At 43.6% G+C, this 228644-nt stretch overlaps 7 protein-coding genes across 29 annotated transcripts; 5 read left to right on the plus strand and 2 right to left on the minus strand.

Annotated features, from left to right (window-relative positions):
• The first annotated feature begins 3472 nt into the window (after positions 1-3472).
• Positions 3473-7046, plus strand: LOC107179842 (protein ATP6V1FNB). The gene is made up of 3 exons (XM_015538522.2): positions 3473-3560; positions 3667-4302; positions 6642-7046. The coding sequence occupies exons 1-3, from the start codon at positions 3473-3475 to the stop codon at positions 6764-6766; spliced, it is 849 nt and encodes a 282-aa protein (XP_015394008.2). The 3' UTR covers positions 6767-7046.
• Positions 7047-14635: 7589 nt separating this feature from the next.
• On the minus strand, positions 14636-35691 carry DNASE1L3 (deoxyribonuclease 1 like 3). The gene is made up of 8 exons (XM_007084398.3): positions 35389-35691; positions 28225-28313; positions 24701-24808; positions 23999-24111; positions 21189-21301; positions 18411-18568; positions 15138-15234; positions 14636-14835 (listed from the first exon to the last, which is right to left on the minus strand). Exons 1-8 carry the CDS (start codon positions 35527-35529, stop codon positions 14722-14724), a joined length of 933 nt encoding a protein of 310 aa, XP_007084460.1. The 5' UTR covers positions 35530-35691; the 3' UTR covers positions 14636-14721.
• A 7544-nt stretch (positions 35692-43235) lies between these two features.
• Positions 43236-106806, plus strand: ABHD6 (abhydrolase domain containing 6, acylglycerol lipase). Of its 10 annotated transcripts, none has more exons than XM_042979264.1 (11): positions 43244-43325; positions 43763-43867; positions 64372-64436; positions 72568-72719; positions 85858-86014; positions 88694-88807; positions 90245-90377; positions 94017-94174; positions 97572-97626; positions 97841-97941; positions 105474-106806. In XM_042979264.1, exons 4-11 carry the CDS (start codon positions 72601-72603, stop codon positions 105648-105650), a joined length of 1014 nt encoding a protein of 337 aa, XP_042835198.1. In that variant the 5' UTR covers positions 43244-43325; positions 43763-43867; positions 64372-64436; positions 72568-72600; the 3' UTR covers positions 105651-106806. The 10 variants fall into 10 exon arrangements, with proteins under 10 accessions (XP_042835193.1, XP_042835198.1, XP_042835195.1 ...); XM_042979261.1 differs by having other exon boundaries at positions 43247-43325; positions 43728-43867; XM_042979259.1 differs by lacking the exon at positions 43763-43867 and having other exon boundaries at positions 43236-43325; positions 72576-72719.
• An 8824-nt stretch (positions 106807-115630) lies between these two features.
• On the plus strand, positions 115631-124004 carry RPP14 (ribonuclease P/MRP subunit p14). Of its 7 annotated transcripts, none has more exons than XM_042979273.1 (6): positions 115631-115758; positions 119153-119250; positions 119343-119427; positions 122750-122826; positions 123385-123463; positions 123920-124004. In XM_042979273.1, the coding sequence occupies exons 2-6, from the start codon at positions 119153-119155 to the stop codon at positions 123974-123976; spliced, it is 396 nt and encodes a 131-aa protein (XP_042835207.1). In that variant the 5' UTR covers positions 115631-115758; the 3' UTR covers positions 123977-124004. The 7 variants fall into 7 exon arrangements, with proteins under 7 accessions (XP_042835207.1, XP_042835208.1, XP_007084457.1 ...); XM_042979274.1 differs by lacking the exon at positions 115631-115758 and adding an exon at positions 115766-115914; XM_007084395.3 differs by lacking the exon at positions 115631-115758 and adding an exon at positions 115922-116066.
• A 91-nt stretch (positions 124005-124095) lies between these two features.
• HTD2 (hydroxyacyl-thioester dehydratase type 2) lies at positions 124096-125608 on the plus strand. The gene has a single exon (XM_007084394.3). It carries the CDS (start codon positions 124097-124099, stop codon positions 124601-124603), a length of 507 nt encoding a protein of 168 aa, XP_007084456.1. The 5' UTR covers position 124096; the 3' UTR covers positions 124604-125608.
• A 5912-nt stretch (positions 125609-131520) lies between these two features.
• Positions 131521-213371, plus strand: PXK (PX domain containing serine/threonine kinase like). Of its 8 annotated transcripts, none has more exons than XM_042979283.1 (19): positions 133731-133934; positions 164625-164675; positions 166584-166631; positions 175018-175204; positions 182449-182526; positions 183059-183132; positions 183695-183769; positions 186725-186829; positions 187386-187487; positions 188974-189135; positions 189571-189688; positions 190947-191025; positions 193620-193668; positions 198931-199008; positions 199542-199628; positions 200079-200148; positions 202796-202858; positions 211305-211341; positions 212595-213371. In XM_042979283.1, the coding sequence occupies exons 1-19, from the start codon at positions 133833-133835 to the stop codon at positions 212773-212775; spliced, it is 1746 nt and encodes a 581-aa protein (XP_042835217.1). In that variant the 5' UTR covers positions 133731-133832; the 3' UTR covers positions 212776-213371. The 8 variants fall into 8 exon arrangements, with proteins under 8 accessions (XP_042835216.1, XP_042835217.1, XP_042835218.1 ...); XM_042979284.1 differs by having other exon boundaries at positions 202799-202858; XM_042979282.1 differs by lacking the exons at positions 133731-133934; positions 211305-211341 and adding an exon at positions 131521-131537.
• Positions 213372-214341: 970 nt separating this feature from the next.
• Positions 214342-220127, minus strand: PDHB (pyruvate dehydrogenase E1 subunit beta). The gene is made up of 10 exons (XM_007084389.3): positions 220019-220127; positions 219886-219939; positions 218328-218435; positions 218175-218237; positions 218036-218071; positions 217608-217893; positions 216661-216771; positions 216230-216321; positions 215185-215326; positions 214342-214884 (listed from the first exon to the last, which is right to left on the minus strand). Exons 1-10 carry the CDS (start codon positions 220058-220060, stop codon positions 214739-214741), a joined length of 1080 nt encoding a protein of 359 aa, XP_007084451.1. The 5' UTR covers positions 220061-220127; the 3' UTR covers positions 214342-214738.
• Between the last annotated feature and the right edge of the window lie 8517 nt (positions 220128-228644).

A 228644-nucleotide genomic window follows, 5' to 3' on the forward strand; every position in this document is an offset into this window, starting at 1 on the left:
TTGGAAGCAGCGCCACGCCCTGGAAATGCCAGCCTCCGGCATTGGGCGTTGTGGCAGCAGAGTATCCTGGTGTGTGAGAAACACTCAGAAAGCAGTGGGTCAGGTGCTGCAGGTTCAAGTCCAGACACCAATCCCAGGTCTGCGGCTTACTGGCTCAGACACCAGCTGGCTCTTAATCTCCCCAAATATCCCAAACTTCTTTATAGTCCTCATTTTACAGCTGGGAAAACTGAGGAACAGAGAGCACTCTAGATAGCCTTACCATTTCTTGCCCTGCAGACTGGGAGACCCAATCTGGAACATTCTTCCTCTACTCTTTGCCTGGCCAATTCACATTCATAGTTCAGATCTCAAAGGGCACCTCCTCCAAGAAGCCTCTGTGTCTCAGTGCCCTCATCCGTACAATGGGAAAGTAGAAAACTTCCTTTCTAAGATTAACCTCCAGAAAGATCTCCCAGTACAACCATCCTCCAACTGACAGGCCAAATCCTTCCCCACCCAGAGCTGCTGGCAGAGGAGCTGCCTGAGTGTGTTGGGGAGACTCGGCTCCCCCAGGCAAAGTGAAAGGGGTACCTCAATGAGGGGAAAGGGGCTCATGGGGAATTTGTTAAGCATGGTGGTTCAAAGCTTGGCCAGCAGGTTCAAATCCCACCCTGCCCTGACCTCTAGCAGATCATTTACTCTCAAAGAACTCACAGCCTCTGTTTTCCCTCCAGTGAAATGGGGTAATAGAACCTACCCCATACAGTGTTCTGAGGCAGGCAGGGTGACTCGCACCCTGAGGGTTAACTGACAAAATGAATGTAAAGAACATATTAGTGTCTAGTACATGATAAGAATTCATAAAATTACTACTGCTGGTGAAAGGTGTTCAAGAGGGTTCTTCTGTGCAGAGAGCTTAAATCCAGGAGGGGCTACTTTAAGGACACAAGTAAGTACAAATAGGAGAGGCACTTGGCCTGGGGACAGAGCCCAGCACTGGAAAGTGGGTTGGGAGTCATCAGTGGGAGTGGATGGCATGGCCAATGGCAGCACTAGGAGCAGAGGGGGTCTTTGGTGGCCTGGGATAGTGGTCAGAAAGGTGAGAGGAGAACTATGTGAGTCGGGTGCACCCGGGAGGGCCCCAGCTCACCTCCCAGCCTCCCCTGGTTTCCAGGCTTCAGTGACCCTTCTCCCTTAGCAGAGTCCTAGACCAGAGGCCCGTCTGGGGCTGCCCCCACACCTTCCCAGAGGTTACTGGATGGGTTTGAATGAGTAAATCTAGAGAAAATAAAGTGTAATTAAGTAACACTAATCCTAGGCACCAAGTCTTATGATCCCCCTTTTTTACAGGGGCATTTCCCAGGGCTCAGAGAGGTTATGTGACCTGTGCAACACCACACAGGTAGTAATGGTCAAGGCTGTGATAAAACCCAGAAAGCCTGAATCTAGGAGGCCATGAAGCCGTGCTGTGCATGCAAGGGCCTGGCTAGCAGGTGGGCACTGTCTTTGTGGGCGAACGGCTGTCCTTGAATCCATTGGAAGGAAGTACTTTAGAGTCTCCTTTATACCCTTCCACCCCCCACTACCCTCTAGGGGGTGACTGTCCACCCGCTGCACAGCCCCTGTCTTGCCATCCGCCAGAGCCTGTTGTCAAGAATAGCCGCTCCGACTGTCGTCACTGCGGTGACCGCCAGGGGTCGCCTCGGACGCGCGAACTGCGGCTGGGGAGACAACCCTGTGGTCTGGAAGGCACCGGGTCTAGGAAGCCAGGAAGGGGCACACCCACCTCTGCCCCGTCCCCCCACCCCACCCCACCCCGCAATTCCTCTGACTTTCCTCCCCCTGTCCTTCCCGCGCACGCCACAGGGCAACAGAACCAATGTGAAGTCTGCCTATTCCTCCTTTCCTTGAGCACTTTTTCTGAGCACCAACTGTATACCAGACAGTACCCCTAGAGGTGCTCTGGAGGTAACAGATGCAGGGTTGAGCAGGACAGGACACAGAAAGCACAAGCTCTGTGAGGGAGGGACATTTTGTCAGCTTTGTTCATTTGCAGCTTCTGGCACACAGAAACGCCTTCAGTACTGAAAGCACGGTTGGTGTTTACGGCCTGTTCAGACACCTTTGATTAAAAAGGTGATTGCACAATTAACCGATGACTGTTGTGAATGCTCCAGAGGAGATATGCCAGGCCCAGGCTGTCCTACTTAACCAGGTGGCTCTTAATCTTCCCAAATGCCACAAACTTCTTCATTGCCCTCGATTTACCCCTGGGAAGACTGAGGGACAGAGGACAGTCTAGACAGCCGAACCCTTTCTTACTTTGGGGGAGTCCCAGCCTGCAACATTCTGCCCCTACTCTTTGGTTACCTCGTGTTCATGGTTCAGGTCTCCAGCAAAGGGCACCTCCTCCAGGAAGCCTTCCCTGATCGTCTTCCCAACTCCCTGCTCCCCTGGTTATGAGTCTGTCTTCCCTGCTGACTGCGAAACCCTGAGGACGGGAAGCAAGTGGACTCTGTTCCTCCTCATCTACCTTTAGTACCTGGCTCTGCCTGGCAACAGGGTCAAGAGCAAATGAATGTTGGTTGAATGAATAAATGAGAGCATACTGAGCAGAGTGGAAAGGTGAGTGGCCCTGGGGCATTGTGGGTAACATCCTTCTCACCGGTACTCATGTCTGCAGCACGCTGGTAGGAGAGGCAGAGCGTGTGAGGATCCTGGAGGCTGACTTTATGGTGCTGCGGGGTGACTGGCGGGTCCTCCTCTGCCCGTGCCCCGCTCCCTGTGCCTCTCGCATGATGCTGTCACATTCTATGGCAGAATTTTGTGTCTGTCTCAAATGGGTGTGGGTTTTGGAGTCAATTCATTTGGAGTGCAACCAGATGAACATTGCTGAGCCTCAGTTTCCTCATCTGCCAAAGTGATGGAAGAGAGCCTGCCAGGAAGTCACTGTGAGGATTCCAGTGAGTGGGATCACTGGGTAACGCCTCCAGCCCACGGCCCGGCACAGAGTAGGCGCCGGCACACCCCAGCGGTGCACCCTAGGGCTGGCACGTTGTTTCTGCAGGCCTCCACCCCCCATCTGGAAAGGAGGTTAACGAGAGCCCCAGCAACTGAGGAACATGGTTTAAGGCAGACAGAACTCAGCCCAGCAGCTGGCACCTAGCAGGTACTTGTGAAACAAGTACCTTGTTAAACAGCAGGTGACATTCATGGAGCGCTTCCTCCAGGCAGGCACCGTCCCAAGTTCTTACACCCCGGTCTAATGCTTTTCTCTTAATACTAAAAGTAATTCCCGCTGTCATTCCGATGTTCAAATGATGCCAGGAAGCTATCAAGTGTCAGAGCTGTGCCTGAGGAGCTGGGGTCCAGAGTTTCCATGGCAACCCCCCGGCCAAATGTCCAGAGCTTCCCGAGGGTGGACACTGGGCCTTCTTTGGACCTGCTTGGGTGCCTGTGCATAGTAGGTGTGCTGAATAGAATAGAGGCTATGGTACCCCGTGCAGCTCCCGGGGACCCTCTGGGTATGAGGTGGAAAGAGTCCTCTGTAGAATACAGCCTCCTGCCAGGCACCCTGGGTAGGTTGTGGCCAGCCTCTGCTCCCTTTCCCAGCCTGATCTGTCCTATTGCCGGTGAGTGGCCCTAGTCCCCCTCCCCTGACGTGGCCCAGCCCCTCCTCTCCAGCCTTGGCAACCCAGCCCTCATTGGCTGCACGTATCCTTGGAGATGGACACCAGCAGAGCAAACACAGGCCCAAGAAGGGCTACGGGGCAGAATGGTTCCTCCCTCTCCTCTCCTTCCCCCTCACTGCCATGAGGGATCTGTGCACCACCCAGAACCAAGCCTGCTGGCAAGAGTGCATCCGGAAGGAGGCCGCAGCCCGGGTCGCCTGGAAGATCCACTATGGCCACAAGTACCTAAAGGGGGGGCCCACGCCCAGGAAGCGGGTCCAGCGGGCCCCCTTCGGCTCAGCCTTGGCTGCCACCAGCTCCCCTGAGAGCAAGGAGGTACAGGTCAGGTGGCCAGAGTCCAAGGGGGTCAGGGATCAGCTGTCTGGGGGAGGGGGTGTCCAGGGCCCGTCGCCCAAGGGAAACAAAGTCTGGGAGGCCCAAAGAGCAACTCAAGGGCCGTCAGTCCAGCCCAAGCCAGAGGGCCTAGAAATGAGGCAGGTTCCCCCCAGGACCCTGCAGTTGTTCTTCCAAGGCCTCTCTCACGATGGCCAAGGCCGGGCCTTGTACCTCCAGGAGCGGCATCGCCAGAAGCCTGAGGAGAAGTTTCTGTACCCGATCCTTTCATCCTGGGAGTACGGCTGGCACGTGGGTAAGGGCCACCACCATCTTGCCACTCCAGGCCTTTGTAGGCAGGCCCGGTCTTCCTCCCCAGCCCTGTCCTTCCTCACCCCTCACACGCACAAGCACGTCCCTCTGGCTCCCCCTTCTCCCAGAAGGCCACACGCCTTCACACCTCCTGACCTTTGCACATTTTCATCTCTCCACCTGGAATGTGCCTCCTGCCTCTTCCTCTGCTGGCTAACTTTCACATGTCACCTCCTCCAGGAAGTCCTCTGAAACCCTCCAGGCAGATTTGAGTGGGCCCTTGCGCTTCTACAGCTTTTTGAGCCTATAAAAGCACCAGGCCCACTGAGTTGCCATTCCTTGAGTATCCAGCTGGCCTAATGAGCCCTGTGGGTTCCAGGACTTCTTAGTTAATTTTATTAATGCCCTGCCAGCTCCCATCTTGGGGGCGCTGTGATGGTGGAACGAATAAACAAATGAATAAATGTGGACTAGGTAATGAGGCCTTGGTTTGGAATCAGGAAGTACAAGTCCAAATCCTGGTCCTTCACCTGAGAGTTGTGTGAGCTCAAGCAAGAACTTTAACTTCTCTGGGCCTTAGTTTCCAAATCTGAAAAATGGGAATACACCAGTACCTCCTTCCTATGTCACAGAGTTTTGGGGAAATCAAACGGGAAAGCACCTTGAACAGAAATTTTCCTCACAAAAGCCCCATGAGGTGGGTACAGGGCAGACATTCATTCATTCAATATGTGATCCTTTCTTTCGGGACAGCCCAGGCAGGGAGATCTGGAGTCACTGAATCCCAGCTCTGCCCCAAAATGAGCTAGGGAATGAACAAGCATGAAAGAGTGACTCAGTTTGAAATTAGGAAGCCCAGGTTTGGATTCTGGTTTGTTCATTCATTCATTTATTCATTCAGTCATTCAGCAAAGGTTTAGTGAGCACCTGAATATGTGAGGCACTTTTTGTCCCTGAGGATATGTCAGAGAACGTGAGTGTTGAGGCTATACAAAGAGTGGGGACTGAGGGGGCTCCTGTGGTAGACAGGTGGTCAGGGAAGGCCTGCTGGGAGGGGTTTGAACAGAGTTCTAAGGCATTTTATTCCATCAGATTCTTCTGAGTAGGGACCTGACCCTCTGGGCCCACAGAGTGAGTCTCAGCTTAGACACCACATGGGTCCTCTCTGCTCCTCCTCTCTTCCTCCAGCCCACAGATTTATGCCCTCTGCCTGTGAAGCCACTGCCAGGCATAGGGCCACCAGATGGAGCAAATTATAAACTACAGGATGCCCGGTTATTTGAGTTTCAGGCAAACAGTAATGTTTTAGCAGAAGCATGTCCTAGACACGGCATGGAACATACCTCTACTGAAAAATTATTCATCATTTATCTGAAACTCAAATGTAACTGACCATCCTGTACTTTATCCAGCAACCTAAACATCAGAGCCAGGGGTTCTGGATGGTTCTGGATGCCCCCTGTGTACTAGGGCAGTGCTAGGTTCAGGGCAAAGACAGGAAGACTGTTTGCCTCCATAGTGGTTGTGCTTAAGGTCCCAGATAGTTGCTCCTAGAATCTCTGGAACATTCTGTAAGCTTCTGGCCTCATGCCCCTAACCCAACCAGTTGGGGGACGGATGAGGAATAATGACCGAACTTGTGCTGAGCATCTCTCCCCACTCCCCAGCCCAGTTACAGACAGGAGCTGCGTCATCCTGGGGGTGGAAACAGCTTGGGGAAGAGGAGTTGAAGGCATTGTCTGGGCCCCAGTGGGTCAACCCCGAATGCCCTTTTACACACAGAAAGTATCCTTCTAGCGCCTGGCGCATAGGAAGTGTTCAACAAATGGTAACTGGTATTCTCCTTGTCCCTGTCCTTCTCCTTCTTAATTCAGCAGATAGGACCTGCAGCCTGTGGGCATTTGGGGAGCTAGTGCAGCCTTGGCCAGGACCCTGGGGGTTCTTACTCTGAAGTGCTGGGATGGATGGGCTATCACTAGACTAAAGGGAGAAATGTGATGAAGGGTAAGTAAGCTGGGGGTAGGGATGGGGTCAAACGAGTTAACAATCACAACGACCTGAGAGCCACCCATCAGGGCAGATCCTGGGCAGGATCTTGAGGCTACCATGCTATGCCAGGTGTGGCATATAGGTACCAGACCCTGAGAAGGAATGGGAGAGCTAAGGTAGGGATCCGGGAGCGCAAGAGGCAGCCACTATTCCTAACTGTACACAAGTATTTCACTATTTTAACCCAAGCAGTCGTGGCAGGGGGTCCCTGCTGACTCTCCACCCTTTGGGTTGGGCTAGGGCTGGTGGGAGGAACGGCGGCCCCCCCTCAGGCAGGCCTTTGCTGTGTTCCAGGGGACACAGGTGCCATGAAGGACACCAGGGCTCCGACTTATGCCAGGCGCCAGCCCATCACAAAGACCTTTTACATCAAAAGCGGCGTCTTCCATTTTCCACGGCAAACAGACCAGCTAATGTGAACTCGCTGGGGGTTCAGAAGCTGCTCCTGCTTCTTCCTATCGTCTGTGTGGACCCTGCCGAGCAGAGATGCCGCCAGCCCCAGCCACCCTCCCTCTGTTGTGTCCAGCCCTGTCTCCTGTCTACCTTGGGCACCCCTCCGGGATTCACGGTGGCCCACCTGCTGCCTCTTGTATGTCCTCAGAGAATCAGCTCCTTGCAGAGCCCCCATACCCTCCATCACCAGCAACGTGTAGGGTGCTAGCTGCTCTCCTGGGGGGAAACAGTGGGGTCTCCCACGTGCTCCAGCAGCAGAGTGGTGGGGGTGGGGGGGGCAGGGGAGGGGCTCACTAAGATCTTACTATGGTGCTAAGTGGAGGAGGGGACTCTCTCCCAGTCTTTACTTGCTCTTCATTTTATCAAAGGGACCCACAGCAGAATTGCTTGGTCCCTGTGTATCCCACAGTTTAGGGAAGAAGTGGTTTCCATGTTGACTTGCTGTTTCTCTCACCACCCACCCCACAAAGAGCCTGCATGGGTCAGGTTTGCTTTGCTGCTGTAACAAACAGCCACTACATCCCACTTGCTTTAACCAGTAAAGATGTATTTCTTACAACACAGTGCAGTCTGATGTTCAACCGGCCACCTGCCACACATGGATCTGGGGATCCAGGCCTGTCCCATAAGGTGGCTCTGCCATCTCCTAGGGCCTTGGAGTCCTTCCCTGAGTCCTTCTACATCCAACTGGGGACCAGGGAAGAGAGATGGAGAGTCGGCAGACAGCACGCCCACTCTTAACTGCCTTGGCCTGAAACTGACAAATGTTACTTCCTGTTACATTCTGTTGGTGAGAACATATCCTATGACTTCTAGATGTGTGAAGGCTGGGAGAGTTGTATCTCTCCCGGTCTGCCTCTTACCCTGAAACTTCACAGAAGAGCTAGGCCACTTAAAGCTGCAATTTGAGCTCATTTGCCTGGGTTTCCCTCATCAACTTTGGGACAGTACTTGAGTGCAAAAGAGCAAGAGGCAGAGAGTGTGAGCAAGGGCCAATGTGTGCGTGCGATTCTGCTGGAACTTGCACCGCAGCCTTGCACACCAGAGGTGCTTGGCAATTGCCTGCTGAATTTAATCAAATACCAAAGGACCTCTGGATTCCTCTAGGGCCATTTGATTGTAACATCCATTGATCTAGCAGCTCCTGAAGGTCAGGTTCAGCCTGGGCTCTTGGGGAATAAGAAGCCAGATCTGGCTCACAGCACAGGGTGAGGATGGTTGGGATGGGGCAGTGTGGGGGTGGGGGGCACCTTTGGGGCACAGAGGAGGCCCTGAAGCCAGCGTGAGGTCTTGGGACAGGCTTCCTGAGGGAGTCACCATTATTTCTGTCATTAAATGAAACAATGCTCAGAAAATGCCTAGCAAGTGCCTCTGTCCGTGAATTATATTAATTATGATGATGATGATCTCTGTCAGCAGCAAGTCTGCAAGCTGCTTAGAAGAGGATAGGCCACCGCAAGGGTAGCCTTTCTCAGTTGGAGTTTTGTAACTAGATTAAGCCCTTCCAAAAATGGTTTAAGTGACGATTTTCTCAAGTCTCTCAAGGATGATACTATGTAACTAGCATCATTCTAGAGGCATGGAAAAGAGGTTCGTTCCACACAGTGGATGTCCCAGGGTGTTAGGGCCTATTTCTTCCGGGACATTTATTTATGAACGTATTTAATGAACACCAATATGATATTTGCATGCATTTTTCTAAGGCTGCACTATGTCATTTGGTAGCTATAAGCTACCATTTGAGCATTTGAAATGTGTCCATTGAGCATTTGAAATGTGTCTCACCCAAATTGAAATGAGCTGTAAGTATAAAAGACACACCAAACTTTGAAGATTTGGTAAGATAAAACATGAAACGTATCTCATTAATAATTTTTATATTGAATTACATGTTGAAATGACCAACTTTGTCCATGCTGGGTTAAACCAGGGATTGGCAGACTTTCTCTGGAAAGGACTAGTTGTAAGTATTTTCCATTTGTGGGCCATCTAGTCTCAGCTCCAAGCTACTCAACTCTGCAGTTGTGGTGTAAAAGCAGCCATAAATAATACATAAATGAATAGGCATGGCTATGTGTTAATAAAACTTTATTTAAAAAAATAGGCAGAGGCACCTGGGTGACTCAGTCATTAAGCATCTGACTTCACTCAGGTCATGATCTCACGGTTTCTGAGTTTGAGTCCCACATCAGGTGTATTCGAGTCTCACATCAGGTGAGCTCAAGCCCTGCTTCCAGTGAACACGAGCCCTGCTTCAGGTGAGTCCCATTTCTCTCTCTCTCTCTCTCTCTCTCTCTCTCTCTCTCTCTCTCCCTCTCCCTCCCCCCTCCTTCTCCTCTCCCTCTCCCTCTCCCTCTCCCCCTCCCCTCCCTCTCCCTCTCCCTCTCCCTCTCCCTCTCCCTCTCCCTCTCCCTCTCCCTCTCCCTCTCCCTCTCCCTCTCCCTCTCCCTCTCCCTCTCCCTCTCTCCCTCCCTCCTGGGGGGTTTTATCTCTGTCTCTCTGCCTCTTGCTGTTTTCTCTCTCTCCCTCCCTCTCTCTCCCTCTCTCTCTCCCTCTCTCTCAAAAAAATAGGCAGTGGGCTAGATTTGACCTATAGCTTGTCATTTACTGACCCCTGGGTTAAATAAGATATATTACCAAAATTAAGTTTGCTTTTTTACATGTAGCTATTAGATTTCAAATTACATATTGGCTCACATGATATCCCTACGGAACAGGGCTGGTCTGAGCACTTTATGAATATTAACTCTGAGGGATAACTCTTATCCTGAGAGAGGGGTGAGGGGCCGGGAATGTGTGAATTCTGATGACAACCTAAAGAAATCTCCTTGTCCTGGCTCCCCTCCTGCTGAGTGTGGAGCCCAAGGGTAGGCTGTGTGGCTGCTTCCTGGGGATATCTGAGTCTGTTACCCTGTGTTTAGGGTCCTTTGACTAAGGGAAGTACCCAGCAAGACCACCAGGTGGTGCTGTCTAACCACAGAGCACCGTGGTTGACCTGCTGGAAGCCTGCGTTCTATGCTAGACTCTGCCATTCCTTTGTTGTGTGGCCTTGGACCTCAATTTCCTCACCTGTAAAATGGGGTTAGACTGGCCTAGTGAAAACCTAAACTTTTAAGACGGACTGACCTGAACTAAGTTTTTCACTCCAGCAGAGCCACATTATGACTTTCATGGTCCCTAGGCATTTTGCCTTCATGCATCCCTTCTTCCACAAAAAATATTAAAAATTATATTTTACAACTATGTTGGTATAAATACAAATATATTAATATTATGTATTAAGGTTTTTACTTCAACCTAAAATTTTATCTTATTCCTTCTTCTGAAAGAAAACATTTCCATGGCCCTCAAAAGTATTATGAACCCTGGGGAGCCTGGGTGGCTCAGTCAGTTAAGTGACTGACTCTTGATTTCGGTTGAGGTCATGATCTCACTCACGGTTCATGAGTTCGACCCCCACATCGGGCTCCATGCTGGCAGAGGCTGCTTGGGATTCTCTGTCTCCCTCTCTCTCTGCCCCTCTTGTGCTCTCTCTCTCTCTCTCTCTCTCTCCAAATAAGTAAAATAAACTTTAAAAAATTATTTAAAAAATGTATTACAAACCCTAGGCTCTGTGCCTACTGTGCCTCATGGAAGAGTCATGCTGGACTCCACTACTTACCGGCTGTGTGACCATGGGCAGTTGTTTAACTTCTCTGGGCCTCAGTTTCCTCATTTATAAAATGGAGATGACAACAGACCCCACCTTTTTGGTGCCATGGTTGGAATTTAGTGAGAGAGTGCATGGCATGACTTCTTAGAGCAAGCCCTAGTCAATGGTAGTAGCTATTATTATTATTATTATCTTCTTTAAGGATATTTTCTTTTTTTGATGTTTATTTATTTTTGAGAGAAAGAGAGAAAGCAAGCAGGGGAGGGTCAGGGAGAGAGGGAGACCCAGAATCTGAAGCAGACTCCAGGCTCTGAGCTGTCAGCACAGAGCCCAATGTGGGGCTCGAACCCATGAGCCATGAGATCATGACCCGAGCCAAAATCGGACTCTTAACTGACTAAACCACCCAGGTGCCCCAAGGATATTTTCTAACCTCCATGAAACTATTAAAATATCTCAGGGGTGCCTGGGTGGCTCAGTCGGTTGGGCGTCTGACTTCGGCTCAGGTTATGATCTCACAGCTCTTGAATTGGAGCCCCACGTGGGGCTCTGTGCTGACAGCTCTGAGCCTGGAGCCTGCTTTGGATTCTGTGTGTGTGTGTCTCTCTCTCTGCCCCTAACCCACTTGCATTCTGTCTCTGTCTCTCTCAAAAATAAATAAACATTAAAAAAAATTTAATATCTCAAAATATGTCAAAAAAATAAAACGAAACTTCAGGATATTTGATGGGGGAAGTTTAAGAGTTTCCTAGAGAAGAGTGTATCAGCAGAAGGAGTTTTTGCAAATGATAAACATAGATTTTCCCCTGCCATTGGTGAACTCATGAAATAGGAACATGGACTTGTACCAATCAGCTGGAATCTGGGCCAGCTGGAGAATATGTGCAAGCCCATGTTCCTACCTCATGAGCAGATACTTGGGAAAAGTGTGTGTGTGTGTGTGTGTGTGTGTGTGTGTGTGTGCAGCATTCATCTCAGAGAAAGGAGATTTGCATGGAGATTTGAAGGCTATGAAAGCCTTAGGCCTATGGAAACAGGGACATTGTGTTTGCAGGGAAGAGGGGCAAAGAGGGGAGGAGAGCTTTAGGCTGAGAAACATTATGTATAAACTTCTGGGGCAGGACGGTGGAGGGCAAATTCAAGCAACCACAGTGAGGTTTACCTTTCTTTAGCTGATTTTTAAAAATTTTTTTTCAAATGTTTATTTCTATTGATAGAGTATGCCAGTGTGATCAGGGGAGGGGCAGAGAGAGAAGGAGAGAGAGAATCCCAAGCAGGCTCTGCACTGTCAGCACAGAGCCTGATGCAAGGCTCCATCTTACCAACCATGAGATCATGACCTGAGCAGAAATCAGGTCAGACACTTAACTGACTGAGCCACCCAGGTGCCCCTCTTTAACTGAATTTTAGTTCTCGTATCCCTGGTCCCATCCCATTTTATATCCTTCAAACATTGTTTGAGAAACGTGAATGTACTAGGAAGCACTGTCAATTTTTTAATCCCCAATTTGTACCAGCAAAAATCGCTCCCTAACTTTGTAAGTTAGGTGTTTCCATCTGGAAGTGTTTCTAAAAGAAAAATTACAACAATCCTACTACCCAATGTCTACTACTTCTGGTTCAAAAAATATTTTCTTTTAAGGATAATTATGTGAAGACTATTGCCTTCTCCAAGATGGCACAGTAGTGCCGTCTGAGTTTAATTAATGACACAAAAACTCTGTCTCCTTTTATTTTCCTGGTTTGACAACTGTCCTTATACTTGCCTTCTCCAGCCCAAGGGAAAGATATGAGCCAGGGCTGCTGAACTGAAGAAACTCCCTCCACCCTCTGGCCCCCAGCCCACAGAGACAGGATGAAGAGCATGAAAGAAATGCTGCTGTGTTTGAGGCAGGAAGGGGATGTTGATAAGAAAGAGAAAATAATAGGAATGGAAGAGGGGTATCTCAATTTCTCAAGACTCACTTGCTGAAATACTTTTTGTGATCAAAGATAAAGAAATGGAACCTTGGTCTGATTCCTCATATAGCAAAAATTCAAAGTAATTAAATGAGAGACATATGTACCCAAAGACTTAAAGTGAGCCACCCTTTGACGGAGCAAGTCCTGCTAATAAAAATATAGCCTCCACTTGTCAAGGGCTTGCTAAGTGTGAGGCACACATTCAGTGTTTTACATTCATTATCTTACTGAAACTTCACCTCTGAGGTTGATCACATCAGGGGACTGAAGGCAAGTGGCCTCCTCAGCATCCCAGAGCTCGTAGGTGGTACAGATTATGGCTCCAAAGTGAGCCTATCCCCTCCTCATGTTACCCTCTTCTCACTAAGCAGGGCCAGGAGAGTGAGTTTAAGATCTGGTTTCTCAATAACTAATGAAAGAAAAGTCTTATCCTCAGGTCTTCTGGGAGCCTCTCAAAAATGCAGGCTTTTGGGCCCCACCCCAGACCTTCTGAGACAGCCTCTGGGGGCCTGGAGCCTAGGCATCAGCATGGCGACAGGTCCCCTGGGATTCTGGGACACACCAGTTTCAAACCCTCTGGATAAAGCCAAAGCTGAAAGGTTGTGTACCACCAAGGTGTACCTTCCTTCCCCTAAAAGGCACAAGAGTTCCTTGCCCCAGTCAGGCCAGGTGACCCAAAGGGATGGGAGCATGTCTGTGACCCTGTTAAGTTGTGACCAGTAAGAAGAAGCCCCACTCTGCCTCCTCTTGCCGGGCAGAGTGGCCCCAGAGCCAGCAGGTGCCCATGGCTCCAGTAAGCTGCTCCCATGCAGAGACGGAGGGATGTCCTGTAACCAAGGAGGTCACAGGGTAGGAAGGACCAGCCGGAGCAGTGGACAGGACAGTGGTTGGTCTGGTCCACCTTCCTCTGCCTCCCCCACCGAGCACAGGGCTCTTGTCCCAGCCATGCCGCTGGCCTCTGGAATGAAAGGATCATCATCTCCTCCAGAGTAAGCTCATTTGGGAATTGCCTGCTTGACCATTTGGGACCTTGGAAATTGGATGTCTTCCTGGGTCAGTGAGCCCTGCTCACAAGAGGAGGTGACAGGAACTTTACAACCTTACCACCTCCCCCCCACCATTCCAACGAAATTTGGGGGAAAATGGTTTTCCCATATAAGCAGAACCCTTTTGATTTAATTCTGTCAGTCAGATGCAACCAAATCTCAAAACTCAGGCTTATGGTCTCTTTTTCTTATATCAAAAGTCACATCGTCTCTGATATATTAAGGAAAATCAGCGAGAAGTAGGACCATGCATAATATACTCTATGTTTCAAGGTTACATATGGTGCTTATTTATGCATAGACTCTCTTGGAAGGATGCATAAACTGGTAAGAGGGGTTGCTTCTGAGACAGGAAACGAGTGGGTGAGGTCCCGGGGCAGCATTTCTTGTCTCTGCTTATTCTTTGATACTGCTCATATATTTAGCCATGTTCAGGTACCACTTGAACAAAAGAAGCAATGTAAGGGAAAGCGAAGTGAAACAAACAAGAATGGTCACCATGGATACAGGCAAAATGGTGCTGGCAGGACTCCTCTGTAACTCTTTGGTTGTAGAATGATAACAAAACCCTGAGTCTCTGCCAGCCAACCGGCCTACTCAAAGCCCAGGAGGAGGGAGGCTTGGGGCCATGCAGGGAAGGGCCAGTCCTGCTGGACACAGGGTGCAAGATGGGATGAAGGTGAGGCTGATGTGTTACACCAGAAAATACAGACCCTTGTGGGCATCCAAAAACTCTGGGCTCTCTCCAGATGGTGGTGGGAGCCCCTGCAGGGTATCGAAGCAAGGCTGGGAATGCAAGTGGGCTGTGGTCAGAATGGAATTTCAAAGGATGGCACTGGTGGTTACTGGGCTTGCTGAGTTGGAGGATAATTTGGAGGCAGGGAGGCCAGGTGGGATGGCCTTCATTCTTCATCCCCCTGAGACATGATCACCATCCTGACCTCGAACGGGAGGGAACAGATTCCTCAAACAGATAATTGCCCAAATCCTAGGGTACAGTTGGGGCCTTGGCCTTTCTTGGGACTGTCCTTTTGGACTGCAAAAGACTCCAGTTTCCTTTTAGGTAAGTCAGGGGAGGTAGGAGCCCAAGAAGGGTAAGAGAAGACTGTCCTCCCAATTTGACTCAAGTCAGATTAAATTCAAGTTGAAAAATGAAAGCAGTTGGACCAGACTTGTTTCCTGAGTGCAGGCAGAAGTTCATACCTGTTAAAGCTGTTTTATTTAGAAGCAATAAATGGTTAATAAAATGGCATTCTTGTATCTAGGAGCGACGGGTCTTTTTCTTCCTTGGAGAGAGAGATTTTTTGTTGGTGGCGAAGACCCTTGAAGATTGTAGTTTAAATTCAACTGGAAAGTGGTCGCTGACATCCAAGGCCTATAAAGAGAAAAAGGAGATAAATTTGGAGATTAGGAGACTCTCATTTTAGTGCTGAACAAATTCAGGTTCAAAGTGGGAAGACAAAAGGCCTAAAGTCACCCAACAGAACACACACTGGTGAGCATCATCCCTGGACCAGCTCAATCAGAAATTGAGACAGGTCTTCAAGTCACAGAATCATGGGCTTTGAGACTCAAGGTCCAATGGCCCAGTGTTGTGTCTCCAGTGGTGACCTCAAAGGGTGACACCAACTCATCTTCCCAGGACAGTGGCACAGAAAGACAAGATGGCAGCTGTACCTCCTCTTTGGTCAACCCATAAGCTTTCTGGAAGTCAAAGGTTCTGTTTGATCCGTGAACAACAAAGCTGATGATCTCTTGTCCTCGAAGCACGATCCTGGAGAAGGGGAGGGAAGACAGTCACATTAATCCACCTTGTTGATTTCTGAGACCAACCAAATTTCCTGTTTGACATCTGGAATGGACTGAGCAGCCTGGCTCTTCCGAGTGATGTTCAAAGTGCAGACCTGGTGACCCTTAGGACAATGCCTCAGACTGGGAAATGGGACCAAGCCCTGCCGTGGCCCCATGGGCTCCAAAACAGTGTTTCCCTGTGTGGGCAGTTAGCCCTGATGGTGGAGGAGAAGATTATAAATGATACGTGGACACCACACCAAGTCAAGTACCGATGACTTGCATAGTGAGAATATTTTTCCCTTCACAGTTATTTTTCACTTTTCTTGATTTGATTATAGAGAAAGGTACCGGCTTATCTTTAATAACCCCCTAAGCTCCCATTTTGACCAAGACAGAGCAGGCTGGAGTCAGCAAGCATTCTGCAAGCGAGAGAACTAAGGCAGAATTTAACATGGTTTGATTTTCACAGGGCTTATTTTTCGCTATTTTCAATTTACAACAAAGGATATTGTTTCTCACCTTAACATGAAATTTCCTTTAAAAATTAATTTATTTCATTAGAAATGAATGGACTTAAAGACAAATATAGACAAAAACCATAGTATGGTTGCTTTGGGGTGATAACAAACACCGGGAACATGGTAGCTAAATGAGTCTGGGAAACATGGACTCTAACGTATCCCAGGTGGAGTGATGAGTCGGGGTCTGCATGGCTCCAACCCACTGACTGAACAAGGACAAGGTGAGTCACACTGCCAGTTCATGCCTCTCCACCAAGCTTTCCCTGAGTCCGACCTGTGACTTGGTTTCCTGTGTTTGCTACCATACCACCGGGGTTAACTTTGAATTCAGTCCCCAAGTGAACTCTTCACCTTCGGCCGGAGATTTCTTAGAGCCATCCTTCAGACCCAGAGAGTAGAGAGCAACATCGTTAAGACCCCCATTTCTGACTCCTCTATATGTGTGCAGGCCGTTGAAGTCTTTCCCGAGGCATGGCACAGGCCAGCTCTTGACATCTTTTGTCTTGACACCTCATGGGAGGTGTTCAATAAATATCTGAACACGGAACGGAGACTGGAATTGAGACCATTTCATTTTACTCTCCTTGTCAGAAATTTATATGCCTTTTTAAAAAACCCTAAAAGATATACGCTTGTACGGAAAACATAGAAAATTCAGAGCAGCAAAATGAGAAATTAAAAAAAAAAAAAAAGCACATGTAATCCTGCCATCCTTTGGCATATATGTGTATAAAACTGAGGTTCTTTCAGTAAACATCTTTTTTTAACCTGTCCCCCCACCCCACCCAATCTTACGTGAACATCTTTCCCTGTGATTCACTGTTCTCTGCTTCATTATTTTCAATCACCTCCCTCTTGTTGGTCAGGGGTGCAGAAGGTTCTTGACCTGCCCACGGTCAATGCACAACTGCATGTGAGTAGGCAGGTGGGTGAACAGGCTGGTGGGTGAGTGGCCTACTCCAACCAGCTTTGTTGGCAAGTGGTCAAAGTGAGAGAGAGGAGGCAGGCACCTGCGAGCTCGGCCTCTTATAACCCTCCTGCCTTGATTCCGCTTTCCCCAGTGCTAGGGCTGTTTCCACTCTTGAGAGCTGGAGCAGTGACTTCTGCAAAGGACACACCAGCCCTGAAAGCTCCGAGAGGAACAAAGGAGGTCACGGATGGAAATGAAAGCCAGACCTCAAAACTAGAGAAGTGAGAACAGCTGTCTTCTGGCAGAAGCCGTCTCCTGCTTCCTCGGAGGCAGGCTGAACTCTGGGAACTGCGGTCACAGCGGATTTCCCAGCCTGCGGTCTCTGCTGTGGGTGGGGAGATCATGAACATGCACACAATTCAAGTGCCTTCCCCACCTCTCAGTTTAAGAAACAAAAGTGAGAGCTGATTGAAATTCCCCAGGGAGATGTTACAACTGTGAGAGAATGTTATCATTTACTTTTTTTTTTTTTTTCACTCCATCTCTACACCAAGTATGGGGCTTGAACTCACACCCCAGGATCAAGAGCCGAGTGCTCTACTCACTGAGCCAACCGGGAGCCCCGAGAATGCTATTATTTACAGGTATGTGTTTGCATTTAGGAATATGTAACAGAAGTTTTTTTTTAATTTCTTTTTTAACATTTTATTTATTTTTGAGAGACTGAGCACAAGCAGGGGAGGGGCAGAGAAAAGACAGAGACAGAATCTGAAGCAGGCTCCAGGCTCCGAGCTGTTAGTACAGAGCCTGATGCAGGGCTCGAACCCACAAACTGTGAGATCATGACCTGAACCCACGAACCTGTGAGATCATGACCTGAACCAAAGTCAGAGGGTTAACTGACTGAGCCACCCAGGCACCCCTGTAGCAAAAGTTTTAAAAAAGTAAGTACGCTGGGTGCCTGGGTGACTCAGTAGGTTAAGCCTCTGACTTTGACTCATGATCTCACAGCTCATAAGTTTGAGCCTCGCTCCAGGTGAGCCCTGCTGCTCTCTCTCTCTCTCCCTCTCCTTCTCTCACTTGTACCCTCTCTCTCAAAAAAAAAAAAAAAAAGTAAATACCTTTTTACTTACTCGTCTCATTTTTAGTTTTACCCTGAGGAATTCATAAATATATGCACAAAGTACATGTATAGAATGTTCACTTCAGCAGTGTTTCTACCAGGAAACTCTTGGTAATAACCTAAGCCCAATGACAGGGGATTTGAGTGAATGCATTGTGGTATGTCTTTGTGATGAAATAATTAACAGCCGGTGAATGTATGGAACGCTTACCATATGCCAGGCATTGTGTGAGAAGACATATACTACTTCATCTAATCCTCATCGTGGCTCCATGAATGAGGCATGACTGCAATCTCCATTTTACAGATGAGGAAGCAAAGACACAGACATATGCACAGATACATGAAATGGTAGAGGCAGGATTTGAATCCAGACCTGTCTCACACCAAAGCCTGCACTAGCCACAGTTAAGCTGCAATGCTCAGGGCTCCCGGACACGGCCATGCAGTTTGCACACTGCACAAGTACCCAATGGCCGGGCCTGAAGTCTAATTGACTCAGCGCTGCAAGCCAGGTTCTTCCTCCGCCCAGAGAAAGGCACCTTTCCTGATGCATACCAAGCACTGGATGGGCTAGCTGGAGTCAGGCAGGTGCCTCCTACCTGTCATATGCACAGTTGGTGCTCTCCTTGACTGTGGTGTCCTCTTGGTCCCCTATCAGCCAAACAAACCCGGGGTCAGTCCTCAAGCGGATGTTCTTCCAGGCCTTCTTGGGCACATAGCTACAGCCGGCGTTGAAGTCACCCATGAAAATGAAATTCTGAAAGACGTTATTTGGAACCGTCACCTTGTATGTATTATTGCCAATGCTTTTGTTCAGAACTGCTAGCAATGGCCCCACCTCCCATACTCAGCAAACAACGGGGTCTGTTATGGCTAAATTGTGCCCTCCCCCCACCCCTACAAATTCGTATATTGAAGTCCTAACACACGATACCTTAGAATGTGACTGTATCTGGAGAAAGGCCTTCAAAGAGGTGACTAAGGTAAAATGAGGTTATAGGGGTGGCCCCTAATCCAATATGGCCGGTGTCCTCATAAAAAGAGATTGGGACACAGAGAGACATGGACGGAAGACCGTGGACAGAAGCCTCAGGAGAAACCAAGCCTGTTGACACCTTGACCTTAGACATCCAGCTTCTAGGGCTGTGAGGGTATACATTTCTGTTGTTTAAGTCACCCAGTCTTTGGCTGCACTTGGCAAAGTAATACAAGGTCTTTTTCTTTCTTTTTTTTTTTTAGAGTTTAAAACTGAGTCACAGTTTTGATGAGTATTTGTCAGGGGAGAACGTACAAGGGAAGGTGTTCTCACTGGGAAGGAGGATGTTTGCTGTGGCCCTTCCCTCCTGTTCTTAGTCACTGTGTCCCTCTAATTCAGCTTGCGGAGTTAGGTGGGGATCAAAGAATCCAGCTCATTTATCTCCCTCAAATCTCTCTGGCTCAAACTACTGTAGAGGATAAACATATGGATGTACCAACGCCTTTTGTTTCCGAGCAGGACAGATGAATTTGGGTGGCTAATTTGACACCTTTGGCACTCTGCTTTTCTGTCCTATTGTTTGGAAGTTGGGAACTCACTCCTGTGGAAATTCTGTCTACTGAGGAAGTAGGAAGAGCCTGAAAGGAAGGAGGTGACAGAGTGAGTTGTCCACCCCTGCCCCGAGGCCACCAGCAGAACCTCCTGTCTTAGAAGTGTTTTTCCCTTCAGAGCTCTTGGAACAGGATTTTAATATTCCTCAATCCAGAGGAAGCGTCAGGTTTCCTTGCCAGTGCTGTTGTTTGGGGCTGTTGCTGACTTTAGAGTTTTCTTCAAAAACATTTTATTTTGACCTCAGAGACCATGGTTTTCCCTGAGATTGATGGGCGCGGCCGAGGTCAGAATGTCATCCTTAACCCGAGTGACCACCAGCTCCTATTGTTATAGGCATGATTTGCTGAGCATGTACCGCCTGTCAGGCCAAGCATTAAATGTTTCATAAAGTTTAAATTAAATCTCACAATAAACACTAGAAGGTAGAAGGGAAACAGGATAGAGGGATAAAGTGACAAGTTCTAGGCCACTCAACTTATGGGCTCAAGTGGTAAAGTCAAGAATTAAATCCTGATCTGTCTCACTGAAGGGCCCTCAGCACAAGACGGCCTTCTTGTTCACTCTTGTGCCACCGATGTCTCCCTAGTGCCTGACATGTAATGGATGCTCAGTAAATTCTTGTTGTGTGAATGAATGAATTCAGAATTTTAGGAATGGATGAGTCTTTCTCTTGTCTTGCTTTTTACAAATAAGCAATGAATTACACACTGGTGCTCTCCATGTCCTAGCTCTGTGTCCACACTTTCCTTGACTCATTTTGCAGTTTGAACAGTGGAACTGAGGAGGGGGGAAGGGGAGGTCACTGGAATCACATCCCAAAAGGAGGAAAGAGGAATGAGGAAGAGCCCTCTGGAACACTTCCATATTTGCCAAGAGCTTTCACAGGCCCTCATAGCCACAGCGGGTGACATCCCCGTTTTCCAGATGAGGCCGAGACGGATGGTGGATGTATTCCCTTTCTGTGAGAATAGCACCCCTTGATTATTTGGGAAACTACTTTCCTCCTTCACCCCAGTCTGTGAGATTGGGCTGAAGCTCACACTGATTTAACAAATCAGAGCTTCTTAACCAGAGCTGATCGCAGTGGTTGGTTCAGGGATGGATGAATGACCCAATCAGGGCCAACGGGACCCAATCCTGAGAAACTTATTGTATTGTGACACAGAAAATCTGTCTCAGACCACTGGGTCTGGAAGCTGCTGGTGGCCATCTTCCCTTCCCAAGGGTGGAGCCCACCCAGAGGAAAGGAAGGCAAAGAGATGGAGAGAAACAGACAAGCCAAGCCCTGATTACTTTGTCTGAGCCCTGGATCCAGCTATGCCTGAACTACTTCTGGACATTTTAGTCACATAAACCAATAAATTGCTCTTCCTTTCATGAACCAATTTGAGAGTCATCACCTGCAGTGAAGGACTCTTGATCCCTCTGTGTCTCACTGTTCTCATTGCAGAGTGAGAATGAGAAAGGTAGTTACTTCATGGAGTTATTGGGAGGATTAAATCAACCTGTGCATGTTCAGCCTCAGTGTGACCTGGCAATAGCTATTCACCCAGTGATTTTGGGAAGCCATTATTAGGGGAGCAGTGTACGAATTGCTGAGACCCACGTGGACAGTACCCAGGCAAATTTAGCAAGAAGGGTATTTAAGGCAGAGGTGAGGCTCTAAAATAGTGGGGGTCTGCACAGGTCCTGCCCCACCCCCCACCCTCCTGGGGAGTCCCTCATCCCTCCCCAGAACCACATTCTGCCTCTGCTAGACAGGAATTCAACAGACACAGAGGGTCATCACCTCCGCCTTCCAGCGACGTTTCATATCCGTGTAGACATCAGCCAGCTCATCAATCTCTTTAACGGAGGTCTCAGGGGTGGTGTGCAGGGGGACAATCACGAAGTCTTTGACAACTGAGGAACAGGAAAGAGGCAGAGGTCACACACTTCCCTGAACAGAGGAAGGTTCCATGAACACTGCTGAAGGGAAACAGACTGTCCCCCTAGAAGGCCCAGCCTGCATTGTCTGGGTCCCCTCATTTCTAGAGGGTCCAGCCGGTGGCTGAGATATGACTGTTCTTAGGACGATTAGGCCGGCATTTTCAGTACATGAAAGCCTCTTTTCTCCCACTCACCTGCAGAGCTAAGAGAAAGCCAGTAGACAGTACTGCTTGCTGGTATTGTGGGTGTTTTTATTTTCTCATTTTTTGAAAAATTATATTCTCTACTTTTTAAAAACTAATAAGTCAAGCCTGTTTGGCTTTTGTACTAAAGAATAAACTTTTTTCTAATTAAAAAAAAAAAAGGAGGCTTGTTAGTTTATGCTTCTTTTGTAATCAGGAAAAAAAAAAAAAACCCAAACATTATTTAAAAAAGAAAGTGGCCTTTTGTGAAATATCTGAAAACCTCCCCCCACCAGGAGGGACAGAGGGAGCCTTGGAACTGAGCCTCGCCCACCTGGCAATGGAGCTGTTGTGCTCTGAATGCCTCTTCCCCCAGCTTTCCCTCGTCCTGTGCCTGGGTCCCCAGGCCTACTCGGGAGCTAGGGGCTGTTGGGAATCACTGCTCAGGTCACACAATGGAAAGTCAGGACTCAGAGCCTGCAGCCTGTCTCCAGGACCCTGCACTTACCCACCAGCCTTATTTCTCACTCTTCTCAGGCCTCCACTCCACCCCCCATCCTCTCTCTGGTCTCCCTACACATCCCAACTCCTTTCCACCTCTGAGCTTACTGGCACCTCCCCTCAGAATGGCCCTTTCCCCAGTCTTCTGTGACTGGCTTCTTCAGGTCACAACCCAATGTCACCTAAATTGGGTTGGTCCCTCACCCCACTATGGAATGCACCCTGCTTTTATTTCCTTCGTGCCCTGAGATTACTTGCTGTGCTTCTGAGTTTGGCCCACTGGAACCTGAGTTCTGTCTTGCTCACCCTCTTGGCTCCAGCACCTAGCACAGCACCTGGCACATGGGAGATGCTCAAAACTGTTGATTGAATACATGAATGAATGAATGAGTAAATGAATAAAAGGGAAAAAAGATAGATGAATGGCTAACTCTATCTTTAATCTCAAATACAGGGGACATAATGTTTCCTTGTACAAGATAGAAAATTCCAAACAGGAGGGCGCCTGGGTGGCTCAGTCGGTTAAGCGTCCAACTCTTGGTCTCAGCTCAGGCCATGATCTCATGGTTTGTGAGTTCAAGCCCTGCGTTGGGCTCTGCGCTGCCAGCACAGAGCAGAGCCTGCTTGGGATTCTGTCTCTAGGTCTCTCTGCCTTCCCCATCCATGCCCCTCCCCCTCTCTCTCTCAAAATAAATAAATTAAAAAAAACTCTAAACAGGGCATGGCTGAAGTGCCATCCTAGGGGAGGAGAGATAGAGAAGGGTGAAAAGGTGGAGGCCCAAGACAAACAGGTTTGTTTAGCAATGTTTAGCTGTGTGTAGCTGAAGACTCTCTCGGAGAAGAAATAATCACTTGGGGCGGGGGGCAGGGTGCTCTCCAAACACTGCTCTGGTCAGCTAAGTGTGAATTGTGTGCACGATGAAGCTATTACACATGCTCTCTGACGTGCATTTCTGTCCTAAATAGCCCCCAGATCCTTCTCTTCTTCTACTGGAAATTCCTCCACCTTTCTTCCATGTTGGTTTTCCTGAAGTACTAATGAGCCAGGGTGGGAATAGTTAACTTCATCGTTCAGGGTGTTTATATTTGTGTAGTATAAATTTGGGGGTACATGCTCACATACATTTATTTATTTGGTCATTATCTGTCTTGCCTACTACAACATAACTTCACTAGGGCAGGGGTTTTGTCTGCCTTGGTCAGTGCCTGGAACAGACCATGGCACGTAGTAGGTCCTGAAAAGATACTGGATTCTATATAGCTTCAATCTGCAAATCAAATTAATTCTTGACTTTCCATTTCAAGATGCACTGTGGTTAAGAGTATGTGCTCCCAAGATAGTGGCTTGGGTTACAGCCCTGCTCATTCATGTCAAGAGCTGCTGGGTGACCTTGGACAAGTGACTCCACCTATTCGAACCTTGGCTTCTTCAAATGTAAAAGTGGAGACAATCCTAGGTCTTAACCTGCAGGGTGTTGCAAGGTTGCAGGAACCTGGCACTAATCAGGGATCAATACTTGTTAGTGGCTTATATAAGTGTAGTTGTTGTCAAAGTTAAGGGAGCAATCATTTGGATTTCCCCTCTATACCCAGTCCTTGGAGGACTTTGCCATGTCATTACTAGAGGCAGAGGGAGACTTTAGTTTGGGGTTCATTTCTGCTGGCCACCACTGCGATTTTTCAGAACGAAGCTATGCTTGACTGCAACTCAAGAATTGCAGTAAATAATTTCCATCAGCCTAACTGCTCCAACAAGAATGGAGTTACCACTGACTTCAGGTGCATTCTAAGGGAGGAGGTCTTGGCATTCTGAGAAGCCAGGCTGCATCCCTAACACTGAAGTATCAGACGTTCTCAATGGCCATCTCAAGTCTGATGCCTCCCTAACAATGCTGCATAAACCCTGGGACCCCCGCTCACATCTGGGGCTATTGTCCATTCATGGGATCACAGGGAGGTTATTCACAACTGGCGCCTTGGGTCTCACCGGTGTAGCGTGACTGGAACCAGACCACAAAGGGTTCCCTGGAAAATACATCTGTGTCTCCAGCCTGATAGTCATGGTAGAGGTAGCGTTTCTTCACAGACAGTAGCTTTTCCCTAGGGGAGAAAAAATAGGAAGCACTTCCAGCTGAGTCAGTTGACGTCTTCATTCAAGAAGCAGAGACATGGCTTCATTAGCCCCCCAGGCAGGCTCTTGCCCTGCAAGGGATCTTTCACCCGAGAACAAGGCTCCATCTACTCTTCTCCATGGCCAGGACCCTTTGAAAGCTGGAGATCTGAGCAGTACCACTTATCTGGGGCACCCACAAGTTAATGTTCAGATTTAGAACAAATTACTGTAGGAAGAAGACAAAACTCTGAAGTTTCAGAGACAGCCATGCTGGGCAACTCAGGTTTCCATCCCTGGGCCAGGACTTGATGAGGGAGGATAAAGAACTCCTGACCCTCCTGACCAGGCAGTCACTGACTCAACCAACAAATTAGGTGTTAGGAAGCTGCTTGTACTCTTTAGTTTGAAGAGGTAACGCTTTGCTTCAGAGTCAATTTGACAGCAATTATTTTGATCAATATTGAGAACTGGTTAGAGGTCAACATTTGGTTTTGAAGAAAAGATAAGCATTTTGATTCAATTCACAGTCATCATTTATAAGTGAACCACATTCCAGGAAGCATAGGCTATACTCACTTGTAGAGAAAGGCATACTGCTCTTTATATGTGTTTCTTCCAAGGCGAGAGCTAATCACATAGTTGTACATTATGCCTTTTCTTGAATTTCTTGAATTTCTTGAATTTCTAAAATGCAGAGATTTTACATTATGCATCTTAAAAAATAAACATCCCCCTATTGCATGTTCCCCTATCTTCACTCTGTATCCATATCACCAATGGCATCATGGAGAAGGGTTACCGTTCATCATAACCTTGGGGTCTAATAAGAAGGGCCACCATTGACTGGGAATGTGACATCTTCCAGGATCTTGACAGCCATTAACTCTTACCCTTAGAAGATGGGTACTGTTGTTACCCACCTTGTATAGTTTGCAAGTGCAGAGCTGGGATTTGAACTCAGATCCTACATACTCCAAATCCACACCCTTTGCCCTGCACCTGTGGGACATTATTGAGACCATAGAAGCTTCAGGCCAGAATCTGCTCCATATCTCACTCTGGCTCATGGCTGGGGCTGACCTCATACTTCCTGGTGGAGGAAACCTTATCAGGTCACCCTGTACATGCACTACTGCTGAACATTTATCATATGAAGAATTCCTAGTAACGTTTTCATTGGACATTCACTCCTGCTCTGAAAACCCTCAAGCATTTTCTCACAAGTCCTAGAACTATGATTTCAGACCAGCTATTGTTTATGTTCTGGGGGCTGGCGATACAAATGTGAAGTCCCATTACCTCTACCCCTCATTTACACCAGGGAAACTTGACTCTCCATGTGTTTGCCAAACCTGCTGATAACTCACCCTGGGCAGTGCCTGGCACGGTCTAACCCATTTGCCCACAGAAAGATCTAGGGCATGTCTAAGCTATAGCATGTTCTCAGGTTTAGTAGCAGAAGGAGCATTTAGGGCCCAACCTAGGCCCTACAGAAATTCCTAGGACTTTAGGTACATATTCTTTTTTTTTTTTTTTTTAAGTTTATCTATCTTAAGAGAGAGAGAATCCTAAGTAGGCTCCTCAGTGTCAGTGCAGAGCCCAACGTGGGGCTTGATCCCACGAACCATGAGATCATGACCTGAACCGAAATCAAGAGTCAGACATTTCACCAACTAAACCATCAAGGTGCCACTAGATACATATTCTAAGGCAGGTCTGGCTACTGGGGCCTGAGGAATGTGGACGTTGGATTCCACTGGGCTTCCAGTTTGGGGAAGTTGACCTTGTTCTGAATCTAGCCTACCAAATTTTGGGTTGGCAAAATTCTTGCCGTGACTCAGCTGTGAGGTGACTAAGGCTCCTGTTGGCTTACGAGGGATAAGGGGACAAACAGGCCTGCTTCTGCCTGGAGTCAGTGGCATGGTCTAGGGGGGCTGGGACAACTGAGGGAGGCCAGTTGGGGTGGGAAGACTCAATCCAGGCTGGCTGTGGGGAGGGGCATAGAGCCCCTGTCCCCTCGTACTTCTGAAAACTGACCAGAGTCCCTCTAAGGAAAGCTCAGGAGGTTCAGAATAGAGCACCAGGTTTGGAGTCAGAAATGACCCAGGTTCAAAGGTAAGCTCCACGATTTACTGGCTGGGTGAACTTGGGCAAGTCCCTTCTCTCTGTTCCTCAGTTCCCTCAGCTATAAGGGAAACAGTAATAGTACCCACCCCACAAAGCTGTTGTGGGAGTGAATGAAATAGCACACGTAAATTGATTAACTGGATGCCTGGCATGTAGTTAGGGCACTGATGGCAGCTGTTACATGCGGCCCTTGGGACCATCATTTGTCATCATAATTTGCTTCCTTTTACTAGTAATAGACACCACCAGCCCTGACTGGTCACTGCTACAGACCAGGCACAGCCCAAACACTTATATGCAGGATTTAATCAGCACCACATTCCGGGAAGATGGGTTCCATTACCAGTCCCATTTTATACACAGGGAAAATGAGGTGCAAAGAGGGTGAGTAACTTGCCCGAAGTCATAGCAGAGTCAAAATCCAAACACAAGTGGTCTGAGTTGAGTGTAGGCGCCTGACCCTTGCACTAAACTCCCTTTTCCATCATCAAAGATCAGATCTGGAAAGAGAAGAGCTGCTGAGGCTGAATGGAGAAGCTCAGCCCAACTCCATATTTCCAGATGAGAAAATGAGCCCCGGAGAAGGGGGAACCAGCCCAGGGGACCCTCTGTGTGAAGGAGAGTGTCCAAGATTTCCTCCCAGGCTGAATGAGGCTGGATTGACCATTCATTTATTTAAAAAATAATAATAATAACAGGGGTACCAGGGGGGCTCAGTTGGTTAAGTGTCCAACTTTGGTTCAAGTCGTGATCTCACAGTTTGTAGGTTCGAGCCCCGTGTCAGGCTCTGTGCTAACAGCTCAGAGCTTGGAGCCTGCTTCGGATTCTGTGTCTCCCTCTCTCTCTGCCCCTGCCCTGCTTGCACTCTGTCTCTGTCTCTCAAAAAGTGAATAAACATTAACAAAATATTTAAAAAAAATAAAAATTTTAAGTTTATTTATTTATTTTGGGAGAGAGAGAGAGTGCACAGGAGGGGCAGAGAGAGAGGGAGAGAGACAGAGATTCCCAAGCAGGCTTTGCACTGTGACAGTGTGGAACCCAATGCGGGGCTGACACTCACAAACCGGGAGATCATGGTCTAAGCCGAAATCAAGAGTCGGTTGCCCAACCAATTGAGCCACCCCGGTGCCCCTTGAATATGCCTTTTTAACTCACATTGGGATGATTTTCAGGTGGGTGGGTTTGCTGATTATTCTTTGAGAAAGAATATAAATCACAAATATAATCCAACGTAATTTAAAAATATTTGAGGACATTATCTTTTAGGGTTTTTTTTTTGAAGTTGTAAAATCAGGCTTTTTGTAAGCTATTCAAATCATATAGAAATATATAAAATAAAAAGTAAATATTCTGCATTTCTTCACTGGCTGCCTCCACAATGGTCCTCCAATCACACCCACTCCCCTGGCCCAGAAGTAACCACTATTAATGGTTTGGGCACATTCTTCCAGTCTTTCCTCTAGGCTCATGCAAACTCAAACACATGCTTATTCATGTATAGTGTAATGTGATTATTAAAATGGGCTACTCTACCTACGGTTCTGAACCTGCTGTTTTCAATATACTGCAGCCATCTTTCCATGCTGGAGTATTTAGCTCTAAGCTATTCTGTAGTGATCATGATTTTTAATGGCTACATAATATTCCAGCCTGCGGGCATACCATAGCTTCATATTTGCACTCAACCTTTTTTTTATAACAGTAGTTCTAAGCTCAGCCCCTTGTCCCTTTTGTTTCTCTCTCTGTCCTGGCTCCTCATCTGTTCCCTCTATTTACTTTATCATATTAAAACTAGCTGGTTGAAAGTTCTCAGGACTTTGGCTAATGGAGTTGGAAATGTGGGCAGTGTTGGTCATGTGACTTGGTAGTCAGGGTGAGTGCTGGCTTTCACCCTTGGTTCAATTCCTGAGGCTTTTCAGGTGTCCTTGCAGTTGACCTTGAGTCTGCAGAGGGTCCAGGAGCCCCGTCTTTACCCATTTAGTCTGTCCATCAGCATGGGACAGATAATGTTGTTGCTGTCCTTGATTTCCATCAGGAGTATGATATCACAGCGTTTGATGACCTGTGAAGACAGAATTCCCAGGTGTTTCAGGCCATTTACTGCAAGTAATAAAATCTTTTATTGGGCACTTACTATGTTTTAGGTATAGGATTGGTGCTTTGTTAAAGTAATGAATTTTATCACTGAAATAAGTGAAGAACTTTGTGAGGCAGATCGTATTTTGATGTCTATTTTATTTGATTAAAAAATTTATTTTTAGGGGTGCCTGGGTGGCTCAGTCGGTTAAGCATCCAACTTTGGCTCAGGTTGTGATCTCACGGTTCGTGAGTTCAGGCCCTGCGTTGGGCTCTGTGCTGACAGCTCAGAGCCTGGAGCCTGCTTCTGATTCTGTGTCTCCCTCTCTCTCTGCCCCTCCCCTGTTCATGTTCTGTCTCTCTCTGTCTCAAAAATAAAATAAAACATTAAAAATAATTTATTTTTAAGTAATCTCTACACCCAACGTGGGGATTGAACTCACCACTGACTGAGCCACCCAGGAGCGCCCCCCCCCCCAACACCTTTTAATGTTTATTTCTTTTCAGTTATGTCCGTTTTAAAGATGAGGAGCCTGGGGCTCCAGGAAAACCGAGTAAACTATCCAAAGTCACTCAGCTAGAAAATGGCCAAGGCAGAATGCAAATCTAGGCAATCTGAATCCAGAGCCTATGATCACATGCCCTATATCTTGTTTTTTTTGCTTGAATAATCAGCATAATAATAATAATAATAATAAATATTAAGCTCTTAGTACGTGAGAGATGCCGGTATGGATATGGTCTCCCCAGTTCACCTGGCAACAAAATCATAATAATAAAAATTACAAGCGCTAACATTTATTGTGAGCCTACCATAAGCCTCACCAACACTGTGAGAGAACTATGATTATTGGCTCACTAACCTCAGGAGAAAACCAGGCTCAGAGTGTTTGAGTGAAAAGTTTGAAGTCGCACAGCCAGTATAGATGGTAGAGTCAGGATTTGAATTCGGGTTCTTGTGACTACGAAGCCTACCATGCTGTTAAAACATCAGGGAGAGCTGGGTCCTGCCACCGAGCCAGCTTGCTGATTTAGTCACTGGTCTCTGTCAGATCTTTCTGGAAGGCACTTTAAAGTATGTATCAAAAGTCTGGAGTATGTACTTACTCTTTGGCCTAGTTTTCCCCCTTTGAGGAAGGTCTTCTATTATAAAGAAATATCTACTACTTCTCTGCACCTCAGTGTCTTCATCTATAAATTGGAATGATGACAGTTATTCCCTCACAAGGTTGCTGGAGGATTAAATGGGTCCTTAGAACAGTGCTAGGCATTTGGAGCCACACATGAAATTATTATCGCTATTATTATTACTTGTACAGATCAAAGAGGAAGAGGCATTGCAATAGCACAACAAAAACTTGGAAACAACCTAAGTATCCCCAAATAGAAAAGCATTAAATGCAAGATGTTGTAAACATGGCATAGGACATTATGTAGCATTAAAAGTCATGTTTTAAAAGAATATTAACAACATGTGAAATACTTCCAATATAAAAGCAGAATACAAAACTGGTGATACAGGGCAGTCTCCATGCTGCAAAACAGATGCAGTTTTTAATTTTTTTTTAACATTTATTTATTTTTGAGAGACAGAGAGAGACACAGTGTGAACGGGGGAGGGGCAGAGAGAGAGGGAGACACAGAATCCGAAGCCAGCTCACAGCTGACAGCTGTGAACACATGTTCAAGTCCACGAACCATGAGATCATGACCTGAGCCGAAGTTAGACGCTTAACCAACTGAGCCACCCAGGCACCCCCAGATGCAGTTTTATGTATTTATTTTTGCATAGAAAAATGCCCATAAAATGCCCTAAATGCCAATAGCTCTTATCTTCAAGTGATAGGGTAACAGCTGATATTTTTTTTCTTCTTTATATGCTTCTATATGTTCAAAGTAGTCCATAATGACCATTTTTAACTTAATAAAATTAAGTTAGAAATTAAAATCTTTTAACTTAAAAAATGATACCTTTCTAATTTTAAAAAATTAAAGTGTTATTAAAAAAAGGAAACTGCTTGAGGATAAAGTAATTATGGGATTGGAGATGATGGCCCCAATATTTATTAAGATATGACAGATGATGGGGTGCCTGGGTGGCTCAGTGGGTTAAGTGTCTGACTCTTGATTTCGGCTCAGGTCATGATCTCACAGCTCATGGGACTGAGCCCTGCTTCAAGCTCCACACTGAGCTACTCCACACCAAGCATGGAGCCTGCTTGGGATTCTCTTTCTCTGCCCCGCCCCCCAAGGGCCCCCTCGCTCATGCTCTCTATCCCTCTCTCTCTGCCCCGCCCCTGCACCCGCACTCTCTCTTTCTCAAAAAAAAAAAAAAAAGTGACAGGTGAGAGTCTATTTAATATAAGTTAAATAAATTGTCTTACATAAAGTGCCTCATGTGGTGCCTGGCTTTATAAGTGTTAGCTCTTGTCATCAACTCATTAAATTTTTATAATAGTCCTTGGATGTTGGCCGTCTTGTTATCCCCATAGTATAATTGAGGACTCTGCCTCAGTGCAGTTAAGTAATGCGAACACCCTGTGAATGTGAATAATGGGATCATCCACTGCAGAGCCCTGCTTGACCACTATGTTCAACAACGGAGGAGATCCCCACATCCCCTGATTGCTCCTCCTCGGAGACCAAGGTCCCTTTTGAATGTAACCCATTGCCGCGGGACAAAAATGGGCCAGAGTTCAGACTCCCTTTTCTGAGCAGAAGGGTTGAGCTTTTATTTTTTCATTTTGTTTTGTTTTGTTTCTGAGAGAGAGAGAGAGCACAAGTGTGTGCTTGAGTGGGGGTGAGAGACAGAGAGAGGGAGAGAGAGAGAATCCCAAGCAGGCTCCATGTCTAGCTTGGAGCCCAATCCCATAACTCTGGGATCATGACCTGAGCCGAAATCAAGAGTTGGATACTCAAACAACTGAGCCACCCAGGCGCCCCTGAAGGGTTGAGCTTTTAGATTCCCTGTTTACAACCCTTTTGCCTCAATAACAAACGCTCTGGAGCCCCACATCTCCTTGATCTTGGCTCAGGTTATGATCTCGAGGTTTGTGAGATTGAGCCCCACATCAGACTTTACTGACAGCAGAGAGCCTGCTTGGGATTCTCTCCCTCTCTTTACTCCTCTCTCTCAAGATAAATAAACTTAAAACAATAATTTTGTTATAATTTTCTAATTATAAAAATAATGTTGCTTATTGTAGAAAATTTGGAAAATGTAAAAGACTATAAAAAATCACCTGATGACCTGTAAAGCCACCACTCAGACACTTCTCATGTGATTTCTATACTTACACATATTTACAAAATGGCATCAGAATAACTAGTCTGTTAGTTGAAAATATAGGCATCGAATCAAATGGCCTTGGATTCATGTCTTGACTCTATCGCTCACCAGCTGTGTGATCTTGAGCAAGTCAGAATGTTCCTTGAACCGCCAGATTCCTTATCTGTAAACTGGGACAGTACCCTCCTTATGGGGTTGCCATAGAGATTAAAGGACATGATGGAAATAATACATTCAGTCTAGTCCCTGGCACAGAAAAGACGCTCAGCAAACAGTGGCAATATTTATTACACGGTTTGGGTCTTTTTTTTTTTTTTTAAATCTCACATGACATTGTGAGCATTTTCCTCAGTTTTCAAATCCACCACTGATGTGTGTTTTCTCTGCCCCAATTTCAGGCCGGGAAAAATAGATCCCCCCGGGCTCCATCTCCTCAGAATGAGGCTCCAAAGGTGAGGGCCCCCAGAAGGCCCTCCCAAACCTGAAACTCAAGATTTTCCTGAGGCTGCTGTTCACAGAGGGAGGGAGTAGGGATTGAGCATGGCCAGTAGTGAGGGGCTCCCAGCAAGTGGTGTGGTGAGTGGGGCTGGGGGGAAGGGAAGGGACACTATGGAGAACTCTATGAACACTCTGGGGCCAGAGAAGCCTATTAAACCTTTTTTTGTGCCTCTGAACAGGGAGCAACAAGCATGGTGGGGAAAGACCCCAGAGAGGGTCAGTTAGGCCTGGGTCCAAGCCCTTGTTCTTTTGCTCACTTGCTCCATGACGCCCAGGACAATGTACTCCTCCTCTCTGAATTCCAGTTGTCTCGTCTACAAAATGCAAGCAGCGGGGCTATGAGGCTGAACTTGGATACTAAGTGTGAAGGACCCGGCATACAGTAAGCAATCCTGAAATCATAATTATCATGTGCTGTGGGAGACAATGCCTCCCATGTCCACCATCTTATCCCCAGTGCGTGCCTCAGAGCAGCTGGCACGTGGTCTACCTTCACCGAGTGTTTGTTGGCTGAACAGACTTCGCTCTTTAAGGACACAAACTGAAGAAGCAGACAGAAGCAGGCAGGGTTTGGCATCTGGAAAACTGCCCATGGTGCCAGCCAGCAAACCCAAGATGATGACGGCAGGCCTCCCTCACTCTCCAGCCTCCCTGATGAAGGTCATAATGACAACAGCGTGATGAAACTGGGCTCGTCTCTGAAGTGATAAATCCAGTATGGAAGAGTGGAAAACGCACCTCCACGAATATGGTTGGGTCATATGTTTGGACTTGATCCTTCCCCTTAACAGCTATGGAATCCTGGGTAAGTCACTTCTTTCTGAGTCTCTGTTTTCTGGATTACAAAGTGCGGGCAATGCCACCTATGTCATAATAAGAATATAACATTCCTGGGAATACCTAGGTGGTTCAGTCAGTTAAGAATCTGACTTCAGCTCAGGTCATGAGCTCATGGTTCATGGGTTCAAGCCCCACGTTGGGCTCTGTGCTGACAGCTCAGAGCCTGGAACCTGCTTCAGATTTTGTGTCTCCCTCTGTCTCTGCCCCTCCCCTGATTGTGCTGTCTCTCTCTCAAAAATAAATGAATAAACATAAACATTAAAAAAACAAAGGATATAAAATTCCTGGCCTATAGTAGGTACTTAGACATTAGCCCCTGTAAATATTACTTTCCTGAATGCCTGGGTTTGGGTTTTATTGTTTGTGCTCTCAATGGCTCTGGAGGTATTTGGGGATGACCTCTGATTACAGGATGGTCTTGCAACAATGGGGGAAAGTAAGGAGTCCTTGACAAAGACTTTTCCCATGCTTGGCGTTTGGTGTGATGGGCTGTCCATCCGTCAGCCCTGTAGGACACAGCCGCTCAGGGGAGGTGCTGAGTATAAGCCCCCAATAATGGAATCACCAAGGAACAAAAGATAGTCTTTTGTTCTCTTAAGACTCTGATGACATTGCCTGGATAGAATAAGTGAGGAAGGTAATGGGAACACAGTCGGTACCCGGGTTCCACGGGCCCTTGTGTGAGGAAGCAGGGAAAATAGTTTCCTCGTATGTCAAAGTTTCCTGTTGAGCCAGGGAGTCTCAGCTCCCACAGGCTTGGCATGGCTCTTCTGGCTGAACAACAATCTCTGGAAGGCGTTGGGTGCTGTCCAAAGGGCAGGGCCAACCAGGGAGAGGACCATGTAAGTAAGAGCAGAGCATGCCAGTCCTTGCTCTAATCCACTTTGTGTATTAATGCCAACAGTGGCAGCTCTGTGTGAGATCACCTGCCCACTCACGGGCTCTACCTTGATTTCTCTAGGCCAACTGGTGCTACAGGTTGTGTAAGGCCCACTTTCAGAAAGGCCCAGGGGCTCAGCGAGGAGAAGGGAATTCCCGGGCTTGCTCACACAGCTGCCTGGTGGGATCTGACCCCAGAGCTCCTGGTGTTCCCACCATACCCTGGTGCCTCCAGGGGTTTCTAAGGTGATAATACCCAGACAGAGCCCTGGGAAAGGTTTCAGCTCCCAGCATCATCAAAAATAAATTAACCTGTAGGGTAAAGAGAGTCAAGCAACTCTAAAGAAATGTGAGCAGCATCTCCAGACATTGGTCATAATACCCACAGGAAGTCTTTTATATATATATATATGTATATATATGTGTGTGTGTGTGTGTGTGTGTGTATGTATGTATGTATATATATGTATATATGCATATATATGTATATATATGTGTGTGTATACATATGTATGTACACACACATATATATACACATATATGTAAATTTTTTAATGGTCTATTTATTTATTTTTGGAAGAGAGAGAGAACACAAGCAGGGGAGGGGCAGAGAGAGAGGGAGACACAGAATCCGAAGCAGGCTCCAGGCTCAGTGCAGAGCCCGACAGAGGGCTTGAACCCACAAACCATGAGATCATGACCTGAGCCAAAGTCAGACACTTAACTGGCTGAGCCACCCAGGCACCCTGTGCAAGGGAAGTCTTATCTAAGTGGAGAGAAAGATAAGAATTGATAGTTGGGAAAAGGTTGATGAGGTGGGCAGTGAAGAAGGAAGAAGAGAGGGGTGTAGAGAGAAAGAAAGAAAGAAAAAAAGAAGAAAGAAAGAAAGAAAGATGGAGGGAGAAGGAAGGAAAGAAATAAAGGGAGGAGAGTAAGAAAGAAAGAAAGAGAAAGAAAGAAAGAAAAAGAGAAAGAAAAGAGAAAAACGAAAAGCAACAAAACAGAATGAAAAAAAAAAAGAAAGAAAGAAAGAAAAGAAGAGAGAAAAGAGTTAGCAAAAAAAATCTGTGCTGCATTGATGGGTAAAAAGACCAGGCTGGGCTGGCCTCCCAGCTCCCCTCCACCTACCCACCCACCACCTATATGAGGTCACTTCACCTTTTGTTGTTCATCTCTTCGTGGGGATAAAAATCCTCCTTTTTAAGGGTGATGAAAGGAAATCACATATTTGCAGTGCCTGACAGGGGCGTTCAGTAACCGGGAGCCAGATACTGTTTTAGGGGCTTCACACGTGCCAACTCAAGCATTCCCCAAAACCGTCCTACAGGGAGGCACTGGCATTACCCTCACGTTCAGATGATGACATGAAGCCCAGAGAGGTGATGTGGTTACTGGAATTACTGCTGCCATTATTGTGACAAAATGCCAAGGCGGCTGCTACCTTCACCCCAGCGACTAACTTGAGTGGAACATCTCCTGAGTCTCTTAAAGTCTGAACGCATCAGAGAGGGCGCGAGGGGGGTCCAGCGCTCTTTCCGACAGGAAAAGGTCTCACCTTCACGATGACATCCATGGCATTCTTGTTTTCCTTCTTGGCTTCCCCAAAGGACCTCACATTAAAGGAGCAGAGCCTCAGGGCCAGGGCACTGCCGGTGGAAAGGAGGAGAAGCAGGAGGAAGGTGGGCGGCTGAGGCATCCTGATGTTCCTCTGGCTTCAGAGAGAGGGCAGCGGTGTCTGGTGTGTGGGCTCTAGGCCACTACTTCAGGCTCAGCTGACTTATAAAGCCTGCAGATAACAGGAATTACTGGATTCCTTGTTGCTACTTTCACTTCTCTGAGGAACTGAAGATCATGGGTTTCATTCCCCAAGGAAATGGAGAAAAGGGGCTAGTCTTTGAGGAGCCCCTGTTTTTGTCACTCTGGTGAGGAAATCGGCCTGCGTAATTTGGGCACCATCCTCCGCAAAGTCACTCATATCCCAACCGGGAGCCAGCTGTGACATCCGGTCATCCGTCCTGTGGTGGCATGCCATCTGCCTTCTTTCCCTGAGAATTGATAATTCGGAAGCCATCTACCCCGGAGGGCAGCTGGGGTGCAGGAGCCTTCTGTGAGGGGGCAGTGAAGCAGGGGCTGGAGGGAAATCCTGCCAGGCTTTCTGTCCTCACTGGGATTTGGCAGCCAGCTGTCCCTGGACACACCCAGGCTCCAACTCTCTAATCGCCCCGATGGGCGTTGTTAAGGTCAAGTCTAGTTTGAGTTACATAATTTTTTAAGGCAGTTTTACTGTATACAGTTTAATACACCGCATGCTAGCAGTGTGTTCCCAAGAACAGCAACTACTAGCCTGCTAGAATGGGTCAGGAAAATGTGCTTGGACTTTAAGGATGAAGAGCCAGTTAAAGCCCCTAGAAAGATCCACAATTCAACCAGATATTGCTTTAATGTTTGTAAGAGCTGTATGACCCAGGAAAGGAAGGCTTTGTAAGAGCTGTAGGATTTTGACCTAAGTAAAATGAGTTTTGGAGATGTGGGCACGGAGACAGAAGATCTGAAATGCAAAATCCAATCAAGTTGTAAGCCCCGGTGAGCTTTGCAGACTTGGGCAAGGAAAATTCTTCTGTGAAGAAGGTGGGTAATGAGAATTGGAAGCCAGCATTGGGATCTCTGGACAACCCCCTCTTTGAAGTGATGGGCGGGTGGCTGTAGCCACAGAGAAAGGTGCAGATATAGAACTAACATACATCCAGTCAGCATCCTGGCCAAAATCTCTGACCAACCATGCCCAGGCAGGCTAAGGAGATAGCCCCAAAGAGCACATGGACGGAAATAATGGTTTCCTGAGCTCCTGGTGAGACAAAGCTCTCTAGAGCCTATAACAGGCCTCCTTAAATCTCTAGGGGAAATGGTGGTGATTGCCTGGCAAATAGGCATGTTACAAAGAGAAGAAGATTTAGAATTAAGTGTGGTACATGCTTTTTGTGACTTTTAAGAAGGAATCTGTACATGCGTACATTTTATGAACGTGTAACGTGAGAGATTTTGGCCCGTTTAACCAACAATTTTTTAATTCCAACGTAAAATGTGCAATTAGGGGGATGGATCCAGATTCGTGACTTTAAATTGAAACCTTACTAAGGGTTTCATACTAACCGTATGCACCGTTCTGAAACCTGTATGAGAATTTGGGGTTAACTATGTTTCCATAAGTTTAATTAATTAAAATTACTTAATATTTAGGGTCACCTGGCTGGCTTAGTTGGTGGAGTGTGCAACACTTGATCTCAGGATTATGGGTTCGAGCCCCGTATTGGGTGTAAAGACTCCTTAAAAATAAAAAAATCTTAAAAAAAAAGAATTAGTATTTTAAAAGATGGCTTTTTCATTAGTTCAGACAACTGAAGAAGTTTTCAAGGAAATGGAGTATATTAAATTTATAAAAGAAGTGTAAAATGTTTGAAAATGGATCTATGACCCCTTAAAAGTAATTAAGTTTGCCGAATATAGGGTTGGTTAGATTTAGCAAATAAAAACACTAGGTAAATGTGACTTTTAAATCATTCAGATTTAATTGGGCATCCTATCTTCTGTTTTATCTGGCAATCCTACCTGGGCTTATGAAAAGAATAAGAAATTTTATAAGCTGAACTTAAAAGCATGACATTTAAAAAAATGTTTATTTTTTTTATTTAAAAAAATTTTTTTTAACATTTATTTATTTTTGAGACAGAGAGAGAGACAGAGCATGAACGGGGGAGGGGCAGAGAGAGAGGGAGACACAGAATCAGAAGCAGGCTCCAGGCTCCAAGCCATCAGCCCAGAGCCCGACACGGGGCTTGAACTCACGGACCGCAAGATCGTGACCTGAGCCGAAGTCAGACGCTTAACCGACTGAGCCACCCAGGCGCCCCAAAAAATGTTTATTTATTTTTGAGAGACAGAGAGACAGAGTGTGAGTGGGGGAAGGGCAGAGAAAGAGGGAGACACAGAATCCAAAGCAGGTTCCAGGCTCTGAGCTATCTGCACATGGGGCTGGAACCCACAAACCACGAGATCATGACCTGAGCCAAAGTTGGACACTTAACCGGCTGAGCCACCCAGGTGCCCCAAGGACGACATTTTCTAAGACAATAACAATCCTGTCAGGGTCCTGGAATAATGTTTAGTTGCTAGTATCAAAAGTAAGTTACCTGGGAGTGCCTGGCTGGCTCAGTCTATGGTGCATGTGACTCTTGATCTTGGGGTTGGTTGGTTCAAGCCCCATGGTGGGTGCAGAGATTACTTAAAAATAAAATATTTTAAAAAAGTAAGCTAATCTGTAGGATGTGAGTCAACTAATCTGTGTTTGAATTTTTAACTTTGATCATTTGAATATTAATTTGAAAAATAAACCTCTGAAGAGTGGTTTCTGCATATAGAAACTGCCCTTAAGGACTTAAAAAAAATCACCTGGTCAGAAAACATTGACCCCGTTCGGTAATTAGCACATTCACTGCATGGAATCGGACTTAGAAAAAAAAAAAAAAAAGTACCTGGATTCTGGAAAGAAAATTGTAAGCCTCAAGTTTAACTGAAGCCAACTGGGTACAGGTGCTTGGCGGAGTGCTTTCTGTGTTTCATATCACTCAATACTCCTCTATGCCCTTAAGCTATGCTTCCTCCGTTTAATAGATGAGCAAACTGAGGTTTGGGCCCAAAGATACACAGCTAGCCCATTGGAGCTGGGTCACGAACTGAGTCACTCGGACTCCAGACCCGCCTTTCCCCCGCCAAACCAGGCACAGCAAAAACCTTAATAAGGAGCAAACACTGTAGGTGAGAGATGGGAAGGAGACCAAAGTAGGACTTTCACTTTTTACTGTAGACACTTGGGTATTGTTTGTTTGTTTAGTACTTAAAAAGGAAAAAAAAAGTACTAAACAGCTTTTTATTTTTTTTTTAAACCGTTTAAACAATGCCGGTGGCAACATGTTTTCTGTCTTTGTGCAACTGAGCCAAGGAAAGGCAGCTTTCAACTGGCCCCAAGAGTCACTGATAACATGGAAGGGTCGGAGTGACCAGGCTGTACTGCAGGCTCAAGGAAAGGAGAAACCCCACACTCGTCCATCTTGTGCTGGGAATTGGGAGTTTGAGACAGTTCCTTCCAGGAGCCTAGAGCCCGGAGCCCAGAAGGAAAGGCAGACCCTGGCCTGACCAACGATGCACAGTTTGAAGTGTCCTTCCTACTACCACTTAGTGGCTATGGATGACATTTCCTGGGGCATGTACTTTCAACCACTAGTCTATAAGATGCTTCTAGGAAAAAGGACAAATATATATTACTTCTTCTTGGAGATTTATAACGCACATTAGCATCTTAAATGTTCTGAAAAGTTCTGCAATAAGGAAAGCTGCTTCACTGTGCTGAAACAGGGCGTCCTGACTTTATTGTCCACAGAAACTTTTTCTTCATATAATTCCTTTCAATATCTCGAACAACGTCTGCCTTGGGAAATACCGTCCTAATGTGGCAGGGACAATCAGGTCCCCTCAAAGCCTTACACCCTCATCTTTGTTAATAAGCCCCTACTGAAGGGTCCCATGCATGTCATATGAATGGGTAGAAATGAGGATCAGGAGGTCAGACACATGGTCCCAAACATCACTGGGAGCCACAGCCATCCACCATGGACCCTGATGGGACAGGAGTCAGTGTGGGGCAATAACACTGGGAAAAAGAGGGAAGGCAAGGTGGAGACTTCAGGAGGAGTGAACGTGTACAGGCTGAGTAACAGAAAGTAACAAAAGTAGCAAAAAAAAAACAAGGGGCTTGTGGGAAAGTCCCCACTCCTGGCGGGGGGATAAGCTGCATGACCCAAACAGGTGTTTCCAGTGACTAATGTCACTCTTTCTCTAGTAATAAATGAGCCCTAGCAATAGTCTTGTAGTGCATGCAAATTGCTCCGGTTATCACATTTCACAGTCAGCTTCCCTCACTCCACCTGTGAGGGGAGGCGCCTTATTTAAATTTGCTTAATCGTGACACACCTCACCTTTGTATGATGATTTACAAATGATGAAGCAGGCTCTGGGTTTTGACCTCACACAGGTTCTTCCACACAAGGCTGTTCCTGGACCTTAAGTCCTTTACTTTCCGAAGAACAGGGCTCAGGGCTCAGTCACTGCTCTGATTAGAACCCTTCAAAGGCCCTTTATTTGACCTAAAGACCAAGCTGATTCTTGTGGCCTCTACTTACCTCTACCTCTTCAAAGTAACACTGTTCTTTTCCCTTCTTCCTCCCCTGGCCTCCCTTCACACCTAGAGGCTTTCAGTTCCCACCTCAGAGCCTTTGTACAGCTGTTCGCTCCACCCATGCTGCCCTTCCTTCCTCCCCGCTCCAGGTCTCAGCTTAAATGCCACTGTCAGAGAAACCTTGCCAGAGCCCCCCAGCCCATCAATGTCTTCCCTTTTATTCTCTTCCATGGGGCCTGTGTCTTTTGCTTCATGGCATGTATCATAATGTATGGTTATCTATGGGCTGTGTGTTGTCTGTCTCCCCCTACACACCTCTGCGGGGACAAGGACACCTACGTGTGTCTGCACTGCCCAGGACAGGACTGGCATGTAGCAGGTGCTCAGTAAATCATTGTTGAATGAATGATATGGTGCTCTGATTGACTCCAGAGCCCAGCTTCTCGACCAGCTTGTGAGGACACTGATCCAGGGGAACTCAGGTCCCTGGATAACCAAGGGAAGCCCCAGACCACCGAGACAAAAGAAATACAGCAGCCACCTGCGCATAGCGTCTGCCTTTCAGGAAGCACTGAGTACTAAGTTCTCATATAGCTGGAGCAGATCTCTGGAGCAGAGCTGGGAGCAGTGTAAATGTCCGACTTCGGCTCAGGTCATGATCCCACGGTTCATGGGTTCATACCCTGCTGTGAGTGCAGAGTCTGCTTCAATTGGCTCCTCTGTCCCCCTCTCTCTTTGCCCCTCCCTCTCTCACGATCTTTCTCTCAAAAATAAGTTGAAAACAAAAAAATAGTAAAAAATGGGGATATAATAGCTCTTACATTGTAAAGCTGTGACCATCTTGTGAGTTTATAAATAAAGGCCAGACTCAGCAGTGTCTGGCCCTTAGGAAGTACTCAGCTGGGGTGATACTCTGCCTTTAGAATAAACTGTACAAAGAAGGGACTGTTATCCCCATTTTACAGATGAGAATGTTGAGGTTTAGAGATAATGAAGTCAGGCCCCAGCCTGTAAAGTGACTGTGAAGCGACATAAAAGGAGGAATTCAGGTGTTCGGGATTAATTCCCTTAGGCACCCTTTCTTTATGGTACAAAAAGGCCCATTAACTCCAGACATCATCTGAACAATTGCAAACTCTGAGCCAGTGGTATTTGCAATTAATGGGTTCTATCTCCCAGGGTGGGACCAGAAGGAGGAGAATGATGCCCTGGTCTCAGGCATTTAAGGGGGTGACAGACAACTCAGTAATAAAGATAAATCATATTTTATTGCAATATTTTCACTAATTAATTAATCTTGAGTAAGCAAAACTAACGCAGAGCATCCACTATGAACAAAGTATCAAATATTAAATGAAGACGGAATCCAACCCTCACTTTCATGATCCCGCCTCATTCACCTCATCCTAGTCCTGCTCCTGCGATCTGCAGATCTGAAAAACACTGTGGGCACACTCAGAGCGCAATGCCTGTTAATTCAGAGAATGACACGGGAGAAGACAGCGCCCTCTTCTGGCTGATAGCGAGCACTGCTCCTCTCCTGGGGAGCCACGTTCATCTTTCCTCCTTAGAGCAGCATCTCACTGCTAGAACAGTCTCTTCTGGTACCTCAGCGCTTTTCATCCTGCTGTTTTGAGACACCTAAGGCTGCGGGCAGGCCACACGATGCCATTGGAGCCCCATCACCCCAACGCTTCCCCCTGGCCACTGCACTGCGCTGGATCCATTGCCTTTCTCTCCTTGCCACACGCACGAACAAGCCCAAGGACTTTTCCCTGCTTCTGTGGCCGATTCTAAAGCTACCTGTTAGTGTAAAATTGGCCCTTCCAGGCTGACCATGAGAGGGGAGTGAGGAAACAGGACCAAGAGGTGGAAGGCTTCTCACAGCTGCTGACTGGTGGGTCTTGAGCAGGGAGCTGGCTGCTTGCCTAACTGCACAATTTCTTCTTCTTCTAAGGGTTTGGTGCCAAGTTTTTTTCATTTTAGTTAATTATGCTTTAATTTTTATTTATAAATAATTTCAAATATGCATAAAAGTTGCAAAAATAGCTTGAAAACTCATGTATCCCCTTCATCCAGGTTCACCGATGAACATTTTTTCATTAGTTTTTCATTATTTCATTAGTAATGAAATGCAAATTTCATTACTAATGAAATTTTTCATTAGTTTTTATACATACAGATTTTTTTTTTCCCTCAACCGTTCAAGAGTAAGTTAGAGACATTAGGATCCTTTATCCTTAAATACTTTCAAGTGATTTCTTAAGGACAAGTAATTCGTTTATATAACTGCAAGGCAATTAACTCATCAAAACCAGAAGGTTTAGCAACAATACAATATTATTACCTAATCTACAGACCTTGTTCAAATTTTACCAATTACTCTAATAATGTCCTTTATAGCAATTTTTTCTTTCTAGTGCAGGATCCAATCCACGCCTATGCATTGTACTTAGCAGTCCTATGTCCTTGACCCCCTCTAATCTGACCTGTAAAATTCCTAAGCCTTTGTCTTTTATATTCTTGGCATTTTTGAGGTGTGCAGGCTAGCTATTTTGTTGGCTTTCCCTAAGTTTGGGTTTGTCTGAGGCTTCCTCATGATTAGATTCAGGTGATGCATTCTGAGTGGGAATACTGCTTAGGTGTTTCACAGAAGTTCTTAAATAAGCATCTCCTGGTAGTCACAGGGAAGTCAGATGACTCAGACACAGGAAGTAGATTGTGATTTAAAAGCTCTTAATAACAGTCGCTAACATTTATTGAGTGCTTGCTGTTTGACACGCCTCTCTGTGTTTGTTGATTTGGGCACTATTCTCTCCTTGTACCGGGTGCTTATGTTGGATCACAATAAAATTATAATAACAGTACAGGTGTTGAGCTTTATTAGGCCCCATATTGTCCATCTTCTTTTCATGTACAAGGTCCATTAAGTCTCACTACCACCCAAGTACTACTATTATCTTCATTTTACACATGAGGAAACTAGCCTCAGAGAGGGTGTCGCTTGCACCAGCTCTCGGAGCTACCAAGCTGGGACTGTTTGACACCAGAGTATGAGCACTTAGTTGGTCCCCTATACCATTTCTTCTCTGGTATGTAGCACTGACAAGGCCCTGCCAGTATTCCAGCTCAGAACACTGAGAACAATCCATGTCCCACCCCCTAGACTCCCAGCAAGCTGGGACGTTTTCTCCCCCATATTCTGAACTCCCCCGCTTACCCCACACATAAGGAGCATGAGAACTTGGGAGATACCCCATGCTGTGAGTAGGGGACCTCAGTAGGGGGTGTGGTGTTCTCCAGGGGCAGATATCCCTCCTGAGTCATCGCCCATTGGACAATTATTTACAAATCCACTGAAAATTACATCAGTCCCAAAGACAGGGCGAGGAGTGCAGCTATGAGCAGGTGTCAATCTTTTAAAAAAGTTTTTTAAATGTTTATTTATTTTTGACAGAGACAGACAGAGTGTGGGCAGGGGAGGGGCAGAGAGAGAGGGAGACACAAAATCCAAAACAGGTTCCAAGCTCTGAGCTGTCAGCACAGAGCCTGATATGGGGCTCGAACTCACAAACCACAAGATCATAAGCTGAGCGCTTAACTGACTGAGCCACCCAGGTGGCGTCAATCTTCAACCAGTGACTCATAAATGATTCTTGATGCAGGAATCCTACTGCAGGATGACATTTCTCCTCTACAGGCAGAGCCTGCTCCGAAGTCAGCCAAGAACCAGATTTACGTGCAGGCCAGTGTCATTCCTAAGACATGACCTTAAGAATTCAGCCCTGGAGATTTGTTGCCACAAGTAAGTCCCAGCCTGGAACCGGGGATCATTTTGCATCATGGGTGTTTTAGGGGATTTGTTATTCACTCATTTAACAGTTAGCCTACTAAATGTGGAGGGAGATACAGAGATGAATAAGGCAGCTCTTGATCTTGGGGACTCAAAATTAGTTAATTGGACTTGCCTTTGGTTTCTGTGCCTCTGAGTCTTCATTGTGTATCCAGTGGCCAAAAAACAATTATGAATATGAATTACCAATGTAAATCTTGGACTCGAACCTCTTTGAGCCCCATTGGCCACCATTTTCTCTGGACCATTATGACCTCTCTGACTGCAGAGTCAGGAAGGGTGACCAACCCTCCCAGTTCGCCCAAAACTGAGGGGGGCTTTTGGTGCAAACACAGAGAAAGTCCTGAGCAAACTGGGATGAATTGGCTACCCTAGTTTAGCTGGGAACAAGGGCAGCAGGAAGAGAATGAGCAAGTGGGAGAGTAATAACAATAGTCAACATTTATTTTGTTTAAGAATTTAGTAACGGTTAGGGTGCCTGGGTGGCTCAGTTGGGTGGCTCAGTCGGTTGAGTGTCCAACTTCGGCTCAGGTCATGATCTTGCAGTCTGTGAGTTCGAGCCCCGCGTCGGGCTCTGTGCTGACAGCTCAGAGCCTGGAGCCTGCTTCGGATTCTGTGTCTCCTTCTCTCTCTCTGCCCCTCCCCTGCTCTCTCTGTCTCTCTCTGTCTCTGTCTCTCTCTCAAAAATAAACATTTAAAAACAATTTTAAAGAAAGAATTTAGTAATGGTTAGAATAAATTTACGAAGTAAGTACTATATTACCCCTATTTTATAGAGGTGTAAACTGGGACCCAAAGAAAGGAAGCAACTTGTCAGAAGTGTATACTTGGTAAATGAAGAGTCAGGCCTGTCAGAGAGCAAATCCTGTGTTCCCGGCCATCACTCTGCACTGCCTCAGTGGTCTCATGTATAAATGTGGTGCAGATGAAGTCTCGAACGATGTTTGAGATGAATTCTCAGAGACTGGAAGGAGACTCCTCTGGCAGCAGTAGTCAGTGGAAGTCATGTTTCCATGGAGACCCAATCAGATCCAGCCAAGCTGCGTTTACATGTAGCCATAGCAGCGGAGAGCTGCCATCACTCAAATGTGGTGGATTTCTTAAGAAAAAGACCCTCAGTAACAATTTCCTGAGCTTCCACCAACGCCCATTCTATCATTCAAGACTTTGGTGGAGTCTCCACGGCAGCCTGCAAAATGTGAGTCATGTGCAAGTGTAGAAGGTGTTCATTGAGTACTGTGGTTAAGAGCACAGATTTGGAGACAGGTCTGTCTCTACTGCATCACTTGCTGGCTACACAAGCTTGGGCAAGTTACCTAACCTTGAGCCCAGTTTCCTTGTCTGTTAAATGGTGGAAGTCATAATATCCACACTGCACACTGTTGTAAAGATGAAAACAAATGGGATAGTGCATGAAAAGCACAATGCCCAGGACAGGGTAGGGAATGAAGAAGTGTTCACTACCTGTTAATTAACATCTGCTCATCCTATGTTTTTAAATGAGAACAATCCACTTGAGAACTGACACAAAGGAGCAGATGACAGTCTATTCCCCACAGCTGTGTTCTCCCCTTTGCTTTGTCTGCCCCACACCTCTCTACTTCCTCCCATTGTCCTTTCCACCTCTGGCTCTTTGGCCTGTTTCCAGCCACTTGTGTGCCACTGGGAAGAGATGACCAAACTTGGTACCTCCTGCTCCAGTCCCATTGGGTACCCAGTACCTCCAGTCCCTACAACCCCAACTGGGGCATCAGGAACCACTGCCTGAAGGGTGACCAAACTATAATCCATCCACATGGATGTGTGATCCAGCTCCCTGCATGACCTCACAGCTCAGAAAGGAGACAAGATAAAAACAAATGAAGAAGCATTATCCTTTTGATAAATTAGATTAGAGGGCATCGTGATTTAGATGGCATAATGTAACATACGTCTTTGAAAGTGTCATTAAGATGTTTATATCTAAGTGGCTACCTGGTGGGATGCTTAAGGGTCCCAGGAGAGACACCAGGGACAGCTAAGAGGGACAGGTCTCAGGACAGTGTCATGAGTGATGTGGATGCTGAAATGAAACCTGTGAGGACCTTAAGAAATATGTGTTTTTTTAGCAAGAAGAACTATGTGCTAAACACACACACACACACACACGTTAGTAGCCTTCAGCCATTGATTCTCGGTTCACGCTGGAGGCTTCATAATCTCTGTTCCCCAACTGATCCTTGACTATTCAAAGATGGTTTCTAAGCCCCTCTCAGAACTGGGCGAGCCCAGTAAATGCTTGGTGTATGAACCACACTGCTGATGGCTGATATTATGCACACGTCCTCTGTGCCAGGTCTGGTGCTAACCTGTAAACACACTATTCAGCTTGATCTTGTCTGCAGCCCTGTGAGGTTGGTACCATCATCAATTGTTCATCATCACCTCCTACATATAGATGGCGAAACTCAGGTTTACACAGACAGATAGCTAGTAAGTGGCAGAGCTGGACCCGGATCCACTGTCTTCACCTGAGAGTTGTTCCAGTGACTCAGACACTTGGAGCTCGTGTTTGCTCATCTGCTACCTGGCTAGCCCAGCCATCAGTCCCAATTTGGTACCTGTATCCCCAGTGTCCTTGGGGTACTGCTATCTCCCCTAACCTCAGTCAGTGTGGTTTAGGTGAGGTAGGAAAGGATTTCTTAAACAGGACATAAAAAGCACTAAACACAAAGGATAGTTTGACAAAATTAATGTTTGTCCAAAAGGACTAAAGAAAGTGAAAAGATAAGCCACAAACTGGGCTTTGCAGCACATATAACTACAAACCATTAAGACACAGACAATTAGAAAGATGGGGAAATGACACAAACAGATATTTCACAGACACGGAAACACAATGGCAAACAAATATATGAGTAATTGCTCAAGCCCATTAATGATACGCGTAAAGATTAAGATCACAATGAGATACCCCTTCAGACCTACTAGATTAGAAGCAGTCAGTCTGATGGTTCCGTGTTGGCAAGACCCTGAAGGTATTCTCCTATGTTGTCCTTCTAAAAGTTTAGTTTTGCTTCTTATATTAAAGTCTTTAATTTATCTTGAATTAATTTGGAGAGGGGTGGGTTGTTAAATTCCATGTTTTTCTATATGAATAATCAATTGTCCTAGCATTTTTACCGAATTGTCCCTCCTTTCGCCAGTGATCTGAAATGTCACCTCCCTCATAAGTCAAGTTTCCTTATGTATGTGGATCTGTTTCTGTGATTTTTTTTTTTTTTTTTTTTTTTTTTTTTTTTGAGTAGGCTTCATGCCCAGCATGGAGTCCAATTCTGGGCTGTGAGATCAAGACCTTAGCTGAGATCAAGAGTCGGATGCTTAACCAACTGAGACACCAAGGTGCTTCTTTTTCTGTGATTTTTATACTGTTTCATTAGTGTTTTTATCTATCCCTACATGAATACACACTGTCCTAATAACTATACTTTTATAACAAGTCTTGATATCTAATTTTTCTTCTTCATTGCAAATATTTTTACTTTTCTTGGACCTTTGCTCTCCCATATGAATCTTAGAATCAGCTCATAATTTTCTTTTTTACCAACTCGTAATTTTTTTTTTACCACCTCGTTCCTAATTAATTATTGAAAAGCCCTGTTGAGATTTTGATTAGAATCATTTCTGATTTTGAAGGAAGCATTTCTAACTTTTCATTATTGAAAATGATAATTGTTGTAGGTTTTTAATTTTGGTGGCCGCCTTTTAACCTGATCAAGGAAGTTCTCTTCCTAGTTTCCTATCAGTTATTACCAAGAAAGACTGTTGAATTTTAAAATTTTGCAAACATTGGGATGATCTTATGGTTCCCTTTTAATATATTGATGTGGTTAACTATAGGAATAGATTTCCTAATGTTAAACTATCCTGACATTCCTAGAATAAACCTGTCTTGGTAATGATACATCATCCTTTTTATGTATTGCTGGACTCAATTTACTAATATTTTATTTAGGATTTTTACTTCTATGTTTTTGAGGGATTTAGGAGTAATATTGGTCTGATCTTGTTTGGTATGGAATTTAGACTGGTATAATAGGGTGAATTGGGATGTGTTCTCTCATTTTCTATTTTCTAGAAGGGCTTATGAGAGAGTAATATGATATATGTCTTGAAAGTTTAGACTCACTTCTAGAATCATCAGGCTTTAGTTTTTCCTTTGACTAAATATTTCATCAATTTCTCTAATAAGATTCATGTTTTCTATAGTTGACAACTGATAGAATTTGCTGGTGAATTGAACTTGTTATCACTATGTAGTGTCTGTCACTTTCCATCCTTAATGATTTTTGTTAGTCAGTCACCATAACACAGTGGTGGTGTTTCTTTTGGATACTGTTTGTGAGGTGTATCATTTTCCACACGTTTACTTTTAACCTTCCCAAATTCCTATATTTTTTGGAGTGCCTCTTGAAACAGCACCTCTTGGATTTTTGTAACATCCAAGTTGACAATTTCTGACTTTTAACTGATGAGTTTAGTTAATTTGCTATGATTATTAGTAAATCTGGACTTTTAAAAAATTATCTTTTTTGGGGGGAGGAATGTTACTTTTTCTACAATTCTTTGGGTTGGTTGGCATTTGTTTATTGGCTTATGTAATCCCCCCCCCCAGTTTGAAAGTTATACATGTTATTTATATTACTTTAGTGAATACCATTGACAATGTACCACACATAATTAATAAAGCCAAAATTACTATCTTAATTCCCTTCCCACACCAATGCAAAAGCACTGGAACACTATTTTTTTTTTTTACCACCTCATTCCTAATTTATTGTTGCCTCTTATTTTAGTTCTGACCTTGTGTAAACATACAGATTATGGGGGCGCCTGGGTGGCTCAGTTGGTTGAGTGTCCGGCTCTTAATTTCTGCCCTGAGTGTTGTGCCTGTTTGGGATTCTCTCTCTTTCCCTCTGCCCCACTCCTCTGCTCTTTCTCTCTCTAAAAAAATAAAAAAATTAATTAAAAATAAACTTATGGATTATGCATTATGTCATCATTATTGTTTTGTACTGACAATTTTGTTTAGATTCACTCTATTTACCAATTTCCTCACTCAGAATGTCTTCTTTCATTTCAGTTCTTAATTGGGTCTTTTTTTTCTTCTTTCTGAGGTATATCTTAGAAGTTCAGTTTGTCAAGTCTTCCAGTTGTAAATTCACTTTATTTGTATTTAACCCTTATTCCTGAAAGGCTAAGGATCCAATTCTTAGGTCTTTGGAGATATTATTCAATGCCTTTGAGTTTCCTATGTTGCCATTCAGTAATCTGCAGGAAATCTAATTCCTTTTCTGGGGAATAATCTGTCTTTTTTATCTCTAGCTGCTTTTAAGTTCTTTGTTTTTATTTTTATTTATTTTTATTTTTTTAAAGATTTTTACTTATTTTAAGAGAGAGAGAGCAGGCAAGTTGGGGAAGGGCAGAGAGAAAGGGAGAGGAGAATCCCAAGCAGGTTCCATGCACAGCATGGAGCCCAACACAGGGCTTGGTCTCATGACCTGACCCAAAATCAAGAGCCTGGATGCTTAACCAACTCTTAATTTTGGCTTAGGTCATGATCTCAGGTTTGTGGGTTTGAGCCTCATGTGGGACTCTGTGCTGACAGTGCAGATTGACAGTGTGGAGCCCGCTTAGGATTCTCTCTCCTCTCTCTCTGCCCTTACTCTGCTCGCATGTACACACATGTGTGCTCTCTCTCTCTCTCTCTCTCTCTCTCTAAAAATGGATGAATAAATTATTTTTAAAAAGATTTTATTTTTAAGTAATCTCTACACCCATCATTGGGCTCGAATTCACAACCCTGAGACCAAGAGTCGCATGTTCCACCCACTGAGACAGCCAGGCACCCCTTCTTTGTTTTTAGTATCCTGCAGTTTCACTACAATGTCTCTTGGTGTGGATTTCCTATTATTTATCTTGCTTAGGATGTGTTATGCTTCCTAAAACTGGGGATTCGTGTCTTTTTTCTGCTCTAGAAATTCTTACCCTTTACCACCTCAAATATGGCCTCTCCTCCTTTTTTGAATTTTTGTAAACGTTTATTTATTTTTGAGACCGAGAGAGACAGAGCATGAATGGGGGAGGGGCAGAGAGAGAGGGAGACACAGAATCTGAAACAGGCTCCAGGCTCTGAGCTGTCAGCACAGAGCCCGACGCGGGGCTCGAACTCACGGACCGCGAGATCGTGACCTGAGCCGAAGTCAGACGCTTAACCGACTGAGCCACCCAGGCGCCCCTGGCCTCTCCTCCTTTGATGCTGCTTAAATGGATTTTAGATCTGCTCAGTCTATTCTGCATATTTTGTAATATCTTGTTTTCATATTTTTCATGTCATATCACTCTGTTGTCTTCTGATTAATTTCTTCAGATAGGTCTCCCAAATCACCATATTTGGTTAATCATGATCCATGAGAATCCTGAGCAACTTACTCTTTGATGAGTACACTATCCCTGAAGCTCTGAGAACAATTCCATGAAGCATGTCGAATGTAACTCTTGAAATCTGAATGATGAGATGGCCAATGTCTTAGAGGAAGATGCTTCAGCCCAAGCCAGGGAGATTGTCCCTAACTCTGGATGGATTCCAGCAGCCCTAACAGAGGCAGATTTTACGAGGTAGTTACCAGTGGCCTCAGAGATGTTCCTTTGCCACATCTCTGAAGCTTTTTGTCCATGACCCATTCTTAAAAACCAGGACCTGCCCAACTCAACCAGGTTCTGCCAGTCTGGAGGGTTTGGCAGGAGGGAGGCTGCCTTTGTGGTGGAGTTAAATACCAAGAGAGTCCTGCTGGGCACTGGTCCCACCTAGGTCTGGAGCAAGAGGCAGACAAGGAAGCCTTCATTCAGGGCAGCAGAAGATACCACTCCTCACCCCCACCCCTCACACACTGCTCAGCACATAGTAAGTGCTCAGTAAGATTTTATTATGTGAATGAATAAACACTCTGATGGAAGAAGTCCCTAGTGCAGTGTGGGCCTGCTGGAGGAAGTGACATCTAAATGGAGGCATAGAAAAAATAAATAAATTGAGGCACAGTCAAGAGGAAGTAGTCAGGCCAAGAAGAAAAAGAAGAGTTCTTGGTGGAGGGAACAGCCCATTCAAAGGCCAAAGTGGTAGAATTCAGCTTGGGCACCCTCAGAATACTAGATGAGGGTGCAGTGGTAAACTGAGGCCAGATGCTCAAAAATCCAGGCTTTGTGGTAGATAAGCTAGTCAAACAACACCATTTGAATTTAATGGGTGATAACTTTTATGCTCCCCTCCTAATTTTTTATTTGCCTAATTAGGTTTAACTGTCCTTAAAAAGAAGAAATGACCATAGTGGGGATTCAACCAGCAGTGGATGAAAGCCTTTCCAAGGTTACTATTTTGTGTCCCACCCTCTCCCCCGCCACCCCCAGCTTTGGAACCAGGTGCAGGGTTTGAATTCCCAATCCTGTCCTTTATAGGCTGAACCCATGGGCAAGCGGCTCACCTTTCTTCTGAGAAAGGAAGCCAATCACAACGCGTACCTTACAGTATTAAATGAGACGACATGTGTAAGGCAGTGTTGCTTGGCTTGCCTGTGAGCCTGTGCCTATCTTTCTGAGCCTTTGGGGGGCAGAGATCCAGCCAGAGTCACTTTGGAGCCACGTGCCCAGTAGCACTAGGCACATAGTAGCTGCTCAGTAAATGAAACAACGCCTCGACGAACTCTGGCGGTGCCTTGTGGAACTGTGGCTCCTTGGGTCCCAGTCCGCAGCCTTTGCCCTAAGTGAGCTGTTTAGGGGCGGGGCGGGGCGGCCGGGTTCTGCCCTCGGCACTTAGCGCTGAGCGCGGAGAGCAATAGCCGCTGGCACTGGGGCCTGGGCTCTTAAGTGCTTGGAGACAGGTTGCCAAGGTCGGGTTGTGGAAGCCACTAACTCGCCCCTTCGGGTTTAACGCTCTGAGCTGGGGCGCAGAGGAGCTTAGAGTAGACCGGACGCTGCGGCCGCGGAGCTGCGCCAGGGGCGACGAAGGCGGAGCCGGCTTTTCCGTCGGCTGACTCAGGCCGGCGCGGCGCGCCTTTAAGGCGTCCGGCTGAGCCGGGCGCGGGGAACCGAGCGACGCGGGCACGAGCGCAGCTGCCGGACGCGAGCGCGGCTGGGGGACGAGGACTGGCCTCTGGATCCCGCGGCACTATCCGTGCGCCTGAGGTCAGGTCAGGTGAGCGCCGGCGGGCCGGGCGGGGGGTGCGCACCTGAAAGCGAGGGTATCCGGGGGCTCCCCCCCCCCCGCCCCGCCCCGGCCCTGTGACCTGCCCTCCACTTTTCGTTGCAAGGCTGCCAGGCCGCCCCGCAAGCGGCGCACGGGGCGAAATGGGTCGGGAACCTGCACCTCTGTTTCTACTCCGTTCCCTCGCTCCGGCATTAGCCCCTGCACGCTCCCCTCCAGTGCCTGGATAGGTTTGACATTCCCCGAATCCCAGATGCCCCCACTTCCCAGGCTGCCTGCTGCCCTAAGCCCAGGGACGAGGTGAGGCTGGGTCGGGGACCTGCACCCTTTTTCTGTTCCGCCTCCCACCGCTGGCTCCGGCACCAGTCCTTCTGCGTCCCTCCGGGTGGCTGGATGGTTTGGAGGCTCCTGCACCCTCGTTCCTCTCACTTCCCGAGGAAAGGCTGCAGCTCGACCTCCCAGCTAATGGCGCCAACCCCCGTCCGGTCCCCAGATATCTGCGCCCCTCAGGACCTCTCTCCCCCAGCCAATACCTACCCCCAGCAGCTTTTCAGCTCACTTTTCCTCAGCCCACCCCAGTTACCCTGGCCTCATGCCCTCTCCTCCCAGCAACCCTTGAGTCAAGATGCTGGTACAACCATCCCAACAGCCCGGTGCCGCCCGGCAACCCCCAGCATCCCCCGCCTACACTTTCACTGGCTTCTTGGCAGCCTTGGAAATTCGGATTGTGTAACGCTGGCTGCAGGGCAGAGCACATGCAGATGAGTGGAGGAGGCCAAGTTGACAAGAGAGATAGGGAGAGAGGAAGAGGGTGCGAGAGGGTCTAGAGGCTGTGCATCCAGGGATATGTACCTTGAGCCCTTTTTGTGCTCCGAGGTTTGGTTGATTAAGAACAGGTTTCAGCTTGGACTGGAGGCCAGCATTTGCCTCACCTCTCACCTGTTCAGAAAACCCTAATGGCTGGCTCTACCTGGCTGGGAGTTAAGTTATTATAAATAATAGCTGACGTGGAATAAGTACTGGCTGCCAGATCATGTGCTAAGCACCTTTAGAGGATTACCTGCCTTACTTCTCCCAACAGCTCCCAGAGGTAGGTACCAATGTTATGCCCATTTCTCAGAGGAAGAATGTGCCCCCTTCCCAGGGCACAGTGGATCTGACCTCAAAGCCCCCATTCTGAACCACTAGACTTATTTTTACCCAACCGTAACTAATAAATTCTTATCAACATTTTTATAACATAGGAAGTCAGAAATAAGAGAAATTAATAATCTATGTTCTTAGCGCCAATTTATTTTTCTAAAAATATTTTCTCAGACCAACGAGGGGTCCTGGGTGTCCTCCTCAAGGAGACTGATGCCCAAAGAGAAGGGACGTGCTGGAGGCCATACAGCTAAGAAGTACCAGGGCTGGGATGCTAAACATGTCCTGGGATGGTCAGTCCTCACTTCCTGGGTTCCCAGTACTGCCCCAGCCCATCAGCCTAGGCCCCTGGAGATTCTGTTCCCTCTTTGTATCCTGATTCCCCCCTCCCCCACCCCCTGCCTCCTGTGCTATAATCCAGGCAGGTGACCTGCTGCCTTTGCTTAGGCTGTTCCCTCCTCTGGGAATGCCCTCCCTGGAATCTCTGAAGTCTAAATCTTACCTTAGCTCCAGCTCACTGGTCCCCTCCAGGAACACACCTCTGATTCCTCCCCTGGCCCCAACTGAAAGTGATTCCTTTCTCCCCTGGGATCTTATAACTGGGATCCTGCTGCCTTCCACCTTCATGATGGCATTTGGAAAGTTCTGTCTGCATGTGTCTGCCTATGCTCTCTGGGGCAGCTATGCTGGCGGGATCAGAAGCGTTCCTCAAGACCCTTTTTCCCATCTGCCTGGTGAAGCCCCAGGACAAAAGGGGAGAGAGAGAGAGAAAGAGAGATCCGGGGGAGGGGGGGGGAGAGTTATGACATGGTTTCCAAAGTAAGGATAGACTCAGAATTTCTGAACCCTGCAACACCAAACTCCCTTCATTGAGCTACAGCCTGATCACAGGGAGAATGGCTCAGCATGGTACCTAACATTATAATTACAGGTTTGTTTTTGTTCATGACCCAGAGGATTCCCCCCAGAGAAACTTGGGTCCAAATCCCACTGCTACCACTGCTACCTGTGTGGCCATGGGCCTATTATCTAACCTCTCTGAATCTTAGCTTCTGGTAATGGCACCTGTTTCAGAAGGCAATGGTAAGATTTAGATAAAGCACAAGGTCCAGCATGTGGTAAGCACTCAGTAAGCACCAGCTATTATGGAGAGTGAGACAGTGTTGGCTACCACTTTGAATTACTGGAAATGTATTCAATCGTTACTGACTGGCTCATATTGACTCTGCTTAGAGGTGGGCCAGAGGAGTCCCAGCCAAGAAGAGGTAAGCATTTTTTTTTTTAAGATTTTAATTTTTAAATCATCTCTACACCCAAAGGGGGCTTGAACCCACAACCCCAGGATCAAGAGTCACATGCCCCACCGACTGAGCCAGCCAGGCACCCTGAGATAAGCATCTTGTGTGTGTGGTCAGAAAGGCCTCTGAAGCTTTCTTCGACACTACACCGTCCATTGCTTTGGTAAAAAGAATGGCCTTTTCTGTTTTTTAGCTTTAAAAATCTGAGCTTTGAGTTCTGTGAGCCTGCACATATCTAGAGTAAACGTGTGAATACAGTTCATGCAATTGTAAGTAATTGTGAAACTACTGATAGGAAGATAAAACACTCGTTCTTAGAGGTTACATGGGTTTGCACTATGTGTTGGTTCAGACTTATCTTTGGGGCAAAAGGTTTGAATCAAAGATTTGCTTTGGATTAGGGAGAGAAGGAAAATAACAGTGAGTGTTTTTTCCTAGTAAGCAGCTCAGAGTAGAAATCCGCTTCCCTACCAGTCATATTCTTTACCAATGCCTGATTGTTTTGGTGACTAGGTCAATTTTTACAGTGATGAGTGTTCAAAAGAAAAGGACCAGGAATGTCTCCCTCAAAGCTAAGTGTTTGGAATATGCTGGAAAACCGGCTCAGCGGGTTGAAAAAAAAATCGTTAAAATTTCTCCTAATTTGATTATTGGCATAAGTTAGGATTGCCTTTGATAATTTCAAGACTGTTGCACTTAGATATTTTAAGGCATACATTTTCGTAAGTTTTCATGGTTCTGTGGCATTTAGCGGGCTATAGGACTTTATCTCTGTGACCCTGTAGGGACATAAATACTTTTCATACTGTCAACATGGTGGCTATCAACTTCAAATTAAATAAATTTAAAAATTCTCTTAAGTCACACTAGCCATATTTCAAGTGCTCAATAGTGACTGTATTAGGTAGAGCAGATGGAGAACATTTCCATCTTTCCAGAAAGTTTTGCAGGATGGCGCTGTTTATATCAAAAAGGCCATGGGCGAACAGGGTTAAGTTCCATTCTTTCTGGCAAGTCACTTGGGGACCAAGAAATGGAATGTGCCGAGGATATTTCATTGTCAAGAATTAGGATGATACTTGGGGCGCCTGGGTGGCTCAGTCGGTTAAGCGTCCAACTTCAGCTCAGGTCACGATCTCGCGGTCCGTGAGTTCGAGCCCCATGTCGGGCTCTGGGCTGATGGCTCAGAGCCTGGAGCCTGTTTCCGATTCTGTGTCTCCCTCTCTTTCTGCCCCTCCCCCGTTCATGCTCTGTCTCTCTCTGTCCCAAAAATAAATAAACGTTAAAAAAAAAAAAATTTATTAAAAAAAAAAAAAAAAAGAATTAGGATGATACTTAAATCCCCTTAGCCTCATTTTCACTTTCTGGTTCACTGTCGTTTAACCCTGCCAGATTCAAAGGATTAGGGAGAAGACGGAATCAAATGAAATGTCTTCTAGCAGTGTTTCTCCATCCTGGCTGCATGTTAGAATGGCCTAGGGAATTTTAAATTATTTTATTTTATTTTGAGAGTGAGAGAGAGCACATGCAACTCACATGCACAGGAGCAAGGGAGGGGCAGAGAGAGAGAGAGAGAGGGAGAGAGAGAATCCCGGTCAGCCTGAAGCAGGACTCGATCTCACACCCGTGAGATCATGACCTGAGCCAAAATCAAGAGTGGGAGACTTAGCCAACCTAACCATCCAGGCGCCCCCACCTAGGGAATTTTTTAAAAATACCCATGTCCAGCCTCTGCCCCAGGCCAAATGAATCTGAATCTCTGGGGATGGTTTCCCAGAATCTATATTTTTAAAATGCTACCTGGGGGAGTCTGTGCAGCCAGGCCTTCAAGACTGTGAACTTAAAAGAAAAAAAATCCCTGAGGACTGGAAGACAGTGTTTCAAGGTAGATATAGTAAGTGGCTAAGAATGCTCCTTATTGATTTACTTTAGCAATAAATCCAGGGTTGGAGGTCAGTGGGTTCACTTCCTCCAAAAGGGCTCTCGGTTGAGGACAGCTTTGTCCCCAAGGGTGCATTTGGCAGTGTCTGGAGACATTTTTTCTTGTCACGACTTAGGGGTGGCTTCGAGTGGGTAGAGGTCCCAGATTCTGCTAAATATCCTACAATACATAGGACAGCCTCCCACAACAAAGACCTGGCTGGCCCAAAATGTCAGTTGTGCCACAGCTGAGAAACCCTGATCTAGACACAATTTTTGCAAACCAAAGTCCTATCTGACCTTGGATGTAGTTGTCTCTTGAAAGAAGGTCAAGATATGCTCCTAAACTGGGCCCTCAGAAACCCTCTGGATCGTATTCCAGGCTTTCCGATCCCAGAAGCCACGTAGGGTGTCACTGCCTGTCGTTGGATGCGTTTGGGGCTGCACCAAGGAAACTGCTGATTCAGGGGCACAGGGCAGTCTGCGGATGACGTGGGGAGAGGTTCTTACACTGCTGCAGGTTGGGATCCTCTTCTTTTTGTGAAGCAATTATATAAAGTAATAGCAGCCTTTGCCTTGGGCTATTTTCCAGAAGCTGTGGCTCTGTGGCTGTTGGCGTTGGATGTTTACTTTGTGATATACCCCAAACAAGATTCGAGCCTTGTGTGTGATGAATTTTGGGAATGGAGCAATGGGCTAGACTCTGGGAGTATCAATATCAAGACAGCAGCACAGACACGCCCACTGACTCCCGCATCTGAGTGGCACTGGAGGGGATGGAGGGGTGTCAGGGCTGCCTCCCCAGGCCTGGGAGGGCAGGCAGGGTCTTCCCGGCTGTACAGAGTGAGCACTTGGTATCTGCCCGTCACTGCTTGGGGCAGTCTCCACGCATCCTCTCATTTTGTCCTTTCACAGGGGCTGTAGGAGGTCAGCTGATTCGCCAAGGTCACACAGCTGGTGGGTAGCGGAGCAGAGATTTGAACCCAGGCTGTAGAACTGCAGAACTGAATCCCCCGAGGAGCATTTACAGACTGGGGCTGTGCTTCCCAGCCAAGACTTGTAGGACAAGCTGGAGCTCACCAGGCAGGGGGGAGAAAAGGCACATGGGGGAGAGGGTGTCATGCGTGCCAGAGCCGTGGAGGTATGAAAGCATGGCATGTCAGGGATTATAGCTCACTCAGAGACAGGGGGGGTGTGTGACAGGAGAGGATGATGCTTGAGAGACGGGGAGGTATGAAATCCTATGTAGCCGTGTGAATCGTGCTGAGGACCACTGGGAGCCACTGGTGGAATGGGATGGAGGCAGAGAAAGAGCTGTGTGACATTGGGCAGCTTGCTTAACCTCTCTGAGCCCCAGCCTCCCATCTGGGAAAGGCCTCTAAAACTCAGCACTGCGAAGATTGTTCATTTTGTTGGTGACCATGAGGAACAGAGTGAAAGAGTGGCCTGCAGTGGCACTGGTGGACAGCCCTGTTGATTTGTGACCTCCTGGCTTATCCTTATTTACGAAGTGCCTGCCACAGGCAAGGCAGTGTGTCCTCAAGTGCTGTGGCAAGGTGCAGAGATGTAGTAAGACTCGTGTTGAAGACTTGCAGCCTCGTGGAGGGCACAGTGAGTGTTCTCACGGGTACTGTGATAAAAGGCACACATCCCCAGGGCCACAAGAGATGAGTATTCCGACAAAATGTCTGAGGCATGGAGGTTCCTAATGACTGGGGGACCAAGGGCAGGTACACTGAAGGAGATAACTCCTAGCTCTGCCAGAAAGATTCGTGAAGGAAAAGATCGGGGTAAGTCATGGGCATCCTCCAGGTGGAGAGATTGGGGGAAATAGAGAAAAATAAAAAACCGGTTCAGGTGCGGTCATCCAGAGGGTCAGAGTATCAGCATTTCTGGTATCTGATTCCCTGTGGTTTCCAGATTATAGAGGAGAAGCGGAAGTCATCATAGTAGGAAAATATTCAGTAATGAACTTGCGACGTTCAGACTGAGCCTCCACTCTATCACCCCTGCCTCTGTATTCAAGCCAGGCTCCGGGACCATCTACATCTTGGTCATCTCTCCCAGCTCGTAGGATGTTTTGCAAATACATACAGGACAAACACTGAAATTGTAACTCTTGTGAGAGAGGCAAGACTTCATGAAATGAAAGCAAGCAATGTAGGAGAACTGCTGGAATGACATGTCAAGGCAGTAATAGATGAGGATCTGGCAGTGTGACACCTGATGAAGAAAAGGGGAAAGAGCCTTGAAAATCAAACAAGTAAGCCCTTGAGAGATCAATTGGGTATGTTTGCAAAAATGTCCTTTTTGCAATAGCCCTGGTCACCAAATGTTAACTGGAAGGATTTATCAGGCTTTAAAATGATCCACATGAGATTTATTCTTTGTTCTAAGAATTAGCACAGGATTGCAGTTATGACCTAATTTTGTTTAATGTTTACTATTGCTTTTAAAATACATTTGATTTGGGTTTTTTTTTTTAATGTGGATTAAGTTCTAAACAGAACTGTTTTCCTCTTAACTGTGAACTCTCCCACGTGGTTTCACCACGTCCCTTTTTCTGATGCTGATTCTCCTGGGTTACAGAGATGTCCTTCGGAAGGAGATTCTGGCTAGAAAGAAGGTGGGGACCAGCTCACAAAGGGCCCTGAATGCTGGGCCTCTGCTGGGAGCCAGAAGTCTTGTCCTGATTAAAAAAAAAAACAAAACAAAAAACCTCCTGGCTGTTGATAACAGGGCTCCTTTTTGTGGAACTCCGACTTTGTTCCTGCAGTTAGAAAATGCTGTTGACCAACTTCACCTCCTTTAGAAGTGACAAAACCCTCTTTAATCTCCTTGCTTTTCCTTTTATTTCCAATCACAGATTCCACAATGGGAGAATGTTTTTCTTTGGGGTGCTGAGGTTCTATTTTAGGCCCTCTGCTATTGCATACCCATATAGAAGGCTATTTTAATTCTTTTCGGTCATGTGGAAGATAGTCACTTAAGCGGTGCTCTTTCTAGCACTTTACCTTTGAGAGGTGACCTCAGCTGATGACAGTGCATGCATTTGCACTAATCTGTAAGAGAAGTGCTGGAATAAAAATTTCTTCTGGACTCCCTGAGAGCCTGAAGTCTTTGGGATCTTTGGAGATCAAAGGTCAAGTAACTTTGGCTCTTCTTTTATCCAGCAGGAGACTGTCTTGTATTTCTGTAGGGTTTCTTGTTTAAAACAAAAGTTTTGGGGGCGCCTGGGTGGCTCAGTCCGTTAAGCGTCCAACTTCGGCTCAGGTCATGATCTCACAGTTTGTGAGTTCGAGCCCCATGTTGGGCTCTGTGCTCATAGCTCAGAGCCTGGATCCTGCTTCAGATTCTGTGGCTCCTTCTCTCTCTGCCTCTCCCCTGCTCATGCTTTCTGTCTCTCTCAAAAATAAGTAAACATTAAAAAAAAAAAAATTTTTTTTTAATGTTTATTCATTTTTAAGAGACAGAGACAGAATGCAAGTGGGGGAGGGGCAGAGAGAGAGGGAGACACGAAACCTGAAGCAGGCTCCAGGCTGTCAGCACAGAGCCTGACGCAGGGCTCAAACCTGCAACCATGAGATCATGACCTGAACCCAAGTTGGATGCTTAACCGACTGAACCACCCAGGCGCCCCTGGGCTTTCTTGGCAGGCAGTTATTTCAAACGATCACCATAGTCTACATCTTAACCCGAGCAGTGGTGTTTTGAAGATGCTAGGCTAGGTCAGGGCATACGTTGCATATTTTATTGCTTGTTTCTTGACTGATACGATTTTTTAGAAGACAGCTGCAAGACACATGAGCTACTTCCCTTCCAGCAGAAGTCCTGATTGAACTGCATAACTTTTTCCCCACTGACTGTGTCCCCTTCTCCAGGCAATCGGGGTAACAGGATTATCTGGTTCTCTGATTCCCTGCCCACAGGACCAGCCAGGCTAGGCTGAATTTCCTTGCCTGACAAGCTGCCTTAGCTGGTAGAAGCAGGGGAGGGAGTTGTGGGCTTGGCTGGTTCTTGAGCCAGAACACCCAGGGGGAACCAGTTGCTAGCACTTTGGAACCTAGAGAGACAGAGTTCTCCTCTTATCAGTACCTCTCTCAGAGCCACAAAGGAGATATGCATTTCCAGTTTATGCACATGTATGGTTCCAGAATGGAAATCCTTATCTTTTGTCTTAGAATGCTGGACTTGATCAAGGAGGACTGAAGTTCCTGTCAAACTGACTTAACCTTTGGATAGTCACACAAGGCAGCAGCTCTCCCAGTCTTTGTTATCTTAGTAGGAGCCTGTGTAGCTTGTGGAGAGAGAGAGAGAGGGAGGCAGGCTACCGGCCTTCATATTTGTATTTGTTTCTTCCCTTATCATGTGAAACAATTAAGGTTTGGTCGTTCTCTCTCTCATGGGCCTTTTTTTTTTTTTTAAATAAATTGAACTCCTGTATCTTACTTACTTATTTATTTATTTTTGAGAGAGATAGAGAGTGGGAGTGAGTGAGGAGCAGAGAGAGAGAGAGAATCCCACAAGGTGTAGAGAGAGAGGAGAGAGAGTGTGGAGCCCGGAATGGTTCTCAAGTTCACCTGACACAGGCCTTGAGCTTATGAACCGTGAGCTCATGACCTGAGCCAAAGTCGGATACTTAACCAACTGAGCCACCCAGGTGCCCCTGCCTGTGGGCCTTTTAATTAGCTTAGAGTCCAGAACTGGCCAGAAGAAGTTTTTGTGCTAATGAAAGTGCTCTCTATGCTTCCTGCCCAGGGTGGTGGCCATTAGCTACATGTAGCTCTTGAGCAGGTGAAATGTGACTAGTGCACCTGAGGAACTGAATTCTACATTGTATTTAATTTTGATCAATTTAAACAGCCACATGTGGCTAGTGGCAACGGTATTGGACAATGCAGGATAGACCATTCTATTTTAGGACTTTATATTATATTTTGTAATTAAATAGAGAAAGCCTTACACATGCACATGATAGTAATTCAAAAGATATAACAGGGGGCCACCTGGGTGGCTCAGTCGGTCCAGCGTTCAACTCTGGATTTCCGCTCAGGTTGTGATCCTGGGCCATGGGATCATGCCCGTGTTGAGCTCCTTGGTGAGCATGGAGCCTGCTTGAGACTCTCTCTCTCTCTCTCTCTCTCTCTCTCTCTCTCTCTCTCTCTCCCCCCCTCTCCCTCCCCCCCTCTCCCTCCCTCCCTCTCCCTCCCTCCCTCCCTCCCTCTCCCTCTCCCTCCCCCTCCCTCCCTCCCTCTCCCTCTCTTCCTCTGCTCCTTCTCTGTCTCTAAAAAAAGGTCAAAAGATACAAGATGCAGCCATGATAACCAGTTTCCTGTGTATCCTTCTCCCTCCCTCTCCTCTCTTTCTTTCTGTCTCCTTTAATGCAAAAGGTATTATTCTATCCATTCTCTGCTGTTTCTTGTTTTTTGGTGTTGCTTTTTTTTTTTTTTTTTTTTGAGTTAACAGTGAATCTTGGGGGACACCTGGGTGACTCAGTGGATTAAGTGTCTGACTCTTGGTTTCAGCTCAGGTCACAGTTCGTGAGATCAAGCCCTGCATCGGGCTCTTTGCTGACTGTGGAGCCTGCTTGGGATTCTCTCACTCCCTCCCTCTCTGCCCTTCCCCTGCTCATGCTCTCCCTCCCTTTCTCTTTCTCAAAATAAATACATAAATTTTTTAAAATCTTAAAAAAGAATGAACCTTGGAGGTCATTACTCATAAAGACAAATAGAACTGCCTCATTATTTTAATGGCTTATGTTTAATTTTGTTTGTATTTAATGGCTATACATAATACTTCCTTATAAAGCTATACCATTGTTTACTTAACAGATGCCCTATAAGTGGGCATGAGTTAATTTCACTCCTTTGCCATGATAGATTCTGCCGTGACATGTAACCTTCCACAAACATGATTTCATACACTAGGTACAAACATAAACTCTTAGAAGAGATTCTTAGGTTGAAGGTATGTGCGTTTTACAATGTCACAGATTTTAACAAATTGCCATGCATAGAGTTTGTTCATGGGAATATAAATTGGTACATTGTATAGAGCATCTATTTGCCCACAGTCTCTGCAACATAGACTGTTAACTAAACTTTTTGTTTTTTGCTGGTACGGTAAATAAAGATTGCCATTGTTGCCTGGGTGGCTCAGTTGGTTAAGTGGCTGACTTTAGCTTGGGTCATGATCTCACAGTTTGTGAGTTTGAGCCCAGCATCGGGCTCTGTGCTGACAGTGTGGAACCTGCTTGGGATTCTCTCTCCCTCTCTCTCTGCCCTCCCTTGTGTGCTCTCTCTCAAAATCAATAAGTAAACTTAAAAAAAAAAAAAAAAGATACCACTTTAAAAAATTAAGACTGCCATTAGCTTGTCAATTTAATCTGCATTTCTCTTATTATAAATGAGCTTGAGGGTCTTTTTATATGTTCGAAAGTCATTTGTGTTTACTTTCTGATAAATTATCTACTCAGATCATTTGCCCATTTTCCTATTGGATTTTGTTGTTGTTTTGATTTTTAGGAACCTTTTGTACATTCAGGAAATTAGTCTGTTGTGTCTGAGTATGTATTGACAAATCTTGATCTTGGTCATGGTGTATCTTTCCATGTGGACATTGAAAACATGTTTATGCAGTGAACATGTTAATCTTTTCGTTATGGCCTCTGGACCTTCTATCTTACTTAGACTTTCCCTGCTGAGATATTTTCAAACAGAGTTCTTATGTTGTCTTACAGAACTTCCATGGTTTTATTTTACTTTTTTAGGTTTAACTCTTTGACTCCTCTGAAATAATTCAGGGGTTTTGTGGATTTACCTTCCCTTGCTGGGCTCCTCATTCTTCTGCCATGGTGCCTTGGCACTGTGTCTCCCTATCCAGCCCTGGTTTTGAGCTGTGGGGTCCCTCTAGCAGCCACTCTGGTAGAAACATTATCCTCATTTGTTCCCTGGCTTCCACCTTCTCATTCCTTTCTTTATTCTGTGTTATGTTGTTATGTTGTGTTATGTTATTTTTTAAGTAAGCTCTATGCCCAACTTGGGGCTTGAACTCAGAACCCTGAGATTAAGAGTTGCATGCTCTACCAACTGAGCCAGTCAGACACCCCTCTTTTTTTTTAATTAAAAAATGTTTAAATAAATTCTACACCCAGTGTGGGGCTCGAGCTTAGAACCCTGAGATCAAGAGTCACATGTTCTACCGACTGAGCCAACCAGGCACCCCTCTTTTTTTAAAATTAAAAAATGTTTAAATAAATTCTGTACCCAGTGTGGGGCTCGAACTTTGAACCCCGAGATCAAGAGTTACATGCTCTACCAATGGAGCCAGCCGGGCACCCCTTCTCATTCCTTCCTAAGTACAACTTTTAGGTAAACCCTAATGACGAATGGAGAAGGCAAGTTTCAGTCTTTGTTTGGGGGTCTTAGTTACGTTTGTAGGTCTCAGAGCCCCCTTTCACCTGAGTGTGCCTGTCCCCCCCCACCCCCACCCCCACCCACACATACCCGGCTTCTTGCCTTTCTCCCCACTGCAGTCCAGGAGTCACCAGCTCACTCCCAGCTCTGTCCTGTCACTGCACATTTCTTCTTTGACCTCCTTCATGCCTTCCTAGGCCTGGCCCATTATCTGCTGTGCCCTGCCCTTTGTGCTGGTTTCTTAATTGGGGTAGGTGAGCCAAACACAAGGTGGGCTATGAAGCCACACCTGTGCCCGTGCCCAGGAGGAGAGAAGGCCATGCGAGCCATCGCACCACCCCCACCTCAGTCTCTGGTGAAGCCAGCAATTTTGTGGCTGTTAGCAATTCATTCACCTTCTCATTACGATTTAATGCTTTGTCATTTTCTTTCTTGTGATTCCAGAATCTCATTTTCAGCTTCTGCCAGAGCCAGGAGCAGTTGGGAAAGAAGGCTGTGTTCTTTGAAGAGTGAGTATGGCTTTTTAACACTGTTGCTTTAAAAAAAAAAAAAAAGAAAGAAAGAAAGAAAGAAAGAAAGAAAGAAAGAAAAAGAAAGGCAGCTCTTAAAGAGCCTGAGGCTCCTCTATAAGCCCCCAAAAAACCCGTCTCCAGGCCAACCAGCAGTGGTGATTTCTCTGGTTCAGTGGTCTGGGGGGAGGAGATTGGGCACCTGCAGGCTAGATACATACCCAGAAGCCCCCTATGGACAGTTCTCAGAGTGTGCCAGGAGCAGGGTGCGAAGCTTGGAGGTCTAGAAGAACTCAGCCTTTGGGAACCAAGATGCACACCTGGGGAGTGTGATACTCGAATCAGCCCCAAAGGCAGAGAGGCAGAGAGGTTCATCTGGCAGCCAGGACATGGGAGTGTTCTACATGAAGGGGGCAGCCTGGGGAAAGACAAAGCATGAGGCTGTGCGGGGCTGGCATGGGGACAGGAGTTGGTTATTTGGGGCACAGGCAGAGATGTGGGAGTTGGCCCAGGAAGTTGGGTTGGGATCATATCAAGTAGTCTGAGTTCACATCAGACCTGGGCAGCCTAATGCATGATGTGAGTTGTGAAGATTCCCCTGGCAACTAGTGTTAGGGATGTGACAGAATGGGAGCAAGAAGAAAGGATGACCCGGACCCTGTGTGGTGGCTGAGGGAGCTGTGATCTGTCTCACACCTGGTATCTCACACCCAGTGGGAATTTTTCTTCCCACCCAACATTCCTAGTAAATGTGGAACCAGATTGGCCTAAGGAATTGGTTGCAAGAGGCTTTCAGGGGTATTGACCCTCTAAAGCTGTGGTGTCCAATATGGACAGCTCCTTTTCCTGTGTGGCTACCGTGCACTTAAAATGTGATAGGTGTGAGTGTAGAACTGAACTCTGGATTTTATTTAATTAATTTAAATTTAAATAGTCATGTATTGAATGGCATAGTTTGTCTAGACTCACAAGTTGGCTTCAGTGCTGGCACCTCTCCACCTGTGCATTAACAGGAGTGGAGGGGGACATGTCACAGTCTGGGAAGCTAGATGGATGGGCACAAATGAATGAATCAGGAGAAGGGGGAGAGATGCGGGACTTCTGGGTCATGTGGTAGTCAAAAGGCTTTTGGAAAAGTCTGGAAGGGGGTACTGGCCAGGCATGTTGAGTTTGGAATTCCCTGAAGAAGGGAATGGTGGAGGAGGATGTAGGGATGGAGAGCTGTCCGAGGAAGACAGTGAGGAGAGCATTATGGGACTATCAGGAGACAGAGTGAGGAGAGCATCATGGGAATATCCAGTGGAGAGAGTAAGGAGAGCACCATGGGAATATCTAGGGGGAGAGAGAGGAGAACATCTCAGAATCCAGGCCCCGCATGCTGGTTTCAACAGCAGGGCTGTGAGAGCTGCAAAGCCAGACTGAGGGGGGCAGAGTTGGGCACCTCACAGCAGTGTTCCTGGGGGTCATGCCACACTTTCAGTGATGCCTCAGCAAGCTTAACTGCTTGTTGGGAAATTTCAGTGTGATTTTCTTCCAGGATGAAGATGATATGTATGACAAGAGTTAGAACTGGCTGTTTCTTGAATTATTGTGTCCTCAGTCCTGGGGCTTCCACATAAGAGGATCTTAATTAACATCTTTGTATTTTTTCTAACTGTTGATCATTAGTGATAGTTTTGAGGGATTGGTTTATCTTGACAAGAGCCTAGTTTCAGAAAGCAGCATTGGGTAGATGCAACAATCTTTAAGAGCTTGGATAGTATATTCAGATTTTAGGAGCTTAGTGTTTCCCTAATGGAAAACATTGGAGAAAACATTTTCATATTGCTGAATTAAGGGAAAAAATTGTAAGCGGCACTGGGAAGTTTTTTAAAAGATACCAGCAGGAAAAGGGTAATAAATTAACGGGTAACTTATAAAGTTAGCATGTTACTTGCTCTTAAAACAGTTCTAGAGAAGTGCAAAGAGCGCCAATGGGGACACTGGACCCCCTGCCTTGTGCATAGTGGATGCACAGTGAATCCTGCAGCCAGAAAACCCTGAGAGAAAACCAACAGAGCATGAACCAGGGACATCTGTAGGATTGGTTTGAAATAAAGACCATTCTCTTCGCCAGCCAGGTGACCTGTGGGGCACTTTAAAATTCTTTAAGCCTTAGTTTCTCCATCTTTAAAGTGGGAGAGGGGCTCCTGGGTGGCTCAGTCGGTTTGGCTCAGGTCATGATCCCAGGACTGTGGGATCAAGTCCTGTGTCGGGCTCCATGCTGAGTGTGGAGCCTGCTTCAAATTCTCTCTCTCCCTCTGCCCTCCCACACTCACTCTCATAAATAAATAAATAAATAGATAGATAGATAGATAAATAAATAAATAAACAAATAAGAAAATATTTATTAAAAAATAAAGTGGGAGAAATGCTTTCTACCTCATAATGTTGTGAGGGATGAGATGAGAGGATGTATATGAACTGCCTGTGTGGGGCGTGGTTTACAGTAGGTATTTAATAGGTGGAGGTTGTCAGTCTTGTATCTTTGGCTGTGATGGTCCTGATTATTATTGTTGCTATAGTGGTTACAATAATCATTATTTTGAAGAGACCAGAACTTTAGTCTGTCAGACTTGATGGTGTATGAGTAAAATATCTAGGGAAAGACAAGATTCTTTGAAAGTGTCTCACATTCTGTTTTCTCTTGGGATTCTGCTTTGTACCCTGAGATTAAGGTGTTAGAACTCAGGATTCCCAGTTTTCCAAATCAGTGAGAACGTGAAAAGACAGTCGTGACACATTATGCCTTACTCCTAGCCCCCAGACGAGGGACTTTGAGGTGCAACGTTTGTTTATGTGGATCCACTGGTGTCTCCTCTATCCAATCAGTCTTCATCCCTGTGTTCAGAGATACAGGCCCTACATGCACAGCTTGGATGCTAACAGGAGGAGGCCGGATGGCAGGCTCAGTCTGGGATGTGAGCCTGTGTGACTCTCCCTGGTGTCAGAACGGACAGCTCTCTTCCTAACGTAGCTTCTCTTCGCCCTGTACCACAAGGCCACGGAGGTCATTGTCCTTAACACTGGGGTGCCTTGCTTTCACACAGCAGATACATAAAATGAGTGCAATTTTTTTTTCTCTTTTTCAATCTTTTTCAAGAATTTGGGCAATAAGCATTGTCAAGCCACAGATATTTGCCTGGTACTGTTTTAGGTTCTGGGAACATGTAACAAGGAGTAAGATTCTTGAGGGGGCAAGCCAGATCCTACTCTTTAATTGCCTGGCATAATTTGAGAAATGTTTTAAGTCTGAGTAGGAGAAGACAGAAGAGGTGATTTGGATGAGTGTTCTTATTTAATAGTTGAGGAAACCAAGCTCTCTTCCTGGTAGAGAGGCAGTGGGAATGTGCCCCCCCTCAGCCTGGTTGGCGCCCGAGCCATTCATGTGTCACCATTATGATTTTCACCAGACCTATATATCGCCTACTTTGCATTTTTCTTTAAATTGACTCCTTTTAACTTAATTTTAAAAATTAATTTTCATAAATTGAAAGCATCCCTGTACTTGCTAGATGGGATGCTGGCCCATTCACGAAGGGCTTAATATTAGATCTTAAAAAAAAATAAGGAAGGCAGGAAGGAAGGAAGAGGAAGGAGGGAAAAAAATCAACACAAAGAAACCATGTTATTAAGTAGCTAGTTACTGTTGCTTGCAGGAGGGGAAGGCTTAGAGAGGTGTTTAATAACACCATACTGAGAATTTCTCTTTGACCTAGACAGAACTGAATAAGAACTGAAAGCTGTTTTCTCTGTATGCATGTCAGTGTTATGTTACCCAGTTAATGCTGTGTAGCCCTGAGCATTATTCAGTATTCTCCTGCTCCCTAACGTCATCTTGCAAGCAAACATCAATTGTATGGGCCCCATCCTTTGGGAAATTCCACTCTCCACCCCTTAGTTGATTTTCAGTCATTGGTGGTTCCAGGTTCACAAGGTTTCAGTTTTCCTGTCTCCAGACTCTCCTTTGGGTACAATAGAGTATCCTATACACAAACCTCAGCAGGGTAGGAGAGCTTCCTTTTTAAAGAAAGGCTGGGGCAAGTCCTCTTTAAAATGAAGGATGATGCAGAGGTAGGGATCATCACTTCCTCCTTATGTATACTATGTGTATAGAAGAGTCAGAAAGCATTAGTTTCGGGGCACCTGGGTGGCTCAGTCAGTTAAGCGTCCGACTCTTGATTTCGGCTTAGGTCATGATCTCACGATTTATTTTGCTTTAACAAAACAGACTGCTTGGGATTCTCTCTCTCCCTCTCTTTCTGCCCATCCCCCCTTATGCATGCTCTCTCTCTCAAAAATAAATACGTTTTTAAAAAAGGAAGGAAGGAAGCAAGCAAGCATTAGTTTCTTCACCCGGGGCCTGTCCATATTTGACCTGTTCAGGGAAAGTGTACAACAGGCTTCTCTGTAAGTCCATGCCTTACTAAATTCATCAGGCTAGGGGTGCCTGGGTGCTAAGTGGGTTAAGCATTTGACTTCTGCTCTGGTCATGATCTCACGGTCCGTGGGTTCAAGCCCCGTCCGTGTCAGGCTCTGTGCTGATCCTGGAGCCTGTTTCAGATTCCATGTCTCCTTCTCTCTCTGCCCCTTCCCTTCTCAGGCTTTGTCTCTCTCTGTCTTGCAAAAATAAATAAAATGTTAAAATTTTTTTTCTTTAATTGATCAGGCTCTACACAAACTCCTAATTGAAGTTCATTCTGCAGTTAAATGGGAGGTGGAGCCAGATAAAACTTTCCCCCCAAGTGATGGAGAGGTCCATAGCAGGCATTGGCAAAGCCGTGGTGCCTCTTTTTGATGATTAGACCTTGGGGCTACCATCCACAGTGTCAGGGTCAGTGAAATAATGGCTTTGGGCATAGAATGTTCTAGTTCCTAGTCAAAAGGAACATCACGAATTAACCTCCTGCAGCTCAGGAATCAGAATTCATAGTAACCCTCAGCAGTTTTTAGGGACTTTGCGTGATTTGGAAAAGTCCTCTTGAAGGTGACAGTTCCTCTTGTCATTGACTCTTTTGTGACCAGTGTTCAAACAGATTTCTAAAATTCTCTTCAGTCTGAAAGTAATTTGCTTCCCCCTTGACAGTGAGGCCTTTTTAGCATGGTAAATTGTACCCTGCGTTAAATAGGTGACTCCTCCAGGGAGTTTTGTAATTACTGAAAGAAAAAAGTCAGCTCTCTTACAGCATCATTGGGAATGGTTGATTGTCCCCAAGACAAACAGGACTGAGCCCATTTTGTAATTTAGCTTTTCATTCATTCGTTTGCACTGTATTTGTGTCCTGTACTATTCTTGGGGCGCTGAGAAAGAACATACGGATTGGCCTGACCCTCAAGGAGCTCTAGTTCTAGGAGAAAGCAGGCCAGTGACTTAAGTGTGCTGAAAAGTGTTTATAGTGATTGAGAAGCTGAGAGGCCAGTTGAATCAGAAACACAGACAGTGCTTCTGCCCCTGAGAGGGCTTTCATTCCTGCGGGTTCAGCATGGTACCCACAAAGAGCCTGTGCGTGTGACTAAGAACCATCTAACCCACCTATATATTCGTCTGTCTCCTCCACTTCCCCCTAGACTGTGAGGGGCTTGTTTCACCAACCCCTTGTAGAGGACAGAACATAAATGGAGATGCCATAGCTTCATGGAGAAATTAGGAGTGATGACAAGTGTAGGTATTTAACAGCAGAGAGCTTATGAAGATTGAAAAAAAGGCCATTTAAAAAAAAAATTAGACGACGTATAGCATGGTGCAGAGGGGGTGGGTCCAAGGAGAAACCTGTTTGTTTTGTAATCTTGATTCAACCGGCTGAGTGACTTTGGGCAAGTTACTTAGCCTCTCTGTGCCTTACTTTTCCCAGCCTATAAAATGAAATAAAAGTCCTGCCTGTTTGACAGGACTGGTGTGCTATACCAAGGGTTGATCACTTTCTGCCAGCAGGCCAAAGAGCCTGCAGCCTCTTTCTAACAAAGTCTTGTTGGAATAGTCACTCCCATTTATTGCGTGCTGTGTCAGACCTGCTCTCGGTGCTGGGGACACACGATAGTCCCTGCCCTCCTGGTGCTCCCATTCTAGCCTTCAGATGTGTTCATCTAGTCTTCAAGAAGACCTCAGAAAGTACAATGCAAATTCTACCGTTTTGATTTGTTCCCTCTTAACTTTTTATTGTATGGGACTTATTTTTGAATAGGCTATTATACATATATGTGATAAATAACCAAAAGGTTTAAAAAGGTACATGGTAAAAAAACAAGTTTTCCTTCTATCCCTAACACGCTGTAGAAAATGAATTTAAAATTTTGTATGTCTTGCCTATTGTTCGATGTGAGCACCGTTAAATTTTTCTAGACTTAGTTTGCTATACCCTAAGATTATGAAAATACTTACTAACCAGCATTTTCTCGCTTCTGTAATCTTGCTTGCTTAACGCATTCCTCCCCTTCCCCCTTCCCCCTTCTCCCTTCCCCCTTCCCCTTTTTTTCTCCTGCCACAAGTAACAGACAAAGCCTTCCCGCCAAAGGACAGACAAAGGACGCCCAATCAGAGAACAACAAATGTCCTTACTTTAAAATCAACTAATCAGACCCCCCATAATCTGAAACCTCCCCTATGCCATTTGTCTCTGTCTATAAAAACGCTGTACCAACCCTGATCGGGGCCTCTTAGCGTCACTGACAACGAGTGTGCGGAGGTCCAGGTTCGAACCTGCAATAAACGACCCTTGCCGGTTGGCTTTGACTTACGACTCTGGTGGTCTCTTGTGGGGGGTTTCGCGACCTCGGGCATTACAACCCCAGCTACTAGTTCCCCACCTTAGATGAACTGTTACTGATTTGTTAACACATCCTTTCCGTGATAGTAGCATTCACGCGCACACATAGATCGTTTCCATTTCTGTCTTTCGGGTTCTCTGTCCTAAGTTTTAATTTTTATTTATTTATTTTTAAAGTTTATTTATTTATTGTGGGGGGAGGGGTAGAGAGAGGGAGAGAGAAAATCCCAAGCAGGCTGTGCACTGCCCGATGCGCAGAGCCCGATGCAGGGCTTAGTTGACTAAGCCACCCAGGCATCTCTTAACTTTTAATTTTTAAAAATTGCAAACTTATAGAAAAGCTGAAAGAATATTACCATGTAACCTTCACCTGGATTCATCAGAGGTTAACATTTGCCACATTTGCTTTAATGTTCTCTCTTTTCCCCTTCCCCAGTGACTTTTTTCTTCTCAATTTTTAAAAGTGAGTAGCAGAAATGAACAATGAGTAGCAGATATCACTATTCTTCACCCCTTAATACTTCAGCAGAAGTCTCCTAAGAGCAAAGATTTTCTTTTTTTTTTTTTTAATTTTTTTTTTTTAACATTTATTTATTTTTGAGACAGAGAGAGACAGAGCATGAATGGGGGAGGGGCAGAGAGAGAGGGAGACACAGAATCGGAAGCAGGCTCCAGGCTCTGAGCCATCAGCCCAGAGCCTGACGCGGGGCTCGAACTCACGGACCGCGAGATCGTGACCTAGCTGAAGTCGGATGCTTAACCGACTGAGCCACCCAGGCGCCCCTCTAATGTTTATTTTTTGAGAGAGAGAAAGAGAGAAAGAGCATGAGCAGGGAGGGGCAGGGAGAGAGGGAGACACAGAATCGGAAGCAGGCTCCAGGCTCCGAGCCATCAGCCCAGAGCCTGACGCGGGGCTCGAACTCATGGACCGTGAGATCGTGACCTGAGCCGAAGTCGGACGCTTAACCGACTGAGCCACCCAGGCGGCCCTAAGAGCAAAGATTTTCTACGTATAAACGTAACCACAATTTCATCGTCACACTCAAGAATTGTGTCACTGATTCAGTAATGCTATCTCATATCTGTTCCTTACTCAGATTTCCCCCATTTGTTTTAACAACATCCTTTATAGCTTAAAAAAAAAAATTCAGGATCCTCTCAAGGATTCTTTATTATATTTAGTTGTTATGCCTATTTAGATTTTTTAAGCACTTGGTCAGCTTTTGTTTCCTCCTGACCTTAACCCTCATTCTGGGTCCTTCTCTCCTCCACTTTGCCTTTTCTCCTTTTCTCTTGAGACAGAGTTTCAATGCTGTCACTCTCTTTAGCCCTGCAGGTGTCTGCCAGCCTTAAAGAGCAGGATGGATCTTGATGTGGTCAACATGTTTGTGATCGCAGGTGGGACGCTGGCCATCCCCATCCTGGCATTTGTAGCCTCATTTCTCCTTTGGCCGTCAGCGCTGATAAAGATCTATTACTGGTAAGTTAATTTTATAGTTGAAGTATTCAAGAGTATCATAATAATAGTGTCATCTTCTCTGGTGGTGACTTTTGCCCTTTTGGTGGTGGTGGTTCAACATTTTACCATGAACTATTTCAAACATACAGAAAAGTTCAAAGATGTCCTGTTTTGAGTTTGGGGAGTATTCTTGAAGAATTGGTGGTAACTCCTCACCAGGTAAATTCTTTCTGGTTTCTGATAGTATCTTTGCCTGGGAGGCTGCCCTCACTCCCAAAGTCACTGATTCTGTCTGCAGGCAAGAATTGTGCATGTTTATGGGAGCTCCTTTGATATTTTCTTGGTCATTGGATTCTTAAATTTTTTTTGTTTATTTATTTTTGAGAGAAAGAGACACAGAGTGTGATGGGGGAGGGGCAGAGAGAGAGGGAGACACAGAATCTGAAGCAGGCTCCAGGCTCTGAGCTGTCAGCACAGCTCTGAGCTGACAAGGGGCTCAAACCATGAGCTGCGAGATCATGACCTGAGCCAAAGTCGGGCGCTTAATTGACTGAGCCACCCAGTGCCCCATCTTGGCCATTGGATGCTAACCCAGTGATATCCTGACAGGTGCAGAGATGTACACTGAAAAATGAATTAGAAAGACCAGGGCCAAGGAGATGGCCTGGGTGGAACAGAATGGTTTTAGATATGTTCTAAACATGTTCATTAGTAAAGTGACAGAAAGAAAAAGAAGTTTCCAAAATTTTTATCATTCTTGTACCATCTTTATGATTCTTGTCCTTTCTGTATAACATCTCTACTTTCCTTTTGTATTTTCTTTAGAGTTAAGTCCCTCTTTTTTACCTTAAATCAATTTAAGAGTGAAATCAATATCGCTACTGTAAAGCAGAAATTTCTGTTTGCTGTACTTGCCATAAATGGTAAATTAATATTAAAAAATTAAATAAGCACAATGTCATTAAACAGTGTTTTAATTCTACTCTGCCAAAAATACTGCCACTCCTTTCTCTTTGTTACAAAGTCTAGAGAGGTGTGAAAGATACGGCAGCCCGAACACAGCCTTCCTCACTGATGGAATCAGAAGATTAACAGTGAAGGGAGATTTGCTTTCTCATGATGTGCTTCAGTGGTTTTTCATGCCTTGTCCATTTACCAAATAAAATCACCCCTCGTGCCCAGTGGTGTGTGTCCTCTGGCGAAGGCAGTACTGAAATAGACCTGGTTCCTCTCTGTGCCGCGGGGAAAAGTGAAGCACAAGGAGATTTAACCAGGACCCTGGCGGTTAGAATTGCCTTCCAGGCATGGAGAAAAGAATGCAGGGAGGTTGAGCTTGTGCCCTTTATCTGCTCTCCTTTCCGGCTCCCTTTTGTTTCATTAGCGTGTGGAATTTTCCGCCTGCCAGCCAGGCTCTGATCCTTGAAAAGAAGCTAATTGAACAGAAGGGAGCTTTTCATTCCGTGCTCTCCGTCTCCCTCTTGGAGGAGGGTGCAATGGTGGTGACCCTTTCAGAGGGTCACCCGGGACGTACCTCTGCAATGACGGAGCTGAGATTCTGGCCACTTAAGTGTCATTGCCCTGCAGCATTGACAGCAGGGTTCCTTTGGGACTAAGGCTCCCATGTGGCCCCTGACGAGGAGAGGCCAGGGTCGTGTACCCCTTGTGGCCCTGCAGAGGCACCATGGACCTCCACACACAAATGCCATCTTTCTTAAGGCAGAGAATGCAGTTCAGTGATGTGGCCTGTAACCATGGATATGGCTACATACAGAGGTGTGATTATATACAGGCTAATTCCACCCACCACGTGCAGAAATCCCACTCCATGCCGCATAGTCCTTCAACCTCCAAACTCCTTCAAGGAGAGGGCTTTTCAGGGTCAAGACGGTCAGAATAATTTTGACATTTGACCTCATAGCAAATAATTCACTTTTTTATTGAGTTATAATTCACATAACATAAAAATCACCATTTTAAAGTGTATATAATTCGGTAGTTTTAATATATTCGCAGCGTTGTGGGGCCTGGATGGCTCAGTCAGAACAGCTTGCGACGCTTGATCTTGGGGTGGCGAGTTTGAGTCCCACGTTGGGTATAGAGATTACTAAAAAAAAATAAAAAATAAAAACTTAAAAAAATATATATCTATTCACAGGGTTGTGTACCTGTTACCACCAAATAATTGCATAGTATTTTCATCTTCCCAAAAGGAATCCCCATATCTGATCACAGTCACTCAGAGTTTCCCCGTCCCTTCATTCCCTGGCAACTGTAACTGTTTTCTGTCCCTTTGGATTTGCCTGTTTTGGCCATTTCATATACATGCGATCATACAGCTTGTGGCCCTTAATGTCTCATTTCTTTCACTTAGCATGTTTTCAAGTTTCATCCATGTTGTAGCATGTATCAGTACTTCATTCATTATTATGGCTGGATAATTGTCCATTGTATGGTTATACACATATTATCTATTTAAATGGATATTTGTGTAGTTCCCTCTTTTTGGCTATTGCGAATAATGCCATATAGCAAATAATTCATTTTTATTAACAAATAATACCAGTAAAGCACTGAGAGGCCCCACAGAGCAGAACATTCAGTCTCTTATTAAATGACAGTGCAGAGGCATGTGATCTTAAAGCCTGCTCATGCCTGTCACTCGGCTTAGAGCTGTAGCCAGAGGACAAACACAGTGCTGCCCTTTATTTTATGTACTCAGGCACACAGGCCAAGAAGAAACCCAGCTGGTTGGAGAGAATGAAAATCCTAGAAAACCTTTTGGTTCATGCCAGGTCATGTTGGAACATGGGGGTTGTGATTATGGTACTAGAACCCATGATGCCATTGCAGAGAGCTGTCGGAAATCCTGTGAGTTGCTCTTCCCGCCCCACCAAAATGCACAGCCTGTTACCTTCAACTCACCTCATTGCAGGTGACATTTACACAGTGGGTGTCATAGGATGAACAGCTTTACCGTGAGTCACTTACGTTCCTTAACCACAGTTATTTCTCCAAATGCCTTTAGTTGCTCAGGTGCCCATAATGACCATGGATGGATTCACTCTGCAGAGCTAGGTCAGCCAGGTTAATTGTCAGGGTCACTACGTGAACAGGAGCAGCAGGCAGTAGAGGTAGCTGGGCGTCCCAAACACCCCAAGCTGCCCTGCCAGATGCCCATGAGGGTGTGGTGTAACCATCACAGCAGGCTGTCTCCTGGACTTCTCCCTGGGGTCTTCCGAGCCCCTTAGGGAACAGGAACAGGCATCCCCCGTAGACCATGGCCGGTCTTCAGAACAGCTCTCTCTATGACTCAGTGTCCCTGGAGCATGACGAGCCTGTCTACATAGTGATGTGGACCATGGTCGCCCCTGTAGGAGGCATCAGATGCTTTGCTTTGAGTCAGCAGAGGACCACAATTAGAGGGGCTGGGGCCACTGTGGGTGACATCAGAGACAGCTCTTATTTTCATCGGGCCAAATATTAAGACTGTTCACAGGATGAAGGAGAGAGAGATCTTTAAAGATTTTTACTTCCCAAAGAAACTCAGTTGTGAAAGGAAGATAAGGAATTATAAATATAAGAGAAAAAAACGGACAAGAATTGAAAAAGAAAACTAACATTGTTTGCAGATGACATGATTGTGTTCACAGAAAGTACAAAAGAATCTATAGATAAGTTGTTGGAATTAATAAATATTTGGCAAGATTGCTAAATATAAGGTAAGTAAACAAAAATCAGTTATATTCTTATATGACAGCAACAAAAAATAGAAAATGAAAAAAATTGTAATGATACTAATCACCATTGTATCAACAAATATAGAATACCAAATTTATCTTAAGAATAAATCTAAAGAACAATGTAGAAGGCCTCTGGACAGAAAAATACAAAGTACTAAAGAAATTCTGAAAGACCTAAAGTAATGGAGATGTAGACAGTATTTGTGAGTTGAAAGACTTTCTATCATAGGGGTGTCAGATTTCCCTGAAATGATATATAGATTCAATGTACACCCATTTAAAATCCCAGCAGGGTTTTTTTTTTTTTTTAGTGTAGTTTAATAAACTGCTTCTTAAATGTATAAAGAAAAGTAAAGAGCCAGTTGAGCAAGAGTCTTTGTTTTCTTTAAAAAAATTTTTTTAACAGTGTGCCTGGGTGGCTCAGTTAGTTGAGCATCCGACTTTAGTTCGGGTCATGATCTCACAGTTCATGAGTTTGAGCCCCGCATTGGGCTGCCTGCTGTCAGTACAGAGCCCACTTCGGATCTCTGTCCCCTCCTCTCTCTGCTCCCTCCTCTCTCAAAAATAAATAAACATTTTTTAAAGTTTATTTATTTATTTTGAGAGAGACAGAGAGAGTGGGGAGGGGCAGAGAGAGAGAGAAGGGAGAGAGAGAATCCCGAGCAGGCTTTGCAGTCTCAGCGCAGAGTCCGACACCAGGCTTGATCTCAGGAACCGTGAGATCATGACCTGAGCCACAACCAAGAGTTAGATGCTTAACCACCTGAGCCTAGAGGTGCCCCAAGCAAGACAGTCTTGAAGAAGAACAATACTAGATGATTTACATGACCAGCTGTCAAACCTAATTATAAAGCAACAGTAAGTCCAGGCTTTGTAAAGAAGGCATAATGAGGGGCACCTGGGTGGCTCAGTCGGTTAAGCGGCCGACTTCAGCTCAGGTCATGATCTCGAGGTCCGTGAGTTCGAGCCCCACATCGGGCTCTGTGCTGACAGCTCAGAGCCTGGAGCCTGCTTCCGATTCTGTGTCTCCCTCTCTCTCTGACCCTCCCCCGTTCATGCTCTGTCTGTCTCTGTCTCAAAAAAAAAAAAAAAAAAAAAAAAGGCGTAAAGAAGGAAAGGGGCATAAAGAAGGAAAGGGGCATCTGGGTGGCTCAGTTGGTTGAGCATCTTGATTTCATCTCAGGTCATGATTCCAGGGTCATGGAATTGAGCCCTGCATTGGGCTCCATGCTCAGTGTGGAGCCTGCTTGAAATTGTCACCATCTCTCTCTCTTGGCCCCCCCTCCCCTGCTCAAGATCTCTCTCTCTGTCTCTCTCTAAAAAAAAAAAAAAAGAAGAAGAAGAGGAAGAAGAAGGACAAAAAAACCCAGTGGGACAGGAGAGCACAGTAACAGATGCACATAGATACAGTCTCTTGAATTACGATAACGGTAGCACTGCTTTGCAGTGGGGAAAGGGGGCTGTGTCAACTAGATAACCATCCGGAAAAAAAGTTAATCTTGACCTCTTTGGTAGGCCAAATTACAACAGCCCCACAAAGATCTACCTCTCTAATCCCCAGAACCTGTGAATATGATGGCAAATCATTTCCATAGTTCTGTTGTATACAATTGACCTAAAGATAAGGAGATTGTCCAAGGAGGCCTGATTGAATCATATCAGCCTTTAAAAGTGAAGGGGTGGGTGGGTGATGGGTATTGAGGAGGGCACCTTTTGGGATGAGCACTGGGTGTTGTATGGAAACCAATTTGACAATAAATTTCATATATTGAAGAAAAAAAAAATAAAAGTGAAGGGGTTCAGGGGTGCCTGGGTGGCTCAGTCAGTTGAGCATCCGACTTTGGCTCCAGTCATGATCTCGCACTTCACAAGTTTGAGCCCTCTGTTGGGCTCTGTGCTAGCAATTCAGAGCCTGGACCCTGCTTCAGATTCTCTCTCCCTCTCTCTCTGCCCCTCCCCCACTCATGCTCTGTCTCTCTCTCTCTCTCTCTCTCTGTCTGTCTCTCAAAAATAAACATTAAAAAGTGAAGGGGTTCAAAGCATGAGAAAGATTCAGTGCTATGGCTAGTTTGAAGTCGGAGAGGGCCCCATGAGAAGGAATGCCAGTGGACTCTGAGAGCAGACAGCCCCTGGCTGGCAGCCAGCAAGGCAGCAGGGATCTCAGTCCTAAACCACGAGGAACTGAATTCTGCTAATAACCTAAATAAGCTTAGAAGCTGATTCTTTCCCAGAGCTTCTAGATCAGAGCCAGCTGATGCCTTGATTTCAGCTTTGTGATACCTTCAGGAGAGAACTCTGGTAAGCTCACTCCTGACCCATAGAACTGTGAGCTAATAAATGAGTTTTTTTAAGCTGCTCAACTTGGTAATTTGTAATATAGCAATAAAAAAGAATATGGCCTCATCTACAACCTTGTGCCATGCACAAAAATCAAATCCAGGTGGATTATAGATCTAAATGAAACAAAGCTTTTATAAGAAAGCATAGAAGAACCATGGGGTGCCTGGGTGGCTCGGTTGGTTACACGTTCATCTGTTGACTTTGACTCAGGTCATGATCTCATGGTTCATGGTATCAAGCCCCACGTCAGGCTCTGCACTGACAGTACAGAACCTGTTTGGGATTCTCTCTTCCCCTTTCTCTGTTCCTCCCCACTCGTGTGCTCTCTCTCTCTCTCTCTCTCAAAATAAATGAATAAATATTTTTTAAAAAAGAAAACATAGAAAAACCTCACAATAGGGGTATTAAAATGGCCAGTAAACATATGTAATGGTGCTCAACTTCACTGGCCATAAGGGGAATTTAATAAAACCAAAATGAGATGCCATTTCACAGCCACCAGGATGGCTGAAGTGAAGCAAGCTGACTATAATTCCAAGTATTGGCCAGAATGTTGTATTAGCTTCCCAGAGCTGCTGTGACAAATGACCACAAACCGGGTGATGTAAAACCACAGGAATTTGTTCTCTCACAGTTCTGGAGGTTAGAAATACTAAATCAAGGTGTTGGCAACGTTGGTTCTTTCTGGAGGCTCTGAGGGAGAATCTGTTCAGTGGCTCATCCCTAGCTGCTGGTGACTGTAAGAAATCCTGGGCATTCTCTAACTTGTAGATGTGTTCTTCATGTGTAGATGGGTCACTCCACTGTCTGCCTCTGTATTTCACATGGTGTTCTTCCCTCTGTGTGTTTCTGTGTCCAAATTTCCTTCTTTTTATAAGGGCACCAGTCATATTGGACTTGGGCCCAACCCTAATCCAGTATGACCTTAACTCAACTTGATTATTTCTGGAAAGACCCTGTTTCCAAATAAGGTCATATTCATAGGTTCCAGATAGACATGAATTTGGGGGGAATACTATTGAACCCAGTGCGGATGTGAAGCAACAAGAATCTGGCATATTGTTGATGAAAGTGTAAATTAGTTCATACTAATTTCATACATTTCACACTTCATACAACAGAAGTGTGTATGTGTGTGTGTGTGTGTATGTGTACATATATGTATATATATATATGTACACATACACACACACACACACAGAGACAGAGATCAGAAGACATATAAAAGAATATTCCATATCTGTTTCATTTGTAATACCTCCAAACTGGAAACACCAGTCTCCATTAATACTAATAATAATTAATAATAACAGATAGGGGTGCCTGGGTGGCTCAGTCAGTTAAGCGTCCAACTTCGGCTCAGGTCATGATCTCATGGTTTGTGGGTTCGAGCCCTGTGTCGGACTCTGTGCTAACAGCTCAGAGCCTCGAGCCTGCTTCAGATTCCGTGTCTCCCTCTCTCTCTGCCCCTTCCCCACTCATGCTCTGTTTCTCTGTCTCTCTCTCAAAAATAAATAAAGATTAAAAAAAATACTTAGATAAATAAATAAAAGCATAGCTGTAAAATTATTCATAGAGTATTCAGCAGAATACTATACAGCTATGAAAAGGAAAGACCTAGTACTATATTCTATAATACAAACACAATACTGAGTGAAAGAAATCTGATACAGACAAATACTTATTGTATGACAAAGTTCTAAAATAGTAAAACTTTCCTGAAGAGATAAAGTGAGGTAGTGGTTACCTTTGGGGGTGCTGATGGGGAAAGACCTGAGGTGGGCATCTGGGTTGCTGGTCATATTCTAGATCCTAATCTGGGTGGCAGATACTGGGTTCATTTTTTTTAAGCTACCAAATGGGGCGCCTGGGTAGTTCGAGACAGTTCTGCATATTCATCAGGCTGTACACTTAAAATATGTACACATTTCTATATGATTTATACTTCAATTAAAGTTTCTCTAAAAATTAACAATGAAGGATTTAGAGAAATGACCTCTCAGGTACTGCCAGTGGGAATGTAAAATTGTGCAACCACTTCAGAAAACAGTCTGGCAGTTCCTCAAAATGCGTTTTTTTAAAAAGCTACCATATGGGGTGCCTGGGTGGCTCAGTCAGTTAAGTGTCTGAATCTTGATTTCAACTCAGGTCATGATCTCACAGTTCACGGGTTTGAGCCTTGCGTCGGGCTCCACACTGTCAGCTCAGGATCCTCTCTCTCTGCCCTCCCCTACTCCTGTGCTCTCTCTCTCTCTTTCTGTCTCAAAATAAATAATAAAAATGGAAAATAATAATAAAAAACCCTACCATATGATCCAGCAATTCTACTCTTTGGTGAACTGAGAACACCCATGAGAACTGAAAACATATGTCCACAGAAAAAGTTGTATGTGAATGTTCATAGTGGTATTATTCCTAATGGCTAAAAAGTAGAAATAATTCACATGTTCGTGAGCTGATGACTGGATAAACAAATGTGCACATCCAGGTGATGGGATATTATTTAGCCTTAAAAAGGAATGGAGTACGAATATATTCTATAACAGAAGAACTTGAAAACATTATGCTAAAGTGAAATAAGCCAAACACAGAAAGTCACAGATTGAATGACCCCATTAATATGAGATGTCCAGAATAAGCAGATCCATAGAGTAAACATAAAGAGACCAGAAGGAAACTAGTAGTTGCTATGAGCTGTAGGGAGAGGGCAATGGAGAGTGAATGTTGATTGGTATGGATTTTCTTTTTCTTTCTTTCTTTCTTTCTTTCTTTCTTTCTTTCTTTCTTTCTTTCTTTCTTTCTTTTTCTTTCTTTCTTTCTTTCTTTCTTTCTTTCCTTCTTTCTTTCTTTCTTTCTTTCTTTCTTTCTTTCTTTCTTTCTTTCTTTCTTTTTATAAAGTTTATTTTGAGAGAGAGAGAGAGAGCGGGAAAGGGGCAGAGAGTGAGAGAGAATTCCAAGCAGGCTCGGCACCATCAGCACAGAACCCCACGTGAGGCTCAAGCTCATGAACCATGAGATCATGACCTGAGCTGAAATCAAGAGTCAGATGCTCAACTGACTGAACCACCGAGGTGCCCCTTTCTTTCTTTTTTTAATTGTCGTAAAATATACATAACATAAAATTTAGCATTCTACCTATTTTAATTTTTTTAATGTTTATTTCTGAGACAGAGAAAGACAGAGCATGAGTGGGGGAGGGGCAGAGAGAGAGGGAGACACAGAATCTGAAACAGGCTCTGGGCTCTGAGCTGTCAGCACAGGACCCGATGCATGCTCAAACGCATGAACCGTGAGATAATGATCTACACCGAAGTGGGACACTTAACTGAGTCACCCAGGCGCCTCATCTTTCTACCCATTTTAAAGTGTACTGTTCAATCTGGTTTCTTTTTGGTGAAAATGTTCCAGAATTAGAGAGTGGTGATGGTTGCACTACTTTGTGAATATGCTTTAAAAAAAAAAACCAAAAAAACCAATTGTACCTTTTAAAAGGGTGAGTTTAATGGTATGTCAATTATATCTCAATAAAAAGAAATCTATACGTAACATCCTAGTCATTTGGGAAAAGCAAATCAAAACCACAGTGAGATACTGCACACCTGTCAGGGTGACTATTATTTCAGAAAAAAAATAAACGGAAAATAACATGTGTTGGTGAGGATATAGAGAAATCCTTGTGCATCGCTGGTACAAATGTAAAATAGTACAGCTGCTGTGACAAATTTAGTGGTTCCTCAAAAAGTTAAACATAGAGTTACCATATGATCCAGCAATTCTACTTCTGGGTATATACTCCAAAGAATTGAAAGCAGGGACTCAAACAGATATTTGTATACTGACGTTCATAGCAGCATTACTCACGATAGCCCAAAAAATGAAACTGCCCAAATATTCATCAACAGATGAGGGATAAACAAAATACGGTGCCTATATAAAAGAGAACATTACTCAGTTTTAAAAAGGAAGGAAATTTTGACACATGCTATAACATGGATGGACCTTGAAATCACTATGCTCAGCGAAATATGCCAGACACAAAAGAACAAATTTTGCATGATTCTGCTTATATGAGGTACCTAAAATAGGCAAATTCATAGAGACAGAAAGCAGAATAGAGGTTATCAGGGGCTGAGGGGAGAAGGGGAATGGGGAATAATTATTTAATGGTTATAGCATTTCTATTTGGGATGATGAAAAAGTTCTAGAATGGACAATGGTGTTGGTTGATGTGCAACATTGTGAATGTACTTCATGCCATTGAATTTATGGTTAAAATGGTGAATCTTCCGTTACGTATATTTTGCCACAATAAAAAAAAGAGAAATGTTTAAGTCCTTTTCTTTAGAGGTTCTTGTAATCTAGTAAGTCTGAGACTTGCAGGATGAAGGGTTTGCACCTTGGAAGTATATGTGTGTGTGTGGGTGTGGGTGTGGGTGTGGGTGTGTGTGCACACGCGCACGCAACGGAGTATCAATCGCTCAGCCATCAAAAAGAATGAGATTTTGCCATTTGTGACAACGTAGATGGACCTAGAAGGTAGTATGCTAGGTGAAGTAAGTCAGACAGAGAAAGAGAAATCACCATGTGATTTCACTTATGTGAGCAATCTAAAAAACAAAACAAACGAACAAATGGAAAACAGAAACAGAATCATAAATACAGAAAACAAACTGGTATCTGCCCAAGGGGAAGTGGGGGGGGATGGGTAAAATAGGTGAAGGGGATTAAGATGTACAACATTCCGGTTACAAAATAAATATATCATAGAGATGAAAAGTACAACGCAGGGAATACAGTCAAGAATACTATAAAAGCAGTATAGTGTTATGTGGTGTTGTGTGGTGACAGATGACAGGCATTGAGTAACGGATCGAACTGTCCAAGCACTATATTGTTCACATGAAACTAATAAAACACTATATTTAAGTTTTTAAAAAGATCACTTAGTTAATAAATGAATGAGCTGGGATATGAATGATTGAATGAATGAATGAATGAACGAACGAACCAACTAACTCATCTTATGGTGCCAGGGTTTAGAATTTTGACATATGCTTGCTCTGTCATAAGAGCTTTTAAGCTAGCCAATGTTATTTTTAACGTTTTGAATAGGCAATGCATTCATTGAAAAAGGAAAGTAATGAAAGTCTCCCTCCTGGCTCTGTTCTCTTTCCACCTACTTCTCACTATAATCCCACCTCCACTCCAGATACTCATCTTGATAGTGTCTTGTGTATGCTTTCTTGCTTTGTGTATGTAGATGCAAGTAAATATGCATGTATATCCTCATCCCCTTCGTCCTTTATTTTATACCAAGGGTTAGTTACCACCGATCAGCTTAGGCTGTTTGCTTTCTGCAAGACTTGGCTACCTCTCTGGTGCAAAGTATACCACAAAGTGAATCTCTGATTGAATTAATTATCTTTCATCTCGGCGAGATTCTTCATGCAGAGAGTTACATTTGTTTGATGGTAATTCCATATTGAAATCAAATTCGGGCCAAACTCCAGCACTGCCAAGTCTTACATAACCAACAGAACCTGAGCTTCCAACCAACTGCCATATGCTGTGAGGAATAAAACCAGAGGACCGATGCAGATGGTTCTTAACAGTCACGTTCTCACTCTCAAAATCTCTAGGGGGAAGAAACCAACTTACATATATAAAATATATATGTTAATATATATTTTTAAATATACATATTTTAATACATGTATATGTATATATGTTTGGGGTAGAGGGATATGACCCTTATTGAGCTTATCCACCAGAGTGGAAATAATGTCTGTATAAAACAAAATGTTTGTTACTATGACTTCTACATCACAATTAAAATCCAGTCAACTCTAGGGATGCCTGGGTGGCTCAGTCAGTTAAGCATCTAACTTCAGCTCAGGTCATGATCTTGGCGGTTCATGAATTTGAGCCCCGCGTCGGGCTCTGTGCTGACAGCACAGAGCCTGGAGCCTACTTTCGATTCTGTGTCTCCCTCTCTCTCTGCCTCTTCTCCACTTGTGCTCTGTCTCTCTCTCTCTCTCTCTCAAAAATAAACATTAAAAAATTTTTTTAATAAAATCCAGTCAACTCTATCAAAATACTTTAGAATCAATAGCTTCTCTGAAGCCACAGTAACACTTAAATAAGCTTAAGACTCAAAAGCAGAAATTTGGTTGGTTGGAAAGCTAATTAAACTTCCTACTTGCTCAAATAGAATTACAAAAGAACAGAATTGTGTTTTTCACAGAGACAGAGTCCACTGGACTCACCAACGCTGGACAGCTGTCAAGAGTGTTTAGTCCTGAGATCATAAGGAATCCAGGCATCCTTGGACAAGTATTCTGTTGCCTTTTCTTCCCAATCAGAGATTTGTGGATGTGACCCCACCACCAGCAATTGTAGCCTTAAGGAGAGAGTCTAATTCTTCATCTCCACAAATAGCAAGTTGCAAGTGATGAGTGGTAATATGCTTTACCTTCAAGTCTTTTGATCATTTCCTGCCAGTCAGAGCCCCTCTGCAGTGACGTACTTACTCCAGGATGGCTGCATTGTACATGGTGCAGCTGTGCCCACACATCCATGGCTGTTCGTCCTAGATTTCAGGTGTCCATGAGTATGACCCACCAGGAACTGCAAGCCAGCTCTCTACGAGAGGAACCTGCCTTTGTCTTGACCTTTCTGGAGTTCTTCCCAACCTTGCCACCAGCTACTTCGAATTCAGCTATAGCTCGAGCAAGCAAGGCAAAGAAAGGCCAATCAGACACCTAGAAAGATCTCACCACCTACTCCTTCGTCATACCGCCATTTAAAATGCCAAAAAGATATAAATATCAACAAGAGGTTATTATATATCATGCCTCTTCAGAAAACACTCTCTTACTCTTTTTTCTCCTCCTAGTTAGAGGTTATTAGAAAATTACATACAAGAATATTCATTTAAGGTGCTTCCTGGAATGGTTTCACTCAGTGTTCCCTGAGGGTGGGGGACCCCAGGGACATATGGGGAAGAGGGCATGTGCCCCTTCCAAAACCACTTCTCTGGAGTTTGCTGGTTTTGTTTCACCTTTATGTTTCCTCCCCAGGTACTGGCGGAGAACGTTGGGCATGCAGGTCTGCTATGTTTACCATGAAGATTATCAGTTCTGTTATTCCTTCCGGGGCAGGCCGGGGCACAAACCTTCCATCCTCATGCTCCATGGATTCTCTGCACATAAGGATATGTGGCTCAGTGTGGTCAAGGTGCAGTTCTAGATTCTTCTCTCTCAAGAGGGGGTCACTCAATAAAGAAAAGGGTGTCCATTTGCATGTGATGTCATCAGCAATGATGGAAAGCAAAGGGAACCCAGAACCGTGGCTCAAATAATCTTAAAACTAATTCAGGGGGCGCCTGGGTGGCTCAGTCAGTTGAGCGTCCGACTTTGGCTCAGGTCACGATCTCGTGGTCCGTGAGTTCGAGCCCCACGTCGGGCTCTGGGCTGATGGCTCAGAGCCTGGAGCCTGCTTCCGATTCTGTGTCTCCGTCTCTCTCTGACCCTCCCCCGTTCATGCTGTGTCTCTCTCTGTCTCAAAAATAAATAAACTTAAAAAAAAATTTAAAAAAAAAAAAAAAAAAAAGCTAATTCAGTATCCAGGTAACCCTTGAGCAACATGGGGGTTAAGGGAGCCCACCTACCATGCAGTCAAGAATTCACGTATAACTTTTTTGCTCCCCCAAAACTTAACTACAAATAACCTACTGTTGACCAGAAGCCATTACCAATAACATAAATGGTTGATTAATACATATTTTGTATGTTATATATATTATATACTGTATTCTTACAATAAAGTAAGCTAGAGAAAAGAAAATGTTATTAAGAAAATGATAAGGAAGAGAAAATACATTTACTATACTGTATCGAAAAAATCCATGTATAAACGGATCTGCATAGTTCAAACCTGTGTTGTTTGAGGGTCAACTGTATTATTCAGATCCTTTTCTCAGAAAAAATTTACTGAGTTGAATGTTATTTGTAAAATCTGTACCCTAGAAATACTTAAGTCTCATGAATATTTCTTAAGGTTTCTGACACTCACCTTCCTCTCAGAATTTGTCATGATTATCAAGATCAGGTTAACAAAATCATTTATTCTTTTTCAATGTTTATTTATTTTTGAGAGAGAGAGACAGAGTGCAAGTGGGGGTGGGGCAGAGAGAGAGGGAGACACAAAATCCAAAGCAGGCTCCAGGCTCTGAACTGTCAGCACAGAGCCAGGCGCGGGGCTCAAATTCACCAACTGCGAGATCATGACCTGAGCCGAAGTCGGATGCCTGACCGACTTAGCCACCCAGGTGCCTCAAAATCATTTATTCTTTTATACTCCAAGTATCTCCTCCTCCTTCCCCTCATTCTCCCTTTTGTTCTTCTTCTCTTTCTCCCTTGCCCTTCCTCCCTTCCTTCTACTTTCGTTTTTTTTTTTTTTTTAATTTTCCTGAGTCATTTAGAGAAACCATCTTTATCTAGCAGCTTCCTGAGATTGGTTTTCCACATTGCTCGCCTTCTGTCCTGGTTTCCTTGGGTGTGGCAACTTGCGTTATTGGTCAGAGGGACCAGGTGGTGCAGGTGGAGGCTGGGAGAGACTCCCACCTCAAGCAGAACTATACCTGAATGATTCCAAGTATTATCTACACGAGGGGGAAAGGGCTCACACATCCTGTAGTTCCTTGTGTTCTCATCCCCAGATTCCACTGGAAGGACAGGCATCCCCATGCCTTAATGAACCTCTCGCTTCCTGCCCCAACTCAGATGTTTGTTTGTTTATTTTTAAGTTTATGTATGTATGTATGTATGTATGTATTTATTTATTTTTGAGAGAATGAGGAATAAGCACACAGGAGAGAGAAGGGCAGAGAGAGAGGGGGAGAGGGAGAATCCCAAGCAGGCTTTGCACTGTCAGTGCAGAGCTCCATGTGGGGTTCAAACCCTTGAACCGTGAGATCATGACCTGACCTGAAATCAAGAGTCAGGTGCTTAACTGACTGAGCCACCCAGATGCCCCTCAGATGTTTTTTATGTAACCGGATATTTGTTTATTGGTAACTGATGTTTCTCAGTTTCCTGGTTCAAAGTGGCACAAAGATAAATGGAAGGTATTTTAGAATAATAATCCTCCCAGGATTTAGACATTAATGCAAAAAACAAAAAACAAAAAAAGTTGAAACCAGAGGTAGGGTGATCAGACAGTCATGGTTCTTAGAGAAAGCTTTGCTTTTGTTGGCTCCGGGGCTGCTCCAGTTGGCTGTGTTCTGGGAGAACAGAGGCTTATTTTTTAGTTCCAAGTCAGTGGCTGCATAACTGAGTAAGTGTGAAAGGGGTGAGTGAAAGGAGAAGGAGATAGTAGATGCAGATTGGCATCGAGAAACAGTGAGAGGGGCGCCTGGGTGGCTCAGTCAGTTAAGCGTCTGACTTCAGCTCAGGTCATGATCTCGCGGTCCGTGAGTTCGAGCCCCGCGTCGGGCTCTGTGCTGGCAGCTCAGAGCCTGGAGCCTGCTTCGGATTCTGTGTCTCCCTCTCTCTCTGACCCTCCCCCATTCATGCTCTGTCTCTGTCTCAAAAATAAATAAACGTTTAAAAAAAATTAAAAAAAAAAGAAAACAAGAAATTCCAGCTTACTACCTTAACCTTTGCCCCCCTTTTCCAGACATCTCCTGAGTCCCCTCCCATCTGTATATTGATCTTTTGGGGCCTCTGCTCCCTATGAGGGTTACTGGCAGTACTTGTATCAGATGTTACTGGGGTAAGACACTGGGTGGCGTAGGCTCACCATCCTCAGGGATGGCTGTCAGGTCACTTGGTAAGTGGGGGCAACCTCCCTAGAAGAGTGGGCAGACATGTCCTGCACACCACATACTGATTCTCTGCACCCATGTGTTCTCAGTTCCTTCCAAAGAACCTGCACTTGGTCTGCGTGGACATGCCGGGACATGAGGGTACCACCCGGTCCTCCCTGGATGACCTGTCCATAGATGGTCAAGTAAAGAGGATACACCAGGTAAGCCGGAAGCTCTACCAAAATTGCTCAGACTGGGCCTTCCCCACCTCACATGCCCAAGCCTGGAGAGCAGGTAAGAGAGTTCCATGCTGACTTGTAACCAGTCTCTAATCCATTCTGTCTGCAAATATTTACAAACAAAATGGCACCCAAATGGTATCATTGGTCAGCTGTGGAGGGCCAGGACCTATTGCATATTGTTCTCCTTTAAGCCTGTTTTAGTTGTTTCTCAAGAAATATGGCATGGACATTTTTTTTAGCTCTTGAAAAAGGAGTTTATAATTCTCAAGATCATTTCCCTAGAGTCTGTTTTTTTGCTTACCACCTACATGACACAATATCATGATAGCCCCTCTGCCTAGTTGTGGAGGATGGGAAGGGTGCTCTTTGCATTTTGTTCTATTTTAGCATCTAGCTTCAGCCTCCCTCTGGCTGAGTTTTCAAAATCATGAGTCTCATGAACCAGTTCAGAATTTAATAGTCTGTAAGTTTCAGATTAACAGTACATATTTTCCCCAGATGAGGATTTTTTTTTTAATGTTTATTTATTTTTGAGAGAGAGAGTGAGTGTGAACAGGGGCAGGGCAGAGAGAGAGGGAGACACAGAATATGAAGCAGGCTCCAGGCTCCAAGCTGTCAGCACAGAGCCCACTGTGGGGCTCAAATCACAAACTGTGAGATCATGACCTGAACTGAAGTTGGCGCTAACCGACTGAGCCCCCCAGGTACCCTGAGGATGTTTATTTAATGTCTGTACCCACCCCACCCCCCTTTAGATTGTGTATTCTGATGAGGTCAGGAACCTTATCTTTTGGGGTCTTTGATGTATCCTCAGGAGCTGACCATAGTTCCTTGTACATAATAGATATCCAATAAATATTTTGAGATGTGTGGATGGTTGGTTGAATGGTTGGATGGTTGAATAGACAGGTTGGTTGTCATATGAATGGATGGTTAGATAGATGGAAAGGGCTTTAAATTAGGGCAAGAGTCTTCAAACTGTGCTTGGCCTGCCACCTATTTTTGTAAGCTAAGTTTTCTTGGAATACAGCCCTGCTCATTCATTTATGTATTATCTCTGGCTGCTTTTGTGCTACAACAGTAGAGTTGAGTAGCTGCAACAGAGAACATATGACCCACAAAGCAAATAATATTTTCTCTTGGGACCTTTATAAAAAAGTTTGCTGGCTCATGAATTAGGAGAATTCTTGTTGGTTTTATACTTATAAATGACCCTTCAATCACCTGTGTCAGGTAAAGAGTATTATATGCCACAAGGCTTGTCTGAATAATGGATCCAGTAGATTTCAGACCCCCTTTCATTAATAGACCTTGTCAGCTGTCCTCACAGGAGGTACAGAGGTTTTCTGCTATGTAATCACTATTGTTGTTGACTACAGCTATATAACCAAGCCTCCTTCTCTTTTCTCTTCCTAGTTTGTAGAATGCCTCAAGCTGAACAAAAAACCCTTCCACCTGATAGGTACCTCCATGGGTGGCCATGTGGCTGGGGTATATGCTGCTTACTACCCTTCAGATGTCTGCAGTCTAAGTCTTGTATGCCCTGCTGGTGAGTTACAAGGCTAAAATAACCCCATGTGTGACTTGAGCACAGCAGGGTCTGAATCTCTAGGGAACAGATGGCAGTGTCTGCTATGGCTGTCTTTTAGAATCATTTTTTTCAACATCTACTTTAGAGATATACAGTGCTTTAAAGATAACTAACCAAACAGTAGTTGTATAACCATAATCGTAACCATGCTTTTTTTTTTTAGATTTTTTTTTATTAACTTGTTTATTTTTTATTTTTTTAAATTTACATCCAAATTAATTAGCATATAGTGCAACAATGATTTCAGGAATAGATTCCTTAATGCCCCTTACCCATTTATCCCATGCCCCCTCCCACAACCCCTCCCTTTAACCCTCCGATTGTTCTCCATATTTATGAGTCTCTTCAGTTTTGTCCCCCACCCTGTTTTTATATTATTTTTGTTTCCGTTCCCTTATGTTCATCTGTTTTGTCTCTTAAAGTCCTCATATGAGTGAAGTCATACGATTTTTGTCTTTCTCTGACTAATTTCACTTAGCATAATATCCTCCAGTTCCATCCACGTAGTTGCAAATGGCAAGACTTCATTCTTTTCGATTGCTGAGTAATACTCCATTGCATATATATATATACCACATGTTCTTTATCCATTCGTCCATCGATGGTCCTTTGGGCTCTTTCCATACTTTGGCTATTGTTGATAGTGCTGCTATAAACATGGGGTGCATGTGTCCCTTCGAAATAGCATACCTGTATCCCTTGGATAAATTGCTGGGTCGTACATGCTAATGTTTAAAATGTAGAGCCAGCCTTTTTCCACAAAGAATTCAAGGTGGTTAATTAAAATGTGTATAGTACTTTGCAGCACTTAAATACAGTACTTTGAAATATAACAATAATATTAATATCCAACATTTATTGAGCTCTTAAGAGCTAAGTTCCCTATATGGATTTAATTCTTGTCATATCCTTATGAGGTGAAAGTGCTGTTCTCATGCTTCTCCTTTTTTGCTGAAAACTTAGAAATCTTGATACATAACAAGATTTTTTTTAAAAAATCAACAAACAGGGGTGCCTGGATGGCTCAGTCAGTTGGGCATCTGACTCTTGATTTTGGCTCAGGTCTTGATCTTAGGGTCATGGGATCAAGCCCTGTGTCAGGCTCTGTGCTGAGCATGGAGCCTGCTTGAGATTCCCTCTGTCACTCAGCCCTTCCCCTGCTCATGGGCACACATGTGTGCTCTCTCTCTAAAATAAAAAAAATAATAAGCCTTATTTTTTGTTTTTCAATCAATGTATATATGCATATGTCAACTTGAGCTGTAATATGTCCCCAGAAATTACATTCTAAAGTTGGATTTTTTTAAAGATTTTAGTTAAAAAAAGACTTTATTTTTTTAAGTAATTTCTACACCCAACATGGGGCTTGAGCTTACAACTGCAAGATCAAGGGTCACATGCTCCACCAACTGAGTCAGCCAGGCGCCCCTGAAGTTAGATTTTTAAAATTCATTTTTCTTATATGTCTTCAAACTTGGATTTGTAATGTGTTAGAGAAAAAAAATCTTAATTTTTCTTTCTTTTTCCTTCTGCTCCCTCCCCCCATCTCTCTGGTACTTTCTTGGAGTATGATTTACACATAGTAAATCACCCAAATTTTAAGTGTACATCTCAATGACTTTTTACATGTGCATTTACTATCCAGATCAAGATAGTATTATAGGTGGGAACACTGAGGCACAAAGAAATTATGTTAATGCTGGAGCCAGGATAAGAAGAGATCCTAGGATGTCTGACTCTAGAACTGTGGCTTCTTTGGAAATCCTTTAACATCCACTACTTCTTTTATGTGACTCTTACCTACTACCTCCTTTATCTGCTAGAACCCACCATGAGTTGAACCTTCTACTGAAACCTAACTAAATTGACCTTTAAAATATTTTAGTTATCAAAGTCATTTTCAGGTCTGTTGAGGACATTAAAATTGAAGGTAAACTCCCAAAGGGTTTTCTTTTCTCTTTTTCCCAAGCACCATGTCTGAAATCATTTGGGCTTTTTATAATTAAGTTTGAGAACTGGAAAAACAGCTCCTGTGGAAGTTATTAGATTTTTGATCGCTTGTGGAAGATCAGATCTAACTGGCTTTTTTGAATGTATGACTCAGAGAAGAGTTTGACACCTGAGTTTCAATTGGAAATTTAAAATTATTTGTGTGTGAAAATGAAAAGATAAACTTGTTTTTAATTTGAAATAATTACATTTTTTTTAAGTTTTTAAAGTTTATTTTGAGAGAGAAATAGAGAGCAAGCAGGGGAGGGGCAGAAAGATATGGAAACAGAATCCCAAGCAGGCTCCACGCTGTCAGCACAGAGCCTGATGCAGGGCTCAAATTCACAAACTGTGAGATCATGACCTGAGCCAAACTCAGGAGTCAGATGCTTAACCAGCTGAGCCACCCAGGTGCTCCCTGCTTTGAAATCATTTTAAATTTACAGAAATGTTGCAAAGATAGTACAGAGAGTCCCATATACCCTTTACCCAGCTTCCCCCATTGTTAACGGCTCACATTACCAAAGTAAATTTGTCACAGCTAAGAAACCAACACTGGTACAGTACTATTAACTAAACTCTAGGCTTTATTTGGATCTCATTAGTTTTTCCACTAATGTCCTTTTTCTGTTCCAGGATCCGGTCCAGGATACCACATGACATTTAATCTAGGATTATTTTTAAAGTAAAAGGAAATAGATCGTGTAATCTGCCCATGGCATCGCAAAAGCCACATGATGCCCATGCTAGCTTTAAAGGAATTGCTGAATATAGGAGATTTATAAAGTGTGGATTTCTGCAGCGCAGTATTGATGTCACTGCCTTTCTTTCTGAAATGTAGCTTGTCAGCTAAGTTAAACATCTAGACATTTGCTCAGTGTTGGAAGTGAAAATTAGTTTTGCCCTCCTGTGCATATCAGCTCATGTGAATTTTCTTGTGTCTTGCTCCAGGGAGATAGGAAATGATGGTCAGTCTCAACGCTGTTCAGTCTCAGTGAACACCTAATGATCTGGACAAGGAGGGACTGCGTGGAGGGCAACATGGCAGACAGCTCAGAAGGGGTCTCTCTTTCACTGTGTATACGTATTGACCCCAAAAAAGAGATTACTAAGTGGGTCCAGGCCAAAGGAAGGAGTTGTCAGTCATTCCAGGCCTGTGTTTTCTTTCCTTCATGTATTTTATCAGCCTTCCCCTTAACGATGTGAATGTGCAGGGGCTCAGGCAAGTTGTCTTATCAACTAATGCTTCTTAAACTCTATCATACATATGCCTCCCCAGCATCTTGTTAAAGTGCACATTCTGATTCAAGAGTCTTAGGAGAAGGGCTGAGATTCCGCATTTCTTATGGGCTTCCAGTGCTGCTGGTCCATGGACCACAGTTTGAGTAACCAGTCCCTAAAATATCCTGAAGGATTCTTTTTTTTTTCTGTGTTTCTCAGAGTGTGGTTTTGACCTTGAGCAAGGATGGCAGTACTGATGAAAAAGAAATTTGGTGAAAAACACCTGAAATATATTAGCTCTGGGCCTTTATTGGAGGTTTCCTTCTAAAATGGGAATTAGTAAGAAGGAAGATACATTGCCAAGCTGTTTTGGTTTGAATCCCACAGGCCTGCAGTACTCAACTGATAATCAATTTATACAGCGGCTCAAAGAACTGCAGGACTCGGCCGCCATAGAGAAGATCCCCTTGATCCCATCCACTCCAGAAGAGATGAGTGAAATGCTCCAGCTCTGCTCCTATGTCCGCTTCAAGGTGCCCCAGCAGGTAACGTGATCTCAGCAGCAGTCTGCCTGCCCTCTGCCAGAGGCTTGGGCGTCCAGGGCCGGCTTCCTTCACACAGTTCTTGCATCTCGTACTCATCTATTTAGTCACTCAGCGCATGTCTGTACTGTGCCTGTGACATGTCAGGCACTGTGTTTGGGCGCAATGGTGAAGAAATAAGACCGAGAAGGCACCTGTGCAGACACTGGCCTGGAGGGGGGTGGCGGGGAGACAGGCAACTAACAAGTAAACAAATACAAACTGTGGTAAGTTCTATGGAGGAAATGAAGCTGGTGTATAGTGATTGAAAGCAGGGAGGCAGTGGAGACTTTGATAAACCTCTTCAAGAAAATAGCGTAGGCAGAGATGGGGAAAACATAAGTAAGTTTAAGGCACTGGAAGGAGGCTTGGGTGAATGGGGCCCAGAAGGAGAGGGAGGGAGAGAGGCAAGGGCTACAGCAGACATTTCTTCTTCTTTTTCTTTTTCCTTTTCTTTTTTCTTTTTCTTTTTCTTTTCTTTTCTTTCCTTTTTTTTTTTTTTTAAATTTCAGGACTGCTTTACACTCTTAAGAATTATTAAGAACCCCCCAAAGAGCTTTTGTTTATGGAGGTTCTGACTATTGACATTTACCATATCAAAAAGTAAAACTCAGAAAATGCAAAACACGAGAACATACCTACAGGCACTCATAATCAGTATGATGACACTATCCCTCGACAAGTAGGTTCTGAGAAACACAATGCTTTTGAGAGAATGAAATTGAAGAGAGCAAGTAATATTTAGCATTACAATGAAAATAGTTTGACCTCTTGGACTAGCAGAAACCGCTTTGAGAACCACTGGGCTAGATCACCTAGGACCCAACAGGTGATGGGAAGGAGGCTGGAGTTCTAGGAAGGACTGTGGGGAGCTCAAACAGAAACAAAGAACCATTGGGGTCCTCCTGTGACCTGGGAGGTGACAGTGGTATAGATGAAGGCAGTGGCAGTGGAGACTAGAGACCTGAGATGTTTTGGAGGAAGGACAGACAGCACTTATGGCAAATTGGAAGTGGAGGATGTGCGACAGTGAGGAGTCACAAGTGATTTCTGGTACTTGAGTTGGATAAAGGCAGCATTTTCTGAGTAGGGGAAGGAGAGAGGGAGGGTGGGTCTTGGGGACAGGCTCCAATTTGGACTTATTCAAGCTGTCTGTAAGGGCTCCAGGTGTAGATGTCAAGCAGACAGTTGGAGGTGCAGATTGGATATACAGGTAGAGCTGAGGGACTGGTTAGAGCCATCAGCAGGATGTTGTGGCAGGTCACGGTCTGAATGAAGCTGTGAATCTGGGGAAGGGGTGTGGGAACCAAGAGATAAGAATGCATGGTTCAGTCTCATAACTGCAACTAATCTTTTCTAGTGTAGGAACTGGACTCTGCCTTGGGGTGGGGCCTCCTAGGAGTTGAGGGAACGGGCTCTGTTCAGATGGTGTGAACACGACTCAGTTAAGGGGTGTAGAAGCACCCAGAGTCTGCTTCTGGGGTATGTTCTACCCCTGATATCCTCTTTTTAGTTGTGAGCTTGCATTGATCCCCTCCCAGCTGTGATCTCTTCCCAGTCTAGAGTAGTCAAACAGCGCTTTAGGAAATTCTGTGTTTTGGGGTGCCTGGATGGCTCAGTCGGTTGAGCATCCGACTTCAGCTCAGGTCATGATCTCGCAGATCATTGGGCTTGCTGCTGTCAGCACAGAGCCCACTTTGCATACTCTGTCCCCCTCTCTCTGCTCCTCCCCCACTTGTTTTTTTTCTCTCTCTCTCAGAAATAAATAAACGTTAAAAAAAAAAAAGAAAATTCCACATTTTGAGTTGTCAGGGATATGAAAACACTGGGAGAAAGTAAGCGGCAGCTCTAAAAGTCTTCCCTTCTAGGAGACAAGGAGCATCAGGCACTCTGCCTTCTGTGTCATGTTGTTATGTCTGTCTATTTACTTGCCTGTGTTTTCCACTCTAACCTCAGCAAAATCAAGGATTTTGTTTTAACTGGCTGTTTTATCAGCACCCCCCCCCCCCACCCGCAGCCTTTAGCACAGTGCTTGCATCAAATAGGTCCTGGGTATAGATTGGGTGGGCCAGAGGACGGGAAGATGCCCGGACAATGCAGAGATGGAGAATGGACATGTTAGTAGATGCAGAGGAGTAGTAGATGGACACATGAATTGATGCCTGTATATGCTTAGGTGATTAAAAGTGCAGGATGGATGGATGGGAGGTTGCCTGGAGAATGCAGGGATGGAAGGTGGATGGATGGGTGGATGCAGGATAGATGGATATATTGGTGTATGATTCAGAGATGCAGGGTGGTTGGATGGATGTCTGCATGAATCAGGGATGGAGGTTGGACGAATGGGTAGATGCGGGGTAGGTGGATGCACGGATAGATATATGCACATATGAGTCAGAGATGCAAGATAGGTGGATGGGTGGCAGAATGGGTAGAGCAGGTGGATGGGTGGAGGATGTAAGATGGATAGATACATGGGGGCAAGATAAATAGTAGAGCAAAGAAAATGGCTGATGCTGAGATAGTGTGTTGGACAGCTTGCCATTGGTCTCACCTCTAGGCTTCCACTTCCAGAACGGTCAGGTTCTAGTCATGCTCCAGATGGTTGGTTTAGAGCAGTTCTGGCTGGATGTTCCCACTTCAGTCAGCACACAGGACTCCATAGAGTCATTTAAGGGGCTTGAACCATTCCCAGGTAGATGAGTGCCAGTGCTAATGTGAAGACTGTACTCTACTTCAACTCCTGGGGCACGAGGAAGAGGAGGACTGTGTTCCTTCTGCCCATAGCATGTCTCTGGGTCAGGATTCCGGGTCCAGGAGATCTGGCCTGCCCACATTTGCTGCAGCCTTCTCCAGCCCTCTGCAAGGAAGACAAAGATAACATTGAATAATAAGCAAAGGACTATGGAACCCTTCCCAGAATTTTCTCAGTAGTTTATCTCTTTATTGTTCAAGAGGCTCATCAACCCCAATAGTTTAAATTTTTTTAGTAGACCTTGTTCTGCATGTGGATATTATTAAACAATTATTTGATGTTATCTCCAGCCAGATTGTGTTTTAAGCTTAGCAGAGAATCTCAAGATGAAGTGGCTGTGACCCCATCTCAGGTGTTTTTTACATGCTTTGGCTTCCCAGTACTACCCACGTTCCTCCTTAATTACAAAGGAAAAAGCATCATATGACCCTGAGTCAATTACAATGCATACTACATTGTGGGAATTTGGAGGACCAGGCCTTAAAACCTTGACAATGCCAATGCTGGAAATTGCTGGACTTTATTTCCTTCACTGTCCCAGAGCCCTGGGGGGCCCAAGGAAACAAATCATCTCCTGCCTTCTAACTATGGGTCACTTCTCTGTAGATCCTGCAAGGCCTTGTTGACGTCCGAATCCCTCATAACAACTTCTACCGAAAGCGTAAGTAGTGCCGTTTCAGCTTTTTGCTCGTGACAAATGAAGCTTTATGGGTGGCTGGCTCTTCTAGTTTACATTTCTGAGACTTGGATAGTTTTCTGGGGCCCCTTTGATAGTTTTCTGGGGCCACAGAAAGTGGTGGCCTGGACTCAATGCCTGTCCCTGAACTCTGCAGTGGGTACCCAGCGTGTGCTCACTTTGTTTTCCTTTTCTGAAGTGTTTTTGGAAATCGTCAGTGAGAAGTCAAGATACTCCCTCCATCAGAACATGGACAAGATCAAGGTCCCAACGCAGATCATTTGGGGAAAACAAGACCAGGTATGTAGTGTGTCCCTGGGGCCACCTGTGCCAGTTGCACTGGCCTTTGAGGAAAAACAAGAGGTCATTTATAAAGTGAGCCTCATCAGCTAGTTTCTGATACCAGCAAGAGATGGAACACGCCTGGGTCAGGTGCTGATATTTATGAGGGATGTCATTCTCTGAGTTGAGAGCAATGACACTGATCTTTTAAAATGAAAGGCAATTTAAAATCATTTTTACAGATTACTTTTATCAAAGCCATGTAGTCTCATAGTACAAAAAACTTTATTTATTTAAAAAAAAATGTTTTTAACGTTTATTTATTTTTGAGACAGGGAGAGACAGAGCATAAACAGGGAAGCGCCAGAGAGAGGGAGACACAGAATCTGAAGCAGGCTCCAGGCTCTGAGCTGTCAGCACAGAGCCTGATGCGGGGCTAGAACTCACGGACCGCAAGATCATGGCCTGAGCTGAAGTCGGCCGCTTAACCGACTGAGCCACCCAGGCGCCCCTACAAAAAACTTTAAAGAGTACAAAAAGGTAGAGGCACCTGGGTGGCTCAGTCTGTTAAGTGTCCAACTTTGGTTCAAGTCATGATCTTGTGGTTCAGGACTTCTAGCCCTTCATTGGGCTCTCTACTCTCAGTGTAGAGCCCACTTCGGATCTTCTGTCCCTCTCACTCTCTCTGCTCCTCCCCCACGCACACGCACGTGCTCTCAAAAATAAACAAACATTAAAAAAAGAATACCAAAAGGTTTCTGATGAAAATTTGATCTCTTTTCCATCCCACATTCCAATTCCCATTTCCTTGAGGCAGTTCTCACTGTCTTACATTTATTTCTTAAATTTTCTTAGGCAGACATTGACAGCAGCAAATATTTTTTACTTAGTTGTGACTATCTGTGTCGCGACTACTGAGCTCTGCTGTTGTGCAAAAGCAGCCATAGACAATATGCAGACAAGTGACCTGGCAGAGTTCCAATGAACCTTTATTTCCAAAAACAGGCAGTGGACCATTATTTACTTACTGCCATGCTAAGCATACATATACATACATAGATAAGTTTTATCTGTAAGTTGTTCACACATGCTATATGCACTGTTTTGCACATTATTATTTCATATATGTAGGAATTTATGTATCTTGGAAATCATTTCATACCAGCCCACACAGATTTACTGCTCTATTTTTTAATATATATATTTTTTATTTTCCTGACTTTTATTCATGTATTTAAGTAATAAGTTTTTCTATACACACACAAAAATGATAAGACCAGTGGTTAAATCCTGCTTTTTTTTCTTAATTTTTTAAAAAGTTTATTTATTTTTGAGAGAGAGAGAACAAAGTGGGGGGAGGGGTAGGCAGAGAGAGAGGGAGACAGAGAATTCGAAGCAGGCTCAGTGCTGTCAGCACAAAGTTCAATGTGGGGCCCAAACCCATGAATTGTGAGATCATGACCTGAGCTGAAATCAGATGCTTAACCGACTGAGCCACCCGGGCTCCCCACATTCAGGAATTTTTTTTTTAAATTTTTTTTAACGTTTATTTATTTTTGAGACAGAGAGAGACAGAGCATGAACAGGGGAGGGGCAGAGAGAGAGAGAGACACAGAATCCAAAACAGGCCCCAGGCTCTGAGCCATCAGCCCAGAGCCCGACGCGGGGCTCGAACTCACGGACCACGAGATCGTGACCTGAGCTGAAGTCGGACGCTTAACCGACTGAGCCACCCAGGCGCCCCACATTCAGGAATTTTAACACTGATGCAATGCCTTTGTCTAATCTACCATCCATATTTCAAATTCATCAGCTGTTTCAACAAGGTCCTATATGGAATCCTTCTCCTTCTCTTGCTTCCCTGAACTAGGATCTAATCCAGGATCACATATTAAATGTCATGTCTCTGCAGTCTCCTTTATTATGGACCGATACCCTACTCTGCCTTTGTCATTCATGACGTTAAGATATTTGAAAAGTATAGGTCAGTTATTTTATGAAATGTTCCTTAATTTGACTTTGCTGTTTCCTCATGATTAAACTCAGGTTTTGTATCACCACTGGAATAGCTCATGCATGGTAAGATTTCACATCTCGGACACACAGTGTCCTTCTGCCCATCCTCATGATGTTAATGTTGATTGCCTGGTTAAGATGTCTCATTTCTTCATTGTAGAGTTACTGTTTCTCTCCTTGCAACTGATAAGGAGTCTGTTGGAGACACTTTGAAATATCCTGTTCCTCATCAAACATTCCCCCCCCCCCCCAGATTTACCTTCTGTGAATGATTCTTGCCCCAAACAAAGTTTACATTCTTCTTTTTTTTAATGTTTGTTTGTTTTTGAGAGAGAGAGAGGGAGGGAGGGAGGGAGAGAGAATGCGCAGGAAAGGGGCAGCGAGATGGAAACAGAGGATCTGAAGCAGGCTCTGTGCTGTCAGGGCAGAGCCTACTGTGGGGCTTGAACCCACAAGTTGTGAGATCATGACCTAGCTGAAGTCAGATACTCAACCATCTGAGCCACCTACACACCCCTTTTCTTTTTCTTCTTTAAGTTTCTGTATTTATTTTGAGGGAGAGAGTGAGTGGGGGGAAGGGCAGAGAGAGAGATGCAGAGAAAGAATCCCAAGCAGGCTCTGCCCTGTCAGCACTGAACCCAACACAGGGCTTGATCTTGTGAACCGTGAGATCATGATCTGAGTGGAAATCAAGAGTCAGACACGTACTGCCTGAGCCACCCAGGTGCCCCTGCGTGATTCTTGTAACAGCTGCATAGTACTCCATTGTATGGCTCTGCCACAGTGTATATAATTAGTGCCCTACTAATGGTCATTTAGATAATTTCTAGTTTTTTGCTATTAAACAGTACCTCAGTGAACATCAGTACAGGTATGAGTTTGTGGAGTGTGAGAGCATACGCAAAGTGTGAATTCTTTGGTGTGGACTCACTGGGTCAAAAGACAAGTGCTTTTTAAAATTTTAATAGGTGTTAGGAGTGCCTGGCTGGATCAGTCGGTAGAACATGCAACTCTCGAAGTTGGGGTTGTGAGTTTAAGCCCCACGTTGGGTATAGAGCTTACTTTAAAAAAATTTTTTTTTAATAATAACGTTTTAATAGGTTTTATTAGTTGGCTCTGTATTAGTTTGCTGGGATAGTCATAACAAAGTACCACAAACTGGGTGGCCTAAACAATAGAAATTGACTATCTTAGGGTTCTAGAAGCTAGTAGTCCAAGTTCAAGTTGTCAGCAATTTGGTTCCTCCTGGGAGCTGTCAGGGAGAATCTGTACCATGCCTCTTCCCCAGCTTCTGGTGGATGCTGGCGATCTTTGTGTTCCTTGGCTAATAGATATCTCACCCTGCTGTCAGCCTTCATCCTCACATGGCATTCTCCCTATACCTGTGTGTCTCTGTGTTTAAATTTTTGTAAGGGGGCCAATCATATTGAGTGAGGGGTTCACCCTGCACCCGTATGACCTCATCTTAACTAATTACATTTGCAACAACCCTATTTTCAAATAAAGTCACCTTTTGAAGGATTGGAAGTTGGTACTTCGAGATATGAATTTTAGGGGGGACACAAACGATAATAGAGCCTCCATACTGATTTATGTTGTTTGTTTGCAACTGTTCTTTAGAAATTGTATCTTAACTCAGAGTTCTTCTAAAATGTAAAGGAAGAGGAGGCAATGAGAAATGGAGCCTTTCTTTTTTTTTTTTTTAATTTTTTTTTAATGTTTATTCAGTTTTGGAAGACAGAGAGAGAGCACAAGCAGGGCTGGGGTGGAGAGAGAGGGGGACACTGAATCCGAAGCAGGCTCCAGGCTCTGAACTGTCAGCACAGCGCCCTGGGCAGGTCTGGAACCCACTAGCCTAGAGATCATGACCTGAACAGAAGTTGGATGCTCAACCTACTGAGCCACCCAGGCGCCCCAGAAATGGAGCCTTTCTAAGGTCAGGATGGTCTCCTGGAAGGAGAAGCCAGGACTGTGTGCCCAGCACATGGGGGGAGGGAGCGGTGATAGCATCAGTGTGCAGCTATCCCAGATCGGCCAGGTGTGTCAAGGATGTATAGTGCAGGGAGGTGGGCATGGAGAGGAGGGAGGGCTCACTTGATCTCTTCTGCAGCAGCCAAAGGACTAAAAGAAGCTTTGTGTGCATCTGAGGGGAGAAGCAGGACACAGAGTAGGCCAGCAGGGGCTTATTCAATCAGAATCAAGTTAGAACAATGAAGGCCTTTCTTCATTCTAGAAACCCCAAAGGTTATTTGGGGCTCTCAGGAACCAACAAGGGGACAATGCAGAAACCAGGTTGCTGGGCTTAGGCAAAGTCTAGGTTCCAGCCCTGCCTTTGCCCTGTATTGGCCCGTGACCTTGAGCAAGCCACTCAGCCACTCCAAATCCTGTGTTTCTCTTCTACTAGGGTGAATGTGAGGCTTAAGTGAATACATATGAGGGTGATCTTTCTCCAGTTACACAAAAATAAGTTGTTTATTACTCATGTCCTTTGCCTGTGATAGTTGGCCTCTGGCTAGGGTCCAGAATTTCTTCCAGGACTCTGGAGTCCATTTTGTTCTGAAAAAAGAGCATAACGTTCCATGGGCCTGCTATAAATACAATCAGATCTTCTGTGTGTTCTATGGACCATCCCCAGGGCAGAATCCAAATAGCAAAGGCTTTAGGGGCCCTTTATTTCATAGCCTTTTGCTTCCCAAGCATCTGGCTCTTTTCCTCCTCTATCATCAACCATTTGGTGTCACTGGCCAGCCCCTTCCAGGCTGAATGCAGTCTCCCTGTTCTTTGGACCCCTGTAGGTTCTGTAGCTGCTGTATTGTAGACTGCAGGGAGCTATGCACATTGTTGTTTATGTCAGTCATGCCCCCTGGATTTGGCCAGTATACAGCCTGCACAACTAAACCTGAGAGGATTTCTGCACAGCAGTTTAAGTATTTCCCCTCTGTGTTCAGTCCCACAGAGTGGGAGGGCCTTCTGGGGATACACAAGGTTTATTACTATTTATGTCCCTTCATCCTGCTAGCACAGTGCCTGGTATGCAGGTGACCCAGAGTACACAGTGAATGAGTGAGCAAGTTAGAAAGTAAATAGGGGCGCCTGGGTGACTCAGTTGTTTAAGCATCTGACTCTTGATCTTGACTCAGGTCATGATCTCACAGTTTTGTGGGTTTGAGCTGACAGCACAGAGCCTGCTTGGGATTCTCCCTCTCTCTCTGCCCCTCCCCTGCTAGCACTCTCCTCTCTATGGCTCTCTCAAAATAAATAAATAAACTTAAAAAAAAAAAAAGATGCCTTATTTTAAAAAAAGTAAATAAACTAGCAAAGGGACAAACCCACTGACTGACTGCCTATGCATTTAAGTCAGCTAACAGATTTATATTGAGCACCTAGTATGTGCCTAACACCATATTAGACCCTGGGAATATAGCAGGGACCAAGACAGACAGGATCCCTACCCTCCAGCAGCCTATGGTCTACTTACATTATCATGCCTGACAGGGCTCAAACTAAGGTTAGATCCTATCTTTATAATTTTTATATTTTATTCATGATGGATCTTTTTGCATTAATGTTTGTTTTAAATACTGCATTAAAATAATCTTCATCTTGGGGCACCTGAGTGGCTCAGCTGGTTAAGCATCCAACTCTTGATCTCAGGGTTTTGAGTTCGAGCCCCACGTTGGGCTCCACCCTGGAGCTTACTTAAAAAAATAATAATCTCCATATTGATGACTGAGTTTTTTGGAGCCTGCTTAGGTTTTGTGCCCAAGGCCAGTGCCTCATTTCTTCACCCTAATTTTGGCCTTGGCCTGAAATGGGATGGAGGAAGATTGTTTGACCATCTGTATGAATGTCTTGCCCAAGAAACAGCTGGTGTGGTTCCCGTAGACGTGCATGAGGGTCCACACAGCTGTTATTGCATGTACCTCTGAGAGACCGTGGGGAATGCTGGATTTGACCAGCATAACAGGGTCAAAGCTAGAGGCTCATGTGGGTATTTTTGAGCCCTCTGTAGGATATTCAGTTGGGAGTTTCTACTTTTTCATACTTTGACCAGTTGAGTCCACTTGCATTTCCTCTGGGTATTTTTCCACAGAATCTGGACTTTATTTCTGCTCAGACAGGTGCCATGACAGCCTTACCTGTGAGTGAGGGGAAGGCAGAGGTGTCTGATTCCTCTGCAGGGTGCCCCCCTCACTAAGCTCGCCATTAGCTGCTCCTATTTGTGGCCCCGGGGGTACTTTGCTGTGCTCTGTGCCTTGGCTGAGGGATGCTTGTTGCTCCACTTCCTGGGTGGAAAATCTTGGTTCTAATGGTCTGGATTGATGAAAATGAAGCTCAAAAACAGAAGGCACTTGGGGAACCTGGGTGGCTCAGTTGGTTGAGCGTCAACTTTGGCTCAGGTCATGATCTTGCAGTCTGTGGGTTCAAGCCCCGCATCCGGCTCTGTGCTGACAGCTCAGAGCCTGGAGCCTGCTTCAGATTCTGTGTCTCCCTCTCTCTACCCCTCCCCAGCTTGCACTCTATCTCTCTCTTTCAAAAAAAAAAAAATAAGTATTAAAAAAAATTTTTAAGGAAAAAAGAAAACAGATAGCACTTGAGTTTGTTGTGGGTCCTGCTTTTGTGTTGAGGATGAGGGGAGGGGTCCTCTTGCGTGGGATGAGTCGAAGGTGAAAGCCATGAAAGGGAACGAATGCAAATCTGAGACTACATAGGGTGTTGGGGAGGAAACACTGGATTGGTGTAAATGGCCAGGTAACCTAGGGCACAATGAAATTAAATGCCTTATTGGGAAAGGCTCAGCCCTGGAGAGTGGTGGCTTTCATATCAGAAGAGCGTTCCCCGTTATTCACAAACTTCAAGGCCTTCAGTCACACAGCTCTGGGGACCCCCAGAAGACCTTCAAAGAGATGCTATTCCCCCATCTCCAGCTTGGGATAATTAGCATTCACCTCTTGCATCTTGTTTATGTCTCTTTCCCACAGCTGGACTGATCATGTCCATCCCTAACATAGCCCCGCAGACCCCCACTGCTGTCAGATGGAGGCCTGAGCCCCAAGCATGGCTGGGGGAACAGGCCCCTCTTCCCTACCCCATCTCTCCACCATGCACTCCCCACTCCCTGCATGCTGTGTCTCAGCACCAAGCTAACTGCCGTCTCCTGCTCTTGCCATGATGTGCCCCCCTGTCCCGCATCATCAATGAATCTTCCTCCCTTGTGCACTCTCAGCTCCCAGGATGCTCCCCCAACAGAACCCTCGCCTGCTGAGCCATCTGGCTTCCCTACCAGACCAGGCAGGGGCTGTGTATTTCCACTTTAGTAATGCTGGCAGTGACACAACTCCTAGCACCAAATTGCAGAAGAAAACGTGAGGCATGCAGTCATATCTGTCAAGAGGGCACAAGCCCCGACACCGAAGTGACTTGATCCCACAAATCACCCCTGCCAGGCTTCAGGTGGCATTCCGTTCCCCAAAAGCGTGTACTCAGGCATCTGAGTCTTTTCTATCTGGTTTCCTCTGTCATCCTGCCTACAGGTGCTCGACGTGTCTGGGGCAGACATGCTGGCCAAGTCGATTGCCAACTGCCAGGTGGAACTTCTGGAAAACTGTGGGCACTCAGTGGTGATGGAGAGGCCCCGGAAGACAGCCAAGCTCATTGTCGACTTCTTAGCTTCTGTGCACAACACAAGCAACAACAAGAAGCTGGACTGAGGCCCCACGACCGCAGCCTGCATTTGGCACTGAGCATCTGCCCCCATCTCCAAAATCTGACGCGGCCACTACTTCTCAGGGATCCTGCCCCAAACGCGGTCAGAGAGCCAGCATCCCTGAGGAAGCCAGTCCCCTGTCCCCAGTCTCGACAGATCCACAGAGCTTCGGGAGCCACGAGCAGATCTCCAAGATATTTTTCACAATGTAGAAACTCACATGGAACAAAATTAAGAAAACCCAGCCATGAAATCTACCCAGAAGTCTTCAAGTTCATGTTGCAAAGCGGCTGCCTTGGACCCTAATCACCGAGACCGTTTTCTTTCAAAACATCCCTCACAGACTGAGACTCGAGGTTTTTCTGTTGCTTCAACATCCTCCCCTGCATGGTCAGTGGCTGTTTTAGGAGCATTAGTCTCCATTTGCTGAGCCCCTCTTGTCTATGTCTAGTTTAAGTTTTATGTTAGAGACCCCTATATGAATGCAGTTTGTCAGCTGCAAGATCAGGGAGGGAAACAGCAAGCTATGAAAAATATTAACATGCGAGGAGGGGTGTGTTTCCACTGCTGCCAGCCCTCCCACCTGCCAGAGCAGTGGGGAACACAGGTGGGTGGTTTGATGGGCCCCCACATGTCAGCTCCATCACGAGGGAGCCTAGAACAGTCACAGTATGAAGAGCACCCGGCAGGGTGGGTTTCCTGGGAATAACTTATTATTTTTAAAAATAGGACTAATAAAGCAATAATGTTCTAGACATCTGTATCTAAATAATCACACAAAAGCACCTCGTGGGCCTCGTGTCTATCTTGCTGTGCTACTGAAGACCCTTGGGTGTAAAATACTAGTTTGTTAATGAATTCTGTGAATTCTGTGAACAGTAATGTGATTGAAAATAAGTCTAAACAGCTGTAAAAGTGATCACAATGACATGACATAAATTTAATAAATCTAGATCAGCAACATGCAGACAGTTTCCATTCCTAAGCTCCTATTTAAGTGCAGTGTTGGCAGATTTCGTGTCAATTTTTAAAAGGGCATTTTGTTTTGTTTGTTTTAAGGCTTATTCTAAGGCATTGGAAAGCCTGGTTTGGATGGGTTATTAGTTTTCTTTTAAGTCTTATTTGCAATTTTTATTCAAAATTTTTTATTGTTCATTTATTTTTGAGAGAGAGAGAAAGAGAACGAGTGGGGGAGGGGAAGAGAGAGAGGGAGACACAGAATCCGAAGCAGGCTCCAGGCTCTGAGCTGTCAGCACAGAGCCCGATGCGGGGCTCAAACTCACAGACCACGGGATCATGACTCAAGCCGAAGTCAGACACCCAACCAACTGAGCCACCCAGGCACCTCTACAATTTTTATTCAGCTGAAATTGTATATCAAAAACAAAAGACAAGAGTCATCAAACTGTTCCTTGTGACACTTGTCTGTTGCACTTAGGAGCCCTTAAAATCCCTGGAACTTCATTCTTCTGAATCTATTTACAGAGAGTCTGTAGCCAAGTAGTTCTAGAAATAAAGTGAGATGAACTTCATAGTTTAAGTTGGAATGCAGGACTTGGTCTGAATATTTTAATTTATTGAGAAGAGTGGAACACAGATCTTAAAAAAAAGAAGATATGAAAATGTGATGTGTCAGACCTGTGGGCTGCAGCTAACGGCAGTGTTCAGAGGAAAGTGTTCAGAGACTAAGGCAAAAGAGCATGATTTAAGAATTAGAGAAATCAGGGGCGCCTGGGTGGCTCAGTCGGTTGAGCGTCCGACTTCGGCTCAGGTCACGATTTCACGGTCTGTGAGTTTGAGCCCCGCATCGGGCTCTGTGCTGACAGCTCAGAGCCTGGAGCCTGCTTCAGATTCTGTGTTTCCCTCTCTCTGCCCCTTTCCCGCTCATGCTCTCTCTCTGTCTCTCAAAAATGAATAAATGTTAAAAAAAATTTTTTTAAAGAATTAGAGAAATCAGTGACTCATTAAAAAGGAAAAACATCAGAATCATAGGGGTCCCAGAAGATGAAGAGAGAGAAAAAGGGGTAGAAGGGTTATGTGAGCAAATCATAGTGGAAAACTTTCCTAACCTGGGGAAGGACACAGACATCAAAATCCAGGAAGCACAGAGGAGTCCCATAAGATTCAATAAAAACTGACCATCAACAAGGCATATCATAGTCAAATTCACAAAGTACTCAGGCAAGGAAAGAATCATGAAAGCAGCAAGGGGATAAAAAAGTTCTTAAGATACAAGGGAAGAGGTTTGCAGCAGACCTATCCACAGAAACTTGGCAGGCCAGAAAGGAGTGGCAGGATATATTTAATGTGCTAAATCGAAAAAATATGCAGCCAAGAATTCTTTATCCAGCAAGGCTGTCATTCAAAATAGAAGGAGAGATTAAAAGTTTCCTAGACAAACAAAAATTAAAGGAGTTTGTGACCACTAAACCAGCCCTGCAAGAAATTTTAAGGGGGACTTCCTGAGTGGGGGGCAGAAATAAAATCTTGGGGTGCCTGGGTGGCTCAGTCATTTGAGCATCTGACTCTTGATTTCAGCTCAGGTCATGATCCCAGAGTCCTGGGATCAAACCCTGCATCAAGCTCTGTGCTAAGTGTGGAAACTGCTTGAGATTCTCTCTCTCTCTCTCTCTCTCTCTCTCTCTCTCTCTCTCTCTCTCTCCCTCTGCCCTCTCCCCACTCACACTCTCTCTCTAAGACAATTTAAAAAATAATAAAAATAAAATCTTAAAAAGAAGTCATAAAAAGAAATCAAAAATAAGCCTAGAAAAAAAATAGAAATAATACAAGTGAGAGCAAAATTCAATGACATAGAAAAGAAAGTAGATCTTAGACATGCTGCCAATTCCAATCTTTCATATTCACCAAGAATTCTGAACTTGGTGCAGTCCTGGGGGAAGGGGTTAGTCTGGATGGGTTTGCGTGATGAGGGGAGGTGCCTGGGGTAGCCGAAGAAGAAGCCCCAGGCCTGGAGTAAAGTACTGCAGATGGGAAACGCTATTGGTGCAGGAATTGTTATGCCCTGGGTGGATGGCAGCTAAGGATCACATCCAGAATTGCTTCAGTGGGGTCATCCGGGCAGAGACGTGTACTGTCCATCCCACCAAGAGGATGGTGGGCAGGGTCTGCAGCGGGATGCAGCTCCCACCTCCCTCTCTGTCACTGGGAAGCATCCACTGGGAGTGCTGAGCGGAGCATATGAAAGAGTCATTTGGACAAATCTAAAAAGTGGGTTTTCACGGTTCTCCTCTGGGCCTGCAGTTCTGGCCCCACCATGTTAGGAGGCCTCAAAAGCAGAAAAGCACAGCTCCCCTTTGCACCCGACGTTTTGCCTTTGCGATTATGAAGAACTTGCTGGTTGCCCCCCAAGCCACAGCCCACTGGGCATTGTGGTGGGTGCCTTTAATGAGAGTTTTGGAAAGAAGAAAAGGGTTACTCATCACAGCCTTGCCTGAAAGACTGCCAGAAGCTTCTGAAATGACGACGGAAAGCCCCAGGAATCACAAGCAGGCTCTACATCCCACTGTCTGGCGTGGGTCCCTCGGGGCTGGATCCTGCTGGGCAGGCATCGAGGAAGCTGAGGGAGAGGCCATGGTTAGGACTCAATTTGCCATCAGTCTGGCTTCTTGTACAGCACAGAGGCAGCGTCAGGAGAGACTGATGCAAGAAACACATCAGTTTGATGGTGCTGCCCATCGTCTGCCTTCCATATGAACCCCAGTGAGTATTCCCCATCCCAGAGAACCTTATCTGTTGCGTTGTCCAAAGGAAGTTCCCAGAAAGTACAGGGAGATTATAAGGTAGGTCAGGCCAGCTGGAAGACTGCACCAGGTGCTCTCCCAAGTATTTTCCATGAATCACTTTATCAAGCTTTCACACACCCCTAAAAGGTACTTCTAACTTGTGCCCATTGTATAGCCAGGAAACTGAGGCACTAAGAGGTGAAGAATCTTGCCCGAGGCCACACAGATAACAAGTATAGAGAAGCCTCTTGGTTTATGATTGAAGGTGACTATGCTTTCACTGGTTCAGGCAGGAGCTCTGGCCCAACTTCCAGTAGAGCCTGGGGCCCTGTTGGCTCACCTGAACTAAGACAGTGTGTGACAGCTTCAGCCACAGATCACTGAGGCCACACCTGGGGCTCCTGCTGAGGAAGATGACCCAGTTGTTCACTCAGCAAATAGTTAAGTATATCCCATTGCCCAGCCTCCTGCCAGGCAGCAAACAAGCTTACTTACATTGCGGCATCAAAGGGTGCCTCAAGGGACAGCCTGCTCATCTCCTCCCTGTCTCTTTTAGAACCAGGACTGGTGTCATGCCCTCCCTGGAAGGACTCACTCCCTCTTGCTGACACCCCCTTCCCTCTGCCATACTGGAAATGTTCATCAGTGTTGTTTGCCCAAAGCAGTTTTCTGGACGGGAGAAGTCCCCTCTGATTGTTTGTTGTCCCTTGGGGTCAGGCTTGGAAAGCAGGTGATTGATGTAGCTCTGCTCCTAGCTGCCACTCCAGAGGCAGCCCGGAGGCTCTGCCTGGGACCAGTTCAGGCTCCCTTTGAAAGGTAAGGTCAACTCCCTGGACTTCATACCAGCCAGGGCTTTTGCACTCTCTTCAGAGAATTTTTAGGTTTTAATTAAACATAAATACTGACTTAAGGTTCCTCATTTAACTTTCCAAGCCCTGGATATTGATCTCTGGACAATTCATCGGTTGATTAATTAACATTGTTCTGAGATGATGGATATAAATTTTAACATCCACATATACCAGCTTTCCGCTTTGGGGACTTCCTGTCTTAGATCGAGAAATGTTTTATTAAAAGTGGCAATTCACTGGGTCTATTCCAAAAATGTTTGCTGAAATACTCTTCGGCCAGGTTTGGTAGTTTTGTTTTGTTTTGTTTTTTTAACTCTTTGTCTCTGTCTCTCCTCCTATCCTCCCCCACCTCCCACCCCCATGTGTTTCATCACTTTATTTGTCTCATATCTGTCTGTCTGTCTCTTTCACACATGCAGGCAGGCACAAAGAGATACACTCTCCCCTGACAGTTGGGAGCCTGGCTCTTCTGATCTCTCATCTTGTATATCTTCCAGCATCACTCCTTTAACCATACAGACTGGGCTTTCTCACCAGTGGCTTCTCTCCTCACTCCCATCCACCCCAAAGTTGGATGATGTTCATACAAACCCTCCATCCTGGAAAGAAGGCGAAAAAGTAGAGAGGAGGTGGGAGTGGTCACAGATGGGGCAGCAGAGATGTCCTCAAATTACCTGCTGAGGTCAGAGCCAGAGGGTGATGGTGCAGGGCTGCTGTTCTGTACCCCCAGCTCCCCTGGGGCTCTGGGGCCCAGCGTTGCTGCTCTCTGGACTGGAGGTCACCAGGATGTGGGCCTGGGGTTGCCTATGATGGAATCAGGGTCTTGTGTGACCGTCGTTAGCCTAGTCAGGGAGAGGATATCAGATGACTCCTTTCAGCATCAGGAAGGCTCCCCTCCCTTGGCTCCTGGAGGAACCTTTCCTTCATTGCTTGTTGGATATTTGGTCTCTATACCCTCCAGGCAATGACTAGGAACTTTAGGGCACACCTAGGGTATTTCCACCCTCCAGCAGGGGATGGGAGAAGAAAGAAGGATTCTTAGTGGCAGAAAGTGGCAGCTATAGATGTAAGTATAGGTCTACAATCCCTTACCAAACCTCAAAGAACCAGATGTGATTCCAAATTGAGAAATTTTCCCATTTTAGAAAGGTATTATGGTGTGTATACCACAGATTATGTAACATCCCCAGTGGGGTCTGGGACTGCTTTACAGGATCAAATGCATTGACATTTCTGCTGTGCAGTGTATGAATATCCGCACTAAATGGGACAAAAGCTATAAAAAACTTCACCTCTGTTCAGATTAAGCGTTGGGTGCCACATGAAGAAAGATTTGGTTTCCATGCTATTCTTGGATTTCAGAATTGTGGATAAGGAATGGTAGGTCTCCATTCCCTGCTTCCTCTCTCCTGCCTTGGGGTAGAGGTTGGAGGGGTAGGAACTGGGGGATAAGAAGGGGCATCTTGAGGAAGAGTCTGTTCTTCCAAGGTGGGAAGAGAGGCATAAACACAGGTGTGGTCCATGGCTCCCTCTTGTGACTATAAGGGGCAGTCCTGACTTTCATTTGACAATTAGAAAATTATTTAATTTTATAAGCAATTATAAAATTGTTTGACAATTGTTAAATTATAAGAATAATGACCTGTCACTTTAAAACAAATTTAAAAATGAGTGTTTAAAAAATATTCTTATACACACATATGTATAACCAGAAAAGACCCTACAGCTGGTTTATTGATGGTTTGTTTGGCTTTTACATAAATGGGTCCTGTTGGACATTACGGTTGCCACCCCGCACCCCCTGCTTGCTCTTTTCACTTACCTCTATGTTTTGGGACTCCTGTAGGTCAGAACCCACAGATCCCCCTGGTTCCTGGAATGGGGATGCAGAGCCCTCTAAGGAAAGGGGGGTACAGAGAGGGTGTACTTTGTAGGAACACGATGAATCTCTCAGAGAGGATCTCTGAATTTTAAGAAAGCCTCTTGGGCCCCTCCAGAAACAGGCTGCTTAATTACAAGGTGGTTGTCCTCTCCCCACATTCTCTCTTCCTAAGGTCCTAGAGCCTTTTATTAGGGATTTCTAAGGTCACTTGTAAGGAAAGGTTCCTCTATCATTTAAATACATTTCAGAAATTCTGGGTGAGACAAAGTTAAATAATCTGGCCCTTGCTCCAGCCCCAACACAAGTAGGAGACTGACTGGGAAGGAGCAAAAACATCCTCAGAGAGCAGCCAAGATTAGGGCCGAGGCGGGGACCGTCCTGCCACTCCCCTGGATGATGGGGGTGGTTTGGACTTAACAGTCTGGGCAGGAGCTTCTGGTCTTTTGTACCCTTGACTGGTGAGCTGCCCCCAGAGTCCCTGCCTGCAGCGTGTGCTGCTGATGTCCTTCCCAGATCCCCTGTACTGACTGCTGCCCCCACCCCCCACCTGCTGGGAGTACTGGCTGCTGAGGAAACACACCTGCCCTTCTCCCAGAGAAGCGCCCTCAGATGGCAGGAGGCTCCTTCGAGGTTGTGCCCCATCCTCTTCCTCTCACCTCCTGGGGTTGCCAGACAAAATACAGGATACCCAGCTAAATTTAATTTCAGGCAAACAACGAATACTTTCTTAGCACAAGGATATCCTACTCATTGTTTATCTGAAACTCAAATTTAACTGGGCAACTATTTTTCTTTGCTAAATCTGGCAACCCTACAGCTGGCAGTCAGTGACCGGGGAGGAGTGTGATGAAGCCTTGGCCGCCTTGCCTCCAAGGCTGGAAGCTTGCTGGTGTCACTTGTGCTCCAGGGCTCCGTGTGGGATCAGCCTGAGGTTGGGCTGCATCTGAACCCATGGCTTTGTTTAGCTTCTTCCCTGGCCCCATCCTGCTTTCCTCCCCCACTCGCAGGTTTCCCATGAGAGCTGCCCCCAATAAATTACTTCCACAAAGATTCCTATCTCATGCTCGGCCTCTGGGGACTCAAAAACATGCCCGCTTTTCATATTTCCTGTTTGGAGATGATGCTCAGGGTTGCCTCAAAGAGCAACGTCTAGCCGTGTCATCCCATGGGTTCTGGGGCTTCTCATCACCGTAGGCAAATGGCTTATTCTACTTTTTTTTTTTTTTTTTTAATCTGTGAAGGCAATAATAATAGTGACATTGCAGGGTAGATAGGATAATGTAAGCAAGCAATCTGGTACTTGGCAGGTCTCCCTAAATGGTAACAACAGCTGTCATTCCATAGCCTTTAGCTTCTAGTCATTTTCACTTCCTTTGTCCTACATTTTCCTTTCCTTTCTTTCTTTTTCTTTTTTTAATTTATTTTTGAGAGAGAGTGTGAGTGGGGGAGGAACAGAGAGAGAGGGAGAGAGAGACTCCCAAGCAGACTTTGCGCAGATCCCAATGCGGGTTTGAACTCACAAAACTGTGAAATGACCTGAGTGAAACCGAGTCAGACGCTTAATGGACTGAGCCACCCAGGCACCCCACTTTGTCCTACCTTCTTCATCTGCTGACATGAGTGGATATGATTCCCATGAGGCTGATGGAGATTTGTGGCTGTGATCCTACTTGGGCCTCTCTCTTGACTTCTCTTCCTAAAGTTATGAAAGTTTTAGTAAAAGCCACTCTTGGCAGCAGTTTACAAGGCAGGAAGGGGAGCTGAAGAACACAGCAGAAGAGGGGAAGTATGGACTCAGCTCTTTCTCAGCTGCCATCACTTCCAGGAACATAAAATACTCTCAGATCCCCAACAACTTTGCTCTGACGTGTCAGAAACAGAGTGTCCAGAATGGCCATCTTGAGCCAACTGACACCACCAGTGCAATGCTAGGCAACTTTTATAAAGACCGAGACAGGCTTGTGTGTTATGATTAGGAGTGATGTTCAGATATATTGTTACAAAGGGAAAGCCCCCCTACTGTATCTCTGGAAGGACACTTCAGAAACTCATACCAGGGGCACCTGGGTGGCTCGGTCGGTTAAGGCCAACTCTTGATTTCAGTTCAGGTCATGATCTTGTGGTTCATGAGTTCGAGCCCCGAATCAGGATCTGCACTGACAGTACAGACCCTGCTTGGGATTCTCTCTGCCCCCCCCCCCAATCTTGTGCACGGGCACTCTCTCTCTCTCTCTCAAAATAAATAAACTTTATAAGAGAAAGAAAAAGAAAGAAAGAAAGAAAGAAAAAGAAAGAAAGAGAAAAAGAAAGAAAAGAAAGAAAGGAAAGAAAGAAAGAAAGAAAGAAAGAAAAAAAAAGAAAACACCACTGGCTGTGGGGTCTGTGTTGATTTCCTCTATCTCTCCCCCCATCTGGAACAAGTTCTATCTCCTCTGAGGGGAGAAGGAAGGGAAGCAGAAGCTGCAGGACTGCAGAACACGACAATAGCCAAAGACTGAAGTTTCAGGAAATAGCAGACAGTGGAATTTTTAGAAAAGACATTAAGAGAGAAGGTCTCAACTGACTCAGGCTCAGTTTTGGCTGTGCAGGGCAACCCTTTGCCCCCAAAGGAAGTAGAATTAGCACACCCATCTATGAATTACTGCATTCACTAAACATACGTTGAGTGTCAGGCAGGGGAATGCTGTGGTGAGCCAACACAAACAATACCATCCCCATCCTCATGGGGCTCATACTCAAGTTATGGCAGCCCCAGCCCCTCTCCCCCACGCACTCCTGACTCATAACACACAACTGGTGGTGGCACGGTGCAGTATGGAGAGCACCATCTGGAGTCAGACCGTCTGCTCACTAGTTATAAACATGTGATCTTGGGCAAGTAACAGCCTCTTGTGCTGCAGTCTCTACCCCTTTAAAATGGGGATGATCATAATAGCTACTTTGGGATTGTGTGAGAGTTCCCCGAAATAACATCTGAAAAGTTTTTTTTCATAGCACCTGGCCCAAAGAAAATACTTGATAATTATCTATTATTATTATTATTAATTATTAAATATAAACACTATTTGTTTTACGGGTACGGGGCCAAAAGTACTTGCTGGGCTCAGCAAGTACTTATTGAATAAATGCACAGATGAAACCTGGCTTAAATTTGAAGACAGGACCATCTGGACCAACTCAGATAGATACACTACTGTATGCTGGGAGCCACAAGGGACATTGAGAGCGTCCTTGGAGTGCTTGACAGATGCTCAGCAGAAGAGCTGCTATATATAAAGTTGAATGAATGAACGCATGCATAAATGAATGACTATGAAGCGAGCTCCCGGACCGAATAAACACATCCGGAGTCCCAACCCCATTCAGACATTCGCTCATAGAGCATTCTCTGGAGTGAGCACCAGGGGGCACTGAGCTCGGCCAGTCTCAGCTACCGATCACGATTTATCCCTAGGTTCTTAGGAGAACTCCACGCGGTGACGTCATATCCGCGCCTAGACGTCACGCTTCCGGAGGGCGAAACAGGAGCCAAACGTAAACATCCCCGGAGTTTCCCGGGCCCAGGGTGTGGCCTCTGCGGGAGAGCTCCGAGCTTTGGCAGAGTCTTGCAAGGAACGGGATTCAGGAAGGCGCCAGGTTAGTCCGACCGAGAGCAGAAAAGTAGAAGACCATAGCAGAGCGGTTGTTCGCCGGGATCGGACTCAGTCGGCCACGCTGTTGACGCTAGGACGTGTGCGCCAGGCGCGCGTGCGCAAGACGGGAGTTGCGGCGGGCGGCGCATGGCATTCTGAAGTACCTATCTGCTGGGGTTTGGGACATTGTGCGGCTGGGGAGGTTCCGCCGCGCACCTCCCTGGGGGTTTGTGCTGCGGGGTCTCGGTAGGGGATGGTGGCTGCGAGGAGCGAGCGGGACCATGTGTGCAGAGCGCATGCGCCCGGCGCCAGGTGGGCGTTAAATAAGTGGCGGATGGTGGTCGAAGAAAGTTGAAAACAACCGAAGTGCCCAACAGTGCATGATTGAGCTTTTTTTTTTTTTCTTTAATGACTGATTTGGCCCCAGCCTTAAGTATTTAATGTGTACTGTGTGTGCAGTTTTTGATTCTTGAGAAACAGTATTGAACAAGATATTCCTGTTTCTTGCAGAGTGTACGTTATGTTGGGGTGGAGGAGGGAAGTACAAGCAGAGACTAAATGAGTTACGTAGTTGTGTTAGAGGCGTAGTAAGTTCTATGAGAAAAAACTAGAGCAGGAGCCTGGAGGGGTTGCCGTATTAGATAACCACCAGACCAAAGCGAGGGGGGAGAGTTGATCAAAGCCATGAAGGAAGCAAGGGAGCGAGCCACCTGGCTACCTGGAAAAAGAGTATTCCCAGCCTGCGTTAAAGCTAGGAGCCAGGCGCAGAGGCGGGAGAGAAATGGTGTATGAGAAAGAGCTAGGAGGCCTCTGGTGGAAGGGGTTGAGTAGGGGAGTATGGTAGGACATGAGATCAGAGCGGTTGGAGGAGGCAGGAGTACAAATAAGGTAAGGCCTTGCAGGACCGGTAGGTCCTTTAGCTTTACTCTGAGTAAAATGGGAACCGTTGCAAGGTTTTGAGCAGAGAAATGGCCGCGGCTTGAATAGCTTTTAATTGACTCATCCTGGCTCTGTAGAAACTAGATTGGGAGGTGCTGGGGCGAAGCAGGTGGAAGTAGGGACATCTGTTACTAGTAGGTCATTTGATGAGCATCCTTGCAGCCATTACAAAGTCTGGCTTCAAAGATTATGATAGCAATGGCTGTGGAAGTGCTTTCATGGTGCTGAGCCTGATGGATATGCCAGGCTGTATGAAGGGCTACCTGACATCCTCTCCTTTAATATCAGGATAACCTGCAGAGGGCAATACTGTCACTGACCCTGAAGCTCAGGCTATGTGGAGGTGACTGCTCAGTAAACACTTGTTCCTTAAGTCTTTTTTGGTAAAATATATATGACATAAAATTTATCACTTTTAAGTGTATGTTAACATTGCTGTGCAACCATTATCACGGTCCATTTCCAGAATACTCCTTAAGTCTTCATTGTTCTTGACAGCCTGAGCCCCAGGCCCCAATCTCATTCCCCTACCTCAGGCAGCCAACTCTATCAAGGCTGATAGTAACTCTTAAAAAACACCTATCATGTGTGAGACAACGAATGAAGTGATTCTTCCTGTTCTTCTAGTCAGGGAAGATTCTAATGATTGGAAAAGAATCATCAGGTAGTTATTTCTGCAGTGTTGAAACAGAAGATAGCCTTGAACATATAGGCCTAAGACATCACCATTCAGTAAGTGTTTATTGAATACATACTCGGCGCCAGACACAGTAACTATTAAGTGGGTGGTTGGATATAGCTCCTTGACCTTGACTTGTCATTTTCTCTGGGGATATCATCTAGGAGTAGTAGGAACTAAGCCTGATGCATAGGTTTTTGTAAATGCTGGTTTAGAGCTTTATGACCTTTGCTAAATCCCTTTCCTTGGTTGGACCTCAGTTTCCTGGTTCCTTTAGTGGAGAACCAGATATTAAACAGTATTAAGAGGTTGCATAACAAGGGAATCTAACTTAGAACAGGGTGTCAAGGAAGGCCTCCTTGAGGTGAAACTCCGAGAAGAGGAGGTAACCTGTAAGCTAAAATTCAAAGAATGAGTAGGGGCTATGCAGAGGGAGAGTGAGGTGGGAGTGGAGCCAAGGACAGGGATTCTCCACAGGGGGATCAGCATGTTCTGTGTTCTTGAAAGATCCAAATCTGTTAGGAATGACATCGAGGTCCATTCCAGGAGTTCCTCTTAAACCCCTTGCTGTTTAAGCTTGGTCTTTTGTGGGTTTGCGAAATAGCCCTGTGCAGACATGGCTTCCAGACAGACAACAGGCAAACCCAGCATGTGATGGGACAGCAGAACTACCACCCCTCATTCTCCTGCTCATGTACTGTGTGGACTGAGAGTAAACAAGAAGAGGGCCTTCAGATCCTAGATTTTATTCCTGTATGCAATTTTTTTTTTTTTTTTTTTTAAGAGATATACTAGGGGTGCCTGGGAGGCCCAGTTGGTTAAGCGCCTGACTTCAACTTGGGTCATGATTGCACAGCTCATGAGTTAGAGCTCCGTGTCAGGCTTTATGTTGATAGCTCAGAGCCTAAAGCCTGCTTTGGATTCTGTCTCTCTGCCCCTCCCTTGCTTGCGCTTTCTCTCTCTCTGTCTCTCAAAAAATAAAAGAGAGACATCCTACTAGAGTGGTCTTGAGAGGACTCAGGAGCCATTGGAATCTGTGTGCCCTTGGGCAAGTGTTCCCTCTCTTTGCTAAGCCTCAATGTCCTCTTCCCAAAAATGGGAGTGATAATAGCTTTTACCTCGTGGGATCATTTTGAAGACTTATGACCTAAAGTATGTGAAGCGTTTAGCATAGAGCTAGGTACTAAGTGATGATAAACGTTCATTGGGATTATGTCATTAGAATTTAAGAGTACAATGGTCTGGCATATATAAAATCTGGAAACTTTGTGTCTGTCTGGGTAACTTTGGTTTGACCAGAATTAGATTAGTTACTCTACTAGGAGTTCTTTTATTATTTTTTTTAAGTTTATTTATTTTCGAGAGAGAGAGAGAGAGAGAGAGAGAGAGCAAGTGTGAGCACAAGCAGGGGAGGGGCAGATAGAGAGGGAGACATACAGTCCGAAGCAGGCTCCAGGCTCTGAGCTGTCAGCACAGAGCCCGACATGGGACTCAAACTTGTGAACTCTGAGATCATGACCTGAGCTAAGTCAGATGCTGAACTGACTGAGCCACTGAGGCACCCCACTATACTAGTAGTTCTTTTAAAAATCAAATGAGTCAGATACCTGGCTGGCTCAGTTGGTAAAGTATGTGACTCTTGATCTTGGGATTGTGAGTTCAAACCCCACATTGGGTGTAGAGCTTACTTAAAAAAATAAAGATGGGTCAGATTGTCATTAAAAAAGTGAAAAATAGCTTGTACCTTGCTAACTTCTAGCTCTCTTGACTTGATTTCTAGATGTGGTCAGTGTTGGAAAAGATGCCAGCTCCAGCCACTACATATGAAAGAATAGTTTACAAAAATCCCTCTGAGCACCACTATATGAAAGTGTGTCTGTAAGTTCAGTTTCCTAAGTTCTACTTTTGATTACTTTTTTATGAGTCTGAATAGTATGAAATACATTTTTTCCTTTTTAATGTTATTACAGAGAATTTCAAGACCATGGGGTTGGACTGAATGTTGCACAGTTCAAACAGCTGCTTATTTCAGCCTTGAAGGACCTGTTTGGGGAGGTATGAATCACTTAGTAGATTGAACACTCCTTAGATCTTTGTAAGAAATACTAAAATGGTGCTTTTCCAAATACTTTTTTAGAACTGTAAAACCATATTTGAAATTGCAGAAGTGGACTTTCAGAAATACACTTTGGGTAGGTTTGTTCTAATATGCCTTCTGTTTGATGAGGAACTTGTTAGACAAATGTTTGTTTTAGGCCAGTACTACTCATGGTATGGTCCAGATCTGCAACCTGCAGATAGTTTTTTTGCCCATTGTGAAGATTTGTGGCTCGCAGCAGAATCAGCACACCACTTCCTTTACTGAGAAAGTCTCCTTATGTGAAAAATTGAGCTGAAACCATCAGAGGAGCATGTGATTCTTAATCGTGGGGTTGTGAATTCGAGCTCCACATTGGTGTAGAGATTACTAAAAAAAAATAAAAGAACAGCTGAACTAAACAATGTGCTTAGCAATCTTGTTGATTTACATTGTGATACAGCCTCTTATTTTATCACAGACCAGCACACTGAGTAGTCCTCTTTTAGCATTCTCTTGAAAATAGTAGAATTTTGATAGAGAACAAAGGCAGATGACTCAGAAAATTACTTTCTGATTCATATGTTTTATCAAATCCATCTGGTAAGCATCTCATTAAAATTAAAAACATATACTCCACAAAAGACTCAGTTAAGGGATGAAAAGACATATTACAGACTGGGGGAACTATTTGCAACCTGCATATCTAGAATATGAAAAGAACTCTCAAAACTCAATAGTGAGAAACCAAACATTGCAATTAGAAAATGAGCAGGGGCACTTGGGTGGCTCAGTTGGTTAAGGGTCCAACTTGATTTTGGCTCAGATTGTGATCTCATGGTTTGTGGGTTCGAGCTCTGTGTCGGGTTCCATGCTGACAGTGTGGCGCCTGCTTGGGATTCTCTCTCCCTCTCTCTCTGCCCCTCCCCCCCAGTCAGGCACATGCTCACTTGCTCTCAAAATAAATAACAAAAAGAAAATGAGCAAAAGACATGAATAGACATTTCACTAAAAAAGATGTACCATTGGCAAAGAAGCACATGAATGAAAAGTTCAGCATTGTTAGCCATTAGGGAAATGCAAATTAAAAACAGGGGCACCTGGGTGGCTCAGTCGATTGAGCATCCGACTCTTGATTTTGTCTCAGGTCATGATGCCAGGGTCGTGGGATCTAGCCTCTGTCAGGCCCTGCACTGAGTATAGAGCCTACTTAGGATTCTCTTTCTTTTTCCCTCTGCCCCTCTCCCCTGCTTGCTCTCTTTCTCTCTCAAATTAAAAAAATATTTTAAAAAATACACGATGAGTGGGGTGCCTGGGTGGCTCAGTCGGTTGAGCACCCGACTTCGGCTCAGGTCATGATCTCACAGTCTGTGAGTTCGAGCCCCGTGTCAGGCTCTGTGCTGACAGCTCAGAGCCTGGAGCCTGCTTTGGATTCTGTGTCTCCCTCTCTGCCTCTCCCCCACTCATGCTCTGTCTCTCTCTCTGTCAAAAATAAACATTAAAAAAATTTTTAAAAAAATACACGATGAAATATCACTACACACCTGGCAGAACAACTGAAATTTTATAGATAGTGATAACATTAAATGCTGGCAAGGATGCAGAGAAACTGGATCACTCATGCATTGCTAGCGGGAATGTAAAATGGCACGGCCACTTTGGAACACCATTTGTAAAAGAAAAAATTAAACATGCAGCTACTGTACTACCCAGCAGTTACACACCTGGGCATTTGTCCCAGAGAAGTAAAAACTTACTAGTGTTTACACAGAACTCGTATGTGAGTGCTTATAGCAGCTTTGTTTGTAAGAGCCCAAAAGCAGAAGTTAGCCAGATGTCCTTCAGTGGGTGAGTAGTTAAATGTTCATACCATGGAATATACTCGATAATAAAAAGAAACACACTATAGATATATGCAGTAGTGTAACTGAATCTCCAGAGAATTATGTTAAGTGAAAAGCTAGTTCCAAAAAGTAACAGTCAGGTGATCCCATGTATGTAATGCTCCTGAAATAACAGTTATATAATCTGGAGAAAGATTAGTGGTTAGGGGTTGGGGGGAGGAGTGGCTGTGACTAAAAAGAGGTAGAAGGAGCAAGCCCTGTGGTGATGGTATAATTCTTTATCTTGATTGTGCTGGTGGTTGCATGAAACTACTTATGTGGTAAAATTGCGTAGAAGTACACACATAAACACGCACACACACAAATACACAAAAATGAGTGCGTATGTCACTGGTAAAATCTGAATAAACTGGTCGATACTAGATTTTTGGTTTTGATATTGTACTACTGGGGGAGGCTTTGAAGGGTGCGTAGAACCTTCCTGTAAATTTCTTTGCAACCTCCTGTGACTTTAATTTTTCAAAATAAAAAGTTCAAGGAAAAACTATTCCTTCTATATGGCAGATATAATACCTGGTTCCTGAGGATGTAGCCATGAACAGACAGGGCATCTGCCTATCGATGAATAGTCTTGATTATTTTAGTAGAAAACTCTGTTGAACAGTTACTGGCAAGAATGATGAATATTATGCGAGGAAGTATGTGGTTCCTATATGTGAAAGAGCATACCAAGCAATGGAGCTTAAGCTTGAGAATCAGGGATGAGACCTTTTATTTTTATTTTTTTATTTTTTATTTTAAAAAAATTTTTTTTTAACGTTTATTTATTTTTGAGACAGAGAGAGACAGCGCGTGAACAGGGGAGGGGCAGAGAGAGAGGGAGACAGAGAATCCGAAACAGGCTCCAGGCTCTGAGCTGTCAGCACAGAGCCCGACGCAGGGCTCGAACTCACAGACGGTGAGATCATGACCTGAGCCGAAGTCAGACACTTAACCGACCGAGCCACCCAGGCGCCCCGAGACCTTTTATTAAGTAGGCTTCGTGCCCAATGTGGGGCTTGAACTCATGACCCTGAAATTGAAAGTCTCATGCTCCACCAACTGACCCAGCTCCCAGGGATAGGACAGTTTAAACAAAGACTTGAAAGGTGAAGAGTCACTAGCAGTATGAAGAGGTACAAGAAGAACATTCCAGACAGGGAATTGTAAAGAAGCAGGACCGGTACTACACCACTACTGAATACTGTTTTTTTGGAGGAGAAAAGCAGTTGACAGGATTAGTTATTAGACTTTAAGAATGGTGATGACAGGGGCACCTGGCTGGCTCAGTTGGAGGAGCATGCGACTCCTGATCTCAGGGTTATGAGTTCAGACCCCACACTGGGCATAGAGATTACTTAAAAGAATAAAGATTAGTGATGACAGTAGTCTCCTAATAGTATTATTCCATACCTAGGTTGATGCAGCCTTACCCTTGGACATCCTGACCTACGAAGAGAAGACCTTGTCAGCCATCTTGAGGATATGTAGCAGGTACAACAGATGGTGGCATATTTGTGGTATAACAGAGCAGAGAGATGAGTGGAGAAATATAGCAAAAATGCTCTCCTCTCAGTATGAGAAGAGTTTTGTCATTGTGAACCCTGAGCAGCTTTTAGAAGTTTAAACTGGGAAGGATATGAACATTCATCCACCGAGCTTACACTATACAGAGGAAAACTCATGATTTGCTTACAATTGTAGTGTTTCCCAATTGATGGTCATGGTTGCAAACTCAGAGATGTGTATTTTAGAAACATTCCCGGGGCTCCTGGCTGGCTCAGTCTGAGGAGCATGCGACTCTTGATCTAGGGGTCATAAGTTCGAGCCCCACATTGGGTGTAAAGATTACTTAAATAAATAAAAATTTTTCTAAAAATTCCTAATTGAGGTTCATTGTATTCTCTGCCTATAACATATTGTGCTTTTACTTTTGAAGTTTTCTCATTTAAATTAGGTTTTCTGGACCTAATTTAACTGCCTGGACCGTCATGAAGGTACTAGGGAGATGTCACCGCGACAAATCTTTATGCATTCTTGATCTTTCCACAGTGGTCTTGTAAAATTGTGGAGCTCTTTGACTCTGTTGGGATCCTATAAAGGCAAGAAATGTGCTTTCAGAGTGATTCAGGTAAAGCCCATTCCTTCACATATTCCAAACCAGGTTGAGTAGGGATGAAACTGCTTTTTAATACATGTTCCATTTTTGTGCCTGCATAAATCTAGTATGGCTGACACTATTCAGCTGGGAGTGGTGGGGAGGGATAAGGACTTTGTTGCTTCTGGAAGTGTGAGACAGAGCACTTAGATTTTAGATTTTATGGGAGATGTTTGGGGATGAAACTTAGAGCTCTTGTGGAAAAGTCTTAACTTTTCATTTATTGCTTAATGCCTAGTGCCTTAAATATTGGAACACTGTTTCTGAACTTACTATCACTTATTTATATAAGGCCACCTCTAAGGATGCTCTTTAGAATGCTGCTGCATCAGCTTTGCTTACCCCATGAAATTAGGCATGTTTCCACGTGCCCCGTGTTTCAGTGCAGTCTTTTCCCAATATTTCCTTAACTTTTTCTTTCTCTTACAGGTTTCTCCATTTCTTCTTGCCTTATCTGGTAACAGTAGGGAGCTAGTGTTGGATTGAATAGTCTTCAATGTCAGAAACATTCCTCCGCTCTCAAAAGGTACTTTTTGATGCCAGAATCACATCTGAAGACTGAAGCAGTCGAAAAGCTCCGATTGCTGGACTTTGACAGTGCTGAAGATGTTCCCAGTAACTTGCAGCTATCGTCTTTGGTGGGGTGGGCTTCAGAGGAGAATCTGCCTGAGCCGGCAAGTGCCGAGTAGGTGGCACATTGAGCAGATGCATGTCCGAGTTGGAGACCATGCTGAACTCACCAGGGCCTTCACACAGAGGGACGTGGCCGCCTTCTCAGAATTAACGGGGGATGTCAATCCTTTGCATTTAAATGAAGAGTTTGCAAAACACACCAAGTTTGGAAAGACAATTGTACATGGAGTTTTGATCAATGGGCTTATTTCAGCTCTCCTGGGAACTAAAATGCCAGGGCCAGGCTGTGTTTTACTTTCACAGGAAATTAGCTTTCCAGCCCCTTTATATGTTGGAGAAGTTGTTTTAGCTTCCGCAGAAGTGAGAAAGCTAAAGCGGTTCATTGCTGTTATTGCAGTGTCGTGTTTTGTAATAGAAAGTAAAAAGACTGTTATGGAAGGCTTGGTTAAAGTTATGGTCCCAGAAACTCCCAAATCCTGAAACGTGTGTAAAGATGCACGTTCAGGTGCTAGTGGTACTGTTCGTGAGGAGCCTCTGAGGAAAATAGGTTTTGCTGCTCTTCACTGAAGGATGGCTTATAGACCCAGAAGCCTGAGTTGGGGAAGGGGAGCAGGGAGAGGGGTGTGCAAAAGTCCTCTGTCCAATCCAGTTTTATGCTTCACGCAGACTTGAGTATATTCATCATCTGTCTAGGTTTTTAAAATTGAAAAATTATTGGGAAGGTTATTTAGCTGAAGGTTCTACTTTTAGGATTTCACATCTAGTTAGATACATTTGGATAACACAAACCTGCCTGTGTCTGTGGAGAGTAAATTCCTCACTTAATTTATAACTAGCATTTAATTATTGAGGACAACAACAGAAGTCAGGTCATCTTTGAACACCTACCTTCTACCAGTCAGCATTCTTAGATCCTGTTGAGTAGTTTCCAGGTCAGAGTTTATTGTAATTTGTTCCCGTTTATACCACGATGGCACCTTGTTCCATCATCAGTGGCATTTGTCTTCCAGATGGTTTTCCTGTTATTGGAGAACGGCTTATGCACACACTTGGACTCATTTATGTAAACTCTGTCAATCTCATGTATAAAACGAGGATAAGGACACCTACCACACAGGATTGTTGGAGATGATAGATGCAAATCTCTAAGTACCAGGTCTAGCCTGTAAAGTAGCCACTGTTGTCATCCATTTTCCCCTGTCAGTGAGGTTACAGATTCTCCTCAGTTTAAAGCAAACTGGCCCACAACTAAACAGATGACAAGCTAATTTTTCAGGATGTCAATCAGTCTAAACCTGGACTAGTTTGAATGCAAAATTTGTTTTGATAATCCAGATTATTTTCTCCCTCCCTTGAAAATACTGTGGATTCTCCCCTTTATAAATAATACATGCTTATTGTAAACATATTGTAAGAAATAAAATGTATAAGGAACACTGGAGGCCAAATTCTTAAAAGAGTTGAGGGGTAGTGAAAATTAAACAGTATCAAAAAAAAAAAAATTGAGGGGTACTAAAGAGGAAATGCGCTTAATGTGTTAGTACTGAGTGATCATCCCCAATGCAGCCGACATAACATAACCTGTAGTACAGCATCCATTTCTGCTCTGTAGCTTTATAGAGCGGTTCTACAGCTAGATGCTTTGATCAGGAAGATGAGATCAAGTGTAATTGGAGGGATCAACTCACTTTTCCTGGCAAAAGGTTTTTCTCCTGGTGGATCAGTAACTAGATTTTGTTTTTACATCAAAGGTAGAAGTTAAGCAGATTACTAGAAAAAGTCATTCTGGGCACTAGAGGGCAGTGATGTGTATAAATAATATTTTTAAACTGTTAGGTGTTGTACCGTACACTAGTTGGTGATGGGTGAGATGAAAATACTAAAATCAATGTGAGAAGCAAGGATGCCATTCCCATGGGCTTCAGAATAGACAACATGTGCGGGCTCAGGTGCACCTGAAGAAGACTCATTTATAAGGTGAAAGACTACACAAGCTGAAGTTTCGATACAGCATTGAAAAACAAAATGGAAATTCTGAAACCTAGAACAATCCTGAAATTTGTATGGAACCACAAAAGACCCAGAATGTTGAAAGCCAAAGTAATGTTGAAAAAACCAAAGTGGGAGGCATCATGATTTCAGACTTTAGCCTCTACTACAAAGCTGTAATCATCAAGACAGTATGGTATTGGCACAAAAACAGACACACAGACCAATGGAATAGAATAGAGAACCCAGAATTGGACCCACAAATATATGGCCAACTAGTCTTTGGCAAAGCAAGAAAGAGTATCCAAGGGAAAAAAGACTGTCTCTTTAGCAAATGGTGCTGGGAGAACTGGACAGCAACATGCAGAATAATGAAACTAGACCACTTTCTTACACCATACACAAAAATAAACTCAAAATGGATGAAAGACCTAAATGTGAGACAGGAAACCATCAAAATCCTAGAGGAGAAACAGGCAAACTCTTTGACTCTAGCTGCAGTAATTTCTTGCTCGACATATCCAAAAGCAAGGGAATTAAAAGCAAAAACAAACTATTGGGCCCTCATCAAGATAAAAAGCTTCTGCACTGCAAAGGAAACAATCAACTAAAAGGCAACCAACAGAATGGGAAAAGACATTTGCAAATGGCATATTGGATAAAGGGTTAGTATCCAAAATATATAAAGAACTTCCCAAACTCAACACCCAAAAAACAAATAATCCAGTGAAGAAATGGGCAGAAGACATGAATAGACACTTTTCTAAAGAAGACATCCAGATGGCCAACAGACACATGAAAAGATGCTCAACATCACTCATCACAGGGAAATACAAATCAAAACTACATGGAGATACCACCTCACACCAGTCACAGTGGCTAAAATGAACAACTCAGGAAACAACAGATGCTGCTGAGGATGTGGAGAAATGGGAACCCTGCTGCACTGTTGGTGGGAATGCAGACTGGTACAGCCCTCTGGAAAACAGTGTGAAGGTTCCTCAAAAAATTAAAAATAGAACTGCCCTACGACTCCACAATAACACTACTAGGAATTTATCCAGAGAGTACAAGAGTGCTGATTCATAGGAGCACATGTACCCCAATGTTTATAGCAGTGCTTTCAACAATAGCCAAATTATGGAAAGAGCCTAAATGTCCATCAACTGATGAATGGTTAAAGATGTGGTTTATATATACAATGGAATACTATTTGGCAATGAGAAAGAATAAAATCCTGCCATTTGCAGCAATGTGGATGGAACTGGAGGGTATTATGCTAAGTGTAATAGCTAAGTGTAATAAAAAGAGAAAGACATATCAAATGTTTTCACTCATATGTGGAACTTGAGAAACTTAACAGAAGACCATGGAGGAAGGGAAGGGGGGAAAATAGTTACAGAGGAGGAGGGAGGCAAACCACAAGAGACTTAAATACAGAGAACAGAGTTGATGGGGGAGGGCGGGGGAGAGGGGAAAATGGGTGGTGGGCATTGAGGAGGGCACTTGTTGGAATGAGCACCCGGTGTTGTATGTAAGGGATGAATCACGGGAATCTACCCCCAAAACCAAGAGCACAGTGTATATACTGTATGTTAGCTAACTTTACAATAAATTATATTAAAAACATTATCAATACAAAAAAAAAAAAAAAAAAATATATATATATATATATATATATATATATATATATATGAACTTGAACAAAATACAGACTCAAAGCCAAGACTGCATCTTCCTGTAGAACTCACTCTCTGGGACTAGCAGCAGTCTTGAAGTATAGGTCCAGAAATGGAGTGTGATGTGATCATTAATACTAGTAACTACCATTTTTTCACTATTTTCTTTTTACTGTTTTTCACCAATTTTCTTTTTTCTTTTTTTTAATTTAAGATTTTATTTTATTTTTTTAAGTTTACTTATTTTGAGAGAGACAACACAAGTGGGGGAGGGACAGAGAAAGACAGGGAGAGAGAGAATCCCAAGCAGGCTTAATGCTATCAGCCGACGCAGAGCTCGAACTCAGGAAACCGCGAAATCATGACCTGAGCCCAAACCAAGTTGAACTGAGCCACCAAGGTGCCCCTTAGATTTTATTTTTAAGTGATCTCTACACCCAATGTGGGGCTCAGATTTATAGTCCTGAGAATAAAGAGTTGCATGCTCTGTCGACTGAGCCAGCCAGGCACCCCAAGGAGCCAATTTTCTACATTAACTCTAATCCTTGAAAACTTTGTGAATTAAAGTTAATGTCCCATTTTAAAGGCAAGGAAACAGACTGATGCTCTGTGACTTGCCCAAGGCTGTACAGCTAGCATGCAGTGGAGCTGGGATGCAAATAGGAACCTGCCTGGCTCCAAAGCATTTCTTTCTTCCATCTCCCTGTGGGTCTTATAATCCCATTACTGGAGCACTGTCAGTTTCTATAATAGTATCTTGTTATGTGGCATAAAGTGTTTGGAACCACCATTGTATAGAATTCTTTTTATATTCAAAATGTGCTAGATCTCATTCCCTGCTATAGTTGTAGCATTATCCTAAACACTGTTACTTAGTGGCTTCCACCCATAACCATCACCTACCGTTTTTCTCAGTTGACACTCAGTGATTGTCTTTAGAGCAGAATTACTGAAATCATTATTCTAAAGGTGAAAAGTTAAGTGTAGGCCAAGTATGGTGGGGGAAGGGGAATGTACCAGATCTGACTGGTAACTGATTTATACTGTGTAATTCAAAAGTACCTTCTCAATATGAGCACTTTGCCTTTCTTTTCTTTTTCTTTTTTCTTTTCCTTCCTTCCTTCCTTCCTTCCTTCCTTCCTTCCTTCCTTCCTTCCTTCCTTCCTTCCTTCCTTCCTTCCTTTGTGCTTGCTGGGTCCCATAGTCTTCTTTGATCTCCGTAAATCAATAAAAAGTTGGAATTGAGAAGGAGGTGAGAAGGGACTACTACTCTGTAAGTGATGACTTACTGTTTTTACTCAGAGATTTTCTCAAACCACTGATGGTTTGTAAAAGCTAGCTATAAGAGAAACTGGCTGGTTGTCTTTTTCATGTTGAGCCCTGGAGGAGATGCCAGAAAGAATGAGTCTTCTAATAAAAGCATGGGTTACCCTCATATTAGGAAATTCTCTCTTGGATAATTGAGAGGTGGCCTTGCTTGTACTAGGTCACAAGTGGAAGGAATTACAAAAGTACTAAGATAGCAGGCCAAATTGTACTAGCACTTTCCACATAGGGGCATTGTAAGACTGCAATTTATGTAATGTTTGATTGCTACAGAAAGATATACCCATCTTAAGCAATTTCAGCCTAATGTACTGGAAAATTGCTTAACAGATTTTTATATTCTATTAGAAACATTTCCATATTGGTGAGATGCCACTCATTTCTTTTTCTGAGCAGCAAATCTTGAGTAGCAATGGGAAGAAAGCCTCACCACAGCCACCATTCATCTTGTAGACCTGACCTGTGTATTCATCTAGAAGAAGAAATTGCTAAATGCACACTGGTACCTCTTAGGTAACCACAGGTTTTCATTTTGTGCTGAATTATTAGTCATTTTTCTTTTATGTTCTTAGAGTATGATTCACAGACCCAATTTACTCCCAAAGAAAATTGCTATTAAATTATATCTACTAAGTTTTTATATTAAAACTTACTCTACCAAGGGTTGACTGTCACTCTGAGCAGCTGTAGCACTCTGAATGCCTCATGTGTTGGCATAATTTATTAACCAGCTCTATCTGAGCAGAATGGGAGTGCTGTGAAATTACTCTTGGGCTGCACTTCCGTATCTCCAGGGTCCCAGATGTTTCACTTTCTTTGTTCTTGGCTTGCCTTCATTTGGATTACAAACACAGCAGACACAAGAATTCTCAACATCTTCAGAGAAATTTTGGGTTGGGGCAAAATCAACTAGAAGAAACCATTTAAGTTCAAAATCATAAGAAAACCCAAAACTAATGTTGACACTATGTAAATAGAACAGGATTAATAGGAGGCACCACAAACAGGCAATTTCTAGGTCACAATCAATTTCCAGGGTGGCTTTTAGCTGTAACAGTTCATATGACCTTCTAAACCCTGGGCAAAATTCCTCCATGATGTGATGGAAAATAGCAACACGTAAGGGAAAGAAAAATGATCCTATGTGAGTTTGATCAAATTTTGTTGTTTTTTATACAGGTCATCAATATTCAAAGAAATGCAATAATTTTGAGTTGGGAGGCAATGCTGCTTAAGAAGCACTGAGTTTTTCACAAGCTTCTATGATTTGATTGTAGAGCAGTTGCCAGGTCTAGAAGCATCCTCAGTAAAGCATCCTCATTATCTTCTGGCCAAACGTCAAGTTGCCAAACAACCTGTAGGCCATCTAAACATCTGGCAACATACAGAAATATAAATCTTTTTCTTTCCCTGCTAGCCTGAGTAGTGGTGCATGGGGCAAAAACCAAGGTACCACAGAAGTCACTAGCTTTACCTGGCCCGAGACCAGAAGCAAAGCTGATTTGATTTAGATCAGCCCTGGCCTGGGAAAGGTTTCCCCACATTCAGCCTGAGCCACTCCAAAAGCTGTCACAGGGTTTGGGGCCTGGTTTCCAGACAATAGGGACCTACTTATGTCTAGGATCCTCAGGGGACCACTGACAAGGTACTGATATGGGCAGATGAAAATGAAATTATAAAGCTCACCCTAGTATTTATTCTGAGGGGCTTACTTCAGGCAAGAATTTCCAGAGAAAGGGAAAGTCTGACTGAGAGTCTCTGGCTTCATTCCATCAAATATCTGATTTCTTGTTTCAGTTTCCTTTTCCTAGTGAGGAAAACTTAGACAAAGTTGTTATTTTACAACCTCTGCAATTCAGCTGAATATTATTTTTTTCGTGATCATACAAGTAAAATACCTTCATTAGAGACATTTTGATGTTAGTTATATATATATATAGAGAGAGATATACAAGTTATATATATAATATATAGAGAGATATATACAAGTAAAATACCTTCATTAGAGACATTTTGAAAAAAAACAGAAAAGCATAAAATGGAAGGCATCATGATCCCACTTCCCTAGAGCCCTCAGTTCATATTTTGTTCACTTGTTATTTTTCTATATAAGCATTTTTTAAAATTGGGATCATACAAAAAATACATATTTTTTTCACTTACTATCGCATCAAGATCACTTCCCAACATCATTAAAAGCTTTTGATAATCTGATTTTTAATCATTGCAAAATATTCTATTTATGATTGTACCATGATTTGTCCAATTCCTTATTGTTAGGTATTTATCCTTTCTTGATATTTATTTTCACTGATCTCTTGATTATTTCCTTAGGATACCCTCTTAAAGGTGTAATTACTGAGTGAGAACATTTTCAAAGCCCTTGATATGTATTGTCAAATTCTAGCCCCTTCCGCCAGGTAAGGTACCTATTACATGGTAAGTACTCCATAAATTATTGTTGAATGGATAAATGCCTTTCAGAAAGGTCGGACCGATTTATACTCCCACCAGCATTATTTGAGAAGAGTCTTGTCTTAGTCGGTCCACATCATGACAGGAATAATGATTAAAGCAGAATTTTGGTTTCTGTGATTCTGGCAATGAAATAATCCATTTACCTTAAAAAAAAAAAAAAGTGGAACTAAAAAGTTGACTCATCCCTAAATCATATCTGGTTGCCTTTTAATAGACTGCTGCTTTTAAACACGCTGAGACAAAAATGGAATGCAGGAAGAATTCTGATTATATTAGGACCGAATCATGAAGTTCTTTTTTCCCTTTTCACATGTTCAGTCTGTCGTGGCTACTTGCCCAACAATCTCTATAAGCTCAAGATTTGGAGAGGGTATTCTTTAGATACTGTGGAGGCCTTTGCTGTCATGTCCCATTGTGGTGGTGGTATGGTGGTGGTGGGGTTACCAAGAACTTTTAAGTTCTTGTCTGAAATATAGAAATGTAGGGGAGGCAAATTTAAGAGTTAGAAACTCCCCATTCTGTGAACTGTAGGGGAAGGAAGTTAACTAATATCGTTGAGCAAAATGTGCCAAGCCCCATCCTGTCTTACTGCATTCCACATCCCAACCTTTCCATACAGGTATTATTATCTCCATTTTGCAGATAGGGAGCTGAGGCTCAGAGAGGTTGGGTAACTTATTCAAGGTCACACAGCTGGTAAATACCAGAGCCCTAGAGATCCTGGTCATCTGGTTCCATGTCTGTCTCCACTGTCTGGGGATGCAGCCCTGGGAAAGAGCAGTGTGGGTGGGATTTCCGGATGGGGGAAGTGGGGGGAGGGCGGGGGAGTGCCAGAATTGTGGTCTAGGGTTCAGAAAGACTGTGGAGACTAATTTGGAGCTGAGAAGTTGATCTCAAAGTTCTCTGGCTCTGGGTTTGAGGTTCTTGGAGCCAGTACAGTGGCACTGAAAACCCCAAGTCTACAGAATCTTGGTTGAGGGTTCTCAGGGTTGAAGGCTGCTACAAAGCCAAAATGCAGCCAAGTAAATTTGAAGAGCTAATAGGCATTATTAAGTGATTCATGAATCATGCAGCATCTCATCTAGTAAGTAGAAAGAGGCTCTCAGGAATTGTACAAAATGGATGGTTTTTATAGGAAGGATGGTGGGGCAGGAAGGTTATTAGCAAAAGAAAGGATTATTTCAGTAAGGTGACTTTCCCTTAGAGGAAGAGCAGGGGGTCTTATGCAAATTACCTTATCTTCCTTTGGGGGGATGGATTAGGTCTGTGTGACAGATTACTTCACTGGTGCTGGCCAGAAAATTCCTGACTGACCGGGTTAAAACTACATTTCTGGGGGAGGTTGAAACTGCAGTTAGGTTGGGGGGTTAGCCCTGGGTTTGGGGATGTGGTTTAGCATAAGTGACTCCATTAGGGGCCTATGGTTTTCTTTTTGATAAGGCTTTGTGGCTGGGGACAAAGGTGGAGGTTGGAGTCCCGGACAGAGGCCCAGTTTTTAGGATCCCCAGTTCAAAGAGCTCAGGTCTGAGGGTCCTGGAGTCCAAAGGCTCCAACTGTGGGGTCCAATTCGGAGGACCCAGCTCTTAGGTTCTTGGGTCTGAAAAGCTAGGATAGGTTCAGTAAAACCTGGATTTTCTGGGTTTCTGGATCTGCAGGGCTCCGACTGAGGGGCTCACCCTGAAGGCCCCTTTTCTGGATCCTAGGATCCTTGAGCCCGGGAGGCCTGGGTGGGAGAGGTACAGCTCTAAAGATCTCAAGTCTGGCATTCCCAGCTTCTGAGGCCCTAAAGTGAGAAGCCCAACACTGCCAGGCATGGTTTGGCAATCTTTGGCCTGAGGGTTCCTGGATCGCAGGGCTCAGGACGCGGTGTCTTCGGATCTGAGGATCTCCGGAGGTGATGGCTTAGGGGTGGAATGTCCCGGGTCTGAGGCCGGTGCTAAGGATACTGGGTCCGCGAGCGGATGCGCAGAGCTTGAAAAACAGGGGTCGAGGGCAGAGGTGACTGTGGTAGGTTGGCGCTAGGACCCCGCGGGAGGCGGTGGCGAGAAGGGCGGCCGGTGTTGACAGCGGCGGCGGGGAGGCCGGCGCTAGGACCCCGCGGGCGCGGCGGGTGGCGGCGGCGCGTGGGGCGGCGCGTGTTGACAGCGGCGGCGGCGGCGGAGCCGGGCGGGCGGCGGGAGTCGGCGCCTCTGGTTCCTGCCCCTGGTGTCGAGGTGGTGGCGGACGAGCGTCCCGGGATGGCCTTCATGGAGAAGCCGCCGGCCGGCAAGGTGCTGCTGGACGACACGGTGCCGCTGACAGCAGCCATCGAGGCGAGCCAGAGCCTGCAGTCCCACACGGTGCGCGGCCCGCCGGTTGGGCGGGCGGCGCGGGGCGGCCCCGGGCCGCGAGAGGGTTTCGGGCGCGGGCCGGACAGGGTCTCCCGGGCGGGGACCGGGGCCAGGGGTTGGCGGCCCAGGCCAGGAGGGCAGTGGCGTGGCGGCGGTTCTGGGTCAGGGGCCCCGGGGCCCAGGTGAACTCTGAGGTCTGCTGGGGTCTCGGGTGGGAGATCGCAGCCCCCTGGGCCAAGCTGGACGAGGGTCTCGGCGGTGCCGCTCCGAGTTGTAGATGTTGGATTACCGGGCCCACCTTGGACTGGCGGAGTAAAGGGGTCACTCGGGACCCTCTTCCACTTCTGCCCGCCGCCAGCCTTCTCCTTGGGGCCGCTGAGTTTCTCTGGCTTCAGCTGGGGATCTGAGTGGTGAGGATGAGGATGTATGTGCCTGACCAAATGGAAGTATGACTTTAGAGCCTACTTGTTGGGATAGCAGAATATAAGTGGTTGGCGTCTGCAGCCCCAGTTTCTAGGCAGCTACTTGGCCTAAGCACCGGGAAATGGTGAGGGAGGCAGTCTGGGGTCCTGCTGAGGCAGGTGTACGAGTGTGCTGCTTCTCTCCTGTAACCTGCTCTTTAGTGGGCAGTGGTAGCATTCGTTTTAGTTTAAAATCCACTGGAGTGGCATAAAGGAGTAATAGGTCCTCATAGTAAACACTATTTCTGTTACATATACTGTCTTTTATAGGTCTTTAAAACCAGGGTTGTTTTCATTCGCCTGTACCTTTTTTTTGAAAAGCATACTGCATTATAATTTACAAGCAATAAACCTAGGAACCAGCAAGAAAACGAGCTGCTAGCCAGTGGAACTTTGGGGAATAATGGGGAGAGAGAGATTCCTTAAATTGTAATGTTTTGTCAGGTCACCAAATCAGATTCCGGCTCAGAGGCTTGTTTGTTTACCATTGCAGTGTGTTTGGGGTTCATCATCTGGAGGCTAAAGCCCCACAATAGCCTTCTGTTTCTCTTTTTGTTCAAGCTGTTCTGGTGACTTCAAAGAGATCTTTTATTCTGTTGTATTAAAGTGGGACTTTTTAAACCTCAGTTTCCTCTTCCGACAGCCATGCTTTGTAGGGTTTGGATTGTTTAAAGTGTTTATTTCCAGTTAGTGAAATGGTTGTATTTTTAAAAAGTGCGTTTTATTTTGTTGTGCATATCTTTAATCCTGTTTTACAGACTTGTGAGAAGGCACTGTATATGGCAGAATTTGTACCCTCTGTAATTTATGCTGAAGGGAGTATAGGTTAAGGGTCGAAATTTAGGGCAAGTAGTCAAGAATAAATTATGCTATTAAATTAGGTTTTTCACTTGACTCTTGGCAAGTAAATCTTACAAACTTTCAATAGGGTTAGTGTTTTATGTTTATTTTGTGCTGAAAGTAAAGAGATGCTTATATAAATGCTTACAGATCACTTCTTCCAGGAAGCATTCCATGAAGGCCACTGCCCCAAGCCCTGTGCTCCCCTCCACCTTACCCTAGATCAGTTTATTCTGTAATTACTTTTTTAGTTTTCCTCTTCTCCAGGTTATGAGAGGAGGGATACTTGCTTATTTTTGGGTCCCAGTCCCGGTATCTGATAGGATTTCGTATGTGTTTGTTGAATGAATAAATAAATGAATTGCAACATTACTTTGCCTCTTTTTTGTTTGTGTAAAATGGTAGTGGTGAAAATTGGAACAACATGGCATCTGAGGTGCTAAGTTAAGGGGTCAGTGCTTCAGCAAGGTGAAAGATGTAATAGGATTCCATTTTTATTACAGAGCTTTTCTTTAAGAAATAAAATAATTTAGAGAATGGGAGTTCCTATAATGATGACTGAACACAAAAGACAATGACTCACAGGAGACCCATAGAGGCAGATGTGGTGGAGTAAAAAAAAAACTGTAACATTGTCTTGCGTAATTTTTGACTGTTCTGTGTTCTTGTCCTTTTAGCTGTAGAATTGCAGACTGAGAAATGTTGCATCAGCCCTGAACTTTATTGAGAAAATCATATGCTGATGCAGATTTTCTGGATTATTAGCTCATTATGAGTAAGGCCCTTTAAAGCAGGAACTGTTGGAAATTATGTTGGAAAGTAGTTGTTAATGGTGGTATATGAGAGAAAAGAGCATTGTTTTCTATTGGGAAAGTTGAAGGTGGCTTTCCTGCTTGTTAGCTGAAGGGAGATGGTGTCCCAGAAGCCAGAGGGCTATCCTCTCTTTGAAATGCTGAATATCTAGGAAGTAGCTCCTTGGCTGTAGGATAGAAACATACAGAGAGTATATAGTAGATGGCCTTTGAGTTGGAAGAGGCAAGATCTTAATATGGTTTGGGGCAGATACTAGTTGGTCTGTGACACTGGTTGGGCAAGTCAGAAAAGTAAACTTTTTGATGTTTAGTTTATAGTTCTAAAGGGGGTAATAAATGCCTGTTCTGCCTGCCTTCCAAGGTTATTACAAAGATCAAATGAAATAGTCTTTATGAAGTATTTGTGCATTTCTTTTCTTCTATTTACTCCTTGGCAAAATAATATCCAAAGGATTAAACACATTAAAATGTTATTATTGTAAATCAGCTAATTTCTGTCCATAGTTCCTTTCATTTATCAAGGTTGTTTAACTTTGGGAAACAGAATTTATAGCAGAAAATTTTAGGTTGCGTATGATTTAAAATTTATGGACTTGGGGGGGGGAAATTCTGTGGATTAGAAAATAGAGATGCCAGGATGAAAGGAACACAAGGTCACCACCAGAAAGTCATATTGGAATGAGAAATTGACAGAAAGGGCACCACAGACTGGTAGATGATTCTGTTCCTGACTGTGGTTTGAATGATTTTATCTTCACTTTTATGGAGCACAATGAATTTGGCTTCAGGAAATAGACCAGGCCTCTGCTGCAAGGAAATGAAACTTACATAAAATCAGAAGGGATTGTACTTAGGGAGGATGCTTTCCGCCTGGGATGGGAGGAAAGGGAAGGATTTTCCAAACAAAAGGAATTTGAATAAAAAGCCACACAGGTGAATTATGGGAAAGTTTGCAGGGACTAAGAGAAGACAAGGGAAATGTAGAAGTTCTTGGCTATGGGAAAGGGAAAACTTTTAAAATAAATGGACTGAAAAACTGCTTACCTAGCTGAAATAGAAACCAGAGGAACCCGACAGTTTTGGAGAGGGTTGTTATCAAATATGCTGGTCAATATGCTGTAGTGTGATAGTGCGTCATCTCAGTTTTCTCCTTTTAAAATACTCTCTGTGAGGTTCATCTGAATCAGGGCCCATTTCCTCCGCAGTTGGTGCACTTTGTTCTTCAGAAACAAAAGACAATTTTAGTGATATTTGAGGCATAACAACATTTTAAAAAACCTGTGGGAAAGATAATATTACATGTTGAGCTCTTTACTGAGAATCTTTACTCTCCTTGACCCTTTGACTTTTGGAAACTATTCCTGAAGAGTTTATTTATTCAACAGTACTCATTAATACAACAAAAATGTGCTGAGTGCCTACTGCGTGCCAGGCACATGCTGGAGATCTGGTGTTCAGCTAGACAGCTTCTGCTTTCACGGAGCTTTTGTTCTATAGGATTCTGAGGTCTTCCGTTTTCCAAGGTATAGACAAGTCAGAGTCTTTACCTGTCATAACACAGATGGTTTTGAAGTTCCTTTTGTGACTTGCATTATTGAGCCTCAGCTTTTTAAGCAGTGACCTATTTTATAGTCTTTTAAACTCTATTCATACATCATCAGAATACCTATTCAAATGTGATGCCAAATTAGCAGACCTCATTGCTTTCTGAGCTTGACATTTTAAGGCAATCCAGTGCTCAGTATCAGGATCTATCTGGGCTTCCTTTTGGAATACTATTTGGATGTTTCTTTACAATTCCAAGTTATACTGAATACTTAAAAAAAAATTCCTTGAAGATACTCACAGAGGTAAATGCAGACTACATGGTAGTTAACTTGCAGCACTTTTTCATATTATAATAAGATAATAAGAGTTATTTTCTTGGAATCTAATCACTTGTCTTCTACTTGGTTATATATTTTTCACCACTTGTCTTTGAAACTTGTGATAGATGCAGTTGCAGAAGTCTGAGTTGGAACCTTTTAGATAATGGTAATTAGTTAATTTAGAGATTGTAAGTAAACTGTTCCTATTGAAGAAGTAAATTTTTTGCAGTGTGATTTAGGGGCTGGTAATACTTAATCCCCATTTATCATCTCTTTTGAGAATTATCCCCCTAGCAAGATTTCTTGTAGTAGGAATACAAATAAGAAGCCAGCTATAGTTATTTGGAAGAAACATAGGATTCTGGGGCTGAAATTTATTTTATGAGAAAAGAGCTTATGTGTTTTGTTCCCTAGGGAATTATTGTAACTATCCACCCCTGTGTACACAGCTTCCATATGAATTGTGATCTTAAGATTGTTCAAAATAAAGAGGCCTCTGGGTAGCTCAGTCGGTTAAGTGTCCAACTTCGGCTCAGGTCATGATCCTGTGGTTTTGGGTTCGAGCCCCATGTTGGGTTCTGTGCTGACCAGCTCAGAGCCAGGAGCCTGCTTCTGATTCTGTGTCTCCCTCTCTCTCTGCCCCTCCCCACTCAGGCTCTGTCTCTCTCTCTTTCTCAAAGATAAATAATAAAAACATTTAAAAAAGAGTTCAAAATATAGATTTTTTTGTTTTCTTTTTTCTAAGTTTATTTTTACTTATTTTGAGAAAGATACAGAGAGCAAGCAGGGGAGGGGCAGAGAGAGAAGGAGACGATTCCAAGCAGGCTCCATGCTGTCAGCGCAGAGCCTGATGCAGGGCTCAAACTCATGAAACCATGAGATCATGGCTTAAGCCAAGACCAAGAAGATTTTGACGCTCAACCGACTAAGCCACCCAGGTGCTCCAAAATATAGATTGTTGATTGATGATCTAAATGGGTTCATTTGGGCCAACTAAAACAAACCTGTTTTCTACTGCAAGCAGGTAGTGGTTTCTTTTCAAGCTCCTAGAGGTTTCTAAGCAGCTTCCCATGAAATGAGACTCCTTTATGTTCTAGCTTTTGGCATCCTGGAGACAGGAGAGCTGGGGTCGAGCATGGTTTTAGAACTCAGAAGTGCTTGAGTGTGTGGGAGTGCTGTAGAAGGGAGGGTAATAGATTTTTTCCATTGCTTTTTCACCTTAACTGGAAGTCATCCTTGTCAGTGACTTCTCTCACGAGTAATATGCACATAGTAAGGGAAATTAAGGTATGGCTGTCTTTAGAGGAGAAGACAGGGCCCTTCATTTTCAGCTTGAAACTTTTGACTAAGGACTAAGGGGCAAGCATTTGGGGGTAAACACTTGGACTACTAGAGGGGAAGAGTTTGTGCAGATTGACCATTTAGTCTCCAGCTGATCTTGCTAACTACCAAATTTGGGGTGAGCCTGGTCATTTCCCACTGAAGAGTAAGCTATCAAGTGTTTCCTCTTCCTAAAAGAGTACAGAGTAAGGGGAACTGCATTGCTACTGCTACCGTTGTCTTCAAATAATGAGTAGTTATTTTTTCGTGGCTAAGAGGGTGCTTCTATTAACATAGTGTTAGTTTGAGGAATCCATTGCAACAGGAGTGTTCCAGAAAAAAATTTTTTTTCTTTTTAAGTAGGCTTCATACTCAGCATGGGGCCCAATGCAGGGCCTAAACTCACGACCCTGAGATCAAGACCTGAGCTGAGGTCAAGAGTTGGACAGTTAACCAACTGACCCACCCAGGTGCCCCAATTTTTTTAAAATTTTATTTATTTTGAGGGAGGGGGGTGCAGAGAGAGAAAGAGAGAATGAATCCCAAGCAGGCTCTGTGCTGTAAGCTCAGAGCCCAACGTGGAGCTTGAATCCATGAGCCATGAGATCATGACCTGAGCCAAAACCATGAGTCAGATGCTTAACCGATTGAGCCACTCAGGCAGCCCCCCATTTTCTTTTTTTTTTTAGTAACTGCTTTATATAATTCACATACCATACAATTTACCCACTGAATATACAACTCAATATAAGTATATTCACAGAGTTGTATATCTCCATAATTAAATTTAGAACATTTTCATTACCCCAAAAGGAAGCCCCAAACCGTTCAGCAGTCACCCTGGGAAGTCTTAATAACATTGCAGGATGCTAAACTGAGGACATATTCTTTTTTTTTTTTTTTTTTTTTTTTTTTTTTAAGATTTTAACGTTTATTTATTTTTGAGACAGAGAGAGACAGAGCATGAACAGGGGAGGAGCAGAGAGAGAGGGAGACACAGAATCCGAAACAGGCTCCAGGATCTGAGCTGTCAGCACAGAGCCCGACGCGGGGCTCGAACTCACAGACCGTGAGATCATGACCTGAGCTGAAGTCAGACACTTAACCGACTGAGCCACCCAGGTGCCCCTGAGGACATATTCTTAGTACAAGGTCTTTACCTCTTTGGGTTTAACTCCTTTCACGATGTTATCAGAGGGACAAATTCTCCATAAATGTGCATATACATGCTTAGATAACCTCCCAGAACCTCACTGAAGCCTGAAGCCTGCTCTTAGGCATTGAATCTTAGGGTAAGACTTCCTAAGCTGCAAACTTGGAGAATTAGCATACATCTAAACATTGCACCTTGCTTTAAGGAACCCTGGGTTTAGAACAATAGATCAATTATGTCCTGCTGGTGTGACAGAAATTGCTCTGGGTTGCACCTTGCCTCGTGCATTTAGTTGTAGGTGCCCAGATGACTTATTGGAGTAGCGCAAGGGAAGGGCAAAGGGCTCTGTGCTGGAAAGCAGGGCGTTTGTGCCCTGGCCAGCTCTCTGTTTATGACATCTAAACAAAGCTGCTTTCTTTTGTGTGGCTCATCAGAAACTGGTCATTTCTCCTCAGTTCAGTTGAGGCTGGTTTAGGGTGGGAAGAGGGAATGAATAGAGTGTTGGTATGGGGTAGTCCTGGATCTAAAACATCAGAACCACCTGTAGAGGTGAAAAGGGAAAGCAGCCTCATTCATCAGGTCTTCCTTTGAGCCTGCCCCTCCCCCAGGTGACAGGTGACTGGTGCACTTTAGTCCCGCAGAGGGAAATGGAGACTGAAGCGGGCCTGCTCACACCAGACCTCTAGTCAGGCCAAGGGTCTGGCAGGCATGACAGTACCCACTGTCCCACCAGAGCACAGGGAATAGCTGGGTGACACCTTGCCATGTTTGAGGCATCCCTGCATGCGACCATGTAGGTCACCACATCTGCTAGCAGCCTTCTGCTTGTTAATTCGTGGTACTTCGTGAGCTCCGGCCCTCCAATGGGCACTGTGGTCAGCGCTCGGATGCAGTGGTGAGCAGGCCTTACTTAGGAGCTCCTAGGCCTCTGAGCATCTGTGCAAGGAGGACACACCTGTGCCCCTTCCCACTCCTTAGATGGTAAGGGTCAGACGGCAGCTTGTTCTGCGTCTGTCCGTGTCTTTCTCTTTGAGGTTTTTTTTTTTTTTCCTTCCCTCTAAATCCAGCCTTTCGTGTCTATGTATCATTATTTTGATTCTATTTCAAACAAGCACATTCCCTAGCATATAGATAGTAAGCATTCAATAAATATTTGTTGAATAAATGAATTTGTTGTATGATTGCAGTTATCTGGGCTGTAGCTTCCTTCCTCTGAAATGCCCATTCAGCTTTATTGGTCCCCAAAGTGCCAGCATTTTACATACCTGTTATTTCTTACTACTTTGTTTTCTGTTTATATCATCTCCCTCCCACACATGTGGAAGTGCAAGGCAGGAGCAAAGAGACAAAACCTGAACGACCTCGGACAGATTGCTTTATCTCCTCAGCCTGTTTCTTTGTAAAGTGGGGATAGGAAGAGTATGTCAGTGCTGCTGTGAGGATTCACTGAGCTCACACATGGAACATTCCGAGCAGAACTCAACACTGAAGTATCAGCTGTTTTGATGTAGTGTATTACCTCTGTATTTGCCAGAGCACTAGTAACTTTTTAGGTACCAGTACTTGTTAGGCGCTCAAGTATGTTGAATGGAAAAAGGCGAACTCTTCATTTGAAAGTTTTTCTCACTGTTCACCAGGACTACTTTGCTAACAAATTGCAAGAGAGACCAGTGGCATGTCAAAGAGCAACTCCACTGCCTCCTTTTTCTTTTTCATTCTGAAGGGACACGTTTTGATAGCCAGGCTGGGGGGGGGGGGGGATGCTGCATGGGGTCCCCTGAGGGCGGCTGCCTGGCAGCAGAGCTGGCTGCTGATGTTCAGAGCTGGAAGAGGCAAACGGGCAGGCCACGGGGCCTGGCCACTGAACTGGCAGATGTGTTCCCGGAGGCCAGGCCTGAAGGGAAGGGGACCCCGGGCAAATGCCCATTTCAGCTCTTCACTTCCCAGCTTTTGTTCATCACCAGCACTGGCGCACACACATTTGACCTTTGGCAGCGGGGTGACAAAATAAAATAGAAAGCCCTCTGCTTTGTTCTTTCCCCTGCCACTTACTCTGCCAAGTGACCATGCCAGCTGACATTTGTGAGGGGGTGGGGGGCAGCTGACATCTTCAGAATGCTGCTTCCTGAGAAATGCAGTTATATTCTGTAGAGCCCTGCCAACTTCCTTTCCCCTAAGTGCCACGCACCAGCAGTCAGGCTGTGGGCACATACATCAGGTCTGGGTGCATTTCACTCTCTGAAGCACGCAGTTTCTTTGTTGGAAAGCCACTAAGGTGTTGGGGATGCCAGCAAGCACCCACGAGGAGTCTTCTGCGAGCCGGGCACTGGGTCGTGTATTAAGATAAAAAGATGAATGAAGCACGGAGCTTACTCCTGCTAGAAGGGGACATAAGGTACTGAAAGTGCCAGTGTGCCCGGGAGCAGTGAGGGTGCGGTGTGAGTGCCTCCATCCACTTGGGTCCCCCTGGGAGTTTGGGCTTCACAGCGTTCCAGAGAATGGCTTCTAAATCTGCACTCCCCAGGCATTTGAACTTGCAGACTCCTTTCACAGTAATCCTGAATTGTAAAAAACAAAAAACAAAAAAACAAACCTCTGGACGTGATTTTGAATTAAAAATATATTTTATTCAGATCGTTACATTATTAAAAATTAACATAATTTTTGTGATCTGAATTATACTGTTTTTTTTTTGAAACAGCAGCGGTGAGAATGGTGATAAGGTGAATATAGATTAAGGCACTGATAATGAGCATCTTCAGACAATTTGCAGAATCACCAATTTTATGATGATTCTCACTTCTCATATTTCTCACTAACTTCTCACTTAACTCATATTTTACCATTGGCATTCCTAAAGCCTGCCTTTAGTCATGGTCCATTAATAGGTGTAAATGAAACCAAGTATGACTCAGAGCAAAATCAATTAAAAAGCTATGTAGTGGCCCAAACCATGCTAAACGAAAGAAACCATGAACACACTCATCTCTATGACTGCCCCCATGCTTTCTGCGTGTACACTTGGAAGCTCTTAGTCTGTTCGGGGTTAAAGGGAGAAAATATTTAAATAAATTGTTTTGTTGATGTATTTTTTAAAAAGTATAACTAGACACAGAAGCCTTTAACACGTAAATCCTTCCAGAGACCCTAGTTGTTCATCCTGTTCTAAACTGTTACTAATCCACCAGAAAGATCTTAGTTTAAAAACTAAAGCAGGGGCACTTGGGTGGCTCAGTCAGTTAAGCGGCAGACTCTTGATTTCAGCTCAGGTCATGATCTCAACTGTTCGTGAGTTCAAGCCCTGCATTGGGCTGCTCCAAGCTCAGATCCTGCTTTGGATTCTCTGTCTCCCTCTCTTGGCCCTTCTCCCGCTCTTGCTCGCTCTCTCTCAAAAAATGAATAAATGTGAAGAAAAAAAAAAACACAGAAAAACCGAAAAACCTGAAGCATGACTAGCTGTGTTCTCTGAGGCCAGGTTGTATTTGCAGACTTCAGGAGTTCATTCAGCAGATACTGCTGTAAGTATGGCCCTTGTTGCTGGCACCAGTCTAGGCACTGGGGGTGCAGGTTGAAAGACAGGTTCCCTGCCTTTGTTCATTCCCAAAGGGTCTATTATGGTGGATTCTGGTGTGGGGTAAAAGATGGGAAAGGGAGACTGGCACCCGTTGTGGGGCTCCTTGGAGGTTAGGCTAAGGGGTCCGAACATCAGTGAAAGACTTGAGCAGGTCTGTAGCATGTGGAAGAGGTATTTTAGGAAGCCTAGTTTGCTGGCAGTCAGTAGGAGTCTATGAGAAGAGTGAAGGAAGGGGAGAGGAGAGTCCAGGGAGGTAATGAAGCAGTGGGGTTAAAAAGGCCAGATGAGATCAGTGGCAGGAGGGAGAGAAGGACTGGAGAGAGGGAGGAACACAACAGAGAGGTCTACTAGGTAGAGGCCATGAGGGAAACAAAGGCACCAGAAATGATTAGAGAAATAGTCCACGGTAAGTGAGCAGTAGCTAGTCTTACCAGGAAGATCATGAGTCTGGGTTTGGTTCTAGAAAGTTTGAGTAGTACTGAAAAGGCAGCTGTACTTGCCATGTTAACAACCAGCATTGTTTAAGTACTTACTAGGTGCACAACCCTGTGGTCAGCTCTTTATGTTAACTTATCTCATTTCCTAAGTTGGACCAATGCTGCACCCAGGCAACCACTGTAACATATTCATCACATATTGCCTTGATGCCTCTTTGCAGTCAGTATCCTTCCTCTGATCCCTGGCAGCTACTGATCTGCTTTCCGTTATTGCCGTTTCACCTTTTCTAGAATGTTATATGTAAATACATATTATAGGGTGTAATGTTTTGTGTCTGGCTTCTTTCACTTAGCATAAAGTTCTGAGATTCTCTCATGATGTTGCATGTTTCTCCTTACTGCTCAGTAGTTGTTATGCATTCATTAGCTGGTTGACATTTGGGTCATTTCTACTTTGGGGCTATTGTGAATAGTGATCTTATGATCATTGGGTACAAGTCTGTGTGGACATACTTTCATTTCTCCTGGGCCAGTATCCAGGAATGGAGTTGCTTAGTCTTACGATAAGTGTATATTTAACTTAATAAGGAATTGCCAAACTCTTCTAGATTCTTATTTGATTCTCATAACAATTCTCTATTATCCCCATTTTTTAGTTGGGAGAAAATGAATGCATAGAGGGTCAGTAACTTCCTCCAGGCCATAGGGCTGGGGGTGGCACAATGGTTTATAGGCCAGTGGACTTTGAGCCATCCCCAACCTGATCTGTTATTAGGACCTTCAGGGCAGTGGACCTGTTTGATGGCTCCACTAAGCCCAGGCCTAGGTGAGGAGGAGTTAGGGGTCCTCCCTTGAGCCACAGAACCAGACACTGATTTGGATTACCATTTTCTCAGTTCTCCCATCCTGGTTACCGAGGCGTGGAGTTAGTTCATTACATGCGGTGGAGGTTTTAAGGCAGAACTGTCCAATGGAAATGTAATGCAAACCACATGTGTAATTTTAAGTTTTCTAGTAGCCACATTAGAAAAGCAAAAAGGAACAGGTGAAATTAATTTATATAATCTGTTCCTAACCCAATGTATCCAGAGTAATACTATTTCAATAGATAATCAATATAAAAACTAATAATATGTTTTATGTTTTTTATGTCATACAAAGTTTTTGAAACCTGGTGTGCATTTTACAATTACAACATACCTCAATTTGGACTAGCTACATTTCAGGTCATCAATAGCTACCTACAGCTTGTGGCTACTATATTGAACAGCCCAGATACAGACATTAAAAACAACATCCAGATGTATGGTTACTAATATGGAAAGAGATTCATTTTATGTTAAATGGAGAAAAAAGCAAGTCATATATGTTTCGTATGCTTGTATTTTCACAAGTCTCTAATGTTTATATCTGCAAATAGTTTACACTGTCCAGTAGCCATAGGTAGCCACTTAGACTACATAAATTTAATAAAATTAAATAAAATTAAAAATGCAGTCCCTTAGCCACATGTGCACAGCAGCCACTGTATTGGATGTCACAGACTTAGGTCAGTACTGTCTCCAAACTGCTGAATCAAGTAAGAAAAGCTGAGCTAGAGCATAGAACCTGCTAGCCCTGTGACCAGTAGGGCTTTGTGACCATTGAGGCCCAGAGCCTTCATAGTTTTTAATAGTAAAGCACAGGAAAGAAGTGCAGCTGTTGTTAGAGTTTAGTAGGAGCATAGTGCGGAAACATAAACAGCCCTTGTCAAAGACTCTGTTCCATTTTGGTACAACAGAAATTAACCACCACTCACATTGCTGGGGACTCACTCCATAAACCTGACATCCACATTAGGTATGTTCATATAAAAATGTTCCTCTCTGCTTCTTCAGAACCTGCCTGATGTTCATGGTGGGGCTTATGTAGCATCGGGAAGATAAAATAATTTTTTCATATTTGTACACAGCTTCTGTGCGGTGCCCAGATTACGTTCAGCTCAGATTTACATAGACTGCAGTTTGTGAACGTGCAGGAGGAGGTGGGTTGCTTAGCGCAGAGGTAGTAAAGTCAGGAGACTAGGCCAGGAGGTATTTTGAGAGCTCTGCAGCTATTTCAACTGCTATTACCCAGGCCTGAATTCCCGTACTTAATCTGCCCGTCTTTCCAGGCTTCTTCCTCACTTGAGGGACTGGTTCTGCCTGTTTAGCTGATCTCTGTCCATCAAAATGAGGGGTGTATGATGTGTAAGCATCCTGCCTAAGGCCATAGAAGGAGGTAGGAACTGCTGTGTCCCTGGGTCAGACAGGCCTAGGGTGGAGTCCAGTCTCGTGACTTCCTAGCTGAGTGCCCTTGTTTAAGGCATCTGTCCCTCTCAGAGAGGTGAGGTTCTTGTGAAAGAGAGGTAGCTGCAGGTACCTCCAGGCAATCCTGGGAGATGGGATAAGCTGAGGGACAGAAGAATAAGTGTCCCCTAAACATAGCGGTTACTACCTTCAGCTCTGAAGAGATCGATGGTGGCGTAGTGTGTATAGTCACCTACGTGGTTATGATTGGAACTAGCATCTCAGGAGAATACGATGATGTTTTCAGGCGAGGTAGAATAAATTTATGTGCAGTCAACCCTCCCTCATCCTTGGTGGTAGTGATCAGTTCTACTCTGTGGAAACCAGTAGGGACTTTCCTGCCTTGATTCCCCGTAGTTTCAAGCTCCTCTCCCACCAAATATTTTACCACTCCTGATTCTAGTAGAATAATTAACTTATTTGACTTTCATCTTCTGTTTTTCCACTCTCTCCAGTACAGTAAAGATGCTGGTGAGGCATAAAATGACTGAAAGTTCCCTTGCCAAAGGAAAAAAAGATGATAGCTTGCATTTATCATTGATAACATACTGTGCCCTTATCCGAGCTCAGACAATTTCAATCCTTACCACTCAGGCTTCTTTATTTGAAAGTAGCATGTTTTAAATTACATGTGTAGCAAACCAAGGAACTTTTAGAAAAATTATTTTTCCTGATTAGGAAAGTAATATATGTGCTCATTGAGGATAACCTGAAAAATATGAAAAAAATAGCTAAGAGAATTTAAACCACACATAATTTCACTCCAGAGACAACTACTGTTAACATTTGTTACAGTTCTGTCTTCCTATCAATGTTATCACAGTTTTCTATCCTTTTTAAATATTTAACATTATAATGTACACCTTGCCCTGTGTAATGAAAATTTATTTTAATATACTCTTTTAAAGGCTTGCATATTCTTCCACTATATAGTTAAGCCATAAATAGCTTATCCATTGTCTTATTGCTAATATCTAGGCTCTTTAAGGGGAAGGCTTTTTACTTAGCCCCTTTAAAAGTGGGCAAATGAGCACCTGGGTGGCTCAGTCAGTTGAGCGTCTGACTTTTGATTTTGGCTCAGGTCATGATCTTAAAGTTTGTGGGATCGAACCCTGTGTCAGGCTCTGCGATGACAGCATGGAACCTGCTTCGGATTCTCTCTCTCCCTCTCTCTCTCTGCCCCTCCCCCACTTTCTCTCTCTGTCTTTCTCTCTGTGTCTCACAAATAAATTAATAAACATTAAAAAAAAAAAAAAAGGCCTAGAAGGGGTGCCTGGCTGGCTCTGTCAGTGGCTCATGTGACTCTTGATCATGGGATTCTGGGTTCAAGCCCCACATTGGGTATAGAGATTACTTAAAATCTTAAAAATAAATAAATCTAAAAAAATAATAAAAGTGGGCATAGAAGGTGGGACGAGAGAGGCTAGAGTAATGGCATTCATTGTCAGAGATCAGAGACTGATAACATTATTTCCTATGTTCAAAGAGAAGGGTTCCTTTATGCTGTTCCCTTGGTGCCCTTCACAGAGCTTTGGCCATCTCCTGTGCTTACTGAGTTGGGCCATGGTGTAGTCACCTGCACACACCTTATTATGCTTGCTATTTCTTAGCAGAAAAGAAAACTAAGTTATAAAGCCGGCCTCTGCTGGATGCTGTACGTGTGCAACCTCATCTAATATTTACTGCCATCCTGTTGGAAGGGTACGATTTTGTAGATAATAAACTGAGGCCCAGAGATGCAGCAAAGTTAGGTCACAAAACTAGTAAGGGCCAGTTGGGCTTTGAATTGGGTCTCTGTGACTGGGAAGCCAAGCCCTTTCCCCTGGGAGATGGTTGTGGCATGGGGAAAGATGGGGGAGGAGCGCACAGTGTGGCTAGTCATCAGTCGCATCAACCTCGAGAAGGACTCCAGCAGCCTGACTTTGGGGCAGTAGCACATGGAGGCAGGCAGGGAAGGGGCCCCAGGAGGAGGAACACTTCACTCCCAGCAAGTACTCGGGTCGTTACCAGCTTAGGGCGTGAAGGTTGAGGAGGGGGCCTCCCTCAGATACCAGAGCCCACATTAAAATCATTATTTCCAACCAGATCAGAGTTTGCGTGTTTTCTGTCTTTTCTAGCCAGTGAAATATGTGGTGATTAGTTCTCTGAGGTTATGTTCACTGCATCTGTTTCTACACTTTTAGGGCGTCGGCCCAAGAAATGTGAGGATTACTGAAGGTCATATTTCATTTTTAATTACTACTTAATTGAGCCCTGGATTTTTGAGTTTTTTTCCCCTTTGCTTTGACTTAAGATGGAATTCATGGGTTCCCATTTTAGCAAATTATGTAAATTTGCTTTGGTGCCATTTAAGGGTCATTGTACTATAGAATGGTATAGGAGCTGCTGTTTAAAATGTATCCATTCTGTAGTCATGTCTGAGGCCAAAAGGATTTTTGAGTGCTTCTTTGCAGTGTTTCTCCTTGCTGGAACATCAGCTGTCTTTGAAGTTGGGTGTGGCGAGCAGCTCCCCTGGCTGGGCAGGAGACTGTCCCGCAGAGGAGACCATGGACTTCAAAAGGCCTGGAGAAGGGAGAAGCATATGCTAAATAAGGTGGTGGCTCTCACTGCAGGCATCAAAGCAAGTTTATGATGTGTTCCTTGTCCCTTCTGTGAACACAGAATAGAAACCGGAGAACTTGTTTTGCATAAAGGTAAAGCGCACAGTTCTATGATTCAGTTAGATTTATTTATTTATTTACTTACTTACTTACTTACTTAGAGAGTGCGCGCTCACACGCGCAAGTTGGGGAGGGGCAGAGAGAGAGAGTCCCAGGTAGGCTGTGCACTCTCAGCGCAGAGCCCAACATGGGGCTCCATCTCACAAACTGAGATCGTGACTTGAGCTGAAATCAAGAGTCGGATGTCTAACTGACTGACCCACCCTGGTGCCCCGATTCAGTTAGATTTTAAATGAAGTTTATTTCACTTGGTTGAAAAGGAGATACAGTTGGCTTCACTCACCTGCACAAATTTAGGTTAAGATAGTGGAGATTCATCAAATGCCTTTAAAAACCCTAATGCTTTCATTTGTTTTGGGGCAGGTTTTGCACATTATATAATAAAACAAAGGTACATTTCAGCACTGGAAATCTACAAATGAAACAATAAATAATACTTAGCAGAGTAAGGAGTAATCATTAATTCTAAGTGAAATATTAAGAATTGTAAGCAGCCAGGCAGGTAGCTGGTGAGCTGAGCAGAAGTCCTGCAACTGAGAATTTCCCCAGAAACCTCGCTGTCCCTTCAGGGTGATGTTGCCCTCTGCCCATGAGCTGCAGCTGTTGTGCTGTGTGATACCATGGGGTTGAATATTGAGTCCACTGAAGGGATAATAAATCAGGGCTTGGGAGATCCACAGAGACTTTCTTTTTTAAAAATATTTTTCTTTTTTATTATTTAAGGATAGTTGACATATAATGGTATATTAGTTGCAAGGGTACAACATAGTGATCCAACTTGTCTATACGTTACTTAGTGCTTATCATGGAAAGCATAGTCATCATACGATGTTATTATACTGTTATTGACTATAGTCCCTATACTGTACTTTTCATCTTTGTGACTTATAACTGGAAGTTTGTATGTCTTAATCCCCTTCACCTATTTGCGCATACCCGCAGCCGCATGGAGATTTTCTTGAGCATGCTCTTTGACTTTTCCTCGATGTACATGCACGTGAAATAGAGCAGCATGCTTCTTCCTTCCCAAAGGAGCAATCAGTTAACAAATGCCCACCAACTGGTATTTGCTGCACTTCTTATTGGCCTGACCTTGTGGTGGGTGCTGTTTGCAATACAAAGAAATGTGTGATCCTAGCCCTTGAAGAATTTAATTCAGTTGGAGAGATCCTCCCCCCCACCCCCACCTACCCGCCTTCCCCAGACACAGGTAGATATAGGACAAAAATAGCAGTAATGTGATTAAACAGCCAGCCTTCCCAGGTGTTGACCTGCGAAGAGGGGAGTAGATAAGGAGTGTTTAGGGTACCCAGAGTCTGACTGAGTAGAGGAAGGTTTGAGTAGATGGAACAGGTTAGGACACTGTGGTTAGGTGATAGCAGAACATGGAAGCTAGGCTAAGAAGTTGGGTTTTATTCTATGGCCAGTGGAGCCTGAAAGGTTCCCGAGCAGGGAAAGGACAGTGTTGGATGTTTAGCGAGCTCACGTGTGCTCAGCATTCTTTGCGGGCCTTCCTTTGAAGGGAAAGTGCCAGGAGGAAGCGGATTTGGGGATGAATACAGAGGAGCGATATGGCTAGTGGGTAGTGGAGACCTGGCCTCCTATCCCAGATCTATAACTTTCTAGTCAAGGCATTTATCCCTTCAGAGACTCATTGCCCCCAGCTGCAAAGTGAGGGTAATGGTTCTTCCTTACTTGCTTCAAAGGGCCATCGCCAGATGGTTCGATGGTTCTACCACTACAGGGCCCAGTGTGGGGACCCCCGCAGGGCTCAAGTTAGGTACATACTGTACCCTTGAAGAGGCGAGGAGGGTGGGGATAGAGGAGGCTGTGAGGTTTGGTGGGTGCTTGGTTCATTAGTTTCCTTCCTCTCTTGAGAGGGTTTTTATTTTTGCAGTGTGAAGCTGCTTCCTATTTAAGAAGTTTTAGAACCATGGTTCTCACCCCTGGCTGCACATTACAATCACCCGGGAACTTTTAGGCCCTACTAATGCCTGTGCTTCCTCTCAGAGAAGCTAAATTAGAGTCTCTGGGAGGTAGGGCTGAACCATGGGTATGGGTTTTTGTTTGTTTGTTTGTTTGTTTAAGTTCTCTAGGTGATTTGGGGTGCCTGGGTGTCTTGGTTGAGTGTCCAACTCTTGATTGCAGCTCAGGTCATGATCCCAAGGAGCCTGCTTGAGATTTTCTCTCTTTCTCTCTCTCTTTCCCTCCCTCCCTCTTTTCCTCCCTCCCTCCCTCTTTTCCTCCCTCCCTCCCTCTTTTCCTCCCTCCCTCTCTCCCTCTCCCCTAATGCTGTGCTCTCTCTCTCTAAAAAAAAAAAAAATGTGTAAGTTCTCTAGGTGATTTTAGAATGCAGCAAGCAGGATTGGGACCCTCTGTTTTAGATATAGTGATGTGGGGACACTGACATGTAAAATACCGCCAAACAGCTGCCTTTGTCTCTCTGTACTTTGAGTCTCTGAGTAAACCTGTTTATCTATGCCAAAAGGGAAAGGAGAAGAATTAACTGGGTTAATCTGGTTTGAAGGTTTGCTGAAGTTTTGGTTTTAGCTCCTTTAACACATTTTTTTTTTTTTTTTTCAAAATGAACTGTGTTTATAGTCTCAGTAAGGTCATTTGGGGCCAGACAGATTCAAAATAAGTTTTCCTCCTCAGTGTTTCCTAAAATGTCATCCAACCAAGGCATCTTTGGATATCAGCTATTGTGCAGGGAAATCTTCAATACTTTTTTGGGAACTCAGAAAACAAAATGCCAGTGGGGATGCTTGCTTGGAAAATGGCCTATGTAGGAAGCGTTAATCAACAGTTGTGGAACCAACAGCCCCAACCCTGCCCCTGCCCCCCTCAGGATAGGAGTCAACAGATCGACATTACTAGAAATGAACCACCTGAGTTCCACAAATTAGTGAGGACCCCCATCTTTCAGGGCTACAGGAAAAACTCAGCACCCCCCCCCCCCCCCCCGCCAGGTCATTGAGCACTGCTGGCTGTGCCTGGCAGGTTGGAAGGTCTTGGGAATCAGGTATTTGGGTCACACTCCCAGTCAGCTGCTTCCTAGTTGTGCGACCTTGGACAGCTCACTTAATTTGCTGAGCTGGACTGAGATCTCCCCTCTAGGCAGCTGTGAGGATGGAATGAGAAGTATGGAATAAGGGGCTTAGCAAGGTTCCTAGAACCAGATCGGTCCTCATTTTGTTACATCTCTCTTCTCTAACCTCACCTAAGTCAGAAATTACGTGGTCCTGATGCCTTTCCAGTTTGAAGAACTTCACACCAGACCACACTGACCAGCGCAATGCTCCCATGCCAGGGCTTGACAAGGTAGCCACCCTGCCCTGCCAAGATAAAGGGTGTGGTATTGTGAGGAGGGGCAAGAAGAGGGCCCTTTGGGGGAAGTGGCAGCAGATGGCAGGGTTTGGTGGCAGGCCGAGATCTGTGTGACTCAGGGCTGCACCCCGCAGCTCCTAGCTCTCCCTTTGTTGCCTGATGGGCCTTGGCGGTTTATTGTCTCTTTTATACATGCTGCAGTTTCCGTTCCACATTGGAGACGGTGGTAAAGATGGGAATGATTCACTGGAAGATTCTGGGCTGCTGACTCCAGCTCGGGAGGAGGAGGCCTGACTTCAAATGTTGGGTTTCTATTAGTCTCCAGGGCACTCTCCTCTCTGCTTTAATAAGAGCTACAGCTTGGTTGCAAGCAGTGGACAGCTGTGCTGTGTTTAGTTTACAAATTGGAGATTTGAGGTGAAAGTACTTCCTTTTGGTCAAGTGGATGGTGATACCAAGCAAGCTAAAAAAATTCAAATGTTTTGTAGTTAGGGACCACCTTGTTTCACTGAAGTGGAATAAAAATATTTCTGAGCAGAGGCACCTGGCTGGCTCAGTCAGTAGAGCAACTCTTGATCTTGGGGTTGTGAGATCGAGCCCCAGACGGGGGCTACAATTTACTTTAAAAAAATATGGATATATATATACATATACACACACACACATATATATATACATATATATATACATACATATATATGTATACATATATATACATACATATATACATATATATATACATATACACACATATATACTGAGCAAAATCACCTTATATTGCCCACTGTCTTTCTTTAAAAAAAATTTTTTTTTTAACGTTTTATTTATTTTTGAGACAGGGAGAGACAGAGCATGAACAGGGGAGGGTCAGAGAGAGGGAGACACAGAATCTGAAACAGGCTCCGGGCTCTGAGCTGTCAGCACAGAGCCCGACGTGGGGCTCGAACCCATGGACCGCGAGATCATGACCTGAGCCAAAGTCGGCTGCTTAACCGACTGAGCCATCCAGGCACCCCACCCACTGTCTTTCTGTATCTATTACCACATGGCAGGTGGGACCTGGGGGCTACAGTGGAACCTGGATGTGCCTTAATGTGTTTTTACACAATGGGTGTGCTTTGAGGCTGCCAGTAACTAAGCAAACTCTAGGTGGACATGTGTGTATTACAAATGGTGTTGTATGTGAAGTACCAGTGGGCCAGGGGCTATGGCCAAGGGCAGATGATGGCAGAAGTAACCCTAGCACCATCCTGCATCCCAGGCCTTCATGGACTGGGATTACTGGTTTATCAATACACCTGAATCCAGGCTTCTCAATCTTGGCACTATTGACATTTGGGGCCAGGTAGTCCTTGGGTGGGAGTGGGTGTGGGGGTGGGAGTAGGCTGTCCTGTACGTTGTAGGTGTTTAGTAGCATCTCTGACCTCTATCTATTGGTTGCTAGTAGCACTCCCCCATCCCCTGCGACAACTAAAGATGTCCCTAGACATTGCTAAATGTCATTTGAGTCAGAAGAATCACCTTCTTTGGAGATCACGGACCTAAATATAAAGAATGTCTTGGCAGGAACATTAATGAGGATATCATTTTGGCTACCACAGTCTGACACCATGACCCAGGCATTATCTTTTAGTTACTGCTTCCCTTCTGCCAAATGCTTTTCCAATCATTATTATGTGCCATTTTGTTTTTTTGTTTTTTTTTTTTTTTCAGATCACATCTTTGTTTTCTGACATTCTTTTTGTTTTTTTTGTTGTTTTTTTTATTTATTTTTTATTTTTTATTTTTTAATATATGAAATTTACTGTCAAATTGGTTTCCATACAACACCCATTGCTCATCCCAAAAGGTGCCCTCCTCAATACCCATCACCCACCCTGCCCTCCCTCCCACCCCCCATCAACCCTCAGTTTGTTCTCAGTTTTTAACAGTCTCTTATGCTTTGGCTCTCTCCCACTCTAACCTCTTTTTTTTTTTTTTTTTCCCCTCCCCCATGGGTTTCTGTTATGTTTCTCAGGATCCACATAAGAGTGAAACCATATGGTATCTGTCTTTCTCTGTATGGCTTATTTCACTTAGCATCACACTCTCCAGTTCCATCCATGTTGCTACAAAAGGCCATATTTCATTTTTTCTCATTGCCACGTAGTATTCCATTGTGTATATAAACCACAATTTCTTTATCCATTCATCAGTTGATGGACATTTAGGCTCTTTCCATAATTTGGCTATTGTTGAGAGTGCCGCTATAAACATTGGGGTACAGGTGCCCCTATGCATCAGTACTCCTGTATCCCTTGGATAAATTCCTAGCAGTGCTATTGCTGGGTCATAGGGTAGGTCTATTTTTAATTTTCTGAGGAACCTCCACACTGCTTTCCAGAGCGGCTGCACCAATTTGCATTCCCACCAACAGTGCAAGAGGGTTCCCGTTTCTCCACATCCTCTCCAGCATCTATAGTCTCCTGATTTCTTCATTTTGGCCACTCTGACTGGCGTGAGGTGGTATCTGAGTGTGGTTTTGATTTGTATTTCCCTGATAAGGAGCGACGTTGAACATCTTTTCATGTGCCTGTTGGCCATCCGGATGTCTTCTTTAGAGAAGTGTCTATTCATGTTTTCTGCCCATTTCTTCACTGGGTTATTTGTTTTTCGGGTGTGGAGTTTGATGAGCTCTTTATAGATTTTGGATACTAGCCCTTTGTCCGATGTGTCATTTGCAAATATCTTTTCCCATTCCGTTGGTTGCCTTTTAGTTTTGTTGGTTGTTTCCTTTGCTGTGCAGAAGCTTTTTATCTTCATAAGGTCCCAGTAATTCACTTTTGCTTTTAATTCCCTTGCCTTTGGGGATGTGCCGAGTAAGAGATTGCTACGGCTGAGGTCAGAGAGGTCTTTTCCTGCTTTCTCCTCTAAGTTTTTGATGGTTTCCTGTCTCACATTCAGGTCCTTTATCCATTTTGAGTTTATTTTTGTGAATGGTGTGAGAAAGTGGTCTAGTTTCAACCTTCTGCATGTTGCTGTCCAATTCTCCCAGCACCATTTGTTAAAGAGACTGTCTTTTTTCCATTGGATGTTCTTTCCTGCTTTGTCAAAGATGAGTTGGCCATACGTTTGTGGGTCTAGTTCTGGGGTTTCTATTCTATTCCATTGGTCTATGTGTCTGTTTTTATGCCAATACCATGCTGTCTTGATGATGACAGCTTTGTAGTAGAGGCTAAAGTCTGGGATTGTGATGCCTCCTGCTTTGGTCTTCTTCTTCAAAATTACTTTGGCTATTCGGGGCCTTTTGTGGTTCCATATGAATTTTAGGATTGCTTGTTCTAGTTTCGAGAAGAATGCTGGTGCAATTTTGATTGGGATTGCATTGAATGTGTAGATAGCTTTGGGTAGTATTGACATTTTGACAATATTTATTCTTCCAATCCATGAGCAGGGAATGTCTTTCCATTTCTTTATATCTTCTTCAATTACCTGCATAAGCTTTCTATAGTTTTCAGCATACAGATCTTTTACATCTTTGGTTAGATTTATTCCTAGGTATTTTATGCTTCTTGGTGCAATTGTGAATGGGATCAGTTTCTTCATTTGTCTTTCTGTTGCTTCATTGTTAGTGTATAAGAATGCAACTGATTTCTGCACATTGATTTTGTATCCTGCAACTTTGCTGAATTCATGTATCAGTTCTAGCAGACTTTTGGTGGAGTCTATCGGATTTTCCATGTATAATATCATGTCATCTGCAAAAAGCGAAAGCTTGACTTCATCTTTGCCAATTTTGATGCCTTTCATTTCCTTTTGTTGTCTGATTGCTGATGCTAGAACTTCCAGCACTATATTAAACAACAGCGGTGAGAGTGGGCATCCCTGTCGTGTTCCTGATCTCAGGGAAAAAGCTCTCAGTTTTTCCCCATTGAGGATGATGTTAGCTGTGGGCTTTTCATAAATGGCCTTTATGATCTTTAAGTATGTTCCTTCTATCCCGACTTTCTCAAGGGTTTTTATTAAGAAAGGGTGCTGGATTTTGTCAAAGGCCTTTTCTGCATCGATTGACAGGATCATATGGTTCTTCTCTTTTTTTTTGTTAATGTGATGTATCACGTTGATCGATTTGCGAATGTTGAACCAGCCCTGCATCCCAGGAATGAATCCCACTTGATCATGGTGAATAATTCTTTTTATATGCTGTTGAATTCGATTTGCTAGTATCTTATTAAGAATTTTTGCATCCATATTCATCAGGGATATTGGCCTGTAGTTCTCTTTTTTTACTGGGTCTCTGTCTGGTTTAGGAATCAAAGTAATACTGGCTTCATAGAATGAGTCTGGAAGTTTTCCTTCCCTTTCTATTTCTTGGAATAGCTTGAGAAGGATAGGTATTATCTCTGCTTTAAATGTCTGGTAGAACTCCCCTGGGAAGCCATCTGGTCCTGGACTCTTATTTGTTGGGAGATTTTTGATAACCGATTCTATTTCTTCGCTGGTTATGGGTCTGTTCAAGCTTTCTATTTCCTCCTGATTGAGTTTTGGAAGAGTGTGGGTGTTTAGAAATTTGTCCATTTCTTCCAGGTTGTCCAATTTGCTGGCATATAATTTTTCATAGTATTCCCTGATAATTGTTTGTATCTCTGAGGGATTGGTTGTAATCATTCCATTTTCATTCATGATTTTATCTATATGGGTCGTCTCCCTTTTCTTTTTGAGAAGCCTGGCTAGAGGTTTGTCAATTTTGTTTATTTTTTCAAAAAACCAACTCTTGGTTTCGTTGATCTGCTCTACAGTTTTTTTAGATTCTATATTGTTTATTTCTGCTCTGATCTTTATTATTTCTCTTCTTCTGCTGGGTTTAGGCTGCCTTTGCTGTTCTGCTTCTATTTCCTTTAGGTGTGCTGTTAGATTTTGTATTTGGGATTTTTCTTGTTTCTTGAGATAGGCCTGGATTGCAATGTATTTTCCTCTCAGGACTGCCTTCGCTGCATCCCAAAGCGTTTGGATTGTTGTATTTTCATTTTCGTTTGTTTCCATATATATTTTAATTTCTTCTCTAATTGCCTGGTTGACCCACTCATTCGTTAGTAGGGTGTTCTTTAACCTCCATGCTTTTGGAGGTTTTCCAGACTTTTTCCTGTGGTTGATTTCAAGCTTCATAGCATTGTGGTCTGAAAGTATGCATGGTATAATTTCAATTCTTGTAAACTTATGAAGGGCTGTTTTGTGACCCAGTATATGATCTATCTTGGAGAATGTTCCATGTGCACTCGAGAAGAAAGTATATCTGTTGCTTTGGGGTGCAGAGTTCTAAATATATCTGTCAAGTCCATCTGATCCAATGTATCATTCAGGGCCCTTGTTTCTTTATTGACTGTGTGTCTAGATGATCTATCCATTTCTGTAAGTGGGGTGTTAAAGTCCCCTGCAATGACCACATTCTTATCAATAAGGTTGCTTATGTTTATGAGTAATTGTTTTATATATCTGGGGGCTCGGGTATTTGGCGCATAGACATTTATAATAGTTAGCTCTTCCTGGTGGATAGACCCTGTGATTATTATATAATGTCCTTCTTCATCTCTTGTTACAGCCTTTAATTTAAAGTCTAGTTTGTCTGATATAAGTATGGCTACTCCAGCTTTCTTTTGGCTTCCAGGAGCATGATAAATAGTTCTCCATCCCCTCACTCTCAATCTAAAGGTGTCCTCAGATCTAAAATGAGTCTCTTGTAGACAGCAAATAGATGGGTCTTGTTTTTTTATCCATTCTGATACCCTATGTCTTTTAGTTGGCGCATTTAATCCATTTACATTCAGTGTTATTATAGAAAGATATGGGTTTAGAGTCATTGTGATGTCTGTATGTTTTATGCTTGTAGTGATGTCTCTGGTACTTTGTCTCACAGGATCCCCCTTAGGATCTCTTGTAGGGCTGGTTTCGTGGTGACAAATTCCTTCAGTTTTTGTTTGTTTGGGAAGACCTTTATCTCTCCTTCTATTCTAAATGACAGACTTGCTGGATAAAGGATTCTCGGCTGCATATTTTTTCTGTTTAGCACACTGTAGATATCGTGCCAAGCCTTTCTGGCCTGCCGAGTTTCAAAGGAGAGATCAGTCACGAGTCTTATAGGTCTCCCTTTATATGTGAGGGCACGTTTATCCCTTGCTGCTTTCAGAATTCTCTCTTTATCCTTGTATTTTGCCAGTTTCACTATGATATGTCGTGCAGAAGATCGATTCAAGTTACGTCTGAAGGGAGTTCTCTGTGCCTCTTGGATTTCAATGCCTTTTTCCTTCCCCAGTTCAGGGAAGTTCTCAGCTATAATTTGTTCAAGTACCCCTTCAGCACCTTTCCCTCTCTCTTCCTCCTCTGGGATACCAATTATGCGTATATTATTTTTTTTTAGTGTATCACTTAGTTCTCTAATTTTCCCCTCATACTCCTGGATTTTTTTATCTCTCTTTCTTTCAGCTTCCTCTTTCTCCATAACTTTATCTTCTAGTTCACCTATTCTCTCCTCTGCCTCTTCAAGCCGAGCCATCGTGGTTTCCATTTTGTTTTGCATTTCGTTTAAAGCGTTTTTCAACTCCTCGTGACTGTTCCTTAGTCCCTCGATCTTTGTGGCAAGAGATTCTCTGCTGTCCTGTATACTGTTTTCAAGCCCAGCGATTAATTTTATGACTATTATTCTAAATTCACTTTCTGTTATATTATTTAAATCCTTTTTGATCAGTTCATTAGCTGTTGTTATTTCCTGGAGATTCTTCTGAGGGGAATTCTTCCGTTTGGTCATTTTGGAGAGTCCCTTGCATGGTGAGGACCTGCAGTGCACTTCCCCTGTGCTGTGGTGTATAACTGGAGTTAGTGGGCGGGGCCGCAGTCCGACCCGATGTCTGCCCCCAGCCCACTGCTGGGGCCACAGTCAGACTGGTGTGTGCCTTCTCTTCCCCTCTTCTAGGGGCGGGATTCACTGTGGGGTGGCGTGTCCCGTCTGGGCTACTTGCACACTGCCAGGCTTGTGTTGCTGGGGATCTGGCGTATTAGCTGGGGTGGGTAGGCAAGGTGCACGGGGGGTGGAGGGGCAGGCTTAGCTCGCTTCTCCTTAGGTGATGGACTTCAGGAGGAGCCCTGTGGCAGCGGGAGGGAGTCAGATCCGCTGCCGGAGGTTTGGCTCCGCAGAAGCACAGAGTTGGGTGTTTGCGCGGAGCGAGCAAGTTCCCTGGCAGGAACTGGTTCCCTTTGGGATTTTGGCTGGGGGATGGGCGGGGGAGATGGCGCTGGCGCCTTTGTTCCCCGCCAAGCTGAGCTCTGCCGTCCGGGGGCTCAGCAGCTCTCCCTCCCTTTGTCCTCCAGCCTTCCCGCTTTCCGCGCAGAGCTGTTAACTTATGGCCTCCCAGACGATAAGTCGCGCTTGCTGTCGGAACACAGTCTGTCCGGCCCCTCCGCTTTTGCCAGCCCGACTCGGGGGCTCTGCTTGGCCGGCGAGCCGCCCCTCCGTCCCGGCTCCCTCCCGCCAGTCCGTGGAGCGCGCACCGCCTCGCCGCCCTTCCTACCCTCTTCCGTGGGCCTCTAGTCTGCGCTTGACTCCGGAGACTCCCTTCTGCTAATCCTCTGGCGGTTTTCTGGGTTCTTTAGGCAGGTGTAGGTGGAATCTAAGTGATCGGCAGGACGCGCTGTGAGCCCCGCGTCCTCCTACGCCGCCATCTTCCGGAACCCCTCTATGTGCCATTTTGTAAACAAGTTTTTTTTAAAGACAATATAGTAATCTTAATCACAATAATAGACAAATTTATAGAGTATCAGTAAAGAGGCTTCAGGAATACCTTAGCGAGGATACTATTAGCGTGAGCTCACATTCTCTTTCTCAAAAATAAACAAATAAACTTAAGAAAAAAAAAAAAAGGCACATGGAAGACTAGAAGACATAATTGTTACTGTCAATTTGAGGGAGAGGGAAGAGGAATAAAGGGCAGGGAACATATATAAAGGAGTACAATAGGAAGATGTTTGCCAGTTGAATGGTATATAACCTATTCTGGCACAAATATATGTTCAGGAAATTCTGAATTTTATTTGTTCTATTCTATTCTATTCTATTCTGTTCTATTTTATTCTACTCTACTTTTTAAGTAACTCTACCCTCAGTGTAGGTCTCAAGCTCCTGACCCCAAAATCAAGTATTTTGAGATACGTATTTAGAGACAAGATACACTTGTCACATATTTAGAGACAAGTTTAAAAAAAAATCTAAATTGTGTTTCTTCAGAAGGAAGGAATGGAGGGGCGCGAGGCTGGCTTGGTTGTTGGAGCATGTGACCCTCCAACACATGTTGGAGCATGTGATCTTGGGTTTGTGAGTTTGATCTATCTCCATGTTGGGTGTGGAGATTGCTGACAAACGGGATCTTAGAAGAAGAAGAAAGCAAGAAATGGGGTCAAACTGTACATTTCTTTTTTTTTTTTTAACATTTATTTATTATTTTTTTAATGTTCATTTATTTTTGAGATAGAGAGCACAAGCTGGGGAGGGGCACAGAGAGAGAGGGTGACAAAGGATCTGAAGCTGGCTATGTGCTGTCAGCAGAGAGCCCAATGGGGGGCTCGAACTCATAAACTGAGATCACGAGCTGAGCTGAAGTCAGACACTTAACCAGCTGAGCCATCCAGACACCCCAGAACTGTATGTTCCTTGTTCAGACTTACACCCCAGCATGGAAGAAGCACAGGCACTGGAACACTGTGGGTGCTTAGTTGATGTTTGCAACTGGCAGCAACATCTTTGTAAAGCGCAGGTCTGAACCTCAAACTCAAAGAATATAAAGCAAGACATCGGTGTTTACTTAGCACCTACCAAGTGCCCAACATTGAACTGGAATTTTTAAAATTACTATTATTCCTCTGGTAAATCATAGTGAAATAATAAATGTTAGAAGTATTTTTGAGAATTAACATTTTCCCTCAATTTTAGACCTGAAAAGAGCTTGCCTATGATGTAGTTGTTTGGAAGTATTCAGTTATATGTGCTAATTTCAGCTTTACTCTAAGAATGTTAAAAGCTCAGAAAATTTGCCAGTAAGACAATTCTGGAAAAAATGAAAATTTCCAAGCTAAAGGATTGATCCCCAAAATGTAAGAATGTCATATGGTTTCAGCATTTTCTCTTTATGTATTCAGAAATAATTGCATTAGCATGTTGCTTAAGAGATTTGTCACACCACACAAATAACTCTTAAAACATTTATTTTATATCCCCACATGAAACCAGCTAAACATAGATTCCAGATACACAGTTAATTCACTCATAATTGAGTGGATATTGTTGAATTACCATCTTTTATATATTCCTGAGAAGACAGGAATTTCTGCTATGTGAACTTCATCAACCTTTGCTAAATAAACAGAATGGAAATGAATGATAGTGTAATATGATCTGTCTTAAAATCCACTTACCAGGTTAACAATGCTTACTTGGCTTTGTTTTCTAAATAACCTATTTAAATGAAAATTAATTTGGTAGAAAGGATTTACCGAATACTGTGTTGATAAGCATTTGTTGAGTAGTGACTACAAGTAAATCATACCATCCAAGGATATTAAAATGATTCTGAATATTTGAGGAAAAAATGTTAACATTCTTTATATGATTTAATCTATACCTTCATCATGATTCCCTGTGTATATAAGCAGAAGGCTGGACTAGGTCTGTGTTTCCTGCTTACTTATTAGTAAGAATTACTGGGGAGGCTGTAAAAACATCTAATTCCTAGGTTTCTAGCCTAGAGATTCTGATTTAGTATGTCTGATGCAAAGCCTGGGAATGTGTATTTTTAATACCCTCTCTTCTCCCTGCTCCGGAGCAGGGAGATAGATGTTAATAACCAGGCCGGTCTGGGGGTCACTGGACCTGGAATGCCATCACTGCATCTCTATTCCACCTTTCACCTGTTTTCTTAATCATGGCCTTCTCTAGCTGACGAAGCATATAAAATGGAAACTCTGAACACTGAAACTCATGGATCTTAGTCTTCTTTTTTCTTTTTTTAAATTTATTTTGAGAGAGAAAGAGCACACATGGGAGGGGCAGAGAGAGATGGAGAGAGAGAATCCTAGCAGGCTCCACTCTAACATGGCTCCAGTGTGGGGCAGGAACCTATGAACTTTGAGTTCATGACTTGAGCCCTGAGCTGAAATCAAGAGTCAGATGCTTAACCAACAGAGCCACCCAGGTGCCCCTGGATCTTAGTCTTCCGATTGCTACCACAGCTAGTTTTGAATGCCTAAGGTTAAACTTTTTATTTTAGATAATTGTGGATTTACATGCAGTTGTAAGAAATAATGCAGAGAGATCCCATGTATCCATTACCCAATTTGTTTCAATGGTAATGTGTTATAAAACTGTAGTACAGTATGGCAATCAGTACATTAACATTGATACAGTCAAGATATCGATTTAAATATCTCTCATATCTTAGTGTGTTCAGGCTACTATAACAAAACACTATGAACTGTGCGGCTTATACACTACAGAAATTTATTTCTCACAGTTCTGGATGTTGGAAGTCTGATATCAGCGTGGTTGCCTTCTGGTGAGGGTCCTCTTCCTGGTTCGTAGCTGACACCTTCTCAAAGTATCCTCATGATGGAAGGAGCAAAGAATCCTTCTGGAGCCTCCTTGATATGGCACTAATCCCATTCATGAGGGCATCACTCTCACAACCTAAGAACTTTCCTCAGGTCCTGTCTCTTAATACCATCATTTTGGGGGGACACAATCATTCAAACCATAGCACCTCACTTTCTATAGCCACACCTGCTTCCCTCCTCCACACACCCTACTACCCCAGCCTTAACTCTTAGCAGCCACTAATCTGTTCCCCATTTCTATAATTTTGTCATTTCATGAATGTTATATAAATGGAGTCATGTAGTTTATAATCTTTGGGGATTGGCTTTTTCACTCAGCATAACTCTGGCAGTTCATCCAAGTTGTATGAACCACACCTTTTTGTTTCTAAGTGGTTTTCCATGATATAGATGTAACAAAGTTTAACCATTCCCGCTTAAGGACATTTGACTTTTTTTTTCTAATTTTGGACTGTTACTAATAAAGCTGCTCTGACCCTTCGTGTACAATCTTTGTATGAACACAAATGTTCATTTCTCTCAGATAAATGCCCTGGAGTACAATTGCTTGGTCATATGATATTTGCACGTTTAATCTTTCAAGAAACTGCTTAACTGTGTTCCAGAGTGACTGTGCCATTTTACATTCCCACTGGCAGTGCATGTGTGGTCCACTTTCTCTGGATCCTAGTCAGCGTTTGGTATTATTTTTTGTGTGTTTGAGTCATTTTGGTTGGTGTATGGTAATATCTCATTCTGGTCTTAATATGCATCTACTTGGTGACTAGTGATATTGAATATCTTTTCACGTACTTATTTGCCATCTATATATCCTCTTGAAAAGAATGTGTATTCTGCTGTTGTTGGATGGAGTGTCCAACAATGCTAATTAAATCTGCTGGTTTGATGTATTGTTGTGGTGTTGTTGAGTTCTATATTGTTCCTGGTTTTCTAATTGTTCTATCAATTGCTGAGAGAGGGGTATTGAAGTTTCCAACTATAATCATGGATTTGTCTATTTCTTCTTTCAGTTCCATCAGTTTGTACTAATTCTGGCGTTGGGTACATACACATTTAAGATTTCTATGTCTTGCTGGTGGATAACTGTTTTATCTTGATGTAATATCCTTCTCTGTCTCTAGTAATTTTCTTTGTTCTCAAGTGTACTTTATCTGATATTTCCACTTATATTTTTGATCCTCTGATTTGGGTATTTTATAACTGAGGCTCTTTCCCCCCTCTTTTTTAGGAATATATCATTCGGGTGCAAAGAGGAATTTCTGTAGAAAACAGCTGGCAGGTAAGTTTTTTTTTTTTTTTTTTTTTTTTTGTCTTTAGAAAAATGTTTATATGTTTAAAAGTCTGACTCGGGGCATCTAAAAATCTGGAAAAACCAAAACATGGTTAAGTATGAATCCTGTTTCTTTTAGATATAAACCTTCAGCTTTAAGATAGGTATTATAATATAAAAGACTTTTCTGTTTCCAGTTGTTTGGTTTAATTTGTGTATGATGTTACCACAGAGAGTATCTATGAATTTGTTCCCCAGTTTGGCCCAGAGTAGGATAGATAGATAGTAGGCAGATTCCTGGTTTTGTTCTTAGTAATTCACACCTCCTCCCCTGCAGCCATGGTGTGGGTAGGGAAGGTTAGAGTTAAGTCCATCAGGTAGAAAGGCTAGATAGCACCTTGGATATTGTACAGCTTGGACACTGCATTTCATGGACTCCCAAGTCCGCTCATGGGCAAATGCTAGTGCCAGTTCCCTCACTGTGTGTAGGTGAGGGTTACCTTACAGCCCCAGGGTCTGCTCTCCTCAGGGGTGGCCTCAGAAAGAAAAGAAAAAACTTCCTACCTAGATCCGGGTGTCCTTTCTATGTCAGTTGACTTTCAGAGGGTGGCTGACTTCTGTATAGGGGCCATTTCTGTGCAGCCTAGTAGGTAATTATAATGACCCTCCTCCTCTCTCATCTACAAAAAAAATCTTACCTTGTGAGTCAGGCTTGAACTTTCTCTCACCCTAAGCAGTCTTGGACCACAGTGGCCCACACTTGATCTTTCCCCTTTGCCTGAAATTTCAAATGCTTTTTGTTTCAATAATTACACTATTTAACATCTAGTGAGCATTTCTTCTAGGCACTGGTTCAAGCACATTGATTCACCTAACCTTTAAAAACAGTTCTATACGATTGTATTACCCCATTTTACATTCAAGAGGTAAGTAACTAGTCCAAGGTCACACTCTGATCAGTGACAGAACAGGGTTGGGATTTGCATATTCTCTGTGATTAACCACTGTGCTACCTTTTGCTCCTTTGTATTTATCAGGGATGGCCTTGTATTTAACTCTCTGATGTATATTCAACAAGCAGGGCAACAGCATTGTCCTACCAGAAGAATGAATCCTTGAGGCAGTTTTCTAGATGCAATGCATTAGAATCCTTGGGATACTTAACAAAAATGTAGACTCTTGGGCCCCACCCTGGACCTACTGCAAGAGATTCTCTGAGGGTGGAGTCCTAGATGATCAGCAGGTAATTCTGCTCACTAATATTTGAGAATCATCAATAAAAGTTGAAGTCAAACCATTCAAAAGCAAAATAATTTCCTTGCCCAGAGCCTGAAGAACTAGTGGAATTTGATTCTGGTCCAATCAATGGCATCAAGCAGAACTAAGAAAGAATGTATAGACAATGGAAGGTGGACGTCTGCTGGGAGGGAAATGCGGAGAATCTGGGAGAGGTATGGCCTCTCTGCCTGCAGATGCAGTCCTGTCTCTAGAATGGTGGGATCTTAACTGGGGGAAGTTTTATCCAGGGCAAGGATGAAATGGCCTCAAAGCTATCCATTTCCTTTTACTTTGATTTCATGTTCAGTAAAACTTTTTTTGGGTAAATCATTAATTCATCTTTCCAGATGCCTGGTTAATGAGAAGGATATTGAAAGGACTATTCACTCTGAAAACAAAATCATTCTCTCTTACCTGTTGGCATCTTGTGTGTTTGGCTGGCATTAACCAGTTTTGTATGACCCGGCCAACTCTGGGTCTGTTTTCTGGGCCTGTCTAGTTAAGCAAGTTAAGTACCAGGTATGAGCCCTCCTACGCTTAGTGCAAATGCCTGAGCTCTAGAATGTCAGTAAATATTAAATAAGGAAATGAAAAGAGATGGTCTTTGCCAAATGAAAACACCACTGTCTTGTCTTACAGATTGTGAGGAGATACAGTGACTTTGATTTGCTGAACAACAGCTTGCAGGTAAATATTTGAAAACACTAATGACACACGTTCATTGCTTGGGCTGTCTTAGAAATTAGTTGGAAATGACAATATCAGGAACAAGAAATCAGCAAATTTCCCTGGCAGAGGAGATAGACTTATACTTTAAACAGATGATGTGTGGCTCTAAAAATAAACTTTGGTAACATGTGATTTATGATAGTCACCTTGCAAGTGAGTACCTTTATGCAAGACTGCATCCTTACCACAGCCATGGATGCTGTGTATCATCTCCTTTGCACAGATTGGGAATGACTAACTAAATTGCTGGACTTGTTCACTTAGAGCTGGGACTGTCTCAGACTCTCTCCACTGAACTAGGCTGCATAGTCAGTTGCAGATCAATACTCAGCAGTAAATAGAGACTCAGTCTTTTTCAATGTAATTTTTTCTCTCTCTTTTTTTTAAATGTTTATTTTGAGAGATAAAGAGCATGAGCAGGGTAGGTGCAGAGAGAGAGAGAGAGAGAGAGAGAGAGAGAGAGAAAATCCCAAGCAGGCTCTGTGCTGTCAGAGCAGAGCTGAACTTGGGACCCCATCCCATGAACTACGAGATCATGACCTGAGCTGAAACCAAGAGTCACATGCTTAACCAACTGACTGAGCCACCCAGGTTCCCCGTAACTGTTTTCTCTTAAATACATATTTCTAAATCCCTCTGGTTTAAATGTTCCCACTTTGGTGGCCATAATGGACAGAGAAATGAGCTGCAGAGCCTTTTTCTGGAAACAGATGTGCTTGAAGGGTCCTAGAGGGGCTTAAGCACCGTAGTGAGTAGTGGCAATAGCACTCGTGTCTCCATTCAGCAGATTGGTCTTCAAGTGCCGTGGGTTACTGCAGACCATTGGGCTTGTGTCATATCTCAGATTTGATTGGTAATATAAATCTGAGCCAGAGCACGTGGCTTGTGACCAGCTCAGCTGGGAGGTGAAGCACTGCTCCCTTCATCGGTGAACGAGCCATCACATATTATTCTGAGTGACCTCTGATCCTGCCCACAAAAGTCAGTCAGACTGCAGGCTGGCAGGGAGCAAAATGCTTCCTTTCCTTCAAAAGGAAAGTAGCAAATGTAGTATCCAAACTTTACCATTATTTACAGCCCTGCTGAAAACATGAATGCTTAACTTTCTCTCTGGTAGAATTGGCCTGAGTTGTCTACAGACCTTTATGTAATTGGCAGATGGTTATGCATTTGCCAAATGTTGTCTTTTTAAATTTTAATTATAGTATGACCAATTTAAATCTCCAGATAAAATATTGGAAGAGATCAGATTCTACTCATTGATGGGTTTAATTGGTTTATGGATTTTTATAGCATAGCCTTTCCACTTAGACAAAAGTTGGGTCTGTGGTGGCACTGTAGATGAGGCACCGAAATGCAGTGTATTCCAACAGTGGATTTTCTCCACAAGTCTCTCTAGACATTTCCATGCAACATTTCCACCCTGGCATGAGCTTCTGGGAGCCAACTTTGGGCCTACTGTGTGTTTTCACCACAATGCACAAGTGAACCTTTGCCCAGTGATCTTCGTACAGTGTCATTCAGCCAGGAGTAAGTCTTATGGGAGGAAGGTTTCTGAACTTGAAATTGCCTAGGCCCAGCCCCCAAAAATGGGGATGGGAGGAAAGGGTTTTATCTCATATTTGTTCTTGCTTAGGGGATGTAAGGTTGAATCTCTATGACTATTCAATGATGGCCTTTTTAATATAATAGAATTTTATTTTTGCTTCAGTGTAATTTTCCCTTTTAAAATAGGCACTTTCAGTGTGCATTTTATTTCAAATGCAAATATCCACATGTATTGATGTTGGCTTATGCTGGGCAGGATATGGCCAGACATCATTTCAGTGGGAGGTTTTTCTAGATCCAAGTAAACAAACAGAAGAAAGTACACACAGCTTTTTGGCAAGAAAATAATTTCAAAACAACCTTCATAAAACAGACCAAAAAGACTCTCAAAACCACAGAATAAAACTGTGACTGTGATTTTTAGTGTCTGATTACCCTTCTGACGGATAAATGAGTTCCTGCTGAAGAAAGAGAAATATAATACACATATGTGGAGTTGTCTGACTCCAATAGGAAAAATGCCAAAATGAAAAAAAAAAACAGGATGTAAAATTATACATGCAATATAATATAATTACATGAAATGTTTAGAAAAAAAACGATTGGAGGGAAATATGCCAAACTATTAACAATGGTGATCCCCAGGTGGCAGGATTATGGCTTATGTTTTTTTTCTGGCTCTTTATACTGTTTTGTACTTTCCAAGTTCTTTATAAACAAGCTCATATAAGCTATATAAGCAAAACATTTAAAAAAAGCTTCATTTCCCCAACTTTTTATAGTGAGCATATTTTGTGGTGATAGTGAAGAAGAATCACTACCTTATTTTTTTTTAATGTTTATTTATTTTTGAAAGAGAGAGAGAGGGAGGTGCCTGGGTGGCTCAGTCGGTTAAACATCTAACTTCAGCTCAGGTCATGATCTCACAGTTGGTGGGTTCAAGCCCCACATCAGGTTCTGTGCTGACAGCTCTGAGCCTGGAGCCTGTTTCAGATTCTGTGTCTCCCTCTCTCTTTGCCCCTCCTCCACTCGTGCTCTCTGTCTCAAAAATAAATAAACATTAAAAATTTTTTTTTTAAAAAAGAGCACACAAGTGCACAGGGGAGGGGCAGAGAGAGAGAGGGAGAGAGAGAATCCCAGGCAGGCTCTGCACTGTCAGCACAGAGCCCAACACGGGGCCACAACTCATGAACTGTGAGATCATGACCTGGATGATCTCAGGTCATCATCCTGAGATCAAGGGCTGGATGCTTAACTGACTGAGCTACTCAGGTGCCCCTCACTAGCTTCTTTTAAAGGCAACATCAAATTAGTAACCATCTAGGGAAACCACACACAACAACATAAAGGAAAGGAGCAGGAATTGAAATGATGGGAACTGAGCCCAGATTGGGAAGGAGTCCAGACTCTGCCCCTTATGGCAGGGAGACCTTGGGTCAGTTATTTCCCCTCTCCATCCTCACTGTCCCCATTTGAAACAAGGGGTTGAACCAGATGACTTCTCAGGTCTGTGGTAGCATAAATGTTTTGTGATTTGAATTTTACTTCCCACTGCTGACATAGGAGAGGGAGAGACTCTACTGTGTTCCCCGGTGGAGGGGGTTAGGGGGGAGTGTTGGGACAAGTTAAGAGTCTGTCGAGAGCTCAGAACTCCCTAGAACACTCACTGGAATATGATTGAAGGCAATTTGCAGACCACTGGGATCTGATATTGAAAGTGAGAAATTGACAGATTCAAAGTTTGAAGGTCACTCCTCCAGACAAAAGCTAGTTTTGTTAAAATTGCCACATAGTTTGTCATATAATTTGGAGGTTTCTACTTATGGGCCAGATTATGGGCTCTAGACTTCACTTTGGTGATCATTCCCCCTTTGCCTTGTCACTCTGCAGGTGTTATGGATGGAACTTTGGGGACTTCTCCACTGGCTTTCTTTCCTTCTTTTTATTCTAAATTTATTTATTTATTTTGAAAGAGATAGAGCACAAGCAGGGGAGGGACACAGAGAGAGAGAGAGGATCCCAAGCAGACTCCGTGCTGCTAGCACAGAGCCCAACAGAGGGCCCAAACCCACAAACTATGAGATCATGACCTGAGCCGAAATCAAGAGTTGGATGCTCAACTGACTGAGCCACCCAGGCGCCCCTCTACTGGCTTTCTTGTTCTCTTCCCCATATACAAGAAACTCAAGAATGAAATGCATAGGGCACGTTAAAGAGGAAAGCTATTGAAAATGGGATGGTGAGGTGTCATGGCTTGAAGCTATCAATGTTGGAGGCGTGTAGGAAATCACTAGATTAGTGACTCAGTTGCTCTCTGTGCTAGTATTCTCTTTCCCTCCCTTTTTAATTTTTACATTTTAGAGAGAGAGAGCATATGCAGGCAGAGGGGCTGAGGGGGGGTGGAAAGAGGGAGAATCCTAAGGAGGCTCTATGCCCAGCACGGAGCCCGATGCAGGGCTCAATCCCACGACCCTGGGATTATGACCTGAGCTGAAATCAAGAGTCAGATGCTCAACCAACTGAGCTACCTAGGCACCTCTCTTTCCCTCCCTTCTAATGAGTCATTGGACTTCTAAATTTTATATTCTGTAATTGTCAAGCATTTTAGAAATCCTGGGAGAAAGCTGAAAGACAAAGTAAGTATCTCTTGAATGCTAATCTTTTTTGAAAGGCAAGATTTTAAAATAACACACACATTGCATACTTCTAATGCTTGTAGAAATAGTTATTGTGAGATGTTAAGGAAGAGTAGGAAAAAACCTCTAGTCTATCCAACAGACTGGCATAGCAGGGATACTGTAATTCCAACTGTTGGCAAAGAACACTTTGTTTCACCTGATGATTTGGAAGGGCTGATAGGATGTCTGGGGCAGATCAATACATTTTCTTTCCTAAAATGAAATTAAGCTTGAACAAATAGATTGGTGGAAGCTTGAAGGCCAAAAAGTTCAAAACAAATACTTTATCAAACTCATTTTCAAAACAAATACTTTATCAAACTCAAACAATAGCCCTGTTGGTGTTTGAATCTGATGATGTCAGATGTGACTCTTTCTGTCATGAGTCATGTGGGATTCAGCTGGATAGATGTTGGGCAGGTAGTGCAAGGGAAGGGGCAGATATTGGTTTATGGTAATTTTTAAGAACCCTTGCTGTATATATGGTCAGCTTTATAAGCAAGAGTTTTTCTTTTTTTTTTAATTGAAAAAAAAATAGTAAATGAGAAATGTAAACATTTCATAGTATAGAAAACATTGATTGACCAACCCAATCTGAGTTAGCTGTTCTCAAGGTGGTAGTGGCAGTCCTTTTAGACATTTTTTTGGTGCATGCATAATCCATATCCCTGGACTTACACATGCACACACACATGCACGCACACATACACACGCTGTTGAGATTATATTCTGCAACTTAATAAAAGTTTTTAAAAGAAAAAGTTATGTTTTTAGTAGTACCTTTGATTATATTACTCAATGCTCTAGAACAAAAATAATAATAACAGTAATAATAAGGTGGTTCACTTGGATGTGTACTAGCTGAGTGATGTGCTTTCTTCTTAAGTATGCTTTAATAAAGAAACTGCTATTAGGTAAAGCTGAATTGTATGAATGAGGAAAATAACCTGAAATTTATGTGTCTTAGCTGGAAGCTAATTATGCCATGATAGAAAATTCATTCTAAGTATGCTCTGACACATTTTCATAATTATGTTGGAGAAATAGGCAATTTATGATTGTCAGCCAACCTTTTCATCTTGTCCAATATCAAGTTCAAGGTCTTCGGTGTTGTTTGAAAAATACACAGGCTAAGTTAGGTTTGCCCACATGGGTGGTTTACATTGCATCCTTGTCTGAATTCAAGATGCTCTTCTCTTTAGACATTCCCCTCAATCAATATGCATGTCACTTGGGCTGCTCTAATCTAAGCACAAGTGTAGAATACCACTGCTCTTTGAAAGTGATTTTGCTCATTAAATTAAGATACCAATCTGATGCTTTGTTAAGTTTCAAAAATAGACTTAATGGGGCACCTGGGTGGCTCAGTTGGTTAAGTGCCCAACTTCAGCTCAGGTCATGATCTCACGGCTTATGAGTTCAAACTTCACATCAGGCTCTGTGCTGACAGCTCAGAGCCTGATGCCTGCTTCAGATTCTGTCTCCTTGCGCCACCCCCACCCCCATCCCTGACCCCAACCCCACTTGTGCTCTGTCTCTCTCTCTCTCAAAAATAAATAAACATTAAAAAATAAAATAAAAAATAGACTTGTAAAGTTTTAAGGGATCTGGAAAATGATAGATTGAGCACCTGTATTTACTTTTCCTTCCTTCTGAAGCCACTCTAAAACAGCAGTAAGTTGATCTTACACACACACACACACACACACACACACACACACACACACACACACAGTCAAGGACAAATAGAATAGGAAAGGATAAAGCTACAACAAAACATTTGAAGCTGAAAATCCAGTGGATGAGAGCTAATTAAGTAGATATGGGAAGGCAGAATTCTGAGCTGGGAGGCAGATGGATAACCTCATTGTGTCTCAGTTTATACCGCAGAACCTCCAAAAGGTTTAGCACAAGGTGCTGCCTCCAATGGGGGGCAAGGTCAAGCTGAAATCAGAAGTTGAGAGTATGTTTAAGAAACAGATCCCCAGATCTTTCCCCATCTAGCAACTTACACCTGCTGCCCTTCTCCCTCCAGCAGAAGATTGGAAGTTTATTATCTGGAAAGGGTAGAACATTGGACTGGGGGATGCAGGCACAGTAAAAATAATTACACAGTACATGTCAGCACTGCCTCTCACCCCCAACTTTGCCCCCTTCCAAAAACCTTCTTCCTTTTAGCTCACAGAACATTGCTGGTCAGACCTAGACCCTCCAGGCAGGGGATTGGAAGATTTGGGAGGAGGGGGATCTGCCCAACCTAAGAGGAAAGAGTTAAAGGTATGGAGATCACAGGTTCTCCCAATGAAACAGCTGAATGAGGTCACGTGCTAAAATAAAGCCCACAGCAGTTAAGTCCCAGCCACTCACTGAGCCCTTCTAGTCAGCTTTTGTTGCTGTGCTCTTCAGTATGAGCAGGCATCCCAGGATTGCCAGGTTCCTAAGGAACACTTTTAACTTGAAAGATAACAATGAAAACAAACAGGAAAAAAAGAAAAAAAAACTTTTGGAAGCAGAATATATACAGCAAGAGGAACATTACAGCTACTTCAGAAAAAAAAATTATTTTTTATAATCTCAGAGAGATAAGAAATTGCATTATATTCAGGATACTGTTAAAAAAAAAGAGTACTTAAAAAAAGATAGTAGAAATGAAAACTCTTTAGAAGAGCCGCAAGATACAGGAAATATCCCCAAAAATTTGTTCAGTAGGGAAAAAAAAGGTTGTTTAACAAAAGTGGAAAATAGGAGTGAAGAGATAAGAATAGAGGACCAGTCCAGAATGTCTAACACTGGAATAAGAGTTCCAGAAAAAGAAAGCAAAGGGCATGGAGGGGAAGAAATAATGACCTAATACAAGAAAATACCAAAGATATTCACAAGGATATTCGTTTCCAGATAGAAAGGGCTACATACTCAGCACAGAGGCTAGAAATAGACCTGCAGAGAGGCACGTGCATGTCACAAACTGAAGTCAAAGAGAAAAGCCTAAAAGCTTCCAGGGAAACAAAACAAAACAAAACAAAACAAAACAAAAAAATGGCAGCAAGAATCTACTGTTAACAGCAGTACTGGAAGCTAGAAGACAATGAAGTAGTTCTTAGAAATCCTGAAGAACAAATATTTCCAACTTAGAATTCCACAATAAGATTCTCTGTCATTCAAGTGTGAGGGTAGTATAAAGACATTTATACATGCAACTTTTCCAAAAAAATTGACCTCTGCAGCACCATTTTTAGGAAGCTGACGGAGAGTATCTCCACCAAAAATCAGGGATTCTCTACAAAAAAAGAAGGTATGGATATAGTAATGGGGTTCACGGGAGAAAGGCAAAAGCATCCCTAGCATGATGTCCCAGGATGCCAGTTCTGCAGCAGAAGTGGGGACCACCAGTCCTGCCTGGAGCAGGGACTCTTCAAAAAGATGAATTGATGCATTTTTGTATCTGAGTATGTTGAGAAGATGCTTAGATGGAGAGTTTGGAGTTGAATAGAAAACTAAAACAAGCAAACAAACAGAAATGACCAGTTGATAAAAAGGAATAGTAAGCATGGCTCTCTGGCTCAGAGGTGAATATCACTTAACCTAAAGTAAGCAGGGATATTGCACTAAGTAAAAATTATAACTATATTGGAGGGATTAGGAATAGGTTGTGCATGGGATGAGATTAGGATTGTGAAAGAGAACTTAATCCATAATAGGAAATTAATAGATAATGCCTAAAAATGAAAATTCCTAGTGAACGTTCCCCTATACCAAAAAGATCGGCTCAGAGAATTGGACGCGGCTGTCTCAGGGAACGGGGAATGGCTAGGTCACCTGTTGGCAGAGGTATTTGTCAGGGGAGAGTGTCATGGGACTGCTAACAATAAAAAAAAACTATTTGACTCTTGAAATTACATTCATGTATACGTTTGGTAAAAAGAAAAACACTTTTTTTTAAGTTTTAAAGTTTCTATGCTTAATACAGCATTTTATCAATTCTCAGTTGCAGTTTTTCACATTTTATCATCCCTCTGAAATTAGGATACATCTTAATGAAATATGGCGGCTCAGGATTCTGATATTGCATCTTCTTTGGGGATGGCATGAGTATAATACTTTTTCTCTTTTAATTAAAGATTGCAGGCCTAAGTCTACCTCTTCCTCCCAAAAAATTGATTGGTAACATGGATCGTGAATTCATAGCTGAGAGGCAGAAAGGTCTTCAGAACTATCTCAACGTTATCACCACAAATCATGTCTTGTCTAATTGTGAGCTGGTTAAGAAGTTTTTAGATCCAAACAACTATTCTGCAAACTACACTGGTAAGCAAAGGGGTCTCTGAGCTATGGTTGCATGACTAAAGAGGCACTGTTCTTTGCTGGAGAAGACATGTGGGAGAAACCCTCCTGCCAAACGGGGACACGTGTACATTTGTTATAGGGCATTATTCCTTTACTAATACTTGCCTGATTGTAATTTACTGTAAGAGTATAAGAAGAAAATAATTACTTCTAAAATGTGTGTAATGTGTGCACAGAAGAATATGAAAGAGAAGTTATTGTGTGTGTGTACTTGGAGTCTTTTATTATCTTCCCTGGCAGAACAGAAAGTAAATAATCCACAATAACCTAATTTGATTTTTAACTTGGCTCTCCTTTCGTACTTACAGTATATAGCATGTCTACTTTCCTGGGAATTACTTTTTTTTTTTTTTAAGTTTATTTATTTTATTTTGAGAGAGAGTGTGCTCAAGTAAGGGAGGGGCAGAAAGAGGGAGGCAGAGGATCCCAAGCAGGTTCTGCACCATCAGCACAGAGCCCGATGAGCGGCTCGAATCCATGAACCGTGAGATCATGACCTGAGCTGAAGTTGGATGCTTAACTGACTGAGCCAGTCAGTCAGGCACCCTATCTGGGAATTACTTTAAACTGAGTGGTTCAGAAGGGTCCTCTCTGTGTCTTCCCAGTTGTTCCCAGAGACCCACTCAGTGCAAAGCCTAAGGAGCTCTTCCAAATTTTCCCCAAATCAACCAGGGGACTGAGGTGGAAAGGGTTCCAGTTATACACAAAGCTAGCGTCAATAACCTAAGCCTGTTGTCAGCAGAAGGAGTGATTAAATATTCAATATGCCTTGGGGTGGCCTTGAAGAGACCCATGGAAACTGTTGTAGAACCGAGCCAGAAACTAGAATTTGACTGAGCTGTTAAAGCTGACCCATGCTTAGAGTCTCAATGGAACTCTGCGTATTTTTAATAAGCTGATTTCCTTGCTAAGAGAATAGATTGTTCACACATTACATTTCATGTCCTCAAGACACTGCTTTTGAAGTAATTAGAAGGAGGCACTTTTATTCCTGTTTCAGAGAGAGGGAAATAGAGGGCTGCCTGTCAGGTACCAAACTTTTCTGCATAATAAACTCAATCCAGGGAGCTTTAAAAAAATCCCGATGCCTAGGCTGCCCTCATGCCAATTAAATCAAAATCTCTACAGATGGGGGTGGGGGCTCCTGGTTTGGAAAGCTCCCCAAGAAATTCCAATATGCAGCTGAGTTTAAAAACCACAGCCCTTGGGCCTTGCTACTCACAGTGTGGTCCTCTGACCCACAGCACTGGCATCACTGGGAGCTTGTCAGAAATGCTGAATTCAGGCCCCATGCCAAACCTACAGATCAGGATCTGATTTTAACAAGGTCCCCAGGTTATTTGCATGCACATTAGAGTCTGAGAAGCCTCTGATGTACCTCCTTTCTTCTCATGGAAGTACCTGCAGAGGTAAAAATGCCTTTCTAGAATGTAGCCAATAAAGGAAAGTTTAGTTCAAACTCACATTTACTCTAAGTTACAAAATTGAACATTAAGTTATTACAAGGCTTTTATTCTTCCCCCAGTTGTTTTTTGGTTCATACAGGAGAAAAGACATCACAGGATGGGGCTCCCAGGACAGCTTAGATTCTTTCAGTGTGGCATCTCTCATGGCTTTCAGTCACCATGCTTTACCTCGATCATTCCCAAAATTGTCAGATGGCAAACCATCTGGATTGACTGCTATCAAATCAGCCTTCACCTAGCCCCGTTCATTGGTTTGTCTACTTAGTTCCTGAGAGTGTCTGCTAATGTGCTCCTGAGGGCAGGCATCAAGTTGCAGTACCTACAGGATGATGCCGTTCATCCCATAGGCTCTCACTGTCTGCTCTGCCTGTGCTGTGTGCTGGGTGCAGGTCCGGGTGTCGGGGGTGCAGGTGCAAGGAAGATGCGCTCCCTACGAGCAGGGAGCTTGTACCAGGAGTACATTGAATTACCCGGGGTCAGAGCTAGAAAAGATTTGGAGCAGGCATGTCAAGACCAACCCTTTCATTTCATAGATGAGAGATCACCTGAGAGGAAAGGCCTTACCTAGGGCTGCACATTCGTATGACTGTACAAGCATACAACGTCTGTTTTCCAGTTAAGATGCTGCTTTGCCCCTGGAAGATGATCTGATCCCTGTATTTCCTACTACTGTACCCCTCACATGCTACTGTTTTTCTTGATCTTTCTCCTTTCCCCCTGTATGGCAGAACAGTCAGGAGTCCAAAGCAAATGTGGGCAGAGGTATAATAAGGTTGCTAGAGACTCCCACTGGAACCCAAGTGCTCAAGAAGGCGGCACAGTCCTGGAATGAAACACTAGGGGATGGAGGCTGTTTGCAGAGCATATGCTGATTTATTGCCCCTTTTGAATGAAACTGTCAGAACTTGTCTCTAGGCTGACTCACTAGCAGCCTGGAAAGGGAAGCCCAGGCAGCCTCCTGTACCAGCTTGACAGCCAGTCCCTGGAAAGCCAGGTGGACTGGTCCAGGCTTCCTGAAACTCAAAGCATGGCCTGTGGTTCCTGAGGGCACTCTGCATACCTCCACCATGTGGCACCTCTCGAAGCAGGGCCACTTCCCCCTTTCATTTGGGTAATGTCTCCACCTCTTATCCTTTTCCAAATGGTCTGTGGTCACCACCCCTTTCCACTTCAGCAGGATGTGCATGCTGCATTCATGTGGCCAAAGTCACCAACACCACTCTTGCTGTCTCTTGCTCTGAGGTTGAAGATGCCTTGTTGGAGTGGGGACTCTGATGCCACCACAGTGTCCAGGTGGTGGGTAACTAGGAGCTTCAGGACACCAGCGGCTGCTCCTCTCTCTCTGGGTCTCCAACCTGGGATTGCTGATCTTTTCCTTCTTTTCCTGGTGTTCTCCAGATGACCAAGGAAATACAGGTCCTTAGTGCTCTTGTGGGGGGGTTATGAGATGTCCATTTGTATTTTGTTTCAGTTTTTTTTTTTAAGTTTATTTAATTTTTGACAGAGAAAGTATGAGTAGGGGAGGGGCAGAGAGTGAGGGAAAGAAAATCCCAAGCAGGTTCCACACTGTCAGTGCAGCGCCTGATGCAGGGCTTGAACCCATGAACTGTGAGACCATGACCTGAGCCAAAATTGGACACTTAACCATCTGAGCCACCAAGGTGCCCCTGTTGACTTTTTATTTAAATTCCAAAGGTGTCCATTTGTGTTACTACCAAGTCTAATTGAGGGCCAGCCAATGTATAGGGAAAACAGGTGTTTCCCAGTCACTAGGGGCTTGTATTGGAAAACGCACACACACATGCCCCACTCCACACAAACCTCACCTTATTCATCTAACAAGATGCTTTTCTTTCTTTCTTTCTTTCTTTCTTTCTTTCTTTCTTTCTTTCTTTCTTTCTTTCCTTCCTTCCTTCCTTCCTTCCTTCCTTCCTTTCTTTCTTTCTTTCTTTCTTTCCTTCCTTCTTTCTTTCTTTCTTTCTCTTCTATCATTTAAAAACCTGTCTGAGTGGCTCAGTCAGTTAAGCATCTAACTTCAGCTCAGGTCATGATTGCGAGTTTGAGCCCTGTGTAGGGTGCCTGGTACCTGCTTTGAATTCTGTGTCTCTCTCTCTGCCCCTTCCTTGCTCGTGCTTTGTCTCTGTCTCTCTCTCAAAAATAAATAAACATTAAAAAACATTTTTTAAAGCCTCAGTGCAGTGTAGCCATCTTCCTGCTTCAGACCTCAAACCTCCTCAGAATAGGGGATTTTTAATGTCCATTTTTAATGTCCATGCAAAAGTCACTTGTACCAGAGATGAGGAGCTTGGATCCCTGTGACAGCTTTGTAGCATTTCCCCTCTGTGAACCTCAGGTCCTGATCTATAAAACAAGAAGAGGGGAAAGGGGAGTGGACAGGAAGTGGACAGGCCCTCTTCTACCCAAGAACCCTATGAGTAGGTCAGGCAGTAGTGCGCTCAAGTGGGGGTGTGGATTGTGTTCAGAACGAGAGCAGGATGCTTTGGGAAGTTGTAGGCCGCAGTCCGCTGTGCAGACCTCCACACATCTACTCCTGCTGTAGACCTCCTCTACTACTCCTGCTGTAGTAGATGGGGGATCTGGAGCCCAGCTGCTGGGCTGGAGGAGGCCGTTCCCTGTAATCATCATGGAGCTGGGATCTAGGAGCTCAGAGATTGCACATACTGGGGGCAACTGGTATATTCTGAGCTGAGAAGTCAGAGGTCTGTGGGAAGCACAGGGTGGGCCTGAAGGCATTGCTGTGCATTTCCTGCCTGGGGCTGGTTTATCAGCATTTCCTGAGCATGCAGTTTTTCCCCAGGTGTCAGTCAGTGTTCAAGAAATGAGAGCAGATGCCTTTCGTTTCGTGGATTTTGTGTTCTAATGGGAGAGAGCATCCACATCCATTGAACACATATTGAACCCTTAGTTCTTGCTTTATCAAATATTTATTGCCTACTCTGTGTCAGGTGCTACAAATACAGCATTGAGGAAAATATAGTCCCCTACCTGCACCCCAAGGCACTTCTGCAGGGAGACTGACAGGTGAAGGCTATGGCAGAGTAGACATGGAGCAGCATCTTGAGGGTAGGGGTAGAGGGGCAGATGATCCAGATCTGAAGGTGGAGGAAGGCTTCCAGAAAAGTTGATACCTACGTGGAGATCTAAGGATAAGTAGAAGTTTGCCAGGCCAGAGGCAAGGGCCAGTGCTCCAGGAGAGAAAAAAATATTTCCATGTAGCTGTGGGCTTTTGCCCAGACTAAGACATAGCCTTCCAGCTGGAGTTCACAGTCTAATGGAAGAGAGTAGCCATACCTCAGGACAGTCCATGGTGAATCCCATAGGAGAAGGACACTTGTAGCTCTGGGAATGTACAGAGGATGGAGGGCCCAGGGAGACCTGGCTAGGGGAGCAGCAGATTTGGGTTGACCCTTGAAGGACAGGAATGGAAAATGCAGAGGGGTGGGGTCAGGCCAGTCTTCTGGGGGTCAAGGCAGGCAAATCTAGGTACCACATGTTGTGGAGGGGTAAAGACAGAAAGATAAGTTAAAGCCAGAGCTGAGTTAACACTAGATTTAGAAGCTTGGCCTTGGGGCACCTGGGTGGCTCAGTCGGTTGAGCATCCGACTTCGGCTCAGGTCATGATCTCACAGTCTGTGAGTTCGAGCCCCGCATCGGGCTCTGTGCTGATGGCTCAGAGCCTGGAGCCTGTTTCCGATTCTGTGTCTCCCTCTCTCTCTGCCCCTTCCCTGCTCATGTTCTGTCTCTGTCTCAAAAATAAATAAAAACATTAAGAAAAAAAATTAGTTTAAAAAAAGAAGCTTGGCCTTGATTTTGTTAGGAAATGGTGTGCTAGTAAATATTTCTAAGCAGAGGAGTAGATGCTTACGATTGAAGTGCGTTGCCTGAATCTGGGGAGGGAGGGGATTCATACTGAAAGTGTAGGTATGTGATTTGCTTCACAATAAGTCATAGTTCAAGGGAAAGAAAATGTCCTTTCTGCAATTTCCTGATTCTCTAAGGTAAAAAAAAAAAAATCAGTTTTCCAGTCCTCAATTTATCAGTAACAAATTCAGCACGTTCTGTTTGTTGACAGCTACTTCCCCCATTCCTAGAACAACATGTGGTATGTAGTAGCATACGATAAATGTTGAATAAGGATTTTGCGGGAAATTATGAGTCACTGTTGGTTGTGAATGAACTGTCCTTTACAGCTCTTAGAATCACATTGTACTGCATTTAGAAAATTATTTTTCATGATCCTTCTCAAAGTTGATAATGATTTTCACTGAAAACAATGTGTTTTTAAGTTATGTTGAAGTTGTTTTAACGATTGTTTACATTCAAGTTGTTTTGGAAATGCTGAAACATTTTTATCAACATTAATTATAGAGGAGGTACAGAGGTCCCAGTGTTGATTATGAAAATTTTATATGCTTCTGCCATACTCGGTCCCTCCAGATGGTTTGTCACTTTGGGGTAGTTAGAACAAATGTAGGTGGAGTCAGTTTTGTATTTGATCATGTCTTGTTTTCTTCTGTGTGGATAGCATCAACACTTTATGTATCGAGTCACTAAACGAGTCGATTGTTTTCTTCCCCGAATCTCTTAACTCATAATGTGCCGTAAAATATATGACATTGTTTGCCAAGTGCTTGGCATGGTAATTCCAGACTAGGTCATTCTGACATATGGAGAGCATTTTTGCCGAATCTCTCATTCCTCACCAGTGTGCCTGGAATGTCATTCATGCTAGGTGGAGGTGAAATTCCACAGTGAACTTGCAGTGTTGCTGTTTGCTTTCAGGGATCTAGAGTGGCTTCATTTTCTCATTGCATTGAGGGAAAATAGCAAATTACAGATGTTGCTTTTTGCAGGAAATGTAAAAAGGCACAGTTGTTCTGATAATTTCTTAATACAGTGAACGTTAAAGAACTTCCTCTTCTCATTGTCTTCTTAAAAGGGGGAAACGTTCTTACGATACATGAACACAAAAGAAGGATGGATTATTTTTCCAGTAAACAGGGGTATGGTAACTTCCCACAATAGAACTGTGTTGTTGCTGTACATAGATGTTTTTCTAAAACACTGGCTTTTATTTCCAATATATATTTAAGGCTAATCGCTTCTTTGTTGGTGAAAGCTGTAATTCCATGAGGAATGAAGACAGGATAAATATCACTTGGAGCAACATAAAGACTGTTCTGAGCTGACCTCAGATCACATTTTGAATTTTGTGCTTGGGTTGTGGCCTGGTGCATATAATGAAGTCCTGGCTTATGCCAACTAGTTTAGGTATTTTAGATCTTTCAGTTTAAAAAATATCTACGTATTTTTTTATATCATTAATAATTACTCTTTTTAATAAACTTTTTACTTTGGAATAATTTTAGACTTATAGAGTATAGAGAGTTTCCATATACCACCCCTCACCGAATTTTCCCTAATGTTAGCATCTTACATGACCATGGCACAGTTATCAAAACTAAGAAATCAACATTGGTGCATTACTATTAACTACAGATTCTATGCAGATTTCACTAGTGTTTCCACTAATGTCCTTTTTCTGTTCCAGGATCCAATCTAGAATCCTACATTGCAGTTATATCTGCAGATTTTTTTTTAATTAAGTTTTTTAAGAAGGTCATAGACCATAAGGATTTCATTTGCTAGAATAAGATCTTAAGCATATGGTACTTTCATAATAGGTTTGCCTGATGAGTTTCTAAAATGTCTTTGCAGAGATTGCCTTACAGCAAGTTTCCATGTTCTTCCGATCAGAACCAAAGTGGGAGGTGGTAGAGCCATTGAAAGACATAGGTGAGAAACTGGCATATGTCTAGTCTGTTAATACAGGTCACAGAACTGGACTCTTTGTCACACTTTCCTATCTGTATCCTGAGAAAGCTCTTAAATGCAGGTGATTTCTTTTTCTTTTTGCTTTCTGACTGCCTGGAGGTGCAGTCCATAATTTTTATACTTCATGAATCTTGGGCAAAGCACTACCTGAGGGTTTGGAGGGTAGTACTGTGTACTTTTAGGGCCCTCATTCATTTGCCATCACTCTTTCTCACTAAACTTTAACTTAAGTTTTCCTATTCCCGTGAATAGAATAGTTTCTTTGCCGTTGTTTTTGGTGTTTTTTTTTGGTGGGGTTTCTGGACTTTTTGTTTTGTTTTGCTTTTCTTAAGTACAGTCTTTCCCATGTCAACATTACCAAATGGTCATTTTGCTGGTGCCTGTGTTACTGTGGATAGTATTACCAAACTTAAGTTTTATTATTCTTTAGTTGATGATATTTCTGTTGGTGTAAAAATGATATGCTATAAATACATCTCTGCTTTTATGGCAGGTTGGAGAATAAGGAAGAAATATTTCTTGATGAAGATTAAAAATCAGCCAAAGGAACGGCTAGTGTTAAGCTGGGTAAGCTGGTTTTTTGCTTCAGTCTCATTTCAGGGACATTAGCTGGGTTTATGAAAGCAGATATTGGAAAAGAGAATTAAGAAACTGTACTGTGCTCCTGAATGATGTATAAGGCCTCTTCAGTCCCACAACAAAAGAGAGTCATTTTGAGTCACTTTGCTTATTCATTTGGTTATATGGATGTGATATTATCTGATCAACTAGTAAACATCTGGAAAGAAACAGGAACAGCTTAAAATACTTCTGGAGCCTCTTTAGGATTGGCAATTTTGCAGTTTGTTTTAAGGAAGACATACTTGAACATTACTTTATGTTATATCTCTCACTTTGGGAGTTCTAGTGATTTGGTTAATGGAATTTGGTAAGAGTGTAGTTAAATCCTGGTACATATATGTTTATATTCTACCTCTCCAGAAAAGCCTTGAGGCAACAAAACTTAGTGTGGTTTTCATCTTTGGTTTACAGTCATATATTTGGGCAAATGAAAAAAGGGAAAGAGTAACAAGGAATTTTTCTTTTGATTACTAAGGCAACACCCTAATATTTCCCCCCGTGTTTTCAGGCTGACCTTGGTCCCGACAAGTATCTGTCAGATAAAGATTTTCAGTGTCTAATCAAACTTCTACCTTCCTGTTTGGTGAGTACAAGCCCTTCTATTATTCTGCGTACTGATGACAGATTCACAGTGTTTTCTTGTAGGTGACCATGGACAGACGAGCTGGAAATACTCTGTAGGCTCAACGGAATGGAGAGGTAGAGTGGATTTTAGTTCAGACTGAAATTGTTCAGGGCTACTCCCATAGTTCAGAGGCCATTTAAATGGCATTCGTGACATCTACACAAACCATGAAACATGATAATTTAAATGGTTATGTGTGTTTTAAACAAATGTCAGAGTAGGAAAGCACCCACTTTGTTCTTAATGAGGATGTTTATATCCATGGAATTGAAAGATCTGTTTCTAGCCTGAGAAAACAGAACTAATATAGATTTAGATAGGCTGGGTACGGGGAAGCACAAGAGCTCTTTTGCTGTCTGAGTCACTATTCTCACAGGCCAAATAGTTGGCCTTTAGGAGTGCCTGGTATTGTTTATGCTAATGTACATTTTGATCCAAGGCCTTTAGTGGAAAAAAACACATCAATATGTTTCAGAATATATGCAGAATGTCTTCAGGAAAAGACTAATCTGGCCAGAAAATTGAGTTAGTATTGATGTTCTTTATCTGTGGTCTGCATGAGGATGTAGGACCCTAGACTGAGTCATTCATGAGCACAATTATGCTGACCTGTCTAGTTGGGTTGGCAAGCTCGTTTTTGAAGATAGAAGGTCTTGTCAGGCTAGCAAAACCAAGCATTTAATGAAGTGTGATATGTAGCCAAGAAAAATGCTGTGGTCTTTGAGTGCGATTAGTTGTGTGACACAGGCTCTCAGCATTCAATTCCATTTTTTTTTTTTTAATTTTGGTTTTCAACATTTATTTATTTATTTATTTATTTATTTATTTAATTATTTAGGGAACAAGTACACGAACAGGGGAGGGGCAGAGGGAGAGATGGAGTCACAGAATCCGAAGCAGGCTCTAGGCTCTGAGCTGTCAGCACAGAGCCTCAGGCAGGGCTTGAACCCATGAACTGTGAGATCACGACGACTTGAGCCGAAGTTGGACACTTAACCAACTGAGCCACCCAGACGCCCCTCCAAATTTCTTTTAATGGTTGTGGTTTTTTAAAAGGAGGTAGTACAGATAAGTGGTGCATGTTAAAATTGTGGAAAGTGAGAAAACATGGAAAAGCAAAAATAAAATAAAACTCACTTGTAATCCCAACCAACCAGAAGCATGAACCAAAATGTGTAGTTGTTGCTTTTCTAGAGCTTTATATGGTTATTTTTGAAAAATTAAATACATATTATTTTAAAACCTGATTTTTTGGTTAATGGTATACCATGCGCATCTTTTATGTTGAATACATGTAGTATAACATCATTATTCTGGCTCCATAGAATTGTCGTTGGCTTTACTTCAGTTTATTCAGCTAATCTTATACTAGACATTTGGACCACTTCCAGTTTTTTGTTCTTATTTAAAAAAAAAAAGCCACAGTGAACAATTCAGGCTAAACATTTGTACCCATCCTTAATTATTTTCATAAGATGATAAGAATTAATAAAGGAGATATTTTGAGACTGTATAAATATCCTGTTGTTACCAAATCCACTAGTTTTAGCCTCATTGAGATTTTCCAACTTCATCATTCTTCTTAGGTTTATGAGTTGGCACTCTAAGGAAGAGCTTCCTATTCTCCCCTCTGTTTATATCGTATGGACTCAAAGATTTTTATTTTATTCATTGGGTTCCTTTTTGGGGTGATGAAAATGTTCTAAAATTAGGTTGTGTGGTAGTTTGTACAGCTCTGAATATACTGAAAACCATTGACTTGTGCACTGTAAATAGATGAATTTTAATGGTATGTGCAGTTATATTTCAATAAAGCTGTTAGAATGTCAACATCAATCATTTTGATGTGATGATCAGGAGAAACTTCATGATCAGTTACTGTATTTTTTGGACACACCCTTCCATCCCCACCCCACTCAACCCCTGCCTCCTGATTCCTTGCACAGCTCAGCTCCTAAGGGTTTAAATTTTAATGTTATTCCTTTGAGCTAATGGATATTGTAATATCTGTCTGAAGCCACTTTGTTCATGTAACCAAAATTCCAGGTCATACGAGGACTTTCCTTTCAGTCATTAAATAATTTGTCTCACTCTTCACCCCACTTGGTTGACTCAGTGTCCCCATCTCAGGAATACCCTGTGAATCGTCATATTGCACACTCCAGTAGAAGGATTGGAAGATTCTTGCAAGCTGCTTTTGATAAGGGCTTAAGATGCCAAAGGATGCTGCTTTTGCTTGTTTTCTGGCTTTTACATTCCCTGGCGTGGTACCGAACAGCAGTGTGAAATGTTAGGCAAAGCTGTGAATAAAGACACATTTACCCTGGTCCTCACTTGGCTGTTCTAGGATTTGGCTATAGTCTTTACCAGTTTACAGCAGCAGAATATTAAAACCACTGTCCCCCAAACTCAGACTTTCTCTTTCTTCCACCCTTTTGCCTGGGTTCTGAGAATGTGCATACCCAGGCAGATACCTTCACATGTAGAGCTCACCGTGCCGGTTAGCCACCTCCCTTTGTTTATGTTCCTTCTCTTATCTAAAGAATCAGGTGCACCCGGGTGGCTCAGTCGCTTAAGCGTCTGACTCTTGATTTCGGCTTGGGGTGAGATCGAGCCCTGCATGGGACTCCGTGCTGACAGCGGGGAGCCTGCTTGGGATTTTCACTCTCCCCCTCTCTCTGCCCCTCTCCCCTCACGCTCTGTCTCTCTCCAAATAAATAAACATTTAAAAAAATAAAGAACGAGGTGCTAGTTGATCATCTTGTAGGAAAATGCCATGTGTTCAGGGACATCCCCACATTTATGTGCAACTACACAGCTGAAATGGTACTTGTCTCTATGTAACCAGATTCTTATCTCAAAGGACCTAGACACTGATGTGAATAATCGTGAATTTCTTTCTTGTTTTGGCAGCACCCTTACATCTATCGGGTCACCTTTGCCACAGCTAATGAATCCTCAGCATTGCTTATTAGGATGTTTAATGAAAAAGGAACTTTGAAGGACCTGATCTACAAGGTACTTGTGCAAGTTCATGATCATAAGGACGTTCTCAAGTCCCTTCAGAACCTGTTGTTGATACTTGAGCTTTAAGTTTCCAGAAGTTAGGCCCTGGGGGCTTTATTTTAATTTTGATTTTATTTGGAATCTATTTTGACTTTAGCAATAAAACTGCCCAGTCTGGTAGAGCATTCCTTTCCCCACATGGAAGAAGGTTGGACACACAATGCTTAGGTCCATTACATTGTAGGCTGCTTTCTTAGGTCAGTTTTGAAGTTTGTGTCTTTCACTTAAGAAAGCAATACTGCAGTATCTCAGGAAAGTTGGAAAATAGGACTTTGGGGTCTGCCAAGGTCAAGACCTGTTTGATCTTCACTGGACTAGAGAAGGGATGGAACCCAGGTCAGCTTCTTTCTATCAACTGTACAGACCCTTGTATTTTAAAAAACCACCTCCTGTGATTTGATCTCATCAGGCACCACCAGCTGCTCAGACTCCTCCCTGTTCCAGGAGGCTGTGTGCAGAATGTAAACCCTCTGCTGCTTTCTTATGTGCTCTTTGTTCTTTTCCAAAGGCAAAACCAAAAGACCCATTCCTAAAGAAGTACTGCAACCCTAAGAAGATCCAGGGCCTTGAACTCCAGCAAATAAAAACATATGGGCGGCAAATATTAGAGGTAAGAGGTATTTAATATTTGTTTAAGCTGCATTGGAATTTCATCCAGTTGACTGTATTCTTTTGGGAAAGTTCTTAGGCAACATCCAAAATAGTTTAAGTTGTCTGATCACTTATAAACTGATGGCATTGTCCCATTTTATCCCAAAAAGCAAATATTTGAGACCTAAGACAGCAGTTTAGATCTACAAAATTACCAAAGCTTAGCTATTGGAATTTAGTGTCTGATTTTTAAGAACTTTACTGTGCAGATACCAACTTTTGTGTTATGTTTGGTTGATCTTTATCTTTGTGCCAATATTGTTGGTTTTGTTTTGTCAATATGTAACCGTATGGCTCCCTTGCATAAGTGTAACTAGCATGAAAAGGCTTTCCCGTTTTCTTTCTACATCAGTATTCTCCAGGCTCCTTGGATTGTGAGACCCTATTAGTGAAAATAATTTAAACATAACCCCACCCCACCCCCTGCCGATGTTACATATATTTAACTATTATATGCGTACCCTACTACTAATATATGTTGTACATTATAAGTTAGGAAAGAAGGAGATTAAAAACAAAACAAGAAGAAGGAGAAGTTAAAGTGGCACCTGAGTGGCTCAGTGGTCCGACTCTTGATTTTGGCTCAGGTCATGATCTCACAGTTTGTGGGTTTGAACCCTGTGTCAGGCTCCATGGTGACAGTACAGAGCCTGCTTGGGATTCTTTCTCTCTCCCTCTCTCTGCCCCAACCCTGCTGACATGCGTGCGTGCTCCAAAGGAAGGAAGGAAGGAAGGAAGGAAGGAAGGAAGGAAGGAAGGAAGGAAGGAAGGAAGAAAAAGAAAGAAAGAGAAAAGGGAGAAGTTGTATCATTTTCTTCTAGTCCTTAGTAGATTGCCCTGGGCACCCCCTTTGGCTAGCACTGCTCTAGTTCACAAGGTCTTTGTGGGGGTTTATCTAGGGATCTGGATTACTGGATGAGCCACTGTTTATTAAATGGCAGGAAAAGTTTGCTTCTTTCTGTGGAAGCCGGTCATATGTTTCTGTTAATAAACAGCCCAGTATATTCTGAGAAGAGATTGGTCTAGAGATGTCTTCAGCTCAGCCTCTTTTCCTGAATAACTTTGGCCGATGCCCTGACATGATAGCTTTACTCATCTGTGCAGGAGGATCAAGACTGTGGCCTGAAAAGAGCTGGCCCGTTGAGATCAGAAAGTGCTTAAAGTAGAGCTTTTTGGCACCAAAGGTGTTAACCCCAAGTATATGCAGACTGCTCCTCTGTTGTTTGGAAATGAGGGAGCTTATTGTTGTGTCTCATAGCTGGAAAGCATTCAGCATCATCGCCTTCTCCAAAGAAATGGATGGAAGTGGCATTTTTCTTTAGGAATCTCCTCAGTGACCTCTTTGGTTTTGTTTCACAATGTATTGACTTAAAATACAAATTTAACCTGTCTCATAGCTGAATGAATTGGGGGAGAAAATGTAACCTATACATATTTTTTAATAGGTACTGAAGTTTCTACATGACAAGGGATTCCCTTATGGGCATCTGCATGCCTCCAATGTGATGCTAGATGGTGACACTTGTCGGCTGCTAGACCTTGAGAATTCTTTATTGGGCCTTCCTTCCTTCTACCGATCCTATTTCTCACAGTTCAGGAAAATCAATGTAAGTTGCTAAAAGTAACAAAACAGCAAGTTCATTTTTTGGTCTAAATTGCCCCCATGCAGGACCCATGATCTGCGCATGTAAGAAATATGCACTAAGCAGTGAGAGGTACAGGCAGGGTAGGCCATGCCTCTTAGCCCTCTTCTTCCTACAGAGCATCACTGTACCTCCAAGAGCCTTGTTGAAATGGTAGATGGGACACGGAGAGATGTAGAATCACTGACTGGAAAACAGTGGAGAGTAGGACCAAGATCTTGAGTCAAAGTAATGCCTTGTGAGCTTTTGCAAAAGGCTTTGGAGTTGTGTTTTCACTACCAGTTGTGGGTGGAGTTGCCCCTGGGCCATGTTTCTCAGTGGAAGTGTAGGAAAGGAGCATTGGAATTCACAAACCCAAACTGAAGGATCACCACGCTGCTGCTGTCTTGTCTTCCACAGACATTGGAAAGTGTGGACGTCCACTGCTTTGGCCACTTACTGTATGAAATGACTTATGGACGACCGCCAGACTCAGTGCCTGTAGACTCCTTCCCTCCTGCACCGTCTATGGCTGTGGGTTAGTATGGGGTTTGAAGGAGTCTTCTGGGCCCTGGTAGTCTGCAGAGTTACTCACCCCCTTTCCAGAGTCCAGGAAGGACCCAGAGGAAGTTGGCATGCTCCACAGTCAATCAAATCCAATTTAAAATTCAACAAAGTCTGAGCAATTTATTTACATGCACTTCACTAAAAATTCAGATGGCTTGTCCATTTGTCAGGCTATCTGAAACCTCAGGAGATGTTTTGTAACTGTTTTTAGAATTTTGAAAGTAGGTTGTAAAAAGAAGTATGGCTGGACTGAGTCTGATAGAAAAGCAGAAACCAGGAGCAGGCAAATTGAAGGCAGCCTTTCGACTCGGGCAGGTGTTGGGAGCCAGACTGAGGCCGAAGTGGGACCTGCAGGGAACAAGAGAACCAGGGGCTGGACCTCTTATAAATAAAAGCCTGGCAGGACGAGCGTGAGGAGGGGTAGGCAGGTAGACAGATGCCTGGAAAATTGGATCCAGGAGTTCTTCCAGCATTACTGAGGGGACCGAGGAGAGTCCGAGGCCAGGTGGGAGACACCTTTGGTAGAGGGATGTAGGAACTGATGCACACTCATCCAGGGACCCTTTCATGCCCTCCACAGCCAGCTCAGAACTCACTGCTAGAGCACTGAGAAGGGAGGGCAGGGTAGCTACTGGACCCCCAAGTCTTCAAGATCTGCAAGCTAAGCCTCCACCAAGTGCTAGTTCTGTGTCAAATGAGGTGGCTCAAAAGAACAGGCCCTGAGACGACTTTGTGTTGAGTTTGAACAGCTGAAACTCAACAGTGACCTGTGAGTAGAAAAGTCTGGCTGCTTTTGTTTATATATCATCCAAGGTGTTGGATGATGAGGTATCAACAGTTGGCATTTTGTGTGCTGGTTTTGATTAAAGGCACACAAGCAGCAAAATGTCTTTCAAGTTCAGAATTTTCTGTTTGGTGTTTACTTCTCTTTTAAGAGAGCAAACACTTTTATGAATGATATCTTGAGTCCTTCCTCCAATTATCTTTGAGATATATTTAGCTTTCTGTCAGCATGTGGTTTCTGAACCATTTATTTTGAGTCATCGGTAACATCCATGGTGCCAACATCCCCCTCCCCCGTGTATGCCATCTGTCTGTGCGTGAAGAGTTTTGACACCATCCTGATCAGCCTGCAGACAGTTGTTGCGAAGTGGTGTCAAACTTTTCATCACCAAGTGGATTTGCCAGCATGTTCTGTGGAACTAAAATGTGTATCTGTTCATTTCAAGTGGCCGTGTTGGAGTCTACGCTGTCTTGTGAAGCCTGTAAAAATGGCATGCCTACCGTCTCCCGGCTCTTACAGATGCCGTAAGTCAATCATATGCCTTGGTTGTAATCTTCATAACTGTGTCGAACGCCAGCCTACTAACCCAGGTGCTTGGTACCATAGTAAATACCCAATCGTGGTCCTTGCAGAGTTAGAGTGACCTGCTTGCTGTTGGTCACTTGCAGCATGATATCATGACCTTTCCTCGTGACCTCTCTGCTACCGTAGTCTGATGGCTCTGATTTCATGTCCACACTCTCACACGTGTCTCTCCCTGTCGGTGTTAGCATCGTGTGTGTGTACACATGGCATCCCCCCACCTAGGAAATCCTGACAGAGGGCTTGCTCGAGCGCTGTCCTTTATGGCCCTGTTTCAGCACACCAGTTGGCCCTCAGCTGTGACTGGTTCACAAGTCATAGGCCTCAGTGGATCCAACTCTAAGAGGAGGGTAGCACATTTCTTGCCTCCCATGCACTTGTTTGTTCCTTTGCTCCCTGAGTAACATTTATTAAACATCTGACATGTACCAGACCTTGTGCTAGGGGCTTAGAGCTCAGAAGGCATTCTCCCTTAAACTGGGTTATGAATAGTTAAGCAAGATAATTGAAATAGTACTTTGGGGCCTTGCCTCTCAGTATATTTTCTATCCCTTCTTAGAGAGGCAGCAGGTGGTTAAGTAGAATGTGTCTGAGGCTTAGACATAACCTCTAAGGGTTATGGGGGTGGACCTAACTTCACCACTTCTACCTGGGTGACCTTCGGCAGGTTTCCTGCCTAGAAGCTGAGTTTCCTTATCTGTAAAATGAGGATGATAATAGGACCCACCTCAGAAGGTTATTGGGAGGATTTAATGAGATGATTCCTAATAAAGTGCCAGGTACTTAATAAGTGCTTTTTATTTTATTTTATTTTTAAAGGAGCTCTCTCTCTTTTTCTTTTTCTTTTTTTTAAAGTTGATTTATTTATTTTGAGAGTGAAAGAGAGAGAACATGTGAGTAGGAGAGGGGCAGAGAAAGAGAGAGAGAATCCCAAGCAAGTTCAACCTTGTCAGCTCGGAGCCCGACTTGGGGCTTGAACCCATGAACTGTGAGGTCATGTCCTGAGCTGAAATCAAGAGTCGGACGTTTAACTGACTGAGCCCCCCATATGATTAATACTGGTTCAGCTTATCTTTTGTGAACATGACATGCCATGCAGTGTGCCCAGTGCTTTGTCTGTACCAGCTTGCTGTAGAACACATGTACTCAGGAAACAATAATGTGGGGAACAGGGCAGGACTTAGCTGGAAGTGCATACAGCCAGAACTCAGAGGAGGTTGTGGTAAGTTCAGGTTCCTCGTGTTTAGAGAGGGTCTGCTATAGCCCAGGTGCCGTCCTAGGCCCCAAGGAAGCTGGTGCTGAGGCAAGCAGCCCAAGCCCTTGCCCTGAGGATGTGACATATTAAAGTTCTGCTGACACTGGCATGTCCCTCTCCCAAGCATCCTCCTTTAACAGCAATGTGAATACAGAAGAATAGATCCAGTTAGGGAAATAAAATAATTTTCACACAAACTGGTAGAGGAAAATGCATTTGTGGTTAGGGAACAGCCCGTATCCATGTTGATTTACTTGGATTTGCATTTGCAGCCCCCCCTTCCGCCCCCCAAAGCTCTTCCATTCTCCACCCCGTCTTCCAGTGCTAAAGTGAATCCAAATTGTTTTTTCCTCACTTAAGTCTTTCTACCGTGTGGCCTTCAGCCTTGCGAAGAATACTTGAATATATGAAGACGCGTGAGCTGTGTTCAGTTAAAACATGTTTTCTGGAAGTAAATGGACCTGTGGCCTGGACAGGAGAGTTATGTCTCCACCTCCAGAGCCACCCAGGAGCACTGTGGGGAAAAGTTAACGGTGTCATTTCTACTTGTGACATACTTCCTGTTTTTTAGAAAAGGGGAGACTCCTCAAGGAAAGAATCACGTACAGCCATTTGGGCACTATCCAAGCAGCCATTTAAATTCTCCCAACTGTTTTAGTCAAAGCAGTTCAGAATTCCTCATGCTGTTGTTTTTAGTAACACAATATTTTAAAAAGACTTATTTATTTTATTTTTAGGGAGAGAGTAAACAGGGGAAAGAAGGAAAGGGGGAGAGAGAAAGAGTTTTATCCTCCTCTAGTTTTTAAAAAAAGGCGGGGGCGGGTGTGGGAGATTGGTTCTTCTGTTTAGCAATATCTACTGTGTACATTATTTGCAATATAATAAATATAGTAATATAATGAAATAATAATATAAGGATTTGCAAAACTGATTTTTTAAAAGCATTATTGCTTTGCTGTATAGCAGGAGACGTCTTCTGTCCCACAGGTGGGGAAATAACCTTCAGTACAGGGCTGACCCAGTCTCTTCCTGGTATAGCCCCTCTAATATTAGGGAATAGGGGCAGCGGGGGTGGGGGAGGAGGTTCTGAGGTTTTTCCGAGGTCAGCCTGGGTGGCCTGTAAACTCCTTTGAGTTTGTTGATAAGCATGAACAAACTGGTAGATTGGGCCAGGGCCAAGAGATGTGGTGGGAACCTCATGGGCTAAAGATGTCTCATTCCATTTTGATCTGAGAGGACACCTGGCTTATGAAAACTTTTTTTTATTTCTTTTCTTTACAGGTTATTCAGTGATGTTTTACTAACCACTTCTGAAAAGCCACAGTTTAAGGTAAAGCAAATCGTATCATTTTTTTGGTTTGTGACATATATGAGTTGATTTTGAAACTTCGTGCTTTTAAAAAAAATTACTGAGGTAGAACATGATGATTCGATATTTGTGTACATTATGAAATGATCACCAACCCTAGTTAACATCTATCGCTATACATAGTTTTCTTGTGGTGAGAACTTTTAAGATTTAGTCTCAGCAACTCTCAACTATACAATACATTAATAATACTCACCATGCTATACATTATATCCCATGACTTACTCATTCTGGAACTGGAAATTTGTACCTTTTGGCCCCTTCACCCATTTCATCTGCCCCCTTCCCCCTCCCCAGCCCTGGCAAGTCTGTTCTTTGTCAACAATCTGTCCTCTATGAGTTTGGGTTTGGTTTTGTTTTGTTTTTAGATTCCACATATAGGTGAGATCATATGGTATTTGTCTTTCTCTGACTTATTTCACTTAGCATAATACCACAAAGCTCCATTCATGTTGTTGAAGATAGAAGGATTTCTTTCTTCTTTTTTATGGTTGAGTAATATTCCATTGTATATACCCCCATTTTCTTTATCCATGCACCCGTTGATGGACGCTTAGATGTTGGCTATTGTAAATAATGCTGCAGTGAACATGGGAGTGTATATCTTTTCAATTTAGTGTTTTCATTTCCTTCAGATACATACCCAGGAGGGGAATTGCTGGATCATATGGTAGTTCTATTTTTAATTTTTTGACAAACCTCCATACTATTTTGCCTAGTGGCTGTACCAATTTACATCTCCACCAGTAATGTAACAAGGTTTCTCTTTTCTGCACATCCTGATCAAAAGTTGTTATTTCTCAGGGCGCCTGGGCGACTCAGTCAGTTGAGCTTCCGACTTTGGCTCAGGTCATGATCTTGTGGTTCACGAGTTTGAACCCTGCGTCAGTTCTGTGCTGACAGCGCAGAGCCTGGAGCCTGCTTCAGATTCTGTGTCTCCCTCTCTCTCTGCCTCTCCCCTGCTTGTACTCTGTCTCTCTCTCAAAAATAAATCAACATTAAAATTTTTTTAAGTTTTTTCTCATCTTTTTGATCATAGCCATTGTAACAGATGTGAGGTGATACCTCTTGTGGTTTTGATTTGCATTTGCAGGATGATTAGTGATGTTGAGCACCTTTTCATTACCTGTTGGCCATTTGTGTGTCAAGTTAGTGCTTTTTTAAAGCGAACAAAAGAAGGTACAATATTTTTTTATTGGCATATAGTTAACATACCATATCCTCTTAGTTTGCATACATCAAAGTGATTTGATATTTTTAATTTTTTTTTCCTTTTTTCTTTAAAGAGAGTGCAAGCAGGGGAGAGGGACAGAGGGAGAATCTTTTTTTTTTTTAATGTTTATTTTGAGAGAGGGAGAGAGAGAGTGTACATGTGCACAAGCCAGGGGAGGACAGAGGGAGAGGGAGAGACAGAATCCTGAGCAAAATCCATGGTCAGCATGGTACCCAATGCAGAGCTTGATGTCACAACTGTGAGATCATGACCTGAGCCAAAAGAGTCAAGCTTAACTGACTGAGCCACCTAGGCGCCCGATATTTTTATACGTTATGAAATGATCCCCACGATAAGTCTAGTTGCCATCTTTTACCACACAAAGGTATTAAAATATTATTGACTGTATTCCCTATGCTGTATATTATATACCCATGACTTACTTATTTTACCTAAGCTTACTTAGTTTAGGTACAGTATTTATAATAGTGAATATTTGAAAACAATCATAATGTTTTACAATTAGGGAATAATTTAATAATTATGGTACATCTGTTTAATAAAATGTTTTTTATCTAATAAAAGTAAATTTTATTTATTTATTTACTGTTTATTTATTTTTGAGAGAGAGTATGAGCAGGGGAGGGGCAGAGAGAGAGGGAAACACAGTATCTGAAGCAGGCTCCAGGTTCTGAGCTGTCAGCACAGAACCCAGTGTGGGAGCCTGAACCCATGAGCTGTGAGATCATGACCTGAGCCAAAGCCAGTCGCTTAACTGACTGAGCCATCTAGGTACTCCCAAAAGTCAAACTTATAAAGACATGTAGTAGCACGGAAAATGATTATTTGGGCTTAGGGGGAAAAAGCAGGATATAAATACAATGTGTGAATATCTGTGTCAAAAAAAAAAAAAAAAAAAAAAAGGAATACTTGTGTCTAGAGAAAGGCAGGAAGGAAATATCCTGGGAAGTAGCAGTGTTGTGTAGTATCATGGAGAGAAAAAGCTCAGGTTGATGCCTTACTGTGCTTTTTTCATACCAGCCATTAATCTGAGGCTGGTTTTCTCAGACATGACATTTGACATTTTGGGCCAGATAGTTGTTTGCTGTGGGGGGCTGTCCTGTGCATTGTCAGAGGTTAAGCAACATCGCTGGCCTGTACCCACTAGATGTGAGCAGTACTTCCACCCCACACATTGTGACAATAAAAAAGGTCTCCAAAAATTGTCCAGTGTCCCCTGGAGAGAGGAGGGGGCAAGACTACCCCCATTTGAGATCCAGTCATCTATGGGCCTAACCTTTGAGTTGATGTTTACTCAGTGTGTACAGTTGATGAGTAACACCTGTTTATTGTCCTTGGTCAACTGAGATGATCTATGTGAGCGCCTGGTTGAGGGCCTGGCTCTCCTCAGTGCTCATGGTTGAGTTTGCTTTGGGCAGTAGAATGAAGGCTGATTCTTTCTCCTCTCCATATTCTAAAAGAAAATGTAGTACTATTATTAAATTCAATTTAGGAAAAACAATGGGATCAGAAGATTGTACAGGAGAGGAAGAAGCTTTCCTCTGTCCTGTTTTTTGCCAGTCCAAGGAGTTCCAACAAAAAAAGCTTATTTGGATCTGAAGTAGGAAAGAAAAACTCTTAAGTTCTCTTCTTCACTGACACTCCTCAGGAAATATATTCAGCCTTGTAAATAAACATGTTCTTCCAAGCCCTGAAAGTCCAGCCCAGGATTATTATTAGACCTTGTTCTTTCTCTGAATCAGAGCATCTGTGCAGCAATGACAATGTGATTTTAAAAACCAAGGTTAATTTCTTGTATGTGCACTTTTTTTCTGGAAAGAGACACAAGAAACTGGTGACATTGGTTGCCTCCATAAAGGAGAACTAGGTGGCAGACTTCTTACTGTGTATGTACCCTTTCATATCTTTGAATTTTGAACCCTATTACCTACTCAAACATTTTTTAAAAGAATAATAGAGACAAAAAAGTTCAATGTGATCCAGGTGTCTTGTTTCTCAGGCCTGAGCTCCTTGTGGCTTGAGAAACTAATAAATTAAGAGATGACAGGCTCAGAAGCATACCAGGTACCAGGCTATAGTTAAGAGTATCTTCTGGCAGGAAAAAGCTTACTCTTGGGAAATTTAGAAAGTAAATCTTTCACAGAGAAAATTCCTCTGAAGTTACAAAATATTAAAATATTATAATTACTTGAATTTGTGTGTGTGTGTGTTCATTCCAATAAGCTGTATATATTTTTTATTTTTTATTATAAGTGTACAGTTGAGTAGTGTTAACTGTATTTACATTTGTTGTGTAACATATGCCTGGAATGTTTTTATCTTGCTAACTGAAACCCAAGACCCATCAAACAACTCCCCGTTAACCCATCCCCAGCCCTTGGCAAATGCAATTCTACTTTCGGTTTCTAGGACTTTGACTATTTCAGATAACTCATATGAAATGGAAGCACACAGTATTTGTTCTTTTGTGACTGGCTTATTTCAGTCATGTCCTTTAGGTTCATCAATGTTGTAGCATGTGACAGGATTTCCTTCTTTTTAAAGGCTGAATACTATTCCACTGTGTGTCTTAACCACATTTTGTTTAGCCATTCCTCTGTTGGTGGACATTTAGGCATTTTTTACCTCTTGGCTGTTGTGGATAATGCTGCAATGCACTTGGGTGTGCAAGTATCTCTTTTAAGATCCTGCTTTCAATTCTTTTGGATATATATACCGAGAAGTGGCATTGCTGGATCGTATGGTAATTCCGTTTTTAGTTTTTTGGGAACCTCCATGCTGTCTTCCACAGCAGCTGCACCATTTTACATTCCTACCATCAGTGTGGTGGGACTCCGATTTTTCCACATCCTTGCCAACACTCGTTATTTTCTGTTGGTTTTGGTGGTGACCATCCTATGTGTATGAGGTGAGATCTCATCATGGTTTTCTTTTGCAGCCCTCTAATGATGAGAGGTGTTGATTAATCTTTTCGTATACTTGTTGGCCATTTGTAAACCTTTGGAGAAATGTCTCTTCAGGCCCTTGACCCATTTTTTTCCCCTTAGATTTTCTGATCTTTTTTTTTTTTTCAGCTTTATTCTAGTATAATCTATTTTTTTGTGACAAATCCATTTTTTAGTTGGGTTGCTTTTGTTGTTGTTGTTGAGTTTTAAGAGTTCTTTATATATTTTGGCTCTTAATCCCTTATGAAATATAGGATTTCCAGTGATTTTCTCCCATTCCATAGGTTCCTTTTTACCCTGTTGATTGCTTCCTTTGATGTGCAGAAGTTTCTAAAAAGTTCCATCTGTCTGTCTCTGCTTTTCTTGCCTTTGCTCTTGGTGTCTCGTCCAAAATCACTGTCAAATCCAGTGTCATGAAGCTTTTGTTTTGTTCTAGGACTTTTATACTTTTAGGTCGTTAGTCCAATTTTGAGTTAATTTTTGCATATAGTATAAGGTAGGGGTCCAGGTTCATTCTTTTACATGTAGATATTCAATTTTCCCAGCAGCATTTATTGAAGATACTGTCTTTTCTCTACTATGCCCCTTCTGGCACCCTAGTCAAAGATCATTTGACTGTACACATGAGGGTTTATTTCTAGGCTATTCTGTCTCTTTGGTTTGTGTATCTGTCTTTAAGCCTGTATAACATTATTTTGATTTGTGTAGTTTTCTATTATATTTTGAAATCAAGAAATGTGGTGCCTCCAATTTTGGTCTTTTTTTTTCAAGATGGTTTTGGCAATTTGGAGTCCATTGAGTATTACTTGAATTACTTGAAACATGTTTATTTATGCATTTTATATATTGCTTAAAAATGGTAATGAGATAATCATGATGGGGATGCCAGAGGTGTTCAGGATAGTATTCAAGTGGGTATTTTGTAACTGATTTTATTCCAGATGCCCTCCTTCATGATAACCAACTGCTCCTTTATCAAAACCAGGACTTGAGAACATCTCTGGCCATTTAACTCAGTGGATTATGTACTTTTTCTTCCTTCAGATTCCCACAAAGTTAAAAGAGGCATTGAGAATTGCCAAAGAATGTATAGAAAAAAGACTAATTGAAGAACAGAAGCAGGTAAATTGCTAGTAGTTCCTTATTGTTTTTTCATCTTTCAGTTTTCACATCCTGTGCCATAGTATTCACAGTGACTTACTTTTGACTGGCTGTTCAATCCATAAACATTTCTTGCATCCTCACTCTGAACTGGACTCCATGCTCAATGCTGTGAGAGAGCCAGATGCTTCACAGTCCTTCCCTCAAGGTGCTCAGCTTATGGGGAAAACAAGCATGCCTATAAAGGGTGGTCAGCATTTCTGATTGGGGCAGGCAGTATGGTGGTGGGGCACATGTGGTCCTTACTCTAAAAGTGCTAGGAGCCACACTTGTCTTCTATAGAAGAGGGAAAGGCAGGAAGGAACGGGGAAAAATGGAAAAGGCCTTCATCTTCTGGCATACTCTTTTCCCAAACATCCAGACCCGAGCTTGGAGGCAGACAGGCTGAGCAAGGAAGGAATTTTCATCCAAATAATTTGATTTGGCAAAACATGTTAGAGATTTTCATTAACATAGGATATACTTACTTTGTGGTGAATTGTGGTCTCTTAAAGATTCACCAGCATCGAAGACTGACAAGAGCTCAGTCTCACCATGGATCTGAAGAAGAGAGGAAAAAGAGAAAGATTTTAGCTCGAAAGGTAAGCCTGACGTCTCTGAATTCTCTCTGTGAATTCTTGACTACATGTGAAGAAAGTTCTTAGGTTAATAGTGCATGTTTAAAGACAAGATTTTGTGCTATGTCTCCTTGAAAGCTAAAACTAGTTCCAGATGACTGGTTTGCAGCTTTTAAAAAAGAGCCATATAATATCAGCAGAGAAATGGACCATATAGTTTCCTGGCTTGCTGGGCTGATTACAGCCTAATGTAATTGAGGAGAATGACTGGCTTGAGAAAGTACACTCAGCATTCTTGGTTTTGTTCCCCCTTTGTTTGTGGCTTGTGGCTTCTTAACTGTATTAAGTTATGAGGTCAAATATGACCTTGTATGTAGCTAGTTTAACTTTGTGCCTGGAAAATATTTGTATTGTAACTCTCAGCTTCGGTGTGTTTATGCTTTACTTTTCCCCATCTCTCTTTTATTTTTAAAGAAGTCAAAACGGTCTGCTGTTGAAAACAGTGAAGAGCATTCAGCAAAATATAGCAACTCCAATAATTCAGGTAACTGGTTAAAGATTATCGTGGGGCCCTAGGACCCAAAGGTCAGGACTTGGAGTCGTTTTTGGTTTCTGGTGGCCAGAGACTGGGCAGTGTAGGGAACAGAAGAACCTTGCCCTAGTGAAGGATTGTGACAACATGCATGGGCTCACAGGACTCAAGTGCTGGAAGAATCCTTTGAGGTTATGGGGTAACACAGCCTCCTCATTGATAGTGAGACTTGATCAACCAAAGATGAGCATTAGCCATGGTTGAAAAACCAATCCAACTTACAACACAAGGCCTCCTGTTTGTCAGTAGAACCTACATGAACAGAAACAACCCTGAGTCCTGCCCTGTACTTCGGTCCCCACATGGTGGGAGGATGTGCCCTCATATGTGGGTTAAGGAATGGACTCAACAGTGTGTGGGGATGGCAAGAAGCATCCTTCCAGAAGGACTGTGGTGGTACAGAGAGGACTATCCTGGACTGGCAGTCCTAGCTGTCACTCCTGGTGACCCCTTGCCCAGCCCTGCTGGCCTTGGGCCTTAATGTCTCCATCTTTGGAAATCAGAGCCAGATTAAATGATCCCTTGGAGACTGCCAGTTCTTCCACCTTATGCACTTTTTGAATCTTTTTTTTTTTCCCCTTCCACCTTATGCATGTATCCGAGGTAGAGTTCCACATAGAGAAGGAAAGGCTTCATCTAACCCGAAGCAGCTTTGGCTTAGCCCGGAGGGCCAAGGAAAGGGGAGGTTTTGTTAGGTTCAGGGATAGCTGCATATACTTTCAGGCAGGAGAAGGGCCAAGCAGAGAGAGAGAGAAGCTGAAGTTGTATGAGAGAATGGTAGGGGGCTGGAAGGCCAAGAGGTTAGCTGCAGGACCCCAACTGTCAGTCTCACCAGGGAGGAAGCCCATCCATCTCTTCTGGGATGTAGGAGCCAGGAGGGCTGGGTGAAGAGGCAGAGACATTTAAAAGTAGAAGGAAGGGAGGACATCGAGGGTGTTCCCAACTCATGCCTTCTCAGGTCTCTGCACAGTCAGTGAGGAGATGGCTGCCAGGGAACACAGGACCTGAAGGCCGGACCAGCCGAAGCCAGAGATCACAGGCAGTGTGGGAGGGGCTGGAAGTTGGGAGAGTTGGGCTGGAAGTCACCCACTCCAGGAAGAGAGGAGAATGTGCTGATACCACTGCCTGCAGCGTTCAGCCGCCACAGAAGGGAAGAGAGGCGGGAAGCCCCAGTGAGGATGAAGGCCTGCTTCTCAGATACAGCAGCTGCTGTGGCTGGCGGGTAATTCCAGAGCTGGAGGTCTCTTTTCTCCATGGTTGATGCAACGGACATGGGCCAGTCTTTGTCATCATTAGGCTGAAGCTCATGTCTCCAACCAGCATGTCTGACAGACATTCTGTCCGGCAACTAATTTTTTCCAAGCAGAGAAAGCCTGGCTCAGGGTCCTCCACCTTCCCGAGGCCCGGCCTGCCTGCAAGGTTCTGGGCCAGATGCAGCCAGATGAGATTCCAAGGACTCCAAGACCCCACCGCACCCTCAAGGTGTTCAGGAAAGCCAAGTAGCAGTTGGCAGAAATGTAAACATTATCTCCAGACCCCACTGGAATCACAGATTTGGTCTTTTCCCCTTTAAAATCTATGCTGGCACAACAAAGCAGTGGGAAGACAGGATGGGTTGGGTTTTGCCTCCTTTTTCAGTAAAACGCCTCTCATATTTAAACAGGGTGGTGAGAGCATATTGCGAATAGTGAAAAGCCACTCGGCTTGAGGGAGGTGCGGTTTAATTCAGACATTTTTCCTCATGCCCAGCGTCCATGCCATGTCCAACCTGTCCTGTGGGCAGTGGGTGAGGTGATGGTTGGAGGCTTCTCAGGGACATGATCACAGCCACCTCTGGAGCCTCAGTTAACCCTTCCATAGGACCTCTGTGTCAGGGGACAGCCTTCATGTTGCCACAGAAGGGCTTATGTAGGAGCCTCTATCTGCTTATTGGGCCACTTCTATGTCAGGCCAGGAGGATATTCTCTGGAGACTTCTGAGCAATGGGGAGATGCTGAGAACTTGAGAATATGGGGAATATGCATATTGTTTTAATGTAAATAATGGTATTTGCTGGATTTCAGCCAAGAAGAGGCCTGGGAGACCCACACACTGAATAGGCTGACCCTACCTAATTGATAAAATGGAACTTCTACAGAGAACATTGCTAGGTGGATGCTGTGGGGAACTCTCACTTCCTTTGGAGAGGCCTCCACTGGACTGCTCTGTCCCTCTCTGTTTCTCTCTGTCCCCTGTATTGCTTGTGGCCATTGTCATTTGGCGTTCATTATCCAGGGACAGAAGCTGGGTCAGGAAAAGATACTACAGCCAACTGCACAAGTCGTTGACAGCTCAAAGTTGTTTTCAACCAGGCAGAGTGTGGGGAGCAGTGGGTGGCAAGGAGCCTTCAGTGGCCTGGGGAGGAAGCATGCCCTACACTGCAGTGATAGCCTGTGGTCAGTGACTCCAGCCTCTGAATTCCCTGTCCCCCTCATCTTTTACCATAAGGCCCACCCACTAAGCCACGTGCAGATTCTCAGGCAATGGTGGGTCCCAGCTCAGGCCAGATTCTAGGTGTCCCTCTTTGTCCCCATGAGGGTTTCTCTGTGTTTTCTCTTAGCAGGATCTGGGGCCAGCTCACCTCTCACATCCCCGTCATCACCGACTCCACCCTCTACAGCAGGTGAGTGATGGAGGCAAAGTAACCCTCTGCCATCCTCTGACCCAGCAGGAGGAGGAATGGGGCCCTTTCTCTTCCTGCCTGGGCCCAAGTGTGTCAGGGGTCAGACAGTACCTGCCTCCTCCAGAGAAAGCAGTGGGACTGCAAATTGGAAGAGCTGAGGGTCTAGATTTCCAAATTCAGACTTCACAGGGAGTGGAATAGTTGATTTCAGAGGCAGTAGCCACCCTCTGCTTCCAGCCAGCTCTCTTGCTGAAAAGCCTCACGCAGGGCTCCTCAGATCAGAGCTCGCCTCGGTACATGCTGAGCTGAACAAAACAGTTGCTCTGCTGCCCAGGCGCCTTGTTCTGCCAGAGCTGTCTCCTCAGGGAGCCCAGCCACAATGTCTGTGTGGTCACAGAGCAGAACTGGTGAGATGCCCAGGTGTGGGAGTGACCTAAGCACCGAACTTCTGATTTCCCGATAACTGTTGGTGCTCTGTTCTGCTCTGTAACACGTTTAGTCCTGGGAATATTTTTGTGGCCTTTGTTTTGCCTTTGTGAATTAAATCAGATTACGATGAGTTTTGTTTGAAAAATGTAGAAAGAATTTATCTTGGGGAATATTTATAAAAATAATCTCCAATTTCGTGGAATAGTCTCATGATGCTCTTTCCCTCTTTCCTATTTGAACTAATATCTCTTCCCTGACCATTTTGCTAGCCTCATAAAAACACATTGGGATACCAGTCATATTTCTTTTCACTTCTTAAAGGAACCAGATGTTTTCGATGTCAGAGGAGCTGGTTCTGCCATTCAGAGCTTGTCAGCTGTGCATGGAAGAGTTGCTGCAGCTGTCTGAAGGGAGGGTCATTGCCTGGGCTTGATTTATGAGCTGACAGTTCCATGTTCATCAAGGATTAAGGCGGCACCCAGGAGCTATCAAGAGCATTACCCATCTGCTCTCAAATACTTCTAATTGACCTTCTTAGGAAAATGACAAGCAAGCATAAAGGGAATAGTTTACAAACTTCTGCTATAAGAGTGTACAAACTTCTTACTCAGCTTACTTCTGGCTGGTGGGTCTCTTCTCTTGCTGACCGAGGCTGGTTACTGGTGGTTTGCTGGGGAATGCTCTGGGCCAGGACCCGTTTTGAGGAGCCAAGTACCTGGCTCGTGGGAATGATCATTCTTTTTCCTGGCTGACTTTGTCAGCAGATTTTACAAGAAAGCCCCCAAATATTGATCAAGGGAGAATCTCGTCTTTTCCGTCTTGTGTAGGGGTGAGTTGTATAGGCTGGTCAGAAATTTCTGGAGCTCCACTGCCCAGATCATGTTGAACCATTTTCTGGAAGAAAGGATATTAATTTCATACCCCTTAGACATTTGAAGGAAATTGGAGAGAATGAATAGTGAGAACCCATAAACCCTTTAACATATAAGGTGTCTCTTTAATCATATTGAACATCTACTGTATGCATTAGGTATAGTCCTGGGAAGTTAACTGCCAGTTCTCATTTTTAAATGCCTCAGGGAATTCTCCATCTATATGGATTTTTTTTCATGAATCCTCTGATTTACCTGTGTTTTGAATGGGAGCTATCTCATACTGTAGCAGGTTTGCATGAGACGAGGGAATTTTCAGAAGGAGAGAAGAAAAAGGGGGAATTTTTGGTAATGAGAGTCAATGTTGGAAAAACTTTGAGGTGAGTGGGAGTGGTAGGGGGCGTTACTGTGAATTTTGATCATACCTATTCTGAAAGGGAGTTGTGAGGATTGAGAGGGAAAACATATGTGAGGCCCCAAGCACAAAGCCTGGCACAAGTGATAAGTTCCCAGCAAATACTGGCTCCTTCTTTCCTTTATCTCCTTTAACGTTTTGTTGATGAAATTAGCAACTCAGCCCTAAAGACTGTACTCTGACCTCTGCTGGGCACTTATTGTAATGCATCTCTTAAAAATGAGAACTAGCCTTTGCCTGTCAACCCAGCATTTCTGGCCTTGAACAATGAATTTATTCATTCAGTTATTCACGATGCATTTAGTGAGAGGCTGAAACGTGCTGGGCACTGTGGTTGGCACTGGCTTACAGGGACGAATAGACAGGGACCTAGCTCATGTGGAGTCGCATTTCTAGAGCCTCTCAAGAGCTCCAAAATGATAGACATAATTAAGCAAATGCTTTCCTTGAGGTCCCACCATGGTAATTTTCTTTTTTTTTCTCCCAATATTTACCCTCCTTCAACAGAGAATCTCCCCCCGAAAATCTAGTCCTCCAGCAAGCAGCGTCCCAAGCTTCTGTGCTGTGCAAGGCATGAGGGAGCCACAAACACGTAGTAGCTTCATGCAGCTGTGCCCATGGCTGATGCTCCGTAAATCCTTGTTGCTGGATTTGCTTGGGCTTGCTCTGCCTTCAGGGCCTCTGCTGGGAGAGAGCAGACTCCCAGCCTAGGGGTGGCATCTTCTGGCTGGTCAGCCCCCTGCTTAGACTGGCCCCTCCTTCCAGGACAGGAGGCCAGGCTTCTCCAGTGGGCTCATCTTTCTCGTTGCCTCTCTGCACTATCTTGTTGCTGGAATCACATTTGCTCTAATTTATGGCTTTACTTCTAGGCTAAGGTAATGGTTAAAAAAAAATGGCATGCTTACCTGGGAACCAAGTCAAGAATAGGTCTTCTAGCTTTATGATCAAATGCAATTTTCTCAAGAAAGGAAGGAAAAATCTTCACTTTCAAGGGCTAGTATTAAAAAAAGTATTCTTGCTCAAGGTAGCATCTCAAAAACACAATCTGGGAGCCCCTTGGGAAGGAACTACACCTCAGGCCGGGGAACCTAAACTCAAGGGCGAACACTTGCTAGTTCTGGGACCTTGAACCAGACTGTTGGCCTCCCTGCACTTCAGGTGTTCCCATGTGTCAGTGAGGATAATGACAGTGCCTGCCTATGGGAGTTATTACAAAGTTCCAGAGCATTTCCTGGGTGTGGGGTTAGAACAGCACTGGGTGTATAGTAAGCCCTCGGTACACCATTCCTTACTGGGACGCCTTGGATGAGTCATTTTCCATGTCTAGGTATTGTTTACCTCATCTGTCAAAGGCAAAAAATGTGGGAATTAAGAGGATATCATCTCACAGTCCCTTCTAATCAAGCATAGTGTAAATCTACTGGGGGCCCTGTGTGCTCAACAATAGGTCAGTGTAGGCAAGTTCAGTTTGACCGCATTGCCTTCCTTCCTGAAAGTATCAGTTTTAAGCACATACATGACAGCTTAGGGTATTCTTAAGCCCTGTTACTTTTAGTATGGAGCAGAAGTGACAGATGTTTCTAAGTGAAGGAGTGTCACCCTCATGAGCTCTTTCCAACAATTGCGTAAGTATGGGGCCTCTCCCATTTCTTACTGCACCTGCCTGCTATGGAGCCTCTTGAGGGATAAATATGTCCCTGAGTTTGGTGGTGATTCCATTGGGAGGGGTGGGATTCTCTAAAACTCTTGTGTTGGATCCTTATATTTTCGGTGAGAACATTCCTTTCTTTTCTGCTAAAGGTTATGCTCCCTACCTCTGGACAGTCACTCTTTCAAGAGCTTTAAAATTCTTTATCCTGACTTTTTTCATGGTAAATATCACCAACTCGTGTTTACACTCTGTATTCATAGAAATGAGTGGTTTAGAAGATCCAAATCTCCATACACACCGGGTTTGGGAAGGCTAAGTAAAGCAGGAGACCCTACATTATTGTTGTTTTTAATAATTGTATCTAACATATTGTAGGCACTTATTTTGTGCTAGGCACTGTTCTAAGTGATTTACAGTCATTGTTTTAGTCCTTATGAATACCTTCCTATCCAGTGAGAGTAGTTTCTACTATAGCTCCATTTTAAAGACACAGAAGCAGAGGCTCTAGTGAGGTGACAGACTTTGACCAAGGTCACACAAGCGGGGGGTGCTAGAGCCAGGATCCAAACTTGCTTCTGTCTTTGCTCTTTTACCCCTACCAATTTTCATCAGGTGCCTGTTCCCTTGGGTGCACTGCAGGGTGCTGTTAAATATTGACCAGTGGCAGGAAAAGAACCCTGAAAGTGGAGTCGGAAAACCCTGGCTGTGGGTCTGCCACTTCCCAGCTGTGACCTTGGACAAGTAATTTCCATTCTTTGAAGCTGTCTTTTAAAGGAATTCCTAATCTGTATTAGGTAACGTGCAAAAACAAAGCTTTATAAGCAGTAAAGTACTACCAAGCATAAGCTATAAATGCCCTGCAAGAGAATTCTAGCCCTTCATGCTTGCAGCTTATAATTTAATGTAATAATTTTGAAGAGAGAGTTGGCAATTTATAGAAAACTCAGTGTGTAAGAAAGAGTGGGGAAAGAGAAGTTTCATATCTGGAGATCTGGAGAAGGGAAAACAGAGCCTTATGGGCACAAAGTGACCAGAAGCTTAAATAATAGGAAGGATGGTTAAGAATAAATGAGGCACACACACAAAAAATGTATTTATTGAGAATGTTGGAGATTCCAGAATTTGTCTAGCCAGGTTAAAGTCTGAAACCCAATCTAGGCTCAGAATCCATGTCTCTGGCCATAAGAATTGCCCCCTTTTCTTTTCTTCCTTTTTTTTTTTAAATTTTTTAAATGTTTATTTATTTTTGAGACAGAGGGAGACAGAGCGCGAGTGAGGGAGGGGCAGAGAGAGAGGGAGACACAGAATCTGAAACAGGCTCCAGGCTCCGAGCTGTCGGCACAGAGCCCGATGCAGGGCTCAAACCCACAAGCCGTGAGATGATGACCTGAGCCGAAGTCAGACGCTTAACCGACTGAGCCACCCAGGCGCCCCACGAATTGCCCCCTTTTCTAAAGACCTACACATACACAAAGCAGTTCCCATCTTTGGGATGAACAGCTCTGCCTGCAGCGCTTCTCTGAAGAGTGTGTTGGCTCTGCTCTCCCGCCCTCTTAGTCTCCCTCCCCCACTTCCCAGCCCAAGCGTGTAAGCTCCTCCCTTGAGCCGTGGGCTGTTTCGGGTGGAAGTGGCACAGGGCAGTATCCCCGGCATCCTCCCAGAGCTGTCCCACGTGAGTGGTCAGTCTGCCCAGCCCCTCATGGGCCTCATTTCTCAGCCCCTCCACAGACAAAGGGATTTTCCTCTGGACAGTAGGGCACATTGGTTCATCAGGAACTCTGGGATTCCCTGTCAGGAAGGCATTATCCTTCACATTTTGCCAGGAATCCAGTCAGTCAAAAGGAAGACAAGAACGTTTGCCTTGCTTTTTTTCTTTTTAATGGTTTCATGGCCTAAAGTAAGCAAATGCCACTCACTGACCAGTTCAGCCTGTAGAGCCCAGCTGCCTTCGGGGAGGGGCCTCTCATCCCTGGCCTGGAGCTCGCCTTAGACCTGCCCTGTGTTCCTGCTCTTCCCAACTTTAAAAAGACAGGTCTCCATTTTAGACTATGGAAGGCTTGATTGGAAAAAAGTGATAGACTTCTTGGTAGACTGTCCTTATTTAGCAATAGAACTAATTGCATTTCCAGTACCCATTCCACTTTTCAGGCGGGGTAGAACCTTCACAGGTCTTCTGAAGTGAGTGTTGTAAACAAAAACAGCACCTAAGTGGCTCAGAAAAACAGAACAAAGAGTATGAAGAGGAAAATGACTCCCTGGTTGCTCTATTAGCATGTTTGCCATGTTCTAAAAAAGTCACAATCATGCTTACGAACCAGTGCGTTTTGCAGTTAAATATAGCCTAGTTTGGCAGTGAGAATAATAAGCATGTGATTCAAACTAATATTTTACTGTCTCTTACTATTTGATTAAATGACACTAAAAGCTGAATAATGACTTGTGTCCCTCTCTCTCTCTGTCTCTGTCTCTGTCTCTGTCTTTGCTGTTTTCAGTAGAGCATGCACCATTTTGAACGTGAATTTTCGGTAAAGTAAGCTATACTGATTTCTCTAACTTTAAAGATGCTCTGTTTCTGGATATGAAATGGGACCCAGTGCATCTAGATCACTGAAGTGATGAACAAATGGGAAAGCAGATTTGAGATGATTTCCTTCTCTGAACACTTAAATGAAATGCAGCATCTTTAAAAAGCACCCAAGTGACTTCATTATTCATTTCATTTTCACCCTGACCTTCAAAATCTTCATTTCCCCTCTGATGGTAGTTTTAAAACACAGCCCTAAAACCTAAAAATCAACTGCATGGCGTTTTGGCATATTTTAATTTCACAAAGCAGGGTCCCAAAGTCCTTGTGCAGCAAAAATATCGGTTCCTTATCACTCTGATGAAGGGAAAGAGTGTTAGCCGGTTGAGTTCTTGGTTACAGGAAGACAACTCACTGGCTTTTATAACTGGCAGTAGGGAAAAGTTCTTTTTTAAGCATCCCTAATAATTCTTGAGTTGAGACACGAGTGCAGCCTCCTCATCTATCTGAGGCCGAAGACAAAGGCAGTTGCCAAGAGCTGGGGGCTGCCTGCTTCCAGGGGGTCACTGCTGTCTGTTCTCTCTCGAGGGTAGCCAGCAGCTGTGGTGTTGGTCTGGTGGCCACGTGGCCTCCCCACTTCTATTTGTGGATCACAAAGGACTTCAGACCTACCAAGACCTGTAGACTGCCCACTGCTAAAACTGACCCCAAAGAAAGGGGATCCCCAGATGTCCTTCCCACGAGGCTGGTGAGGATGTTTCTGGCAAGACATTCTTCCCTGGGTCTAACATATGCTCTTCCTGCAACGGTCCATGGCCTGTTCCAGGGCCTCTGCTGGATTGCCGGGTTCCCATTAGTTTGGTGGATAGGATTCTGGGGAGGATAGAGTAGTTGATTTTTGGTCTTTTTGCCCAAGAGTAGGTAAGGTAGGAGAGAACTGGGTATAATTATAGATCAGCTGTTTTGGAGCATCCCTCATTCTGGGTTTTTGCAGGCCAGTATTTTTCAACGCTTGGTGAATTCAGTTAGCAAGCAATCCAACATGGAATCTGCCTGGTCTTGTCTATGGCCTGGGGATAAGGGCTATCAGATAACCCGTGGTGGGGTGAGCTTGTTCACATCTGAGGAGTCAGTGGCATTCAGGCATTAGGCAGTTGTTCCCAGGTTTGCCACAGGCCAAATAGCCAACTCTGAATTTGGCCCTTATTAATACTGCTAATTGTTAGAATGTATTATAGCTTAAGCCCCAACAAACCTTTAAAGGAAGCTTGTGAACTATAGAGAAGGCAAAAAGAAAAAGCCAAAAACCATGGTAGGGCTTACAGTCAGAGACTGAGTCCCTGGTCTGTGTTCCTGCTTCCTCCAGCATTGGCCTTCTGACTCCCAGACCTCCTCCCCACTTCCAGAGTGTTCTGAGCTGGCAAGTTGAGGTCTGGCGTTGCCCTGATAGTACATGTCAAGATCTGCCCTGGTTGTTGCAGGCCCAGTGAGGAAAAGTGGGTCTCGTGGGACATTAGGCCCTTTGGGATTGGTCCGGCTCTCCATGGCCCTGCTCTTTACCATTGGATGAGTAGGTCATTTGCTTTACAAGCATGGGTTACTCTGTGGCACTTGGGACTATGTATTTATTTATGCTGCCTACATATTCTGAGAGATTCATTTAAAGTCCTAACAATGTCAGCCTTTACTTGGAAAATGAAGATCCATGTACTGAACATCACCTGCAACTCCCAAACTCTGGGATAGTGAATTTGCACTTTTAATTTTGAGTGCCTGGTGATGAAGCCAAAGTCAAGGGTTGGCTCCTTGTGAAGACCAGGCAGATTTGTTCTGTGCCAAGAGGCAACCCATATCCAAGTCCAGCTGCTGAGGCCTGCCTCTAGCCTCCCAGAATCCTGGGCTAGAGGGGTAACTGGTCTCTGGATGGCTAGCTCTATGCCTTTAGCAGAAAGAACTCAAGTGCTGTCGCAGCCCAGAGCCTGCCTTCTTTCTTGTAACCTGCAGTGACTCTTCTCCAGGGTTAAAGCACAAAGCTGGCAGGCAGAAACCCTGGAGCTCCTTGACATCAGGCCCTGAATGTCAAGTCCAGATTCTGCCGCCCTTTGCCGGTCATTGGGTAGTGCTGAGGGTTACTGTTGCCCGCTGACTCCTCCAGGCTCTCTCGGTGCTGCATTTGAGTTCCAAGAGCCTTCAGAGACCATTTCCTCTCCTCCTGGTATTTCATCGGCCACTATCCAAAAACCCCCTTCAGAGGAATGCTTCTGTCACACACCGTCGCTGCTCTTCTCACCTCAGCAATCATTTGTGCGTTTAAAGTCCTTTTTATCTTTGTAGCCCGGTAACATAGAGCTGGGAACATTTGTCCACAATCCACCCTGGCAGAGCACATAATAGAACTTCATTCATTAGTTGTTACTGTATGGAACCAAGGAGAATTACATTTTGTTCATTTGTCTGTATTTAATATTTATTTGTATTGCTGTACTTTCATTATTTGAGAATTCTAAGATTGCAGAGCATGAATGTGTGTATCTGTGTGATTCTTTTAATTTCAGCTGCCTTAGGTTTGGGTAAAAGATGTAAGGAAGGTAAGTGGTTTTCTATGAAATACTTTGTTATGTGTCACATTTGGTAAAAAGGATGCTCTTACCCAAGTATTTTATTGGTGATCCTGAAACACTCACCCATATAAATTCAAGCGGCAATTGGTATATTTATTTACCATCACAGCTCAGTAGCAGCTTAGGGGGGAAAACTACCTACCAGAATGTCTGGCTGGTGTAGCCCTAGGAGGGGCTGAGGGTAAGGCCAGAAAAAGATAGTGGAGTTACCGAGAGCTGCAAGGGTCACAGGAAATGGGCAACCAACTCTGTGGCATAAGCAAGTGCTTTAAGGAAGGTCTTTGGCTGTACTCCGTTTTTATTTTGTCCTAGGAGAATAATTCATTCATTGATTCAAAACTATAAAATTAAACTGCCAAATGTTCACATGCTTGGAAGCTAAGGGGAAGTTTCAGATACGCTTCCAGTTTCCTTCTCCTTGCCCACTAGGGTAGAGTCTTTCCTGCTGCTTCAGCAAAGATGTAGGGTTAGTGCAGCTCCATCCTGGCCCTGGGTTAGGCCACAGTGGAAGGAAGGGGGCTGAGGAAGATGCCTCCCTGAGAATACCATTGCCAGGGAGAGAGCCCGCTGCCCCCTGCTTCACTGTTAACGGTTACTTGCATTTTATATTTCTTTAATGCAGCCTAATAGGAAATGACTATTGGAGACAGATGGCCCTGGGGAGCCCATAACTCAGCCCCTCCTTGCCGAGAATCCAGTTTGTCATTTTACATTAAATCACATCCTTCAAATATTGTGTGTGCTGGCGCAGCTAAAGAAATGTTCATCCTTTATTAGTCACTGTTACTCAGGTAGCCCAACTCTGTGCATACAAATGTCTGTCTTTACTTGCTAGCTCAGAGGTGGTGCTGCCCAGGACCTGGCTAAAGTAACTAATGGAGCTTTTCTCTTGGGACCATTGCTAGAATTTGGAAATGGAGTTAGGGCTCATCTACCCAGAGAAAATGTCACTCTGCAGAGTTTCGTGCAATCTGTGATATTTGTTCAGTCTTTTCCCACATGACTATTACTGGGAGAAACGGCAACCTTTAATTACTTCCCCTTTGATGCTTGTAGCTTCCTTGTTTGGTATTTGAAAAAAAACATACAGCACTGGGTAATCTTGGTCTCTCTGAGGGAGAAACATTTGCAGTCTCCTCAAAGCTCGTTGCACCCAGGACCGAGCAGGAGCCTGTGTGCTGGGTGTTTGGAGATGATACTGACTGCGCGTTCTTTCCTCCGTAGGGATGTCCGCATTACCTCCTCCGCCTCCGCCTCCGCCACCAGCAGCTCCCTTGCTTCCTGCGAGCACAGAGGCGCCTACACAGCTCCCGCCCCAGGCTGTGAATGGCGTGAGCCGAGGGGCCTTACTCAGCTCCATCCAGAATTTCCAAAAGGGAACTTTGAGGAAAGCCGAAACCTGTGATCACAGTGCTCCTAAGATCGGCTGAAGATTCGTGTTTACACTTGGAGGGAAAAGTTCTTTGTTTTTTCCTCCCACCTCCAGCCCCTAAAGCACTCTCTTTCCGGATGAACAATTGCTGAGCCAGTAAAGCCACATACTGTTTTGCAGATGCTCATCTAAGAGGCTTCTCAAGAGGGAAATATCCAAGTAGAATAAAGTCAGGCTGGCGTTTCTGCCTTAAGAAATAATTCGCTCCTTTATTACCATATTAAAGGAGTCTTGTTCATCCTCTAATGGGCATCTTTTGGGGGCAGCAGCATATTGGAGTCAACATTTGCACCAACTTAAGGAAATGGACAGAAAAACAATGACAATATTCACTGCCAGCAGTGAATGACCTTTGTGTTGCAATCCCTCCCATCCCATCAGACACTCCCAGAAATGTTCCCCTCATAGTTCATTTCTCTATATAAAGCATTTTCTGGTTATTTCTTAGATTAAGTCCCATTCTTGCTACTTTATTTCCTTAGACATTAACACCGTAGTCCACAGCATAGTTACGTCATGGAGTCAGAGGAGCAACTGAGTTCATTTTCCACTCAAATAGACGGGGCCAAGTCAAGTCCATAACATTCTCTAGGTTCTAACAGGAATACTGCTGTGGTTACAGAACTCAGGGCTGCTAAGGCAACCACTCTTGACTCACGGTTCCTTTGAGTGTATTGAGACAGATGTTAACATCAGGAAAAGCTCTTGCCAATTAGAGGACCTTCTTAATCCTCAGCAATAAAGTTAAGTTTGTGGTTTGGGGGGAGGGGGTTACTATTACAACAAAAGTAAATTTGGCATCCATAGAAATCAGTTCTGATTTTTGAAAGATTTGTCCAAATATATCATTTTTTAAATGTTACTCATTTATTAGATCCTTTATCCTACAATTTGCTTAAACCCTTAAATAAATTGCACTTTAAAGGATTATAAGTAATCCATTTAAAAATTCAAATACACACATCAGTGTTGGTTACTATGCAGAGAGAATGTCATTGTGTATAGTTTCATTTAATCTGTGACAAATGTTCAGCTGTATTTTTTATTAAAATAAACTATGTCAAGAAAATGTGTTGTCTATAGCTTGGCTAGATATTGTAAGTGGGAATTTTTTTGTGGGAGCTTTTAGAAACATAGATCCACACAGTATTTCTAGTTTCCTTCCCACCTATCCTATGTCTCTTTTGTGTGCTATTTTCCCTCTTAATTACTAAAAGCTAACAATCCTGTCTTGCTATCTAAATTAGACACCACTTCTATGTTTCTAGAACTAACTTAAACCTGTCTTTTCGGTCTCAACTTCTAAAGAGGACAGCAGATGGCAAATGTCTGGTTTTTGGCCATGGGAAAAATACCTGACAGGAATTTTGGTTTAATTTTGATGGGAACCCTAATAGAATCGGACATTTGAAGAGTCTGTGGACAAGTCCCTGTTGCAAGTGTGATGGCAGTTTAGGTGATTAGAATCGCTAATTTTGTACCAGAATTTTAAGACTCTTCCCGTCCCACATTTATTACTTCAAGAATATAAAAATATAATTAGTCATAGGAATTCCTTTATTCCTTATCAAAACAACCTAACGGCAAATGTACATAATATGCCTTTATTTTTACATACAAGTTGTCATTTTTGGATACATCTTTCAGCAGAACTCTGCCACATTCATACGTTGTCTTTGTGAGAGGGTGAAATTTTACATCAGCCTTATTCAAAGACCATGGTAATTGTAACACAAAAAAAAACCACCCTGGAGTCTAGTGTGGGAGAGAAGAGTTTTTCCACATACAAGCACATTTAAACTTATTCCAAGTACAAAAACATCTGTGTTGTTGCTTTAGACATAACTTTATGAATCATAAGGTCTTACAGTATAATCCAGGTGAAGTATCAGGACGTACTTTAGTAAATCCCAATGACTTGAAATTCAAGTCCAAACTAGATATTTAATGTTTTCTTTATTGCAAATATGATGTCTTTAACCTGAGGTACCGAGTTGTCTTCTAGAATCTTTGCATAAGGCATAGGGACATCAGCACCAGTGACGCGAACTGCAGGAGCATCCAGGAAATTGAATGCAGGGCCTAGGAGAGAAGGATGCTCAACTGAGAGAGGCAAGAAAAGCCACTGAGGACCAACACCTTCGCACAGGAAGTGTGGCTCTCCAAAGAAGAGAAAATCTAAAGGAATACTAATTACGGGGATTGTTTCTGGCTTTGTTTTTTTAAACATTCACCCAAAGGAAAAATGCCAAGGTGACAAGGTGAAAGTTGAGGCATTTGGTCACCCTTAGCCTCTGATCTGTATCCAGTATCCAGGTACACACTTGAGTATTCTAGTCAATAGCTGGACCATTCTAGAACCAGTTTCTCTGAAGTAAGTACCTTCCATGATCCTGGCACAAATTTCAGCTCCTACTCCAAACTGTGGCCAGCCTCCTTCCACAGTTATCAGATGATTGGTCTTCATGACACTGGCTTCTATTGTTTCAATGTCCATTGGTCTGATGGTTCGCATATTTATCACCTAAACAAAGATACGCCTTATGGAGCCACTGTGCCACAGATAGTCTCACTCCCATAATGGCACTCCCTGTTTGGTTTCCTGTTAATCTCGGGGTCTAGGAAAATCTAATCTGCCTACTCAAGAACAAAATGGTAAAAAATAAATTGTAATTAAAACAAAAGTCTTTCTCTCTACCACAAGGAGCCCTGTTAACTTAAGAATTTACTTACCCTCAGGGTGCCTGGGTTAAACCTCCGACTCTTGATTTCAGTTCAGGTCATGATCTCACGGTTTGTGAGTTCGAGCCCCGCATCAGGCCACTGCTGACCACGCAGAGCCTGTTTGGGATTCTCTCTCTTTCTCCCTCTCTGCCCCTACCCCTCTCTCTCCCTCTCTCACAAAATAAACTTAAAAAAATTCACTTATCCTCCTGGACTTTAACTTCCTTCTCATCAAAACAACTAATAACAACTGACTGCTCACCATGTGCCAGGCGCCACACTAAGTGTGATTCTCACAACCACCCTGATGGGACAGTAAATGTGCTCTCCTCAGTTTACCGCTGACAGGGCTGAGATTCAGAGTATGTATCTTGTTCAAGTAGAACTAGCAAGTGGTAGGTCTTGGATGTGAAAGGGTAAGACACCGATTTCTAAGTTTCCCCTTCTCCCAACCTCCAGCTCCAACGCTGGCTCCCCACTTGAGAAAGCAGGTACTCTTCTAAAAGATCCAACCTATGTGGTAAAAAGCTAGGTATCTGAAAAGCAAGCGGGTTCCCAGCTTCATGCAGAGGCAGAACTGAGTGACAAACCAAGAGTTTTACACTTAGGGGAGTTGGAATTCTGTAGCAGGCTAACTATTTCTGGATCTTAAAACTAAAAGGAAACTTTCTGATTCTTTAAGAATAAATGAATGTCCATATACCTCACATTCAATTCCTTCTTTGGATAGCACCGTTGCAGCTTCTAAGCAGTGGCCCACGGGTCTTGAATGGGAAACTACAGTTATGTGTGTCCCTGAAACAGAGCAGTCACAGATCAGAGGCCGGGTTGGCACGAAAGCTGCCGTACTGCTCTGCGGCCACTGCAGCTCTTGTTCACGTGTAAAATCTTCAGCTCCGCTCCATTCCAGTGGGATGAGGAATGTGGCAGCCTCCCTAAAGATGAAATACAAATCTACTGGGCTGAGATTTAGGAAAGCACAAGCGTATGAGCAACTCATGACACATTCTTAACTTGAACTCATCCTGTAGTTTCCTGATCAAAGTAAAAAGCAATAACTTAAGACCGAATCTGACCAACATAAGTAGAGTGGCTGAATTACAAATAATGTTTAAATGTACTAAGTTCTCTTACCTTGCCTTTCTATTTTGGCCTTTCCAATAGGAATCAGAAAATCTTTTGATTGAGCTTCTGAGGGAAATTCAAAAGGAACTCCATACATCAGTTCATTCTCTAGCACCACCACTGCAAAATACAAAAAAAAAAAAAAAAAAAAAAAGAGAGAGAGAGAGAAAGTAAGCACAAGAAGGGAGAGACAGAGGAAATGGGAGAGAAAAAAAATTTTTTTTTAAGTTTATTTTGAGAGAGAGAGCATGTGTCAGTAGGGTAGGGGCAGAGAGAGGAGGAGAGAGAATCCCAAGCAGGCTCCACACTATCAGTGCAAAGCCCAATGCGGGGCTCGATCCCGTGAACCATGAGATCATGACCTGAGCCAAAACCAAGAGTTGGACGCTTAACTGACTGAGCCACCCAGGTGCCCCATGGAGGGAGAGAATCTTAAGCGGCTCCACACTCAGCACAGAGCCTGACTCAGGGCTCAATCTCATGACTGTGCGATCATGACCTGAGCTGAAATCAAGAGCTGGAAACTCAACCACTCAATTCACTGAGCATCCAGGCACCATGCAAAATACAGATATTTAACAAAAGTAACTACGTGACTAAATGTATTTTCAACACTAACAATCATTATGTGAAAAGTTTCACTGTGCTGATTAGGAGGCCTCATATCTGTCATGTCCAGTAGCCCTGAATGGATGGTTTAGGTACTGGCATTTACAGTCTGGCCAATCCTAATTTTACCTGTTGCAATTAAACCAGTGTTGTAGGTACCTAACAGGCTCCCTTATAGCAGGAAAACAAAAATAAAACAACTTTTAAATTGTGTTTATTGTCTCTGTAAATCATTAACATTTTATATGATCTAAGCCTAACTAGAAGCCTATAAGGGTTCCTTCCAGGCAAAGATTTCAATTTAGTTCTTTAATGATCAAAAGAGACCCAAGGGTCACTCTACTAACCTGGGTTGTTATCCCGAATGGCTGATTTAATAAGTCCTTTTGCATCCTCTGAATTCCAGGGGCTGACCACCTTTAAGCCTGGGCAGTGCCCATACCAGGCAGCAAAGCACTGTGAGTGCTGGGCAGCCACGCCTGCTGAGGCGCCATTGGGCCCCCTGAAGACTATGGGCACAGACTGAAAGCCCCCTGACATGTAGTAGGTCTTGGCAGCTGAGTTTATAACCTGGTCAATGGCTTGCATTGAGAAATTGAAGGTCATAAATTCACAAATGGGCCTCAACCCAGCCTGTCAAATCAAAAACAAAGATCTTAAAAAAATGAGAAACAGCAGTAAAGAGTGGCAATCACTCCAAAATTCAAACAATGTTTTCAAAAGGTCACGTGAAAAGAAATTTCTTTGGATGAGATTCATAAAGAGGATCACATACCATGGCCGCACCCACGGCAATTCCAGCAAAGCCCATCTATAAGTAAAACACAAACACAAGTGAAAATCCATAAAAATTAGAACAGTGTACGCGTGAACAGACACGCCCTGAAAGGTCTGCTTCCTGATGGAAGCCTTACCTCAGATATGGGAGTGTCTATGATCCTCTTATCTCCGTATTTCTTCCACAGGCCTCGACTAACCTAAAATTACACATTGATTTCATTACTTTTAAGTGCATCTGGGGGCAAATGGCTACCTTAATTCATATTGATTTCAGGTATCTTGATTACCTTATATGCCCCATCATACTGGGCAACTTCTTCCCCAAGCAGAAACACCTTCTCATCTCTTTCCAGCTCCTCATCCATACCTTGGTTTATAGCTTCACGAACTGTCACCTGTCACAGGGATGGGAAAAACAGTTAATAAACTATAGGATCATTCTGGATACGACTCAGATTCTCTTATAATTACGTAGGCTGCATACAGCAGAGAATATAAAAACTATCACTAGAACAGGCTTCTCTTCAAAAAATTCTTGGGGTGTGTGGGTGGCTCAGTCAGTGAAGTATCCAACTCCAGCTCAGGTCACGATCTTGTGGTTTGTGAGTTCGAGTCCCACGTCAGGCTCTCTGCTGAGAGCTCAGAGCGTGGAGCCTGCTTCGGATCTGTGTCTCCCTTTCTCTCTTTCTGCCCATCCCCGCCCCCCTCTCTCAAAAATAAACATGAAAAAAATTTTTTAAATAAAAGTTAAAAAAATTCTAAAAATCTGTTTACTGGCCAGACCAGCTCATGGGTAGTTTCCTAAGTAGAAAATACACTGGGTTGTTTTATTTCCACATTTGGTATAGTGTAGGGCAGAGAACTATTAAGAAAGCCTAAATAAAACTATGTTTTGAGCACTTACTAGGTGCCAGGCACTACCTTCAAAATCTACAAGTTATTTTACTAAACAGCTTGGTAGAATCCTCTAGTAAAAAAAAAAAAAAGGGGGGGGTGGTGGTGGGGAATTCCTCAAAGAGGAATGATCCAACAATTCCACTTCTAAATATGCTCAAAAGAAAAAAAAAAAAAAAAAAAGGCAGGGACTCAGATATTCGCACACCAATGTTCTTAGCAGCATCATTCACAAATCCATACTTCACAATCACATGTGAAAACACCCACATGTCCATCAAAAGATGCATGGATAAATAAGAGGTGGTATATGCATAAGATGGAATATTATTCAGCCTTAAAAAAGAAATGAAATTCTGACACATGCTACAACATGGATGAACCTTGAAAACATCATGCTAAGTGAAATAAGCCAGTCGTAAAAGGACAACCATTGTATGATTCTCCTTACAGGAGGTACCAAAAATAGATAAATTCACAGACACAGAAAGTGCAATAGAGGTTACCAGGAGCTAGGGGGAAATGAGAAGTTAGTGTTTAAGGGGTAAAGAGTGTCAGTTGGTGAGGATGATAAAGTTCTAAACACGGATGGTGGTGATGGTCTCACAACATAGTAAATGAACTTAGTGCCGCTGAACATACACTTTAAGATGGTAAATTTGGTTACGTATATTTTATTACAATAAAAAATTTTAAAGGGGGATGAGGGAAGAAGCGTCTAGTTTACTCAGGTCGCCCACAGATTCCAATGAGCCTGGAGGGGGTGACATGCCGGTGGGCTTGGCGATGGGTCACAAAACAGGAACCACGAGTCCCACGCAGGACGTGGGAACCCGCAGACCACAGGGCCGGCTGCCGCCCCCCTCACTGCATAGCGCAGGCGCGTCCCCGGTCTCCTCCCCGGGACTGAGGGACCCCCTCCCTCCCCCGGCTAGCGTCCAGGCGACTTACCTGCAGCGCCGCCGGCGCCGTTCGGTGGAAGCGCCTCCTCAGCAGCCCGGAGACCTGGAGGGGAGAGAGAGCACGCTGAGAGGGGGCGCAAGGTGGGCAGGAATCGCGCGGAGGCACCCGTGTCGCTGCCTACCTGTTCAAGGGGTCTCCGCACCAGCCCAGACACAGCCGCCATCTTGACCGTGTCCTCTAGCCGCCGCCAAATGACAACACAGCGCGGCCGCAGTCCTGTCAGGCCCCGCCTCCCCCGCCAGCTCTAGCCAATGGCAGGGAGCCGCGCCTGCGTGCCCCGCCCATCCCCCCTGGGGTGAGGGGCCGAAGGGCGGGACCAAAGTGGCGCGTGGGGTGGTTCTACAGCTCTTTCTGGGGCCTGACTCCAATCGACTTCGTCCGGAGTGGCGGCTGCTGGCATGCTGGCCGCACGTCGGGGACACGTCCCTAAGTGGTGCTCCTTGAAGCACGGGACCGAAAGTCAGACTCTGAGGAACATAACTGAAGGCTGGAGGGACCTTAAGAGTTAGGTCAGCCTTTGAGGCACTGAAAGCCTTAGGGCACCAAGTAACGCTTGCGTACAGTCTAGTGTAGGAACTTTTTCCCTTGTGAATGAGCCCGGTCTTCCCTGGACTGCGCTGTCTGTTCCGTAGAACGCGAACGAGAGCTTTCATAGGTGCGTTAAGCGGCCTCTTGTGTGTCAGTCATTATGGTAAGAATTGTACAGCTCATTTAATTTTCACAGGAACCCTCTCAGGTAATTACTGTTACCATCCCTTTTTGTCCTCAAGTCACTTTGGGTTGTCAGTCATCAGAAAGTCCTAAAAGTCCTTTATCCAACCCTTTCAGTCTTTGTGGGCTTGACCAACCTTTTTTTTTTTTTTTTTTTTTTTTTTTTTGGTCATTTCAAGCGAGATTTATTAAAAAGGGCCCCCTCCCACCTTTTTAGGTGTAACTTAAACAGTAAAATGCACATATCCACCACCTCAGAAAGTTCCCTCATGTTTCTCCCAATCATTCCCCATACATCACTCCATAGGCAATCACAGTTTCGATTTCCATCATGATAACTTAATTTGCCCTTTTTAGAATTTGAAAAAAAAAGGGAACTATACAAAGTGTACTGTTGTGTCTGACTTCTTTAGCTCAGAAAATGTTTTTGAGATTCATCCATGTTAAGTGCATCGATAGTTTATTCCTTTTTTTTTTTTAAACTAATCTTTACATCCAACAGTGGGGCTCAAATTCATAACCTCAAAATCAAGAGTCACGTGTGCTTCTGACAGAGCCAGCTAGGTGCCCCTCATCTTTTCTTTCTTACAGTTGTTTTTGAAAGACTAAGTCTCGCAAGAAAGAGTTTCCATGTACCCCTCACCTATCTTTGCCTGATATCTTGTATAATCATAGTACATTGTCAGATTCCCCAAACAGACATTGGTACAATGCTGTTAACTCAGGTAGAGATTTTATTCAGCTTTCATCAGTTTTTATATGCGTTCTTGGGGAAAGCATAATAATCCTGTAGAACTGCATCACATGTACAGATTCATGTAACTGCCACCACTATCACAATACAGAATTATTCCATCACCACAAAGCAACTTCTTTATGTTACCTCATAGTCACACCTTCCTCCACCCCTATCTACTGGCAACCAGTAATCTGTTCTCAGTGACTATAATTTGTTACTTCAAGAGTGTTTTATACATTGAATTGTACAATATGTAACTCTTGGAGTTACTATTGTCACTCAGACTAATGCTCTTGAGATCCATTCAAATTGTTGCACGTGTCAACATTTTGAACCCTTTTATTGCCCAGTAGTTGTATGTTTATCCATTCACCCTTTGAAGGACCTTTGGGTTGTATCCATTTTCAGCTATTACCAGTAAAGCTGCGATGAACATTGGCTCATAGGTTTTTGTGTGAACCTTAGTTTTCATTTCTTCAGGTAAATACTGAGAAGGATATCAAAGTGTTTTTCCAAAGTGGCTATACCATTTTATGTTACCTCCAACAAGGTATGAGACATCCAGTTACTCTGGATCCTTGCCCGTGTGTGATATTATCCATATTTTCTATTTTAGCCATTCTAATAGATGTGTAGCAATGTCCCTCATGACTTAAATTTGCATTTCTTTAATGGTTAATGATTATTGAACATCTTTTCACATGCTTACTTGCCATCCATCCTTGGTAAAATGTCTGTTCAAGTCTTTTGCTCGTATTCTAATTAGATTGTTTTTTATTGTGGTAAAATACGCATCACATAAAATTTACCATTTTAAGTATTGTTCAGTCGCTACCACCGTTAATCTTCAAAACTTTTTCATTTTCCCAAAAGGAAACTCTGTATTCATTAAAGAGTAACTCTCCATTCCCGTCTTCCCTTAGCTCCTGGCAACTACCATTCTATCCCTATAAATTGGACTACTCTACCTCATGTAAGTGAAATCAGACAGTGTGTGTGTGTGTGTGTGTGTGTGTGTGTGTGTGTGTGTGATTTCAGCTAGCATAATGTCTTCAAGGCTCATCCATACTGTAGCATGTATCAGAATTTCATTCCTTTCTAAGGCTAAGTAATATTCCATTATATGCACGTACCACATTTTGTTTATCCATTCTTGTGATGGACATTTGGGTTGTTTTCAACCTTTAGATTTGTGAATGATGCCGCTATGAACATTAGTGTACAAATACCTATTTGAGTCCCTGCTTTCAATTCTTTGGGGTATATACCTAGAAGTGGTGTTGCTGGATTATATGTTAATTCCATGATTAATTTTTTGAGGAATGGCGATTCTGTTTTCCATAGTAGATACACCAGTTTATATTCCCACCGGCAATGCACAAGGGTTCTCCATGTTCTCACCAACATTTATTATTTTTTTTTTGCCTTATTGCTAATAGCCATCCTCATCTGTATGAAGTGGTATCTCATCATGATTTTTATTTTCATTTCCCTAATGATTAGTGATATTGATCATCTTTTCATGTGTTTATTGTCCATCTGTATGTCTTCCTTAGAGAAATGGCTATTCAAGTCTTTTGCCTATTTCTCAACTGAATTGTTGTTGTTGAGTTATAGGAGTTCCTTTTTTAAAAATTTATTTAAGTAATTTCTGCACCCAACGTGAGGTTCAAACTCATGACCCCAAGATCAAGAATCGCATGCTCTTCCAACTCAGCCAGCCAGGTGCCCCAGTCATAGGAGTTCTGTATATATCCTGGATATTAATCCCTTATCAGATATACGATTTGCAAATATTTTCTCCCATTCCTTGGGTTGCCTTCTCACTCTGTTGATAGTGTCCTTTGTTACATAAAAGTTTTTAATTTTGAAGTCCAATGTATCTATTTTTTCTCTTATTGCCTGTACTTTTGGTATTATATCCTATGTCAAAGATTCAAAATAGCCCAAGTAACACCAATTAATCACTGAAGTAGTAACTAGTAAAAATTTACTATGCACACACCAAAAAGACCATTTGTAAACCGGGAGCACTCAAACCAGAGCATGAAATGAGGCTCATGGGCATATTGTTATAAAGCAGTTTATATAGTGAGAAAGCAGTGAGTTTATTCTTTGCAGTGATTGGTTACAATTTTCAGTGGTTACTTCACGTTAACCTTAGGAAACAGTTCAGGTTTTGCTTTTCATTTTTATGGCCACAAGTAAGAAATGATCCAGATCAAGTTAGCCTTGCAAAGTAAGTTAAATTAAGCTTTGTGCGACTAAACTGGTTTTGTCTGTTTGGGGAATTTTTAAGGTTGGTCTCCGTTTGTTTCTGATTTAACATATCTAAGAAATCATTGTTAAATTTAATACCATGAAGCATTTCTCCTATATTTTCTTCTAAGAGTTTTACAGTATTAGCTCTTATGTTTAGGTCTTTGATAAATTTTGAGTTAATTTTTATATGTGGTGTAAAGTAGGGGTCCAGTTTCATTCTTTTCCATGTGGATATCCAAATGGTATTCCAATATCATTTGTTGAAAAGACTATCCTTTACTTGTTGACTGTCTTGGCACTCTTGTTGAAAATCATTTGATCATATATGGGAGAGTTCATTTTTGAGCTTTCTAGTCTATTTCTTGATCTCCATGTCTATATTTATGCCTGTATCACACTGTTTTTGATTAATGTAGTTTTGCAGTAAGTTTTGAAATCAGAAGTTGAGTCCTCACCTTTGTTATTCTTTCCTTTTCTTTGTAGGCTGCACGCCCAATGTGGAGCTTTAACTCACAACCCTGAGGTCAAGAGTTGGATGCTCTACTGACTGAGTCAAACAGCCACCCCTGTTATTCTTTTTCAAGGTTGCTTTTGCTATTTGGGATTCTTTGAGATTCCATGTGAATTTTAGGATGGGTTTTACTGATTCTGCAAACACTGTTGTTGGGATTTTGATAGGGGCTGCTTTGGATCTGGAGGTTGCTCCAGGTGGTACTGACATCTTAACAGTATTAAGCCTTCTAGTTTATGAATACAGGATGTCTTTTTATTTATTTTTGTCTTTTTTTCATTTATTTTCATTTATTTACATCTTTTCATTTATTATCTATAGCAATGTCTTATAGTTTTCAGTGTTTAAATCTTTAACCTCCTTGGTTAAGTTAATTCCTAATTATTCTTTTTGATGCTATTATGAATGGAATGGTTTTCTTAATTTCCTTTTCAGATTGTCCATTCTCAATGTACAGATATGCAACTGATTTTTGAGTGCTGATTTCATATCCTACAAATTTGCTGAATTTATTAGTTGTAATAGGTGTGTGTGTGTGTGTGTGTGTGTGTGTGTGTGCGCATGTGTGTGTGATCTTTAGGATTTTCTATGTATAAGATAATGCCATCTGTAAAAACAAATAATTTTACATCTTCGTTTCCCAATTTGGACACCTTTTTTTTTCTTGCCTAATTGCTCTGGCTAGAGCTTCCAAAACTATGCTGAGTACAAGTGGTAAAAGCAGGCATCTTTGTCTTCTTCCTGAACTTAGAGGAAAAGTTTTCAGTTTTTCACCATTGAGCCAGCTGATGTTAATTGTAGGTTTTTCATATATAACCTTTATTATGTTGAGGTTGTTTCCTTCTATTCTAGTTTGTCAAATGTTTTTAACATGAAAGGGCATTGGATTTTGCCATATACTTTTTCTGTATCCATTGAATTGATCATGCAGTTTTCCCTTCATTCAGTTTATGTCGTGTATTTCATTGATTGATTTGTGCATGTTGAGATTGTTTTCTTACGTTGTGTTCAGAGCACTGTTTGTGGATTCTGTATGCAAGTCTTTTGTCAGTTATGTGATTTGCAAATATGTTTCTGTTTATGGTTGTCTTTTCATCCTGTGAAGATATTTCACAGAGCACAAGTTTTTAATTTTGACAAAGTCTAATCTTTCAATTTTTTCTTTTATGGATTATGCTTTTTGGTATCATATCTGAGAAATTTTCACCTAACACTGGCATACAAAGATTTTTTCCTTTTTAATAAAAGTGTTATGGTTTTATATTTTCCACTTAAGTCTATGATCCAATTGGAGTTAATTTTTGTGTAGGACATGAGTTTTAGGTTGAGGTTTTGGGCTTTGTCCTTAAGAATGTCCAATTATTCCAATACCTTTTGTTGAGAAGACTACTTTCTCCATTGAATTGTTTTTGTATGTTTGTCAAAAATCATTTGGCCAGGGTTGTGTAGATGTATTTCTGTACTGTATTCTGTTTCATTGATCTATATCTCTGTCCCTCCTCCTCCAATACCATTTTGTCTTGATAACTGTAGCTATATTGTAATTCTTAAGAGCAGGTAGTGGCATTCCTATAACATTATTCTTTTTCAAAATCATTTTCGTTATTTTAGTTCTTTTACCTTACCGCATACATTTTAGAATCAGTTTGTCTGCAGTTCACTCCTTTTTGTTGTTGTTCACCCATCTTATTGGCACCTGGACTGTTTCCAGTTTGAGGCTACTATGAATAAAGATGCTATGAATATACATATAAAAGTCATTATGTAGACCCATGTTTCTCTTTCTCTTGGAGTGAAATTCTGGGTCATAGGTCAGGTATATGTTTAACTTTACAAGAAATGCCGAACAATTCTCCAAAGTGGTGATACCGTTTTATTTACCTTCTGCCAAGATGAGCAAGTTTCAGTTGCTCCAGATCTTTACCAACATTTGGTAATACCAGTTTTTAAAATTTTGCTATCCTGCTTGGTGTGTTTTTATATTTCATGTGGTTTTAATTTTTATTTCCTTGAATATCAATCACATTGAGCACTTTCCATGTGCTTACTGTCTGTCAACTTCTTTTGAGAAAGTGATCATGACAGAATTCAAACTTCTCATGTAAAGTCTCAGTAATGAAGCTTTCCTTCTGTTCCCTATAGGAAGAAGCAGAGAAGACATGCTTTTTCTCCAGGGACTGGTGACATAATAATTATTTTATCAACAACAATGTCTCCAGTTTCTATGGTATCTTACAAATACATTTTTATCTTCCTCACACATTACAAAAAAGTGGGAAGCCCTATACCAAAATATAATATACAAATGAATAGTGGATAAAGAAAGTTTAAAAAAAACTAGAAGTAGTGAAAAACTGGAAGCATTCATATATCCATCAGTTGGGAACTGGTTTAACAAAGCATATTACACCTCCATGGAATGTCATTCTTCTGTTAAAAGAATAAAAATATGAGAGTGAGGCAGATCTACATTTACAGATCCACACACATATACAATATGTACTTATTGGAAACAATCTCCAAGCAAGGGGAGATGTGAACTAAAAAATGGAATCCCATTTGTGTAAATAACATGCAGAAATAAATATATATACTCATAAGGAAGTGTTTTGAGAGAATTCATAAGAAACTGTGAACAAAGACTAAATGGTGTAGGGGTAAGATTTGACTAATAGAGGTCAAGAAACATTTTACTTTTCTTTTTATACCTTTTATGTAGTATGATTTTTTATAATTAGCATATATTTCTTTAATTGATTGTTAATTAACATACACAATTTATAATATTACAAGCCAAATAATATACTGGGAAATCTTCACCACAAATATGGCAATATATTTATATAACTATTTAATACATTAAGAATTTCTAAAGAGTAATGAGAAAATTCTAAAATCCCAATGGAAAATGGACAAAGAGTGTGAATACACACTTCACAAAATAGTAGAAATGACTAGCAAACATGTACTATGTCTGACTTCAGTCATATCCAAAGGAATAGAAATCAAAGCATCAATGTGACCTGTTTCTTGGCCCTTCAATTACTAACAGTTTAACAAAGTTCATTCAATACTGGTAAAGGTTTAGGGAAATGGACACTCATACATGGTATTAATTGTTCCATTGTTTCTGAAAAGCAGTTTGTTGGTAGATCTCAAGAACCTTTAAAAATAGGTTTAAACATATAAATAAATGTGTTTACACATTATATACATATTTCTTTGGTCTAGTTATCTCCTCGTAGGGATTTATCCTCTTAAATCTTGGTTGTTACTGATTAACTTATGTGAAATATAATATATAATATATATAATATATAATATTATATATATTCCTACTATAATATATAGTAGGAAAAATTGTCAACTATTTAGATAAATTAGGATATGTCCAGATGTTGAAATATTACATAATAACAAATTATATATATTTTTTTAATTTTTTTTTAAACGTTTATTTATTTTTGAGACAAAGAGAGACAGAGCATGAATGGGGGAGGGTCAGAGAGAGGGAGACACAGAATTTGAAACAGGCTCCAGGCTCTGAGCTGTCAGCACAGAGCCTGACGCGGGGCTCGAACTCACGGACCACGAGATCATGACCTGAGCCGCTTAACCAACTGAGCCACCCAGGCGCCCATAACAAATTATATTTTTAAAGAATATCAAATAATATGCAAAAATGTTTATAAAATAATAGTAAGTGAAAAAGCAGATAAAAATAGTTTGAAATATAATCCTAATTTTATTTAAAACTATATATGCACAGAAAAATACTTAGAAAGGACAATGTAGTAGCCTAACATGAGGTTTAAAAATAAAAGAGGGACGCCTGGATGGCTCAGTCAGTTGAGAGTCTGACTTCGGCTCAGGTCATGATCTCACTGTTCGTGGGTTCGAGCCCTGCATCGGGCTCTGTGCTGACAGCTCAGAGCCTGGAGCCTGTTTCAGATTCTGTGTCTCCCTCTCTCTCTCTGCCCCTCCCTCCTTCCTTCCCTCCCTCATTCATGCTCTCTTTCTGTTTCAAAAATAAATAAACATTAAAAAAATTAAAAAATAAAAGAAAGATTTATAATAAATCTCAATTGTGATTGAAATATTGCTTATGATTTCTACATGTTCCTTCCCCATGTATCCATATGCACTTATGTTTTATGTTTTATTTTGAATTTTAAAAATACTTTTGAGTAGGACATTTATTTCATTGTAGGAAAAATAATTCAAGTACTAAAAGGTATAAAGTAATTGCCCTTCCCTCATCCCACCTCACCCCACTTTGCCTCCTTTCCCTGCCTCAGCAGCCACTATGACTCATTTCTTCTCTGTATTTACAGAGGAGGACTGTTTGTGTATAAGCATGTATGTCTGTATCTGCCTTTCTTTACACAAAAGTTAGCTTTTTAAAAAAATATATTTTTAAGTGAGTATACAGTAAAATTGTGTGTGTGTGTGTGTGTGTGTGTGTGTGTGTGTGTGTGTCTGTCCAGCTCTGTGAGTTTTGAAGCTGACAACCACTATCAGGAT

This window comes from Panthera tigris, chromosome A2, assembly GCF_018350195.1.
Source record: "Panthera tigris isolate Pti1 chromosome A2, P.tigris_Pti1_mat1.1, whole genome shotgun sequence".
Taxonomy (NCBI): Eukaryota; Metazoa; Chordata; class Mammalia; order Carnivora; family Felidae; genus Panthera; species Panthera tigris.

Bases quoted from the DNA above. Each gene is read 5' to 3' on its own strand.
- RPP14 (XM_042979270.1), top strand. From the start codon at position 117,336: ATGATTGGAAAAGAATCATCAGGTAGTTATTTCTGCAGTGTTGAAACA. The intron at 119,428-122,749 runs GTATGAATCACT...TTCCATACCTAG, and splicing joins TGAAGGACCTGTTTGGGGAG to GTTGATGCAGCCTTACCCTT. The intron at 123,464-123,919 runs GTAAAGCCCATT...TTTCTCTTACAG, and splicing joins GTGCTTTCAGAGTGATTCAG to GTTTCTCCATTTCTTCTTGC.
- PXK (XM_042979283.1), top strand. From the start codon at position 133,833: ATGGCCTTCATGGAGAAGCCGCCGGCCGGCAAGGTGCTGCTGGACGAC. The intron at 199,629-200,078 runs GTAAGCCTGACG...TTATTTTTAAAG, and splicing joins GAAAGATTTTAGCTCGAAAG to AAGTCAAAACGGTCTGCTGT. The intron at 200,149-202,795 runs GTAACTGGTTAA...GTTTTCTCTTAG, and splicing joins TAGCAACTCCAATAATTCAG to CAGGATCTGGGGCCAGCTCA.
- ABHD6 (XM_042979259.1), top strand. From the start codon at position 43,299: ATGAGAACTTGGGAGATACCCCATGCT. The intron at 72,720-85,857 runs GTAAGTTAATTT...TTTCCTCCCCAG, and splicing joins CTGATAAAGATCTATTACTG to GTACTGGCGGAGAACGTTGG. The intron at 90,378-94,016 runs GTGAGTTACAAG...TGAATCCCACAG, and splicing joins AAGTCTTGTATGCCCTGCTG to GCCTGCAGTACTCAACTGAT.
- PDHB (XM_007084389.3), bottom strand. From the start codon at position 220,060: ATGGCGGCTGTGTCTGGGCTGGTGCGGAGACCCCTTGAACAG. The intron at 218,072-218,174 runs GTAAGGCTTCCA...TTTTACTTATAG, and splicing joins TAGACACTCCCATATCTGAG to ATGGGCTTTGCTGGAATTGC. The intron at 216,322-216,660 runs GTAAGAGAACTT...GCTCTGTTTCAG, and splicing joins GGCCAAAATAGAAAGGCAAG to GGACACACATAACTGTAGTT.
- DNASE1L3 (XM_007084398.3), bottom strand. From the start codon at position 35,529: ATGCCTCAGCCGCCCACCTTCCTCCTGCTTCTCCTCCTTTCCACCGGC. The intron at 24,809-28,224 runs GTAAAGACGGGG...TCTGCATTTTAG, and splicing joins CTGATGGACAGACTAAATGG to AAATTCAAGAAATTCAAGAA. The intron at 24,112-24,700 runs GTGAGTATAGCC...TTTCTCCCCTAG, and splicing joins CAGTATGCCTTTCTCTACAA to GGAAAAGCTACTGTCTGTGA.
- LOC107179842 (XM_015538522.2), top strand. From the start codon at position 3,473: ATGGTACCCCGTGCAGCTCCCGGGGACCCTCTGGGTATGAGGTGGAAA. The intron at 3,561-3,666 runs GTAGGTTGTGGC...CCTCCTCTCCAG, and splicing joins CCTCCTGCCAGGCACCCTGG to CCTTGGCAACCCAGCCCTCA. The intron at 4,303-6,641 runs GTAAGGGCCACC...GCTGTGTTCCAG, and splicing joins GGAGTACGGCTGGCACGTGG to GGGACACAGGTGCCATGAAG.
- HTD2 (XM_007084394.3), top strand. From the start codon at position 124,097: ATGTTCCCAGTAACTTGCAGCTATCGTCTTTGGTGGGGTGGGCTTCAG.